The sequence below is a fragment of the Mustela lutreola genome, chromosome 1, assembly GCF_030435805.1.
Source record: "Mustela lutreola isolate mMusLut2 chromosome 1, mMusLut2.pri, whole genome shotgun sequence".
Classification (NCBI taxonomy): Eukaryota; Metazoa; Chordata; class Mammalia; order Carnivora; family Mustelidae; genus Mustela; species Mustela lutreola.
This window is the reverse complement of record NC_081290.1, coordinates 175920669-176167494: the sequence shown is the minus strand read 5'-3', so window position 1 is coordinate 176167494 and position 246826 is coordinate 175920669. Positions and strand designations below refer to the sequence as shown.

Below are 246826 nucleotides of genomic sequence, written 5' to 3'. Positions count from 1 at the left end.
AGATCATATGATAATTGTCTTTCTCTGATTGGCTTATTTTATTAAGCATAATACCCTCTAGTTCCATCCACGTCATTGCAAATGGCAAGATTTCATTTCTTTTGATGGCTGCATAGTATTCCATTGTATATATATACCACATCTTCTTTATCCATTCATCTGTTGATGGACATCTAGGTTCTCTCCATAGTTTGTCTATTGTGGACATGCTGTTATAAACATTCGGGTGCATGTGCCCCTTCACATCATTAGATCTGTATCTTTAAGCGATTGCTGGGTCTCAGGGTAGCTCTATATTTAACTTCTTGAGGAACCTCCATACTATTTCCCAGAGTGGCTGTACCAGCTTGCATTCCCACCAACAGTGAAGGAGGGCTCCCCTTCCTCCTCATCCTCACCAACACCTGTCGTTTCCTGACTTCTTAATTTTAGCCATTCTGACCGATGTGAGGTGGTATCTCACTATGGTTTTGATTTGTATTTCCCTGATGCCAAGTGATATGGAACACTTTTTCATGTGTCTGTTGGCCATCTGGATGTCTTCTTTGCAGAAATGTCTGTTCATGTCCTCTGCCCATTTCTTGGTTGGATTATTATTCTTTGGGTGTTGAGTTTGATAAGTTCTTTATAGATTTTGGATACTAGCCCTTTATCTGATATGTCATTTGTGAATATCTTCTCCCATTCTGTCCGTCATCTTTTGGTTTTGTTGACTGTTTCCTTTGCTGGTAAAAGCTTTTGATCTTGATGAAATCCCAATACTTCATTTTTGCCCTTGCTTCCCTTGCCTTTGGCAATGTTCCTAGGAAGAAGATGGTGGAGCTGAGGTCGAAGAGGTTGCTGCCTCTGTTCTCCTCTAGGACCTTGTTGGATTGCTGTCTCACATTGAGGTCTTTCATCCATTTGAAGTCTGTTTTTGTGTGTGGTGCAAGGAAATGGTCCAGTTTCATTCTTCTGCATGTGGCTGTCCAATTTTCCCAACACCATTTGTTGAAGAGGCTGTCTTTTTTCCATTGGACATTCTTTTCTACTTGATCAAAGATTAGTTGATCATAGAGATGAGGGTCTATTTCTGGGCTCTCTATTCTGTTCCATTGATCTACGTGTTGTTTTTGTGCCAGTACCATACTGTCTTGATGATTACAGCTTTGTAATAGAGCTTGAAGTCTGGAATTGTGATGCCACCAACTTTGCTTTCTTTTTCAACATTCCTCTGGCTATTTGGAGTCTTTTCTGGTTCCATATACATTTTAGGATTATTTGTTCCATTTCTTTGAAAAACATGGATGGTATTTTGATAGGGTTTGCATTAAATGTGTAGATTGCTTTAGGTAGCATAGACATTTTCACTATATTTGTTCTTCCAATCCATGAGCATGGAGCATTTTTCCATTTCTTTGTGTCTTCGCCAATTTCTTTCCTGAGTACTTTATAGTTTTCTGAGTACAGATTCTTTGTCTCTTTGGTTAGGTTTATTCCTAGGAATCTTATGGTTTGGAGTGCAATTATAAATGGGATTGACTCCTTAATTTCTCTTTCTTCTGTCTTGCTGTTAGTGTAAAGAAATGCAACTCATTTCTGTGCATTGATTTTATATCCTGACACTTTACTGAATTCCTGTATGAGTTCTACCAGTTTTGGAGTGGAGTCTTGGGTTTTCCACATAGAGTATCATATCATCTGCAAAAAGTGAGAGTTTGACCTTTTCTTTGCCAATTCACATGCCTTTAATTTCTTTTTGTTGTCTGATTGCTGAGGCTAGGACTTCTAGTACTATGTTGAATAGCAGTGATGATAGTGGACACCACTGACCTCTGACCTTAGGGGAAAAGCTCTCAGTTTTTCTCCATTGAGAATTATATTCACTGTGAGTTTTTCATAGATGGCTTTGATGATATTGAGGTATGTGCCCTCTATCCCTACACTTTGAAGATTTTTTTATCAAAAAAGGATACTGTACTTTGTCAAATACTTTTCAGCATCTGTTGACAGGTTCTTGTTCTTGTTCTTTCTTTTATTAATGTGTTGTATCACTTGATTGATTTGCGGATGTTGAACCAACCTTGCAGCCCGGGAATAGATCCCACTTGGTTGTGGTGAATAATCCTTGTAATGTACTGTTGCATCTTATTGGCTAGAATTTTGGTGAGAGTTTTCCTGTCTGTGTTCATCAAGGATATTGGTGTGCAATTCTTTTTGATGGGGTCTCTGTCTGGTTTTGGGATCAAGGTAATGCTGATCTCCTAAAATGAGTTTGTAAGTTTTCCTTCTTTTCTATTTTTTGGAACAGTTTCAGGAGAAAAGGTATTAATTCTTCTTTAAATGTTTGGTAGAATTCCCCTGGGAAGCCATCTGGCCCTGGACTCTTTTTTGGGAGATTTTTGATGACTGCTTCCATCTCCTTACTGGTTTGGGGTCTGTTCAGGTTTTCTATTTCTTCCTGGTTCAGTTGTGGTAGTTTATATGTCTCTAGGAGTGCATCCATTTCTTCCAGATTGTCAAATTTGCTGGCGTATAGTTACTCATAATATGTACTTATAATTGTCTGCATTTCTTTGGTGTTGGTTGTGATTTCTCCTCTTTCATTCATGATTTTATTTATCTGGGTCCTTTTTCTTTCTTTTTGAAAGCCTGGCCAGGGGTTTATCAACCTTATTAATTCTTTCAAAGAACCAGCTCCTAGTTTCGTTGATTTGTTCTACTGTTCTTTTGGTTTCAATTTCATTAATTTCTGCTATGATCTTTATTATTTCTCTTCTCCTCCTGGGTTTAGACTTTCTTTACTATTCTTTCTCCAGCTCCTTTAGGTATAGGGTTAGATTGTGAACTTGAGACCTTTCTCGCTTCTTGAGAAAGGCTTGTATCACTATATACTTTTCTCTCAGGACCACCTTTGCTGTGTACCATAGATTTTGAACAGTTGTGTCACTTTCATTTGTTTCCATGAATTTTTTCAATCTTTCTTCAATTTCCTGGTTGACCCATTCATTCTTTAGTAGGATGCTCTTTAGCCTCCATGTATTTGAGTTCTTTCCATTTTTCCTCTTGTGATTGAGTTCTAGCTTCAGAGTGTTGTGGTCCAAAAATATGCAGAGAATGATCCCAATCTTTTGGTGCCAGTTGAAACCTGATTTGTGACCCAGGATATATTCTGGGGAATGTTTCATGTGCACTAGAGAAGAATGTGTATTCTGTTGCTTTGGGTTGGAATGTTCTGAATATATCTGTAATGTCCTTCTGGTCCAGTGTGTCATTTAAGGCCTTTATTTCCTCGTTGATCTTTTGCTTGGGTGATCTGTCCATTTCAGTGAGGGGGATGTTAAAGCCCCCTACTATTATTGTATTATTGTCAATGTATTTCTTTGATTTCCTCATTAATTGGTTTATATAGTTGGCTGCTCCCATGTCTGGGGCATAGATATTTAAAATTGTTAGAACTTCTTGTTGGACAGACCCTTTAAGTATGATATAGTGTCCTTCCTCATCTCTTTTATGGTCTTTGGCTTAAAATCTGATTGATCTGATATAAGGATTGCCACCCCTGCTTTCTTCCAATGTCCATTAGCATGGTAAATTGTTTCCCACCCCCTCACGTTCAATCTGGAGGTGTCTTTGGGTCTAAAATGAGTTTATTGTAGACAGTATATTGATGGGTTTTGGTTTTTTTATCCATTCTAATACCCTGTGTCTTTTAATTGGGGCATTTAGCCCATTTACGTTCAGAATTAACTATTGAAAGATATGAATTTAGTGCAATTGTATTGCCTGTAACATGACCACTACTGTCTATTCTCTCTGTTCTCTTCTGGTCTGCTACTTTTAGGCTCTCTCTTTGCTTCAGGACCACTTTCAATATTTCCTGTGGGGCTGGTTTGGTGTTTACAAATTCTTTTAGTTTTTATTTTACCTGGAAGCTTTTTATCTCTCCTTCTATTTTCAATGATAGCCTAGCTGGATATAGTATTCTTGGCTGCATATTTTTATCATTTAATGCTCTGAATATATCGTGCCAGTTATTTCTGACCTGCCAGGTCTCTGTGGATAAGTCAGCTGCCACTCTAATATATTTACCATTGTATATTACAGACTTCTTGTCCTGAGCAGCTTTCAGGATTTTCTCTTTGTCACTAAGACTTGTAAGTTTTACTATTAGATGATGGGGTGTGGACCTATTTTTATTGATTCTGAGGGGGGTTCTCTGTGCCTCCTGGATTTAAATACTTGTTCCCTTTACCATATTAGGGAAATTCTCCACTATAATTCACTCCAGTGTACCTTCTGCCCCCCTCTCTCTTTCTTCTTCTTCCTGGATTCAAATTATTCTAATACTGTTTCACCTTATGGTATCACTTATCTCTCAAATTCTCCCTTCATGGTCCAGTAGTGTTTGTCTCTCTTTTGCTCAGCTTCTTTATTCTCCATAATTTGGTCTTCTATATCATGCTCTTGTCTGCCTCATTTATCCTAGCAGTAAGAATCTCTATTTTTTATTGTACCTCATTAATAGCATTTTTTATTTCAATAAATAAATGGTTAGATTTTATTTCAATAAATAAATGGTTAGATTTTAGTTCTTTCATTTCTCCAGAAAGGGATTTTATTTCTCCAAAAAGTATTTCTCTAATATCTCCCATGCCTTTTTCAAGCCCAGCTAGCACTTTGAGAATTGTGATTCTGAACTCTAGATCTGACATATTACCAATGTCCATATTGATTAGGTCCCTAGCCATTGGTACTCCCTCTTGTTCTGTTATTTGTGGTGAGTTTTTCGCCTTGTCATTTTATCCAGATAAGAATATATGAAGGAGAGAATAAAATATTCAAAGGGTGGCAAAGAACCCAGAAAAATGTATGCTAACCAAATCAGAAGAGACCCAAAACTGGGGGGAGAAATATATATTTCTCTATATATATATTTCTCCAAATATATATTTCTCCATATATATATATTTCTCCATATATATATATATATATGGAGAAAGAGAGGGAGATTAGACTGGTGAATAGAACAGAGCCACACACTCGATTTTGGGTGTATTTTCGTCTCTTACAAGAACTACCTCCCGAAATTTTAAAGAAAGAAAGAAAAAATATATATATATATGTATATAAATAGGGGTAAACATGATGAAGGGATGGAATATGACTGCAAAGATGAAAATTTTTAAAAATTCTTAAAAAAGGGATTGATAAGATAAGTTGGTTGGAAAAAGAAAAAAAGAGAGAGGAGAGGAGAGAATTTGCTCAGGCAAGATACTAGAACAAGCCATGCACTAGATTTAGGGTATATTTTGATCTATTGGAAGAAATTGTATCCTTAAATTTTAAAGAAAAAACCCTGTATGTATACAAAAAGTAAGGTTAAATACAATGAAGGGATAAAATATGACTACGACAATGAAGGTTTAAAAATAATTTTTTAAAAAGGTTAAGATAAACTGATTAGGAAATGTTAAAAGAGGAAAGAGGAAAAGTTAAAAAAAATAAAATCAGAAAAAAATAAAATTAAAAAACTAACTTTGTAAAAGACTAAAGGATCACGGGTAAAAAGCCATGAATTCTTTGCGTTGCTTTCCCCTCTTCCGGAGTTCTGCGGTTCTTGATCAGTGAACTTGGTCTTGGCTGGATGTTCTTGAGGATCTTCTGGGGGAGGGGCCTACTGCCGTGATTCTCACACGTCTTTGTCAGAGGCGGAATCCACTACCCTTGCCAGGGGCCGGGCTAAGTGATCTGCGCAGGTCCGCGCTCTGCAGCTTTTGTTCCCTGATCGCTTTCCATACTGCTTTGGAGGGCGGGAATGAAGATGGCGGCACCCAGTGTCCCACCGGAGGAGCCAAGACCTCGAGCCCCAATCCTCAGTGCCCTCGGAGAAAAGCCGTCAGTCCCTCCCGTCTCCCTGGTCTCCGGCCGCGCTCTGTGCTCACCGGCCTGCAACCCAGCGTCTCTGTCTGGTGCACAGCCCCGTTTGGAGCCTGCATAGCCTGCCGTGCTCCCGTGCCGCCTGTCCCGGAGAAGGAAGGTGAGTCTCCTGGATCTGCCACTTGTGGGGTCCCTGGTCGAAGAGCAGAGGCCCAGCTGTGCCTTGGATCACGGGTTAAGGTAACCCCGAGCTGAGAGCCCCACCTCGGCTCCGTCTCTGCAGCGGCTTCCCCGCTCCGATCCCTGGCAGCTCTGCCGCACTCAGACACCCCCGGTCTTTCTGTGACCCCGCGGGTCCTGAGACCACACTGGCCCCGCGAGGGCTCACCCCTGCTCGGCCTCTGCAGCGCCGTCCCTCCGTGGAGCGGACTCTAAAAGTGCTGGTTTTGTGCTCGGCCGCCGCTGCTTGCCCGAGCCGGCCCCTCCCCCCACGGTCTATCTTCCGGTCGCTTCAGGTTCACGTCTCCGCGCGTCCCACCTGCCAGACGGTGGTCGATGTTCTGTTCCTAGCATTGCTGCTCTTCTTCTCTACTATTTCCTGTTGAGTTTGTAGGTGTTTGGTGACTTTCTCGCTGAACTGGGATCTGATGTCCTTTCAGTCTGCTGCTCCGCAGCCATCTGCCTCCAGCTCTAGTGCAGTGAATTTTAGCCGCTTCTTTTCTCTGGACCAGCCGGTCCTCGAGGGCTGCACCCTGTCATTCCTTTGCAAGGCTCTTTTGGATGCCCAAAAGGGAAAAATTAATATGGAACATTCTGATGCCCATAATTGGTCCCCATGACCTACCAAATGAACTTGAAGCCTCTTGCTGTCATTCAAGGTCACCAACATGTCCCCTAATGGCTTTTCATGTCCCACCCACTCCCAGCCTGGATGAGACCCTGGGTGTCCCCATGAGCACAGGTCAAGGATACCAGGTGCCCCTGGAAAAAGGCCCCTGAGTGATACACGTTATGGATGGTGGGCTGTACTTACAATGTTACAATACTAGGTACCAGGAAGGTTCTGGAGCCGGACTGCCTGGGTTCATATCTCCCTCCCTTCTCTTACTGCCTGTGCAACTTGGGAAAGCCTTCCTGTGCCTCGGTTGGCCCTTGGGCAAAGAAGGAGCTAATAATGGCTCATTTCCTACCAGGTTTTTATCTATTTCTGGAGAATGGGCTCAGTATACACATAGATCGGGCACATCGTAAGGATTCAATTGATGCTCAGCAGTACTGGGTTTCTGCTCTGTGGCAGCTGTGGTGGAGAAATGAGGAACCGGGTCTCTAACCCTTGCTGCATGGGAAGGAGGCTTGTGTTCCTGCCTCTGACTGGGAAAAGGCCTGAGGCTCAAGGAGGTTCCGCATCCTTCCGGACTCCACAGGGCAGGACGTGCCAAAGCCCAAGGCCGTCCCTGTCCTCCTGACTCACACTTTCCAAACCTCGGGCCACGGCTTGTGCCCATGTGCCGTTGTCCACTGAATGCTCTATAGTCTGGCTCTCCGTGCTTTACGTGACCACAGCACAGGCACGTGTGATCAGTTGACCACAGCATGCACGTCAGCTTCATCTGCTTGCCCAAGTGAGGTCGAAGTGTTGGCCAATTCTCCCAATTCATAATAATGTAAACAAGTCTTAAATGTGTGTCCATCTTTCATCTAAAATACTGAGGGTCTCACAGTGCTTGGTAAACACAGTGTCCTCCCTGCTGCTGTGTTTCTATTTGATGGACTTCCAGGAATGAAGGAGGTGGTCTGCTGTGCCACGATGTGCTCGGACCTGGAAACACTTGTAATTTGTTAACAAGGTAGCTTTCGTGTTAGGAGATATTTGCCACAATTTAAAAAGCAAGAAAGCAAACCAAACAAACAAAAATCCGAAAGAACTACAGGAGTGGGGGAGGAAGCATAAAGTTAGTCACTGGTGGGAGAATATCGGGAGAAATGTATTCTGTAAATCAGCGTTTTTAATTATTTGAGCAAATTAATAACCTGTATTCCTCTCAAATCAAACTGTCATAACACAGGAGCGCTGAGATAAGATCTGGTCAGTACTCCAGAGTCCGTCACTGGACTCCAGCCTCCCCCCCCATTCCTGTTGTAGAAAACCATGCTTCCTCAGAAAAATGCCCTTCCCTCGACTGTGTTGTTCTCCAGAGAGCCAGTTGTCTTTGTATTGTAGACATTTATCACAGCGAAGACACAGTCCTGAACATTCTATCCTGGGAACGAGAGACTGAGCACTTTCCTAGAGTCGGGGAGAAGGCGGGCCCCTCCCTGCGGATTACAGAGGCCCACAGGCTGGGGATGTTGTGTGTGGTCCCCCACACGTCATGTGAGATGCGGGTTAACTGTGACTTCACACGCACTTGGTGCATGTTCTGGTCACAAACACAGCAAGGTGGCACGTCCCAGGACTCAGCTACGTGCTCACTTGTGCCAGTGGCTGCTCTGCGCTGAAGGAGGCGGCCCCCGCTATTACTTGGTGCGTTCTGCTTCTCACTGCAGCGGACAAAGGCGACCTGGGGACGTTCATAATACAGTTAAATCACAACGACTGCTGGTTTCATGATCTCTCTGAATGTCAGGGCCAGTCAAGCACGTTCCAACTTTACTGCGTTCCAGAGACCATTAGTACTGTATTTGCATTTGCCTCCACATGTTTTTTCTTTTCTCTGGTTTTCCATTGACCCCAGTAGTTTAGGATCCTGCTGTTTGGCCTCCACATGGTGTTTTTTCCAGTTCTTTTCTTGTGATTTATTCCTAGTTTCATACAGTTGTGGTCAGAAAAGGCACGGTACCTTATTGTGTAAGCTGAAGACTGTATTCCAGGAGGAAGGGGGTGTCTGTCTGTACCCCAGTCTTGAGGGGTTGGGAGGGCTGTGTGCAATGCCAGAGCAGACACAGGAATGGATGCCCTAGTTCTCTCTGCCAAGTGCCTGGAAGGCTGGGACCGGGCCATTCGCCTAGTTCGACCGGCTCAGTGTTTCAGCGGTGATTCCCGCGGACCGTTCTCCTGCCTGCGTCGTTCCCTTCCTGGATAACCAGTCCCAAGAGATGCTAGTATGCAAAGGGGAAAGAAACAAGGCAATTGTCTTGTTACTGGGGTGAGGGTCGTTAGGACATATCCTGGGGGCCCACAGCTGGGAGGAAGGCAGGCCCAAGGGCTGGAGCCAGAGGGCCAGACAGGGCGCACAGGTGCGGAGAGAGAGAGCATCAGGGAGGTGGCCAGCCAGACACAATCAGGTCCTGGCAGGTAAACACCGTTTAATGTGATGACTGTGTATTCGACCTGAAATCAGCACTTAGCCCTGTCCGGACGCCAGCAGGCTGCCTCTAAGTGCTTACTGGAGCCTTCTACATGGGTGTTTTCCTGCTCCAACACATACTTAAGGCAGACGTTGGCTTGTGGTAAGGGATTGTGCTTGTGGCTGTTTACCTGCACCCAGCTGTGAGGCTCCTGGGGACACGCCTCCGCTTAGTTGGTCCCTTTTGAAGGATTAAAAACAACACCTTCTACAGATTCTCCAGCTGTAATCGTCTCTGGTTTAGAAAGAAAGGGAAGTTTGTACAGCAGTGAAAGCGACAGACGAGCAGCCAGAGGTCCTTCCCTTGCTGGCAAGGCTAGAACCTCTCATTCGGAGAACGTCTGAAGGACCACTGTGCAGGAAAGAACGGACATCGCAGGCCTGAACGGCGACCCTAGAAAGTTCTGCTTGCAACGCTGGCTTTTGGCTGGCTTCTAGAAACTTAGATTTTTGGAAGTGTTCTCACCATTAATGGTTGAGAAAGACTCCCTGTGCTTAGACTGTTTGCACGAATAACAAGGCTTATGCCACACTCCTGCTTTCCCTGCGGGAGTCTGGAATTTGAGGGGACAGAGGGGGCAGAGCGCGCTCCTGCCGCTCCTGACCGAGCTTCCTTGGTGCACAACACTTCACACTGCTGTGGGGAGATTCAAGTGTGTCTGTGTGGCTCCACTAGAAAAGGACCCTCGGGATGGAAAGGGGACCCTGGCTTCCCCGAGACTTGCCCCCTCCGCCTCTGCCCTTTGCTGATTTTCCCCGCTGTGCTGCCCCATGATAAAGCGGTGCTGGGAGGACGACCCTGTGCAGGGCCCGTTGTGGTCCTGGCGGACTGGGGCCTGGGGCTGCATAGGCGGGGGCCTCCCGCACCCTCTTCTGTTGTGCCGGCTCCAGAGACATGAGGAGGTAGTCTCGGCCGCAAAGTCAGATGGATCTGAGCTTGGAATGTGCCACTTAAATAGAAGGTTTGAACTCCAGACCTCGGCTAGAGAGTTGGTCGGGCATGACCGCACCGTGAGGAAACGTGACGGACTTCAGTAGCCGTCGGGGAGGGCATTTTCCCCGCGAAAAGCATCGTTTAGTGTGGTACCTGATCTCGTGCTCGAATTGCTGCTTAAGTTCAGTGCTTGTTCCCACACGTGATCTTCCTCGAAGGAAAATCCCTCAGAACTGCAAATACAACGTCCCTCTTTGCTGCGGCTGCCACCGTTGCCACCGCCGCTGCTGCTCCGTCTCCTCCTTCTTTTCCCAGGTCCTGCACACCTTTTTAAAGGCATTTAGAAAACCTTGGACTTAAAGGGACCTCAGGGCCATTGATCTTCTCCTATCCATGTTGAAATGTTCTAGAACATTCCAAGAGGTTTACCTGATCACATTCCCTACACCCATGGCTTCTCACAATTTCCCTCCAAGGTTCCCTAAGGAAATACTTTTTATTGACAAAAAGGAGTTACAGGTGTAGTACAAATCAGATTTGCAATTATAAATACCTCTAAACGTGCCCAGTTTTGCTTAAAAATTCATCTGAATTTGGCTATTTCGCTGTGTGTCTGTATTTGCTTAACATGAATATATCAGATTCAGGCATAACCTGGTGCTTTTGTGTTGCTGTGGAGATGTTCACCTCTATTTTAATAAGCACAGTCTGAAATAAAGTACACTTGTTAAAGAATTTGTTTATTTATTTGAGACAGAGAAAGAGCACAAGCAGGGGAGAGCAAAAGAGGGAGAGGGAGAAGCAGGCTCCCTGCAGAGCAAGGAGCCCCATGAAGGACTCGATCCCAGAACCCTGGACTCATGACCTGAGCTGAACGCAGACGTTTCACTGACTGAACCCTTCCAGGTGCCCCCAAAGCACATTTTTATGTAACCTTTTCCCTAATTGCAAAATACATAAAAGCACAAATGGAAAAGCACAACAGTCCTACATAACCTCCCCTAGCCCTTGGGATAACTGCTCTCATATCCAAGTGCGGGTGTTAACAATTTTTTAAAGAAGAAAACTCCAACAGTTGTAATATCTAGTGACAGAGTCTAGTTGCCTGAGAAAAAAGAGAGTGGGAGCGAGAGAAAATGAGAGAAAGAGAGAATTAACAGTTTCCAAAGAAGGAAGTATGTGGAAATCTCAGTCTGCCTGCGAGACCTAGGGGTGAGAGAGACAGAAAATTAGACATAATAACCACGTTTCCATTTTAAAACATACCTTTCCAGTAGGGATCCAAATGCGTTAGCTATGATAGGGCCAAGACCGAGTCCGGAACATGGAAAGGAGGACATCTGCGTGTGTGCTGCCCAGATGCTCTGCTAATGCAGGGTTAGGCACCCGCGGGCCCGTCCGCCAGCCCCTCAGCCGCTGTCAGCGACCCTGCGCGTTTATCCCCCGGTCATGTACAGACGATTCTTCAGGAGAGAACTGGGTCTCCTGAGAAAAAGAACTGTGCTTGCCAGACTCGTAAATTTGGTGACTGGCCACACAGAAGATCTCACAGGGTTTCAAGAGCCCGAAGGAAGTGAGGGTTACACACACGGAGAGGAGAGAGGGTAGAACCGTGGGGAGGGCAAGCGTCCTGCTGAAGAATATTCCGCCAGACTTCTGGCTTACGGGCTGGAATGTGCTGCAATGGCGGAAACCTGGAGATAGCAACAGTGCTGGAAAGAAACAAGACTTGCTTAGCAAGAAGTCGGGGCTCCCTCTCCTCCTGGCTCTGCTCTCCACCAACTGGTGAGCTCCTGTAGGCCAGGCCTCTCCGCCTGTTCTCCTGGCAGTAGAATGGGCCCAGCAGTGCTCGCCTAATGGGGCTGCAGCTACGCTATTTTTAATGCCTGGAGTCTAATAAAGACTTAATAAGCAGTAGCTCGGAGGGCTGCTATGCTGGTAAAAAAGCAATACATGTAAAGTATGTCATGATCTACACACTTATCTGAGAGTGGGAAGAAGCCATCCAATGTGTAGAACTAAGGATGACGCTCGCCTTCACCAAAGCAGGCAGACAGATCCCTGCTGGAGGAAGAACCCACTCACTGATGAGCTACTAGCAGTTGTGTCACCTTGGAAGGACCTCCCGAAGCCTTGTTCAAAACTCAGAGTTTTGTGAGGAATCATTGTTTCCAACAGTACAGAAAGGAACAGTCTTACAGCATTCGTGCCTGGCCCTGCAGTCACCGGTCCCCTAATGGGGGATGTTGGACCTCAAGGCCGCCTCAGCGCTAATGGAAAGGCACCCTGACCGCGCACTGGTTCCTGTCTGCAGCTGCTCCACTTAATTCTGCAGAAGTTGTCATGAACAGAAAACCGCAGTCCTGAACCCCAGACCTGTTAGGTGCACACGCTGCATGAGAACCCCATGATATCCCAACCTTTTCAAGTTTCTCCAAGTGTGTAATCTCCACCGCTCCCTTTCACTCTCTTTACTCATATCACAATTTTTTATTAAGTCAACAGTTTAGGTTTTTGACTATGTAAATAATGGCTACTCCAAAGTCAAAATAGTTTGCTGAGTAAGTTTCCATTTACATACAACTTTTGTTCCTGAGAAGGTTTTTTCGCTAAAAGTTAGTTATTGCTTTATCTTTCATTGCTTCATTTTCTATGTACTCATTTCAAGTTTTTTCACATGTTCCAGCTGATTCAGTGTGTGCCTACCGATAATTACGCAACTCAAATTCCATCCAACCATTTAATTTAGCTCGATTTTTTCCTCCCTGAGGATGAAGGTGTCCATCCTGAGCTAGTAGGTCTCTAATCTTGAGGCTCAGCTATTTATCCGTAAACCTCCCTTTTCTCTTTCCTTTTCTTTTCTGTAGTCTCTCCTCTGACTCCCAAATACCACGTCTTTTTCTTTCTTTACTGTATCAATTCACTGAACCATATTCTCCAGCAACTTCCAGAGACAGGATACACAGAAAATTGATTTTTTTACTCTTGATTTGTATCTTGATTGATAGATTGGTAGGGTATGAAAGCCTACAGTAAAGTCATTTTCCCTTAGAATCTTGCTCATCTACCGTCTTCCACAGTCCAGTACTCTAGCCATTTGAATCCCAGTCCTTTGATTATAATGTTTTTTTTCTATCTTTATCTGTTTTTCTAAATCTCAAAGTAATATGCCTTGGTGTGAGCCTTTTTCCATTTGTTGTATCTGGGTAACTGAAAACTCTAGAAACTCTCCACCTTCAAAAGCAAGAAATTTTCCTTTATTATTTCTCTAATAATTTCTCCCTTTCTGTTTTCTCACCTTTCTCTTTCTGGAATTCTTTTTGGTTAGATGTTCATTCCTCTGGTTTGATCTCTAGTTTTCTTATTTTTTCCCTTTAATTTTTTATGTCTTCATATTTTTATCCTATTTTCTGGACAATATCCTTCACTTTATTGTATTTTTTTAAAGATTTTATTTATTTATTTATCAGAGAGACAGAGTGAGCACAAGCAGGCAGAGAGGCAGAGAGAGAAGCAGGCTCCCCACTGAGTAAGGAGCCTGATGTGGGACTCAATCCTAGGACCCTGGGATCATGACCTGAGTCAAAGGCAGCAGCTTAACCAACTGAGCCACCCAGGTGCCCCTATTTATTGTATTTTTAATAAAATTAACCCATTTGTCTGTATCAATCAGGGTATTTAGTTGCAAGCATAAGAAGCAAACTCTGGCTAACTGAACAGAAAGGAGATGTGGTGAAAACACGTGAGGTAGCTTATGGAATTCATAACCATAGCCAAGAAACCCACATGTGCCATAGAACTTGTTCCATAGGGAAGCTACATCACCACGACTGGACGTAGTCAGCCGGGCTTGCACTATCAAGGACACGCCCACTGGGTGCGGATGCTGTCCTAGAATGTCTTCCAGTCCACCCCTGGGAGCCGGAAGTAGCTGCAACCACGGGTGTCCAACACCCCGCAGTGAATGGGCAGTGCCTGAGTCCCCCTGTCCTTGTGTGGAGAAACTGACCATGCCCTATTTGCAAGCAAATGCTTGGCATTTTCAGTTTCAACCCTGGAGGCTGATCTGGCCTCATAAGCAGGGAATCTCCTAAACAGAGGATAAGAGTTCAGCTACCAGGCAGTCACAGAAGATGAAAATGTGCAGAGAAGTGTCCTTATCTGCTCTACACCAATGTCCCCCCTCTTCCATGCTACGCTTCTAAAGCAGATGCTCCTATGAGACGATGGGACTCACCACCCCTAATCCAACTGAAAACATGCTCACGCTTTGTCCTAACAATAAAAAAAAAATAGCCCAAAGTCTTATTATTATCTGTGGCTTTCATTCCAGGACCAGGATCTCTGACCGATGTCCCTTCTCCCCCAGTCATGTCATGGTCCCATTTTCCATTCGGTGTCCTTTGGTCTGCACAGGACTTTGTAAAAATAAGACGACTCTAAAGTGGTGAAGAGGGGAAGACGACCAGGAGCTCACCTGTGTAGGACACGTAAGAAAAGGAAACGCTGGTGCGTCCTTACTTCTGCTACAGGCCCTGGAACTTGTGGTGGGTGGGAGAATGGCTCCCCGAGATACATCCACACCACATCACTAAAACCTATGAATGTTACCTCACTTAGAAAAAGAGTCGTTGTGGATGCAACTAAATTCAGGATTATTAGTGCAAACACTAAATCCACCCACAGTTACCCTTTAGAAGAGAGAGAACCATGTAATACAGGCAGAGGAAAAGGCAGTGGAACCCTGGAGACAGAGTGTGATGCATTCAGAGCCAAAGGGCTGTTGAGGTCCCAGCCTGGTCTGCTGAACACCCGCAAGGGCAGGGCGCTCACTGCCTCCGTTCTGTAGCCAGCACCAGGCTTAGATCTCCGGGGGAGCTACTCTCCATCCCCTGCGAACTTCTGTTCCACCACTGATCCCAGGTCAGCCCTCTGAAGCCACACAGATCATACCTAAGAGCCTCCTCAGATACTGCCGGTATCTGAGGAGGACTATCATGTGTCTCCCCCTTCTCAAAAAGTCAACTTTTTTTACCTCTTCTTTGTCTGATGTGTTTTGAGCACTTCTTACTTTCTGATTCCTCTCTGTGAGGTTCCACTTATGATCCTTTTAAAACATAGACTCTAGAAGGAGTCACAGTGATTCAGGTCGGTTCTGATCAGTGCTGAGACAGGGAGTAACCTGGGCCTGCCCATCATCTGCAGTCCAGTCCAGTCCCACAATACCTGCAGGACAGGGATCTCATGTGGCAGGAACCTGGTCACTCTACTTCTAGGTCAATTTAGAAGCAAACTGTCAATCAGAGAAACCAAGGAATTCCTACTCCTCACCGTGGCTCCCCCCAGACCTGGCTATAGCCCCTAATTCCACTGGGTAGATCAAGTTTTGTTGCATAATTTAACTACAGATATGATGGGAGCAGCAGTGCATTATGTCTCATTTGTCCATTTTACCAGATTGACATTTTTCAAATTCATCTAATTCCTCCCCCTCAGTTCAGGCCACCAGCTTCTCTGTGGGTTTACTGCGCATCCAGCTATGGGCGCCCCACTGCCTTTAATTTCTGACATCAAGGCCAGGGTAAGCCCTCTATCATACAGTTAGTCGTGCCAGTCCTTATCTAAGACCTTTAGGTAGTTCTCGTCACCCTCATCTTAGCATGACTCGCGAGGCCCGGCGTGACTGATCCTGATGCCTCCTCATCCTTCACCTACCCAGCCTGTGTGATGAGTGAGCCACGCCAGACTTCGACAAGTTTGCCTGAACCAGGCCATGTTCTCTTCCACTGTCGGGCCTTTGCACCTGCTCTTCTGTTTTCCTGGAACCCCCTCCCTCTTCCATCCTGTCCTCTTTACCTGGCCTTTTCCTTGACAAGCTTTATGGCACCCAATAGCCCCCTCCTCCAGGAAGCCTTCCTGACTCCCACTCTAAGATTTCCTCTCCCCTTCCACTCCCTTAGCACAGTGACTGGTACTTGTACTATCATGTTTACCAAAAGTCGTTCTCAAGACCACAGGCCAGGAAGTCCACAACCAAATAGTGAGAGCTGGTACCATCTACACACCTTGATATGACAAGGGAAATCAGTCAACCAGCAACACACTGTGTTGACCTTCAGAATCGTCCGGCCTTGAAGAGCAGAGAAAAAGGAACAGCCCCCTCTACTAAGTCTGAGAATAGGACGCAGTGAGTCAGTGGGAAAACCTACAAATCTGATGGGACACAGCGAAGACTTAAAAACAGTAATGATAAAGCAGAGTTTGCATTGCAAATGGTGGTATCAGGCAGACCCCAGGAACTGAGTCACCAGCACTTCCAGCCTCCCATGAATGCTGCAATCTGGAGTGGCCTGGCCTTTTTTAGTACCCTGTCATCAGCTCCAGGTCCTCAGCCAGATGATGGGTGTTGATCTGAGCGGGGGACCAAAGAGAGAGGAAACAGGCCTGTGCCCTATTTCTGGAACGGAAGCAGTATGTTGAAAGAGTGAAGGAACGCATTCATCTATTTGGAGGAGTGCATGGAAAGGTAATGAGATGAAGAAAAAATCTCAGTCCCCAAAGTGCTGCTTTCGCCCCGAAATAAACATCTTTTTTTTTAAAGAGTTACTTTATTTATTTTAAATTTTTTCAATTTATTTATTTTCAGAAAAACAGTATTCATTATTTTTTCACCACACCAAGTGCTCCATGCAATCCGTGCCCTCTATAATACCTACCACCTGGTACCCCAACCTCCCACCCCCCGTCACTTCAAAACCCTCAGATTGTTTTTCAGAGTACATAGTCTCTCATGATTCACCTCCCCTTCCAATTTAACCCAACTCCCTTCTCCTCTCTAACACCCCATGATATTTGTTATGCTCCACACATAAGTGAAACCATATGATAATTGACTCTCTCTGCTTGACTTATTTCACTCATCATAATCTCTTCCAGTCCTGTCCATGTTGCTACAAAAGTTGGGTATTCATCCTTTCTGATGGAGGCATAATACTCCATAGTGTATATGGACCACATCTTCCTTATCCAGTCATCTGTTGAAGGGCATCTTGGTTCTTTCCATAGTTTGGCGACCGTGGCCATTGCTGCTATAAACATTGGGGTACAGATGGCCCTTCTTTTCACGACATCTGTATCCTTGGGGCAAATACCCAGGAGTGCAATTGCAGGGTCATAGGGAAGCTCTATTTTTAATTTCTTGAGGAATCTCCACACTGTTCTCCAAAGAGGCTGCACCAACTTGCATTCCTATTTGTATGGAATCAGAAGAGAGCCCAAATCACTAAGAAAATGTTGAAAAACGAAAGTAAAGCTGGGGGCATCACGTTACCTGATTTCAAGCTTTATTACAAAGTTGTGATCACCAAGACACCATGGTACTGGCATAAAAACAGACACATAGACCAGTGGAACAGAGTAGAGAGCCAGATATGGACCCTCAACTCTATGGTCAATTAATCTTCGACAAAACAGGAATAAATATACAGTGGAAAAAAGACAGTCTCTTCAATAAATGGTGCTGGGAAAACTGGACAGCTATATGTAGAAGAATGAAACTTGACCATTCTCTTACACCGAAATAAACATCTTAACCGAAGCTGGGAATGGCCCTCATCCTGCAGGCTTGGGCTCCAGAAACAAGGACTGCTGGTGACGTTGTTCCGTATGGTAGAGAAGTGGGGGGTTTTCAAGTGCCCTTCAAAAAAAGAGAGGGTTTCAGGGCACCCCCAGAAGCAGCAAGAGAAGGAAGAACCAAGGAGAATGAAGGCAGCAGATGGCTAAACCCTAACCCACAAAGACAAGTAAAATATATTTATTCATGACTTCATACCTGGAAGTTTGTACCTCTCAATCCGGGCAGCCCAGGGAATGGGGTCGATAACATTGTAACGATGTTGCACAGTGACCCAGGGCGACTCCCTTCATCATGGTGAGCCCTGAGCGACCTGTGAGAATGTCAGATTACTATGCCATCCACCCGAAACTAATACAAGTTTACGTGTTAGTTACACTTCCGTGTTTTTAAAAGAAAAAATGTTACTTATTCAAAAAAAAAAAAAACAAAACAAAACAAAATCTGCCTCTATGTGTCCTTCCTTTCCTGGATATTTTAAAAGAAAACTCTAGGGTCAGCGATCGCTGATAGACGTTTAAACTCCTGCCTCCATAGAGCCCTTTTGAGACCGTCTGAGTCCTGAGAGTCCGGGGCACCGCGCAGACCCGCGAGCCCGTGCCCAGCCCGGGAGCTGTAATGAGAGCAAACGCTGCGTCTGATTACAACCTGCAGAAGTGCTGCTTCGTCTCTTCTGCGGCTGCTGCTGCTTATATTTTTCACCTAAACTTCTTCAAACTGCAAATTAGCACTTTAAAAAAGATCCTGGATGCTCAGGGCTGGCGGGGGGGGGCGGTTAAGATTTCGGAATTCGGACCATGACTCTGGCTCCCAGTTGGTGTTGTCGCTGCTGCTTGAATCTGATAGACTGAGTACTTGCTCCCGTGCTCCGCGGTGAGTACCGCTCTCGCTGCGATGGGAAAGCGGAGGTGAGTGGAGTGGGACTCTGTGAACTCAGAATCTCGTCTGGGGGACGGAAATACGACAAATCACCCAAATGAAACAGAGTTCTGGGGAAATGCTGCCTTACAGGAAAGGTGTGCTGAAGACCTGGGGAAAATAGATGCACAGCCAATCATAAGCCTGTTCTTCTGGGGCTGCTGTATCCTGTTCTTGTCATCAAACATGACCGCTACAGCTATGGCCACAGCCTGTGGAGAGAAACAACAAAACCCAGCCAGCAGACGATGGCTCCCGAGAAGACGACGACTCCAGACCCGAAGTTCAGCATCACTCCATGAAGCTACGCGCCTGGTAGTCAGGCTGTTTTCAGAGGAAGCCCAAGTGTGGCCTCCCCGTTCGAGGGGGGTCAGACGGGCCTAGAAGGCACAAAATACCCAGAAAGAGCCCCCGAAGGAGGCTCCGCTCCCTGCTTCCGATACGGCTTCATTCGGATGAAATCGGGTGACGACCAGCATCGGGGAAGAGCTGATGTCCTGACAGGCAGTCTGCCCCCGTCTCAGGCTGGCATGTGGTTGTGCAGGGTGGCCCTGGGGTCATGACCACGGTCTGGGGCGGGGGGCAGTCTGGCCCGGCGCGAGGCCCCCTGACCTGGAGGTGGGAGGCAGTGAGCACACACACAGCCTCCCTCCCTCCATGGGCTCCCGTCTCCCCCGGAGCCCAGATTCTGTTCTTGATACTAGAGACAAAAGAAGGTGCGTGCAAACAGGCAAGGAAAGCAGTTGAGTTGAAAGCGTTGTCCAGGTCAAAACCCCTCCGTGTTGACCCCCCACCTCCAAGGCAGAGGTCGAGCGCTGGGTGGGGCCTATGAGCCTCCCAGGAGTGGCCCTCCAGCCTCTTCTGCCCACATCCTGCCCTTCTGCTCGCCCTTTTGGCCTTGGGAACTCTGGCTTGTCACGTTCTTGCACCCCGATGACCAGGTCCAGCCCGACCACGTCACACTGTCCCCTCCTTTGGCTGGTTCACGGCTGCCCATCCCAACATACAGCGAGGTTTCCCCGACTCCACAATAACCCCATGGCCCTGACATCCCCTCTCTGCCCTGGAGTCCTGTTTTAGGATCGCCCTTTGGTAAGACTGTCTCTTGGACCAGCCACTGAGCTGTGTGGCACCTGTTTGCCACCACATTGCTGGGGCCAGGCAGGTGGCCCTTGGTCAAGTGCATGAGGAACTGGGATGCCTGTGGACGTCACTGGGCTCTTTCGCCGTTGCTGGCAGAAACCTCATGAGCAGCGCTCCAGGGATGGTAGGGAGGACCCCGGGAAAAGAAAGAAACATGAGCCCCTCACCCTCCCAGAGAATGCTTCTTAACTGTGAAGTTGGGTGGAGGAAGGGAAGATGAATTTAGGGTATGTTTAAAAGATAGGGAAGGAAAAATGAAAGAAAGAAGAGAAGGAAAGCAGAATATTCTCACAGCCACTCATTACTCCGTACGCCTCAGTCAGCAGTTCCAAAGAGGTTCGAAGGGATCCAAGTCCAAAGGGAGTGAAATTGGGAGGCTTTTGCAGATAAAATTATATCTTACGATTATGGTAATTATCATCTATGATATTAAAGTGTACCTGTAGGTCGTATATGAACATAATGCATACGGCATGTAATGTGTATGTGATGCTGTATCATGACGGCAAACACGACCCGGCACCTTCTGTACAGTAGGCACCGTGCCAACTGTCTACACACACCCTCTCCTTCCGTTGCGGCAGCTCAAGGGAGAAAGTCTCCCTGTCCTCACTTCATGAAGAAAGGAAAACTTAGCAAAGCTAACTTGCCTAAGACCACACAGCCATGGGGCCTCGCTACCTTGCATATATCTAAACAGAGAAATCTACACTTGTTAACTGAAACTTCCCACCACTACACAGAGACAGACAGGTCCAAACAGTAGGTCTCCAGAAGAGCTTGTCAGGGCTACTGTGCTCTTACAAAAACACCACTCGTGTCTCCAACAGACCAACAACTCCGTCCCCCAGTGGAATGTTGCCCCCATCTAGAATCTGGTTAATTCTAAGTGCATTGTAACTAGGGAACTGTTTCCTTCTAATATGTCCCAACTTATTAGGGAAAGGGCTTCTAAAACAAAACTAAGATTTTGTTTAACCATTCTCTGGGTCTTGAGAAACTGTTTCTTTTTTTTTTTTTTTAAAGATTTTATTTATCAGAGTGGGGGGGAGAGCGAGCACAGGCAGACAGAATGGCAGGCAGAGGCAGAGGGAGAAGCAGGCTCCCCGCCGAGCAAGGAGCCCGATGCGGGGATGCGGGACCCCATCCCAGGATGCCGGGACTATGACCTGAGCCGAAGGCAGCTGTTCAATCAACTGAGCTACCCAGGCGTCCCGAGAAACCGTTTCTTGATGGAAGAATGTTGGGGTTACAGAGTGGAGAGATCTGTGGCTCTGTTCTCAGAGATTAATGTAAAATTATTTGAGCGTTGGAGGAACACAGCATACACCTGTAATTGCTGTGGGCGCTGGACGGGAAGGCCTGGGCTCATGACCCCTACGTCGATGTGGTTTAGGACTGGCAGGCTTTGTTTATTCCTACTTCTTTGCAATCACTACTCCTCATACTCGACATCATCTACCACTTTCCTTCTCTAAAATACAGATCCTCGTATCTGGTGACTTCTTGATTCTACTAGAACCCCCTCTCTGAAGGTTTTAAAGTGACGGCATTTGCAGAATTTCAGTATCTCATTTTTTCTCTTCTCGGGGCAGAAGTGCTGTGACAACCACCAGACAATGTGATGGTTGTGTACCAGAGTCGGTTTCCTGACACTGGCACACAGTATGCTCACATTTGGAGAATTGGGAGGAAGCATACAGCTGAATCTTTGTACTCTTTTTTGCCACTTTTCTGTAAGCCTGAGATAATCTCAAACCAAAAAGGATAAAACATAGGGAAAATTATGTAAGTAAGGAATTTTCAAAAGTAAAAAGACAAGGAAACACAGAGGTGGAGAGAAGCAGGAATCCAGGCTAAGCTCCTGATTCGGGTAGATGTTGGCCTGGGTGATACGGTAAAGACATACCTACTGTCATGTTGTGGTGCACAAGCTGTGACCCGTCTCCCTGTGTGTGCAGGCCACATGCCAGCCCTGTAGGTCTCAGTCTCTGTCTTACACACACACACACACAACTCACACGCACGAGGGTGCCTCGGCTTCATTTTCCCCTACGCCCCCCCCCCCGCATTTCTACCCTGTGGGGAACATGGCCACAAGGGACCCTAGAACCTCACAACCCCATCCCCAGAAAGAGCTCAGTCTCTAATCCTGAATTCAGTAATCATGGAAAACAGTCTCATTATTTTCATGGGGTCCCCAATGGGCCCCTCCGTGGACCGGGAAAGGTGGCCAGGAAAACGGGAGCCCATTTCCCAGGATGGTGACCCAGAGATGATGTACAGAGTATACGGGCATGAACACTCAAATGGGAAGGTTTCAGATGAACCCCAACATGAGAACTAGCGTTTCAGAGGTGGCAAAGAAAACAGAGTCCAATTACGGACACTCAGCAGGAGCCCAGAGTACACAGCTGAACACTGGGTGAGGCCATGGTCACCGAGCATGGGGACAGTAGATCAATCTCCCAATGTGCTCGTCATTTTCTTGTGTCCACTCTGCACCTTGAGATGACTCTAAAACCTTCCGTTCTCATTCTCAGAACCATGGGTGAGGGTTGTCCTCCAACAGACAGGTCTCTTCCCAGCGTTTTGGCCCCATTTCCTGATGCATGATACCCCCTTGTGTATGAAAATACCTTCTGTTTCCTAGAGTAGGTGCTCCTAGACCTCTCTGCAGCCCGTGGCCCCCTCAGCTCGGACCGCCTCCCTCCCTGCTCACCCTCACCATCCCTCCTGCTCCCCGGACCCGCCCTGCTGGGGGTCTGTAATGGGGATGAAACCCCATCCTGTGGGCAGCCCACGCTGATGCCTCTTTTCCCCATCCTGTGGGCAGCCCACGCTGATGCCTCTTTTCCCCATCCTGTGGGAAGCCCACGCTGATGCCTCTTTTCCCCTCGCCCACTCTCAGCAGTGCAGACACAGACTTTCCTTCTTCCGCTCTCCTTTGGACCTTTCAAGACCCCTGTTATCCCACTAATTACACTGTAGGATTCTTTGAGCTTACACCTGAGTCTCTCCCTGGAGGCTCTAAGGCCCTGGCAGGCAGGGACACATTTCTGTTTACCTCCTGTGCCTCCAGCACTAAGTCCGGTACCAGCACACAGAATGAACGCAGAAGTTTTTGACTGAGTGTACACAGGAAGAACAGACAAATTATAAGCAAAGCGAGCCACAGAGCCGATTGTACAGCTCTTCCATTTCTAGATGCAAACCTAACTTAAAGGCCCATCAATACAGTCATTCAAAATTTTACTCCCTCTTTTTAAAAATGTGGGGTGGCATTAAGGAAAATTTACAAGAATGGTTCCGCATAAAGCCTTACCGCCCACACACCACTGTTCTCAGCACCGTTGGTGTCTTCCCACTTTTCTGCCTGATGTTTGTGCTTTTCGTTAGCAAACATGGCGCCAAATTTGTCCAGTTCTGTAGTCCATTCTTTTGGCTACAATCATGCTTTTAAATATATTTTTTAAATTATTTATTTATTTATATATTTAACAGAGAGAGATCACAAGTAGGCAGAGAGGCAGGCGGGGTTGGGGGGAAGCAGGCTCCCCGCTAAGCAGAGAGCCCAACGTGGGGCTCGATCCCAGGACTCCGAGTTCATGACCTGAGCCGAAGGCAGAGGCTTAACCCACTGAGCCACCCAGGCGCCCCTCTTTTAATATTTTACGCATTGCTATTTTATTTCTGATGACTGAATTATATAATATTGAGTTGCCATAACTTCTGTAACCACTTGCCTATTTTCAGACGTTGAGGGGGCTTCCAAGTTTTTGCTCCAGGATTATACACAACATAAACGTCTCTGTTTCTAGTCCTTTAAATGACTTTCTTAGTGGTAGAATGTGACCCAAATACTATAATCCTTTGTATAGCTCTTGGTCCGCATGGCATAAATGCTTTTTAGAAGGACCCAACCCACTTCCAAGGTGAAGGCACGTTTTTGTCACAAAGAGTCAGCCCATATTTTTCTAAGATCTTACTCCAGGCCCAGGTCCAGCCACATCACAGGAGATCTGAGCTCCCAGCACATTAAAAACTGCTTCAAATGCTAAAAAGTAACTGAAGGTCAACAGATGAATTGAGTACGAATTAGATGAATGAATGGACTTGAATATGAGTCTATTGAAAAAATGCATTGAAGGTATATTGCATATAGTGAACATATCCATGGTGCACATGTGCTTTTATTTGTGTTTATGTATATGTACTTACAAGTGTATATATACGTACATACGAAAGAATCATCTAGTCTCACTTGTCCTCATGCACCCTGAACCGAAGCCGACAGGCGGAACCCCCTGTAATTCAACACCTGCCCAAGCGTCTCTATCCTGTAGTCAAAGACTTTTGGGAGCAACTCCACAAACGCCTTTCGTAGCTCATTTTGAAACTAGCAATGACTGGATCAAAAGGTTGTGTCCGTCTCTCTAACCAGACTCCTCTGTGGTATAGGTAGGTCTGTGCTCTTCCTGCCCCTCCCCCGCCCCTTCCTCTCTCCCCTCCGCTCTCCCTTATCTACTGCTGAAGTAAGATTTTTCTCTCACCCTAACAAAAATTTCTAAGCTTTAAAAAATTGTAATGGAATTATAAAATATTACATGAATGACAAGTTAAATCAATTTTTAGGAATCCGGGGTTCAAAGGGGGCTGTATTTACTGGAGACGTCTGAAGAACGGATGGAGGCTAGGAGGGGGCTGAGGCCAGCTGGGGGCCGATTGCTGGAAGCTGGCCCCCCCGTGGGGCAGTCTTCCAGTTTGGGACTGAACTCCTTGGAAATCCAGAAATTTAATCCCTTGGGAAAGCTAGATTATTAGAGATTGAAATATAAAAATCAGAAAAACAATTGGATTGTTTGCAGTGAGAAAGAGCATCACCAGTCAGAGCGCTGGGTCTGCTTGCTCATGTTCTGTGGGGCAAACAAGACTCCACAGGAGCCCTAGCCAGCCAGCCCCTGAGGTCCCCTGCCAAGGGCACAGGCTTTGAGCTCCAGCAGGTCTGGGTGAAAATCCTGGAGACAACACTTTAGCTGAAAAGTGAGATATCTTGGACACCTGGGTGGCTCAGTCGGTAAAGCCGCTACCTTTGACTCAGGTCATGATCCCAGGGTCCTGGGATCGAGTCCACGTTGGCTCCCTGCTCAGTGGGGAGCCTGCTTCTTTCTCCTCCCACTGCTCCTCCTCCTGCTCCTTCTCTCTCACTCAAATAAATAAAATTGGGGGAAAAAAGGTTTCTTTTAAATTAGCCAAAACTGAATTTCGCAGCTCAAAACACCAACGGCTAACACATCTTCAAAGTGGTCGGGTCAATGTTTGATTCTAGGTCTGTGTAAATACAAAGTCTGTGCCTCTCGTGGAAGTAAGACAAGTAGGCGGTCATTCTCAGCCCATCATGGGCACCTCAGCACCGTCTCAGAAACGAAAACATGGGACTGAATCAGCCGGGACCTAGCAAGAAGCAGCTCTGCGTGGAGCACTTAATCCTGTCATTTAAAACCTTTCTCCCTGTGTCTTAGTAGCACGTGGAAACTTCTGGAAAGTCTGTAGGAGCCTCTGCTTGGAGGCTCCCCACCTCCTGTCCCGTGTGGATTATTTTTCTGCAGATACGACTCTCTCTGCTGTCTTCTGTGATAGAGTCTCTCATTTCACGTCCTTCCAGTCCCGGACTGGCTTTGATAGGATCTCTGTGGGTTGGACCCATCTGGATTTAAATTTAGATTTAATATAATATAATATAATATAATATAATATAATATAAGAAAGACAGAGCAAACTTTGCTCCCTTGTAAAGAAGAAGAGAATCTGGAAAAGGAAACACCTAGTGGGAAATTATCAGCCTGGGTTTATCATTCTGTTTTGAAAGGTCGAGGATGTTGCCTCACACGGGCCTTGTGGCCTACTAATGTGTAAGTGACGTAGGAGTTGTCCGTTGTGGTCTCTGCAGTGCCCGCACACTGCGACTGAGGAGAGAGACAGGGAGAGACCGGGAGAGAGAGGTCACTACAGGAATAACCTCGAATCGAGTCTCAGTGAGAAGGCAAGTCATTTACGCATTTTCATGGCTTAACAAGTATTAGTAATAAATTGTTTGCAACAAACTTCACAAATGATGTTCAGACACGCAGTGTGTCACCACTCAAAACCGCAGCTCTGTATGAGGGCGGTACTGATGCTTTCTGCGTCTGGAATATTCCCAGCACTGTTTGCACCTTGTTTCGCTCGTCCCAGCCCTCACGATGCCATTTGCTCAGCCGGTGCAGTGTTTTCTGGCTTCGCCGCGCAGCAGAGTTACCGGAAGGCTCGCGAACACAGACAGTGCGCCGTCTTCAGTAAGTCTGGGTGGGGCTGAGAATGAGCTTTCCCGACACATCCTCAGGGGACAGTGCTGCTGCGGGTCCAGCAGCCACACTCTGGGAACCCCTGATCGAGTCAACCCTTCATCCACTCGAAGGGCATTTCCTCAGACCTGCCGGGGGCCGAAGTCAGGAGCTCAGTCCAGCACTGTCCCGGAGGAGCGGGAGTCCGCTGAGCCCCATGCTCAGGGCTCTCTTCTGACCTGATGGACACCTTTATGACAGTCCAACTGAGCAAGTATCTTCCCCCATTTTACAGATGAAGATACCACAGCCGAAAGAGACCAAGTAACCTGCCCCAAGTCCTGGGGACAGGTGCCAGAACGGGGATTTGAATACGCCCGCTGGATGCCAAGTGGTCATCAGACACTGCGCGGCACGCCCGGCTTGTCCCACAGCACTGAGGAGCTCACACGCCCGACTGCAGTCCGTCGTTGCAGATTAAAACACATGCCCCTACACACAAAACCCATGTTCAGAGAGGTTACGTGACCTGCCCAAAGTCACAGAGTGAGGAAGTTCTTAAAACTGCATCTCCCTTTGGTGCCAAAGTGCTTTTCCCACTGTAAAAACCATTTCTCTGCACTCTCTCTAGATCAAGACCTGTCCTAATCAGAGCCGGGGGAGACGGGGAGCCCAGGAAGCCAGAGTGCCCCCTTCCAGTTGACTGCGATGCATCTCGTGTATTAGCTTGTTCTAGGCTCTTCTGACAGCTGGGAGGCTACGTCCCACCCTGAGTCCACACAGGCTAAGGCCATGTTTCCCCGATGGTTCAGGATCCTGTTCCGATGCTGAGGAACGCCCAAGATGACGCACCAGATTCCCGCGGCCCGTTGAATTTTGGGGGAAGGGACCGGATTGCCAGGGAGGAATTAAAGCATATTCTAATCATGGACCTCTTCTGTCCTCAGAGTGGAAGAAAGCCCCCACACCGAGACTCACCAACGTTCCCATCAGATTGGGTTAAAATTAATCAAGTTCCCCCCAATCTGTGTAAGCAGCTGACCAACTTCATGAAAGCTCAGTGTTTTTCTGCTCTTGGTAAATCGCAAGGAATGAAGCTTTTCCCCGACTCCTGTATACCCTGGTGTTACCCCGTCATCAGGGAGAGAAGCGAGCTGTATAATTACCTTTTGAGACATGAATCATCCTTGCTCCAGGGGCCCAGACCTACAGGAGGCTATAAAAGCAGCTCGAGGGCCAAGGGCAGACGCACACAGTCGGCCTCGCCTGGGCTGATCGCATCCCTGAGCCGCCCCGAGGAGATGAAGGTGCTCCCCGCTCCGGGCCTGGCTCTGCTGCTCCTCACGGCCCTTGAGCTGTCTGCTACAGCCCCCTCCCTGTCTGCAGCCACCCCCGGGACCTCACGGAACAACTACCACCTTGCACAGGTTTGTGAGTCTTTACACAATTCCTCCGCCCGGGCCGGAAAACCTACAAGGGTATAACGAGAAAACAAGGAAGACTCCCTTACTGTTTTGAGACCCCTCTGAGTGGCCCGGAGCTGAGGAGAGACTGCCCCCCGGACAGCTAGGACCCGTGTCAGGTGCACGTGGGGGTGCATGAGGCAACGGAATAAACGAGCCTCCAGGTAGTAAGTTTCCTACTGAAACTGAGGCAACTTGCAAAACCCATGCAAGACAGAAACACCAAGTATGAGACGGCAAATGTCGGTGGAAATCAGGGCAGGAAAATAGCCCCCGAGGTGTGAGTTCCACCCCTGCAGGGCAGGTTGTCAGTGACACGTTAAGTGCCTGGCAGCCACCGGAGAGAGGTCCTGGGTTCATGCGTTAGAGGACAGCCCCGGCGTTCAGCGCCAGCTCGATCCAGTCCGACATGAACCGTTTGTCCCGGGCGCCTACCTGCTCTGCCCGAGAGCCATTCCTCTCTAGACATGTTCCCAAGGACCTTACTTATGGCCACTTTCTGTATGTTCCTCTCTGAAGGTCTCTCTGAACTGGTTGGAAAGGATGTGATACAAATAATTCACGTTAGAATTTTTGCAACAGTATGTGACTCCACGTGATTCAATGTTTATTTGCTTCCAAATGTTTGTGGCATTCAAGGGAAGGTCACAATGTCATCTAAAGAAACCTCCCCAGGGAAGCCCAGCCAGCTCAGTCAGCAGAGCGCGTGACTCTTGATCTCAGGGTTGGGGGCTCAAGCCCCATGTTGGGTATAGGGTTACATTGAAATCTGGGGGATAGCGTCTGACCATGGAACTCCCAATGTTCGGGGATGCGTGCGGGTGAGACGTGTTTGGGCCGGGACCTAACGGCTGTCTGTCGACTGTGCCGCAGGCTTTCCTGCCCGCCATGCTCCGCCAGTGCACATGCACACACCAACTGCTTGCACACCTGTCCACGCTCATTAGTCGGCAGCCCCCCCACCAGTCATTAAACATTTCCTATCAGCCCTGCTTATAAACGAGATAGTAGATGCCAAGAACAGAGCTCTTAACCTGACCTTCTGACCACAGCCCACTGCCGGGCAAACTAAATTCGCAGTGTCGTATCTCTGAATTCGGGGTCTACTTCGTGTGGCTTTAAACTGTGACTTTCGTGGGTACCCTGTAGCTCTGGGTCCCTTCTCCTGAAAAGTAACTTTCCCTCACCTGGCATCAAGCCGCTCTGACTCGGAGGCTAGAGTTGCTGGGACCTCCGGAAGGAGGGTGATGCCGAGGCCGTGACTCCATGAGGGCGTCAGAGACTGTGATTTCTGTCCTGGTCCAGAAAAACCACAGTCACCGGGTCAAACCGGCCTCGCATTCTCGTTCACATACCACCTGTGTCTACACCGCAGAGGCGGAGGATGGCGGAACTGAAAATACTCACGAGCAGCCCTTCACAGCAAAAAGCAGCTGAGCCCTGCGCAGTCTATGCAGGAAAGAGACAGGAAGTCCCGGGAAAGAGAGACTTGCTAGCAGCTTTTGGACAGCCTGAAGTGGCCTTGGGATGCTCGGGGTCCCTGACGACTTCTGCTCTGAACTAAGTCCACTCTCCTCGGTCTCTCTTACAACCTGCTCAGAAAGACCCTGCTCCGAGGACCAGGGGAGCTCGGCAAACTGCATCTTCTCCTGCAGCAGCCCCAGTCGCCAGCCCCGGGCAGGAAAAAGGCATCCCCTTGAGCAAGCTAGCATGATCCGAGCAAACGGCGAGAGTGGGTCCCAGTGACGAGAAAGAATTCTCGTCCTACCCTGTGGTTTATAGGAATTCAGCGGCCGCCACTGTCTGCTGTGCGTGGTTTCTCTTCTGCTCCGCTTTGGTTCCACTGTGGTTTTCTTTAGTTCCTGTAGGTGCAATTCTAGCTTGTCCCTTCGGGATATTTTTACTTTTTGAAGGAGGCTTGGATGCCTATGTATTTCCCCCATAGGACCAACCTTGCCATATCCCATGGGTTTTGAACTGAAGTGTTTTCGTTCTCATTGGTTTCCATGAATTATTTAAATTCTTCTTTGATTTCCTGGTTGATCCAAACTTTCTTTAGCAGGATGCTTTTTTTTTTTTTTTTTTTTTTTTTTATTTTTTATAAACATATATTTTTATCCCCAGGGGTACAGGTCTGTGATAGCAGGATGCTTTTTAACTTCCAAACGTTTGAGCTCCTTCCAAATTTGGTCTTTTGATTAAGTTCTAGTTTCAAGGCATTGTGGTCTGATACTGCTCAGGGAATAATCTGTCTTTTGATATTGGCTGAGACCTGATTTGGTATTTGTGACCCAGTGTGTGGTTTATTTGGGGAAAAGTTCTATGTGCACTCGAGAAGAATGAGTATTCTGTTGTTTTAGGGTGGAATGTTCTGTACCTACAAAGTCCATCTGGTCCAATGTGTCATTCAGAGCTCTTGTTTTTGTGTTGTTGTTGATCTTCTATTTAGTTGATCTGCCCAGTGCTGAGAGAGGAGTGTTAAAATCTCCTAATGTTAATGTATCCTGGTCTGATTCTTTATTTTGGTTAGCAACTGGCTTATGTAGGTGGCTGCTCCCGTGTTGGGGCATAGATATTTATAATTGTTAGGTCTTTTTGGTGGACAGACCTTTAAGAATAAAACAGTGTCCCTCTGGATCTGTTATTGCAATCCTCGTTTTAAATTCTAGTTTGCCCAACTTGAGAATTGTTATCCAGATTTCTTCTGAGGAGGCACATTAGCATGAAAACTGGTTCTCCAGCCCTTCACTGTCAGTCTGGAGGTGTTGTAGTTTCACCAAAGGCAAGTGAAACAAAAGCGAAAATGAACTTTTGGGACTTCATCAAGATCAAAAGCTTCTGCACAGCAAAGGAAACAGTCAACAAAACAAAGAGGCAATCCGTGGAATTGGAGAAGATATTCGCAAATGACAGTACAGACAAAGGGCTGCTATCCAAGATCTATAAAGAACTCCTCAAACTCAAGACACACAAAACAGATAATCATGTCAAAAAATGGGCAGAAGACATGAACAGACACTTCTCTAAAAAAGACATACAAATGGCTAACAGACACATGAAAAAATGTTCAAAATCACTAGCCATCAGGGAGATTCAAATCAAAACCATAATGAAATACCACCTCAGACCAGTCAGAATGGCTAAAATTAATAAGACAAGAAACAACCAGTATTGGCGAGGATGCAGAGAAAGGGGAACCCTCCTACACTGTTGGTGGAAATGCAAGCTGGTGTGTGGCCACTGTGGGAAACCGTGTGGAGATTCTTTAGGACGTTAAGCTAGAGCTTCCCTATGACCCTGCAATTGCACTGCTGGGTATTTACCCCAGAGATACAGATGTAATGGAAAAGAAGGGCCATCTGTACGCCAATGTTCATAGCAGCAATGACCGCAATTGCCAAACCGTGGAAAGAGCCTAAATGTCCTTCAACAGACAAATGGATAAAGAAGATGTGGCTCATATGTACATTGGAGTATGATGCCTCCATCAGAAAGGACGAATACCCACTGTTTGCATCAAGATGGATAGAACTGGAGGGGATTATGCTGAGTGAACTAAGCCAAGCAAAGAAAGATAATTATCATATGGTTCCACTCGTATGTGGATCATAAGCGATTGCAAGGAGGACCATAGGGGAAAGGAAGGAAATTCAAAGGGGGAGAAATCAGAGAGGGAGAGGAGCCATGAAAAACGATAGACCCCGAGAAACAATGTGGGGGTTTCAGAGGGGAGACAGGAGGGTGGAGAGGGTCACGGGGTGATGGGTATTGAGGAAGGCACGTGCTGTGATGAGCCCTGGGTGTCCTACATCACTACCGAATCAATGAATGCTGCACCAAGGAGTAATTAGGAACTCTACAGTGGCTAACTGAACATAATAAAAATAAATAAATAAAATAAAATAAATGAAAAATAAAAGCTTAAAAAATAAAAAAAGATTCTTGCAAGGAACCACCACCAGGAAAGTGCGTTTCCCCGGCCAGCAGGGTGGAGGGTGAGGATAAGCTGACACTCCCCACCCCACCTCCCCGGCCAGGAGCACCTTGTCCAAACAAGCCAGCGCACCTCACTCCTTTCGTTGTTTCCTGAACAACTGCAGTCCATGTTCACAGCAAAAAACTTTGGAATCTAGGAAAGGGCGAAAAATAAGTCGTCACCCATAGTATGACAGCACAGAGGTAAACAGCTCTGGTACGGACCTATTTCTTTTTCTTTCCATTACTGATGTTACTCGTGTTCATACAAATTACATGCATATCTTTATTATCAGTAGATCCATTGACATCAATTTCAATGTTAATTTGCATATTAACCTTATATTAGCATACATGTGTAACAAACAGGCGTTTAATATGCACATATTATAGTGTTTCGTTTATTTTTGGAATTTTGCTTATAATCCGTATAAAGACTTTACCTCTATATTGTCATTCTACTGAGTGTGTTTTCCCATGCCATTAAATATTTTTCAAAAATGGGATCTCAGAGGCCTAGTGTTGCTTCATATGAATATTATTACATATTCAACAAATCTGCTACTGTTAGGGAGCTGTCAGTGCTTTATGATTTCTGTATATAAATATGCACATAGAGCAGAAATCCTACACATAATTTATATAGAAAATAATTAAATATACAGTTCCTATGATAGATGAACATTTACACACACTAAGTAAATGTCTCATGTATAATATATAAATACAAAATTTTACGTAAAATAAAACATACATACAGTTCTTCAGCTGTTCGGTGTTTCCCTGAAATACGGTGGACGGTGGAAGTCCCCTGGCCAGCAACAGCTCTGGCTCTCACCCCACCCAGGAAGTCCTAGAAAAGTGTCTTGAATGATAAATTTAGATGTTTGAAGCCTTAATGTGCATGTGAAAAGCTTATAATCTTATGGGTAATTTTATTTGCCTCGGGGGAACAAAGGGCCAGTCACGGAATCTGCCCTGGGAAGACAGGCTCAAGCCCACAGTCTGCTCAGTGAGCGATGGAAAGCCAGCAGGGAGCGGCACAGGCCTCTGCCTTTGGATCAGATGAGAGGCAGCAACAGTAGGGCTCCGAGCGTTGAAAGCCTATCCATCCTGCAGAATGTACAAGGAAAACATGGTACCGGTGACTGTCTTCTTGGGAAATACACTAGTCTTGGTTTTGCAAATTGGATCGAGATTTCAATGACAAATGCTCTGTGGGGAAAGTGTTCACATGAGTTTCCTTCCGTTATTTTTTCCCTTTAGAATAACTAGTCCTTTTAGGAAAGCTATAAAATGCAAGTGAGTAAAAAAAAGAAACCACACAATCCGCACCACCCAGACCATTGTTAATAACGTGGAATGTCTCTGTCGAAGCTTTCTCGAGCCAAGTATATCTCTTTTTTTTTAAAGATGGAGATATGCGGTCCCGGCTATTTTTAGGTTGTCGGGAATATTGTTCCTTGTTCTAATCTGAGCACGGGTCTCTCGCAGTTGTGTCAGCCTGCCTCTCCGTTCCAGGCCTATCTTGACAAGTATTACACCAGGGAGGCAGGGCCCCAGGTCGGCGAGATGGGGGCGGCAGGAGGCAGAGCCCTGGTCAAGAAGATCAAGGAGCTGCAAGCCTTCTTCGGCCTCCGAGTCACCGGGAAGCTGGACCGGCCCACAATGGACGTCATCAAGAGGCCTCGCTGCGGAGTTCCTGACGTGGCAAACTATCGCCTCTTCCCAGGTGAACCCAAATGGAAAAAAAATTCTTTGACATACAGGTAATGAGATGGAGTCTTTCCAAAGTCAGAGAGAAACACTCTCTCTCCTTTTCTTTTCCTTTAGAAATACCCTTCTTCAATCCGTATAAAAATCCAGACTTATCACCACTGTAAGGAAGACTTTTTAGGGCTAAGCTTTAGATGGGGACTTTGGAGGACTCAGGGTTTTTCCAATGGTTGGCCGTTTTGGGCACAAGTAATTTTATCAATTAGAGACAACACACTTGTCTTTAAAGAAAAATCACCTAGTTTAGATTAGTAACCTGACAGTACCGACCAGTTTTCTTAAAACAAGTTCCTCAATCAGAAGGAAAACAAGAAAACTCACCTATTAACAAAGCAATTGTTTTATTAATTCCAAAAATAATTTCTTGACAATTTATTAAATGCCTACTCTAGACATTCGAGTTTGGAAATATAAAGGTGAGTCAATCCTGTTCTCTGACCCTCACGGCCCTGTTCGGGAGACACAGAAGCGAACAGATCCTTGCAGCTCCCTGTGACAGATGTGAGCCCACCAGTCCAAGCAGAGAACTGTTGTCGCACTCAGAGGGGCTGCAGGGACCCACTGCTGAGCCAGCTGGCCTCCTTCCTTGGGCCCTGTCCACCTGCGGGTCAGTTTGGAGGCAGGCTGCACACTGGGGTCTTGCACCTGCTGGACAGATGTGGCCTCGCAAACGGGCGGCCTGCACCTGCATATTTGCTCCGGGCCTGGCTAACGGCGAGGATTCTCCCTGGGCAAGACGAGACCAGGCGTGCCGAGAGCTAGCCCAGTGGGCAGGTGCTGCCCAGGGCAGCCGAGAGCCAGGCCCCGCGTGGGGCCAGAGTCTGTTCTTCAGATAAGCACATCTGGCCGAGACCGGGGCCGCGGTGAGGCGGGGCTGTTCCAGCAGTCCCCACAGGGCGGTGCTGGAGCTCACTCCTCCGGCGCCCAGAAGCCCGTCTCCACCCGTCTGGGGTTTTGCACTCAGTTGTCAACCGCCGACCCCTGCAGGCTGGTGGCTGAACGCAGCCGTTATTAAAAATTAAGCTCTACATACCTGCAATTCAACAAATTATATTTATACACCAGTTATTACATATTACATTCTGGATGTTATACGGAATTAAAAACAAACGGCCATCCAACATTGCTTCCGTCCCTGTCCCACACTTACCTGGGATCTGTGCTCATGAGGCCGTTGGCATTTTATTTTAACCTGTGCTGGGCCCTGTGCTGCTGCTCAGGTCTTCCCAGCTGTCCCCGCCGGGGGGCAGTGGGTGGCTTGAAATTTTCCCCCATGAGAGCTTTGACAGTATGGAAATTAAAAAGCCCTCACTTGAGAAGTTTTGGTCACAGACCCTGTCCTTACAGGGTAGCAGCTCAGCGGGGGGGGGGGGGGGGGGGGGGTCCCGAGTCCCCGTGGTCGGTCCAGCGAGGGTCCACAGCCCCGGAGCAGAGCACCGGGGGCTCCTCTCAGCCCTGCTCGGGCGGCGACCGGCCTGAGTCCCTAAGGCGGCGGGCTGCGAACAGGGTCATCACTCTGCTGCACCCAGGGAGGTTAAAATCCCGAGTAATCCCATAACAAGGAGAATCAAACCGTTTCAGTGGCAGGTGATTCCCAGGAGCAAATACGAAAGCAAAACAACATGACTGTTGGGGAGAAAAATGCCCGCATGGTAGACCTCCGCCCCCTACCCCCTGCCGTGCGTTCCCACCACCTCGGCCGGGACTCCTTCAGGCCCAGCGCTCACTGAGAGGAAACCGGGTCCTTCTGTTTCCACAGAATATCTAAATACACGCCTTCCATGCCCTCGGCGGAGGTGGACAAAGCCGTGGAGATGGCCTTGCAGGCCTGGAGCAGCGCCGTGCCGCTGAGTTTCGTCAGGGTGAACGCGGGCGAGGCAGACATCATGATATCATTTGAAACTGGAGGTACGGGGGCCGTTCTCGGACTTTCGTCCTGACCCGCAGGAGACAAGCCCTGACGTGTTTCCTTCTAAGCCTTCCCCAGGCTCCTCTTCCACACAGAGTGATGGGTGGAGGCCAAGGTCATGGCAAGGTCATGGGTATGTCCGGCCGGGACACGGGACCTGGGGAGTTCTCAGCTTGTCCCACTGTGCTGCATGGGGCAGGAGAGGGGGCTCTGCTCTCACGGTGCTGTCCCTTCAGAGACAAAGTCGTCCCATTCAGCTTCCCTGTTGGCTAGGAGGCCAGCGGACCTCATCCCCATGGCACTGCTCCCAACCACACACCCCCTTCCATATCCACCAGGAGTCCCCACCAGAGGAAGTCCACGCCACAGTGGCCCTGGCCACGTTTCCCCCTTGGCACCGGTCAGGAGAGCAGCACTGCTGTCTTGTCCACACCCTCTGGAGTCCCCAGGCCTCCCCCACTTCCCCCACCTCTGCACCCCGTCCTCGCCCTGGTAAAGCGTGGAGGCCTAACTGGGCACAGGGCGTGGGGGCAGGCTCTGAGCCCCTTTCAGAGCCACCTGTCCAGGGAGCTCGGCTCAGCTCTTCTCAGCTTCCAGGTAGCCAAGGTGAGCGAGCGCTCCCGCCTCCTCCCTCCACAGACGCTGTGGCCGAGGGTCCCGTTCCTTCAGGTCTTGACCTTCAGGGAGTCTCAGGTCCTGGGACGTACATGTTGGGGGTGGGGGTGAGGGAGGGAAGGTGATGCAGGTCCTGGGTGTGAAGGCTTCAGGGTGGCCTTCATGTAACCTGGCCCGTGTCGGGTTCTCTTCCCCCCAAGGCTTCTACATCATGCCTCATTATGTTCTCTCTCCTCCTTTATCAAATTTCTAATAAGCTGTTAGTTAAATATAAGCGAAACAGAAACATGGGAATCTCCACAGGTTAGGATTTTAGGGACACCTTTACTGCTTGCATGAGCTGATACAGGAAAGCATATCGAAATGCCCAAGGAAACCTCTGGAAAACTCCCCGCGTCATCTTCCCGATAGAAACAGAGGGAACACATTTACCCCGTCTGCTGCTTGTCACTGTCTTAGCTGCACCAGACTCGCACACTCAGCCCGCCCACACGTGCACATCCCGGCCCGTCGGGACTGCTTCCCACTCCTTCTGTAAGATGTCTGTAGGACATAGACATCGCAATGAAAACAGTCACAAAAGAGCATTTTTTCTATTTTTAATGCTAATGATCTTTGAAAGGCCAAATATCCCTCCTAATTTTTCTTTTTTCTTTTTTTTAAAGGATTTTTATTTTTCTTTATTTGACGGAGATCACAGGCAGAGGCAGGCAGAGAGAGAGAGAGGAGGAAGCGGGCTCCCCGCTGAGCAGAGAGCCCAATGTGGGGCTTGATCCCAGGATCCTGGGATCATGACCTGAGCCGAAGGCAAAGTTTTAACCCACTGAGCCGCCCAGGCGCACCCCCCTCCTAATTTTTCAATGGACAATTACTGGTTGACATGTGAACCTCTTATAAAAAATGAGTATTGGAAAGTAAATCTTGAATGATAAGTGTCAATGCTATTTAAAAAAGAAAAGAGAGGGGCACCTGGGTGGCTCAGAGGGTTAAGCCGCTGCCTTCGGCTCAGGTCATGGTCTCTGGGTCCCGGGATCGAGTTCTGCATCGGGCTCTCTGCTCAGCAGGGAGCCTGCTTCCTCCTCTCTCTCTCTCTACCTGCCTCTCTGCCTACTTGTGATCTCTCTCTGTCAAATAAATAAATAAAATCTTAAAAAAAAAAAAAAGAAAAGAGAGAAAAGGTGTCCCTTCCTTGTAATGTGAAGCACGCCCCCAAAATTGCCAGGAGGATTCACTGCTGTTGGCGTCTCTCCCCACCCGTTTAGATCACGGGGATTCCTATCCATTCGATGGCCCTCGGGGGACTCTCGCCCACGCGTTTGCACCTGGGGAAGGCCTGGGAGGCGATACCCATTTCGACAATGCTGAGAAGTGGACTATGGGAATGAATGGTATATATGCACAATTCACCATAACCTGGAAAATACTGTACCTTCTTCGGGGCCTCCACCATGAAACCCTGAGGTTCAACGTCCCAAGCCACCCTTTAACTAGGGAGGCTGGCTAGGAAAACAAGTAAGCCAAAAATCCAAAAGGGAACACCATAAGGGAAAAGACCCCCCTCCCATGTGCCATACACTTGTCTGAGCTCTGGTTCCTGCCCGCGATCTCGAGGAGGAGTGAGCCCTCCCGGGCACAGCGCTCTTTTTTCTTTCCGTAGCATTTACTCTCTTACTTATACTTGGAAGTGGGCTCTGTTCCGAGATGACTGGGAAGATTCCATGCTCTCCAGAGAAGTGTGACAGGAATGGGTTTTAAAGTCCCAGGATCTCATGCCTGTCTGATCCATGTCTCACAGCCCCTGGTAGCTGTAATTAGGCCCTTCTGGATCCCAGGCTGCTGACAAGGAACAAAATGGCTTGGTTGATGTTTCCAGCCTTCCCACTCCGAAGCCCCTTCTAGCCGAGGTGGGGAGCACCGGGGAATCCTCAGCACCAGAATAACCCACCAGCCTCTGAAGAATCTGGTTAGGAAAAGAAAACAAGTTCACTGTGATTGGGGCATCCATTCTCCTGTGAAGACGGAAGACACTGAAAACAAAACCCCGAGTGGAGGTTGTCTTTCTCTGTCACCTCTCCTGTAGGTTTCAACTTATTCACCGTGGCTGCCCACGAATTTGGCCACGCCCTGGGCCTGGCCCACTCCACAGACCCGTCAGCACTAATGTACCCGACGTATAAGTACCAGCATCCCTACGGGTTCCACCTGCCCAAGGACGACGTGAAAGGGATCCAGGCCTTGTACGGTACGTGCACGCCCTCCCTCGGCTGCTCACCGTGAGAGCCACAGGCACTCAGTCTCCCACTTAGAGAAAGTGTCCGTTCCCGGGAGTCACCTGCACAGGTAGAGGTCAAGCTCAGGACCATAGCCGCACCTGTGCCCTTTTAGGAAGAGCTTATTTCCAGATGGGAATACAGCACATTGGTTCCTTAGGCGCCATAGAAAATGCCATCATCTGTCCGGGTTTTGGGGGCTTTTGTTTTGTTTTGTTTTGTTGAGCGCGGGTCCAAATTTAGGAAGTGGGAGAGGATGGGTGTGTTTCGTAGTTCCTACATATGGTTCTTACCCGTCTGCAGATCACTGACCTTATCTTCCTAAAAACGGCAAGGGCTGTGCTAAGACCCAGACACCGGCCGCACAGGCAGCCTGCGCCTTGCAGCACGGTGCCGTGGGAGTCACCATCTCACCCCGTTTTTCCCTCCGGGACGGCTGGGACAGTTGAGGCTCAGACACAGAAGCATCCCAGATAGTCCGGATGCTCTCAGGAGTTAACATTCTTCCCGAGGTGATAAAGAAGTATTAGGAGCTCTAGACCCTGCCTTCCTCGCCACAAAGACAGACCCACGAAGTCCTGAGAAGGAATCCCGGAGCCCTCTTAGACCTTGACCCTTTTGCTTTCACGGATCAAAGGCAGATGGCTCTAGGAAGCAGACCTTCCCCTTAGCCTCAGAGGCTGGTTCCTCGGCCTTCACCTGTCGGAGGCTCTCGGCATCCTCTCAGCCCAGGAAGGGGCCCGGAGAACCGGGCTGGCCCATCTTCCTGAGGTTGGCCAGCCCGCCTGGGGACAGGCACACACCTCTGCAGACAGCCCCTGAGCCGTGGGAGACCCGTGTCATCCTGGGAAGTGTTCAGCTGGCTCTACGCACCTCAGAGACAGGGTTCGTGCCAGCTCTGTCCCTCCTCTGAGCGACAGAGACAAAGGCTGTGAAGGCTTCCATTGTGCAAACTTGGCTTCGGAGAACAAAGTGGCCGTGTTCCAAGGTGAAGCAATCCCCGCGGGCCACTGTGAGGGACTGAGCCCCAGTGCCTGCGTGCCCCTTCCAGATCCTTCCACACGGAAGGTCACCACCGTGCTGAAGGCCATGGTCACGGAGCCAGGGGACAGAAACATTTGTTTTGACATGGCCGTTTCTGTACAGTGACCAGAATGCATGAGCCTGGTGTGACGTGGCCGGGAGCAAACATGTCGCCACCCAGGGCCACCTCTGGCCCTTTAGCAGGTGGCTTGGCTCACAGGGAGTGTTCAAAGACTGGCAGCACATTCCTGACCTGGCCGCCTTCCAGTTTCTAATCCTTTCCCAAAGCCTCACCCCATTGCTGACCCTGTGCCACCCCAGAGCTTACCCATCTCTCTCTCTCTCACGGGTCATTCCTTGTGCCTCAGTCCCTCTGGGCACCATGGGGACTTGCTCAAGGGAGCCACCAGCGCCAGCAGCTCAGCCAGCCCAGCTCCCCTCCTGCAGAAGACATATTGTTTCCAGGAGCACGGAGTGAGACAAAGCCCCCAGTAGCTCTCCCCAAGGCGCAGGCCCCCGCTTTATGGAAGGATCTAGCAGAAGGTGCCCTGAACCAGCACGCCACTCTGGGGGGCCTTCTTGCCATAAGGACGACTCAGCCTTTCCTGGGGGCCTGATAAAAGGCTTATCGTGCAGGGTGCCCAGAAGTAGAGGAAAATGATAGGAAGACACACTGGAAAGTTATCTTATTGAGAACAAAGAATTTAACTACCAAGAAATAATTTTTTTAAAATAGAAGTGGTAACTTTTAAAGAATAAAAAAGTTAAGGGATGCCTGGGTGGCTCAGAGGGTTAAGCATCTGCCTTCGGCTCAGGTCATGATCCCAGGGTACAGGGATTGAGTCCCGCATCGGGCCCCCTGCTCAGCGGGGAGCCTGCTTCTCCCTCTGTTGCTTCCCTTGGTTGTGCTCCCTCTCTGTCAAATAGATAAATAAAATCTTTTTTTAAAAAAAAGGAATAAAAAAAGTGGCAGCTATTACAAACCATCTCTGGTTTGGAGCATCCGCAGCTGTCAGAGAAGTTAGGTATGACAGAGTAAAGGACATGATTGCTCTGACAGTCACTACAGGCCACTCGCTCTCCCAAGGGCTTCACAGACAGGAGTTCTCACAAAGCCCGCCAAGGCAGCTCCTGTCTTCCCCCCTCCCATTTACTGAGGAAGAGACAGAGGCTCAGAGAGGCTCCCGGATGTGCCCGTTTATCCTACAACTCTGCAACTAGTCAAGCTGGGATTCAGATGCAGGTCCACCTGCCATAGACAGCCACACGCCTTATCACCTGCCACACAGCCCAAGGGGGTCTCTGGAGCAGAAGGGGACGTGCTAGATTCCTGGTACCATTTTGACCAAGTCACTTTGAATCCTAGGACCCCGGAAAACATTCCTAGGAAAGCCCACCATGCCCCACGCACCCCCTCAAAGTCCATCCAACCCCGACCTCTGCGACTCCAGCTCCTCCTTCGATGCCGTGACGATGCTGGGAAAGGAGCTCCTGCTCTTCCGGGACCGGTAAGCCTCAGACACAGCACCACGTCTCTCCCACCTGGATCCACGCAGCCCACTAGGGGTCCTGCTGCCGCCACGTTTGAGGACCGTGCAAAGATGCCGTTCTGTGTAGCACCAGGATGGGAGGCACAGGTCTCCAGGGAGACACAGAACCGCCCAAACCACCATTTGTGGGACAGCTACCATATTCTTGGCCCTGGGCAGAGTGTTTTCCATATATGTGAGGTACTTCTACCCTTTTCACCGTGAAGGAGAATTTACAGATGCAGAAAGAAGCTCAGAGAGAATAAGGTACTCTCCTGAGGTAGCAGTTCCCTTGAGTGGCTGAGTTACAACATCAGCCCAGATTTATCTGATGCCTATTTTGTCCATCACTGTATCCCTAGTGAGAGCACACAGTATATGGTCAGTAAATACTTGTCAACAGGTTAGATAGATAGATTGGCAGACAGATAGGCGGATGGATGGGTGGTCAGAGGGATGGTTGGATGGATGGTCAGACGGATGGCTGGCTCGCTGGGTGGATGGATGGACGGATGGATGGATGGTCAGAGGGATGGATGGACGGGTAGGGAATTCCAAAGTTATCGCTCTGCTGAAACCCCTCTTTCTCAAGGCCCCTTGACTTTTCAGCTGTCAACAGGCTGTCAGCCAGCCCGGACAGGAAAGGAATACCAATGGATTTTGGTTCTTCTGTAGCTACAGCTCCTGAAGAACATCCTGAGGTTTGAGGATCTAGTTCTGTTGCTTTAGGAATGTTTCTTTTGAACTGATTAATAGAAATTTTCATAGTTCTATGAGTTGGAAAGGCCGGTGAGGTGGAATTGATATTTAAATTTAATGGCATAAGAGGGATGCCTGGGTGGCACAGAGGGTTAAGTGTCTGACTCTTGGTTTCGGCTCAGGTCATGATCTCAGGGTCCTGGGAAACCCCACATAAGGCTCCGTATTCAGCAGGAAGTCTGGTTGAGATCCTCTCTCTCCCTCTCCCCCTTCCCCCACGCATGCTCTCTTTCTAAAAAAATTAATAATTAAATTTAAAAAATCAAAAAATATATTGAATGGCAGAGGAGATGGACTAACTCGTGATGCCAGAGAAGCTGGGATATTTAGGCACAGTGCTGGCAGAACGGCTGTGTTTATAGCTGTGTGAGCTGATCAGCAGGAGAACTGGTTGATCTTTATTTTTTTATAGTTATTTTTATACTTTTTTATTAGATTTTATTTATTTGACAGAGGGAGAGAGATTGCAAGTAGGCAGAATAGCAGGCAGAGAGAGAGGGAAGCAGGCTTCCTGCCGAGCAGAGAGCCCAATGCGGGACTCGATCCCAGGACCCTGAGACCATGACCTGAGCCAAAGGCAGAGGCTTAACCCACTGAGCCACCCAGACACCCCCTTATTGATCTTTATTAGTATGTTTATGGTCATGGTCATCACTCAGGGAAATCAAATAGAAGTAAATTTAAGATTAGTGTAATAGTGTAATAATAGTGTAATAATTAGTGTAATAAGCCTGGGTGGCTCAGTGGGTTAAAGCCTCTGCCTCTGGCTCAGGTCATGATCTCAGGGTCCTGGGATCGAGCCCCGCATTGGGCTCTCTGCTCAGCAGGGAGCCTGCTTCCTCTTCTCTCTCTGCCTGCCTGTCTGCCTACTTGTGAGCTCTATCTGTCAAATAAATAAATAAAATCTTTAAAAAAAAAAGATTAGTGTAATAAGGAAAGAGGAAATATAATTTTGTTAAGCCTCTCAGGTTTGAAATTAATGGGGAAGTTTTCATGAGAGAACAGGAAATGGTGTTTGGTGACAACGTTTTCTCGTTGCGGTACGGCAACTAACAACGATGTTAGTTTTTTGTGGGCTGAGCGACTGAGGAATGGTGAGCGGCCCCGCGTAGTCATTGGGGAAAACCCAAGGAGTGTGGAAAATTCATAACGGGGTGAAGGAGCATGAAATTCTGTGTTTTGGGCACTGGGGTCACGTTCAAGTGCTGGAATGAGAGTGGAATGTGAGGACAGACCGCTCGCTTCAGGTCGCACACATCCTTGCATGAGGATCAGTGGTCGGGGTCATGTTGTGGGAATAAAAATCCAGCAAAAAGTCTTCCGGTTACAAGACACTTCGTAGAGTGGATCGGGGGGCAATATTTGCAGTTAGAACTCGTGTCATCTAGCAAGGTTGTCCTAGTGTTGGGAAGAGAGTAGTTGTAGGACCACAGACGGCGACTGGGAAGCAGAGTTCACAGGGCTGGGCGCCCAGCCAGACAGGACAGCTCTGCTCACCAGCCTTGGGGATCCTACGACTCCGCTCACTGCTGACGGAATCCACCTGGAGGTAACCATCAGCCGACCCCGTGGGTTCAGGGCTCCGTCCTACAGGACCGCCCTCCGCTTCAGATGCCAGTTCTAACCAAGTGGCTGTAAATCACGTTCCCATGAACTCCTCCTTAGGTCTGACTGCTTTACGAGCACAGCAGACCAAACTCAGGAAACCAGTTTACTCATGAGATTAAAGTGCAGGAGAAAAGGATGTAACTCAGAAATGGCCAGAGGCAGAGGCGCCTGGAACAGTGTCTGGAGAAAGGGCTCGAAGCTTCCATGCCCTCCCCAGATGCAAACCGCCTCCACATCTGCCCATCTGCTTGTGTTCAGCAACCCAGAAGATCCCCAGGAGCCCCTTCTTTGGGGTTTTTATGGAGGCTTCGTCACAGAGGCATGACGGATTAAATCACTGGCCTTCGGCATCTGATCCAACCTCCATCCCTCTTCCCTCCCTGAAGGGGGAGAGGTGGGTGTTGGGACCAACTCTCTAATTACCTGGTTGTGCCCTGGGGTAACCAGCACCCCCTCCCCCACTAGGTACTTTCCGAAAGTGACCTTGTTAACGTAACAAAGAATACCTTGATTCTCTCATCACCGGAAATTCCCAAGCTTTTAGCGGGCTCTGTGCCAGAAACCAGGAGGAAGACCAAATATGTATTTCCTATTACAAATCCCAATATCACAGATATATTGACAGTTTTGATAATGAAGCCAGTGGAGTAGAAGTCCGTAAGAAAAGGCCTACCTGTGAAGCTGGTCTTCCAGTAATGAGGTTGTAGGAAAGGGTCAAGCTTTAAGCCGCCTGGTTTTCGGATGTCTTGTCCATCATTTCAATGATCAACAACAGACCCAGCACATGAATAACACAGATTTAAAACACGCCTGTGAGCGGAAGTGAGGGATACGGGGTGCAGTGGTTAGTATCATCAGTAACCATTGTTAGGACCAACCAGCTCACGGGAAAAAGGCGACAATCTTTCCAAAGTCATTTTGGAGGAGAGTGCAGATTGCCGTAACCAGCCTGGTCCAGCAGCTAGACTGAGTGTTGTTGGACGAGTATTTTTTCCTGTCGCTGGGTAGAAGGGACTTAATAGAAAGACACCTGCTACAACTATTGTATTTGAATGAAGGAAAGCAGAGACTGACCTTGGATCTTTGGTGACAAAGGGAGGTCACGGGTGAAAGCCAAGTTGGACAGGTTTCCCAGCTGCAGTGAGACAAATACACTTAGTGGAGTGAGGTCATGGTCAAGGTCACATGTGTGGATTTGTTAGAGACCTCATGCATTTACATTAGATCACCCCTTTTCTCTGGGCCCCCTGGCTCTCAGGGAGCAGGGGGCTGTCCCCATGGCTGATTGCTGGGATCACTTCTTTTCTTGGAGGAAAAGGCACACCAGCACTCATCCCCATTCCTCCCTCGACCAGGGACAGAATTCGCTCACACCAGAACAGACAGATGTAGGTCAAGAACAGCATGACTGAATAATTTTTACTCCTTTTTCTTCATTGGAAGAGTGGTCATGGAGCCCATATGAGGGCCCAGCCCCACGGTAGTGGCTGGAGATACAAAGGAGAAACACTCACCTTGCCTTTGCACACCTCAGTTACCTAAGGGAGTAAGACGTTCAAACACTCTGCCATCATCCTGTGTGCTCACACAGCCTCTCTGTGCACGAGGGAAGAGAGAGCAAGCTCTCGGGGCTCTCTTCTTAGAAGGATGCTCATCACATGAGACCAGAGATCCACGGCCAGGGTCTCTTCTAACCCTGGTTACACCCTACTGGTCCCACCTGCGTGTCCCCCTCCCGTCCCTCCGGGGTGTACGGCTTCAGCGTACGAACTGGGTGAGGACACAGGCTTTTAGCCCATAATAGAGTCATCACATTTTTCAACACGTATTTCCTTCCAGATTTTTCTCCTGTGTAGACAGACATAGTCTAAGTCCAGGACGGGACAAGGGATGTCCACAAAAAATGGGATTTTACAAGATGCGCTGATTTATAAACTCTCTTTGCTCAGCAATAGCTCATTTTTCCATGCCGGTGAGTTTTATTTGTCATTCATTATACAAATGCATATATTCTGCCATAAGTAGATACATCGTCACGTATTCAACCAGTCCCATACTTTGGAGCATCTGCTTGAACTTGAACTCAATCTTAACAGTGGCCTGGCGTCTGCTTTTCCGGAACGGACTAGAGCAGAGCCCAGAACCCAGGTTTCAGCATCAGGCTCAGGAGGTTTAATTTCAGCCGTGCTTCCTACTGAGCAGGGGCCCCCGAGTGGATGCTGGGCCGAGCACACAGCGAGGGCTCGGTGAGCAGCAGAGCTGTGTTGAGGACTGAGAACCGGACAGTCCCAATGGCAGGTTATGGTTTAGAAACTGCTTGAAGTGTTTCTTACCATTTGTTTTTAAGGATTTTTATGGAGTCTTACTAATTATTGTTGTCCTTTCTATTATTACCAAAACATGAAGCAGAGCAGAATCGGTAGGCACTGACCGGCCACGACGGGCAAGGCGCAGAGCAGGGGGGCACGATGCAAGGAGTGGGGCTGTCACCAGTCCCGTGGCCCAGGCCAGCCCGGGAGCGCACCTTCCCTGAGAAGACACCAGTGCCGCCACAAAGCACAGAGCTTACTCGTGGTGGAAGAGACCCAGAGGAGAACGGGAAGTCAAAGATGTGACGCCCCATGAACAACGATATCTGTTTTCTTTATAAAAGGAAAAAAATGTTAAAAAAAAAAAAAAAAACCCTATTATCCAAGTCTGAGCAATGGCCAACGTCATGGAGGGTGAAAGCAGGAACGGAGCCACAGGGACAGGAGACGCAAACGGAGAGTCGGGAGGGAGGGAGGGACACGGCGACGTGAGTGTGTTCAGGCTGCACCTTCTCGTGTGGCCCGGCCGTAGCGGCGGGCAGGAGGCAGGGAGTCAGGGGAGCCCCCCTTTGAGTCCCGGGTCCGCCACCCACTCCCCACAGGCCCACAAGCCCCTCTTCCTCTTCTCTGCACTGAGGGGCTCCAATGTCCCCGGGCTTCCCTGGGAGCATGTGGTTATCACACCCTCACGAGGACTCCGTGGGGCAGGATTTCCTGCTCCCTCTGCACAAGGACACGCTCCAGAGCTCTCATCTCCTACGGCGGACACTGAAAATTCCCAAAGTGTTTGCGGAGTCTGGCTGGAGAACAAAGCTTTCTTTCAAGCCACAGTGACAGAGCAACCCGCAGACGGCTGTGGGAGCTTGGGGTCCGGCCCGGAGTTCCCGGCAGCAGCCTGTGGGGGAGACATTCCCAGGTGTGGGCGTCATCTCCGCAGGGTGTTTCCATAGCAGGATGGGGTGCGGCACCTCTCCGGGTCCCCGTGAGACCACAGCGGCTGTCTGCTGCCGGGAAGGGCACATGGATGCATTCCAGGCTTGTGTTTGAGGACAAATGGGCATCGCTACGCCAGGTTGAAAATGGCAGGTATCTACTGATGACAGGGACCTGGATCTGTGGGTTGAAGGCACAGACGTTCATTCTTTCCAGCAGACGGAAGATAGCACAGCCGCCCCACACTCCTCAGGCCCTTAGGGAAGATGGGAAGCACATAGCCCCTCTCAGATGCTCGTGGGTTTTACCCAGTTGAATTTTACCCACAAAATCAAGAACATCACCGTCAGCAGTAGACTCCGAGGTGTAACAGCATTTTGCACATGGAATAAGCATACACAGCCTTATGGGTCCAGAGCCGATCCCATCACTAACACAGAAGAGCTCGCCCGCCCTGGGACGCCCAAGACAAGAGGTGCATCTCGACTTGAAAGAACTCAGGCCTCTGGTAGCATTTGAGTTTGTGGGGAAAGCAAGGGACGGCCGGTCCTGTGCTCCAGACCCTCTCCTGCCGGTCAGGTGAATAGCCACAAGGAAGGAGAAGAACGTTCTTAGAGCGTGGAGGTATCTCGAACCTGTTGGCTAGGCTGGCCCCGTTCTGTTTTCTTCTCAGAATATCTGTCAGCCGCTCCCGGGCCCGTCTTGGAGCCGCTCCGTACCTCCGATCAGCAGGTGGAGGAAAGCATCCACCAGGCTCCGTGGATGGGAATGGAGGACGAGGCCGGAGAGGGTCCTGGGGAGTTGCCGGCAGGACGTGGAAGATTTAGTGCCGGAGACAGTGAGAGGAAGAGTCATGGCAGCAGACGAGAACGTCGAGGAGGTTTGCCGGACACAGACGGGAAATCTCAGGCTTAGACACGCGGCATTCAAGCCGAGGACAATTCTAGCAGGTTCTGTGGAAGCCGCCGGTACTTGGGGGGATGCTCACGGCTGGAGGCTTCACGGGCTATGGAACCCAGGGAAAGATCTGGAAATGGGCTCTCATAGTAATAACCGACGTTTCGCAATCACCCACGGCGTGCTGTGTGCTGTGCTCAGCGTTCTCCTTTAATCCAGCGCTACTTGCCCCACTGCAGTTTTAACCCCCTTGACATCAGAGACAGAGTCCCCCAGTGGAGCCCCACACAAGTCAAGGAAGAAAGGATTTTCTTCCAAAGTGATCAGTAGTGCAGGGCACCTGGGTGGCTCAATCGATGGGCGAGCGTCTCCTCATTTCGGCTCAGGTCGTGATCTCAGCGTTGTGGGATCGAGCCCTGAATCGGGCTCCAGGCTCCATGTGGAGAACCTTGAGGTTCTCCGTCTCCCTCTGCCCCTCCCCCTGCTCATGCCCTCTCTCTCTCTCTCTCTCTCTCTCTCTCTCTCTCTCTAAGAAATAGATGAATCTTCAACATGATCCATAGGGAAAGGGACGCCGGGACCCTCAGACCGAGGCCTGAAGCAAAGGGACAGCCCAGCCAGGATGATTTCGTGTGTCCTTCCAGAGGAGTCGTGAGGAGGGGGTCCAGGGCCTGGGGAGTGAAACAGCCAGATAGCAGAAGGAGGGAGCGGGTGGAAATGGTGACGCAGACCGCTGACCTGGCAGTCGTGTTAGTAACAGCGAGGTCCGCAAAGACCACAGCTGGCGCGGGCAGCCGTGTCTGGGAGGAGTTTCCAAGCCTAGAAACTACCCAGACCTGTTGGGAGACAGGAGTAGGAGCTGGTGGAGAAGCAGAAATGCGGGCGATGTGCAGCAGGAGGGACAGGACATCAGCCCCTCCTTCTCCCGGACAGGACTTTTCGGAACCTGGCGTTCTGCAGGGTCCACGAGTTTGAGCAGAGCCCACACAACTGAGGGGGGTGTCATGCTCCTTCAGTCTCCCGGGGTCGTGTCTCTCTTCTGGTTGTGAGACTGCGCCGTGAAGTCAGCAAGCAGCACGGTGCTTACTTAGCCTGAGTCCAGGTTATGTATAAGAACTCAGACCAAGAGGCAGGAGGCATGTCACCATCCCTGATCTGCTGTCACCTCCTCTGGACTCCCTGGCTGGGGCTGGGGCCCTTTCCAGGTCACAGCTTGCCGGCCTGGGCACCCACAGGCTCCTCCCGTGGGATAAACAATGTGGCACATGAGGCTCTGACGACTTTTAAGCACCGTCTACACATGGGTCTTTGATTCTATAAGCCATGTTCTTCCGGGGCTCAGTGAGGTGAACGGTACATGCTTGATTTCTCAGCCTCCAAAGCCTTCTGATGTCGCAGACCTGGTGAGTGGAGCCCCAGGACGAGACTGTTTCAGCCAAGGATGTGAGTGTGCTTCAGAGTTTCTAGTGATGAGAACTTCATGTCAGCGGAGGAAATTCAGAAAGAAACTTTGTTTCGCTGATAAACTCTAAGATGTATCCATCACCAATCAATACATCTGGAGAGGGAAAACGTGTGTTTCTACAGTGTCTACCAGTTATTGTTGAGAGGACTGAGTGCTTACAAGACAGCCCCGAGGACTGAGCGCTTACAAGACAGCCTCAGGTACGTTGTCACAATTCACCCTTTGAAGGATTGGCACCTGTGTTATTAGAATTCTCACTTTTATGTGACAGAAGGAAACTGAGTCTGAAAAATTGAGTGACTCACACAAGGTCACACACCCAATGATAAAACCAGGTTTCAAGCTCTCAGTGGGAAAGAAGCAGCAATTCCACTGCAAACATCAAAAGCAGAAAGAGATCCTTCCTCCCCCTGAAATGAGTCAAGGAGAGTCAAGAGTTGAAGACAATGAATGAGGAAGGGCCCCACTCAGCTCCTGCTGAATCAATCCCCCGACGGTCCAGCAACGAGGAGGTGACAGGCTCCTTACCCAAGTCGGGGTGAAGCTGGTCAGGTCCCACACAGGAAGAACAGAAGTTCGGCAACTGAGGGTCACGTCCCCAGGTGTGCCAGGTGGTGCCCCGTAAGCCAGAGGACAGAAAGACAGATCATCAGGACCCTGCCCCCGGTGAAGGCTACCAGCGAGCCCATCTCCCAAGTTGAATTAGCTGCTGTTCTTTGAGAAAAGGGACTGAAAATCTCAGAGGCTGTGAATATCAGTGATCTCATGAGTTCCTCTCACTCCCTGGCACCCATTCACTCAGCCAACAAGTATTTATTGAGCTCTGACTGTGTACCAGGCACAGCATTGGCTCCTGCAAGCCCGAGATAAACCACACCGTGGGCGTCTACTGTCAATGCGCACCATTGTTCCGTCCTCCTTATCAAGATCAGTGACAGACCGCTGACAAAGTGTCGCCTGTTTCCGTGACCAGTTCGCCCACACCCTGTAGCTGCTCCTTCCCACGAGCTCACAGATCAGTTCTCCTTTCATTTATGTTTCAAATCCACATGCAGACACATGAAGAGAGTCTTGCTCTCCTCAGGGTTCGAGTCCATCGTAACCCATTTATGTTTGTCATCTCCGCTTCGAGTCTGTAAACCCTCCGGCTGTGCATCCCGTGTGCCACTACCCACTGTTGGTGCCGAAAGGTTCAGGATCACAGTTTCTTCTGGAATTTGTGCAACTTTTCCTAAGTGATGGATAGTAACTATCTCTACCTTACATGCTCAGCTTGTGCATCTTAATACGTCGTTCGGCTGTCTAAGCCCGGGCTCCTTGCCTTCGGCTCTGCGGGCACTTTGAGGCCGAGCAGTCCTTGCCGGGTGCAGGGTGCGCTACGGACCTTCCCTGGCCCACCTCCTGCTGGAGCCAGCAGCCCTGACCTCCCCCAGTGGTGACACACGCAACTGTCAGCAAACACGGCCCAGGGTCTCCAGGTGCTCAAAATCGCCCTTGGTTGAGCGTGACCAGTCCACTTCCCCTGAGTCCCCACGATTCCTGCCGTGACAGGGCTGATCTGGAAAGAACTTTTACATTCTACCACGTGAGAGAAGTCCCCAAAGCACCCTGTGGGTCTGCAGGAGCTCCACATTCCACAACCTCTCCTCCTGAGTCACTCGGGGCAGCCGAGCCCAAACGTCCCAGGAAAGATAGGGTTTCCAGGTGCCTAGCGCTGCTGCCCATTTTTAAAGGAAAAATGAGAGCAACTGTTTCCCCGCATCAGGAGCCTGAGGAGGAAGCACCCGGGAGTCCACACACTCCTCAGAGACGTGATGCGGAGAGATCCTCCCCTGCCCGCCACCCCCTCCTTGTCCCCACCACGGCAGAACCCCGAAATGCACCTCAGTGCCTGGGTCAGCAGCCAGCATGGAGACGTGACCAGAGTCAGCATTTCAGAACCAAGTACCGAGTTCAGTGAAAAGCCCTCATTTTATGGATTTCTCCTCAGGTTCCCAATCACTACGTCATTATCAAGAATCAGATGACAGGCTATGGACACGATGCATTTATCTGTTGTCGTGACCCAAATCTGCGGGACTCCCCAAACCCGTGCTCTCATGGTGGTGGCAGAGAGGAAGGAGAAGGGGAACGCGGTTGCTCGCACCTTCGGGAAAGCCTAGATCTGACTGGACAGGGGTCCAGTTACGAACACAGGAAAGCAGAGATCTCAAGGCTGGGAAGGAGCCAGGAGGTCAGATGGGTGGAGAGGAATATCCGGACAGCTGCTCTGTCTGCCCCGAGCAACAGGGGACCCCTGGGCCCGTGAGTCCACCTGAGCCCTGGTGTGTCACCTGTTAATACCCGTGTTAGAACAGGCAGTGACCTGTAGGGCATGGGGCGAGCCAGCGCACCTGCCACGGGGCCTGCCACCCCGTGATGGGTCATGTTAGCGGGTGGGTGAGGCCTAGGCAAATCATAATGTTTAGAACGGACAATGTCTAGCTCTAGGGACCTTTATGGTTTAGGATCACTTTCCTGCGCCTTCTCTCCTTGGATCCTCAGAACGACTTCAGGAGACATGGCAAGTACTGTTTGCATCTGTGAGATGGCAAGACTGAGCTCGGAGATGCCGGTCAGAGCTAGAACACAAGACGACATCTCCGGAAGCACGACGTGCTTGTCCTTCTGCATCCGATGCCACGTGGGAAACGAAGCCATGTCTCTCTCAGTGAAGCTCTTTTAAGTTCACTGTCCGCTTACACTGCCTCACCCGGGACCCCTTCACCAGAGCCCTGAATGCGGCGGACTTTCCCTCCTGTGGGGTATGCTCTGTATCCGCCTCCTAAACTTGACTGTGTCGGACGAGTCCTAACCGTCTGATTATGATCCAAACAGCCTAATCACGTACCTGTCTGTGCTCCTGGGCGCTCCGCTCCCTGAGGCAGGACCCGGGTCTACTTCAATGTCCCGTCTTTGATGTCTACCACCATCCCGGCTGACAGGCGCACTGTAAATATTTGTTAAATTAACTGAACTGGAAAACTCAGCGGTAGATCAGGAGTTCCTACACGAACTACCCAGAAAATTAAATGTCAAAATTTACTACAGTTTCCCTGCCCACAAATAATTTTATGTATAGATTCTACTTTCTACAGAGTCAAGTAAACTCATATTTTATAAAAATGAGTTTCCCCTCCACAATTCAAAAAGGACCCCATTTATAGTGAGTGTTTCAGCCCAATACCCTCAAGGTAGCGCCGCAGATTGATGGGAATAGTTTTGGATGCATGGATGGATGAGTTGCCAAAACTGGAGTTGACTGGTGGGGACCAGATTTTCTGTTAGCTAGCCTTTGATTTCAGGAAGAGAAGCACTTTCAAGAGCTAAGTATTCAGTAGATAACTTTCAATATAACTAATGATTGTGAGTGCTCTTGCTGGCTTTATTGGGATTAATTCGCACTCCCAACCACAAAGGTTTGGTTTAATTGTACTATTCAAAACATTCACAAGGATTATATTTTATCATTACGAGATTTTAGTTTTTAAAAGAGTAGAAAGGAAAAGGACATTTATATCAAGGGATACCTGGAGTGGGAAGGGGCACAGGTGAAATGTGTGAATTACCGGGTCTTCGTGCTCCATCCTTCCGTGCCGGGCACGTCCTTAAGTATATGAAGTAAAGGGGATTCCAAGGAGGCTCGAAGAATGAAAAGGGAAAAGCACTATTTAATAAGGTCAAAAACCCATTCTCTCCTTATGAAAACAAGTTAGGGGCAAGAGGCATTAAGGAAAGGCCCTTGCACTGTGGTTTGTAGACAACGGGTCCACGTCCGGTTCAAGATCTAAATCAGCCATTGGTCTTGTGGGTTGCCCAACAGGATCTTCTGGCGTCGGCAAGTTCACGTGATGGCGGGGATCCGGCCCAGCACCATTACCAGCTCCTTCCCTCAGCTTATGTCCAACGTGGACGCAGCTTACGAAGTGGCCGACAGGGGCACTGCTTACTTCTTCAAAGGTACCTTATAGATCCGTGAGGGACAGGAATGGCCGGGGATGTGGGGAGCCTCTAGTGCTGGTAGCATTTGGTCAGGGATGGTGGAGATGCGCTGGTCACTCCTCGCCTTAGCCGTGAAATGCCGCTCTGTTGTCTATAGCAGTGGCAGGAGGGACAATGACTGTCACAATGTTCTCAGAGCCAATGCTCTACCTTAGAGAGACACTGTGCAAAGTGCCAGTGCCCAGGGGGCTACAGACTTTGTCCTCACCCCTCAGGGTGACATGGTGTAGCCCACTGAGAGCCTCTAGTCAGCAAATCCAACATGGCACCCCCGTTAGGAGAACGATGCCCCTGCGGCCATGTCCTACTCACAAGTGGGACCCTAACCCGTGACTCTGGGAGGTGGGCCCGGTGTCGTCAGTCTCTGGCCCCAGCCCCTTACCGTCAGAGCAACTCTGGGGAATTACCTAACTGCTCGGAGCCTTCATTTCTTCCTGGGCTGAGAAGGGATTATAGTAATAGCAAGCTCAGAGATGTGACAGTGGCTGGCCAATGGCGGTTACCCAGTAGGTGGCCCCTGTCAAGTTTAGCTTCTTTTTCTGGAAGCTGGGGGAGGAAGCTACAAGGCCGGTGCTGGCTGACGACCCACAGCATTTGTCTCTCACAGGCCCCTTCTCTCCCGTGCATCTGTACGAGACTGAGATGAGGTTACACACATGAAAAGTATCTTGAAAAAATTAATGTGTGAGATTTAAGACACAATCGTATCAAAATTACTGTTTTGCTAGGACATCACTAAGAGATGCTTGCCTCCAGAGTAGTTTGAACTCAATCCAAGCTTGTATATTGGCTTATAACCATGGCAACCATCCCATAAACTATTCCCATGTGGGACCCTGTGTAGAAATCCTCAGGAGTGAAGTACATTGCCAAGTGGTACTGAGTGTTTGTGAACTTTACTTTCTGTCTTTAGGCCCCCACTACTGGATAACGAGAGGCTTCCAGATGCAGGGTCCTCCTCGAACTATTTATGATTTTGGCTTCCCGAGGTATGTGCAGCGGATAGATGCCGCCGTGTACCTCAAGGACGTGCAGAAGACCCTTTTCTTTGTGGGAGATGAATACTACAGGTATGGCTTTTCTCCTTTTGATTGTCCAGATGTATTCAATGGGAAGAAAAAGTCCTTTTGCAGAAAAGAATGCAAAGTGCCTTGGCAGTAGGCCCATTGACTCCTCTGGGCCCCAAGGCTGCCGTGGACAGTCTCTAAGATAGGAAACCAGCCAAGTAAGCAAAGCATTCATTCATGAGTCCCACTGTTAGTTCTCTAGCACATGAATAGACTTACCCTTCACGCATCTACTAACGGGACCGCCAGTGGCGTACACGAGTAGACAGAGCATCCCCAAATACATTGCCAGCCACAGTGAATGCCGCAGCGGGGGGTGGAACTGATTCCCTGTTATGTGGGTACCAGTGCATCCAGAACACTCTGTGGTTCTGTGCAACATGGAGGTGGTTATGACTGTGGGGCTCTTTGAAGGAAAAGTCTTTTCCTGCTGCAAGGAAAAGCCCCTATTGCTGAGTCCTTTTATCTGACCTGGAACATGTGCTCTCTCCTCACCCAGAGTTGTCCTGCCCGTCTTGCAGATCTCAGGAAGCGGCTGTCAACCAGCCGCTGTGCACAGGGTCACCCTCATGCCGCCCACTGGGTTTCTAGCATTAACTGACTCCTGTGAAGGGTGAGCAGCCCCAGTGTCTGCACCGCCCCCACCCAAGTCTCACGTCCCCGGGCTTGCTCACCTGAACCTCAGCAGGGAGAAGTAAAAGCAACACATTCTAAGCAGTTGACCATGCCAAATAGTTTACTTTTCCCCAGATTTTATGTATGTGTTTATTTGTTTGAAAGAGAGAGCACAGAGGGAGAGGGAGAAACAGGCTCCCCACTGAGCAGGGAGCCCGATGCAGGGCTTGATCCCAGGACCCTGAGATCATGACCTGAGCCGAAGGCAGAGACTTAACCCTCTGAGCCACCCAGACGCCCCAATTTTTAACTTCTTGAGGAATCTTCATACTATTTTCCACAGTAGCTGCACCATTTTCCATTCCCACCAACAGTGTAAGAGGATTCCCCTTTCTCCACATCCTCTCCATCACGTGTTGTTAGTTTTAGCCATTCTGAGAGCTGTGAGTTGGTATCTCATCATGGTTTTGATTTGCATTTCCCTGATGATGAGTGATAATGAGCATCTTTTCATGTGTCTATTAGACATCTGGATGTCTTTTCTGGAAAAATGTCTATTCATGTTTTCTTCCCATTTTTTCATTGGATTACTCATTTTTCAGGTATTGAGTTTAATAAGTTCTTTATATATTTTGGATAGTAATCCTTAGTATTTGCAAATACCTTCTCCCATTCCATAGGTTACCTTTTAGTTTTATTGTTTCCTTCTCTGTGCAGAAGCTTTTAATTTTGATGGTGTCCCAATAGTTTATTTTTGCTTTAATTTCCTTTTTCTCAGAAGACATGTCTAGTAAGAAGTTGCCACCTCTGATGTCAAAAAGGTTACTGTCTACATTCTCCACTAGGATGTTGATGGATTCCTGTCTCACATTTAGGTTTTTCATCCATTGTGAATTTATTCTTGTGTGTGGTGTAAGGAAATGGTCCAGTTTCATTCTTTTGCACATGGCTGTCCCGTGTTCCCAGCACCATCTGTTGAAGAGACAGGCTTTTTCCCATTGGAAATTCTTTCCTGCTTTGTCAAAGACTAGTTGATACAGAGTTGTGGGTTCGTTTCTGGGTTCTCTGTTCTATTCTACTCATCTGTGTCTATTTTTGTGCCAATACCATATTGTCTTCGTTACTAGGGCTTTGTAATACAACTTGAAGTCCTGAACTATGACATCTCCAGCTTTCCTTTTTTCCTTATTCTTCTTCTTCAAGGTTGCTTTGGCTATTCGAGGTCTTTTTTGCTTCCATACACACTTCAGGATTGTTCATTCTAGCTCTGTTAAAAAAAAAAAAAAAAAAAGCTGTCAGTATTTGGATAGGGATTGCATTGATGTAGATTGCTTTCAGTTGTGTAGATATTTTAACAATATTTGCTCTTCTAATCCATGAGCATGGAGTGTCTTTTCATTTCCTTGTGTCATCTTCAAGTTCTTTCATTGGTGTTTCATGGTTTTCAGAGCACAGGGCTTTCAACTTCTTGGTTAGATAGATTCCGACGTGTCTTACTGGTTTTGGTGCTATTGAAAATGAGATGTATAGAAATGCAACAGATTTCTGTACACCGATTTTGCATTCTGCGACTTTATTGAATTCATTAGTTCTAGCACTTGGTGGAGTCTTCTGGGTTTTATATATATTATCATATTATCTACAAATAGTGACAAATCTGGATGAATTTTATTTTTTGTTGTTGTTGTCTAATTGCCAAGGCTAAGACTTCCAGTGCTATGTTACACACAGTGGTGAGGGGCACCTGGGTGTCTCAGTGAGTTAAACATCCAACTCTTGATTTTTGGCTCAGGTCATGATCTCAGAATCATGAGGTTGATCCCCACACTGGGCTCCCTGCTCAACAGGGGGTCTTCTCAAGATCGTCTCCCCCTCTCCATCTTCCCTCTCCTCTAAAATAAATAAATAATATCTTTAATAATAATAATAAATAACAGCAGTAAGAGTGAACATCCCTGTCTTGTTTCTGACTATAGGAAAAAGCTCTCTGTTTTTCCCTCTTGAGGATGCTATTAGCTGTGGGTTCTTCATATGTGGGCTTTAGGATTTTGACGTATGGTTCCTTCTATCCCTAATTTGTTGAGGATTTCCTCATAAATGGATCTTGTACTTTGAAAAATGCAAATTTTAAGAGGATCATATAGTTCTTTCTTTTATTTTTTAAAAGATTTTATTTATTTATTTGACAGACAGAGATCACAAGTAGGCATAGAGGCAGGCGGAGAGAGGGGGAAGCAGGCTCCCTGCTGAACAGAGAGCCCGATGCGGGGCTCGATCCCAGGACCCTGGGATCATGACCTGAACCGAAGGTAGAGGTTTAACCCACTGAGCCCCCAGGGCCCCCCATCCTTTCTCTTATTAATAGAGTTTGCCGCACTGACTGGTTTGAGACTACCAAGCCATCTTTGCAGCCCAAGAACAAACCCCATGTGATGAATGGTTATTTTAATGTGCTGTTGGACTTCACTTGCTGGTATTTTATTGAGAATTTTGGCATCCTTGTTCACCAGGGATATTGACCATAGTTTTCTTTCCTGGTGGGATCTTTACCTGATTTGGTATTGGCAACACTGACCTCATAGAATGAATTTGGAAGTTTTCCTTCCTTTTCTGCTTTTTAGAACAGTTTGAGAAGCAGAGGTATTAACTCTTCTTTGAAAGTTTCATAGAATGCCGCTGTGAAGCCATGTAGTCCTGGACTTCTGACTATTGGGGGATTTCTGATGACCGATTCTGTTTCTTAGCTGGCTATCCATCTGGTCAAGTTTCCTTTCTTCCTGTTTCAGTTTTGGTAATTTATGTGTTTCTCGGAGTTTATCCATTTCTTTCAGGCTATCCAGGGTGTTGGTGTGTTTTTGTTTTTGTTTTTGTTTTTTCATAATACTCTCTTAGAATTGTTTGTGTTTCTGTGGCACTGGATGTGATCTCTCCTTTCTCACTTGTGATTCTATTTATTTGTATTCTTTCTCTTTTCTTTTTGGTAAGTCTGTATAGAGATTTATTAATTTTATTCATTTTTTCAAAGAACGAGCTCCTGGTTTCATGCATCTGTTCTATTGTTTTTTAGTGTCTCTATCATTTACTTCTGTTCTGATCTTTATTATCTCCCTCCTCCTGCTGGATTTAGACTTCTTGTTCTTCCTCCAGCTCCTTTAGGAGTAAGATTAGGTTGTTATTTGAGATTTTCTTGCTTCAGGAGGTAGGACTGTATTGTTATACACTTTAATACTGTTTCGTCTTATGGTATATCTTAACTCTCTAATTCTCCCCTGGTGGTCCAGTAGTTGTCTTTTTCTCAGCTTCTTTATTCTCCATCATTTGGTCTTCCATATCACTAATTCTCTCTTCTGCCTCATTTATCCTAGCAGTAAGAGCCCCCATTTTTTTTATTGCACCTCACTAATAGCTTTTTTAATTTCAGCTGGGTTAGATTTTAGTTCTTTTTCATGCAGGAAGGGATTCTCTAGTATCTTCTATGCTTTTTTCAAGCCCAGCTACTTTCTTTATAATCATCATTCTGAACTCTAGTTCCAACATCTTACTAATGTCCATATTGATTACATCCCTGGCAGTCAGTACTGCCTCTTGCTCTTTTTCTTTTCTTTTCTTTTTTCTTTTTTTCTTTTCTTTTTTTTTTTTTTTTTTTTTTTTGAGGTGAGGTTTCTGTTTTGTCATTTTGTCTGGTGAAGAATAGATGAATGAGAGAAAAAAAAAATGCTGAAACGGTAGCAACGACCCCAGAAAATTATACACTGAACAAATCAGAAGAGACCCCCCAACCAGGTGGGGGAAAGAAAGGGGAAAAAAAGAATATGATCAGTCTAGTGAATAGAGCAGAATTACACACTGGATTTGGGGTGTATTTTGGTCTGTTAGAAGAAACTGTGTCCCAATATTTTAAAGAAAGAAAAACGTGTGTGTGTGTGTGTGTGTGTGTGTGTGTATAATATACAAAAAATAATGTTAAATAAAATGATGGGATAGAGTATGACTATAAAAATGAAAATTAAAAAAGATTTTTTAAGGTATTGATAAGATGTTAGTTAAAATAGGAAAGAGGAAAAATTTTAAAAGAAAGAAAATTTTAAAAATTTAACTTTGCAAGACTAAAGAAAACGGGGAAAGCCATGAATTCTGTGTGTTGCTTTCCCCTCCTCTGGATTTCCCTGGTTCTCGTTGACCAGTGAGCTTGGTCTTGGCTGGATGTTCTTGCTGATCTTCTGGGTCAGGGGCCTGTTGCTGAGATTCTCACATGTCTTTGCTGGAGGCGGAGGCGCAGTTGCTCTAGGCTAAGTAATCTGCGCAGGTTCACTCTCGGGAGCTTTTGTTCCCTGATCGCTTTCCGTACCGCTGTGGAGGACGGGAATGGAGATGGCAGCTTCCCAGTGTCCGGCCACATAGGAGCCGAGAGCTTGGGGCCCCGCTCCTCAGTGCGGCCTCACAAAAAAGCTGTCAATCCCTCCCGTCTCCCTGGTGTCCGGCCACGCTCGGAGCTCACCCGGCCTGTGACCGAGCGTTTCTGTCTCTGGCTCACGGCCCCGTTTGGAGTCTCCAAACCCAGCAGATTCCTGCTGCGCTGCTCCTCCTGGGGAAGGAAGGTGAGTCTCCCCGGATCTGCCACTTCTGGGGTCCCTGCTCAAAGAGCAGTTGTCTGACTGTGCCTCAGATCACGGGTTAAGGTAACCCCGAGCTGAGAGCCCCCCCCCTCCCCCGGCTCCCATCTCTGCAGCGGCTTCCCCGCTCCGATCCCTGGCAGCTCTGCCGCACTCAGACACCCCCGGTCTTTCTGTGACCCCGCGGGTCCTGAGACCACACTGGCCCCGCGAGGGCTCACCCCTGCTCGGCCTCTGCAGCGCCGTCCCTCCGTGGAGCGGACTCTAAAAGTGCTGGTTTCGTGCTCCGCTGCCGCCGCCGGCCCCTCCCCCCAGGGTCTATCTTCCGGTCGCTTCAGGTTCACGTCTCCGCGCGTCCCACCTGCCAGACCGTGGTCGATGTTCTGTTCCTAGCATTGCTGCTCTTCTCCTCTTCGCTCTCCTCGTGAGTCTGAAGGTGTTGGGATGAGGTGATACCTATCTAGCCGAACTCCTGGGATCCGCTGTCATTTCAGTCTGCTGCTCCGCCGCCGTCTTGCTCCCTCCCCGCACATTCATTGTTCAGTTCTGTGTTCTTTAATCTCCATGTATCTGCAGTCTTCCCATTTTTTTTCTTGCGGTTGACTTCAAGTTTCATAGTCTTGTGGTCTGATAATATGCAGGTATGATCTCGGTCTTTCTGTACTTGTTGAGGCCGGATTTGTGACCCAGGATGTGATCTGTTCTGGAGAATGTCCCGTGTGCACTCGAGAAGAATGTATATTCCGTGGTTTTAGGATGCAACGTTCTGAATATGTCTGTGATGTCCACCTGGTCCAGTGTGTCATTCGAAGCCATTGTTTCCTTATTTTCTGCTGGTTGTTTCTGAGCTGTTCTCTGATCCTTTCTTATCTTTGTCACTTTCATGTTTTGCTGATTTCCTTAGTGATCTATTTGGGTTTCATCCTCTTTATTCTTCATGTTTATTGGTGACTTGTGATTTGTGGTTACCATTAGGTTTTCATATAATCCCTTTGGCATAAAGCAATCTGTATTAGGCGGATGGCCATCCAAGTTTGAACCCCTTCTTTTTTCCTCTCCTCTCCAGACTTTAGGTATGTTACTGTATTTTATATCCCTTCTTTGTGAGGTCCTGGGCTGACAGTTTAGAAAATATTCGTATTTACTGCTTTTGTATTTTCTGCCTTGATGTTGTCACTTTTGTCCCTCCTTTCTGCTCAAAGAGGCCCCTCTGATCTTTCTTGCTGGCTGGTTTAGTGGTCACAAACTCCTGCAGCTGTTGTCTGAGAAACTCTTCAACTCTCCTTCTGTTCTGAATCGTAGCTTTACTGGCATATCACCTGTTTTCAGTCACCATTTCTATGGCATGAAAGAAATTTATAAATAAGTACATGTGACCTTCCTCCACCTGACTAATAGCTTCTCCTGTCTGAGACTGAGAAGACCAAATAACAGATCTGACTTGTGAAGAGGAAAATGTATTTTCTAGGAATGAAGGACACATGTAGACCCTGCTGACCCCTGCCCACTGAGAGCTCTGGGAGCCTGGCTCAGAGCACCAAGGGGTGTCCTGACTTATTCCTTCCAGTCCAATGATTAAGCCACTACAGCAGTTATTTTTCCTCCAGAACTTCCTTTTCTGGATTCCTGATGGTAATTCATTTATTAAGCCCTAAAGTCTGCTGGGCAGATTCATCAAGTCTTTCTTTAAGATAAGCTGCCTGACACCTGACACCTGACACACAGGACGATAGGTACGGAGAAACCCAACTCCCAATACGGATTTTCAGAAAATGAGACTGAGATGCCCACAGAAGCATGTGTGTGGGTGTAAGGGTGTATGTGGGGGGGTGTGGCATCCGGTTAGGATGAGTCAGTTCATGCCTGGAAGACTGCTCACTGCCCGACTCCCGCTGCGGGAATTATCCACTTTCCCATTGCTTCAGCTCTCTGTTCCTCGTTCCTCGCCAGGTCTTTGGACTCATGTACCAGCCACCACAAAGCACATGCCTCCAGCCAGGCAGCAGTGAGGTTAGCAACTAACAGAGGAGGCTGGACGAGAGGTTTTTAATTCTCTATAAATACAATCTTGGAGAGGGACAGGGTCTCCAATTGTAACGAGGCCCGACTCCCGCCTGAGGGAATCATAATGCACCTTTCCAACTACGTGTCTGTGAGTGTCTATTCAGGAAAAGTCTTAATAATCTGGATAAAACAGATTGATTAAAAAGTTGGTCTAAGGGATTAACTCCAATATCAAAGACTTATTTTGTGTTGAGGGAAGGAAACCCCAGAAGGCTCTTTGAAAACTAACCTTCCAAGGCTCTTGAGAGCATTAAGTGAGTAACTCAGGCAGACGCAAGCTCAGAGCCCCAGCACGTAGTAGGTGCTCAAGTACAGCAACTGTTCAGACGTTACAGGAGCCCAAGTGGTAACCAGGAGATACCTGCTTCAGAAGTTGAGATAATTAACAAATGGCCGCTTAAAGCTCAGGAGTTCTCTGACCACAATCCAGTCATAGAGCAGGTCAGAGGGAACTTCCTTTGGAGAGACTGAAGGCCCAACATTGCACTGAAACTCCTGCTTTTGGCAAAGCATAGACCATCCTTCCACCACGAAGGTCCTGTGTCGGACGTGCTGCAGCACACGGCTTATGCACTAAAGAATAAAGCAAACAGCCTTGACCTACAGCTTCCGAGGTCAGAAGAGCTGCTGTGAGCCACTCCACAAACAAACCTTCTCCCCCAGACTCCGCACCTGCGTTGAGCAAAGCCTCCCCTGCAGGACACCTCACTGTCTCTGGAAGCCCCATCTTGGTGAGAAGTCCTGTTCAGCGGCTCTTCAGAGACCCGGAAGGAACTGTGGCTGAAACACGTAAAGGACTGTTTTCCTCATCTACGTAACACGTCTGAAGTTTAACACACCTGGGGGGACACGGCGAGTCCACAGTCACCAGAGACCTGAGTTCCTTCTAACACCTTGCTCCGCTGTTAACATGGAGGTGCCCGTCTCGGGGTTGCCTAAGACTCCAGCAGCCCATGAAGTCTGGTCACTACGTCCTGTTCTAAACAGGAAGAAGGAGGAAATTGGAGGAAAAGCCAAAGGGGACAGAAGTTCTGTCAGTAGAGCAGGAGGCCATATTCAAAAACACACAAGGCCAGAGCCACAGACCGAGTTCTAGACCAAGAACGGGGTGGGCCGCATGCTGGGATTTATTTCCGTTAGTCACTCCTCACGATCTTCTTTGGTCCCAACGCTAGGTCCGTCTGTGACACAAACGATGTGTCGAGGGAAGAGAAGTCTCCGGATAGGCTTGTTGTCAGGGAGAGCCTCCAAGAACTCCTGGGCGGAGCCGGTTTAGGGAATGACGGGCCATGAGAACACTACTGAAGAACTTCGCCCCCTGAGGACGGAGGGCTGGCTTGGGGCCAGGTGGGCTCAGGCTCTGGGAGTGAGGGCTCACATGTCCGTGCAATAGGAACTCACGGGGCGCAGCCACAGGGAACTACAAGGTGGAACCCAAAAGGGGGCGCTACCATGCCAGCGCCATCCCACGGCACTGATGTGCTGCTTAAACTTCAAGGAGAGCTCCTTCCCCACTCATCCCTTTGCTTTTACAGCTTCTTTCCCTCTTCTAGACAGGCCCAAATGACTCCGCCAGTTTTTCCTTCTTTACACGACTTCCATTACCTTTGGCTCATGTCTCCCTGTAGATATTCTCTCTTGCTTACCAGGAGCAGACCAGTGGCTACACCAGAGAGCTCCTGGGGTCTGGGGCTGCCGTCCACTCCATCGTCCTTGGAGGCAGTCAGTGTTCTCTGAATTTTGTGCAAAGTGACGGGCAAATCTACAGGCCCCGGCCCCTTTCTATCCCTAAGTCAATCTCTCTGTGCAGACAGACTGAGACATGATTGATACAAAGTAGGACACATTCTCTGCCTCCTGGATGCCCCGGGTATACTGAAAATTGAGTGGTTATTTGGGATTTTATAGTTAGTCACCATAGAGGAAAATAGGTGATAAGTAATAAAAATAAGAAAGATGGGTAGAGTTCAAAATCTTCTTTTTTAATCATAAATTTTTGAACTGCATTACCAAACTACCACTTTCAATCTATATATATTGGGCATGATTATACGTCAGACTCTGTACTAGGACCTTAACACTCAGAGCACAGAGTTTGCCACCTGAGAGCGTGGACCCAAGTAACGGAGTACTCACCTCAGCCCTCCCAGCCATCATGGGGCAACCTGGATTGCCTTTCTGTTTGGGTTTAATAATCTTCAAGAGGGAGTTGGAAATAGCATCTGCTTCATCCATGGGAATGGATAAGGAAACTGTGAGATGCCACCACACAATGAACATTCACGTTGAGGGCTATCCATGTTCAGGAAGGCCTACAGTTGAGAGTACATACACAGGGAAATAATGAAGAGTGGTCCAAGTGTGACAGGTGCCCTGAGAGAAGACTGGATGGAGATCAGTGGGGCAAAACAAAGAGGAAATGGCCCATGCTAGTAAAGGCGTCTGGAAAGTACCCTCAGAGGAAGTGAGCACTGCCCTTCATCTTGAGAAGGGAGTTGGAGTTTCCCAGGGAGGAGGCAGGAGGTCAGCGTGGCTTCCAGGCAGAGACAGCAGTTGAAGCAAAGGCACTGGGGCATGAAATTGCCTGTGTATGTGGCGGAAACCTCAAGCAGTTCAGCATAATAGCCTTGTAGACTAGAATGAGAGATGTGGCCCAAGGAGAAGCAGGGTGTCAGTGATGGAGGGCCTATGCCTTTCCAGGGAGACCAGTGTGAATTTATAGAAACAGAGGGATATCTTTAAGTGTCCTAAATAAACGAGTAACCCAGGAAGTTTTGTATTATAAAACTACCCTTCCGGCAGCAGTGTGACCAGAGCAGAGGGGGACAAGATGGGAGTTGGTGAAACCAGGGAGGCCAGAAAGTCACAGGCAACACTTGCAAAGTGCTCCAGAGAAGAGCTCCCAACCAAAAATCCTACGTTCAGCTTCACTGTCTCCAAGATGGAGACCAAAGAAGACATTCCCAGAGAGACAGAAACTGAGAGAATCTGTTGCTGGCACACCTACCTTACAAGCAATGCTGGAGAAAGAGCTAGCTTCAGGAGGAGGGGAAGTGACCCTGGACAGTAGTATGAATCCACGTTAAAAAAAAAAAGAGAGAGCAGAAAATGTAACTGAAAGATAGTTTAAAGGTATATTTCCTCCCTTTCCTTCTCTTAATTGATTTTAAAAATAACTGCTTAAAACGGCATATATATGTATGTATGTATACATATTCATTTATTTATTAATTATATATATATAACTGTATTGTTAGGCCTATAATATTCAGAAACATAACCTATTTGTCAATAACAGCACAAAGCACCAGGTGTGGGGAAAACTGTACGGAGCTGAGGAAATTATATCAAATACTAACTCAAATTCACAGGAGAAACAAAAGAAAACAGACATGTTAACTAAGGAGGCTAATATATCAAAAACTATAAATATATACTTTCTCTCCTTTCTATCAGCTTCTTAAGAAGACATTAAATTGTATAAAATAGTAATTAGAGCAATGTCCACTGGGGGTTTGTGACATAAACTAATGTAAGATGTACAAAAACAAGACCATCGAAGGAAGGGACAAGGAACAGACTTTCTGGAGTGATGTTTGTGAGTCTACCTGGAATTAAGCTAGTAAAAATCTGAAGCAGTGTATGGTAAGTTAAATTATTTATGATAAGCTCCCTAGCAACCACTAAGGCAATAACTTTTTAAAATGTAGTAACAAAATCATGAAAGAAAGTAAAAGAGTACATTGGAAAATTTTCACTAATGCAAAAGAAAGCATTAAGGAGGGAAAAGGGAACCAAAAAGACATGACACATGTGGAAAACGAAAACTGAAGTGAATCCAGTTATATCGTTATATCAATATAAATGTATATAAATCCAGTTATATCAATAATATTAAATGTGAATGGATTAAACAATATAATCAAATAACAGATATTATTAGATGGGATTAAAAAAACAAGACCCAACTCTATGCTATCGGTAGAAGACACATTTCATATGCAAAGATACAGATAGATTGAAAGTAAAAGGATGGAAAAAAATCTCTGTCATGTGAACAGAAACCATAAGAAAGCCAGAGTGGCTATGCTAATATCAGGCAAGACAGACTTTAAAATAAGAAGGGTTACTAGGGATTCAGAGGAACATTCTACAGTGATGAAAACTTCAGTCTACCAAGAAGGCAAAACAACCCAACAACAGACCCCCAAAACACATGAAGCTGCTCCCCAAAAAACCCCGACAAAAATGAAGGGAGAAGACAACAACTGAATAATACTACTTAGGAATGTCAGTACCTCACCTTCAATAATGAATAGAACAAGTAGACAAGGAGATCTATAGGGAACAGGAGCCATCAGAAGCACGATAAGCCAACGAGGTCTAACAGGTGTCTGTAGAATACTTCACACAAAAGCAGAACACACGTTCTTCTCCAGGGCTTACGGAGCACTGCCCAGAAGAGGTGACATGCTAGGCCAATTTAAAACAACTGAAATCATACAAAATGCCCTTTCTGATCACAGTGAAACAAGCTACAAATCAATATCAGGGAAAACTGGAAAATTTACAAACATGTGGAAATGAACATACTCTAAAACAATCAATGTGCCAAAGAGGAAATCACAAGAGACATTAGAAAATACTTAAAGATTGGGACGCCTGGGTGACTCGGTTAAGCAGCTGCCTTCGGCTCAGGTCATGATCCCAGCGTCCTGGGATTGAGTCCCACATCGGGCTCCTTGCTCCGCAGGGAGCCTGCTTCTCCCTCTGACTCTGCCTGCCACTCTGCCTGTGCTCGCTCTTGCTCTCTCTCTCTCTCTCTGACAAATAAATAAATTTTAAAAAAAAATCTTAGAAAATACTTAAAGCTGAATGAAAACAGAGACCGGGTATTTGAGACCATATGCAGGCAATGAAAGCAGTACTCATGGGAAATTTCTGTCTCTAAATGCCCATTAAAAAAAGGATCTCAAGTCAATAACCTAAATTTCCACCTTAGACACTGGGTTAAAAAAAAAAGCAAATGAAACCCAAAGCAAGTGGAAAGAAGGAAATAATAAAGATTATGGTGGAAATAAGTGAAATAACAAACTAAGTTTGTGAAATAACAAAACTAAGTTTGGTTCTTTGCAAAGATGCACAAAATTGACAGATTTCTCACTGGACTGGCGTAGTTGAAAAGACTCAGATCACTGAAATCAGAAATGAAAAAGGGAACACAACTACCAATCTTACAGAAATTAAACGGATGATAAAGGACCTCTATGAACAACTGTATGCCAGTAAATTTGATAACTGAGCTGAAATGACAAATTCTGGGAAAGATGCAAAATGAAGAAGCTGAGTCAACAAGAAATAGCCTGAATTAACCTGTAACAATTGAAGAGATTTAATTCATAATCAAAAAATTATCCACAAAAAACAGCCCAAGACTACATGTTTCAGTAGTGAATTCTACCAAAACATTTAAAGAGGAATCAATGCCAATTTTTCATGAACTCCTCTAAAAAATAGAAGAGGAGGGGTCGTTCCCCAGCTCATTGTACAAGGGCAGGATTACCCTGATACCAAAACCAGACGAAGGCATCACAAGGAAATAAAACTTCAGATCAGTATCTTTTGTGAATATGGATACAAAAATCCTCCAAAAATAGCAAGCCAAATCCAGCAGCCTATAAAAAGAATTACACAGCATGACCAAGTGGGATTTTTTTCCCCATGCATACAAGGTTGGTTTAACTTTTGAAAATCAATTAATGCAATACACCAAATCACTAGAGTAAAAAACAAAAGCCATATGATCACCTCAAGAAAGGCAGAGAAAGCATTTGTCAAAATCCAACCCTGTTGTAAAATAAAAACTACTCTGCAAAACTGGAAACAGGACAGTTTCTCAGCCTGATGAAAGGTGTCTGTGAGAGCCCACAGCTGACCTCAGGCTCCGTGGAGGAAGCCTGGATGCCTTCCCCCTAAAATCAGGAACAAGACAAAAGTTTTCACTCTCACCACTTCTTTTCAACATTGTACTAGAGGTTCCAGCTGGGACAGTTGAGCAAGAATGAGTAAGATAAAAGGCATTCAGACTGGAAAGGAAGAAAAACTATTTCTATGTCTTGTGATCTTTTATATAGAAAAGCCTTAGAAATCCTCGCAAAACACCTGTTAGAACTAAGTTCAGCAGATATGCAGGGTAGAGTTCAGCATGCAAAAATCAATGGTAGCTCCATACATTTCTTTTTCATGCATTTCAATGAATAATCCAAAAATGAAGAAAAAAATTCCACTTACAATAGTATCAAAAGAAATGATAATTTTAATAATTATTATATATTATAAATAATAGAAATTAATAATATTTTGAAATAAATTTAACATAAGTAGAAAATTTATAGCACAAAAATTAAACAATCTAAAGGGAAAGATCTCTTGTCCATGGATTAGAAATCTTAATTTTTTTTTAATTTATTTGAGACAGAGAGAGAGAGCATGAGCATGGGGAACAGCAGAGGGAGAGGGAGAAGCAGACTCCCACCGAGCAGGGAGCCCAATGCAGGGCTCAGTCCCAGGACCCTGGGATCATGACCTGAGTCAAAGGCAGACACTTAGCTGACCGAGCCACCCAGGTAACACAAGACTTAATATTTTTTAAATGACAACACTCCCCAAATTGATCTGCAGGACTTAACACAATCCCTATCGGAATTATCACTGGTTTCTTTGTAGAAATTGACACACTGATCTCAAATTCATATGGAAACTCATAGGACCCAGAATAACCACAGTATCTTGAAAAAGAAGACCAATTTGGAGGAGTCAGAATTCCCAATTTCAAAACTCACTACAAAGCGAGAATAATCAAGACAGCATGACACGAATGTGAGGATAGACGTACAGACCACTGGAATAAAACTGGCAGTGCAGAAATAGACCCACAGATCTATGCTCAGCTGGTTGCTGACAAGGACGCTAAGGCCACTCAATGGGGAAAGAACAAAAGAAGGGGAAGAGAAGACATAAGGAACATACAGGAGATTTGTACACATGGAGTATATGTGAAACACAAGAACGGAAGTGTCCAGAAGAGCCTTCTGTGTGCAGGGCTTGAACTCAGAATTCAGGCTGGTAATGCAGATGTGCACTTCCTCAAAGAATCTGGGGTTGACTGAGGCTGTGGGTATTTTTCAGCGTGGTTACATAGTCTTGATTCTAAATCCTCACAGGCAGAGTCCCTCCCCCACATCTGGGATGGTTCGTGGCTGCTTCTTCCTCTCCTCCCCATCCTTGACCACTCTGCTTCTCTAGTGGAGATCACAGAATCCCCATCCTCCCCAAAAGCCTTCTCATTCCTAGCTGGACGTGGAGAATGACTTTCAAAGGGGACTCTGGGTTTCCATGTACCTAGAAAGGCCTCCTTGAAGAGACTTCCTGAAAACCTGTATTTTAGACACCTTATCCATAAATTCCCCTTTTGGCCGCCCTTGCGTACATTTTCCGTAAGTGTCCTTCTGCTGATACACCTCCCCACTCGGTACTTCAGAGGATGCAGGGCAGGGTCAGTTTTGCCACAAATGTATGCTGGAAATCGTCAGAAATTCCTAAAAAATCTAAATTCAAACCGTAAGATTACACAACATGCAGACACTTTACCAAAACTGTCCCCAAACACTCAGATGACCAAGGCAGAGAGTAGGATAATATAGCTGAAAAAATATGCCACATCTATGGGTCCGTGACATTGCCAGGGTCATGGCCAGGGGTGATTTCTGTGGTATCTATGCCCATTAATTGGCGATGGGGAAACAGCTCACAAAGGAAACAGTCACAGGTCAATCATGTTTACTTGGTATTTGGGCTTCACAAACAAGGCCTCGGCCATGAGAAAACACGTGCAGTGAGTTCCGCAGGTCGCTAGTAAGCAGTAGGTGCACAAGGAAAATGCATGTTTTTCCTTAACCTTGCAGTCCAGCTCATCTATGTTCATGGCTTATCACGTGGTCGGATAATCACGTGCTGGGAATCTGCTCACATTCTCTCGTCCTCCCTTCTGCCCAGTCAGTGGTCTTGGAGAGCAGGCATTCCTGTCTCCGTGAAACAGAAACGTTGCATCTCAGAGAGCTACGTCGTTAGCTCAGGTCCCCCAGTGACTTCAGCGGTCCCCCCGCGGCTGCGTTTCACACCGGGTCTGCACCCGGAGCCCTCACTGCCCACCGCGCCATCTTCTTCCTTCTCTTCACCTCGTTCTTCCCGCCCATCAGATACCCACACTTGTGATTCTCACTCTGTCTGCAAACTTCCTTTTCTGTGATTCTCCGCAAAATCTGCAACAGAACAGTAGACCTTCTCAAGCCTAGTTCCCTCCTGGCTGCGTTCTCTGGACTCTGTCCAGTCCATGTCCTCCAGCCTCCTCTCCTCACCTTGTCTCCGCCTTGCCTCTACTGCAGAATGGTCTGCAGAGGCGGTGCTGGAAGATCAGGTAAAGATTCAACTTCTCGATGACTGAAGAGCTCAGATCACATCACGAGCTCTACTCACACTCATGCCGGCCAGTCTGTCAATGGTTTTTGGACCCCTGGATGGGTCTGTGTGCCCGGCGTGTGTATGCACGTGTGTAAATTGTCTCTCACCCTCTCGCCACCGTTTTCCAGATGAGGAAACAGGAGTTGGGAGCACTTTTCCCTGATCCCAGAGCTGTCTGGTGGTATACTCTTTCCTCTACAACAGAAATCCTCACATATCTGTCCACAAACCAGGGCTAGGTCATTGCCAAGTTCCCACCAATCCACAGCAAAATAAGAACAGAGCAATATTGTAAATGGAGAGGGTGTGGTGTGGGTCAGTATAAAGACACGTTATTGGCAAGAACCATCTTTTAGGCTGAGATTATGTTCTTTCTACCTCTTTGATGTTAAAGTTTCTTTCCTTTGTGAAATGGTAATGAAAATAGGTCGTAATTTTTTTTTTGATGACTTGATGGTAATGTCCTTACTTGGTACCATGAAAAGTGGGGAACTCTATGGTAACTCTGTAGGTACCATCTACTTAACATCTACCAGAAGGGTCCAGATGCGATATTTATATGTTATCAGCCAAGCCCACAATGATGATTTGTGTTTCAGGCCGGTGTTTTGAAACTACTGTGTTAAGAGTAACGCTCTTTAGAAAGCAGTTACTGGATAAGCAAAAGGCAGAGGGGCGAGCCCACAGGGCACGGGTCTGTTAAACACGTAAATGGTAGGAGCAGGGGAAAGAAACAGTGATTTCACAATATCCCCAAGCATTTTGCCTGGGTTTTTTGTCAATTTGATTGTGAATTTAAATTCCCAGCTTGACGTTGCTTCTCTAAAAATTCTCCTGAAAAAAAAGTTTTTAAAGATTTTTTTTATTTTAGAGAGAAAGCATGAGTGGGGGGAGGGCAGAGGGAGAGACTCCCCAGCAGGGGTCCCACCAGCAGGGAGCCCGACTCAGGGCTTGATCTGCAGCCAAAATCAGAAGTCCAAGGCTTGACTGACTGGGCCACCCAGGCGCCCCTTGAAGCATTTTGTATATATAATGTTTTTACCTCTGTCATCCTCTGAAGAAGTACATATAACATTTTGGGTCTTGCCCCCTACCTTAGTGACCTATGTAGACAGATAAAAGAGAAAGACCTTTCTTCCATATCTTCTTATTGGATTAAGAGTCCCTCTTCTCTCTTTAAAACATACCCCTGTATCTAAACTGTTGCTCTGTTCTCCAGAAAGAGTTTGCGCTGTCCTTTGATCCTTCCCAGTCCGCCCCATCTAATTCAAGGAGAAGACAGCAGACCCCCACTTGGAATAGTCTCCCTACAGGGCATCTCTAATCAGTCACTCACTCGAAAGGGAGAACACATTTTGCCATAAAACAATATAAATGGTGGTTACATTCTCAGAATCCCTCCCAGATGTTTGCTTACCATGCACAAAGGCAAGGCACCGCCTGGTTTAAAAAGCTCAGCTTACAGTCCTCCCTTCAGAGCAGACAGAGAATGGACGTCTGGAAGCTGGACCCCCACGCTCCCTGAGCCCGCGGTCCAGCCCCTCCCTCCGCGTGGTCCTCCACGCCTGCAGGCCCACCGTCCCTCTGCCCTCTCCTCTGCGTCCCTCCCCAAAGACTGAAGCTTCAGAGTTATCGTCCTCACTCTCTCCCGCCAAAGCACCCGTTTCCTCTCCACAGTGTCTCTGGGAGGTGAGAGAAAAAAGCAGTCTAGCCATCAAGGGTTCATGTGTAAACAGTCCTTAATAAGGGGCTCCAGATTTCAGACGCTGGGAGGAGGCGAGCGTAAGAGACTTGGGCCACGGAGCACCCACTGTGCCTGGGCTGTTCCTTTTTTTTCTGACCCATTTTCCCCCGACTCCAGTCCTGAGACCTCGTAGTCCCCGGATGACCAAGGCCCATCCCACAGGCCTCACTGGCATTTCTGATGACCATAAAACACAGGAAATGATTTCCATCTCTGAATCTCACAGTGACTCGCAGAGCTTGGTTTTCCCCTCGCCCTACTAGGAGGTTCTAATGACCCTCCCAAAAAGGGCATCTGGGACAGTCAGCGTCCACTCCTCTCCACCACACTCCCCCAAATAGCTCAACCCACTAGTCACGCGGGCCTGAATAATTCTTGGCCAACATGCAGTCCTGTTGGGTCAAGAGGGATCTGCCCCCAGCCGGTGCGGTCATGGCCATGTGAGAGGAGGTGGGCGTCTGCGGCTGCAGGACACGGCTCAGGGCTCCAGGCACCAGCAGAAACTGTCTGACCTTTCAGTGGGAAACGAGTGGGGCGTCCACCCTGGGAATGTCCCCGCTGGGGGCTCTGTGCCGAGGAAGAAGGAACTGTCTCACCCTGGAGATAAGGGCTGCCTGACTGCCTATGTGGTCAGCCCATACCAGGCAGGCTGATTCACACAAGTCCCCGTCTTCTATTCGAGGGGCGGCATGGTCACAAAGACAGGCATGAGACATTCTTCTGAGCAGTCATTGCGCCGTGGCTGCTGATCCGGCAAGAGAAGCCTAATCTAGTATTTGGTCCATTGTGTAATGACTCCAGGTAACAAAAGCAATTTAATGCCGTCCACCTGGTTTCAAGGCAGAGGCTCAGTTATCCGAGATGTTCTTGCTCCTGAATGTCACCTGGTGGCTGTCTGCCCATGTATTTGTTCACTCACTGTGCGTCGTTGGTCCGGTCGCTCCTCCACAGACATGGAGCAAAGGGGCCTGTGAATAAAAGCCCCCGGGAAGGGCTTTCAACTGATTCTTGGACAAGAATCCAAGCCCAGAAATTCTTACACAGAGTGGGGTGGTGGGGTTGTTGCTACAGTAAATAACGCAGTAACAGTACATGCCGAGTTCCTTTGGGAAGGCAACATACCTATTTTATAATAATGATTTTCTTTCCTTAATTCTTTTTTTTTTTTAGATTTTATTTATTTATTTGACAGAGATCACAAGTAGGCAGAGAGGCAGGCAGAGAGATGGGGGGAAGCAGGCTCCCTGCCGAGCAGAGAGCCCAATGTGGGGCTCGATCCTAGGACCCCGGGATAATGACCTGAGCCGAAGGCAGAGGCTTAACCCACTGAGCCACCCAGGCGCCCAACATTTTTTTTTAATTATAGGAACATGTTGCTACAATATATGGAATAATTCTAAGACTAGTTCTAAGAATATATCTATTTACAGACTAGAGCAAACGAGCCGTCCTAGAATCTAAGGATCTTGGGAGAGAAGTGATGCAGTGTGTGTCTGTGTGTCTGTGCGTGTGTGCGGACGTGTGTGGTGAACAGAGGCTCAGAGAGGCACAGACACACATCTGGAGTGAGTCCTCAGTTGGGCCTGGCTCACGACAACCGACGAGGGCTGTGTCCCCTCCCATCAGTAAAGACCACTTACTGACTTGTTTGTGGAATGACACTTCCTCCAGCTATGATGAGCGGAAACGGAAGATGGAGAAGGACTACCCGAAGAACACGGAGGAGGAATTCTCAGGGGTCAATGGCCAAATCGACGCCGCTGTGGAACTGAACGGTGAGCATCTCCGCTGAGAGCGTTCTCCGGGGAAACAGGTAGTGGGAGACGTGGGCTCTGCTCTGACATGAGGAAAAACAGGCTTCCACATAGGAGTCCTTGGTCCTGAGTCCCTTACCAGTCTAGCTGACCAGACCAACGTAGAGAAAGAGTACAGAATGTCCGCCACCAAGACTCTTTTTCTGCAGATAGAAAGTTCTAGATGGATGGCTTCTGTCCATAAGTCGGGTAACACCTCCAAGCCTACCCAGTCAAAACTGCCTCTTTCCTCTTGAAAATGCACATCCTGTCGACCTCTCCAGGGCCTTTCCCCACCTCCTTACGCCATCCTGCAATTTAGAATGGAGCAGGGGAGCCGATCGGAACCTCACAGGGTTGAGGAAACGCAGCTGAATCTCCCAGACCAGTCGGCACCTTCCGAGATCGGAGCCCAGGGCTAGACTCGGGTCTGAAACCCAGAGAGAGGTCCCGATGTGTCGCCTGCTCTTGCAGTGCGGCTAACAACCCCAGGAAATGCTGTGCCGCACAGACGCCGGTGCGAGGAAACCGGGCGGTCTGGGACTCGGTACTGAGCACGGACCTTGCAGCGACTGCGAGAGATGAGCAGAGAAAGGGAAGATGAGAACCCACATCTGTACTCGGAGTTTGCTTGATGGGACATCTGCAGAGTTTTAGGGACTGGCTAGAGGTTTGGGCAGGGAGAGGAGAGGAGGGGTTCCCTGGAGGGGAGCGGAGACACCAACACGGCTGAGACCCACCTGCTGGGTAAGCGTCCCTGGGAGAACAGTGAGCGGGGCCAAGCAGCCCAGAAGCGCGGGTCCGAGGGCTCCCGGAGAGCCGGTGCAGGACGGCAGCTGCCCCCGGTGCATCCCCAGCCCCACTCTGGGGCCGCCTCCAAACCCTCCCTTTGTGGCTCTGCCAGTCATTCTCAGTAACAACGTTTTCAACCTTGTCTCTTTTAGGCTACATTTACTTCTTTTCAGGACCCAAAGCATACAAGTACGATACAGAGAAGGAGGATGTGGTCAGTGTGCTGAAATCCAGCTCCTGGATCGGCTGCTAAACAGGAAGGTCTCGAGTTTTCTGGGGAGTGAGCATGACCACCAGCAGTTGGTCCCGGGACCACAAGGACCGAGGCAGAATGTAGGATCGGGGTCTTCCCGCAGCCTTCGATCCTGAGGGCGCTAAGACTTCATCGGAAATCATTACGTTTCTCAAGTTTTTATGGCTGCAGATTCATAATTCTAATCTCAATGGACAATTTCTCTAGGGTCAGCGTCACGTAAAATCAGAATTGAAACCATGCAGTCTTCCACTAGACACCCACTGCCTTTTCTCTCCTTACCTAGTAGACGGAAGCAAATTGATAAATTTGGGTTTTATTTCCAAGAAGAAGCGTATTTATGGATTCCCTGACACATATTATAACTCTTTTTAACAGGAAATGTCATTGCCTTACAAATGATAATTACTCCTCACCAGCAGCGGCGTTTGTGGCCCCTGCATTCGTTGTGATAAGTAGACATTTGTCCATCTGTACCTTGAACCCGGCACAAACAAAATACCGTGTGAGCCTTACTTCTCGTCTTTGGAGGATGAGCTCCGTGCGCTCACTGGCCTTTGAAGTAGGTCGTCGAGGGCAAACCTATTCAAATGAGTTTTCACGCTAGGCAAGAGATGGACACTTGGCGAGAAGAAATCTTTTAACAAAAGCCAATAAAAATGTTGTCTAAGAACAGTTCCTCATTTCTCTTTTCAGTTAATATTTACTAGCTTCCGTCACACTTTGTTCAGCAACCCCCTTTGTACCTCGCGGAAGCTCAGAACCGAGAGCAGCCCCAGGAGAAGCGGCAGTCGCTCGCTCCTCTGCCAGCTTCCCGGCAGTACAGCACCCCGTGAGCCGCCTTCACCCCCTCCAGGGCGTCTGTCTCTTGGCAGGGGTTTTCCGTCTGGGGGAGGCTCTCTCTTTAGTCTTTCTTACTTCAAGCTAAACCTTTTCTCTTTCTTACCTGCTCATCAGTTCAGGGAAAACACAGCTGTGTGTCCTCCTTGTGACCTCTTTTAACCTCCCACTCTAGAATGCAAGGATTCTGAAGACTGAGTCTAAAGTTAGGGGATGAATTCATTTAGTGTTCTCCATAGGCCGTCTGGAACAGCCCAGCGCTCGACACATTCGCTGTGACTGTCCCCATCACTGGCTGAACTGGTGTCACGGGGCAACGAAGGGACGGGGCCGTTCCTGGAGGTGACTCCCAGCTCCCACTTGGTTGCTGTTACTGAAAATGGCCATGGATAGCCAAGCAGATGTTGAATCTCTGACAGTTGAAGACAAAGTCTAGAACATCTGCTTTCCAAGGTCAATGGCCTTATTGAGGAAGCAAAGTTGCGTTTGCAAAAACAGCCATCGGAGGAGAAGAGTGTGGTGGCAAGGAGTCGAGGCCGCCTGGCCGCTCCCCGAAGGCTCAACACAGAGTGAGCCACAAGCCAGCGATTCTGCTCCTGGATGCACACCCGTGAGGCCGGCAGACCCGCTCCAGTGTGGTTAAGTTTGAAAGCAGTACACTAAGAAACCAGATACAAAAGGCCACCGGCTCTAGGATTCTGTTTCTACGAGACGTTCGGAAGAAGAAAATCACAGGGAAAGCGGACGCGTGCTTGCCAGGAGTTGGGGGAGGGGCGATGGAGGGTGACCTAGGCTCAGCGTCGGGGGTTTCTTTGTGGGGTGATGAAAATGTTCTAGAAGTTGTGATGGTGAAGGTCGCACAACTCTGTGAACACATGGAAAGCCATTGAATTGTACATTTTAAGTGGATACATTGGATGTGAACTGCCTCTCAATAAACCTATTGTCTTCATAATGACCATAGGCCAGGAGCTCCAGGTTACATGGTGATCTCTGCAGGGCGCCCTGGCTGGCTGGGGCAGGGACCCACGGCAGGGAAGTGTTAGCCCAAAGACATCTGGAGCAGAGCCCCACAAGCCACAGGTCCTGCCACTGCCCGGGGCTCGCCCGGGGACACGCACCAGGCAGACCCTTCACTGAATAAACGAGCATTTCAGGGCACAAAAAAGCATGGGCTCTGAGGTCTGACTGCCTTCAACCCAGATCTGTTATTTTTAGCCTTAATCTCAGTGTTGGTCTCTTCCTTCCTAAGACTAGAATGGAATATTCTTATGTCCTAGAGATATGTAGAGGCTTAAATACATTAAGTCAAAATACACAAAGCCCTTAGATAGTGACAGGTGCTCGAGAGGGGCTCTGTAATTGTTATGTGGAAGCCATTAGAAATAAATGTGCTTTGAGACATTTTGGAGAATTCGGATATATCCCTCGAGATAACTGAAGACATTATATGGCATCATGAGGCTTGGTAACCCGTGGCCTGAAATTTTCCTTTCCAAACTCCAAATGAAATCAGTCATCAAATAATGTACTGACCGTTGCTATGTCCCTTCCCCCCAAGAATAATTCTTTAAGTTTTCTTTAAAAAAAAAAAAAAGATTTCATTTATTTATTTGACAGAGATCACAAGTAGGCAGAGAGGCAGGCAGAGAGAGGTAGAGGAGGAAGCAGGCTCCCCGCTGAGCAGAGCCTGATGCGGGACTCGATCCCAGGACCCTGAGACCATGATCCAAGCTAAAGGCAGAGGCCAAACCCACTGAGCCACCCTGGCACCCCTTTTTTCTTTTCCTTTTTTTATTTGAAAAAGAAAGAGAGCATGAGGAGAGGGAGGGACAGAGGGAGAAACAGACTCCCCACCGAGCAAGGAGCCTGATGCAGGACTCGATCCTGGGACTCTAGGATCATGACCTGAGCCGAAGGCAGACGTTTAACCAACTGAGCCACCCAGGCGCCCCAGTATTATTTCTTTGTTGAGTAAGAGAACTTCTGGCTCCCAGACACCGTTGTCTGTGTTCTGGAAAGGCAGGCTCCCTATGGACTGTGTTTGTGTCACAACTCACTTGGAACATTTCTGTGCTCGCCTGAAACAAGTTTGTGTCCAAATAATTTAAGACATCTCTTCATCACCTGGCTTCAGAGTGACTGAGGGCAAACGTGTTGTTAAGTCACAGTCGGACGGTGTAGTTCAACTGCTCTTCTTGGGGTCACGAGTAAGCAGAACGGAGTTTTATTTCCGGTGACCTTGGTCATTGTCCTGTTAACCTCAGGGGTGACTGTTTCTGGGCAGCCCCACATGGAAGCTCTGGGAAAGCACCCGGGGACTGCTAAGGACGAGGGCAGTCCCCCAGGTGGGGCTTCCCCACCAGCTCTGCCCTAGTGTTCTGTGGCTGCACCGAGCTCGCTCCCAGTTAGCCTGCTGTGAGACGGCAGACCCGGCTCTGGCCGGTCCTCGCTTCTCTTCCACGTGGTCATCCGGAAACGCCTCAGACCGCCCTCCCGTGGGGCACGTGGCACATGGACTATGCAGGTTTTCTGCTCGATACATTTTTCAGTTATCTGAGCACCTTCAAGTGCTTTCGTTTCTGCATTATCCAATGTCGTCATCTTCTTCTTGCTTTCAGTCATTTCCTCCAATAGACAATGATGGGGGGCGGGGGCTGGTGAACATTCGCAGCTAAAATCGCTCGCGGGAGTGAGTGCCGCTTGAGGAGAAGCACACCGTGCTGGTCAGCAGGTTAGAATTTTAGATTCTCACATGGAGCAGAGGACAGTCCCAACGATTTTCTGTCTGTTGCCCTATAAACCAGTAGATCACGTCCCTCTGCTGAGCCTGGCCTTGATGCCATCCCCAACCCCAAGGGGCTTGTGGCTGTGGCCGGACAAAAGCCCGTCCTGCTGTCCCCGTAATGCCGCGGTCCTTGCTCCCGCCACCTACACACTCGTCACTGAACTAAGAACAGACCCGGGAGGACTGCTAGTGAGTAGCTATCCCAGGAAATCAGTGAGTGACCCGGCCCCAAACGAGGCTTCGTGTAGCGCACGCGTCCTTCATCTCTCCGCCGTACATCCCTTCTTTAATTCAGGGCATCGCTCCAAAGGGTTGGGGAGGAAAGCAAACGTCTGTTGCGCAACATGGTGTTGTCCCGGGAAGAGTGGGAGGAGGCACGAGCAGGGAGAAGGACCAGAGCAACTCGGTGAGAAAACATTTGCGGAGACCGGTTGAGAACTGTAACCTCTAAATCCATTTTAGATCATCTGCGGTGGGAAGGGGGAAGAAAGCACGTCTGTGGAAGTAGCCATTTGTTTGTCCTTAGAACATCCCCGGCCTGTAGAGCAACGACGATCAGCGTGAGCTTCTGGGGTAGTGGGAGATGTGGGCGCAGCTCTCGAGGCCCGGGCGGCAGGAGTCCCACGCGAGCCCGTCCGTGACCTGCTGACGGGTGGCGGCCGCGTTTCCGCACCGTGGGTGGTTCCCCCGTGCCAGTTTCTGGAAGTCGGTGGTGTGACCAGCAGTTGCTTTGGAAAGATTCCATCTCTTTCTTAAAATAGCTTTATCTCCGTGAATGATCCCTTCAGCCTTCTGAGGGATCCGGCCACCCACCTTCTCCACCCTCCACGGTCACTCTCCGGCCATTCAGAAACTGTGCGAAGCATTGACTCTGTGCTGACCACACCTCGGTGCCGCTGTGTTCCCGTGGGAGCTTTCGCCTCCAAGGAACTCCCTCTTCTGATGGAGACAGTCAGTATTCCAGAGTGTTCTAGGTGTAATGAAAGATACTGAGCTTCCTCTGAGAAAAGCAAGCAAAGCAGGGAAGAGGGTATAGTGCGGGCGGCGGGGCGCGTTTTCCTAACCCTGTCCAGGGAGACGACTCCCTGAGCGGGGGATCTTCGTGCCGCGCCCTGGAGGCCCTCGGTTGAGGCTGAGGGAGCAGGAGGTGGGAGGAAGGGGCTGGGCAAGTCTGAGGCCCCGCAGGAAAGCCACCATTTCCTTCCGCAGACGGGGCGGAGATGCAGAGGGCACCGACCGAGGAAGCAGCAGCGCAGACGCTAACAGGGGTCAGACAGAGGGAATTTTCTAGGTAAAACCAATAGGACTCGCTCCTGAAGTGTATGTTGGAATTAAGCAAAACCTCTCAGGTTTCAGGGTGTAGCACGTGGGAGAGGGGTGTGCGGTCTGGGAGCAGCTGGCTCTGAGCTGTGCCTTGGACGGGCCCCGCAGGAGGCCGGACGGCATGGACCGATGGGGACCCGTCAGGCTGCCAACCCGCTCTCCCTCCCCGCTGTAAGAACACGGTTTGGGGGCACCTGGGGGGCTCAGCTGGTGAAGTGGTGAAGCATCTGCCTTCAGCTCCGGTCATGACCCTGGGGTCCTGGATCCAGTCCCGTGTCGGGCTCCCTGTTCAGCGGGGGGCCTGCTTCTCCCTCTGCGTCTGCTGCTCCCCTGCCTGTGCTCTCGCTCTCTCTCTCTGTCAAATAAGTTAAAATCTTATAGAAAAAAAAGAACATGGTTTAATGCTCAATAAGAGGCTTGGGTTTTCTTTTTTTCTTGATTTTTATGTTTCTCAGTACAAAAATCATGGGACAGTTCACAAAGGAAAACAAAATCTTAAGGACTGCTCTCCTGGAAGAGAGTTATTGGTCACCTAAGAATCATAATTAAATACAGTAAAAGAACTTTCACGACTTTTCCAAAAAATCTCTTTGTTCCTGCGGTGGAGACTCCTCTGCCACGTCAGCAGACAGTGACAGCAAGGTCTCTCCTGCACTCTTCTGTGTGTGCCTGAAAACCAGGGTCCCGCGAGTCTCTAAATCAAGGCTTGCGTCAACGTTCACATCTGGAACTCCGGCCGGCCGGCCCGCAGAGCTTGTTTCGAAAGGGCCCGTCCTGCCCTCCGGTGGGCCGGCCCCTGCGTGGGGCCCAGGGCAGAGCCACAGCCCAGGCCTCCAGACGAGGTCGGGAGGCTCCTCCCGTGTCTGTGTGCACCCCGAAACCGGGCCTCAAGCCCACACCCAGAGACGCTGCAGAGAACCCTGTTCCTGAAACGGTACAAGGCCAAGCTCATTGGATCAAAGAGAATGTCCTCATCCAGTATTTTGGGGCACAACCAGTTTCATCAAAAGCATCAGAAACCCTTGGCGTTGGACATTTCCGCCCTGCGGCTTCAGCTTCCTGCAGGCACAGGCTGTCAGAGGACGGGGCTTTGCCGTTGTGCTGAGGCACAGACGGGATCGCTCGCACCACGAGGGTGGTAGGCGGGGAGGGGTGCGGCACGGCCAGCCCGGGGGCCATGGGACACGCACATCGCAGCGCGGCTTCATGGTGCCCTTCGCTAGCGGCCGCGTCCCGCACAAGCCCCCTGTGCAGCGGAACAGCACACACGATGTATAGGAAGTGCTCCCTGCCGTCCGAGAACAGTCGTTCTTAGTAGTTAGACAAGGTCGCATGAACACGGTGCCCAGCGACACCAGAGACACCCGGCCGAGCCTGAGGGACTCCTGTGAGAAAAGGCCGGAACGGTTCAGGGCCAGAGAATAACCCCGGAGGGTGCGAGTTTGAATCCTATCCTGAACCCGGGACCGGGAAGACGGAAAGCGGGAGTGGGCGCTCCAGAAAACAGGGCAGCTGGGCTGGAAGGACGGTCGCAGTCCAAGTGTGGAAAAGCGCAAAAAGGAAAGGAGCTCGTGCAGACTAAGTTTGGCCAAATTGGATTGAATAAAAAGCAAATTTTTTCCACGGGAAAAATAACATGGAGTGTGGTATACGTTATGCCAGGCATTTTGGCCTCATTCTCTTTTTTGTCTTTTTTAAGTAAATCTTTGTGAGGAAAAGATCACTGTTACCCCATTTTACAGACAAGTACAGACTCGAGAGGTGAAGCGACCGACCAGCCGAGGTGACTCCCAACACCCCCCGGCCCTCCTCGGGCAGGGGCAGGACCTTCTGTGCCGGCAGCTCACGGGGAGGGCGAGACTGGGGGCCCCTGGGAGCAGGTGTGTGTTCAAAGGAGGCCTGGGATGCAGCTCCCCACCCAGCCCTGAGTGAACGCTGAAGAAACACCCACGGGACGGAGAACGTGTGTGTAAACCAGTACGCAGAGGACACTCTCTGGCAGAAGCGGCTTAAACAAACAATGAGGAGAAAATTCTGCAGCTCCTGGAGAGAAACAGGAGGCGTTCACATGGCTACGTGGGGCTCGTGCTGAAAATCAAGCCGAGGATGGGGGCTTGAGTCAATAACTCGAAAAGGCAGGCTACACCGTGGGATGTTTTCTTAAATGAAGCTTCAGACTGAAGAAGGTTAGGGACGTAGCGGCTGCTTGGAAAGTTGGGGAGGGTGCTTCCCGGTGCGATCTGACCACAGCCCGCAGACGCCAGGGCACCAGCGCAGGGACTGACCTGGGGGGAGGGGACGGCCGCAGACAGATGGGGGACACCAGAAGGACACTCATTGCAGGCTCGTCCTGGGTGCCCCGCACGTGTCTGTACCTGCACCTGCCGCAGGGACAGCAGCCGGCGGGCAGGATGGATACCCCAGGTAGGGGCTGGGGGTGGGGAGGGGGTCACGAGCCTTGGGGTTTTCAGATGGAGCTCAGGGGCTGCAGCAGGGGGGCGGTCATGTCCTCTCTGTGTGACCTTCCCAGCAGCGGTGTCACTGTTACTGTTGTGTTCACCGAGAGCAACAGTCTACACACCACCAGACCCCCGCGGACGGGAGCAGCGGACTCGTCTGTCTGGAGGAGGAGGAGGGGAAGAAGGGAAGGGAGGACCATGGGAACAAAACAGAACTGGCGGTCAGTTCACAGTTACACCGAACACTGTTCCAACAAGGCCTTATTCGTGAAACACTGCAACCCGCTGTAAAGGTCCTATGGAGGAGAGAATAAATGTCTGTTGAGTCCAAGTTCACCAGAGGAGAGTTTGATTCCTAGGTCCATGAGAGTGTCCTTGACAGTGGCCTTTCCGGATAACACCTGTCATGCCAAGAACCTGTGCCTCCGGGCTCAGCATCATGGGACCTGCCCTTGTCTCTACGGGGATGTCAGCCAGTTCCCGCCCAAGATTTAATTATTCTCCTAACGACAGAGCCCCAGATTCCGAAACAGGACTACATGACTAGCCCGGCCACGTCACGCCAAGAACGCCAGGCCGGTGCCGCTGGAGCATGTGAGAGGCAACAAGCACCAAACCGCAGAACTATTAGATCCAGCACAGACAGCCCCCAAGTCCTAACTGGGCTGTAACTCAAGACCTTGTCTGTTGGCTCTTCGGAACTCAGACCGTAGTTTCAGTGACGGTGACCTCAGCCACTCAACAAGAGGGCGGTGTAGACGCACGAGGAGATCGCGGGACGCCAGCCGTGCATACAGTCAGCTTTTGCCGGCAGCACCAAGCCCCTGGGGAAGGCGGATGTCCTACCACACACTCCCCCCGCGGCCTGTGGGCTCCAGTGGGCTGCCACTTCCACTGAGCACCTAGGATGAGCTCACAGGTGTTCCGTTTGGTCCCCATGGTACCACACTGTGCTGGCACTGGGTCTCTGTTCCCAGGCTAAGGAAACTTAGGAGCTGGGTCGCAGCCCATGACAGATGCTCTGAGCAAGGAAGCTGTCCCTGGAAACACTGCAGGGCTCACGGACACACTGGAACATACCCTCCCAGAACACCCAAAAAGGGAGAGCTTCTCTCTGTCCTGCGGGCTGGTGGGAACCGTGGCATCTGCAGGCTGGTGCTGGTGTGAGAAGCGGGGATTCAGGAGGCGGGGAAGGGTGACTCAGGCGGGGAGGCAGGTGCAGGCCCAGAGGGAGGTGGAGGGCTCTGGCTCGGAGACCGTTGCACCCGTCACCAACAGCCGTCTGGGGTTCTAGGATGCTCCCCAGAATACCATGGACCCCGGGACTTTGGAGGAAACAGTGGTTCCACACGGTGCGCCTTTCCCGGTGGCGTGACTGCTCTGTCTTCCTGAATGCACCCTTTGTTCTCGGGCTCTGTTTGCTGTGGGCTGGCCAGTCGTCTCTCGCCGCAGGTGCTCCCCTAACGGTGCGGGCAGCGGCTCTTGGCGGAGGGGGCCGGCAGGCAGAAGGGAGGCCCAGAAGGGTGCCAGGGCTTCTGGCTGTCTGACCAGCTCCCTGCCGCCCCCAGATCATGGAGGTTCCCCTTTCACAACTCCAGGGGGCAGAGCCTGGGAGACAATTTGCCTCTTTGAGGCCCATGTGGGCCTGACCTTCCTCTCGGGCTGGACCCCCGGAGCCAGCAGAGAGGCTGCGATTCAGCCCAAGTGTCTCCAAATTTACAACCCTGGGTTCTTATCTTTCTCAAACACCCGGACAGGAGAATGAGAGCCCCCGGTCTGCCCTGCAGCCACCCATGGCCCAGCAGACCACAGCGCTGCTCAGCCCTCTGAGGACCCCCACGCCCGGGCAGGCCACGTTCTGTTCCGCCTCCTCCTTGTCCCCATCATCTCTTCTCTGGCTGCTTCTGGAGCCTGGCCGTGGGCCTCTGGGGCTGGCCACCCTCCGGGCGCTGCATCCTCCTGTCCTTGGCAGGGCCACCGTGGGCCACCACCCCCGTTCCCCACCCCCAGGGAGTCACCACCACCTGGGCCGCCTGAGGAGGAGGTTTATGGCAGCCTGAGAGGGGAGAGAAGACAGGTTCACTGTCAAAGCCTCTGGTCCCGCCGGCTCACCGGCGTTCCTTCCTGCTGCCTCTCTTCTTGGCCCGCATCCCCCCTTTTCCCACCTCCCAAGTTCAGAGGCCCGTGAACACGTTCTGGGGACCACCAAGAAAAACAGGAAACTCCCATGACTTTCATCACACAGAGCAGTTTCACTTCTTTGACCTCTGTTCCCACTTCCTGGACTTTGATGTTCATGAACAAAACACCATAAATGAGGGGCACCTGGGTGGCTCAGTTGGTTGAGCGACTGCCTTCGGCTCAGGTCATGATCCCGGACTTCCAGGATTCGGTCCCGCGTCGGGCTCCCAGCTCCTTAGGAGTCTGCTTCTCCCTCTGATCTTCCCCTCTCTCATGCTCTCTCTCACTCATTCTCCCTCAAATAAATAAATTAAAAAAAAAAAAAAAAAACACCATAAATGAAATTGTGCAAACAAAGCTGTCCACCCCAGGCTCCCATCTCCACTGTCACTCAGGTCTCTGAAACCGTCTTCAACGACCTGAGTCTCTAGTCCGGGTCTCGCTCGCTGCCTATGAGAGCACCTGTCTTCTCCTCCGCCCGGAGTCCGCAGGTGGAAGAAGACCCGTCTGCTCTGCCCCCTACCTGGTCAGCTGTCAGAGCTGGGGACTCTTTTCTCCTCTCTCATGGGTAAAAATTCTCAAAGGCACCGGTTCCTAGAGAGGAATCACATCTCCAGCATGGTTTGAGGATTGAAGCTCCGCGAGAAGGCACGCCATTCTTCTCCCCTGTCCCCTTGGGAAGATAAGGCACCTCTGGATTTCTGAGTCAACACAAAGACGCAGCAAACACGGAGAGTTAAGCACCGAGGGCCACGGAGAGTTTCTCCTAGTAAGTCCCCGAGAATGACAACACGTGCCTCCACGGGGAGCCTCCCTCTCTCTCTGCCTTTCCCCCCACTCATGCCTAGATAAATCCTTTAAAAATAATAATAATAATTTTTCTTTCAATTTACATGTCTTTTTTTAATAGTTACTGGTTTGGGAATATAAATAATTTTTAAGTTGATTTGGACTTAATAGGACTATTGGACATCCCTTTTGGTCTAAAGGTAGTTCAAAAAATTACTAAGACCCAGGAAACCAGAAACAAGAAAGTTTTCATCTTCCATATTAACCCATTTTAGAGATGATTACAGGCTCAGAGCACTGAATTAAGCCGTCCAAGATGATAAAGCTGAGATTTGCATCGATGAGTGTCTGATTCTGGAGTCGGCATTCCTCTTACAGCTCAGCTCGGCCGACACGGAGGAACCAAGGACCAGACTCGGTGTCTGCGTCAAGGGCTCCTGAGATCATGGTGTCCACCCCATTCTCCCTCACTTTCCCTCCATGCGGTCTCCCGGTGGATGTTCTCCGGCTCATCAAACACACCAGACCCAGGTCCCCAGGGACCAAGACTATCCCCGGTACCAAGTAACTCTGCTTAGAAATGCACAGAGGCATGACATTCGCTCAGGTGGGTCTGGGACTGGACACAGGATGTGGGAAATTCAGAGCGAAGGGGCCACACACCCCGTTGTGGGGTTTCATAGTAACCATGCGAATCTTGCCAACTTGGGAGATTCTGAGACAAGAACGACCAGCCTAAGATGTGGTGTTGGAATTACTTCCAGGGGAATTTAGTAAACATTGGAGAACTCTTCTCTTTACCACAAGAGAACGCAACTTCTTCAAAATGAACAAGGAGGCAGAGGAGACCCCTGACAGCAGAAGCCGTGAGTGGATCACTAAATTGCACACACAGAACAGGAGGGGCCGCGTGTCCAACTTAATCGTGATTTACATCAGAGAAGAAAGAAGGACAAAAATAATAAAATGCAAAATATCAAAAAACACCGTCAGGGAGCGTCAGGGAAGCCCCAGGACTTCCGCAGGCACCGCTGGGCTCCCCCGGCCGCCACCTCTGTCGGCGCTTCAAGCCGTGAGTGCATGTGAAGCCTCGTACCAGAGAGACTTGGAAAATTCTACCAGAGCTAGAACACGACTCCTAACTCGGACTCCTCTCTCGACAAAGACAATCAACCACCGTTCGGGTAGATTTCAGCTCAGTCATGCTGTTAAAAAAAAAAAAAAAAAAAAAAGACTAGCTACAAGTCTCTCTTAAAAATCACACAGGGGGTAGTTTAAAAAACTGTTCCGTCTCACAGAAATCACTTATCTTCCATTCATTTCTTAGGACAGTCTTGGCTTCCTCCCAGATACGTGCGAAACGTGCGTTCATTCATGAGCGCACGTCCCAAACCCCCCGAGATGCAGAACCGAGAAGACAGACTGATTCCCAGTGAAGAGCCATGGTTTTGGTGTCCGAGCGGTTCAGAAACTTGGCTCCTGCACTCGTTCTCGAGTCCCTTCAAACCTTTGTGCCTCCCTTTTGTCCTCTATGAAATGGAGACGAGGCTGGTCACGGGGACAGCGGTCTCGGGAGCGCTGGCCACACGTCTCGGGCTGTGATCTACCCGTGCCGCACCCCTCACCTGCAGGGGGGACAGGCCAAGACCCCGGTGCACACCTGGGACCACGGTGGTACCCAATCCTACAGACCGGGTTTCCCTCCTACCTGCACACACCTGTGATAAAGTTTAATTTGTAAATTAGGCTCAGTAGGAGGTTAACAGCTGTAATTAATAATAAGAACTTAGAACAACGGTGTCCACGTGCCGAATCGGGTACCTGTGGGCCCACGGCCCGGGTGCAAGGGGCAGGATCAGCTGCCCCAGGCCCTGGGTGTGCCCAGAGCCGAGCCGCAGTGAAGGGAGGTCTGCCGGGCGCCCCAAGTGCTCCGCACAGCAGCCCCATTCCTCACGGACCACTTGTGCTCACAGCTTGCAGGTGAGGAAGCTGAGCGCAGGGCACTGAGGTTGCGTGCCGGTCCCACCCCGGTCTGTCCACAGTCACAACTCGGGCATAACGTCGTTCACACGTTGCTGCTCTTCTCAGTTCCTCGCGGGCTTGTAGAGAGTCAGGAGAGCAAACAGGAAGGCGGCGAACAGGGCCCGAAACGTGCAACAAAGTCAGCTTTTATGGTTAACCAGGTACAAGCGAGGATTTCCCGTCATCAGTGTCGCACTGGGCACCCCTCCCCAGAAGAAACCACCGTCACACACGTTTTATAGTTAAATGTGTATTTATTTCTGCGACTGGAAAGTAGGTAGATACGAACCATATTGTTTAGCTGCTTGCTGTGAGCTCGCCTGTACGTCTTCGCGTATCTGGAGACGTTTCAGTGACAGTGTATAAAGATCATTTCATTTAGGATAAAGGGGACGGTTTAATTCAGTAGGAAGATGAATTCGTGGAGTGATGGTCTCGAGACCACCCCTCACCTGTTCTTTCCTGTGGTTCTGCTCACTGCGCAGCGGGCCGGGTGGCTGGCGCCCCCGCAGTACCCCTCACCGGCGACCGACGAGCTGCGGCAAGTCCACCTCCGGCCACTAAGAGAAAAGAACGACGATCTTTAGAGTCTTGATGCAGTGGGTGTCTCCGAAGAATGACGAGGCTGCCAGGTTTAATGACAGTGAGATCCAGAAGGATAATTTTATTACGGTTCACACCTGCAGGATCTAAGAAGCCCCCCCCACCGTGGCAGGGAAGACCCCTGGGATTCTGGAACCAGACGCCTGTTCAGAGCAGGAGACCCATGTGGGTTGGCCCTGCCCAGTCCAGAGAGCACGGCTTCTGTGAGCACAGCCGGAACCTTGGGGTCCCCGGTGCCTCTCCCCCAGCTCACATGGACCGTCTCGCGGGGTTCTCCGTGAGTACTGTTGGGGAGGAGAGAAAACTGCTTCCTGACTCCTCCAGGTTCTCCAGATGGGGCCTGTCCATCAGACTCACAATAGATTATGGAGAAGAGCAGAAGTGTATTAACGGGGGCGCCGGCTGAGACATCGGGACTGCTCAGACTGGGGTTTATACGGCACCTTCATGAAATAGATACATTACGTTTCAGAGAAGAAACAAGACCTAGGAAAAGAAATCTGAGTTTCTAGGGGGAGCACCGTGTGAGAAGGTAAATGTATCAGGGGCCAAGGCAGGAGACGATCGAGCCAGTGAAGTTCAGTGTGTAATTCCTCCGGTGCCCCTCCAGGTTGGTCAGGGTCTAGCGGGGTCCTGGGTGCTTACGTCCATCCTTCCCGGTAGAGAGGGACGGGGCGGGAGGTGCGGCCTGCCTTTAGGCGACCTCAGGAAGAGGGCAGAGAACTCTTCCCGTCTCTGTGTCTTCTCAGCTCCCTGCGGCTCAAAGTGATCCTTGTGCCAAGTGACGCCCTTGGGGAGCTGTCCTCCCCTCTCCCACGTCAGTGCCTGGATCACCGACGGTCGCTCACAAGGGGTCGGCTCTGAAAGACGGAGCACTTGGAGGAAGCAGAGGGCTGAGCATTCGGGGGCTGGTGTTGCTGAGGGTAAGTGGGAAGGACCAGCAGAACGCTCTGGGCTATCACAGTTGCCCGACTGGTTCTTCGGGGTCTAGAAGGAGCGAGAAGGAAAGATGTGATGATCAGAGGAGGGGAGGCCCGGGGAAGCGCCCCTGAAGGGACGTGCGCAGGTGAGCGCGTGGTATGGGACTTCGGAGCCTCACCTGAGCGCCCACAGGAGAACACGCAGTGTGTGGATGGGGCGACGCAGCTGGGCAGCTGGGACGGGGGGCGGGGATCAGCCTGCCTCTGCCCATGAACACGAGCGCCAGGGCCCGGTCGTGGCCGTGGGGCGATTCAGGAGTCCGACTCCCATTGGTCTAGCCACTATGCAGCAGGTCTGACTGGTCCGCACTGATTGCGGAATCGGGGCCCCCAGGACAGGACCGTTCCTCACAGGGACTACCGAGGCAGCGGGACACACAGATTACTTCAGATGTCGACAGTATGACGCTGCCTCCATGGCTCTCGTTGCCTCGGCCAGCGCCCCCAGGCCGCCTAACTCTTCCTCCTGTCCGCCCCTCAGTGTCTCCACAAACACTTTACTGTCGCGCCGACCACACTGCTCCGATTCTGTGTGTCCTGTTCCTGAGGGCACATTCCCTAGGTCACTCTCCTCGGGTCCCCTTGCCTTACCTCCGGGCCAGACCACGCATCGTAGGCTTTATAAATCTTTGGTAAATGAATGCATGAGTAAACAACTCACCCAGACTCCCAGAGATGGGTGCTAAGGGCTCTAAGCAGGGCAGCAGCCATGGGTTGGGAGAGTCTCCCCGTGGCGGCCCTGGTTCGAGTCACCACAGCTTTTGGTGGCCACACCAGGGTCAGGAAGGAAGGAGAATCAGCCCAGACGGGAATTCAGTGGGTGAAACCATTTTATTATCTATTTGGTATTAATAACCGTGGTGATCACACGACACAGCCTAGTATTAGAAATCTGTCATGGGACGTCCAGCCTAGGGCCCAGCCCAGCGCTGGTGGGGATGGACATGTGCCGCGTGCCGCAGACTGAGGGACCGCGTGGGCATGAGGGGCTGAAAGGCAGCCCAGGGTCCTGACTGACAGGCAGGCCTGGCTCCAACCCCAGCTCCGCCGCCCATCACCACGGACCTTTGAAACTCAGACAGTAACCGCTTCCTGGATGATGTGGTTGAAAGCCTCAGGAAACCAACCCGAACAAGCAGCATTGAAAACTGAGCAGCCAACCAGTACACGGGGAGCTCCAGCAACCTGCTGGGAAATTTCGGGCCTGAGTAGCCCTTCAGCCCTGGCCCAATGTAAGGAGCCCCACGGCGTGACTGGAAATCCACGACCTCCTACTCAGCTTTGGTCTCAGACTAGGGTTCTCCATGTGGTCGTGAGACAGCCGTCAGCTGTGGCAAGCTCGCGGGTTCTTACGGCTCGTGCCCCAAAACACACGCTCCTGTCGACGGCTGTGAACCTCAAGGCCAGAATAGGCTCTTCACACCTGCGGCTGGGGTCACCCGTCCACTCCCGGACTGATATCCCCAAGGCCCAGGGAGGGACCCAGGAAGGAGGAGCGGCCGGCCCACGGAGGGAGGGCCGCCAAGCAGACCACAAAGGAACAACCTCGCACTAAAATTATCCGTCAGTTCTGCTGTGACGATTCCCAGCAAAGTCACCCGTAAGCACTTAGTAAGAGGCGCTGGACGAGCAGTAGCCGTTACTCGTAACGGAGCTGTGAAGGGAACAGAGTTCAAAGTAACAACAAGAATTATACATTCGGTTTGAACCATATCCTTATTCAAGTGCAAAAGAAAAACAAACAAAAACAAAACAAAACAAAACAAAAAGCTCTTCTTTTTAAATGTTGCGTATCTGTGTGTCATACTGCCCTAATTTAGGAAACCGAAAATCATACCGGTCTCCCTGGGTACCAAGGAAAAGCAGGGCCCTACAATCTCTGAATGTTCCGTCAGGCCGCGCGGCCGTAGGAACATAGTCAGAGACCTCGAGACCATTAGTCGACCGGCTCATGACGTTCGCCGCCTCTCTTGCTCATCTGCTGTTTAAAGGGGAGAGACAGAGTTACAAGCTAAATGCCATTTCGTATACAGGACTGGGCCCTGGGACAGAAAAGGACATGACTGCAAAAACTAGTGAAGTCCAATTAAAGCCTGTGGATTAGCTAGGCGTGATTTGCCAGTGGTAATTCCATCTGGATAAACGAATCACGGTGAGGTAGGGTGTTAACATTCATACGCCACAGCCTATCCAGGAGGTCTCTAGGCAGAAGAGCCCAGAGTGATTGGTTTCAACGACACAGATGATTGGAGCCTTAAAGTAATTCTCGGACCGATTGTTGGGCTCTTACTATGTGTCAGAGCACGGTTTTAAACCCGCGATCTGTGTCATTTCATTCTCTGCTCAAAGTCATCCCAAGAAGTGGTACATCAGTCAGGATTCGGTTGAGAGAGACAGGATTTGCCTTTGCAAGTTTTAGAAGAAAGGAAATACAGGGAATCACCTGTTAATAAAAGTCACGGAAAGGCCAGACCTCCGAGAAGGACTCCCAGAACACCACCATAAACTGACCAGAGAAACCAGAGAGTCAGCAAGCTCCTCTGTGCGTCTGTGATGCTGGGAGGCCCCCAGCTGAACTGCTCCCCACACCTCTGGGAGCCCCGGTCCACGGCATGCCCACGGAGCCACAGCAGCCACGTGTGAACTATGTGACATTCACCGAAATAAGGAACACAGAGGAGAAGGAAATTAGTGCGAAAGAAATCACAATTTCCATTTAGGACGTGTAGTTCCAATGGAACATCCAGATGGACATTTCTAGAAGGTAACAGGAAATTCAAATTAAAGGGGGCAGATTTAGGCAAATTTAGGCCAGGAAATGAGGTCAGTGCTTTACACAAACATGTCCTTTATCCCAATAGCAACTAAGTGATGGGCTATTATCATCCCCCAGAAAATGAGGTTTAGAGGTGTCTGTACACGTGTGCTGCCACACAGCTAATAGGAAGGAGCCAGAATTCAGGGATAGGACAAGATCACATCAGCACTGGACAAGCCAGCACCTGATCACGGAATGGACCGTAAATGAAGAAGAGAAGACCCAAGGAGCATTTGTACCACGGAAGGAAAGGGGACAGAACCTTGAGGACTGCCAGGAGTTAGGAGATGGACAGCAGAGGGGGTGTGAATAAGCGAATGGGCAGCACGGCAGGAGAGAAAGCAGGAGTCTGCCCGTGTTGGTTGCCTCTGAGTGATCAGATTCCGTAAGGACTGAGAAGAGTCCCGCAGATGCAGCAACTTAGTCCCCTGCTACGCCGCTGTTACTCATGTATGCTTTCCCGTGTAAGATGGTCCCATTCTGTGTCCCCAGACATGTGAGGCCGGAGTACATGTCTGTTCACTCCTTTCTCCCTAGGACCAAGCACATAAAATGGACAAAGCAATGTTTTTGGTGCAAGAATGAATAAATTAGGTCATATAGGGGCACCTGGGTGGCTCAGTTGGTTAAGCCTCTGCCTTCAGCTCAGATCATGATCCGGCATCCTGGGACCAAGCCCGGGGTTGGGCGCCCTGCTCCGCGGGGAGTCTGCTTCTCCCTCCCTCTGCCTCTCCGCGCACACCCCCGCCCCCGCTCATGCTCTCTTGCTCTTTCTCTCTCAAATGGATAATTTTTTTTAAAAACGTTTAAAATTTTTTTTTAAATTTAAGAAAAGATCTGGGGATATACTTTTTTTAAAAGATTTTATTTTTAAGTCATCCATACACCCAATGTGGGGCTTCAGCTCACAACCCCAAGATCAAGAGTCTCATTTTTCACCGACTGAGCCCAGCCACGTGCCCCAAAGATAAACATTTCTTGACAGTGCTGAGTCCACTCACCTCAGAGATGGGATCAGGAAAAGGTCTTCTCTCCCGAGTGGAGTCTATGATGAATTTAAAAATATTATAAAGGAAGAGTTACCCAAACAATTTAGGAAGTATTCCTAGCTAGTTTTAGGAAAAGTTCCCTCCCCATTACCCTTGCCCTCACCAGTATTCACCTAGTCTGGGGGACACTCCTCTCTAAGGGAATCGTGGAAAGCTGTGTTCAGTGAGAGCAGGTGACACAGCAACTTTGGACCTCGGTTGTCTTCCTACATGTGATCCTGCCTCCTCACCAGCTCAGCTTTTGATGTCAGATCAGCAAAATGATATCCTGAAACACCCATCCCAAATAAGGACACAAAACAGCCAAACGCAGGAAATTTTTGAGAAGACTGAATAACTTCAGGAAGCAAGAAGAAATTAAAAAAAATGACAGAAAACTGATGGCCCAGAAAAGGGGGACAATTGGCCTTGTACCCCACGGTGGGTGTCCCGTTGTGAACAACCGAGAGTAGCCTGATCAGCATGAGACCTTTACCCCTCCCCACGCAGTCTTTGCCAGAACCCTGCATCTCAAAAATGCCTAAAGAGTAAGAAATCCTCGGTCAAATAAGTTTGGAAGGTAAAATCATAGATTCAGAACACAGATTTGCATGTTGGAGGTTCTAGGAAATCCTGCAGGAAGCAAAACTGTTAACTTGCTTTAGTATAGTGTCTCCCAAAATTATTTTGCCAGTGTGTTTCTACGTAACGTCTGTTCATGCCCTGCATTGCTATGTTCGTGGGAAAGGCTGCCGGAGAGGCTGGTAAGTCTGGCGTCGACCTTGGAGGCTTGGCAAGTGTGTAACCACATAATTCAGTACAGAACAAAACACAAAGCATCAGAGAAATGTCCCTGGCTACGGTGAGTGAGTCTGGGTTCAAACCAGTGGATTCCCTGAGCCAGGATCACAGGAGCAAACGGAGGGAAGACCGTGGGCTTGGTCTCAAGAGAACCGGAGGGTGTGGTCCAGGTGGCCACAGGGAGCGGTCTAAGGGCACTGTGTAGCGTCCCTCCTCCCGCGGGGCTCAGCCCACACCCCAAGAGGCTTGGCTGTCTTCAAAACCATTGCTGATTCTAGTCCTCTGAGCCACTTACAGGTGGAGACATGAAACAAGATGATAGAACATCCCAGTAACTGTTAGGTCTCCAAGCAACAGCTAATTAATCATCGGCATCCGTGTAAGCAGAGAAGAAGGGCCAGGGCAGAGCAAATGCTCCCAGCGCGGCTGGCTGAAAGCCAAAACTCTTCCCCCCCGGAAATGACATTCGGGGGGTCTGCCACTGCGGTTTCAGGTACAGCCTGACACCAATGACTGGCTTCCCCTTTGCTTGAATCCCAGGTAGCCCTGGACGTGAGGGTCATGTTATTTGATGTGGCCGAGGGGCCGGGTTCCTGCATCGGCAGAAACGATGGTCTGAGCCCAGGAAAATACCTCGGTGGGCAACTTCGGAATGGAAAGGGAGGCTCAGAGAACGTGGGTCATAAGAAGACAATCTGGAGATTACTGAGAGACCCCTGGTCGTAAAAATAGAGTAAAGACAACCATGTTGTGGGGTTGGAATACAGCAGAAGTAGCAGAAGAAGAAACGGAAGACTTAGCTGGTAAGGTTTTTGGTAAGAACAGGGACACTTAGCCGTGTATTGCACATATCTGCATCCAGTGCTTGGCTGTGACCCGCCTCCCGTCACCTCCAACTCTTCATTCTGTGCAGACCTCTAGCTTGAGTCCCTCGGAGGAGGTCAGGCACGCACAGTGACGTCCGTCCACCGGGCTGGGCTGGGATGACACAGTCACTCCCTTTCTTTCCGAGGTGTAACTTGTAAGAAGCGGGGTCGCCTGTCATCAGACATGGTGGGAGGGACGCCCGCCCTCTGCTGTGTCCACGGAGGGACCCCCTTCCTTCCTTGGCTCTGCAAAAACCCACCATCTGGACGTGAAATGTTTCCACGCATTAAAAATTCACGGACGTCGCTTGTGCTAAGACCTGATTTGGGCTCAGGTCATGGTCCCAGGGTTCTGGGATCAAGTCCCATGTCGGGCTCCCTGCTCGGCAGGGAGTCTGCTTCTCCGTACTGCCCTCCTTGTGCACGCTTGCTCTCTCTCTCTCTCAGATACATAAATAAGGTCTTTTTAAAAATATATAGAAAATAAAAAGTCACTAGCACCTATGATAAGACAATATCTTTAATGGCTATTATAACATGCCACAATGTGATATTTAAAATAGTTCCCCCATCTCAGAAAACACTGGCATTATCAGCATCAGTAAAATTCTTGGAACAAGACCACTTAAACTTCCTATTTTTCTTATATACCTAATTATCTGATGATCATGCTGGATTCATAGAGATTGCAGTGCATAAAAACCCCCAGCACATAATGACGATGACCGAGATCCTAGCCAGCATTTATTAGTCTTACCAGCTTATGCACTTGACCCCTCATCATTCCCCTCACCAACCAAAAGAGAAAGGTGCCCCCCCCTGTTTTTCAGCTGAGCTATCCACAGCACAGAGAGGTTACTCTGACGCAAGGGGACTGATCAGGACTGGAAAAAGCTCCTTCAGTGGGACAAATCTGTCTGGTCGGAACATCAAAGCAAAAAATCACACTGCAGCAGGAGGAAAGCAGAGGCATGAAAAGGAAGGCTGTAAAAAACAGAGCACGTACACAGCTGTCAGAATGGGTAAAATCAAAAGCACAAGAAGTAACAGATGCTGGTGAGGCTGCAGAGAATGGGGAACCATCCTACACTGTTGGTGGGAATGCAGGCTGGCGCAGTCACTCTGGAAACAACATGGAGGTTCCTCAAAATGTTGAAAATAGAGCTACCCTATGACCCAGCAATTGCACTACTGGGTATTTACCCAAAGAATACAAAAATATACATTTGAACTGAAATACGCAGCCTGATGTTTACAGCAGCATTGTCTCAATAACCAAGATACGGAAGCAGCCAGAGCGTGCACTGGCTGACGACTGCATACGGAAGATGGGGTCTTTGTCCACAGCAGGATGCGACTCGGCCATCAGAGAGAATGAGATCTTGCCGTTTGCAACAATGTGGATGGAGCCAGAGTGTGATGCTGAGCGAAATAAGTCAGCCGGAGAAAGACAGATACCGTATGATTGCACTCAAATGTGGAATTTAAGAAACACAGCAAATGAGCAGAGGGGGAAAAAAAGAGAGAAAGAGGCAAACCAAGAAAGGGACTGAACTACAGAGAACACACTGACCGTGACCAGAGGGAGGCAGGCGAGGGGATGGGGAGGAACAGGGGATGGGGGGGAGGAGGCACCTGCAGTGATGATGTATGGGAGTGCTGAATCACTCTATGTACACCTGAGAATAATGTTATACATACTTTAACAAATTTAAATTAAAATAAAAACTCAAAAAAAGAAAAAAATAATGAAGTGTGGATGCGTTACCTACAGATAAGATCTAGAAGCAAAAATCTCTCAGCACACAGGCAGAAATCTTCATGACTTTGAACTTGGCAATGGGATTTTAGATCCACCAGAAGCACAAGCAGCAACAAAAAAATAACTAAATTGGACTTTATCAAGATAGAAACTTTTGTGCATCAAAGGACATTATCAAGAGCATGAAAAGGCAACCTACAGGAGGGAGAAAAAATATTTGCAAATCCTATATTTGATAAGGGTTTAAAAGCCACACTATGTCAAGAACTCCTACAACTCAACAACAAAAAGACAACCCAATTAAAAATACAGTCAAAAAGCTTGACTAGATATTCCTATAAGGAAGATTTACGAATGGACAACAAACATTCAATATCATTCACTGGTCATTAGAAATATATATCAAAACCATAATGAGACACCACTTCAGGGTTGTAATAAAGAAAAGTTTTAAACATGGGAAATAACAAATTTTGATGAGGCTGAGGAGAAACTGAAATCCTCCTATGTTACTGGCCAGAATGTAAAATGAGGCTGTCTCTATAGAAGGTCATTTGGTGGTTCCCAAGAACCCAGTCTACTTGTAGTAGAATTGTTACATGGCCCAGCAATTCCACTCCTAAGTGTCTGCCCAGACTGGTGGAAAACGGACTGGAACAGACATTTGTACTCTGAGAACCATTGCACAGCTGTTCACAATAGCTGGCAGTGGAAACAACCCAAGATGTTGACAGATAAATAGATAAATAAAATGTGATACATTCATATGCTGGAGTATTATTCAGCCGTAAGAAGGAAGGAAGCTCTGGACGCCTGGGTGGCTCAGTTGGTTAAGTGACTGCCTTCGGCTCAGGCCACGATCCTTGAGTCCCAGGATCAAGTCCCGCGTCAGGCTCCCAGCTCCACGGGGAGTCTGCGTCTCCCTCTGACCTTCTCCCCTCTCATGCTCTCTTTTACTCTGTCTCTCAAATAAATAAAGAAAATCTTTTAAAAAAAGAAAAAGAAAAAAGAAGGAAGGGACTCTGATTCCTGCTACAACAGGGATGAACCTTGAGGACACTTCGCTCCATGACATAATCCATTCACGAAGGACGACTGTGACATGAATACGCTCACATGCGTCGAGGAGTCGCGCTCGTAGAGACAGGATGCAGAACTGAGATTACCAGGGGAGGGAAGAGTTTCCATGTCATGGGTACAGAGCTTCTGATGATGATTTAAAAAGTTGTGGAAATAGACACGGGTGAAGGCTGTTCAGTATCGTGAACGGACCTGATGCACCCAAACTGCACAGTTACAATGGTGGAAATGGTAAATGTGACAGTACGCGTATCTGACGACAGTACAAAACCATGATTTTCCTTTTTGACAGCAACCGCCACCCTTTGTTACAACATGACAAACCTGATAATGCTACTTTGTTCCTTTGAAACACTCCTCGACACTGCTTAGGATAAAGTCAGGAGCCCCTAGCAGACGAGACTGGCTCCTCACAGCCTGATTCCAGACTCCTTCCCCAGCCACTCACATCCCAGCAACACCAACGGCTCTTTGTCATGGGCTCTCCCTTCCCGGGGTTCTCCCGTCGTGCCGGCCCCAGGGAATGCCTCGTTGCTCTCTCACTCCAGCTAAACTGTCAGCGTCTACATGATCGTTCCTCGGTTCCCATGGGAAGGATTAGCTGTTCCCCGTCCTTGGTATGTTACCTACGACAGGCAGTTTCCCACTGTACAGGGGGTCCCCATACCCCCATCCTAGAGTGTAAGCTTCCATGGGCGGGGATGGGGACTTGGTCCTGTTCACTCATTTCTCCCTAATTACAGTTCAGAGGAACAAGACAAGAAAAGATTACTTTCTTGGTCTCCAGAAATGACTAACCAAGGGAGTAACTCAAATTTATTCAAAATATTTGTAGGGGCACCTGAGTGGCTCAGTGGGTTAAGCCTCTGCCTGCAGCCCAGATCATGATCTCGGGGTCCTGGGATCAAGCCCCACATTGGGCTCTCTGCTCTGCAGGTAGCCTGCTTCCCCCTCTCTCTCTGCCTGCCTCTCTGCTCCTTATGATCTCTCTCTGTCAAATAAATAAATCTTTAAAATTTTTTTTTAAATTTTGTATCTGATAGTCTTCAAACTGTTAAAATTAACAGAAACAGAAAATATACTATCTAGCTAATGCCTTTGAACTTTAATTCAATGCAAAGATCACAGAAAAACCTCATAAAACCTGCATTAGCTAATCCAAATCTTGAAGTATTCATTTCTTCTATAAACCCGCACCAAGCCCGTTACCATCCACATGCTGACGGGAAATAGGAGGTTCTCAAGCAGGGCTGAACCGTGATGACACAGAATTACGGCATCTACATAAAGAGCCAATTTAATTTCTTGATCTAGAAGGTTGACTTTTGCTAAGTCATGATACCCAACCTCCAGATGATTTAGGATATATTTGAATAAGTAAATTTTTCAGCTGCGGCGTATCTGGCGTGTTTCCCATGATGTAATACAGTTCAAAGCCGTGGGACTCTCCCGGGAAATGCATTACATAAAGGCACACTGGACAGGTGGCTCTGGGTGGGGATTTGGGCCACTGTCACCAAGCTGGGACATCTGGGAAAGAAGTGAATCTGTCGTCTCAGCTTCAGCTTCATCTTTGATAACAATAAAGGATTTGGACTCAAATCCTGACTTTGGAGACTATTACAGAATGCTTTGTAATTATTGATTATTTGTGTGTCTTGGGCGCTTTTTCATGCATTTCAGATTTTTTAAAAACTCCTTTAAGACACATGGTACAAGAAGTCCCCAAATTTTAGATTGCAAAGGCCTGTCTGAGTAGCAGTTTGATTCCAGCAAATAAAACGAGTTAAATTTGTACAGCAAACAGGGTGGAAAAAAAAAATACCTTGAGAGGCAAATACCTTGTGTGCTTCCTGCCAATAAGGGCATAAAACTTCCTTGTTGCTGTTAATGAAAAATAACACTCACTTCCAAGGTTCTGTAGACATTAAAAAGAAAGAAAACAGTCCAGTGAGTCACCTGTTTCCACACGCAGGGCTGAGAAGCTATATAAATGTCCCCAGCATCCAGCGGGACTCAGCCGGTCGGCCGTCCGTCCAGAGGAGACATCGCGGACAGCAGCCATGCTGCTGACCGTGCTGTGCGCCCTTTGTCTGCTGCCCAGCGCGCTGGCCTTGCCGCTCCCCCGGGAGGCAGGGGGCATGAGTGAGCCACAGTGGAGACAGGCTCAGGTACGTCCCTGGCCCGCTCCCCTGGGGTGGGGGCTCCCCGTCTCACCATCAGCATGAGGAAGTATGATTTTCAATGTGGGTAGTTTTTCTGAGCATATGCATGTTTAATCCAGTAGCTGTTCTGAGCAGGCTGACTGGGGGGCTCCGTCAGTTAAGCGGCTGACTCTCGGTTTCAGCTCTGGTCATGATCTCAGGGTCATGAGATCAAGCCCTGTATCGGGCTCCGTGCTCCATGGGGAGTCTGCTTGATATTCTCTCTCTCCTTCTGTACACAATTGCACACATTCTCTCTCTGTCTCTCTCTCTTTAAAAAAAAAAAAAGGGGGGGGGGTTGCCTTGGTGGCTCCGTTGTTAAGCGTCTGCCCTCAGGGCATGATCCTGGGGTCCTGGGATTGAGTCTGGCACCGGGCTCCTCACTAGCGGTGAGTCCGCTTCTCCCTCTCCCCCTGCCGTTTCCCCCGGACTGCACTCTCTCACTCGCTCGCGCTCTGACAAATAAACAAATAAAATCTTTAAAAAATCAACAACAATAAAAAAACCAGAGCAACTTCAGAGCCTGCCCATACCAGGTTTACATCACAGCTCCTCCTACGTAGACAAATGTGGGGGTGACCCCACTCCCCTCTGAGCATCCGGGTTTCGACTGGAAGTAGATGACATGGGATGCTGTGGGGACTTACTCTGAAGCCAAAGCAGGTTTCCTGCTCAACAAATTGAGGTTGTTAATGTTGTTATTTATCATGACTCGAGATTCTTTTCACAGAGAGCTGCATGTTGCCGTTGAGGTGGGGACTCGTGGTAATGGAGAGGCTTGAAATCAGAAAACACGGTAGAGGTTCCTGGGGGCCTGTGCCCGGCCGGTGGGGACCACGGGCAGGTGTGAAGTTCTGACTTCGCCCAATGGGGACAGTGATACTATGTGATTCACAGCTCACAGGGTTCTTCTCCTGAATAAGGAGGTGACAGTGCCAACTTCTATGTATGTGAAAATCATAGACTTAAAGTGCTTCAGCATATCTTATGTCATGGAAACTTCAGCCCTATCCCAGGAGAAAGATGCCAGAGTTATGTTGAGTCACATACTTGATGATGATAGTGATCGGAGCCAAGGACAAGTTTTTCTGGTTCAAAAGCCATGGTCTTTCCAGTAGACTTCTTAATAAGCAACGTAATAAGTATAAGTAATGAATATTTGGTAAAATAATAGACTGTCAACTCCTAACTGTTGTTCAAAAACTTCAGCTTTAAGCATAAGAAAAGTCTGCTTTTATTTCAATTAACTCAGACTTTGAAAAAGTCGCAGTAATCTGTTAGATTGAACCATATGGAATTACTGATATTTGATTTTTTTTTTAACCGACAAAACAGCAATGTCATAAAGTCCGATCTAATGGGTTCTCCGAAAGGGGCACATTGCAAGCGTGCTGAGTCCCGTCACTTCCTGCACACGCTGCCGATAAGCCAGGGAGACGTTTGCTGGGTTTAATAGAGGCAGGAGAGTTTACAGCAAGAATGCAAAAAGATTTCTTCCAAAAGAGCATCTTTGTAAAGCCTGGAGCTCAGGAAGAGATAAAATGACTATTTGCCAATACCAGATTGATCCCTAATTATACGGATGAACAGTGTTGGTTGTGTTGAAGAAAACACAATCCCTGGGACCCTGAAGAGAGAGACCAATAAGACAAAGGTCACATTTCCGAGAGTTTCAGGGACAAGTAACCTCACCGCCTAGTGCACGGCACGCGTGTGCTCAACAAAACCCTCATGCATTCTATGGCCCTCTGCAGTGTTCACATGAAACAGGCTTCGGAAACAGAATGAGTTCAAATACAGTTCCTCTCAGGGTGACCTTGTGACTTTTTCCTTCGAGAAAGTGCCAAGGATCCAGGGGCACCTGGAGTGCCCCAGGGAGAACTGCTGTGTCCTGCAGCCCGGGGGACCAGCAGTAAGGGGACTCAGGCCAGCTCTGTGACTAAGCTCATATGTGGCCCTGGGCACATCACTCAGCCCCGTGAGCTCTGCTGTCTTCGCCTGGAGAACATGCACAGTAAACGAAATAATTTCATGTGTCCTTTTCTGAGACTAGAATCTTCAGACCCGTTCACCTCAGCGAGGCAAGACCTTTGGTGGATCTCGGAGGTGACTGGGTGCTGGGGGCCTCTGGGCAGGCTGCGTCCTTGGGGGTTCACCCGGTGCCCTTCCCACTTGGCTGTTACAAGCAAGTCTATGCTTTATGAAGTGTACTGTGTGTTTCTCTGCAAAACATTTACCAGGAGACGGGTCCCTGGGGGGCTCAGTGGGTTAAGCATCTACCTACCACTCAGGTTCATGATCTCTGGGTTCTGGGATTGTGTCCTGCGTTGGGCTCTCTGATCAGCGGGGAGTCTGCTTGTCTCTCTCCCTCTGCCTCTCCTCCTGCTTGTGCGCTCTCACTTTCTCAAATAAATTCTTTAAAATAAGAAAAATCTTCTAAAAAATACATTTAATGGGATAAAAGGGAAACGGAGGGACCGTCCACAAAACTCCATCATGAGATGGAGTGCTAAGGCGTCCTTATCCATACTGAATTTTCTCCCACTGACGCATACTGTTTCCCTCGTGGCTACGCAACCACCTTCACACCCCGGCTCGAGTCCGCAGGGATCCGAGGAAAGATGCACAGTCTTCTGTGATCTAAAAGGAAGACAATAAAGGTGACAGACGATCCCCCTCTCCCCAACAGGACTATCTCAGGAGGTTTTATCCGTCCAACTCAGAAACGAGGGAGGCCGACAGCTTCGAAGCCAGACTCAAGCGGATGCAGACTTTCTTCCGCCTGCCCGTGACGGGGGTCCTGACCCCCCGCCTGGTGGAAATAATGCAGAAGCCCAGGTGTGGGGTCCCCGACGTCGCTGACTACTCCCTCTTCCCAGCCCAGCCGAAGTGGAATTCCCGAGTCGTCACCTACAGGTGCGGACCTCGGGGCTCGCCGCAGCTGACGGCCCGGCCCTCCTCCTGAGGCCAAACACTGTCCTCTTGTTCACTGTCAGGGTCATATCGTACACGCGAGACCTGCCGCGGGTCACCGTCAATCAACTCGTGTCAAAGGCTTTGGCCTTGTGGAGCAGGGAGATCCCGCTGTCCTTCCAGAGAGTGTTAGCGGGCACGGCGGACATCATGATCGGCTTTGCGAGAGGAGGTAAGGAAGGTGGAAGGAAGGTTGCCGCGGGCGGCTCTGCGTGTTCCCGGGAGCGCTTTCCTCTGCTCAGGACCTTCCTCTGTGCTCCACACAGGATATAGGGGATGTATCGTGACATGCGTACGTCCCTTCACTTCTTGTGGTTTATTAACTTGGAGCCACTGTTGGTAGCAGAGATGCCGAATGATGGCTCGTGAGCCAAACCTGGCCCGTCATCTATTTCTGTGCATGAATTTCTATTCTTTTTTTTTTTTTTTTTTTTTTTTTTTAGTGGGCATGTTTGCATTCTGTGGATAAATATTTACCAGAACACAGGGATGGTCCTTCATCAACCCGTTATCAACAACTGCTTTGGGGCCACTGTGGGAGAGTTGAGGGATCGTGACAGATACTGCCGAGCTGCTAAATCCTAAATTACTTATTATCTGTTCCTTTACAGAGAAGCTTTGCTGATCCTGTCTGTAGCGTGAATCCTGATAGACGTATACATAGGTACATACGTGCATTTACAGAACAGTTAAAATATGACTAACTAACACCCTCATTAAACCAAGACACAGGTTACAACTTCCGAAAGCCCTCAGGGTTCTCCCTGATGGCCTGTTGCCAACACCCTCAAAGGGTAAGAAAGGAGAAACGGAGAGCATTCCAATCACGGGATTTAAGGAGCTAAAACCCACACACGCCGCTGCTGCTAACTGCTAGCTTTTTATGCTGCATGTTTAAAGAAAAGTGTTTTTTGGGGTCTTTTCTAATGTTGGACCGCCGACCTTTGAACTTCGCCCACAATACTGACAACACCCCAGGACATATCCCAGAAAGCCCTGATCCTGGCAGCCTGCGTCCGTCAGGAAATGGCTGGAATCCATTGGATTCAGACGGATCCCGCCGGGTCCCATTCAGACAAGCGTCTGCATCGCGACGAAAGCACTAGTGGGACTCACCGGCACCCTCTGCGCCTGGTATTCCCAGACACTGTCCGCGTTTGCGCTCCCGGAGGCAGGAAGCCTTGGGTCTGTGGGGTGGGCAGGGCGGAGCCGTGGTTTTGTGGGTGAAAACCTGCCTGTGACCAGCAGCGCGTACGGACCCCGACACTGCGCCGGGCGGATCGTCGCAGCCTCTAGTTCCGTAAAGCACAAGGTAAACGGCTAGAGGTGGACTGGCTCACGAAGGGCGACCCCCTGTTCTCTTTCAGCTCACGGGGACTACTACCCATTTGATGGACCGGGAAACACCCTGGCCCACGCCTTTGCACCCGGGCCAGGTCTGGGAGGGGACGCACACTTTGATGAGGACGAGCGCTGGACGGACGGCAGCAGACTAGGTACAGTGCCCTCCCTCTTGTGCTGCACTGTGGCGGTGTGGTTTGTTTTTTTTTTAAGATTTTATTTTATTTATTTTTATTATGTTCAGTTAGGTACTCTATAGTACATAATTTGTTTCTGATGCAGTGTTCAAGGATGCGCTAGTTGCGTGTAACACCCAGTGCTCAGCACAATGCGTGCCCTCCTCAGTACCCATCACCTCCCTGCACAGTGTTGTTAGAGATCCGAACCCCTAGACCAGTGTGAATTCGCTAATTGCTTTCGTTAACAGTAATTACTGACCCATGATTAACTGCCAATGACAGTGTGCATCTAATCGCATTATTTCATTCCACGAGCCCATCGTGCTGTGTAGACAGAGGATGGAAGGTGGTTGTGGGCTCAAACCACGCTGGGGTCAACCAGCCGTGGCAATGCCAGCCACTCGCCCTGTGTCTTTGGTCAAGTGATGACTTCTCTGAGCCGGTGTCCGTCTATGAAGTGGGACCGTGGTTCCCTCCTCCTGGGATTGTGGTGGGAAGTGAATGACATAATGTGCGCACAGTGCTTTACAGTGTTGGAATCGCATGGTCATTTGATCCCTCAAAGGTCTTTCCAGTTCCCAAAAGTAAGGTTTTTTATTGGAGGAGGAGGAGCAGAGGCTGTGATATCTAAGAATTGTGCACAAGTCTCAGGGCATTCTCTGTTGTTCAACAGGAAGCCAGCCACCATCTTTGTCACCCTACAAAGTGGGAGATTACAGAATCCCCCGAAAACTAACAGAAGAAAGCTCTGGTCTAAATACCGCTAAGTGGAGGAGGTTCTAACAGTCAGTTAATTAGATAAGATAACGTGGCTGCTCCCTGCCCCTGAGCAGGAGATCCATGGGAGTATCTGGTCGTGGGAAGTCACCCCCACTGCAGCGTCTGCTGTCAGCTCCGAGCCTTGTGAGGTGGTGACCCGGGCTCGCTCCCACATCCTGTATGTCCTGCTCGTTCTACTTTCTTCCCTCTCAAGGTGGGCTTACAGAGGGTCCCTGGTGTCTGCCCACCGTCAGAGCTCTGGCCACCCTGCTAATTCCCAGGCTCTTGCTTTCTGCCTTCCTAGCACAGCCTGTCTGTGAATCTGAGGGAAGATGATTCAATCAATCAGAAACTAAACCTGGCGTTGTCAGGAGACCCTGCCTTGCTGTCCTGGCTTCCTCAGGGCCGACTGTCTCTCTCCTCATGCCCAAAGTCTCTGTCCGTGAATAGCCATTATTTTCTAGATACTGGGAAACTCTCAGGAATATGACAGACCTACTCAGTGGGAGCGAATATCTCCAATTAACACGAGGAACCAAGACTCGGGAGGTCAGGTCGTGTGTCCCAAGTGTCCAGCTAGTAAGCAGCAGAGCTGGACCTTGAGCCTGGGTCCCTAATACCCCTGAAGCCTCTGCTTTCCACTCCAGAAGATGGCTATCTGGGGGATGACCTTAGAAAAACAGCACATTTTTGTAAAAGCAGATGGGACAATGAGATCAAAGCAGTACACTTTGAGGCTCCTTCTCAGCCCTCCACTCGTGGGGCCTGGACTCAAGGAGGTGAGCCGCAGAGGCTCTGAGGAGGTGTGCATTCCTGTGGTTGTCTCGTTTTGCCTCACCTGTCACGTGTGACGTTGTTCACGGGGCTGCTTTAACGGTTCCTGCATGTCACTCTCGGGTTGCAGGAGTTAACTTCCTGGTCACCGCGACCCACGAACTTGGCCATTCTTTGGGCCTCGGTCACTCATCTGATCCCAATGCCGTGATGTATCCAACCTACAGAGTCGGAGAGTCCAAGAATTTCAGACTTTCACCAGATGACATCAAAGGAATCCAGAAGTTATACGGTAATATTTACAATTTCACATCCCTCCTCCGGGCGGGCGGGCCTCAACAGGAAGGGCTGGGAAATGGGTACCCGCTTGGAAAAGCCTGTCCGAACTTGCATCTAAAAGCCCATTGAGAGGAGAAACTTGAGACCTTAGCTCCTGAAAACAGCCCCAGGCTGTGTTATACATTGTTCATTTACGTCTTCAGTAATACAGTATCGTTGGGTGAAATCAGGTAAAGGATGCGACGGAGGTATTTTTTGTCCCAGATCTGCCACTTGCTGTTCTTACGGGCTCAGTACAGATGCCTTAGGGAATATCCCCCTGGGGCGATGGGCTGAGGGACACAACGCCTTCCTCCCTAGCTGCCCAAGGGTCTGAATGATCACGAGAGCTGTCAAGGTGCTTCCAAACGGCAGGGCCATGTCCTCAGGAGACGATCATTCCTAGAAGAAATGGATTTAGGAGATCAGTCCAACCTAGAACTTACCATCAATGGTATTTCCTAAACTGTGTTCCCAGAACGTTAAATAGTACCTCCAGACAATTCCCAGAAAAGGAAGCGATGGGAAAACAAGATCAAGAAACAGCATCTGCTGTATTTCGGGCGCAGCGGGTGGTAATCATACCTGCCAGTCCAGTTAACCGCGAGCTCCCTAGATTGAATCCTCTTTCCGGACCGCGGACTGAGCCTTCACAGAATAGTGAACCCTTCCTGGAGAATACCACGTGCCTGTGCCTTCAGGTTGTGACTCAAACTGCCGCTGTTGCCCAGAAGTTGATGAAACACTGACAATTGTCCACAAAGTTATCACCAACAGAACAGAAAACAGTGCCACTCCTCCCATAAATCTGCAGCCCTCGTGGGATCCCCCGTGGCCTGTGTCACTGTCCCAGAACCCTAAGAAAGTGAGAAAGGGACCCAGAAAGGGACTGACTAGATTTCACAGGAAGCAGATAGACCAAGGCATCAAATTCTTAGGCATCAGCCCACAGGGCGCCCCAGTCAAAGTGGGAAAGGGGTAAGTTCTGGACAAAGGGAAGCAAGACGTAATTGAAAGCTTTTAAATCTAGTGAGGACATGCACCCCAGGAATGGTATGAGCAGAAAATACACATTCCAAAGAGTATGATTCACTTCATGGGTGTTCTTTCCAGATTCATACAAATAATAGCTACAGTGCATCTCACATGGTGTACGCCCGGCCTTTCACGCGTCCCGCTCACATACGGGACAGCCCAGGGAGTCGCTGGTCCCCTCGTAGCGCCACTGGGTGAGCTCCGGTGGCGAGAGCTGGAGGCCCACCTCACCCCGGGGCACGCGGCTGGTATTCAAGATGCCCGGCCAGGCCGCGCTCCGCCCAGCACCGTCCTCCCCGCCGCCGCCGGGGTGGGCTTCAGAGCCCCTGGTCCAGTGCAGGAAAGCGGGCTCCAGGGACGGCAGACCGTACTGCCTGCGACGCGTCCTCTGTTTCCAGCGTCTTGGGATGGTTTTTGTGTGTTGTCGCCCATGTCGGGCGTCCGTGTTTTCTCTCTCAACAGGAGAGAAGAGCAATTTGAGGAAGAATTAGGAATGTGGGGAAGAGTGGACGTTCATTCCGTGGTCCCGTGGCTGCTCCCCAGCCGGAGCGAACGCACACGGTCCCCGAGCTCCGTTCGGCCGCTCGTTCGTCCCTCCCCGTGTCCTGGCTAGTTTCCACCACCTCGCTCTCCTGGGGAAAAGCACGAGAGCCTCCTTCCTCCATGACTTTCCTCAAGAGCTTGCACTTGGTCAGTGGTAATAAATGTTAAATACACAGATAAATAAAGTTTTTACTCTACGCAGAAGGATTTCTATCGGGAAGGACTGGGTCTGTGCAAATGAAGTCCAAGTCCAGACAAACAAAGGAAGACCTCCAGGTTGTTTCGGGTCTTCAGCTGCACCCATCCTGTCCCCGGGCGGGCAAGGAGCGAGCTCTCTCCATCGGCACAACCCAAAGGTGCCCAAGTTCCCCTTTTCCTCCTGGCCCAGGCTTTCCTCCGAGTCTTCTGGGAAGCCCGGTTCTTCCCACAACAGGCATGTGAATTCCCAAGATTTTACAATCCCACACTTGTGACTGAGTCCGGGCCTGATGTCACTGCATGTCCCTGACCCACACACTGGGTTCCCTGTCCTTGGCCCAGGGCCACCCCAGATGTCAGTCCTACCCTCCTGTCTTTAACTGTCTCCCAGCTCGTCCCACAAGGCCCTGCTGAAGACCTACTCAGCCGCGGCATTCATTACACGTTGTTCAAGGAAACAGCGTGACCCGCATCCCTCCACTCCTCCCCCTGCCCCAGCATCACGGATTTGTCACTGGCTGCCTGCCTGCCCCAGCCCCGCACTCCTATCCCCACGTCTACACCCCATTCCTTCTCACTTCTCCCAGAAACCCATTTTCCTGACATCCACACAGCTCTTTCTGCCCCGAGAGACTCGCTAATGCGTTTCTGTGGAGAAGAGCGTTGGGTAGAAGGAATCAGCGAGCTTGAACACAAGGCAGTGGAAATTATCAAAGCTCAGGGAGGAAGGAAAAAGGGTCAAAGAAAAGTGAATGGAACCTAACGTGCTGTGGGGCGGCATCAGGCACGCTGCGGTGGGAACGCCGATAACAAGGGAGGAGGTTCGGGGCGTGAAGGATTGGGGGGGGTGTCTGTGGAAAACGTCCGTACCTTCCCCTTTCAGTTTCACTGTTTCAGTTTCACTGTGAACTTAAAACTTCCCTAAAAAATAAAGTCTTAATTTTAGAAAAATAACCTTATAGATTAAACATTAAATTACAATCTGGAATTTTTTTAAAGTCTGTGAAATTGACAAACATTTAGCTAGACGGACTAAGGAAAACAGAGGGAAGGCGCAAATCACTCAACTCGGATCTGAAAGTGGGGACGTTACTACTGATTCTACAGGGGAAAAAAACTACACAGAGAGCTCTGTGGGCAATTAAATGTCAACCGATTGAATAACAGAGACTCAGTGGTCAAATTCCTAGAAACAGCAAACCCACCAAGATTAAATCCTAAGAAACAGAAAATCTAAACAGACCCATAATGAGGAAGGTGACTCAATCAGTAACTGAGACTTGTAACGAGGAGGGTGACTAAATCAGTAACTGAGACTCTCCTGACAAAGGAAAGCCAGGGCTGAAGCCTTCACCAGTGAATTCCACCAAACATTTAAAGGAGGACTGACATCGATTCTTCTCAACATTTTCCCAAAACACTGACCAGGAAGGAACACTCCCTTATTTTACAAAGCTAGCATTACCCTTATATCAAAGCTAGATGAAGACACGACAAGAAAAAAAAAGTAGACCCATATTCCTTATGAAATTCATGCAGAAATTCTCAACAAAGTACTAGCAAACCAAATTCAGCAACATAGTAAAAGGGTTATGCACCATACAAGTAGGATTTATTCCCAGGACGCAAGGATGTTGCAGCATGATGAAAATCAATCAATGCGATATACCACATTAGCAAAAAGAAGGGAAAAATATCATCATCATCTCAACTCATGCAGGAAAGCATTGGACATTTTCTAAACCCTTGTATGATAAAAACACTCAGCACACTAGGAATTGAAGGAAACTCTCACAACATAAAAAAATTATGAAAAATTCACAATCAACATCATAGTCAGTGGCAAAAGACTTAAATCTTTCCCTCTGGGATCAGGAACAAGACAAGGATGCCTGTTTTTGCCACTTCTACAGAACATCGTACTGGAAGTCCCAGGCAAAGCAATTAGATAAGAAAAATAAAAGACGTCCAAAATGAAAAGGAAGGGGCGCCTGGGTAGCTCAGTGTGTTAAAGCCTCTGCCTTCGGCTCAGGTCATGATCTCAGGGTCCTGTGATTGAGCCCTGCATTGGGCTCTCTGCTCAGTGGGAACCTGTTTCTCCCTCTCTGCCTGCCTCTCTGCCTACTTATGATCTCTGCCTATGAAATAAATAAATAAAATCTTCAAAATGAAAAAGAAGAAGTAAAATGATCTCTGTTCACAAGAATAAGATCTTATATACAGAAAAGCCTAATGATTACACCACACACACACACACCTGTTAGAACTAATAAATTCGGCAAAGTAGCAGGATACAGAGTCTACAACCAAAAATTGGTTGCTTTTCTGTACATGAACAATGAACAATCTACAAAGGAAATCAAGACAACAGCGCCAGGAACAGTTTTATCAAAAAGGATAAAATACTCAGGAATTAAAGACGGAGGTGCAAGATCAAAGATAAATTAGAGGGAAAATCCCATGTTTGTGGACTGGAGAACTTAATGTTGTTAAACTCTCGAGACTACCCAAAGTGATCTACCGATTTAATGCAAAAGACAAGAACTTGGGCTAAAATTCATAGGGAATCTCAAAGGACCCTGAAGAGCAAAAACAATCCCAAAAAAGAACAAAGCTGGAAAAGTCACACTTCCTGATTTCAAAACGTACTTAAAAAGCCAGAGTCATCCCGCTGGATGGGGCCCGGTGTCTGGGAGGCGCGGCTCAGTGGGTTAAGTGTCTGTTTGGCTCTGGTGTGGGTCCCAGGGTCCTGGATCCCCTGCTCAGCGGGCAGCCTGCTTCCCCCCTCCCTCTGCGGCTCCCCCTGCATGTGCTCTCTTGCCATCTCTGTCACTGTTTCTATCTCTCTCAAATAAATAAATGAAATCCTTAAAAATAAATAAAGCTGCAGCATCAGTTCAAAAAAAAAAGAAAAGAAAAGAAAAGAAATGCTGCAAAGTTCACGGTTATATTTTAAAACTGCCACACGGGGTCGCCCTTTCTCCTAGGAAACCGTCTACCTTCAACCGGAGCAGGTAAAGAAGTTGTCCTTTCGTACAAGGGACTATTCCTCGGCCATCAGAAAGGATGGCCAGCTTCTGCAGCAACGTGGATGGGACTGGACGGGATCGTGCGGAGTGAAGCCAGTCAGGCAGAGAACAAGCATCCTACGGTGCCACTCACAGCTGGAACGGAAGGAATAGAGCAGAGACCGCAGGGGAAGGAGGGAAGAGTGAAGGGGGAGAAATCAGGGAGGGAGACAAACCGTGAGAGACTCTGGACTCCGGGAACCAAACTGAGGGTCACAGAAGGGAGGGGGTGAGGGCTGGGGTCACCGGCTGACGGGCGGAAGGAGCCGCGTGAAGTGACGAGCACTGGGCGTTACACTCGGCTGCTGTGCTGCTGCACACTTCGTCTGAAGGCAGCGACGTACTACAGGTCGGCTAGCGGAGTTTCAATCAAAAATATAAAAATTAAATGCCGGGGCGTCTGGGTGGCTCAGTGGGTTAAGCCTCTGCCTTCGGCTCAGGTCATGATCTCAGGGTCCTGGGATCGAGCCCCTCATTGGGCTCTCTGCTCAGCGGGGAATCTGCTTCCCCCTCTCTCTCGCCTGCCTCTCTGCCTCCTTGTGGGCTCTGTCTGTCAAATAAATAAATAAAATCTTTAAAAATAAATTAAATAAAATGCCGTAGGGACCAACAAAAATAAGTCCTGGTTGGTCCCCTCTTTGCCACCACAGCCCGGACGCCAATGCCCCAGCCAGCAAAGAGAGAATCACTGTCACTGCTTCAGTGCCGGAGCGACAGAGGACGCCACGGAGCACTCCCCTGGCGACCACTGTTTCTCTGGGGACGGAGTTTATGGTTTCTGCAAGTATGGAAGCGTCAGGCAGCACCAGCCCTGCCCACGTCGTCACTGATCTTTCTGCATGTGCGAAAGAGAGACTCCAGCTTGCAGGCGTGGAGACGACAGTGACCTGCCCTTCGGCCTGACCTCCAGCTAAGGGACAGCCGTGACCTACTGGGCAACTTCACCTGGTGAGGAGAAACACAGTGTCACCACTACCCACGGATGATGGGTCGAAGTTCAGGAAGCAGCACAGTCTTTGATCCCTGACACACTTTCCTAGGAATTAGAGACTAGAGAACCAAGACCGGAACCGTTGTCGGTTACGAAGCAGTCGTGGACTTGCCCTCATGGACTCTGATGACGGTGATCGTCAAGCTTGTAGTATGGGCTATGCCTGCACTTGGAGACAGTTGGGACAACTCCCTCGGCATCATTCAAACACCTTAGATAGGCTTCCTCTCCCTGCCACCCACGCGAGCGAATCACCAAGCCCGGAGAAAAGAAGCAACTCCATCGAAAAGTTGGGGACCACACATGATGGGCTGGAGTTCCATTGGAACTTAACCCCTACTCCACTTCCTCAGTTTATGTGTAACTAGATCTCACACCGGGGAGAATGCACCTCCGACTGCGTAGACCACTCTCAACCTACGGAATCATTCTGGTACAGAAACTGTGCTGGGTCGAATACTGCTATAAGCGTCTCTCCTTCCCGCCCCCAAACCCCAGTGATACTAGTGGGAACGGTGGAGCTCTGGGCAGAAAAGGCCGAGTCCCTGTCTGCGCCACTGGGAGCTAGAAGTGTAGTGATGAGCGCAACCAGCGGCCCCTAGAGGTCTCTAATACCCACTGTCAAATGGGCGAACGGATGAATGAACGAATACTAATTCGAGTTAACTTGTTCAATTAAAATTTTCATTTTAGACATCTTACAGAAGATGATGCTACAAATACAGAATGAGAGGCAGAATACAGGCTACTTTAAATTTCAAAAATCTAAATGGTTTCTGTTCAGCTTCCTAGGTATTAATGCCTAGGAAGATATTCACTATAAAAGTGGGCTTTTTCTTGAATGGTAGGCCCTTGTGCTGGGTTCGCTGGGCTACTCCACATTCCAAGCACTCTGTTTGTCTCCAACTATGCAGAAAACAAACCTAGACTCTAAAGTCCTGAAACAATGACCGTGATTTACCACCACCCATAATTCTGTGGGTCGACCAGACAGTTCTTCTCGCGGCCTTGTTCAGGATCTCAGCCCTCTTGGGTCAGGCCGTGGCTGGGCTGGATTACCCCCCACTTGCCCATTCCCAAGTCTGCTCCTTGGCACAGATGTCTAGAGTCTGGTACGTCTTTCTCCATCCAGATGGTCTCCTTACGGAGTGGCAAGAAGCAGAAGCAGCACTGTGGCCAACTTCCCTCTGCCGAAGCCGGGATTCAACGTGAGTGGAGACCAGCTCTGTTTCTCCACGGGACAGCAGGACGGAGAACAGGAAGCCACCTTCAGTCCACACCCCAGCTGACCTTGCAGGACTTCCAGCCACCCTGGGAGGTGGGAAGGAGCCCCTCCACTGCATCAGAGAGGAAATTCTCACGGCTGCACACGATGACACTGGGGGATGAAGACATGGTTGCATCTCTGGTGTTTGTTATTGCTTCTCCAGTAAGATACAATTAAGGGTATGTACAGAATAAGACCAAACAAGATGACTTGATAGCGACTTAGGTCTTGCTTGCTCGTCTCATTCTTGTGCCTGAAAGCCTTGCTAGTTGTAGAATTATCAAGCAGGGCCTTGGATTGCTTTTAGGCTCCAAATATTGTCCCTTTAGGGTTTCCCATCTTTATTGCCCACACAGAAAACACTCATTCCCTGTACAGTCTGGCCTACCTTTCTGTTCACGACGCAGTCAATGATTCGGCCATGAGCGTGTGGCCCGGGCTCTGTTCTTCAAAGCAGACCCTACTCACCTGAGTTGACCACATAGTGTCAGCTACAGGCTAACTTGCTCTAACGACCCAACCACTTTCTCTGCTGATGTGTCCTCCGAGAAGGCAAAATAGTTCAGTAATGGCCTAGCCATCATAATTCTCCCCTACCGCCAAGTTCTGAAGACATTCCCTATTTCCTTCTCACAACAGGACCGTTCCATATTTAGGTTCTTGCTTATTTTTATATTTTGAGCTCATTTTTTATATTTTGCCTGAGGTATGGATCGAATTTATTTTTTTCCATATAACGAACCAATTTTTCCTACAAAATGTTTAGATAACCCAAACTCTCACGGGCCTCTTTCTGGATTCTGTTCTGTTCCTTGGGCCCCTTGTACATTTCTAGACCCGTTCCACATTGCTCTTCCTGCTGTGGTGGCTGGTAAGTCTCACTAGGTCATAGAGTGAGTCTGTCTCTTCTCCGATTGTCCTTTTCATGATTGTCTTAATCAGGAATAGGGGACTACAGCCCAGCAGCCAAACTCTCCGCACTGACTATTTCCGTGAAACAAGCTTTATTGGGGCCCAGTCACACCCACTTGCTTACACACGGCCACTGGCTGCTTTGACCACAATAGTGGATTTGAATAGTGGCATCCACCTGCAAAGCTTAGAATATTTAGTGTTTTTACAGAAAAAGTTTGCTGACTCCTGGTCTCAGTTACTCAGGGACTTGAATTCTTCCACGTCAAGTTTTGGCAAGGTTCCCAGTTCTGAGCTCTTGATTACAAGCAACAGAAACTTGTTCTGTCTAACTTAATGTGGAGATAGATTTACTGCAGGAGGCAGAGTGCACCGGCGCTCCCAGGGGAAAGCCTAGAGCGTGGATGCTGCCAAGTGAAAAGCCTTCCAAACTCTCCTGCCTTCCCGTACCACTCAAGATTCAGAGCCCCGACAAGCAGAATGCTTGGCCTGAGCTACGGTCCCACACTCGCGCTAGCTTCCAAAGAGCAAGGCGTGTCCAGCCCTTTATCCATATCCATAGAGAGGTGTAGGGCCCTGCCTTCTGACAAGACTCACTCTGTGGAGGGTTCATTCGAAATATGAGCAGGACAGGATCTCCCCAATGGCGGCTGTGACTTTGCTTGAAATCACATTAAAGTGGGGCAAAATTGTTATCTTTAAATACTGCACCCTCATTCACGAAGACAATTTATCTCACTTTTAATTCAGCGCTTTCTCTGCGTCCTTTGCTGGAGTTTTAAATGTTCTTCTGGAATGGTCTTGTGAATTCTTGTCTAGTAAGTCCTTGATATTTTACAGTTTCGTTATTGTTGTGTTGGACACTTTGGTATTTTATGTCTCTTCTTTGTTTTATTATGTATGGTATTGAGGGATACTGCTGATTTCTGTATATTGATCTTATAGTATTTAAGCTTTTTTATTTCTTCTGAAGGTCTGTTGGTTTTCTTCAGTCTTGCATGTAAATACTTGCAAGAGACAATTTCATCTCTTTCCATCCAATCCGTATATTTCTTAGTATCTTTTCCTGTCTTATTGCTTTGACCTGAACCTTCAGTCTCATGCAGTACATTATGTTAGCATGTATTCTTGTGCCACTCCTGATCTTAGAGCAAATGCCTTTCAAGTTTTTCCAGGTAAAAAGATAAATACTTTTTTATCCCATTAAGGAAGTTTCTTTTTATTTCTAGTTTTCTGCTAACTTAAGTTGTAAATAAGATGCTTTTTATTTTTTGCATCTGTTGAAGTGTTCCTAAGTATTTCCTTCTTTAGCTTGTTAATATGTGAAATTACATTAATAGATTTGTTTTCTAATGTTGAATTCCTACAAATTAATCGTAACTTATCACAATGTATTTTTTTTTTGATCGTTACTGAATTCAGTTGTCTAATATACATTAGGGTCCTTGCACCTGTGTTCGCAAATGAGACTGGTGACCTACTTTCACTGCGCTGTTCTCATCAGGTTCTCACAGTGGGGTTACGTTGGCTTCATAAAAGGACTTGACACTCGTATCGTTCTTAAAAATAAGAAATGATGGGGGCACCTGGGGGGCTCAGTGGGTTAAGTGTCTACCTTTGGCTCATGTCATGATTTCAGAGTCTTGGGATCGAGCCCCAAGTGGGGCTCTCTGCTCTGCAGGGAGCCTGCTTCTCCCCCACCCGTGCCTCTGCCTCTCTGCCTACTTGTGATCTCTGTCAAATAAATAAATAAAATCTTTTTAAAAAAATGATAAAACTAAGTTTCTAAATCAAAAAGAGGGAGAATATTTAAAAACAAAATTCATTTCCAAAATTATGATTTGTTCTTTTAAAAAGTTAATAAAAATAGAAAAAAACAGCTGCATATACTATTGCCCAGCCTGCCCCTGAAGGGCTCCGCGTTCCGTCCTCTCTCCTGGCAGTTACCAGCAGCTGCCCCTTCCATCCACAGAACCTCGCTGCTGGGCAGTAAATTACACGCAGTGTGAGCACGCCGTAGGGACGTGGGTTTGATGCTGCGTGTTAGCTAGATGGTGTGACAGTCACTGGCCACTCTGGGTTTCAGGTTTCCCATCAACAGAATGGAAACTGGGGAGTTGGAATAATGCAAGCTCCTTTATAATAAGCTCCTGACTTCTAAACAAAATAAGCTCCTGGCTTCTAAACAAAAGTTAGCTGACTGCAGCACTGTCGGTTGTCACCCCCAGCAACCCACAAAATGGAGCAAGGATCCCCGCTCCCAGACTCAACACAACAGACTTCCAGAGCCATCTCAAGGCAGGAAGCACACATGAGGCCATGTCACTGCAAGATGATGGCTTTCTGCCCCAGTTCCTGGCACGGAATGCCTGAAACCCTTTTAACGTCCTAAGAGACGAGAGTGTGGGGAGCACCTTTTGTGCTAATAGTGGGTGCTTGACCCCAGTGTCTGACCTGGGGCTCCTAAACTCTTGTACTTTCCTGGGATGGGTGCACCTGTTATTTTTATGAGGTGATCCTGGGTGGGCTCCTTTTAAAACAGAGACAGCCATGATTAGAACCTCGAAACTTCAGCTCCACCAGCATTCTCTGGAGAAGGGAGAGTCTGCCAACAGAGTTAATGACACGTGATGCCCACATGATGAAGCTTTCATTTAAAAAAATAAGTCGGGGGCTCGGAGAGCTTCCACGTCGGGGACCACATCCACATATGGGGAAGATGACACATCCCAGCTCCAGAACTCCGTATGTGTGGCTGTTCCCGTGGCTTCAGAGTATAATCTGGCTTCAGAGTATAATCTCCCCCGTGTGTGCTTCTCTTCCTTCTCTTTGATCCTCGAGAAAGTGAAATGGAAATTCTCGCTCTCAGCTTTGGTAAAGTCAACCCTCCCTTCCCTGGAGCACAGAGAACCTGCTTTTCAAGTTAGGGATTTAAGGAACTTCCAGCATAGGGGAAAGGACCAGGAGAGGACTTTCCCACCAGACTGGAGCTAAGCCGGAGGAGGTCGGAGCCACCGGGAGCCAGGCTCCGCTCCATCCCTGACCCCGGGAAGCAGCCGCACCTCAGACAGGAGATAAACTAGTGCCCTACCTGTGTCAGGGAAAGTGCCAGAAGCTGCCAGACCCAAGGAGTGGGCAGACACAGGAGCAGAAACGCCTGGGGACCCCTGTTGCTGAGCGAGGGCACGGGGATGCCCAGAGGGCGAGGCTACGGGAAGGGCTCAGCCCCACGGACGGCAGCTGGACTCAAAACCAGACTGATTCGTGCGCCGTGTTTCTTGCTGAAACAACGTTCCCGGCCTTCGATCTGACCCATGACGGTGCAGCAGCCCCCTGAGCCGGTGTCCACCTTGCACGTGAGGGGCCGGCCCCCAGAACGAGGCTCTCTCTGCTCACCGTCCTCCCTCACCCTCCCAGCCCTCCTGCTGCCCCTCCCGGCATCTTGGCTCCCACCTGTCCTGATGTGCTTTGTCTGGGGAGAGAGACACGGGCAGGACGCAAGGAGTGTCTTCTTGGCTTTCCTTCCCCGATGTCCTGGCAGGTCGCTGAGGAGAGATGGGACAGAACCCACCGGTGTCGACTGTGCTGTCCACACGGGTGTGTGAGGACATCGGGGTTGCAGAGACAGGCACCAACCAGGCGGCCGCACCTGTGCCCTTGCCCCAGGCCCCTCGAGTCAGCCCAGGCCTGTGGGGCAGGTGCTAAGTCCCCAGCTCCCGGGGACTTCCTTCCCGGCCCGCGTCCTCGTGGCCTCCTCTCATCCCCAGGGTCAGCTCCTCCATCAACGCTCCCTCCTCTCTCCTGCCTCACCCCCCATCTTCCTGCTCCTTTAGCCTCTGCAGCCGTGGTGTCCTGACCCAAGCGTCTACACCACACCTATGACGCTCTCTCCTTCTTTATTGCGTCCGTGGCCTCCATCAGACTGGACGCTCCCCGAGAACAAGAACAGGGCCTCGTATTCTTCTGGAACGCAGGTGGTGCACTCAAGTGTCCAGCACATGATAAGCTCCATGACTTTTGCGAGGACGCGCACGAAGGAATAAATACGTAAGATCAGTTGCCTTCCCACATGCCGGATGTGCCCTCAGACGGTGCACGCACCTGCGTGTCCCAGGCGACCGCCTTCCGTCCGTTTCCACCCACAGGGAATTAGTGTCCAGACTAGGATCATACACCGTTTCATTCCTGGCTTCTGTGACCTCGTTCATGAGGTCTGTTTTGCCCACTGAAGTCCTCCGTATCTCTTAAAATCGTAATGTAACCGTAACGTAAATGTTCGTAAGGAATAGCTGTCCGTTTCTGCACTTACCTGGGCTGGCCTGGGGATAGACTCTTCATGGGAGGGCGCTGTTCCCAGGCCGGGTGGGGGCTGTGGGGCTGGAACCCCGCGACCGTCAGTACTGTCCAGCCAAAGACCGCCGGGAGTGCACCTGTTCCCGCGCCTGTGGGGGCCTCCCTCAGTGCAGCCGGCGACGTTCTAGTGAGAACTGATCAGAAGGGGCTTTCTGGGGACGGGCTGCGGCTTGCCTTGGGTCCTCCTGAGACGTGGGGTCCTGCCCAGGCTGGACGCCGTCAGCAAGCGGGGCGGCTCCGTGACTAAGCAGTGGATGGACGCACGGGTAAAGAGTCTGAAGCTTTCAGTGGCCAGGAGTCCATGGGCACTCGTCTGTAGCTAGGATGGAAGCACATTTTTGTTATTTCTGTGGTTTGGACATGTTCCTGTTTTTGTCTGTGTTCAGACAAGGTCTCGGAGTGGCCTGGTCTTTGATGTTCTATGACATGGTTCTTGTTCCGCAGCCAGGCCTCTGGCGAGCCGGGCCAGCCCCCAGGCCTGCGCTCTCACTGCAAGGGCAGCCCGCATTGCAGGAGGTTGGCAGCGCTGGCCATGGACAGACCGGACGTGGGAGCTGGGAGCCTCGTGATCTGGCAGTCTCGTTCCAACACCGCACCCGCGCTGCACGCCGGTCTGTGCTTTGGACGTCTGCGTGAGCCTCAGGAATTCACATTTCCAACCCAGCCTGGTGCTGCCGAGGCTGCCGGACCTCACGTGGAAACCACCCAAGTCAGCGAAGTGTGGGTGTGTGTGCGGGGAAGGAAAGATCTACCGTAGTTAGTGGCATTCCCGGGGAAAGTCTGCCCTTCTGGAAACACTGGGTGCCCTTGGGACACGGGCTATGCTGTGCGTTTTCCCAGGTCAGGTGCCCACTCTCCCACGGGAAGCTCCCAAACAAAGATTCTCTCCAATGTATAATTTGTCCAGATCGTTGACCAATAAGTTTGTCATTAACATCAAAGTAAAATCTTTTTAAATCATTTTCTTCTTTTTAAGATATTATTTATTTATTTGACAAAGATCACAGGTAGGCAGAGAGGCAGGCAGAGAGAGAGGAGGAAGCAGGCACCCTGCCGAGCAGAGAGCCCGATGTGGGGCTCGATCCCAGGACCCTGAGATCATGACCTGAACCAAAGGCAGAGGCTTTAACCCACTGAGCCACCCAGGCGCCCCCATCGTCAAAGTAAAATTTATGTGTAAATAAATAATGAAGTGTTCACTGCCCCCAGCTGTGGTGGACTCCAGGCACCACGAGGAAGAGAACCAGACACGCTCTTCTCGGTCTCTCCCGAGACCGAGCGCCGCCCTGATGCGTAGGTGCTTCCAAACACCTGTGTCTGGAACGTTCTAGCAGACAAAGGAAGGAATCCGAGAGGTCAGGGACATTGCTGTGACCGAAGGTCAGCGACAGGGGGCTTGGATGTCCAGACAATGGCCATGTGGAAACCCCAGAAGATTTCTGTTCTCATCCACACCCAAGACAAACCAGGAATGACGATGCTGTAACTTCAGACTGAGGTGACCAGAGTGTGATGCCCGAAAGAAAGGACGCTGACAGGGAGACGGTTGTGACCTCTGGAATATTGGTCCAATTCGGGGGGAGGTGATCTTCCCAGATAGACCCTCACCCTTTGGTTCTGTTTATACGTTTTTCTTCCACCCACAAAAATCCTTGCCACCCTGTCCTCCAACTCCCTGTGGTCCTCCTTGGAACTCTGCCTTGTGCCACCATTCCAGTCCCCACACCCCCAGCTGGTTTCTGTTTCCCCCAAGCCCCTATTCTGATGTTATGGTACCTACCTCTTCTACCGAAGGTGTTCACTGTTTATTTGCATGTCTTATTTAGCCAAAGAATGTAAACTGCAAAGCACTGATCCGAGGCAAGTGGTTTTGATTATTTTTGGTTATGATCTTCTAAAGGCCAGTGAGATCTTTGTCATTTCTTTTCTTTTCTTTCCTTTTAAACAACACCCTGCACCGAGCTGGCGGCTCTGGGAAAAGAGCGGAAGTTCGTTGTCTCACTCAGATGTGCTCAAGTGGCGAGAGGAAGGCGGCAGAGTCTGCACTCCCGAGCTGGGAGCCGGGTTCTGAAACGACTCTCAGTACGTAGAAATACTCTCACAGACACAGTTCACGAAGGAGTTAAGCAACCAAATATATAAACAAATAGTTCCCAGAAGAGGAATTACAAACGCCCTGTGAAATAACCAAAGGTGTGAACTATCTCAGGTAATCGAGAAGGAAATGCAAATTGAACAAGACGAGCCTCCCTCATTGGCCTGTCGCTCTGGCAGAAGACTGAGAGGTCCTGTGCAGTGTCAGCAAACAGCCCACGGGGCTGGAGATGTTCAGGTGCATGTTACAAGACAGATCTGACTGCTTAGAACATGTATGGAAACCATCACGTTTCTGAGAGTGTACACCTCAAAATTACTTTTTCCGTGTTGCCGGGATTTGGGCTGAAGGATGCTCACAAGGCCATGAGTTTACATCAGTAGAAATCAGAGACGACCTACGTATCTGTCAAAACAATTATGTTTAAAGAAATTACATCCATGCTCTGACGCTTCATAGTTACCACAAAGAATGAAGCACATCTCTTTGTGTAGATACGGGAAAATGATCCCCAAATACTGTCAAATTAAAAAAGCAAATTGCAGAAGAGTAATGAGAGTGTAATTCCTTTTTTGTGGACAAAAGGACCCATGTTCTGTGTTTTCACGGTCATAGCAATGCACGTGCAAATTTCTACACAACTATGTGTGCAAAAGACAAAACAAACACACAAAAACAGAGATCTGGAAAGAAAGTCACCCGGCAGCTGTGGTTACCAGAGTAAGACAGGAAGGACTTTTTACGCACTTCTGTGTATTGTTTAAATCTTGTTTCAACCTTCCTGTAATACTTATGCCTCTTTTTGAAATAGAAAATAAGCCCAATTAAAAGCAGAGGCTTCTCAAAGTTGTGATAAAATGTTTGAATATTCGCAGAAGCGCAGATCAAACCTCAGAGACTGCACGCGTGAATAATCTCTTTATTCTCTAGAACTCTAGGCCCACAAAATGATTCACATATATTTGGGTCCCTTACTGGAACCTGAAATCCTGTGTGGTCCCCCGGGAACAGCTCCTCCTGGGTCGTAGATGAGGTGAGAGAGGAACTCAAAGAAGAAGAAATTTCTTTGACACTTGGCTTTTTTAAAATCAGCAAAGCAAAGGGCTGTCAGAAACAATTCACCCAACCTCTGACGTATGCGAGGGGCCACAAGTTCAAATACCCCAGGACAGGAGGGCAAGGAACCAAGCAGGAGGTTGGCGAGGCCTGCTGGAAGCAGACAGCGAGTGCGGGGCTGGGGGAGACGCTCTTCCCCGTGTCCCCCTCGGACAGGCTGGAGCCCTTACGCGGGATCTTTCGGTGTTTGGAGAGAAAGCAGACAGCAGAACGCTTCACTGCAATCCCCCTGGGTTCACAGTCAAACGGGCAGTTATTTCCCGTCTCGGGTGCTGTGCCGCTGAGCTGCAAACGCCAGAGAAGTGTATCGCCGGCAGGACTTGGGAGCCGGCTTCCCGCTCACCACTTCACTTCACTCTTCTTTCCTCAGCCCTTTGGCCGTGGTATTCCAGAAAGTCAGAGCTCAACAGGTTAGACGCATCTCATTAGGGCCACCTGGGTGGCTCAGTGGGCTAGGCGTCTGACTTTAGCTCTGAGCATCATCTTGGGGTCCTGGGATGGAGCCCGCATCAGGCGGGGAACCTGCTCGCCCCACCCAATTCATGCTTTCAAAGAAACAAAATCTTTTTTTTTTAAGATTTGATTTATTTATTTGACACATCACAAGTAGGCAGAGCAGCAGGCAGATAAGGAGGGGGAAGCAGCCTCCCCGCTGAGCAGAGAACCAGTTGTGGGACTCGATCCCAGGACCCTGGGATCATGACCTGAGCCGAAGGCAGAGGCTTTAATCCACTGAGCCACCCAGGCGCCCCAATAAACAAAATCTTTTTTTTTTTAAAGATTTATTTATTTGACAGAGAGAAATCACAAGTAGACAGAGAGGCAGCCAGAGAGAGAGAGAGAGGGAAGCAGGCTCCCTGCTGAGCAGAGAGCCCGATGCGGGACTCGATCCTAGGACCCTGAGATCATGACCTGAGCCGAAGGCAGCGGCTTAATCCACTGAGCCACCCAGGCGCCCCCCCAATAAACAAAATCTTAAGAAAAAAATTATAATTTAACGTGTACAATGCGGTGGCATTAAATACACTCATGGTGTTGTACAAAGCACCAGTACTCGCTATTTCCAACCATTTTTTATTACCCCGGCAGGAACTCTGTACTCATTACACAGTAGCTCCCACTCCGCCGACCCCCTGACCCCCAGAACCTGCAGCCTGTTCTGTCTGTCTGCCTGTCTCTACCCCCGAGCTGGGTTCCCCGACCAAGTGGAAAGACGAGCTGTTTGCCGTTAGAGCCGGCTTATTTCTCTTAGCACGGCATTTCCAGGGTCCGTCCACATCACAGCGTGCGTCAGAGCTCCAGCCCCTTTGCTGGCCGAAGAATGTTCCACTCTGCGCTGTGTATCGTGACACTGTTTCAAGGAGACTCCTTGCCCAATGTGGGGCTTGAACCCATGACCCCGAGATCAACAGCCACACGCTCCACCGACGGAGCCAGCCAGGTGCCCGGTATCACGGTTTATAAGAAACATATATTTGGTCTTCATTTCCCTTTGCAGCACGGGAGCTTCTAAACCCTTAGAATCTCCCAAGCTGTGAGAAAGTTCCAGGTGTCTTTTGGTATGTTAATGAGGCGGTTTTGGAAAGTCCCTCAGTCAAGGAGGGGTTGAACTGGTTTCCGGGGGGTTGATGTGGGGCTGGGGGGTTGATGTGGGGCTGGAACTTGCAGACCCCACCCCCTGACCTCGGGGAGGAGAGAGGGGCCATAGGGGGAAATGCCCACTGCGCCGAGATGCAGTCAACTATGCCCACATAATGGAGCGTGCATAAATGACCCAAGAGGACAGGGCTCAGAGAGCGTGCAGGGTGACCCTCGGCACGGCCACCTCTCCCCCAACCAGATCCTCTGGATTCAGATATGGCTTCCCAGCTACCTTTTTGAGAAGCCATTCCTTAAGAACTGTCGTCCCCAGGAACTCTAACCTGACCTTGTTGAGCGGGGAGACCCAGCGGTGTGGGAGCTCATTGCTCTCTGCAGGTCAGACCTTCTCACCTTTACTGGAGTCTGGCGTGTCGCATTTCTGCAGCTGTTCTTGCCTGAATGTGAGAGTCCTGCAGAGCGCTGAGTACCAAACTGGTACCCAGGACATCTTTTGGAATGAGTGGTCCTCTGAGAGAAGACACAAGAAGGAAAAACTGAAAGCAGAGGGAAAAAAGCGGGAGAAGAACAGGGGCTGCCAACCACAGACAGAGAAAGCAGAGGTGCGGAGAGGGAGTGGACCCCGTGAATTAGCCTTCGCTGCGAGGCCTTAATCACAGTGTTCAGCCTGCGGTCAGTCTGGTGAACTGGAAGTTGACAGGAAATCGCCAGGAACAGGACACGGCCACAGACCGACTCACACTCTTGTTAGGTCCTTCCACAGCTTTGTTTTTTTGCTTGTTTGTTTGTTTGTTTTTTAAGATCTTATCTAGTTACTTGACAGAGCATAGAAGGGGGAACAGCAGGCAGAGGGAGAAGCAGGCTTGCTGAGCAGGGAGCCCGACGTGGGGCTCCATCCCAGGACCCTGGGATCATGACTGAGCCAAAGGCAGATCCTTATCGACTGAGCCCCCCAGGCGCCCCCTCCTGCCTTCTCTCGTTTGCTGCTCCCTCACCGTCCCAAAGTCCAGCCGATTCTGACGCATTCCTCATGCAGACACTGATTTATCCACAGACTGGCGGATGCGTCGCTAGAGGACCATCACCGGTGCACACCTAACCAGATGACCAGTCCTTGATTGCCTTTTTCTTCCGATGAATGGGAACTTCGAGTGGGATAGAAGCAAGTTTCAGTGGTAAACCCAAAATCTCTTAGCTTCTGCACGTTCATAACAGAAGCAGCTCCTGCCATCCCGATCTCGAAACCAGCTGGCTGTTAAACCACTCACTGGGTCTACCATGTGCTGCGGCACGTGGATCTGTGTTATTCACCATTTCCCAGCACCTAGCACTGTGCCTGGTGTCTGACCTGTATCCAGTGAAGTTTGAGGCATTGGCTGATCGAACGAATGGTGGTCCCAGTCTCTGTCTGCTTCATGCTTAGGTGACCTTCAGTCTAAGACACAGACGTATGGGAAATACACAATCCCTGTGGGACAAGAAGACCCACACTTTGCTCTGTTCATGTCCACCCAACCTTCATCCCATACATACAAACTGAGTGCTGTCAGTATGATGGGAAGTGGTTTGGGCTCTCAGGTACAGATAAGGGCACAGAGCCTCGCTCCCACGTGTGTGTTTCCATGATCACATTGTAGCATGCCCCACTCTGCATCAGCAGCTAGACAGTGCCTGTCAGCCACTGGAGTGTCCCCTCTGCCCGGACATTGTCCATCGTGTTGAAAGCACTCAGCACTTGACAGGACATCTAAGGGAGATGATAGCCTTCTTGGGGGAGAAGACATATCCAACTGTACACAGTCAGGATCCTTCGCTGGGAGAAGAAAAGCTGAGTGTTGTGGATGCAGCAGGGAAGGAAGATGCTGAAGATACTGGGAAGCTCTCGGCATTGTGAGAAGGTGGAGAGAATCAGGACTGAGGCTGAGCCCCAAAGCCTGCAAAACTAGTCCGGCAACAGAACCGTCCACACTGCAGCTCCTGGCCCGTGCCACGTCGGCCTCAGAAACTCAGTCTCACCTCCACTGAGAAACTGCCGTTGGCCTGAGTGCTGCCGGCCAAGCCAGCCGCCTCTGCTGCTATTCACACCAGCGGCAGGGGCAGCTCCGGACAGAGCCTGCTTCCTCAGGCTGCTCAAACCCGCATCCAAGTTTCCCAGGGACGAGCCAGATTGGCAGAACCCGGGTCACATTCTGGAGCTCAGCTGCCAAGGAGGCTGGGGACTAACATCTAAAGGAAGGCGAGCTAATCAAAAGGTAACGAGTGACCATTAGTAGGACCAGTGTCCCCTGTACTATGGCAATACATGATAGGAGCAAAGTCAGGTACGTCAGAGGTCGTCTCGGGTCCTGTGAAATTTGCTTCCTTGAGGGAGGACCAACAGTGAGCATACACATGAGCAAAATGGTGGATAGTGTTAGGTGCTGCAGACACATAAACTGTGAGGTGAGGCAGCCAAGAAAAGCTTTTCTGAAATGAGCAGACACCCAAGTGGCAGGAGGGTCAGCCAGCACAAAGGCTGGGACCTGACTTGTCATTTCAAAAAAAAACAAAGGTAGGCTGCACCTGAGTAAGGGAAGGAGAGAAGGTAGAAATCAGGGCCGGAAGAGCCTCAGGGACTATGTTGTGTAGGGCCATGATTCTAGACCCTGGAGAGTGGCAGGGGAACAGCATGATGTGACTTCCTTTCTAGAAAGATCCTGCTGGCTGGCTGCTGAGCTTGAAGTATGAGGAGGGGATCAGGGTGCTTAAATCTTCCTGAGGTCGGGGGAGAGGGTGAGACAGGAGGGAATCTTGAGAGATTTCTCCTGCGACCGACCTTGACCTTGACACCCTTCAATCTTGTCTGTTGAACTGCCCGGGAGAGGAGGTCAGGAGGCATCCTGACAAAAGGGAGAGCAGGAGCCAACACACTCCAGCAGGGAAGGCTCTGGAATTTTTGCAGAACTTTGAGGAGTCTGGCACGGTAACGGGGATGGATCCAGACATCGGGCTGGAAAAGTAGGGGAGAGCCCGGCTGCCAAGGGCTCCTGTCCTGTCCTTTTAACTTCTCATGGCACCCAGGTCAAGTGCTGGTACAGTGATGCGGGCAGAGCCAGATGTGACCATGGGCTAAATGTTCCCCAGGGAGTGCACATCTCCCTAGCACTTTGTAAGAGGGCAGAGAGGACACAGTTTCTTGTCCCTCCCACCGCCCCCTCCTCAGACTGGAGGAAACCGTGTGCCCATCCCCACAGTTCTGGGCAAAGCTGTTGGTGCAGAAATCAGACAACAGACAAGATTGAAGGGTGTCAAGGTCAAGGTCGGTCGCAGGAGAAAACGTCAAGGGGACATCTTGTCTTCCAGACTTTCTCATTTCTCTTTGGAGGAATCTTGTATTTCAACCTTAACTCCTAGGCACACATACGCTGAGCCTTAAAGGCAGCATTCGAGTAGGTGACTGAAAGAGGTAGCCTGGTGTTCCAGAAAGAGAACAATGTACACAAATGTCCGGGAACCAGAAAGTACCCGTGCCCATGGGCGGCTGATCTGAGGCTGGAAAGGCAGGTTGAACCCGGGTTGTGAAATGCTTGGCTTGACAGTCACCGGAGCAGTTTATTCCTAAACCAGATTCCCCGGTTGATCAGAGTAACCAAACCCTAAATGTGCAGTGTTTTGCATTTAGTCCACGGTGGATGCGGGGAGTGTTTGCTGGCTCACCTGAATCAACAGATGGAAATCTGTAAATGTAGGACATTGCCCCATTTAATCTTTTTTTTTTTTTTTTAAGATTTTATTTACTTATTTGACAGAGATCACGAGTAGGCAGAGAGGCAGGCACAGAGTGAGAGAGAGAGAGAGAGAGAGAGAGAGGAGGCAGGCTCCCCGCTGAGCAGAGAGCCAGATGCGGGACTCAATCCTCGGGACTCGATCTCAGGACCCTGAGATCATGACCTGAGCTGAAGGCAGAGGCTTAACCCACTGAGCCACTGAGGCGCCCCTGCCCTATTTAATCTTTATGATCAGTCATGTCCACACTGATGGACTTAACAGATCAAAAGTCCTATCCGCTCTAACACAGTTTTCAGAATTTTAACTGCAGTGATGTGGCCTTTATGTCACGGAATCTGGGTCAGATGTCGAAGGTCAGCAATGTGCAGAGGGTCGCAGGCTGGGGACTCACAGAGATTTCAGGGACCCTGCATCCTTCTGTCTCCCATCTTGGAGGAGGTCTCCCACCCTAAGCAGCACTCTTGGTCCCTCTTCCTGCACCACTTTGGGTTCTAGCGAGCACAACCTGCAGACTTAGGAAGCGTTTCAAGTCAGGACAAGGGAGTAGCACTGGCTTGGAGGGCTTGAGAGGGCCCGGACTAAAACCCCTGCAGAACAGCTTATTCCGTCTGAACCGGGGCAGCAGACACCGGGAGACAAGCGACGAGGTTCCATTTGCCCCACTGGCCTCCATGCCATACTTGCCACCACGCCTGCGTCCCCCCGCACTCCTCTCCTTAGGCACAGACTGCGCTGCCCCGATGTCCAGCGAGCAGGGAAGACAGCGAGGTACAACGCCCGTGGGGAGGTCGCTCCTATACAACTGGACCGGGTGGAGGGAAGAGCGTCCCCTCTCCCCCGCAGTCCCCTCCGCACTTGCCGGAAGAGACCTCCCCGAGCACCCCAGGCTTTTCTCCTAAAGGTCCTCTGGGACGTGTCCGATCCGGGGTAAGGCAGGTCCTCCCCGGGAGCCCCGCGCGGGGGGCGGGCCTCGCAAGGAGGGACCGCGGGGCCCGACCCCGGCCGTCTCCCGCGCGCGTCTGAGCGCGGACTAGGTGCAGCCCCGCCCCGCTCAGCCGGGTCACCCGAGGGGACCGTCCTCGGCTCACGACCCCTGCGCGGGGCCGCCCACGCGAGAGCCGCTCCTTCCCGCCCGGGCCGCGCCCGCGCCGATCGAAGACTTCCTTCCGGGCCCCGCGAAGCCCATCCCGCCCCGGGTCCCGGGAGGCCCAGTGGGGCCCGGCGGCGCGACGGCAGGGCGGCCGCTTCCGAGAAGACAGGAAACCGCGCGAGCGTCTAGGGGACCCGAGTCGGCCGGCGGGGTCCCGCGGCCCCGCCCCCAGCCGGCCCCGCCCCCGCCGCCGCGGCCCCGCCCCGGCCCGAGCCCCGGCCGGGCTCCCGCGCCCTATTTGGGCATTCGGGGGCAGGCAGCGGGAGCGGCGCGCAGCGGGCAGCCGTGCGCAGAAGCCGCTCGGGGGCCCCGCGGACGCTCGTCGGGGAGCGCGAGGCCGGCGTCCTGCCCTCGGAACAATGGGAGTCGGCGCGCGCGGCGCCTGGACCGCGCTGGTCCTGGGCGCGCTCCTGGTGCTGGCGCTGCTCAAGGCCGCCGTGGACAGCGCGGGCCTGCACGGTAGGCGGCGGCGGGGGCGCCAGCGCGGGCTCCCGCGCGGGCTCCCGTGGGCGCCGGGAGCGCGGAAAGTCGTGCGGCTCTCAGGCCGCGCGCGTGGAGGCGGCGGGCGGGGTCCGGGGAAACGCGGGCTGGGGCCGGCCCCGGGGCTGTCCCCCCGCAGCGGCGCTCGCCGGTCCGGAGGGCGCGCGTCACCTGTGGAGTGACCCGGGGGCTCGTGGTTCCCCCCCCCCCGACGCCGGTGTCCCCACGCCCCCTTCTGTAAACTGGCGGGGTGGACCCCGCGCACCCGCGCCCGACACGGGGGTCTCGGACGAACGCCCTCTGGCCCTGAGGCCCCCGGACGCTGAAGGGGGCGGCGCTGTGGGGAGCGCGCGCTGCTCCCGGGACGGTCCTGGGGCGCCCCCCCCCCACCCGCAGTGGCACCTGCCCCGGCGCGCACTTGCCGTGCAGCCCTTGGGCCTCTTCTGCCGGGTGTGCGCGCCCACGGCTCGGGCCCCGCCCTCAGCACCGCGACGCCCTGGTTCTGGGGGGCGCGGTGGGGGCGCCGGGGACTTTGAAAGGCGTCCAGGAGAGAGGCCGCGAAGCCGGGGGGTGCTGTCCGTTCCCTGCTCCTCTGTGGGCTCTGGCAGCTGTGCGGCCCACGGCGACGTCCCGTGAACAACGGGGAGTTCTCTCAAGGGCCCCGTTCTCCGCAGTTGAGCTCTGTCCGTCGGGTGCATGCGTGGCCCGAGCTTCGTCTTACCCAGGGAAGACAGAGACGCCAGTGCGGGCGCAACACCTGCTTTGCATACAATAACCCGTGAGACTTAGTAATAATTTTTGTTTGCTTTGCTGAATTGTGCGTGTCGGCTTCGCAGACCTGAGACTGTTTAAGGAAACAATGATCAGTAAGTCACATCCATCCCATTTTCAATATTATGAGGTGTTTCAGTGTAAGGTGAATGGTCTGGACAGAATCAGTTTATTTTGGTGCCTATTTTATACAAAATGAGCTTTTTATATAGAAAGTCTCCTTTTTTAAATTTGTTATTTGTGAAAGTAAACCTTTTTATTGTTTCTCTGATGACTTACTGATTAGAGAAACTAAGCATCCTTGCTTTACATTTTTTTTTTTTGCCCTAATACAGATTTTTTTTTTTTGCCCTATTTTAATACTCACCGTTCTGTTTATTACGTAAAGTCTCACTAGAAGTTAGTGCTATATGGAATCTTGGAATGAAGGTTCTACTACAGGAAAGCCTTCACTTCATGAACAAGTATAACAAACATGATCTGGAAACCGTTTCTACAGACTCTAATGTCACTTTGAAACCAGAATGAAAGGTTCTGTAGAGAGTTTCTCACAAGTAAGTGTCACTATGAAATCCAGTAACTTTTAACAATCATCCTAGAGCTTATACAGTGTTTTTACTAGGCACTTTTCCTGTGTCCTCCCCGTGCTGAGTGAGGTCCGTATGTCATCACATTGGAGCCTCACAGTATTATTCCCATTTTATAAATGGAAAAAAGCTGAGGCTTAGAAATTGCCCAATTTATTCAAAGTAAAACAGCTAATACCTGTTTGATTTCAGAGATTAAGATCCCAAAGCTTAATGCACCATTTTGCCACTAAGTCACTTCAGGTGGTGGTGGCCAGTCACACAGATGATGCTTACGCACATGATCTGCTGTTGCCTGTGATACTGTAGGAGAAGATAAAAACGTGGAAGTTCTTTCGTAAAAATACCCTGCACGGTCTGCTGGGTAGTTTCATAAATACCCCCTGTTGGAGGAGTGGGGAGGCCATGAGCAAGTTAGCAAAGCAGTGGACAATATAGAGCGTGGCGGTGCATGGCTGGGGGAAGGCTGTTCCTCAGGACTCCTGGTGGCAAGTGACAAACCCACCTGGGACAGCCTTGGTGGAAAGCAGACACTTTCCTGAGCCTTTAGCACAAAAGTCCAAAGTGGCTTCAGGGATGCGGTACTCCAGAGTTCAAATAGGTTGCCAGGAGAAGGCCACTTCCGGCTCTCTTGATCACATCTGTCAACTCGCAGGCGAGCCAAGCCCAGCCGAGCCCAGCCATAGTTCAAGCCTGGGGTGGGGATGGGGGTGGGGTCAGCGGGGGACTCCAAATAACAGAGCCTTTCTACAGTGAGTTCTCGGCGCCCACAGCCACCATAATGGGCAGCCTGTTCGGAGAGTAAATTAATCCTTACTGAGTCCACGCCGCATCATGCATCTAACTTTCTTTTCTTCCATTCGGCGCATTGTTCTATGTTAATACTTGGTCTCTGTCAAGTAAAGCATCAGCCTCTTTGTAGTTAGATGCCGTGGTATTCCTTGTCTCCTAGGATATAGAGCCACTGCCTGCCCACAGTGGGTGCAGCATCAGTAATGGATTCGAGAGGGGAGAAAGGTCCTAGAGCCACAAAGATCATCTGATTTTGCCTCCTTTTTCAAACCAAAAGGTTGCTGGGACATGATACGTCATAGGAGTGACAATAGCAGGGAGACACAAGGGGGGCTTGTGCTGTGGTCCGGGCAGAAGGTAGCGGCCCATTGGTAGTGACCTAAGTGCCTGGAGTTCTTCTCTGGGGGGTTAAGTTACCTGCTAATGGCTTAGAGGAGGGCGTGGGGAAGAGGGAGGAATTGAGGGTGACCTCTTGGTGTGGGGGCCTGGACAGCTGGTAACCCAGCAACAGAGACGCCTGGGGAGAAGCCGGTTTGTAGAAGATCAGTGTGTTCTTTTGATGCTCCCGCAAACGGGCTTTGCAGTCCAACAGCCCCGTCCAAATCCAGACTCTGCGACTTCCTAGCCGGGTGGCCTTCTCCGGGCCTCACTTCCTGTCACTGCAGAATGGCATTTGTGTCCCGGAATTGCTGGCTGCGGTGGATGAGCTGTGACGTGACAAGCTCCCGGGAGGCGTGACACGGGGACGCTCTTCCTACCATTGGCAGGCGGTTGATACCCACGCTACACGCAGCGGGAAGGACCGGAACAGACGCTTCTCCGAAGAGGACACATAAACGCAGACATGAAGACGTTCCACATCCTTCATCATCAGGGAAACGCAAATGAAAACCACGAGGAAATACCACCTCATGCTTTTCAGGACGCTGAGAATGAAGATGGAACAACAGGTGTTGGCAAGGACGTGGATCAAGGGGAAGCCTGGGGCGCTGCTGGCGGGAGCGCACGCTGGCGGAGGGTCCTCCAGAAGCTGAAACTGCAGCTGCCCTGTGACCAGCAGCCCCAGCTCCGGATGTGTGTTCGGAGAAGATGAAGACGGTTCCTTGATAGATGCAGCCCTGTGTTGACTTCAGCATTATTTACGGCAGCTGAGGCATGGAAGCAGCATGGATGTCCCTCGGTAGATGAGCGGATAAAGACGGGGGTGGATAGCCGAATGTCACTGAGCCCCAAAATGAACGCGGTCTTGCCGTTTCCAACAACTCACACAGACCTACGGTGTATTATGCTACGCGAAAGAAGTCAGTCAGAGAAAGACAAATGCCGTATGATTTAGTTGTCTGTGGAATTTAAAAAATGAACAAAGGAAAAAAGACAAACTCTGAAATACAAGGAGCAAACTGGTGGTTGCCTGAGGTGGGTGGGAATAAAGAGAAAACCCGACCCCCTGGTCTTCTCTCCATGGCTTGAAGTTAGGGGTCTTGGTGCTGTGAGACCCCAGGGTGCCCTTGTGTCCAAAGGGCCCCTTGCCGGTGGCACAGTCCCCTCGGAGGGGCAGAAAGGAGCTTCTCTGTCACCAGTCCCTGTGTCCTGGTGTAAGTGAATCTCTGCAGGAAGTGGGGCCTGGGGAGGAGGATGTAAGTGTTTGTCACCGGAGCCCAGTGTTTTCTGTGCTGAAGACCCCAGTAAAATGATCCCAGGTGTCCCGGCCGGTCAGGTGTGCTACGTACCCGCTCACAGCACAGGAGAGCCTCCCAGGGACGGTGTGCCTCCTCCAGGTCCCCACAACCTGTCGCCGGTGTTCTTAGATAAATATTAAATGCTTTTTCCTCACGGGATGTTTTGTTTTTATATTCTTACAGAATCTGTAAAGACAAAGAACTTGGTGCCTTCAGGAAACCACAGCACGAACCCCCCAGGTGAGTCTGGAGCAGGCCATGCAGAAGGAGGTACAGGCGGCGGGTGCAAAGCAGGAACCCAGCTGGGTGACCCGCCAGCTCCTGTCAGGGCTGCCCCTGTGGGCGTCGGCAGACCAGAGCCAGGAACAGGAGCTGCCCCTCTGGCCCCACGGGGCACAGACGTGCTCAGCTCTCCAGTCTGGCACCCCATGCTCTCTGGCTTAGCCGCAGAGCCGGGTCCCGGTTGAAGGTTCTACGCGGGTTGGAAACAGGAGTCAGGAGTCGCCGCGTCCGCCCGTTGGGCTGATGGGACAGGCCACTCCACACTGGCCAGCTGCCTTCGGATGCCCAGGGTCCCGGCCCCTGCTGAATGGGTGGAGAGCCCTCCCTGGCGCCTGTGGTGCCTGCGGTGCCTGCGGTCGGGAGTCTCCGAGGCCTCTGGTGTCGGAGGATACGGGAAGTGCCCACCACCCCGGGTCTGGTCAGCCAGGGCCAGGTCCCTGTCCGCCAGGCGCCGATCGCCCAGAGCGGACTGAGCAGCAAGCCAGACCAGAGCACCCAGACCTATTGCTCTGCCTGCTTGCTGGGCGGCTGCCACAGGCAGTGCCCATGGAATGGCCCGGGCGGCCCTGACGGTGTAGGTGCTGGGGGCACAAAATCAGCCAGACCCTGGCCTCTAGCCCTTGTGGTGGGCTTTTCAGTTTTATTTCCATGGGAAATACCCAGGACGTGACCCGTGGGCTGGCAGCCACCTGTCAGCATCCTGCTGAGCCTGGCTGCGGAGGTCTCAGCGCTCTGCCGCCCCAGCTTCTTCCCTGTCTCTGCACCTCTGCCTTTCCTACTGGCTTCTGGCCCACCACAGAAAGTTCTTCCCGTTCAGCTTCAGTCATTCCATGGGGGAGTTTCCATCTGGGGAGAAGAGATGAGAGAGGTTGCCTCGAAACAACCATGATGATGGCTGGGCACATTTAGGAGGGTTGGTAAAAATATCTTATTAGCTTATCAAGTGCCTTTTCCCGAGAGCCTACAGTGTTGAAGAAACTTCCCGTACATTTGTTCATTGCACAGTGAGGAGCTGGGGGTAGTGTCACAGAAGAGGTAGCTGAAACCCAGACGGGTTACCTCTCCTGCCCAAGGTCACATAGCACATTCAGGATTTGAAACTCCCTTCCTTGGATTTGAAACCTGTGCCCCTTCCCCACATTTCCTGAAACTGCGGTGTGGTCTCCCCTTTGAAATACCACCGCTCACGATGGCGAACCGTGGTTAAAGATCAGCGGGGTATGCTGAGGGACCCTCTGAGGTCTGTGGGGTGATTGCACAGGGAGAGTCCTGGGGAACAAGGAAGGCATTGCCCCCCAGCGTCTTTGTGAAGACATCAGCTGTTACACATGGTGTGCTGCCTGGTGGGGAACACTTCCCAGAGCCATCACAGTATTCTTCCCGTACCCTCTTTGGTCTTAGAAAGCCTTGTGTACCATGCTGAATTTGTGTATTTTTGTGGGATGGATGCGTACTATTTTGTCTTTTGTGATGACATTACCAATTTCTCTGCTGCTGCTGACCTAACACAATTTATTTAGCATCAGTTCCAGAAGAAAACATTTTTCATGAGAACGGCCAGTAGGACAGTGCTTGTTGCTTCCAGATGGCTGGCCGCGTTGGGATCTGTGTTCCTCCCTTCTCTGTCGGGGTTTTAGCCTCATCTGAGTTCTTTGGGGGTGGCTTCCGTGATTTACTCACCCCAGCACTGTGCCTGGTACACAGGACGGACCGCACACGCGCGGATGACCTGGACCGCGGAACCAAACGTGTCTGTAGTAAGCCCCGCCTCACCTTACCCAGAGCTGCGGCACGGGGTCTGCAGACAGCGCGGTGCGTGCTCCAGGGTGATCCTTTACTACTGCTGTTTGGTGGCGGGCCTTGCTCGTGGAGGGGGACGGACAGCTGAGGTCCGAGAAGCCGAGCTGAGGTCTCTGTCCCTTCTATGGAAACGTCGTATTTCCGCGGAGGCGGGAGTCACCGAGGATAGTCATCGCTTTAACAGTCTCTCCGCAGGTTTTACTGAGTTTTAGTAATTCCGCAGAAAGGTGTTCATTGGTGGCGTGGACAAAAACAGCGCGGATTACCGAAATGTCTAATAATGATTACCGTCGGGCAGTTACAGGAGAACTGTGTTAGGTCACGTGCGCGTTTTCTGCTCGGGGAGAAAGCCGGCCCCGTTTTAGATCCAGGCGGGGGCTCTGGCTTCGGGCCCGCGGGGGATTGTTCCTCACAGGGCACGGAGGTCGCGGGTTACTGTCCGTGCCGGGTCTGGGCGGAGCTGCGGGGAGCGTGACGAGGCTCGGACCGGACCGCGCTCCCATCAGTGGCCGGACGCCAGCTCGCTGTGCCCCGGGAGGAGCCTGCTCCTTGGCCCCTTGTCCCTGACGTCCCCCGCGAGGAGGAGTCCGAGAGGTCCGGGCCACCTTCCCGGGGGAAGCTCTGTTCCGGGACGGGATCCGTCCCAGCGGGCATCAGCGGGCGGTGGCCCGGCGCGCGGCCGTGCGGGCGTCTGCGGCGCGTGGTCCGGTCCGCACACGCGTGCGTGCGACGCCGGCACTTGGGGGGCTGCGTGCCGGGTCGTGGCAGGCTCCCAGCTGGCCTCGTGCCTGCGGTCTTGGTCGCCGGAGCCCGGCCCGCGGCCCCCGCCCCCGGGTTTTCCTCAGCTGGGAGACGCACCCACGTGCGTGCGGCCGCACTAGCGAGGTCGGAGGCCGGCGCGGGGCGGCGCGGGCCCCTACGACCGCGTACGGCCGCGTGTGACCGCGTACGACCACGTGCGACCCCGCGCGACTGGTCGGCGCTTACCGCACCCCCAGCTGCGGGGACGGGCGGCGGCGGACGACGGAAGCGCGGCTCTTGAGGAACCCTCGAACCCTCGCGAAAAGCCACAGAGGAGCGGGCGGGGGAGGGGCACCCGGAAGCTCCGCCCCCGCCGCGCCCCGGGCCCGCGGCTTCCCCGGACGGGCGGCGGCGGCCTCCAGAGCGGCTCCAGCGCCCACAGCGCCTCACGGAGAGTCCCCGCCCCGCCCGCACGCGAAGCAGCGTGCGTCTGGGGGCCGGGCCGCGGTGCCCTCGGGGGGCAGACCTGGCCTGCGCGGCCCCGCGCGTCTGCAGGTGGGTAAGTCCGCGGGCCTCGCGCGTGCCGGGTCGCAGGAAGTGCGTGGCGCTGTGGGCGCGCCCGCGTCGTGCCGGGCAGGTAGGGGCCGGGAAGCCCGCCGCAGGTTCGGGCGGCTCCTCGTTGCGGGCGGGGAGCCCCGTGTTGTGTGCCGGGAGTCCGCGCCGCTGCCGCGCCCGCGGTCCAGGGAGCTCAGCGTCCTGGGAGCGCGTCTGGGCCCGAGCGCGCGGCTGCCGTCGGGCTGCGGGAAGCACGTGCTCCAGTCCCGCTGCGGCTGCCCGCCGGTGTGCCCACCGGTGTGTCCGCTGCCGCTGCGCTCCGGCCGGGACCTGCGGGCGGCTCGCGGGGCGGGGACAGCCGCGGGCTGTTACTGTCGGGCGAGAGCTGCTTCGGCTGCCTTCCGTCCACACTGAGTGTGTTTGCTCCTTTGTTTTAAGATTCGATCCGGTAGTTTTTCACGAGTCCCCACCCGCCCAGGACGCGTACCCTGTTCCACTTCAGGGAGGCTGGAAAAATTACCACCTTGCTTTTAAGTGGCCGCGAGTTACTGAACCTCTTGGTGCTCAGTTTTTTCTAGTAAAACAAAAAGCTGGTAAAATGCAAGTGTCTCGTGGGATCCGGGAGGCAGCATGTAAAGCACCTGCCGCCGAGTGGCCGCGGGCACGAGCTGGAAAGTGAATGCGTTCCTCCTTGCCCTCTCCCACCGTGACAGGTTCTTTAATCCCCCCTACGTCCACCTTCGCTGCCACAGTGCCTTTGCACGTGTTGTTCTGGCTCCCGGAAGAGCTCTTCCCTCCTGACTTTACCAGGGTAACACCCATTCAGCTTCCCATTTTGGTAAGCCTCCCTTCCTCATCAGGGCGTCGTCTCCAACCTGCAGTTCCAGGCCCTCAGAGGACCCAGCTGTCTGAGGATGTAAGTGGACCTCTTAGGGGCAGTGGTGACTTGACTCTCCACCTCGTCCCCCGGGCTCAGCACAAGACGGGACATAGATTTTTGCTGAAACAAGGAGGAACGTGCTGTGGGAGGAGGAAACCAGTTTTCATGCTTCCCAAGGCAGCCGCACGTGGGAGGTTCCCGGGTCAGACCAGTGACCTTGTGGCATGGCAGGAACACCTGAGCTCTGCCCGGACATGAGGAAGCATCGTGAAGGGGATGTGGGGAATGGGGTTTGGGAAGGGAGGGAACAAGTTTGCTGGAGCTGCTTACGGAGTTTGGATTTGATAGCAGTGCGGAAGGAAGCCACTGTAGGATAGGCAGAGGGCGGAGAGAGAGCCTCGCGAGGGAAGACGGGAGAGAGTAAGGGCCAGAAACGGCACTGAGGTCAAGTCGGGAGTGAAGGGGGGCCCCTGTACTGTGCTTCCTTGCGTGGGAGGCAGATGGGGGGGGCGTGTGGGAGCTGTTGAACCCGGTTGGTGACCCTGATTTGAAGAGGTTCCTTGAGGGTTAAGTCTTAGAAGTGATCATGTATTTGGTACACCATTCTGTTTTTATTTGTAAAATTATGCAGCCCTAAAACTGGAAGAAGAAACCTTTTTCAAGTTTCTTAGCACATTAGAATTGCCTGGAAGGTAAAAAATACTGGTCTGGGTCCCACCTAAAATCTGAGTGGGGAGGAGGGAGGCTGGAATGTGTCCTGGGTTTCAGTATGGAACTAAGGTTGAGAGCCACTGACCTCAGGGTGGGCCGGAGGCTGGAGGCCGGTGGCTGGTGGCCAGAGGCTGGAGGCCAATGACTGGAGGCTTGAGGCTGGAGGTTGGTGCCTGGTGTCCAGTGGGAGGGTGGAGGCTGGAGGCGGGTGGCTGGAGGTGGGTGGCTGGAGGCTGGTGGCTGGAGGTTAGCTGCGGGTAGCTGGTAGCTGGAGGTTGGTGGCCAGTGACTGGAGGCTGGTGGCTCAAGGTGAGTGGCTGGAGGCAGGTGGTTGGAGGCTGGAAGCAGATGCCCAGAGGCTGATAGCTGGAGGCTGGAGGCTGGAGGCAGGTGGCTGGAAGCCGGTGATGGGGGGCGGGTGGAGGGGGTAGTAGCCGAAGGCGGGTGGCTGGAGGATAGTGGCTAGTGGCCAGAGGCTGAAGGCTGGGGTGGCTGGAGGCTGGTGGCCAGAGTTTGGAGGCTGGAGGCACATGTAGGTGCTTCCAAGCAGTGGTGTGCTGAGTGGGTGGAATGTAAGACTTCTTTGGCGATGGAGGTCAGCTTTTACAAACATACGTAGCAGACACAACACGTTTCTAGCCTCTTTGGAAAAGAAGTATAAAGTCTTAAGTGGTGGGCCTAGGCAGGAAATCAGTGATGCTCACGCTGGGCTGCCCCGACCCCGGGCCCCATGAGGTCAGAGGGAAACGGGCTACCAGTGAGGCTGTTGGTCAGAGGAGCTCATTATTTTGATTAATAGTGTTTAAGTTTGATAAGAGGTCTCTAGTGACCAGAAAAGGATGGCGACTAACTTTCCAAAAATGGACAGATTCCTGAAGTTGTGTAACTAGGAGAACAAGTTACACGAGCAGCTGTGTGGGACAGTGGAAGCCTGGTCGTTAGGGTTTTTTGGTTTTATTTACATCAACCTTAACACATGTGTTCTTCACAATTGTTCTTATGTCCGTTGTGAAAATTTCCTATTAAAGCACACTGTCATCCTGAGTTAATTAATCCCTTTAATAATTCTGTTTACCTGATAGTATGATTAAAAAAGAGGAAACAGCAAAGATTTGACAGATAATGGAATTATTAATGTGAATCATTTATGACTTTGTCCAGAGAGAGCAGGCTTAAAGCTTTGTCCAGGGACTATGATGGCTTTTCCCATCACAGCGTGCTTACTGAGATCGCCTGTTTCACACAGACATGAGCACCCTCTTTGAAACAATCGTAATGCTGATGTTACACTGAAAAGTTCATTTCTTTGCAGTTCTAGTGAATAATTGACATACAGCGTTGTGTAAGTTTAAGGTATGAGCTTAACGATCTGAGTTACACTATGAAGTGATGGCCTCAGTGCGTTTAGTTAGTGCTCATCATCTTAGAGACAGGAAAAAAGACTCAGGAGACAAAACAAAAAGAAGAAATCCTTTTTTGGTTCTTGGGATGAGACCTTGGAAGATTTACTCTGAATTTTCCTGTGTGTCCTGCAGCCGTGGTCACCACAGTCCCACGTTGGGCATCACCCCCAGTACTGCCCCCTGGACCTTTGTTCCTTGTGTGCCCCTTCACGCACTTCCCCTCCCCCATGCCTGCCCCCACGACCGCAAAGCTGATTTCTTTTTCTGTGAACTTGGTTGGTGTCCTTGGTTTAAATTCCACGGGTAAGTGAGATCATGGAGTATGTGTTTGTGTCTGACTTAATTGGCTTAACATGATGCCCTCAAGGGTCGTTCATGTTGTTGAAAGTGGTGAGATTTTGTCCTTTTTGGAGGTTGAATGATACTCCCTTGTGTGAATATGGAAACTTCCTAGCCCACTCCTGCACTGATGGGCGTGCGGGTCATTTCCACGTCTGTCTCCATGTCTGTCTGGCCATCGCAGAGCATGCTGCTAAAACATGGGGTGTGGGTGGGGGCAGCCATGATCTTGCCGTTGGATGAACACTGAGCAGTGGAGTCGTTGGAGCTCATGGTATTTCTAGTCTTCCTTTTCTTGAGGAATCTCTGACCCATTGTCTCCACAGTTCTGCCAGCAGTGCTCAAGATTTCCCTTTGCTCCACGTCCTCGCCAGCATTTACGGTTTGTCTTTCTGATCTTACCCGTTCTGACAAGCACGAGAGGACACCCCCTCATGGCATTTTACTTTTACTGAGTAATGATGAACAGCTTTTAATGTACTGTTTTACCATTTATTTGTATGTCTGTTTTGGAAAAATGTTTGTTTAGGTCCTTGGCGCATTTTTCTTTTTTTTTTTTTTTAAAGATTTATTTATTTGACAGAAATCACAAGTAGACAGAGAGAGAGAGAGAGGGAAGCAGGCTCCCCGCTGAGCAGAGAGCCCGATGCGGGACTCGATCCCAGAACCCTGAGATCATGACCTGAGCCGAAGGCAGCGGCTTAATCCACTGAGCCACCCAGGCGCCCTCCTTGGCGCATTTTAATTGGATTAATTGCATTTTGCTGTGGAGTTGTAGGAGTTCTTTATCTTTTTAAAACTAGAGTTGACACACAGACTTGGCTTCGAGTGCACAACAGAGCGACTCGACATTTGTATACATTACAAATCGCTGCCACAGGAAGTCTGGTCACCGTCTGTCATCAGAGCTATTACGTTATGGACTGTTGTCCCTGTGCTGTGCTTTAAATCCCTGTGACTTCTTTATTTTGTAGCTGGAAGTTGGCAGCTCTTAATCCCCTGCACCTCTTTTGCCCATCTTCCCATCCGCCGTCCTGCTGCCAGCCACGAGTTTTTTCTTGTATTTGAGTCTCTTTTCTTTGTTTTTTATTTATTTTTTATTTTTTTATTATTATTATTATTTTTAAAGATTTTATTTATTTATTTATTTGGCAGAGATCACAAGTAGACAGAGAGGCAGGCAGAGAGAGAGAGAGAGGAGGAAGCAGGCTCCCTGCTGAGCAGAGAGCCCTATGCAGGGCTCGATCCCAGGACCGCAGGATCATGACCTGAGCTGAAGGCAGCAGCTTTAACCCACTGAGCCACCCAGGCGCCCCTCTTTTCTTTGTTTTTTAGATTCCACGTATAAGTGAGATCACAAGGTATTTTGTTTCTCCATGACTTGTTTCATTTAGCAAACTACCACTCAGTCCATCCACGCGGTCGCAGAAGCAGAAGCTCCTTCTTTATGGGGAGGTAGTAGTCCATTGTACAGTCGGTGCCCATTACATGCTCTTTATCCGTTGATCTGTCAGTGTTGGGAAGTTGCTGCTGTAAGCAGAGAAGTGCAGTACTTTTTTGAATCATAGTTTGCATTTTCTTCAGATAAATACCTATAAGTGGAATTGCTAAATCTATGGTAGTTTTACTTTTAATATTTGGAGGAACCTCCATACTGCTTCCTGTAGTGGCTGCACCAATTTATGCTCCTACTAACAGTGCTTAAGGTTTTTTCTCCATATTTCCTCCAACACTTTTTATTTCTTTTTGGTGATCGCCCTCCTGACAAGTATGAGGGGGGTAGCTCATGTGGTTCTGATTGCATTCCCCTGATGATGAGTGATGTTGAGCATCTTTTTGTGTGTGTTTTGGCCATTTGTATGTCTTCCTTGAGGCGAAAAGTGTATTTAGGTCTTATGCCCATTTTTTATTCAGATTGTGTTTTTTGTTGAGTTGTAGGAATTCTTTATAGATGTTGGATTTTAATCCCTTGTCAGATATATCATTTGCAAATGTCTTTTTCCATCCAGTAGGTTTATTCTTGTTTTGTTGGTGGTTTTCTTTGTTGTCCAAAAGCTTTTGTTTGATGTAGTCACAGTTGTTAATTTTTGCCCCTTTTATCCCTGCCTGAGGAGACAAGTACAGAAAATACTACTAAGACTGCTATCCACAAGTCTATGCCTCTCTTTTCTCTTGAGAGTTTTCTGATCACAGGCCTTATATTTAGATCTTTAAGCCACTTTGTGTTTATTTTTGTGTGTGGTGTAAGAGGCCTAGTTTCATTCTTTTCCACATAGCTGTCCAGTTTTCCAGTATCATTATTGAAGAGCTGTCTTTTCCCCATTGTATATTTTTGCCTACTTTATCTTAGATTAATTGACCATTTAAGCATGGGTTTTTTCCTGGGCTCTGTGTTGGGTTCCACGGATCTAGATGTCTGTCTTTATACAGTGTCATACTGCTTTGTTGCTATAGCTTTGTAGTATAGATTGAAATCTGAGTGTGATGCCTCTAGCTTTGTTCTTAGGATTGCTTTGGCTTTTCAGGGTTTTTGTGGTTCCCTATGAATTGTAGGATTATTGTAGTTCTGTGGAAAATGTCATTGGTATTTGGTAAAGATTGCTTTGAATCTGCAGTTTGCTTCAGTCAGTAGGACTATCTTAACAATGCAAGTGAACATGAGAGAATTGAAGGTTTGGTTCCAGACTAATGCAATAAAGGGAGTCATGAATTTGATGGTTTCCCAGTGCATGTAAAGTTATGTTTACATAATACTATAGTCTGTTAGGTGTGCAATAGGATTATGTCTTTAAAATGTACATGCCTGGGGCACCTGGGTGGCTCAGTGGGTTAAAGCCTCTGCCTTCTGCTCAGGTCATGATCTCCGCGTCCTGGGATTGAGCCCTGCATCAGGCTCTTTGCTCAGCAGGAAGCCTGCTTCCTTCTCTCTCTCTGCCTGCCTCTCTGCCTACTTGTGATCTCTCTCTGTCAAATAAACAAATAAATAATCTTTTTTAAAAAATGTACATGCCTTAATTTTAAAATATTACCCAGAATAGTGGTAAACAGTATGAGTTTTCTGGGAGTTTTTATCATTGATCGCAGATCACCATACAAATAAAACGAGAATATTGTAACTATTGTGAGAATAACCAAAATGTGACAGGCACGAAGTGGGCAAATGCTGGTGAAAAATGGCACCAGTGGAATTGCTTGATGAAGTAGTATTGTCACAACTCTCACTTTGTGGGGAAAAAAACAAACTCATTATCTGTGAAGCAAAGCAAAGTGCTTTACTGTGAGGTTAGCCTATATAAACTCCTGTCCCATGAGTGTGGTGGGTTTTTCCTTTTGCTTGTCTCATCTTCAGTTTCTTTCGTCAGCGTTGGGGTGTTTTCCGAGTACTATGACTTGGTTTAAGTGATAGTTTATTCTTTTAACATAAATAGGATTGTTTTATCTAATTTGTTTTACAACTACTGTGTAGAAATGCAACCAATTCAGAAATATAAATTTTGTATCCTGTAACTCTGTTAAGTTCATTTATTTTACTAGTTCTTGGGTAGATTCTTTAGGATTCTCTATCTACAGTGGCGTGTCATCTGCACACAGCGAGAGGCTGACTTCTTCCTTCCGCTTTGGATGCATTCTCTTTCTTGCCTCATGGCTATGGCTAGGACTACAAGCCCTGCGAAGGGACGTCTTTACCTTGTTCCAGATCTCAAAGAAAAAGCTTTCTGCTTTTGACCTTTCAGCACAGCATTCTCTGTGGCTCGCTCTTGTGCAGCCAGTATTGGGCTGACGTGTGCCCCCCGATACTGCTTTGTTGAGCGCTTTGATCTTGAGTGGATGCTGGTTTTTGTTCAGTGCTTCTCCTGCATCTGTTGAGAGGACATTTTCAGCCCGTGTTTTGTTACTGTATGTGTCACATTGACGTGTAGATGGACATCTGTGCGTTCCTGGAATAAGTCCTACTTCACTGGGACAAATGACCCTTGTCCTGTATCGTGCATGCTGTTTGCTGACATGTTGTTGAGGGTTCCTGGACCTGTGTCCGTCGGAGACCCTAGCCTGGAGTTCTCTTGTTTATCCCTGTCTCTGGTTTGGGTTTCAGGGTAGTGCTGGCCTCATGGCCTGAATTTACAAATGTTCCTTCCTTTTCAGTTTTTTTTGGAGTAGTGGAGTGCGGTGGGTGTTACCTCCTCTTCACAGGTGTGCAGAACCCCCCGTGACTCCATCTGGTCCTGGACTGGTGTGTTGGGAGTTTTTTGTTGCCAGTTCAGCTGCTTGTCTAGTAATTAGTGTGTTCAAATTTTCCATTTTTTCTTGGCTCCCTCTTGGAAGATCGTACGTTTCTGGGCATTCATCCATTTCGTCTGGGTTGTCCAGTTTATCGGTATAATTATTCAGAGCGGTCTCCTGTTACTCCTTGTGTTTTCATGCTGTCCATTGTCACTTGTCCTGATGTTCTGATTTTGACTTCTCCCTTTTCCTTGGTAATCTGGCTAAAGCTTTTCCAAATTTATTTAGGTTTTTAAAGAATTGCTTTTGGTTTCGATGATTTTTTTTTTTTATAGGTCTATTTTGTTTTTCAGCTTCTTTAGGTAACCGTGCTGATTTGAAATTTCTCTTGCATCTTGAGGTCGGCCCGTCTCACTGTAAGCTTCCCTCAGAACAGCTTTGGCTCTGCCACAGTTTTGGGGATGTTTTCCTTTCCATTGGTCTTAAGGTGTCTTTTGATGGCATCTTGGATTTCTTCCATGACGCACTTGTAGCAACGTGTCGCTGAACCTCTACCTATGTAATTTCCAGTGTTTTTCTTGTAACTGACTCCTGGTTTCATAGTCTTGGTTTGGAAACAGTGCTCGAAGGGATTTGTCTTAAACCCAGCGAGACTTGTTGTGTGGCCCCCAGGTGCTCTGGTCTGCACAGTGTCCTGCGGGCGCTCTGTTGTGCATGGCTGGCGGGTTCCACATCTGTTCCACGTTCAGCTCCGCACCCTCACAGCGCCTGTTTCCTTGCTGAGGGTCTGTCTGGATGATTGATGGCGGGGGCTTGGGGGGGAGGATTGAAGTGCCCTGCTGTTGTCACCGATTTCTCCTTTATTTGGGAGCTCCTAAAGGGGGCAAAACTGTTCCACCCCCTTGTGAAACTGATGCCTTCGTCATCATGTAGCATCTTTCTTTTGTTATTTTTCTTTCAAAGTCTGTTTTGTGTGATGTGCATATTGCTTCCTGAGTTTGCTTTTTATTTCCATGTACAGGGAATAGGATTTTTTCCATCCCCACACTTCAGAGTGTGTGTGTGTGTGTGTGTGTGTGTGGTGAAGTCTGAAGTGGGTGGGTCTCTCCTCATCCCTCTGGTCGCCCTGTCTTTGGACTAGAGCCTGTAGTGCATTCCCACGGGACGGAACCGCCGATGTGGGTGCACTTAGTGCCGTTTGCTTGACAGCTTCCTGATTCCTGTAGTTCTCTGTTCCTTGCTTCTCTTGCTCCTCCCTTGTGATCTCATGACTTTCTTCAGTGTTTGTATTTCATTTTCTTTAGTTTTTGTGAATAAACACAACTTGAAGATACAGCGGTTTCAAAGTTCCAGACCACCACAAAAAGCAAGTTAAATTAATTTTTTGGCTTCCCAGTGCATTTCAAAGTTATGTTTACACTATAGTCTATTAATATGTATCATAGCATTATGTCTTTTAAAAAAATACACTATGTATCTGAATTTTAAAAGGCTTATTGGGTAAAAAATACTATCATCTGAGCTGGCCGTGGGTCCTGAGCTCCCTGCGGGCAGGGGTCCCCCTGCAGTGCTGAGGGCGCCGCTGGATCGGGGTGTGGGCTGCTGAATGCTGGGGTGGCTATGGATTTATTTATTTATTTTTAAAGATTTTACTTATTTATTTGACAGAGCGAGATCACAAATAGGCAGAGAGGCAGGCAGAGAAAGAGAAAGAGAGAGAGGAGGAAGCAGGCTCCCTGCCAAGCAGAGAGCCCGACGCGGGACTCGATCCCAGGACCCTGAGATCATGACCTGAGCCGAAGGCAGAGGCTTTAACCCACTGAGCCACCCAGGCGCCCCTGGATATGCATTTATTAAAATAAGAAGTTTTGCTACATTGTTTGACTTTTTTTCCATGAACAATTTCTGTGTTATTGTTCAGTGCTCTTAGATAGCTTTTAACACACAGTATACTTCTTAAAAGTGGAGTCAGTCCTCCCAAAACTTTCTGTTGCTTTGTCAACCAAGTTTATGTGATACTCTGACTTATTCTGAAGGTCACATTCTGTAACACTTTGTTGTCATTCAACAGTCTTCACGGCATCGTCACCACGAGTCGGTTCCATGTCAGGAAACCACTGCCTTTGCTAAGAGGCAGCCCCTCCTCTGTCCAGAGTTTGCCCCGCGTCCAGACCTCGCTTCTGACTCGAGCGCCCTCGCTCTGTCCACCCCATCTGCAGCGGCCTCCTGCCCCCAGATCCTGACCCCTACGAGTCTCCCCAGAGGGTGGGAATCCTCTGCTCTGAAACCCTTTTAATGCTGAAGTTTTGACACCTCCCATGAGTCACGATCTTCTTATGGGCATCTAGAATAGGTAATCCTTTCAGAAGGTTTTCAATTTACTTTGCCCAGTTCCATCAACGAAACCAGTCTCTGGCAGCCACAGTCTGGTGAAATGTCTGTCTTAAACAACAAGGCTTGAAAGTAGAAATTCTTGGGGCACCTGGGTGGCTCAGTGGGTTAAAGCCTCTGCCTTCGGCTCAGGTCATGATCTCAGGGTCCTGGGATCGAGTCCCGCATCGGGCTCTCTGCTCAGCGGGGAGCCTGCTTCCCCCTCTCTCTCTGCCTGCCTCTCTTCCTACTTGTGATCTCTGTCAAATAAAAAAATCTTTAAAAAAGAAATGTGGACAGGAAATAGAAATGTAATGCTTTTTATTTATTTATTTACAAGATCTTATTTACTTATTGGGGAGGGGGGAGAGGGAGAGAGAAAACAAGAGCAGGGAAGGGAGAAGCGGGCTTCCCACCCAGCAGGGAGCCCGACATGGGGCTCGATCCCAGGACCCTGAGATCCTGACCTGAGCCGAAGGCAGACATTGAACTGACTGAGCCACACAGGCGCCCCTTTCATTTTTGAGTTCTGAAATTTCTTAATAGGCCAGGACTTGTTTCACAAACGCCCGTCATGCCCTCATTCGCAGGGAATGGGCTCCAGCAGCTCCAGCTCCTTCCCAGCGGTTCCTGCACAGCGCGTGCTTCTCAGGTGGTGGCAGGCTGGCATTTCTGCTGAACCCAGACATCTTGCTCTTTGGCCTCCTTTTTCCTGACCAGTTCCCTTCACGTGCTCCAGGAAGCTGTCTCCCCTCAATACCTACCTGGGTTCCCTCGGCAAGAATCATACCCTTAACTTCCGCTCACGGTGGCATTGCTAGCATGCTCTATCCCTGTAGACTCTGCCGGTTTCGTGTGGCAACACTTGCGGGGCGCTCCTTTTTGAACAGTGCCCGTTCCTTCCATGTCCACAGTATCCCTGGTCCTGAAGATTCCCATGTGCACGGCTAAAGGAAAGTCACACTGTTTTCTAAGCAGCCTCTCCTCTTTCCCTTTGTGGTGGTCATCTCGGCGAATTTCTGGAAGAGGGCAGTACAGGCCCAGAGGCCATGTTGCATTACTTTTAAGCCCACTGTTGAGACCTTGTGTTCAGAAAAACAGCTTCCTTTAAAAGTATCAGTGAGGGAGCACCTGGCAGTCTCCCTTGGTAGAGCATAAGACTTTTAAATGCGGGGTTGTTAAGTTCAAGCCCCATGTTGGGGTAAAGATTACTTAAAAATAAAATCTTAAAAAAAAAAAAAAAGAAATCCGTGCTCATTGACAACATACGCAGTCAGCCAAGAGCTCAGACGCAGATGTCCAATGAGATTCATATTTTCATACCTGCTAACATGGCATCCAGCTTCCACCCCAGGGATCAGGAAGGAATTTCTACCTTCTTTCTTTCTTTCTTTCTTTCTTTTTTTAAGATTTTATTTATTTGACGGAGATCACAAGTAGGCAGAGAGAGGAGGAAGCAGGCTCCCCACTGAGCAGAGAGCCGGATGTGGGGCTCCATCCCAGGACCCTGGGATCATGACCTGAGCCGAAGGCAGAGGCTTTAACCCACTGAGCCACCCAGGCGCCCCTCCCCCTCCACATTTTATGTACTTGAAATATTCTACATGTTTGGTCTTGTGTGCCTTCTAACCACTGTAGTTTTATTTTTACTCCTTTTCTTTAACATTCCTGCTGACTTTATAAACAGTTGATTCACTACCTTCATTAGATGTGTGCTTTTGCCAGTGAGGTTTCTGTTCTTAATTTTTCTCTAGTCATGGCCTTTCCATTTCTGCTTTAGAAAGTCGCTTCAACATTTCTTGTAAGATTGGTTTAGTGGTCATGAACTCCTTTATTTATTTTTTTTTAAAAGATTTTATTTATTTATTTGACAGAGAGAGATCACAAGTAGGCAAAGAGGCAGGCAGAGAGAGAGGAAGGGAAGCAGGCCCCCCGCTGAGCAGAGAGCCCGATGTGGGACTCGATCCCAGGACCCCGAGATCATGACCTGAGCCGAAGGAAGCGGCCTAACCCACTGAGCCACCCAGGCGCCAGGTCATGAACTCCTTTAAAGAAGGTTTTCTTCCTATGGGAAACTCATCATCTCTCATTCAGTTCTGAATGAGGATCTTGCTGGTTCTGTGCTGTGCTGTGTTCTAGGCTGTAGGTATTTTTTCTTAAACCACCTTGAATATATTCCTCTCACTTTTGTTCTGAAAAGTTTTTGCTGAAAAATCACCAGATGGTCTTTGGAGTAATCCCTGTCGTGTGACTAGTGCCTTTACTCCTGCTACTGTGAAGGTTTCTCTCTTTAATCTTTGTCTCTTGACATTTTAATTTTGTGTCTTGGTGTGGACTCTTGGGTTTATCTTGTTTGGGACTTTCTTTGCTTCCTGGCCTGGATGTCTGTTTCCTTCCCCAGGACAGAAAATGTTATTATTTCTTCAAATACCTTTTCTGCTCTTTTCCCTCTTCTCCTTCTGGGACCCTATAATGCCAACGTCAGTGTGCTTGATGCTGTGCCAGAAGTCACCTGAAGTCCCTTCAAGTATCCTCGTCTGTAAAACCCCTTTTGCTGTGGATCTGGGCTGATTTCCAGCAACCTGTGCTCCAGGTCGCTGCGCCCTCTGCTTTGCCGCCGGTTGCTTCTGTTTTTTTTTCATTTCGGGTATTAGAGCTCTGGGCTCTGAGTGTTCTTATCGTTTCTGTTTCTTTGTCTCTTGACAAGGTTCTCCATGTGCTCATCCATTCTTCTGATTCTGGTGATTGAGGATCACCAGACTCTCACTCGGAGCTCTCTCAGGTAGACGGCTTGTCTGTTTCATTTAGTTATTTTTCCTGAGGTTTGTTTTGTTCTTTTGCTTAGAACACATTCCTGTCTGTCCTGACTTTGTCTGACTTTGTGTTTATCGTGTGTGGCAGGTGGATTAGTACGGCTCCTGACCTTGAGGGAGCAGCCTTACGTGGAAGGCGCCCTTCGAGGCCCAGAAACACAGTGTTTCAGGCTGTTAAATCAGGCACTCGGGGGTGTGCCGTGTGTGGGCTTCACGCGCTGGCCGTGTTGTGGCCGGCAGGGACTGTGCCCATGAACTGGTTGGCAGGGCCCCTCCACCCCCAGGCGGGAGCTGCCTAGGAGTGTGGCTGGCCCTGAGGCGTCCTGCGGTATATGGCAGCTGGGGGGCACTCTGGTGGGGCGCTGGTCCTGTCTGAGGCCACTCACTGGAGATGGCAGGGCACCTGTCCCAGCCAGGGTTGCCGCCAAGTGTGGTGGTGTGGGGCCAGCTTGCAGGGGTTCCTGCCTGGTGGGAAGCTGGGGTGAGGTCCCCGGGGGAGAGTGGGGTTGCAGAGGCAGCGCTCACAGGGTGGTTGGCGAGGGTCGACATCGGCACCCCCCAGTGTGTGGCCAGCCAGGCAGAAGGAGGGCAAGCAGATGTCGTCTGTAGCCATTTTGTTCCCAGAAAAACTTCCCTAAAGATGTCTGCTTCTCCGTTACACACGAGAAAATCAGTCTGCAGAGCTCCTTCGCATATGGCCCAGGGCTTCTCAGACCATTGCTTCTGTGCCCAGTCTCCCAGCACAGAAGGCCCCTTCGGAGGGACCCTCCTGTTCTCCCGGAGAAAAGCCCCCCGTCCTGCAGAGCCAGACTCAGCAGGGCTGCCGCCTCCAGATGCAGGTCCCCAGGGCCGGGGATGCCCTGTGCCGGGCTTTAACCCTTGTCCTCAGGAGGACCCCTGCGTCTGTGATTTCCCTACTGTTTGTGGGCTGTGGATTCCCACCAGACTGTGGCTCTGCCCCCATTTAACTTTCTAGGTTTAATTTAATTTTTTAAATTTTATTTTGTTTTCCACAGTCTTTGGCTGTGAACTGTTCTGCTTCTCTTTGGGTTGTTCTGAGAGAGTCGCTCCGTATCTAGCTGCGGCCGTAGTCTGTCTGTGGGCAGTGGTGAGCTCAGCAGCCCTGGTCTGCCGTCTTGATCGGAGTCCCTATGTATTCTTTATTTTTAAATACTAAGCCCTTATTACATATTTGGTTTGCAGACATTTCTTTCCCATTATATAAGTGGTTTGTTTTGTTGTTGTTGTTGTTTTTCATTCTTTTGATTGTTTACTTTGTTGTGCAGGTTTTTAGTTTGATGGAGTTCTGGTTTTTATTTTTTTGTTCATGCATTGGATGTCCTATCCTAAGAATCCTTTCCCAGACCGATGTCAAGGAGCCCTCTCCTACCCGCCTCCCGTTTCTTTCTAGGAGTCTTCAGGTTTCTGGTGTTGCGTTTAAGCCTTTGATCCAGTCCACATGAATTGTGTAAGCATGTCCAGGTCAGGGTCTAAGTTCAGCCTATTTTTAAATTTTTTTTAAGATTTTATTTATTTATTTGACAGAGATCACAAGTAGGCAGAGAGCCAGGCAGAGAGATGGGGGAAAGCAGACTCCCCGCTGAGCAGAGAGCCGGATGTGGGGCTCAATCCCAGGACCCTGAAATCATGACCTGAGCTGAAGGCAGAGGCTTTAACCCACTGAGCTACCCAGGCGCCCCTAAGTTTGGGTTTTAACATGTGATTGACTGTCATTTTCCCAGGCCCTTTCTTGAAGGGCCGTCTTTTCTCTCATGTCAGGTACCAGCTGACTGTGCACATCGGTCTGCGTCTGGCCCTCGATGCTGTTCCGTTGGTGTATGTGTCTGTTTTTGTGCCAGTTCCTACCCTTGGTTACCTCTAGTGTTATAATAAGGCTCAGAACGTGGAAGTGGGCAGCCTCCCTTCTTCTCTTTCTCAGCATCGCTCTGGCCCGCTGGGGTCCTCTGTGTGTCTGTATCAGTGTCACTGCAGGCTTTTCTATGTCATTAACCAAATGCCACTGGCCTCTTGACCTGGCTGAATCTGAAGCCATAGATGGCTCAGGGCCACTGACATCTTCAAAACCCTCCTCCAGCCCATAAACTCGACACTGGCTGACTGCTTGTGTCCTCAGCTTGTTTCTTCAGTGTCTTGGAGTCAGTGTAAGGTACTTACATTCTTTGATTAAATTTGTTCCTAAGTATTGCATTATTTTTGATGCTATTATAAATGGGACCGTGTTCTTTATATTTTAGATAATTCTTCAGCATACAGAAGTTTTACTACATTTTGGACATTAACTTTATTCTGCAGCTTTACTAATGTGTGGATTAGATCTATAAATTTCATGCATAATATACTTCAGATTTTCTATATTTAAAATCATGGCACCAGCAAAACAGTTATACTTAGACTCTTTTCCAAATCTGATGCTTTTACTTCCGTTTCTTACCTGATTCCTGACAAGCACTTTTAATACCATGTCGAGTAGCAGTGGTGAGAGTGGGTCCCTCCTCTTGTTCCTGATCTTAGAGAAGAGCCATCCAGCTTTTCATGGTTGAATGTGACGTAAGCTGTGTGTTTGTCTTACGTGATCTTTCTTTTGTTGATTATGTTCCCTTTACATCTCTGTTGAGTTTTTGTTGTAAATGGGTGCCCATTTATCATTTTTGTCAAAAGATATTTCTACATCTAGGACGTGCTGGAGGAGGAGGAGCCAGGGGCGGCCGTGGCTGCTGTGGCGGTGGCAGGTGGCACAGGCCCGGCTGTGTTGCAGGTGGTCGGTCTGTACCGGGGGCTGGACGCCACGTGCACCCGTGCCCTAGGCCTAGGGCTCGTATCCCCCGCACAGCTGCGCATGTTCCCGGTGCACCACGGCTCAGGCGGGCCTATGGCGGGGAGCTTGCGGCAGTGGGGTCGGGGCCGAGCTCAAGGCCAACCCCTTCTACGACCCCTACCTGGACAAGATCCCACAGCTGTGCAGGTCTGACCCAGCCGCTTTTGAATCACGACTGGAAAAGTACATTGAGTTTCTGAAGCAGCCAGTGGGGCACTCCAGGCAAGGTGACTTTATCAGATGTGTAGAACCAAAGACAGACGCCCTGGGGACACAGCCTGTGAGTAGAGGATTCACTGAGGACAAGACTCTCGGTTCCATCCTTAACACTGAGATGGCGAAAGACAAAACAGAGGAAATGAGACCGATTTCGCAGCAGTATTTTGCAGCAAAAGATACGGTCTATGCAGTTATTCCTAAAGAGAAGTTTGACTTGATCTGGACCCAGGCTCAGTCCTGTCCAACATTTCTCTGTTCGCTGCTACCAAGAAGGGAAGGTTATTAGTTCTTTGTAGGACAACAGACAGGTACTGAACTCCACTGCACTGGTAGATACTCAGACCCACCGGGAGGCTGCTGCCATCCAGCTGGTCTTCTATCTCTGCCCTGAACTGAAGGACAAAGGCGCAGTGCTGACGACAGCAGAAACGGAGCCCGCCTCTCTGAGTGTTGCTGAGGCACAGTGCACTGCCAGCCACATTCACTCTCCCATGCCATCGACTGCAAGGAGACCTGTGGGCCAGTGGAGACCTCTGACTTCAGACCAGGTGAGTTCAAGCACATGTCTGTCCCTGCTGAGCTGGAGCGAAGCGGACTTGAAGAACTGCGATGTGCCCGGAGCCAGCACAGGACTTAGCGCTGAGGCTGGGCTTACGGAGTCTGCTTAGCCCTGGGTGGTTTTCTGCAGCCCGCCCGGCCCCTGGAACTTTTGGGAGCTTTGCAGCTGTGAGGAGCAGTCTCTGACGGGTGGCCTGTGTGCTTACTGCAGGAAGTGACCGTGGAGGTGAGCCCCGTTACTTGATATTCAGGAATGAAGGTGCCCAAACATTCTGGTAATCATCTCCCAGCCTACTTAAGCCTTCCTTTCTAAGCGCTTGGGGTCCTAACCAGGGAGACCTAAAGGATCCACAGGATGGTGGCTTGACTTTACACAGTAGAGTAGTGCTGGGTGTCCCTCTGACCGCTCAGCTCCCAAATGACTAGTTCTTCGTATTTATAAACACGTGATAGGATAGTAAGCTTGAAGACCTGCCATGATTTGAGGTGGGCCTTGCATACTCTTCCTGTGTGCCCCTTGGCTGGCCAAAGGTATAGCCCAGATACCCTGTTTGAACTCTACACTGACCAGATACTGCCCTCGGGACTCAGACTAGATCTCCATGTGCCCAGAGCCATTGTCGGCAGGCGAGAATTCTACCACTGAACCACCCATGCGCCGATCCAGAGCCATTGTTGGAAGCCGTGTATCTGGGGAGGGTGAATCAGTGCAGTGTACAGAAACCTACACATTTTGTAAGGAGAGGGGGAAAAAAAGATCTTTCTACATCTATAAAGATCCTATTTTAATTTTATCATATTGTATATCACATTGGTATCACATTTTATCACATGGTATATCACATTGATTTCTCAGTGTTAAACTAACTTTGCACCATTGGAATAATTCCTACTTGATCCTGGTGAATTGTCTTTTTAATCGCTGCTAAAATTGGTTTGCTGACATTTTACTGAGAATTTTTGTCTTCATATTCATCAGGGATATCGGTCTGTAGTTTTCTGACAGTGTCCTTTCTGGCTTTGGTATCAGCATAATGATGTCCTTAGAAAAGGAGTTTGGGAGTGTTCCCCTTACTTTGATTTTTTCGGGGGGTGGGGTAGTTTAAGAAGGATTGGTGTTAAATTCTTTACATGTAAATTTCACCAATGCAGCCATCTGGTCATGGACGTTTCTGTGTCGGGACATATTTGATGACTGAGTGAGTCTTTTTCAAAGTACTTGTTCTGCTCGGATTTACCATTACTTCTTGATACAGTCTTTCTAGTTCATTTGGAGGTTCTTAGAATTTTTCCGTTTCTCGTGTGTTTCCCAGTTCGTGGGCATGCAAGTGTCGAGAGCAGCTTCTTAGGATTCTTCAGGTTTCCATAGAATCCGTTTTACAGTCTTTTTTATTAATTTATAATGTTGACGTGGGTGTGCTATTTCCTTGGTTTAGACTAAAGGATTGTCAAGTTTATCTTTCCCAAGAACCAGCTCTTGGTTTTGCCAATGTCCTTGTTTTCATGTTGTGTATTTCATTTATTTCTGCTCTAATCTTAATTTCCTTCATTCTGCCAATTTAGGGTTCAGTTTGTTCTTGTTTTACTAATTTGTTAAGGAACAGAGTTAGGTTGTCTATTTGAGATTTTTGTTTCTTTGTTTCTTAATGTCGACAAGGTATAAAACTTGCTCTTTGAACTGCTTTTGTTGCATCCCTAAGTTGATTTTATATATGTTCCATTTTTTATTTACTTCCCCTTTAATTTCTTCTTTGATCTGTTAGTTGTTCAGGCAAGTGTTTAATTTCGTGTATTAGTGAATTTTCCAGTTTTACTCCTGTTCCTTATTTGTAGTTTCATTGCTTTGTGGTAAGAGTAGGTGCTTGTAGGATGTGTCTTCGTGAATTTACTGTATGACTTGTTTTGTGGGCTAACATACGGTCTGTGCTAGAGAACGTTGCACACGCTTTGAGAATAATGTGCATTTTGTCAATGGACAGACTGCTCTGTTTGTGTGGTGGGGTCCGCCCAGTGTATGATGAGATCCCCTGGCGAGAGGTAGGGAATCTGAATGCCCAGCTGTGGGCCTGCTGTTTCCCCTATTTCCTGGTAGTTTCTGCTTTATATTTTCAAGTGCTCCAATGTTTGGTATGTAAATAATTACAATTGTTACATCGTTTTGATGGAGTGATTCCTTTACCATTACATAATGGCCCTCTTTGTGTGTTTCTACTGCTTTCCGGTTAAAGTGTATCTTTATCTCACGGAAGTGTAGCTACCGCTGGTCCTTGGGAATACGGTTGGCTGGAAATAACTTCTCTCGCGGCGTGTGTGTCATCCACGGCTGACGTGACTCTCTGGTAGGCAGCACATCACGGACCTTGTTTTTTATCTGCTCAGCGTTCTGAGTCTTCTGATTGCAGGATTTTATGCATTTGCGTTAAAGTCTCAATCACTGGCAGGTAGGGCTCCACTTGCGCCTTCCCGTTGAGTTCTGGCAGTTGTGCCGACCTGTCGTTACTTTTTTCATATCCTGCTTTTGTATTGTGCTGTTGTTTGACATCCGTACACTTTGACTTCTTCGTCATTGTCTTTTTTTTATTGTCGTCATTGTCTTTTGTGTAATTATAGATTTTATCTTGTGATTATGAGATTTACATAAAATATCTTACAATTGGACATCCTGTTTTAAACTGATTACAGCTTTGATAGAATTCCTAAACTTGACAATTTTACTTCTGCTCCCCTACATTTTAGGCTATTAATGTTAGGTTGCATATTTTTTCATGGTGTAACATGAAAATGAAAGTAACAGATCTTCCCTGGACTCGTAGAGCAGAGCTCTGATGAACCGTGCACTGCTGTCCCACAGCTAGAAACCAGCCGCACACAGCCCACCACAGGCTGCACATCTTGTCCCATTCTAGAAACCCACACCATCAGCAGCAAGTTTCATGCGATCTTTTTATGTTTTGTGATAACTGGCATCTTAAATCCTGCTGAGACTCCCTGTGGCACTTTGTAGTGACGAACTCCTCGAGCTTCTGTTTGTTCTGGAAATCTCTCCCCTTCATTTCAGAAGGACTGCTCTGCTAAGCGCAGAGTTCTTGGTTTAGAGCTTTTTTCTTTTCTTTAAAGATTTTGTTTATTTAACAGAGACAGACAGCTTTTTTTTTCCCCTTAATATTTTGAATTTATCATTCCCTTCCCTCCTGGCCCGGAACTTTGTTGAGAACCCGCGTATAATACCGTGGGCGTTCCCTGTATCTAATTTCTGTTTTCCCTTGTTGCTTTAAAGAAACCTTTGAAAGAAACTTGGTAAAAGTGTGTCTTAGCTTAGTAGCCCTAATGAAGTCTGACCTTTTTGGGCTCCTTGAGGCCTCGTGCACCTGGATGTCCATTTGTGTCCCCAGGTTCGGGGAGTCTGAAAGCTTTAATTTGCTTCCTCTGGTGACACGCTCACTAGATTTGTGTCACGTTGGTTCTGCGCGTTTAAGCAAGCAGTCTCCTCGCCTGGTCCTTCCCAGTGGGCAGACAGCTCTGGACTGCGCCATCTCGGCTTGCGGATGGTCAGCTGTTACCTTGCCTGGGGCAGGTGGGCTTGCTGTCAGGGTCTGCTGTGGGTACGGTGGCTGCCCAGGCTGCGCCCCTGTTGAGGACAGATGGACAGACGGACAGGACCTCTGTTGGCTCCCAGCACCGGCAGGGCCGCAGGATGGGCTCTGGGGCTGCCTGGACACTCGGGATTCTGGTCCGGCTTCCTCGCTGGGGCTCTAAGTCAGATTCTCTGCCCTGTGGGGCAGCAGGACGCCTGTGCCCAGTCAGGCAGTGCTGTGCCTGGAGGGCCATGACCCTGGGCCCTGTGGGACTGCTCTGCGGGCAGGAGAAACCAGTGCTGAGCTTTCCACTGGTATCCCTGGAAGCAAGGCCGTTGCTGGGCTGTGCCCCTGCCCCTCCTGCGGGCTCTGTTCTGCATCCTCAGCCAGTCGCCTTGCTGGGGGCTGTGACAGTGGGGGTGGGGCTGCCAGCTAGTCCCTGGACTGGCACCTAGCCAGCGCCGGAGCTGGAAGGCCTGTGTGCACAGCGTGCTGGCGGAACGAGCTGCGGGCTCTGTCCTGCAGACGGCCACCCTGGTCTGCTGCTGTGATGCCGGCTGTTCCAGCAGTTCCCTGGGGTGGGAAGCCATGTCCCTGCCGGGCCAGCCAGGGTCTTTGAGATCCAGAGAAGACAGAGCTGCATGCCCCCAAGTCCCCAAGGCCGGGCGTCCATGGGCGTTGGAGAAGTGGGGAGCCACAGGCTGGCCCATCTGATCGGGCGCTGCGGGTAGCAAATCCGATTGCCAAGATCCCTGCTGGCCGTCACCTGAGTGGGGGCTTCCATAAAGCCTCCTGCAGAGTGGGGGAGCTGGACATCCAGCTGGGCTCCTTCCTGCCTGCAGGAGCTTGTGCTGGCCTGGGGTGGGGGTGGGGATGCCCTTGGCCTGTGGGCACTTCTCTCCCTCATCGTGTGGGGTCTGCCATGGTCTCGGCAGGGGGCTGCCTCTGCCTGGTGTTCGAGACCCTGTCCGTGGTGTCTGGTGCTTGACTACTTGAGTGGTTGCCCTGGGGGAAGGGGGAGTCAGAAGCGCCTCGGGCCACCACCTTCCCATGCACGCTCCATGAGTTCCTGACACACTCTAACACGCAGGCACGCTGACGATGCTCCATCAGTGTGTACTGTGGGAACCGAAGGAAAAGGAGCGATACAAGTGTAAGTTAAGGGGTGAACTTTGAGAGTATTTTTTTTAAGATTTTATTTATTTATTTGACAGATAATGAGAGCAGGAACACAAGCAGGGGGAGCAGCAGAGGGAAAGGCAGAATCCCCGTTGAGCACAGAGCCTGATGCAGGGCTCGATCCCAGGACCCTGAGATCATGACCTGAGCTGAAAGTAGACACCCAGCCACTGAGTGTCAACCCCAGACGTCCCTTGAGAGTCATTGGCCTCCCTCTTTTCCTTGATGAGACTCTCTCTTTTCACACTGAGTAGAACTACATGCGGCTCCTGTGCGCCAGGAACACAGCAGCCAGACAACGGAGCTATTGACCTTTTCAAAACCCTGCCCCGTGCTCATGAGAGACCCGGAAAGGAGTGGCCAGTCCCAGGGGACGTGTGCTCTCCAGAACCAGGGGGACTCCCGACTAAGGCACTACCTCTGCTGGACAGGAACTTGGCCTCCCCAGATGACATGGAGGCAGCGGAGAACGAAACCCCCCTCCTGAAATCTGCAGTGCTCTTCCTTCAGCCTCACTGTTCGGTATTGAGCGCAAATATGTGTTTCTGTTTGTGAAGACGGTTGGTGGTGGGATAGTGAGGGAGCGGAGAGGGGCCCTGGCGGCGAGCGGGGTGCACAGCCCAGCGGACAGGGCCCCCGTTGGGGTGCCACGGCCCGCTGCCTCCTGCCGGCGCGTGCGGCTTGCCCACAGCCTTCGCGTCTGTGCCCTCTGTCACGGGCAGGGAACACACCCCATCCGGGCTCTTCTCCAGAGCCCCCGGCATCTGTTTGGTGACAACAAGGTGCTGCTGAGGTGCTGCTCAGACCATGGGACTGCACGTACCGGGACTGCACGTGGCAGACGGCCAGGGTTTGCTCCCTGCTCCCGCCGAGCCACCACCTCGTGAGTCCTGAGGCCGTTTCAAGCGTCTGAACATAGGTGTGTTTTTAGTCACTGCAAAGTACAGTTTTTGGTCTTGCAAGAAAAAATGTTCGTATTGAATATTTCCTATCACCTTCATCCGGCGAGTTAGGACGATCTGTGGACAGCTTGTGGACCGCACATGTCCGGACTCGTCCCTCTGCGGATGTCTGAGCGGGTCGCGTCTATGCGTGCGTGCGTCCTTGGGCGGCGCACGGAGCTTGTTTGCAGCCTCCTTCTCGCGTGGCAGCTGTGGGCCGCACGTGCTCAGGCTCCATGGTCCGCGTCCGTCTTCTGTCACCAGGTGACAGCGGCAGCGCACAGCCCTTCAGGGCTGCGGAGACCTGCCTTCCCACATGGCCCCGCCATGCCGAGGAGCCGACACCAGGCGGGGGCGGCCCTGGCCGTCCGGTGTGTTCCCGCAGCGCCCACGGCTGTCGGTGTGTGCAGCATGTGCCCAGCCGAGGTTTGCTGAGTACGAGGGCCAACTCTGAGGCTGCTCGCTCCGTCTCAGGCTCTGGAGCACCTGCTCTCCGTTACCGAGGAAGGCTGCACAGGGCGGGGACGGTCCGTGGCCCTGAGCACCAACTCGCCTCAGCCGCAGCCAGACACAGGTACTGAGGGCGGGACGCTTCCTCCAGGCTGGCCAGGATCCTGTCCTGGCTTCCCGTGCTCCTTCGAGCTCCAGTTACTGGGCCTATGTGCCTCCACTGACGTCTGCAAAAGGGGCTGACTGTGCCATCTGCCTCCTGGGGGGTTAGGACAGTTGCTGGCATTTATGGGACGTGCAGAACAGCGTCTGGCTCAGAATCAGTGCTCGCTGAGGCCTGATCCCGCACGTCCACCTGGGGCAGACTGTTTCAGAGCTCAGTCCAGGTTGGGGCCATCCCCACAAGTAAAGGGACAGTAGAGAGCATCAGCAGATGATTTCTGACCAGCCCAGAAATCACGGAGCCAGCGGGCCTAGTGCCGCTCCTGACGGTCTCCTCAGGACGGAGAGCGGGCAGGAAGGGGCAGTGAGGGGTGTGCAGGGACAGACAGACACCGTCCCCTCAGGCAGAGTGCAGGCAGGACGGGGGGGGGGGGGGGTGTCTGGACAGTGTCCTGCCACAGGTGCTAATAAGCCAGTGTCTTCCTGCGTATTTACATACAGTACACATACAATACCTGTTCATATATTTATTTCTATATAAACTTCTGTAAATACATAAAGGCTATTCTCTTCCAAAGTAAATATTTCCTAAGTTACTACAGAAAGAAACTTAGTTTCAGCGTTTCACTGGGGCGAAAGAAAGTGAGCAAATCCATGGAAGGGTAGCTCTGGCGTCAGAGTTTCTGGGCTTAAGGGAGAAACTGCCCCTTTTCTACCTGATCCAGAGGGAGGCGCTGACGGCTGAGCGGATGGTTTTCCTGCTCAGCAGGAAAGGCCGGCAAGCGACCCCCATCCTTATCCCGATGCCTCTGGTCTGCAGCAGGGACTTCTGTTCTCTCCGATGAGCCCCTCCGCCTGAGCCAGGCCCTCTGCTCCCTGTGGAGTCCAGGGCTCCCTCTGCCCGCAGCGGGAGGCGGTGTGCGCGGCCAGGTCTGTGTGCTGACCTCTGAGGGGGCCCCCCACCCATTCAGGACGGGGTCGCCGTTGACTTCCTCCATTTGGGGGTGGGGAATGGCGTTTGGCCAGACTGACAAGGCGTCATCACTTTGACCCGAACCCTGTGGTGGGCACAGTTCAAAGATGACCTCCCTGTGACCGTCACACCGTGCAGTTCTGTCTCCTGTGGGACCGCATTCCAGCACGTCACTCTGACCGGCAGAGAGGACCGGACACGGGATTCCGGTTACTGGTCAGCTGACCTACAGCCAAGGGTCCTTGGGCCTAGCCACATACTGAGGTCCCCGTGGCAAGTGCGGGGTGTCGGCGAGAGCGGCAGGTGGCACTGGCCTGGCACCCCAAGGGGCCCTGGGGACCCTGGGCTACACCTGCAACATCCGGGGGGGCGTGCAGTGGGGCACGGGTCTGCAGCCTGCTCTGTGCCTCAGTCCTGCACACGGGTGTCCGCCGGGGTGTCCCAGGGAACCCCCCAGCCCTGACCCTGTGGGGTGCTCCAGTTGTCGCTGCGAGACGGTGCTGGTCTCTGGACCGCTGCGCTGCCCACCGTGTACGTTCTCTCAGCGGTGGAGCCTCCCGGTTCACGGGCTCTGTCGCACCTCAACTGTGTGCCCATCTCTCGGACGCCCAGGCCTTCCCAGCGAGGCACTGAGTCCAGCACAGAAGGAGCGTGTTCCACGTGCCGGCCAGCGGGGAAGCTGTGGGGAGCCGCACACAGGCAGGCGGACGGTGGGGACCTGGGCTGGGGTGACCTTGCAGCTGTCGGAGGTGCGTGACTGCCACGTCAATTGTCGCACGGAGCTGACGGGGAGGAGGTGGGCGCTCGCACGGGAGCCTGTGACCAACACAGGCTCCGCCCCCTCTGCGCTCCTCGCCTCGCAACCGCACCTGGGTTGCAGCTGGGGGACAACTGGGCTCTGAGGCTGCTGCGTCCTCTTGTCGCTGTCGCATGGTTCCGCCCCAGTGCACAGCCACGGGGGAGTCAGCTTAAACCCGAGTGATCCCACGAGGTTGGTGTGTCCGGGGTTGGGAGCTGTTTGTCCCCATGCTGTCAGCGGTGGCCACTGCTCCCGCCGGGGACCCAGGCTGCCCCCAGAGTGCTGAGCACAGCCGTGCAGCATGTCCCCATCTCCGAGACCCACCCGTACCCTTGGCATCAGCTCGTCTCAGGGAGGGGGTCCTGTTACTCCAGAAGCCTCACGCCTGCAGGCACTACCCTGCGAGAAAGCACGATGACCGGACCCATGTTTTCTAACACAATTATGCCCGACAGCGCAAAACCACGAACTCCCTGGCTCCGGTCTCCCCCACTGCTCACGCTGTCGGGATCTGGACACCTTCTCTCCGGACGGCGACAAGGGCCTCAGCAAACGCTACTGGCTCCCGAGGCCGCTGTCTCCCCGTGGACGGTGCGCCCACAGCTGAGTGGCCGTGTGCTGGCAAGGCCTCATTCCCAGCGCAGGGGAGGCCCATCGAGGCCTCCAGCCAGGGGTTGTAGGGCCGTGTCTGCATGGTCTCTGATCGGGGAGTTCAAGCCTGGAACATGCAGCACCCAGCGGGGAAGCAGATCACAGGCGTGCCCCTAGGGTGGCGGGAGTTCCAGGCCCCACAGAGAGGCACGACCTCCGGGCCGCTGCCCCAGCACCTGGATAAATAGTGTCCTGATCCCCGTGCCACCCCGGCCCTCACCTCTCCCCGCATGGCCTCCCTCAAGCGAGGAGAGCCTCCCGCACGCCGGCCCCAGGCCACCTGTACTGCCCCCTCTCCCATCCACAGCGTTGCGCTCCGGGTCCCAGCGCCTCCCTCCCGCTCCAGCCAGCACCCGTGAGGACTGGGGAGGCCGGGTTCCGGTGTTCACAGCCGTGTCTGGGGCGCACCGGGCACGTGTTACCTTTCAGTGAGTACTTGGCCCTCTGTGGCGCCCCCTGCGTGCGCGCGCTCGCGACCAGCTTCCCCCAGGAATGACCTCCTCCTTCCGCCCTTCCCGACCCCAGACTTGTGTGCAAGTCCCTCCTCTGTGCTCATCCTTCCTTCACACCGGGGCTTGGTTCTGCTCTGCCTGCGTCTGTGCTCCGAGGTGTACAACGTCAGCCACGCTGGGTCTGAATCACAGAAAATACACCCGATGTCCCATGGTTGATGGAAATGCCCTTAGATTGGTTTTTCTTCTTACCACCGGTACTGTGTCGCTTGTCTTCTGTAAAACAGGCAACCAGTAGACATGGATATTTATAATTAGGCAAAACTTATAGACTCAAATACTTGGTGAATTTACTGCATTCAGCTTTAACCGGGTAGCATCTTGTTCCTTCAGTTTTAGGGCTCCCCGTGAACGGCCGATTTCTCATCACGGGTCTGTCTGTCTGCTGGATCCAGCCGGAGATCCAGCTACTGTATCTCGGTGCCCGACACGCGGGACGGTGCGCAATGTTCAGCAAGTCAGTCTAGGTTCGCAGACTCAGTCGGTGATTTAAAGTCTGTAGGAATGCCTAAATGATCAGCGTTTTTTAAGCATGACCTATACTTTGATTATTAAAGACAATGAATAGGAAAGCTGAAAAAGCCGTAAGCCTGAATGCACGATCTTAGACTCAAACTTGTGTCCGGAAGCACCATCCTGAGCCGCTTTTCTCGGTGGAGTTCTGTCGAAGCCGGGTGGCCTCGGGCCCTTGCTCCAGGGACATGAGAGCACCTAGGTCCGGGAGGCCTCGGGAAGCACGTTTCAGCCATGCAGCCTTCAGTTCTTGCATTTCCTCCCAGGGAAGCCTCTGTAGGAGCTGCGTCCCCTCAGCCGGTCTGAGCCCCAAAGTCTGGGTGAACCTAGACCCCTACCTGCTGTGTGCATCTAAGTGGTGACCTCTGCTCCAAGCATGGCTTCCCCGGAGCCCACACGCTGTGAGACGGCAGGCTCAGTGTCAAAAGGTTGTAAAATTTATATTGTGATTTTCAAAATTTCATCTATGGGTAACTGAAAAGAATCTATTTTTTGATGTTTTAAGAACTGGGTATTTTTTTTAATATTGATTTTAGCTTAAATTCACAGTGGCCAAAATTCATACTCTTTCAATCCTTGAATCATCAGTTCAGGTTCATATGTACCATGTGCTCTTGAAAAGTACATGAGTTCTAGTTGGATAGAAACGTGTGTTGTTAAGTCAAATGTGTTAATGTTCTAAAATCTTCCTGATGTTTTTTTTTTTTTATCCTGCTCACTCTTTTCCCTCAAGTTGCCAAAATTCCAGCCCCGTGGATTGCTTCTCCCTATTGGGTCTTTCATTTTGCTTATGTTTCTCCTGTCACATATGAAATAGAGCTTCCTCCTGCGCTGACCCTTTTACGAAATGTCCTTTTAAAACCCTTTCCAGCTAGGGGACTTGGATCTTAAAGACTGCTGCTTGCGAACAGTGTCCTCACCGTGTTTTGAAGCGTGATTGGTGACCGTGTGGCAGCTGTACAGTGTGGGGATTTGATGTTTGTTCAGTGAAATGACCACAGCGACTCTGGTCAGCACATGCCACCACTCACAGTGAACAGTTCTCATCGCCGGAGAAACGTCAGCATTGACTCCCGCACCTTTCAGAGACGCAGTATGGAAATCCTAACCGCAGCCCCACGTGTGTGCCCCCCCCCCAACCTGGAGTTTGTACCGTCTGACCCCTTCATTCATTCTGCCCCCCAGCCCCACCCCTGCATCTTGCAGCCACTAGTGCATCACGTCTGTGAGCTTAATTTTTAAAATTTCACATAGGAGTGAAATCATGCAGCATTTGTCTTTCTCGGACTCATTTTACGTAGCAGAGCACCCTCAGGATTCACACATGTTGTCACAAATGGCAAGACTGGCCTCCGATGGCGGAGGGCTGCTGCATCGCGTGCACACATCGCCTGCACACATCGCCTCTATCCAATCATCAGCCAGGGGCACCCCGTCGCCTCCACACCGTGGCCACGGTCAGTGATGGGGTCGTCAGCATGGCAGTGTGGGTGCGCGTCAAGTTGGTGTTTGGTTATCTTAGGATAAATAACTAGAAATGGAATTTCTGGATCGTACCATAGTTCCACATTTAACCTCTTGAGGCATCTCAAAGATTTTGTGCACGAGGGCTCCCCTTTCTCCACATCCTCGCCAGCACCTGTCGTTTCTTGTGGTGGTGGTCTTTGCCACTCTGACAGGGGTGAGGTGTATCTCGCCGTGGTTTTGATTCGTGTTCCCCTGATGATGGGTGGTGGTAAGCATTTCTCGTGTGTCTGTTGGCCTCTGTGTCTGTGGGGAATGTCTTTTCAGACCCCCCACCTGTGTTCTTAGCTGGATCGTTTCTTTTCCTTCGCTGTTGAGTCGATGACTTCTTTCTGTATTTTGAATACGAACCCCTTATTACACGGCTTGCAGACCTCTTCTCCCACTCACTAGGCTGCCTTTTCGTTTGTTGACCGCTTCCTTTGCTGTGCGGAGGTTTTTTGGTTTAATGTAGTTGCATTTGTTGATTTTCGGGGGGGGGGGTATTTCCTTTGCTCTTGGTGTCAAATCAAAACCACAGCTGCGACTAACATCACAGAGCTCATTGCCTGCATTTCGTGCTAGGTGTTGTATGACTTGAGTCTTAACATTTAAGTTAATCAACCTCAAATGAATTTTTATATACGGTAGGAGACAGCGGCTCAGCGTGCCCAGCACCATTTGTGGAAGATACGGTTTTCCTCACTGTGTGCCCTTGAACCCTGTATCATAAATTAACGGGCCGTATGTCCCTGGGTTTATTTCAGGGCAGTCTGTGCTGTTACCCTGATCTATGTGTCAGATTTTACTCCAGTGCCATGCTGCCTGGATTTGTGCAGATTTGTAAAAGAACTTGAAATTACGGAGCACGATGTTTCCAGCATTGCTCTTTTTGTCAAGATCACTTCGGCTCCCGAGGGTGTTTTCTGGTTCCATTCAAATTTCAGGCTTTCCCGTCTGTGAGACGTGCCACCGGAATGCTGACTGGGATTGAGCGGAATTACAGAAAGCTTTGGGTAGCATGGATTTTTAGCAATATTAGTTTTCCAGTACATGAGCACGGCCTGGCTTTCCATCTCACCTTCTTCGTCAGTGTTTTATGGTTCTCAGTATAAAGGTCACTCACTCACCTTCTCGCTTCAGTTCACTCCTGGTGTCTCAGTCTTCCTGGTGCAGCTGTGAATACCGTTGTTTCTCGACTCTGCACTCTGCAGGCTCCTTACGAGTGTTCAGAAGGACAACACACTTTTGTATCCTGATGTCTGTTTTCTGCAACTTAACTGAATCCATTTATTCCGTCCATTACTTTGGTGGGATCTTTAGGGCTTTCCGAAGGTAAATACCATATCATCTGCAGATGGGGACAGTTTTGCTTTTTCCTTTCCAATTTGCCTTTCATTTTTCTTGCTGGGCCTGCTAATGCTGTGTTGGAGGGAGGTGGCAAGAGGGGGTGTCCCTGTCTTGCTCCTGAGCCTCTAGGAAAAATTTTCGGTTCTTCCCCATTGAGATGATGTTTGCTCTGCGTCTGTCCTTTGCGGCCTCCGTTATGCTGACGTACATTCCCTCTATAGCTACTTTGTTGGGAGTTTTTATTGTGAATTGATGTTGACTTTTATCAGGTGCATTTTCTGCATTTTTGGGGTGATCATAAGATTCTTAACTCTGATTTTGTTCATGTGGTGGAGGACATGGACTTAGATGCTGAGCGATCTTTGCCTTCCTGGTATAAATCCCACTTGATTATGACGGAGGATCCTTTAGGCAGATTGATGGACATGGTCTGTTATTACTTGGTTGGGAACGTTTGCATTTATGTTCATCAAGGACGTTGGGGGTTACATTCTTTGCTTATGACATCCTGATCCGCTTTGTTGATCAGGGTAACGCTGGCCTGGTGAGATGTGTTTACAAGTGTTCCCTTCCCGTGTGATTCTGAAAGAGCCGGAGGAAGATGGTTGTTACGAATGGAACTCACCAGCGCAGACGTCTGATCCCGGACTTCGGTTCCCTGGAGGTTTTTGTTTACTGACTCAGTCTCCTTAGTAGCGACAGGTCTGATCTGTTCAGATCCCTTATTCATGAGTCAGTTTGGAAAGTTGTGTTTTTAGGAATGTATCCGTTCTTGTAGGTTGTCAGCTTTGTTGGCATATGGTCGTGCCTAGTAATTCTGTGGTGTCCACTGTAACATCTCTGTGATTTCTGATTCTATTCCAGTCCTTTTCTTCTCAGGGGTTCTAGCTACAGGTTTGTCAATTTGGATCATCCCTTCCAAGAAACATCTTTGTATTTCATCGATCTTTTCAGTCTCCGTCATTTCTGTGCCCACCGGGATCCTTCCACCAGCCTGGGGCTTTGTCTTGTCTCTAGTCGCTTGACGTATGAAGTGAGGTTGTTTGAGGTGTTTCTTGTCTCTTGAGGTAACATTTATCTCTGTCAGCTTTTTTCCTAGAGCTGCTTTTGCTGATTCCTGTGATTTGTGGTGTGTTGTACTTGGATTTGCCTCAAGGTGTATTTTGATTTCCCTTTTTGTTTTTCCCTTTGAACCACTGGTTGTTAAACAGCATATTTAAACTTTGCATATTGGTGAATTTCTAGTTTTCTTCTCTTAATTGATTTTTCATTTTATACCATTGTGGTTAGAAAATACACTTGGTATTTTTTTTTCTAATTTAGTAAGACTAGTTTTGTGGCAAGATAATATATATTTTAGAGAGTATCCCATGTGCACTTGAGAATAATGTGTATTTTGTTGCTTTAGGATGGAATGTTCTATGCATGTCTGTGATTATACCACCAAATATATATATTTGATTTCTTTTTTTCTTTTTTTTTTTTAAGATTTTATTTATTTATTTGACAGACAGAGATCACAAATAGGCAGAGAGAGAAGGGGAAGCAGGCTCCCTGCTGAGCAGAGAGGCCGATGTGGGGCTCGATCCCAGGCGCCTCCTATTTGATTTCTGATACATAGATACCACCAAAATAACTGATGGAATGTATGTCTGGTCTGATGTATTGTTTAAGGTCAGTATTTTTTTTTTACTTTCCTAAAGATCTTTTCTTTAAAGATTTAGTTATTTATCTTAGAGCAAAGAGGGGAGACTGAGAGGGAGAGAGAGAAAGAGAAAGAGAATCTCCAGTAGACTCCCCACATGGACAGCACAGAGCGCAGGGCAGGGCTCAATCCCATAGATAACCCGGAGATCATCACCTGAGCCGAAACCAAGAGTCTGACACTCAGCTGAGCCGCCCAGGTGCCCCCCTAGCGATGGAGCTTAATGCAGGGGTTTTAAAGACCCTGCTATTATTGTTTTCTAGTTCTCCCTTTTGACCTATTACTATTTGCTTTATACATTTCAGTTCTCTGTGTTGGATGCATAAATATATACAAACGTTTTATGCTCTTGCTGGAGTGACTCTTTATTTAATGCCCTTTTTGTGTCTCATTTCATTGTTTGTTTTAAAGTCTATTTTGGGAGCGCCTGGCTGGCTCAGTTGGTAGAGAATGTGACTCTTCTTCTCAGGGTCATGAGTTTAAGCCCCACACTGGATATGGAGCCTACTTTAAAAAGAATACAACAAAGTCTCTTTTGTCTGACGGAAGTACAGCGCTCGCGGCCTTCTCGGGGCCTCCTGGGCTCTTTTCTGTCCGTTCCTGGGGCTGAAGTCTCGCAGGCCGCACACCGATACATAGATGACTCGTTAACTTCCCGTTCCGCCGTGCTTTCTTCTGGAGAATGGAGTCCGCTTGCATGGAGAGTAGTTACTGACAGGAATGTCCTCACTGCCATTCTGTTCTGTTCTCTCCCAGCCGCTGTGCTGGGCCTCTGTTCCCCTCTCCGGGTCTTCCTTCGGCCGGCGCTTCTCCCGCCGTGCGCGGAGACCTTTCCTGTCCAACCTGCGCTTCTCCACGGGCTTTGCTCTGCTGCTGCGGCGACCAGGATGCGGGCCAACAGCTCGCGGTTACAGCGGCCTCCTCCAGCGGGTGGCCACCTACGACTCTTCTCCCTCCCCCGGTGTTAGGACTTCGTCACCGTCACCGTAGCTCTTTCATACCGTGCGTCCCTGCATTCACTACCGTGGTCCTGCTTTTAGTGCTTTTGACTTTTAATCTTGTGTGACTGTGTAAGCCACGAACCCACCACCTTCGCAAGAGTAGCTCTGTCTCAGCTGTGCCTTTCTTCTTCCGTGTGTTTTCCTGTTACTAACCAGCACCTTTTTGTTTTGGCTTTAAAAGTCCTGTTAACGTTTCTTGCAAGGCTGGTCTGATTGGGATGAAGGACTTGAGCTTTTGCTTTTCTGGAAAATTCTTCATTTCCAAATGACAGCTTTGCCAGATCGAGTATTCTTGGTTGGAAGTTTTTTCTTTGCAGGCTTAGAACGTGTTTTGCCACCTCTTCCGGCCCACAGAGCGTCTGCTGGAAACTCTGACCATCTTGTGGGGCTTCTCTTGTACAGATTCTCTCCTTTATTTAATGCTTCGTGTTTTAATTGGGATGTGGCTTGGCGTGGATCTCTGTGGTTTCCTTTTATTTGGAACTTTGTGTGCATCCTGGACCTGGATGTCTGTGTCCTTCCCCAGGTTAGGAAACTTTTCAGCCACAATTTCTTCAGATTTTTTGCTCCTTTCTTTCTTTCTTCTGGGGCTCCTGTAATGTGAACATACTGCTTTGCTTGACCTTGCCCCGTAAGTCCCTTAAGCTCTTTTCACTTTTATTCATTCTTTTATCCTTTTGCTTCTGCGACTGGGTGAGTCCTGCTCATCTTTTCTTCTGCGGAAACCAGCTGGCTGTGGGGCCCCTCTGGTGCTTTTCCAGCCCGCTGCTGTGTTCTCCAGCAATGTGGCTTCTCCGTGGGACTTTGCTTTCTTTCCCCGTCGAAGTCCCCACTGTGCTCCTCCATTCCTCTCGCTTTGACCATTATTTTTAACCCTTTATCAGGTAAATTATTTCCATTTCATTAAGAACTTTTTCTGAGGTTCTTGTGGTTTACTTTGGACTGTGTTCCTATTTCTTCATTACCTGTTAGCTCACACAGATGAAGCAGGTGTCTCTCATCTTGAAGGGGTGGCTTCAGGTAGCAGATGAACCTTACCACTCAGTCCTACCCTGGCTCGTCTTTCAGAACTTTGTGATCATGAAGCGTCCTTTTATTTCTCATGGCTCCTAGGAGCCGAGGCTGCGCCAAGCCCGTCCGTGGGCGCGCAGTCCCAGAACCGAGGCTCAGGCAGATCGTAAGCCACACACTCAGGCGGCAGCCCTGGAAGCAGCCGGACACACGGGGACTGACGCGCATGTCCTGCTGGGCACCAGCCAGGTGAGCTGGAGGCATCCGCTGCGCAGCGCTTTAAAACATGCAGCGGCCAGGCAAGTGTTCAAGCTCCTTTCCATGAGACGCCAGTGACCTGGAGGGAGGCAGGCAGAGCGTGAAGGTGCCTTAGCCCGAGGGAATGGGCGTCCTTCACGGGAGGACGAGGCGTGTTTCAGTCTGCCGTGTATCCCGTGCCCTGGCGAGGCATTTGGCCTGGAGCTGCCTTCCCAGGCGTTACAGTCCGTGGGACCCAGGAACGCAGACCCCGGCCACCAGAGCCAGGCCAGCAAGGAGCGTGGGCCGCGGGCTCTTGTCCTGGAGATACGGGGGGCTGGAGTGAGGCAGAGGGCGAGACCATCTCTGCCCAAGAGAGGACCCATCGGCCCCCCGATGTGTGTGGAAGTGCATGCCTGCCATTTGGGCCGACACCGGCAGATGAGCAGGGGAGCCTCTTTGACATCGAGTCTGGGCATCTGTCAATCGGCTGCCTCCGTGCTTGTCCCTGGGCGAGCAACACTGAGTAAGCGAACCCCTTAAAGGTGTCTGGGGGTGTGGTGGGCCTGAGCCCTGCTGGTTTTCAAGGCCAGAGCGCCTCTGGGCTCAGCTCCCCGGGCAGGTGTGCAGGGTGGGGCACCCGATGTGTGGTTCAGGGAGAGGGTTGCGAGTTCTCTTGTGATGGGGCACACTGTGCCAGGCGGGGAGGGGAGGCGCAGCAAGCTCGGGTCTCAGCCTCTCCCCCCCCCCCCCCGCCCCGTGCCCTGCAGCTCGTCTCTGCTCCACATGGAGGAGCTGCTTACCTAGTTGTGGGGATTTTCCAGAGGAAGTTGTTCTGTGGGTCCGTGCGGATTTGGTGTACGCGGGAGGAGGTGACGGGCTCTGCTGGAGCCGGAACCTCTGCCTGTTCCCCGCTCGGTTACTGGCTGGTGGTAACCTCTGTGCTTCCACTGTCCGCACCGGTCAAGTTCGGGTCTCCTGTGAACGCGCAGCTCCGGGCTGCTTTCTTCCCTCTCATCTGCATCTTGGCGGCGGCCGTTCTGTGCGTTTCCCATGCAGTCGGCGTGCTGCCTGGGCTGGGCCTTGAACAGAGCAGAGCTTCACGAGGCTGAGGGAGCACCATGGGCCCAGGAAGGAGCAGGAGCCAAGCACAGAGATGGGAGCCCGTGAGGGGAAGGCGCGGAGGGTCCTGCTGGGGAGCCGGGACCTGCCCTCTGGTCGCTGGACGGGTCCAGCGAGTCCCACTGGCCTGTGTGCAGTTCAGTGAAAATGCAGCAGGAGTTCGTGCAGTTGGTAACCTGCTACATCTGTTGAAAAGTAAAGCAAGATACAATAATTTGGGGGGGCGCGTAGGTGGCTCAGTCGGTTAAGCTTCTGACTTGATTTCAGCTCAGGTCATGATCTCAGGGTCCTGGGATCGAGTCTTGCGACAGGCTCCACGTGGAGCAGGACGTCTGCTTGGGATTCTGTCCCTCCTTCCCCTTCTGTCCCTCCCCCCCACATTGGTCTCTCGCTCTCTCAACAGTATGCATTAATTTTTATTAAATAATACAACGAAGAGGTCCAAAAAATGGAAAGCAGACATTTGATGAGAAGGGAGATGAAAGTGGAACAACGCAAGTACACCGTTCACGCAGAGCCTGGACCGCGCGCTCCTAGCATCCTCTGTGCGTGTGCGGGCCGGGGGCCGGGAGTGCGTTCTGGGCCACGCACGGTGAGAAGCGCCAGAATGAGGGGTTTTGAGCAGCAGGAGACGGAAATGACCGTTCTTGCCGATGCCCTTGTCACTGTGATCCGTGCCCTTTCTGTCCTTAGCGGGGGCGACATGTGTGCAAACAGCAGCATGGGCACGGCCTCGGGCAAGAGCAGGGACGCGGGGCTCCGAGCCCTGCTCAGCTGTGTCCCACACGGCACTGGGGCAAACAGACCATCCCGGGTACCCGAGACCTTAGTTTTTTTTTTTTTCCACTTTTTAAAAAATATTTTTATTTATTTAAGTTCAATTAGCCAACATATAGCACATCATTAGTTTTTGAGACTAGTATTCAGTGATTCATTAGTTGCGTGTAACCCCTAGTGCTCAGCACATCACCCACGGCCCTTAATCCCATCACCCAGTTACTCCATCTCTCCGCCTTCTCCCTCCAGCAACCCTGTTTGTCTCCGAGACCTTATTCACACACTTAAGTTTCTGTGTTAATGGATACAGCTGGTTTCCCTTCTGGAATTTCAATTTTGAACGTAGGAACTGAGCAGCCTCAGACACATTGCGGCGCTGACCGCAGTCGCCGGGCTGCGTGACCCGCACCCACGCCTCGCTCTGACACCCCTGCACCGTGCAGGGCCTCCCAGGAGGGATGGGGAGGGGCACTCGTACCCCAGGCGAGCGCGTCACTTTCGTGGGCCTGAGCGTGGACCTCGGCGGGAGCTTCCTGATCGGTTCATGCGTCCACATGTCGGAGGCGGTTTTATACACTTGCCTGCCTGTTTTCTCCGTGTGTGGGAATGGTGAGCTTGTTTCTCTAACGCACTCGGGTTTTCATTATTTGGGTAAACCTACCACAGCTCCTGCTGCTACCCCCGTGCCTCTGTCCAGTATCTCTGAAGAACGTCTCCCTGCAGAGTGGGGGCCCGGGCGTGTGTGTGTTAGTGTGAATGTGTGCACGCTGCATCCAAAAGCAGCCCATGTTGCTTCACCGTGCACAGATCGTTCTGAAGATGCCGTGTCCACACCACACGGCTTCCGTGTTCTGTCCCACCGCAGCGGCGCACGCACAAGTGTGAAAGAGGGAAGGTTGCCGATGTGAAGCGCCGTCTCTCTAGAGCGAGCATCCGGATTCAGGCTTTGCCGCTTGTGTCCGCTCCGCGCAGTAACTACAGCGCTGACGTAGTCTTTTGGCCTTTTGAAAAAACTAGATAATTCTCTGTGGTGACACCACACAGTAGGGACCCGAAGCTAAGAAAACATATTAGAAACCTGAAGAGTAAAAGCTGAGACAAATAAGCAGCCGTACAGCTCAAGTCCAGGGCCGGAGGCGCCCGTGGCTCCTCCACGGAGGACCTGGAGGCTCCTCCTCCGGCCACAGAGGGGTAGGCCGTGGTGCTACAGGGAAGGTACCGTGGGAAGCGAGCTGGCTTTTGGGCACGGCCTCGCTCCGACGTACACACAGGGCCAAGAGGAAGCCGTTTTCCAAATGGGAAACGAGGAATTTTCTTAGGTATTTCGGGGAGTAGTGACAGGCGCCTTTGCATGAAAACCTGTACGTCAGGTTCAGGTGTTTGGAGTCGTGAAGCCTCTAGAGACTGAGGGAGAAGATTTCCAAGGAGCCGCACTGGCACCAGCCGGTGACGTCCCGGCGCACGGCGGGAAGTAGCCCTGACCTTCCCCACCACAGCCCGTGCAGGGGCTTAACGCGCAGCTCACGCTCGCTTGCCCAAAGCACCAGGGAAGGAGGTGGTGCAGAATCAGCGCCATGAACACCCTTCCTCCGTCCATCCACCCGCTTGCTGAACACCCTTCCTCCGTCCGTCCGCCCGCTTGCTGAACACCCTTCCTCCGTCCGTCGGTCCGCTTGCTGAACACCCTTCCTCCGTCCGTCGGTCCATTTGCTGAACACCCTTCCTCCGTCCATCCATCCGCCCGCTTGCCTGCTACTTGTGGCAGGACAGGGGGAAGAGGTGGTGACAGATGGTTACGGCACAGGCCTTACCCTGCAGGGACGCAGTCCTCTGTATTATTTCCAGTCTCCGAGCTCCCAGCTTCAAGGCAGCACAGGCTGGGACCCCGCAGGGTCTCTTCCCACCTGTGACACTGGGCCGTTGCACCTGTGGCTTCAGGAGGCAGAGGTGGGGGGCTCGGCATCTCCGTGCAGCTGGGTCCCCCACAATGTGGGTCCCGATTCCCTAAGCCTCTGCACCACAGCTAACATCTTACCATCGTCTTGCAGAAAATGTCACCACTGTGACCTCCAACCACACGAGCCAGCCCACCAGCACCTTGAGACCGTCGACAACGCCACGGTCTTCAGTTGCCAAGACAGAGGCGGTCACGGCCTTGACATCCACAGCAACAGCTCGAATCACCACACCTGTGGACTCCAACAGGACTCACACCAGCTTGGTTTCCCAGAACACAACCCAGACAACGCCAACCTCAGTGACCACCCCAGCCCACAACAATTCGGTCACGTCCATTTCTTCCTCCGTGACACGTACGTATCAAAGCTGCCCCCGGCCCCCGTGTCTGCGGAGCGTGGTGGTCCCGTGCCGTGTTCCTGTCATCCGCCCTCCTGCGAAGCGTGAGCGCGGACAGGGCTGTCCTGTTGCACACGCCGGAGGCATCAGTCCTGCTGGGCCCAGCCCAGTGGATGAGACGTTTCCGACTTCACCAGGCTGTATGACGACAGTGGGGGGGAGGGGACACATCCTAACAGGGAACGGTCATTATCTGACTTGAAAACATGTCCTGCCTGGGCCTCCGGGTCCCTCGATACAGACCAGAAGCAGGTAGCAGCGGCGCCGGGCTCTCCGGTCCCGCCACGGTTCCCGTGCTTCCAGCTCAGCTCCGCCGTCAGGCCCTCCAGGTCATCCCGGGGCAATCCCTGCGGTCAGCCGGCACTGTGTATGAAAATGCCTGGGAAACCATGAATGCAGAACCTAACTGTGACCTTCACGGACGCAGAGTGTGGCCGTGCCAAGCGGCTCGTGACGCCTCGAGCTCTCTGGCCTCCACTCGGCAGCGTTCTCGCTAGTCCACGTTCTCAAGTTGGTTGCTCTGTCTCAAGGGCCTTTGGGGTGATAAAGCCAAAATAGTCAAGTCCCCAGTTTATGCAGAAGGAGTTCTGGTCAGAACCACGAAGACTGGATCCAGCCGCAGGATCCCCGCTGTGGTGTCCGTGGTTCAGGCAGACTCTTACGGGCACCAATAAGGAACCCAGTTCCCCCCCCTGGGGTTGCGGTGGAAGGTCGGGGTCCAAGAGCACAAAAACCCTCAGATGCAGGGACGGGCAGGGGCCAGGAGATGCTGCATCGGCTGGAAGCACCCGGAGCCCAGCCGTCACCCAGCGCAGAGTGGGCTTTCGGCTTCTCTTAGAAGTTCACCGTGGCAGTTTATTTTAACAGGGTTGTTTAAAAGCTACTAAAGCCTGTCTTTTGTTTTCTTCTAGTCACACCAACTATTAATTCTACCGGAAACCCAGGATCAAAATTCGACATTGGCAGCTTCCTGGGCGGTATCGTGTTGACGCTGGGAGTCCTGTCGCTTCTCTATGTCGGATGCAGGACGTACTATTCGAGACGAGGCATTCGCTACAGAACCATGTGAGTCTGGGTCAGAACTTGTTTCTCTATTTCCTTAAATACCACAGCCAAATGCTAGAGCAGGGCCCAGGGCTAGGAATCACATTCCAATTAACCCTGTGCCCAAAGGTCATTGGCAACGTGCACATTATAAACGGACGCCCATTCCCTTGCCGAGGAAGAAGTACTCAAACCCCTCGTCCCTCGGGCCTGCAGGCATCGGACTGGCTGTGTGGGGCACTTCCGCGGCACGGAGGCACGGCCCCGCTAGAAACAGGGTTTGAAAGAAATCCTAACAGTGTCATTTTCTCTGTTAACTCGGGATAGTGAGTGAGCGGATGTCACCTGACCAGCAAGGCCCCTTCTGTAGGCCTGGAGCTGTGGGGGGGGTCACCTCCTCGCTACTCTAGTTCTCTGAAGTCCTTTCTGGGCTGATTCTTACTGAGGTGCGGGAACTGATCGTTAGCACAGACCCCCAAGGACACACACGCGTCCCGCACAGTCTCTGCGCTTCTGCTGGGTGTGGAGCTGACGAGACAGACACACACAACGGGTCACCTGACGCCAGGTGCCCTGAGGCCTGGAGCCACGGGCACGCATCTTGAGTTCCCAGGACACAGGAGAGCATGAAAGGGCCTCCCAGGTTGACCACTGAACCAAGAGACACGAGGCTTTGGCAAAGTCGGGGTGTTTTGCCTGCACATCTGGAACTCTAGATCACCCCAGGGAGGAAACAGACTGGACGCAGCGTGTTGGATACCTCTGTTTCTATAAGAATTTATCTCGTGCTTTTGGTGTATTTCCCCAGTTAAAACAGAAGGTACATTCTGAGTAAATCCAGTGCCACAAGTGTTTTCCAGCGCTGCTGTTTATTGACGGAGGGGAGGCTACAGAGCACTAAAGCGGCTGAACCAGGTCCCTTCAGCTTCTCTGAGCTCCGTTCCTGCCTGGGGGGCCCCTGCAGCACGCGTGCTCCCCACGCACCCTGCCCTGCAGGCCCCGGGAAGAATGCGGATGGGGCAGACACACTGCTCTGAAGCTCGGGTGCGCGCTAATCTGGGGGGTGCAAAGGAAGGTGCGGCTCCGAAGCTGGGAGGTTCCAGGCACGGCAGCGTCTTCTGTCCCGGGCGGGGGCGGCGCTAAGCCTTGGGTGCTGGGCCCGCAGAGAGCAGCGCTCACCTGGGCCGTCCCGCGGGTCCTCGGCCGGCTGCCTGCATGAGATACAGGGTCGCTCGCACCGCACCTCTCACGGAGGAAATGTTCAAGGGCTTGTGGGTGCTTGGCTGGGAAGCGCAGAGCAGAGGCCAAGAGGAAGTGCGCCCAGCTCCTCCGGTTGTGTGGTGGGCGTGATACGTAAGCAAGGTTTTTCTGTAAAGGCCAGTGTTGATCCCAGAGCTTGAAATTATTAATCTGAAAATACAAAACGGTTTCAACTTCTCATGTCTTACAGTGACGAACACGACGCCATCATTTAAGGAAAGGCAAGGACCCACGGCAAGAAGATTGGGAACAGCCCTCACTTGTGGCGATGGCCACCCATCTGCTATACACCATATTGTGAAAAGGGTCTGGGTTTCTACATGTGTGTCTGAAACAGGTAGTTAACGTTGACTAATAGAGACAAGTCCTCCCCTTCAGCGTAGCCCTGGTCACCCTAAGGTGTGACTAACGACCTCCTCCCCAAAGGGCACCCACCCCCTTCGGGCCTTGGGATTTTTACACTGACGCCACGGAGCAGAAAGCACAGGGAAGCCGCAGCTCTTCGAGCTCAGTACTCGGGTTTTGAAACCAACGGCACTGCCCCAGCCCCCACTCAAAACTAGACGCATCAACAGGCCTCGGCCCCGCCAGGGAGCCCATTCCTCCTGCGGCCTCCTCTGGGCTCCAGGTGGTTGGTGTAGGTCAGGGGAATTGCAGTGTTGACCAAGGGTTTAAAGCTGCTGTGAGAACAGTGGCCTTGCTGGAAACTGCACAGCTGCTTCCTGGAGCGGGACCCTGTAATGCAGTGGGAAACCACCCCCCAACGGCTCACGGCTGTGTTACCACCCCAGGAGGGCGCCCCTCCCCTACAGCAGGATGATGCTGCATTCTTGTGCACTGCTGATTTTACTCCGATTTGGGGAAATTAGTATACTAAAAAAAACCTTTGTACTGGGATTAGAGTCTTCAGTTTTTAAAAACAGAAACTTACGAGTCCTGAGGCCCCTCATCTCCCGTGGAGGGCACCCAGCTCTGTGCTGCTGACAACAGTGTCCATCCACGGAGGTCCAAGGGTTCGGCTTTATGGTTTAGATTACAGCAGCGAAAACTCAGGGTCAAGTCTGACAAAAAGAAAGAAAAGAAAAAGTATTTAGTCCACCTAAGTGACCACCCAGGCTAGGCTGTACTTCATTAAAATGGCATTTCTGTTTCTGCTAATTCAGAAATAGCTTAGATGTCCAAATGACCCTGCGTCTACACCGAACAGGGTTTAAATGTAACTTGGGACCAGCTTTTGGCTTTCAGAGAATACCATGAATTTCATATGAAAGCGCCATTTCTACTCTGCATCATGGTCCATGGACGTGAGGACCAGGGGACAGGGCGGGTCTGCGAGACACACACTGCGGCAGGAAGCCACGGAAGCACAGGGCAGCCCTGGCTGCAGAGAGGGGGGCTGTGGTCGTGACCTGACAGCGCCGCCAGCTCTCGCTGTGAAATCCACTCATGCTTCGAGTACATGCTTTCGTCTGGAGTCCCACGAGGGCCTTTCCAGTTGTCCGTTTCCTGCGTGCTTCCCACTTCAGGGCTTGGGGTTTGTCAGAACCTGGAAGCCGGGCCTGACTCTGCCTGTTAGAAGAAATGCCGTTAAATGCCTTTCCAGCTGCCTTTGGGTCTAAAAACTGTCTTCTGTGTAGGGAAGCTGGAGCACGGCTCCCTCCGGCCCCCGTGCAGAAACGGGGAGTTGGAGGCAGCACCACGGCTCCCATGTGGCCCCCACGTTCTAAGCCTAAATTCCTGTCCTCAGTGTGTTTGCTTCCGCAGATGCGCACTTCTGTTTGCTTCCTTGAGAATGTATCCACTCGACGAGCTGGTAGAATCCAATCTGGACTTTGGGTATTTCAAACCATGAGCATTTCCCCCACAGATAAGAGCTGGCAATATATCAGTAGGAATTTTGTATTTTTCAGGAGACAAACTTAAAGCAGTTTCTTTTTCTCTTTTTATCATAATAACCAACTTTTGGTATTTCACTGTTACTGAGATCTATTTTTAGAATAAAATTTTGTTCTTCATTTAAGAGCTTTTTGTGTGTGGTTTTGCTTTGTTTCCTCAAACTCCAGAGAAATGAAAAGCCCCAAGTAAAGAGGCCTCACTGTAGGGGTCCAGCGACACAGAAGTGTCAGCAGGCTCACCTGAAACCCTGGGAGCAGCACAAATTGCGTCAGGGCCACCCCAGACTCCCGGAACCCCAACATTTGACAAGCCGGGCTCAGGACGCTCTGTTCATGCTGCTTCCTGCTTCTGCTGGGAAGAATTAGAAGAACAGGTACGTTCATGTGAGAAACCTCCACCAGCGACACATCCCTCAATGTACAGACCCGCACACAGGACGGAGGGTGGCCTTGACCGCTAGGAACCAGAGACTGAAGTGGGGGGCTTGCAACAAGCAGCACTTGGTCTGGAGAGGGCAGAGGATGTCCCACCTGCAGAAGCAGGGCCGCGGAGGGAGGCTGTCTCCACTGGGACCCACTGCAGCTCCGCCTTGTTCCCAGCCTCAGGAGAACCTGACCTGCACCGGAGCCGGGGCTGAGCCGGTCTGGCGGTCACAGCCCAGCCACAGCGGAGACCAAGTCCACGAGAAACAGATTCAACAGACCAGTGAGGAGTAAAAGTACTCTCTCGGCCCAGCGTGGGGCTGAACTCATGATGTTCTGAGATCAGGAGTCACAGGCTCTACTGACGCAGACAGTGGGGGACCTCCCCCACCTGAAACTCATTTTAAAAAGCCAGCATTGGGGCGCCTGGGTGGCTCAGTGGGTTAAGCCTCTGCCTTTGGCTCATGATCTCAGGGTCCTGGGATCGAGCCCTGCATCAGCCTCTCTGCTCAGCAGGGAACCTCCTTCCCTGCCCCCCGCCTGCCTCTTTGCCCACTTACGATCTCTGTCAAATAAATAAAATCTTAAAAAACAAAACAAAACAGCATTACCATAATACCGAAGCCAGAAAGGGAGAAACCAGAGGGGCACCTGGGTGGCTCAGTGGGTTAAAAGCCTCTGCCTTCAGCTCAGGTCATGATCCCAAACTCCTGGGATTGAGACCCGCATTGGGCTCTCTGCTCAGCAGGAAGCCTGCTTTCCTCTCTCCCTCTCTCTGCCTACTTGTGATCTCTCTGTCAAATAAAATCTTGAAAAAAAAAAAAAAAAGAGAGAGAGAGAGAAACCAGAAAACTTGAAGGTAAATCCCCCAAATACAAATGCCAGCATTTTTTCCTACTGACAGAAGCCAGCCCATGCACAGGCTCACTTACCAGACTCCTCGGGGATCCATCCCTGGGATGCAGGGATGGTCTGGGGCGCAGATGAATCCGTGGTACACAGCACTAACGGACTGCGATCATTCCGTCCTGGTTCTTGGAGACACAAAAGCATCTGACAAAATTCAACATGTGTTCATGATAAAACCTTAGGGAAGCGGTGTCATTCCATAGAGTGATGTCCCTGTAGGACAGGCCTCCAGCGGCCCTCAGAATCTGCAGATCAGGGTCCCAAGGGAGGTGGAGTGACCACGACCACACACCAGAAGTCCAAGTGTGGCAGTCTCTCGGCACACAACATGTTTCATAAACAGAAAATCCCAAAGACTCCACCAAAACCTGGTAGAGCGGATGCATAAACTCAATGAAGGTGAGGACACAAAATCACCATTCCAAGAACAGCGACATTTCTACACACAGACAACAAAAGTATCTGAAAAATAAAGATCCCATTTACAACAGCATCAGAAACAAAATACTCAGGGTTACATGTCAATGTTGAAGAGCTCTACCCTGAAAACCACCAGACACTGGTGAGAGATGCCGAAAATATTAAAGAGAGCGAAGGCATCCTGTGTTCATGGACTGGTCCGTTTACACTAACAAAGCCCATAATGTATCGTCCTCTGAAAGCTGGTACCCATCCTACCTTCCCAACCTTGTTTCCCATTACTCACCTTCATTTTCCAAAAATGCCTCATGCATTTGTCTTTCTTCATATTTTCCCCTCTGCCTGGAAAGTGCTTACCAACAGCTCCGTTCTCCAGCTCTGCACACTCTAGTCCCACTTATCTCCAATGCCCGCCTGCACACACGTGCATCAACGGAACAGAACAGAGAGCCCGGAAATGGACCCTCAGCTCTACGGTCAACTAATTTTCGACAAACCAGGAAAGAATGTCCAATGGAAAAAAGACAGTCTCTTCAACAAATGGTGCTGGGAACACAGGACAGCCACAGGCAGAAGAATGAAACTGGACCATTTCCTTGCACCACACACGAGAATAGACTCAAAATGGATGAAAGACCTCAATGTGAGACAGAAATCCATCACGGTCCTAGAGAACACAGGCAGCAACCTCTTCAACCTCAGCCACAGCAACTTCTTCCTAGAAACTTCGCCAAAGGCAAGGGAACAAGGGCCAAAATGAACTATCGGGACTTCATCGAGGTAGAAAGCCTCTGCACAGCAAAGGAAACAGTCATGAAAACGAAAAGATAACTAACTGAGTAGGAGAAGATATTCTCAAATGACATATCAGATAAAGGGCTAGAATCCAAAATCCGTAAAGATTTTATAAAACTCAACCCCCCCACAAAATGAATAATCCAATTAAAAAATGAGCAGAGGACATTTTCCCAAAGACGACATCCAGTTGGCCAACAGACACATGAAAAACTGCTCCACATCACCGGGCATCAGGGAAATACAAATCAAAACCACAATGAGATCCCACCTCACACCAGTCAGAATGGCTAAAATCAACAAGTCAGGAAACGACAGATGTTGGCAAAGATGCGGAGAAAGGGGAACCCTCCTCCACGGTTGGTGGGAATGCAAGCTGGTGCAGCCACTCTAGAAAAGAGCATGAAGGTTCCTCAAAAAGTTGAAAATAGAACTGCCCTATGACCCAGCAATCGCACTACTGGGCATTTACCTAAAGAATAGAAAAATACTAATTCAAAAGTGTGCACCCCAAAGTCTACAGCAGCATTTTCAACAAGATCTAAATTATGGAGAGCGCCCGGATGTCCAGCGACAGCAAAGTGGGCAGAGACGCGGTCTGTATGCACACGGTGGAGTATCCGCTGTCAAAAAGAACGAGCCCTGCAGCCGGCTGGCCGGAGCCGGAGAGTCCATCCCAGGCAAAGTCAAGTCAGAGAAAGACAAGTACCGTCTGATTTCACTCATGTGGAATTTAGGAAACAAAACACACGAGCCAAGGAAAAAAGAAAAGAAAAACTGAGAGGCAAACCAAGAAACAGACTGACCTACAGAAAACACGCTGACAGTCCCCAGAGCGGACGCGGGCCGGGGGTGGGGACGGAGGAGGGCGCCGGCCGTGCTGAGCCCCGGGAGGTGTCTGGAAGAGCGGGGTCCCGGTCCTGTCCGCCAGAAGCTGATACTACATTGTGTTAACTAACGAAACAAAACCAGAATGACTGACTCCTCCTCTCCCGAACGCGACGTGAACTCCCCACAGCTCTGAACATGGAGCTCGCCGCTGTCCGGACTGGCATCTGCCCGCAGAGCCTGCGTATCCCGCGCCCCCACGGTGGCACTCAGGGGCTTTCGTTCAGGCGCTGCTCCCCACGCGACAACGCATATTCCTGGCACCCCGTCCCCTGCAAGCCCGTCACTCCTCTCCGTGGCTGCCCTCGTGCCTTCTCACCTTCAGTCTCTATACAACACCCCCAGTCCCTCCGCAGCAGGCTAGAGCACGGGTGAGCCCAGCAATCACGACGCCTGCAAACGAAGAGCGTCATGGAGAGCTGGAATTCCGCTGGGGACACGGCCGTGCGCGGGGTCCGACAAGTGCCACACAGGTTCTGTGCCCGGTGAGGACAGAGAAAGCTTTAGTCTCCGTGAAACTCTGCAGCTGCTGTCATGAGTTTTCAGAGAAAACCCTACGGACTTGGAAATGCAGAGCTCCGAGGCCTACTGTCCAGGCACAGAGCATGCGGAGCGACACACACGCACCATGCGTGGTCAGCCAGCGGTGTCCCCACTGGAGAGTGCGCAGGTCCTGGCGGGGAGCCAACCCCGAGGCAGCCTCCGCATCGACCCAGGCTCCACCTTTAGGACACGACAGCAGCCCCGCCAGAGGGGAGCGCAATGGCTCCGGCGACACAGCTGGGGGACAGGACCGCTGCCCCTGCCGTGAGCGGAGCCCGCTAAGGGAGTGGGTCCCACGTGCAGACCCACGTGCCACCCTGCTTACCCTCCTGACCCACGGGAAGGGCAGACACGGGCCCTCGGAGAAAAGCTGAGGGCAGAGGGAGAAAGGGCCTGCCAGGCCTTCTGACTCCAGGGAAGCCCCAGCCCTGCTCCCCTCACACCAAGCAGCACTGCCACGTGGCTGGCAAGATGTGACCACGACGGGTTAAAAGCTCAGAGAACTCTCAGGTTGAGACCTGCCGGGCACCACCAGGAAGACGCCAGGTCCCTGCACAAATAGCAACGGTCGTGGTTCTCCCGCTTCTGCTAAGCCAATCGCACGGATCCGCCCACCAGCCAGACCGTGCGGGCCGCTGCAGGCTCGTGCGGCCCAGTGAGAGACCCCGATGGCACCCAAGCTCAGGACGGATAAGGAATGAAGTCCTCACACGGACAAGAAAATGTCACCTTCATCACCGAAAAAGACTGGATGACAACAGAGGTGGAAGCCTCCGCACGCCAGATCCCAGGAGACTTTTATCCTTGGTGATGGAAATACTGGCAACCGAGGCGGCCGACGTCACCGAAGCTCAGCACAAACGGCAGGCCCCCTCGCTCCCACACACACAGAAAGGGAAAGACGGGGTGCAACTCCCCAGTCTCCCTCCCGAAAGCACCAGGACCGCAGACGGCTGCGCCAAGCCAACTTCCGCGACGGAAGGACTGCCAGGAGGACAGCCTGCCCCCATCCCGCCCGGCCCTGGGCCAGTCCTTCCGGGATTGACTTGTGAATTCACGTTACCATTCACGGACACTCGGGGCTCTGATGACACGTACGAGTCCCTGCCACCGTCGCTGATGTGCGAAGACTGCACGATCACGGCCGCCAGCCGGGTCTGCATCCAGAGGTCAAGGGCGCTGGCGGCCACGGCCGCCCCACCCGGACGCTATAAACAGCAAACACTGCCCCCACGTGGCAGAGGACCAAGATGCCATCAAACTCCTTCATCAAACCGACCCCAGCGCTCTGGCTGCAGCGTTAAGGCCGGAAAGGTAAGCGCATCGAAGCGTCTCCCTCCACACCGACCTCCGGCTATGGAGAAGCAGCGGCAGGAAAGGTGCGCGCAGCACATGCACTTAGAAGGGGGCGGACACACACGGGCACACCCAAGCAGCCATCCGCTTCTCGGCGTGTGAGCAGCACGGACTGCAGCTGCCGCCGCTGCTGAAAACCGCAGTGCGACGCGGACACAGACATCTCACGGAGGTGCCGGACCACGGTGATGCGCACCCCAGCCGGGACTTCTGGGAACGAGCAACGCCGCATGTCAGCAGCAGAGACAGCCGCACGACTCAGTCAAGGGCGATTTTCCAATGACTAAAGCATCATGGTTCTCAATGACACGCGGGTTCAAGATCCATCCAGGAAAAAAAAAAAAAAGATCCATCCAGAGTGCAGTGTTCCCCAAGGAGTCTTAATCCATTTGACCCTTAAACAACACCGGTTTGATGGTCGTGGGTCTACTTAGAATGTGGATTTTTTTTTCAATGATTACATAAACGTGTAGTGTCGATACACTACAATACTGTAACTGTGTTTTATGGGGTTTTTTTTTTTAAGACTGATTTTATTTATGTGACAGAGAGCGTGAGAGCAGGAACACAAGCAAGGAAGTGGCAGAGGCAGAGGCAGAAGCAGACTCCCCACTGAGCAGGGAGCCCCATGCGGGGCTCGATCCCAGGACCCTGACACCATGACCTGAGCCGAAGGCAGATGCTTAATGACTGTGCCACCCACGTGCCCATCCTTATGGTTTTTTGATTCTTTCTTGCTCTAGTATGATTTAAGAATACAGCATGTAATACACAGAACATACACAATGTACGTATTAATCAACTGTTTATGAGTAAGGCTCCAGCCAAGAGTGGACTCTTAGTAGTTAAATTTTGGGGAAGTCAGTAATTACACACAGATTTTCACCCGTACTGGGGGACTGGTGCCCGTAACCCTCGTATTGTCTGAAGGGTCAGCGGTGTTAAGAGAAAACAAAAGCTCATCGAACAGTGAAAGGCGTGGTGGTTGTAGGGGCTGGTGGGCAGGAAGGGATGAACAGGAGGCACAATTTTTAAACTTAAATACTTTAAGACCACTGATGACTGGAAATTCTCCTTCCTTTTGTAAATACATCCTCTGAGATGCTGACCATTCTTCATAAACTGCAACAAAGCCAACACGTTACAGAAGATTAGAAGCAGAAGCAGACACCAGAGTCCAGGCGTCTGCCATCAGGCCAGACATCAGAGCTTTGCCAGAATGTAATCGATGCCATTCTGAATGTGAACTTTATACAGTGATTTTTCTCAGGAAGTGCTACATTACCATGTAGTGTGCGCTGCTTTTTTAAAAGGAATACTTATTTCATTCTCAAATGAAGCATGAAATACTGTGGAGATCCGCTGTGATCTCACACAGCAGCTCAACGCAGGCAGACACAGCTGCGTGAACACGAGCTCCTCGGGGCCTTCAGGAACATCTGGGGCCGTAAAGGGATTCTGAGACCAGGATGTTTGGAACCTCCTCCGCTGCATCAGGTTTTCTTCATATAGAAGGCTTCCAGAAAACAATGCCCGTCTATCTTCAAAGCTGACAGCCGGCTGTCCTTGGACTTACAGGACAGCAGCCGACAAGGGAGGGCCAGGGGGCCGGCGGGGCCGGGAGCGCCCTGCTCAGCTCTGGCGCGTGGCAGACACAGCAGGGCGCTGGCGGGGGCCCTGGCAGAGGACTGACTACAATTTCCCCCACATACGTTAAGAAGGTAAAGAAGAGCCATATATTTTTCAAACAGAAGTAAAATGACCGGAAGGTGCAGTTGAACAGGAGACGCAGAGGTGGCTCAGCCTCCCGCCCATCTGGCCCCCACAGCCGGCCCCACGCACGCATCCTGGTGCAGCCGAGGCGGGCAGAGAACCTCGCGCTCCCGCCAACCGCGCACGGCCTCCTCCTGACCAGAAGCCTTCCCGGGGACTTACCCTGCAACTTCATGTCGTCCACGCCGTATTGCCACCGTAACACTTCTCTTCCCTTTGTTTGGTATTTCTAGACCACAGCTGGCAAGTTATTTCAGATTGTCAAGAATCTCAAAAAAACGTCCAGCAAAACCTGAAAACCTGCTTGCGGCAGCCCCACAGTCACGCCTGTGCTGTCCGGGGCTTGACTGCAGCCAGACCACAGCCGTGTGCGCCACGTCACCGAGCCCACAGCGGCACGTGGAGCAGACGCGGCTCACATGCGTGCTCGGGCTTCAGGGACAGAAAACGCAGTCAATACGCAGAACAGAGCATCTGACATGGGCCTCCTGGTCCGACACCACAAGTACCTGCTATGACAGACGCTCCGCGTGAGAAGCAACAGAGACCAAGACCCCACTGCCCACTGCAGCCTCAGAGGACTCGGCAAGGGGGCGAAATACGACATCACCGCTTACCTCTATTTCATGCAGCATTTTCACCGAATGCAAAAACCTAGAAGTTCTTACACATTATGAAAACCGACTATCTAAATTTTAATAAACGAAATTTAAATAATTCGAGTTCTTATGCTTGAGGAGAGCCCATGCAATTTTTAAAAACATCAATACGGCTTCCTAGGACAGCCTGCCCACAAAGCACAAGCTAGCGGGCCAGGTGGACCCACGTTCGAATTTCACTTCGTAGCTGCTGAAGGGATATGGGCTACTGGGCTTAAAGCCGCCAGCACCTGGCACTGTCAGGCCTGCCCAACTCAGGACCAGACGGACTTGAGCAACGGAAATTTCTTTTCTTACCATGTCTGGTGGCCAGGAGTCCGGAGATCCAGGTGCTGGTAGGCACAGTTTCTTCCGAGGTGCTCCCACGGCTTGCTGACTGCTGCCCATGCGTTTCCACGGGCTCCTCCCTCTGGGTGTGTCTGTGACCTGAGCTCTTCTTAGGAAGGCACCAGTCCTCTTACATTTGGGCTCAGAAGATGGCATTTTGCCTGAGGTACCTTTAAAGGCCCGATCTAGAAAGGCAATCCTACTCCGAGGTACCAGGGAGACCAGGACTTCAGCATATGGATTTGGGGGACACAATTCAACCCATAACCATAGTAGACCCTCAATCGAGCAAAAAGGAAAGTAGACAAGTTTCGAAAATAATTTCATTCCCTCTTTAAATTCCTTCGCTAGAGAGGAGAGAAGCCTCTCACCAGCACGAGGTCGTGGAGACGCTAGAGCCTCAAGGGTGGGGAGACTTCCCCTCCCCCCAGGGACGCCTGTGCGGAAGGCACCTAGAGGAGCTACAGGACCGGAGGACACATGGCATGTTCATGGTCTGCTCCTTTCCCGGGCCTCAGCGGTCCGCCGCAGACCCGGTCTGGGAAAGCGCGGGGATGCCTGGGCCCAAGGAGGAGACAAGGCCCCTGCCTGTGTCGTCCCCTTCCCCCCAACATCTATGCAACAGACAAAGCCGGCACACGACTGCTTTCTAATCCCAGTGCAGATTGGCCTCATTTTACTTCATTTTTAACGTGGACTTTAGTTATAATACAGAAACCAACTAGACAGATACCGTCCTCCTAAAAGAATTTCAAAAATCACATTATTTAAGAACACTTTTTTAAAGATTTTATTTACTTGAGAGAGAGCAAGAGAATGAGGGAAGGGTCAAAGGGAGAGGGAGAAGCCGGCTCCCCACTGAACAGGAAGCCTGATGTGGGGCTTGGCCCCAGAACCCCAAGATCATGACCTGAGCCAAAGGCAGATGCTTCACCGACTGAGCCCCTAGGCGCTCCTAAGAACACTTCTTAGTAATTTAATGAATTCCACTTTTAACAGCTAATATCTGTGTGCTTACAAAGGGACAGATTACTGTACAGTAACTCATTTAACCCTGATAACCCTATTAAGGCATGGAAAAAAACACTTTCTAAGTCAGGAGAAAAAAATACATTCTAAGGAGGAAAATGATGATGCAGTTTTCTTAAAGAATTTTATTACCAGGTTTCTCACCAATGGGAAAAGCTTATTTACCAGTAAGAAAAAAGTCCTTATTTTAAAACACAAGTGGAAAAACACCAAAAAGAATTTGGCGCAGTAACTGTGGTGAACCCCAGCACTCCCCTGTCCGGTTCCTGTCAACAGCACGCTCTCGGGTCGCACTCAGAGGTTCCAGAAAGAACACCCAACACGCCCTTGTCACGTGTCACCTCAGGGCACCAAGGTCCCCCATAACCTCTCCCTGCGCGCACACGCACATTAACACAGCCCGTCACACGCAAACCCCCTCATCTAAATGGAGATTAAACGGAACTTAGGACATTAACCTCTGGAGCAAGCACTAGCAGTGAAGCAGAACCCAGCACAAACGTCCTAATCTAAGAACCAGTAATTCCTCTCCACCTCAGACGGCTCCCAGTGCTCGGCCATCTCCTGAAGACTCCTACGAGAGGAAGGTACGCACAGTGCCCTTAATTATGCCCCTGCAGATGGGGCACTTTCTCAGAGACGGGGCGCACTCCTGGCACACGACTAGGTGGCCGCAGGGGATGAACACGATGGACACCTCCTTGTCCATGCACACTTTGCACGTCCTCTCCTCCTGCAGCCGCCGCAGCTGCTCCTCCAGCGACAGACCTAGCAGGAACAGCACACTCCGTCACACCGGGTTTCTACTTCACCTCCCAAAAAAAAAAAAAAGGAGTAATATTTCCTTTTGGTCTTAAGTCTTCATTTTGTTTTACCTGAAACGTCTTCTGTTGGAATATACTTCATGTTCTTGTCCACTGAGGAAAGAAACACACCAAAAGGCATTATTCCCCCAAAGACCAGAGTGCGCCCCCCACTCCTCATCTCCTGGACACCACGGAGGCCAGCTACAGACCACGAATCCCCCAGTGACACTGCTCGGGCAAGGAGAGCACGCCCCTGTTCTAGAACTAGTTAAACGTACACACTAGAGTCGGCTAATTCGATTTACCTTGTTTGTCAAACAGAAACACAAACATAATCCCACAGATTTCTGAAATAATATTACCAAAAACTCACCAAATAAGTTCTTGTATAATGTGGAGTCGATTTCTTTTAAGCAACTTTTGAAGATGTTGGCCGCAGCATTTCCTTTAACTAAAATGGTATCAATCAGTTCTCTTGCTTGCAAAGGTATCTGTGTTTTTTGTTTAATGATATCATGTTCCTGTTTATTAATTATATTGGCCTTTAAAAGATTATCCAGGATAGGAAGCACACAAGTCAACTGTTGAAAGAGAGCCATTCTATTCCTCCGAATTAATGACAAATCATCTTCATTTAAAAAAGGAAAAAGAAAATAAATCCATTAGATTTTAAAGGGCTCCAACTATACACACATAGTCACTAACAACCAAGTCTACAAACAATTTAGGCATTAGAGAGGAGCTTGAAAAAGCAGCATAGAATCACTGGTTCACACTTAATCTTATGCCTATCGTTCAGGAAACTTCTGGAAGATTTAGCTAAGGCATATCATACAGTACATGTAACACATGTCATTTCTAAAAGTCCTCAAACCCTGCTGTTCCCCAGAAAGCAGAACTGTAAAGGACACTAACACTCACAATCCCTGTACCTCCCGACCCACGGAACGAATGACACGGACTTCCACTTGCATCCCCTCACGTCAGTTCTACAAGCACTTCCGTCAAACTCCCTTATTTGACACCCACGATCTGTCAGTTAAACAAAGCCAGTCCTCTGAGCCTCACAGAACAGGGCGGACAACTAACATTCCCAAGTACCTGACGCCATTTCTTCAGTTTGCTGGTCCTTCTCTTCTTCTCGGGACTCATCTTCCGCATTAAGCAGCGCTACCACAAGCTCGTTCACGGTCCTGTAATTCTCCCCGGTGCTCAGGATCTTCCTCTGCACCGTCTGCCTCACCAGGCTCCTGCCGAAGCCCATCTCCAAGGCGGCCGCCACCACGGGCGTGTTCATCATGACCGCGTCTTCTGAACAACTTTCTCCAGCTCCAAAATGGACAACTATTTGAAAAGACATGTACCAATGCTAAATTCCACAAATGTGAAAATACACAGAAAAATCATGACGATGGCACAGTCTTTACTCTCGTGTGCTCATGTCCTGGTAAGGCCCACGAGCTTTATGCACCAATTACCTGGAATTCCAACACAGGTGTGAACACGAGAGCATCCATGAGAGTGGCACAGGGGATATCCTGTCTTAAAGATCACCTCCGACACGACATCTTGGAACCCACTTCGTGAGAGACTCTCTAAGGACAGGGCGTAGGAACCCGTGTCTTTTTCAATTCCCAAAACAATTCTTCTGGGGAACGAATATGCTGCAGGACGGGGGGTCTGCCCCCGGAAAGCAGGAGACCCCAGCAAAGACTTCGCTAGGCCGGCAGCAGTTTGGACTTGGAGGGAAACGGGATCCAGAGAGGCGGACGGACGATCCAGAGTAACCCAGATGGGAAGGAGAGCGAAGTGGAGGAGAGTTCGCGCAAAATACACCCAACACCACAGTAACAAGACGGGACTGTGCTCACAGCAGACATCCGACACTCTGAGGGACAGAAAGCTGTGTCGGCGGTTACAGCGAACTGCAGGGATGAGGACCGCGGACACGGCGATCAGGGAAGTACCTTCTGGCAGCAGTGCTGCTGACCCACAGGGCACTTGGGTGGACATCACGAGAGATGTGATCCTTCACGACACTAGACTGCCCCCTGCTGGAAGAGTGTTCTAGTACACACCCGCACAGCGCACCCGCAGCAGCCTGCCAGAGGCTGCACCACGACCACAAGGACCAGCGTGTGAATAATGCTAAGGGTCAGGGGAACTTCTGAAAGAAATCTTCTGGGCAAGACAGCCCCAGGCATAAGAGCCCTGAGACAAGTTCCTGATGTTCAAAAACTAGGAAGAGGGGCGCCGGGTGGCTCAGTCATTCAGTGTCTGCATTCGGCTCAAGTCATGATCCTGGGGTCCTGGGAATGAGCCCCTCGTCAGGCTCCCCACTTAGTGGAGAGCCTGCTTCTCCCTCTCTCTGCCTGCTGCTCCCCCTGCTCGTGCTCCCTCTGTCAAATTTTTTTTTTTAATCTTAAAAAGAAAATTAAAAAGAACAAGACAGTGTGAGTAGCAGTGAGGAGGGCAATCCCCAGACCGTGTACAGCCTTGCCAGTGTACCTTGCACTCTAGGTGTGCTAGAATGTTCGGCAGGCATTTGAAGTAAAGAACGGTAAAACCCGATCTGTGTTTTCAGAAAATGCTTCTGGCAGCTTTGTAATAAACGTTCATGAGATTCAATGAGGGGACCAGCCAGGTCATCAGGAAGATGGATGGCAGCGTGGACTGGGCTCACAGTGCCCTGTGGACGGGGGAGACGCACGAAGATTCGGGGCTGTCAGGAAGGCAGGGATGAGAAGACATCCGAAGGATGAAACACACCAAGTAAAGAGAGGAGCAGGGAGGCTGCCTGGCTTGAGTCACCTTCCTGACCTCAGCAGGCGGCTACCATTAACTGAGATGGGGACGACCAGACAAGAACAAGTCGGAGCGATCAAAGACGAGAGAGAAGGTCTACTCTGATCACATGAACTCGGGAACACCCACTATAATCAAGTAGAGGTTTAAACATGTAGCTGGACATGCCAGCCTAGAGCTCAGGAAATGAAGAAGTAAATCTGGGCCAAGTGTTGAGAAGTTCTCCATCATTTGTGGTTCAAAAAAGGAGCCACCGAAGGAGACTGTTCGTGACCAACCAGAGAAACGGGAGGAAAACCACGAAGGTGGTGTCCAGGAAGCCAGGCGAAGGAGGGGTCTGAAAGATGACGCAGGAGACTCACGTCAGCGAGACAACCAAGTAAGACGCCCCCGTGTACTGAGACCAAGTAAGACGCCCCCGTGTACTGCGACCAAGTGAGACGTCCCCCACGTGTACTGCGACCAAGTGAGACGTCCCCCACGTGACGTCCCCCACGTGTACTGCGACCAAGTGAGACGTCCCCCACGTGTACTGCGACCAAGTGAGACGTCCCCCACGTGTACTGCGACTCGACAGCAATCTGGAATGCACCAGTGAGCAACTGCACCTCTGTGAAAGCTTTGAGATCCAGGCAGAAGACTGTGAAACCCCAGCGGAGCCCGATGCCAAGGAGAACTGTTGTAACAAGTCAGGCCTGCACCCAGACGGCTGGCTCGCCAACACTGGGCCTGGCTACAGACCCGTGAATAGCTCCACCCCCTCAGGATTTGGCTACAGGCCCGTAAGACTTGATCCTGTCGCCAGCACCCTACACAAAAGAATGAGGAAGACCCAGGCCTACCCGTGCTTTGGCATACAGACATACAGAACCCAGTTCTAGCTCTCGACGCTGAAACTGCCTGAGAACTGCATCCCACCATGGTCCGGGAGCCACTGGAGGTAAACCCACTAAATTCAGTCAGAATGCAGAATCTGACCAGCCAATCCCAGCGTCAATCTGCGCGCAGTCCGGCTAGCACAAGGGATGCAGCAGGAGACACTGCCCAGTGCACACCTGCAGCGCCTGAAAGGCCTCAGCCTCAGTCCACAGCAGCACAACCAGCGCTGGGACCCAGGGAGGGACACCCTTGTCTGCACCTCTAGAGATCCTGCAAAGCTCCAGCTTCTCCGAACATCATCAGGAAGCACTCCTCCCCACCAAGAGACATGGCCAGAGACATGCCCACCTGTGCCTCCAAAGCCAGGTCTGCAGACCTCAATCTTGGCAGTAGAACCAGAAACAGCCCTGGGCTCCATTTCAGCCCCTCTCAGCCAGGGTCCAGGGCCCCGCGTTCTGCTCCAGACAGGAGCCCTTCCACAGACCTAGAGGGGGCCACACCCGTCTGCATATCTGGTAATAGCCCTGCCACCTGAGGACCCAACTGTGGACCCATATCCCACATCCTGCAGAACAGTGTACTGTCCTCCATCAGGGGACCAGACAGAACCCACGCCAGCCTGCGCCACTGGCAATAAGCCCACCAACCGGAAATCCCACCACAGACAAAGCAACAGCCTCACAACTGGTCCCAAGCAGGTACCCGCCAAGGGAACGGACAGGAAAAGGTCTCTGATCTGCCAAAACCAGTCCTTTACGGACTAGAAGAGATGCTTCTTTCCTCCAGTGCTCAGACACCAATGAAAGGCTCCTCAAATCATGCAAAACAGGCCACAGGACAACACCAAAGGAAACCAAGAAACGGAGACCTACGATCTGCCTAACAAACTAAATATTATCATCTTATACTCAATGCAATTCAAGGAAACAAAAGTAGGCAACTAAAAAAAAAAAATGAACTACATTTCAAAAGTTTAATACACAGAAACCACAAAACAGAACCAAAGAGAAATCCTGGAGCAGAACTAGAAAACTGAGTCAGGAGCTTCAACAAGTGACTTGACCACACCGAAGAAACAAATCAGAGAACCTAAAGGGACATTATTTGAAATCACGCAGTTATAGGAACAAAAAAGGAAAAAGAATAAAAGAGTGAAAAGTCTGTGGAAGTTACAAGACACCAGCAAACAAATGAGCATCTACGTCGCAGAAGTCCCAAAGAAGAAAAATGCAGAAGTTTATTTAAAGACGAAACAGGTGAAAACTTCCCAAATCATGGGAGAGATTTTCCAGTTCTGTTATTGTATTCTCCAGCAACAGTAAAAGCAAAGAACCACAAGCATGATCAACCCAAACATTATTCTCAAATGTGTAACAGTGAATATGAAAAGACAGAGCTGAAGAGAGAACTTTGAAAACAGCAAGAAAAAAACATCTGCTCACATACAAGGGACACCCTCAACCTCTCCACACCCTGGTCTGCAGAGACGGTACAGCCCAGCTGAGACAGACTCGGAAAACAAAACCACACCAAGAACAACAACAAAACCATCCTTCAGAAATGAAAAAAACAAAAAACAAAACAAAACAAAAAAACCAGACTTCCCAGAAAACCAAAGTTGAAGATGTTATTCAACATTAAACCTGCCCTAAAACCAATGCCAGCAGGTTCTCTGCACGCTGAAACGGACACTACACAGCAACATGGAAACACGCGCCAGTGTGCACAGCTTCTTGGTAAAGGTAAATACGGAGTCAATTCAGAATATCCTCTCCTGTTACCATACCTCTAGCATGGAAGTGAAACAATAACTTCAGTAACTACAACTGAAATAACTTGTTAGACGGACCCATATCAGAAGCTGGACATCAACAGGGCAAACTGCGCGGTGAAGAGAAGTGAGCTGTTACCAGCCCTCTTAAGACGCTTTACATGAACATCCAGGTGAACACAAACACAAAACCTAGAGTAGACACATAAGATGTAAAGCAAAGGAACTAAAGCACACTACTACAGCAGACAGTCAAGGATTACAGCGTGAGGGGAAGAAAGGAACAAAGAACTAGGGGAAAAAATCGTATTAAGCCTCCAGAGGACCAGTAATTACTTTAAAACACAAATGGACTACATTCTCTAATCAAAAGACACAGAATGGCTAAATCCATTTAAAGAAACGAGACCCAACAATAAGCCACCAAAGGAGACTCCATCCGGTAGGATGAAAGTAAAAGGGATGAAAATTCCATGCAAAGGGCAACCCCGAGATGAAGAGTGGCTGCCTAACAAGTTAGACTTTTGTGGTCAAAATTGGTGGGAGCAGACGGCGGCGGCTGCCGAAGGGGTTAGCTCGCCAAGAGGACGCCACAGATGCACAGGTGCGTGGGCATGCACCACCGGAGCGCCTTAGCATTCAAACCAAGGGCAGCCGGCGGATCCGTCGGTTAAGCCGACTCTTGATTTCAGCTTCCGTCACGATCTCAGGGTTGTGAGATAGAGCCCCGCATCAGGCTCTGTGCTCAGGGGGCCGTCTGCTTGAGATTGGCCCTCTCTCACACACACAAATAAGTAAGATCTTAAAAAAAAATGTTTAAAGCAAATATTCACAAAACTACAGTGAAGAAAAGACTAATACCTACAAACAGGAGGCTTCCAGAGCCCACTTTCAGCGTCCACCAAAACACCCAGCCGCAGTGTTCATAAGGAAACCACAGACCTGCAAAACACTCTGCCGAGTGGACCTCACCCGGCAGCACCACACACACTTCTCAAGCTCTCGCCCAACAGTCCTCTCAGGACAGATCTCAGCCTGTCCTCAAAGCTGGCTTTAACAACCTGAAAATATGGAAATCACATCAAGTATCTTTTCCACCTACAACAATGGCATAAAACTAAAAATCAGTAACAGAAAGGAAACTCACGAACTAACGAAGTCACAAATACAGGAGATTAAACACACTCCTGGGCCACCAATGGACCAGACAGGGTATCAACAAGCCATCAAGTACTTGAGACGGACAAAAACACGACAGGCCCAAACTGAGCAGATGCAGCAAAAGCAGTTCTGAGATGGAAGTTTTTAGCAAGAAATACCGAAATTAGGCACAATGAAAGCTCTCTGGGATGCCTGAGCGGCAGCTGGATAAGCATCCAACACTCGGATTTGGCTCAGGTCATGGTCTCAGGGTCGTGGGATCGAGCCCCAATCAGCCTCCCTGTGCAGTGGGGAGAATGCTTCAGATTCTCTCTGCCCCGTCCTCCCACATGAGCTCTCACATGCATGAAAACAAGCCAATCTTAAAAAAAAAAAAAAAAAAAAAAAAAAAAAGCTTAACTTTGTATGTCCAGAAAGCAGAAAAGTAAGGTGAGGAGAGATGGAGTAAATAGGTGAAGGGGATTAAAATGCACCCATCTTGATGAGAACTGAGTAACATACGGAATCATCATATCATACAGCTGAAATTAACGTAACACGGCATATTAACTACCCTAGAATTTTAAGAAAACTTACTAGTTTAAACATTAAAAATGAAAAATACAAACAAACTAAGCCTCTGGTGAGCAGAAGCAAGAAAATATTAAAGATTAAAACAGACATAAGTGCCACAGAAACTGTAAAAACAAAAGCAAAAAAACCCCAAAAAACAAAAACAAAACAAAAACAATGGAACACTTCTTGGAGAGGCAGCATTACAGAGACGCCTCTCTGGGTACAAAGGCACCGCTGGCCCCACTTCCCTCCCCACCCCTCAGCATAAACACAGACCCACCTGCAGTGAACAGCACAGCGCCCACACTGGCTGCGTACCCCGCTTATACCGGGGCTCACGTCCCACCCCACACACTGCCGGGAAAGCCCTTCCCGGTCAAGCTTGCCTCAGTCGCAGAGCGCCAGAAGACAAACAGAAACCCCTGCCCACACTGCGTCTCCCAACCAGGGAGTTCTGCAAGGCCGCAGTTCTGCTGGAGGAGCTGACAGGTCTCACTTCACAAACAGACCCAAGCGCACCTCATTAAAGCTCACCACATTCGGGCCAGGGACCAAATGCTGCCACAGCGGGCAAGGAGAGCCCATGGCAGACCGCTGGCCCGAAGGACAGAGCAGCCAAACCACAGCAGCAGAGCGTGTGCAGCGCACACCCGAGACACTCCCTGAAGCGCCAGGCCCTGGGCACTGCAGGGCCTCTTCCTCAGAAGGTTGTTGTTTTCAGGAGCAGAGACGTAACAGGCTTTTCTAACACAGAGAAGGAGGAAGAGACTTGGACAAAATACCAAGATGGAGGAATTTATCCCAAATCAGAGAACAAGGTAAGGCCACAGCCAGAGATCTAAGCAAAACAGATGTAAGTAACATCTGATGGGAAATTTAAAGCAACAATCAAAAGCACACTCACTGGGCTTGAGAAATGAACGGAAGACTTCAGGGAAGCCCTCACTACAGAGATAAGAGAATAAAACAGAATCAGTGAGAGATGAAGAATGCAGTAACTGATCATGAAACAAGCCTGATGCAAGGCAGAAGCAAGAGAAGAATGAATCTGATCCAGAAGACAACGTAATGGAAGATAATGAAGCTGAACAAAAGAGAAAGAATTATGGTGGGACACCTGGTGGTTCAGACCGTTAAGCGTCTGCCTTTAGCTTGGGTCATAATCCCATGGTCGTGGGATCAAGTCCCGCATCAGGCTCCCAGCTCAGTGAGGGGTCTGCTTCTCCCTCTCCCTCTGCCCCTGCCACTGGCTCACACTGTCTCTCTCAAACAGATAAAGAAAATTTAAAGGAACACAAGAATACACTTGGAGAACTCAGTGACTCCATCAAACACCCTAACACTGGTATGACAGGAGTTCCAGAAGAAGAGAAATGAGGGCAGAAGGTTTATGTGAGGAAATACCAGGAGAATACTTCCCTAATCTGGGGAATCAAAGGGACGTCCAGATCCAGGAGGTACAGAGAATTTCCCTTGAAATCAGTAAAAGCCGGCCAATACCAAGATACACTGTAGGAAAATTTGCAAACCATAGTGTGAAAGTCTTAAAAGCAACAGGACAAAAGCAGCCCTTAATTTACAAGGGAAGACCCAAAAGGCCAGCTGAGATTCCCCACAGACACCTGGCAGGCCAGAAGAGAATGGCATGATGTATTCATTGTGCTGAACAGGAAAAATCTGCAGCCAATACTCTACCCAGCAAGGCCGTCTTTCAGAATGGAAGGAGAGATGAAGCATTTCCCAGACAAAACCGAAGGAGGTCATGGTCATTAAGTCAGTCCTGCAAAAAGTACGACTGAAAGTGCCTCTGTGAGTGGAACAGATCAAAATGATATACAAGAAAGGAACAGAGAAAATCTCCAGAAACAAATAAAAACCAAATAATAAAAAGCACTACATTCAAATCTATAAATAATTACTCTGAATATAAATAGACTAAATGCTCCAATCAAAGACGTATGGTGTCTGGATGGGTTAAAAAAAAAAGAACCAAGACCCATTGATATGCTGCCTACAAAAGACACATTTTAGACCTAAAAACACCTGCAGATTGAAAGTCAAGAGGATAGAAAACCATTTATTATGCTGGCAGATGTCAAAAGAGAGCCAGAGTAGCCAGACTCATAAGACAAACTAGGCTGTAAACCAAAGACTGTAACAAGAAACAAAGAAGGTCACTATATCTTCATCCGTGCATCTGTCCACCGAGATCTAACAATTGTAAATATCTATGCCCCCAATTTGGGAGCAGCCAAATACATAAAACAATTCAGAACTAACAAAGAAACTCAATAATAATGACACAGTGAGAGTAGGAGCTTTAACACCCCACTCACATCGAGGGGCAGATCATCAAAGCAGAGAATAAGGAAACAATGGCTTCGAATGACACACTGGACCAGGTGGACATCACAAACATATTCAGAACGTTCCATCCTAAAACCACGGAATATACATTCTTCTCGAGTGCACACGGGACATTCTCCAGAACAGATCACATCTTGGGTCACCAATCCCGCCTCAACAAGTACAGAAAGACCAAGATCATACCTGCATATTATCAGACCACAAGACTATGAAACTTGAAGTCAACCACAAGAAAAAATTTTGAAAAACCACAAATACATGGAGATTAAACAACATGCGGCTAAGGAATGAATGGGTCAACTGGGAAATCAAAGAAATAAAAAACTCCATGGACACATGAAAATGAACACAATGGTCCAGAGCCTTTGGGATGAAGCAAAGGTGGTCCTAAGAGGGACGTATGCAGCAATACAGGCCTACGTCATGAAACAAGAAAAGTCTCAGATACAAAACCTAATCTTACACCTAAAGGAGCTGGAGAGAAAAAAGGAAGTCTAAAGCCAAAAGGAGGAAAATATTAAGATTAGAGCAGAAATAAATGATAGAAAAAGTAAAAACAAAAACAAAAAACAAAAAACAACACCTAGAACAGATCAATGAAACTGAGAGCAGAATTTGGTAAACCCCTAGCCACACTTACCAAAAAAGAGAAAAGACCCAAATAAATCATGATGAGAGAAATCACACCGCCACAAAAATGCAGGCATAAGAGAGTATTATGAAAAACTACACGCCACCACACTGGACAGCCTAGAAGAAATGGATAAACTCCTAGAAACACATAAATTACCAAAACTAAAACAGGAAGAATAGGAAACTTGACCAGACCTATAACAGCAAAGAAATTGAATCAGCAATCAAAAATCCCCTCAACACACACAAGTCCAGGGTTGGATGGCTTCCCAGGGGAATTCTCCCAAACATTTGAAGAGTTAATACCTATTCTTCTCAACCAGTCCAAAAAAAGAAAAAAGGAAGGAAGGAAAACTTTCAAATTCATTCGATGAGGCCAGCATAACCCTGATAGCAAAAACAGACAAAGACCCCACCAGAAATGAAAACTACAGGTCAAGAGCCCCGATGAACATGGATGTAGAAATCCTCAACAGAATACTAGCAAGCAATCCAACGGGACATTCAACGACTCACTCATCACAATCAAGTAGCACTCACGCCTGGGCTGCAAGAGTGGTTCAACATTCGCAAGTTAATCAGCGAGATCCTGAAGACGGAGAGTAAGACCTGTGTCACCCTAACAGATGCAGAAAAAGCATGTGACAAAGCGCATCACTCGTGATAAAAACCCTCAGCAAAGGTTTAGCGGGAACATACTTCAAACATCATAAAGGCCCCGTATGAAAAACCCACAGCTAGTACCCTCAGAGCTTTTTCCTCTAAGGTCAGGAACAAGACAGGGGTGTCTACTCTCACCGTTACTATTTAACACAGAACTGGAAATCTTAGCCTCAGCAGTCGGACAACAAAAGGAAATAAAGGGCATCCAAATCAGCATTAAAAAAGTCAAACTTTCACTATTTGCAGATGACATGATACTCTATATAGAAAACCTGAAAGACTCCACCAAAAACCTGATAGAACCGATGTTAAAAAAAAAAAATCAACATAAAGAAATCTGTTACATTTTCATACACCAATAATGGAGCAGAAAGAGAAATCAAGGAGCTGATCCCATCTATAATTGCAACAAAAACCATAAGATATTGAGGAATTAACCTAACCAAAGAGGTAAAGGATCTGTACTCTAGAAACTACAAAACACTCATGAACGACACTGAGAAAGACACAAAGAGATGAAAAGACATTCTATTCTCAGGGACTGGAAAAACAAATATTGTGAAAATGTCTATGCTACCCAAAGCAATCTACACTTTCAATGCCGGCCCTATCAAAATACCACCAGCATTTTTTTACAGAGCTAGACCAACCAACCCTAAAATTTGTATAGAACCAGAAAAGAGGGGCGCCTGGGTGCCTCAGTGGGTTAAGCCTCTGCCTTTGGCTCAGGTCATGATCTTGGGGTCCTGGGATCAAGCCTCACATTGGGTTCTCTGCTTGACGGGAGTCTGATTCCCCCTCTCTCTGCCTACTTGTGCTCTCTCTCTGTCAAATAAATAAAATCTTAAAAACAAAAAAAGAAGAAGAACCAGAAAAGACCCCAAATAGCCAAAGGAATGTTGAAAAAGAAAACCAAATCTGGTGGCATCCCAATTCTGGACTTCAAGCTGTATCACAATCATCAAGACAGTATGGTACAGGCACAAAAATAGACACACAGATCAATGGAACAGAAGAGAGAGCCTGGAAATGGACCCTCAACTCTATGGTCAGCTAACCTTCAACAAACCAGGAAAGAATGTCCAATGGAAAAAAGACTCTTCAATAAATGGTGCTGGGAACACTGATAGCCACATGCAGAAGAATGAAAATGGACCATTCTCTGACACCACACATGAAAATAGACTCAAAATGGATGAAAGGCCTCAATGTGAGACAGGAATCCATCAAGGTACTAGAGGAGAACACAGGCAGCAACCTCTCTGACATCAGCCACAGCAACTTCCTACTAGAAATGTCACTGAAAGCACCCTTGCTTCCAGTGACAAAAGCAAAAATGAACTAATGGGACTTCAGCAAGATATAAAACTTCTGCACAGCAAAGGAACCAATCTACAAAAACTAAAAGGCAACCTTCACAATGAGAGAAGATATCTGCAAATGACTTACCTGATAAATGGTTAGTAGAAATATATACTAATATACATTTATACTAATATACATTTGTATAAAAATATACAAAAAACTTCTAAAACTCAACTCTCCAAAAAACCAATAACCCAACTAAACAACGGAGAGAAAACATGAGCAACATTTTCCCAAAGAAGACATACAAATGGCCAAAACACATGAAAAGATGTTCAACATCATGTCACTCATCATCAAAAAAACACAAACCAAAACCACAATGAGAAACTATACATGACACCTGTCAGAACGGCTACAACCAACAGCCCAAGAAAAAAGTGCTGACAAAGCAGGAAAAGGGGACGCCTCTTCCACCACTGGGAGACATGTAAAGTAATTCAGCCACTGTGGAAAATAGTATGGAGGTTCCTCAAAACATTGACACTAGAACTTCCCAGGGCACCTGGGTTGCTCAGTCAGTTCAGCATCTGATTCTTGGTTTCACCTTGGGTCATAATCTCAGGGTCACGAGATCAAGCCCAGGGTCCGGCTCTGCACTGGGCAGGAGTCTGCTTGAGAGTCTCCGCCTCTCCCTCTTCCTCTGTACCCCCTCCTCTTGCTTGCAAACGCATGCTAAAATCAATCTAAAAATTTGTTTAAAGGAAAAACAAACTTCCCTATGATCCAGCAATCTCACTTCTGTGTATTTATCAGAAGGAAACAAAACCACTTTCTGGAAGCTTTTCTGCGTTCCCATGTTCCCTGCAGCATGATTCGCCACAGCAACCATGAGAACAACCCCTAGTGCTCATCAGCAGACCTGAAAAAAGAAAACGTGGTAATATGTGCGGAATATTATTTACCCATAAAAAAGAAGGAAACCCTGCCACTTGCAATAACATGGACAGACTTCATCAGAGAAGTAAGTTCTGAGAATCTAATATCCAGTGTGCTGGGCACAGATTACAGTATTGGATCACATACCTGGAAGTTACAAAGAGTAAATCTTAAATATTCTTACTACATAGAAAAAGTAAAATTATGTGAGGCGAATGATGTGTTAATCTTAACATGATAATCATTTAGCAATATATGTATATCAATCACGTCACTTCTTAAAGTTATATAGCATCATACGGGAATTCTATCCCAATAAAGCTCGGGGAGGACGAGATAAAGACTCAACTGTCTGTGGGTACCAGGTCAAGCAGTGGCTTTACGAAGGTGGTGGGTTCTTGGTGACCCTGACAGGAGCACTTTTTAGTAGAGTAAGTTCAAGAAAGAATAGAAAAGAAATAAGAAAGTAAGCACAGATAAATCTTTCTACACATTTTATTGTAAAGGGAAGCAAACAAGTGTGACAACAGCTAGCAGATGACATGGACTCAAGGAAGGGTCTTCTGGGGACTGGCTACAGTGCATCAGGTTCATACACTGAAATAAATATTCTGGAGACTGAAAACCTGATGCTATGGAAACAGAAGGGGCTGAGCACTGCCAAAGCAATATTCTGATGCTGGCAGGAGGCTTGAGATTCAGAGGACAAAGGACAAGGAGAAAAGCTGGCCTTAGATCCTTCATGAAACAAACAGAAAGGTGAGTGGTATGGACACATCTCAGACTGGTGGCACTGCTGGGAGGGAATGGGAGCAGCTCTCTCTTGAGTGTGTCTATTTCCTCAGCGATGCAAGATCATGAGTTGTGAGTTACGGAAGAGAGCATAGAAACTTTCAAAGAGAAAAAAATGTGACAGTCCCTGTACTAGGGAGCTGCACAGGGTGGCCCACGGAAAACCTGGTCATACACGTAGATCAAGAGCGGTGAGCCCTGCTGCCTTTTCCAGTTCCGGCACACGGGAGGTAGTTACCGAGTTAAAACCAATTCCAAATCCCAACACCACTCGGAGTCATCTGAGCATGGTGTATGCCAAGAAATGGTGCACGGCCATCTCACTTTGGACACCCAACACACGTCAATTACATACACTAACTATATGCCAGATGTGGCCAGAACTAAGTTCTAACCAGTTCTGTTTCCTATCCTTGCCTAAAATAGTACACACCTAATGAACAGCTAACATCTAGCCCAATTCTTTTTTTATTTTTTAAGATTTTTTTTTTTTTTTTTTTTTTTTTAGTCAGAGAGAGAGAGCGAGAGCGAGCACAGGCAGACAGAGTGGCAGGCAGAGTCAGAGGGAGAAGCAGGCTCCCCATGGAGCAAGGAGCCCGATGTGGGACTCGATCCCAGGACGCCGGGATCATGACCTGAGCCGAAGGCAGCTGCTTAACCAACTGAGCCACCCAGGCGTCCCCTAGCCCAATTCTTAAATCATCCATCAACTAGCCCTTTCCAAACATACTAGCTTATAGAAAACTTGTCCTCTTTGGACGGCGGATGTTCATACTTCTCATCTGGTATTCCCTAAGCTATCTGTGATGGTCACTTCTCTTCTGCATATGGCCGGTTCCCCAGTTGGAAGGTCAGCATTGAAGAACAAAGTTTAGCAGACTTGCTAAAACGCTGTATAAGCGTCCTGAGTCTTCAGAGATACATAATATTAGTTAACTTCCCAGCACTTTTTCCTATGTCCTCAGAAATCAAACCCTCTGTTTATATACTTTTATGCTTAACATTCTTATAAAAATTCCCATTCTACATCTGGAATACTTTCATACGTACTTGGTGGATCAGGATTTTCATCTCCAGGAGTATCTGATGTTGACAAAAGCTATGAAACACGAGAAAAATTAATAGGTAAAATTTAAAAATCTCAACCTTAAATAGAGCAATAGGATAAGTTTACCTCCAGTAACACATATACTCTTCTGAAAACTAGGCAATTTATTTACTTACTTTGCTCTGTTTTACCTTCATCATCAAAAAAATCCCCTTAAACTTTACCTACTTCCAAACAGAGTTCAAGTACTTCTCTAATTTCAGGGAAGGGGGAAGAATTAATGGTTCCTCATTCCATTTAAAAGATATTTCAGCTGGATCACTCCCAGAGGCTCCAAAGTCCTAACAAGTTGTTTTTGTTTGTTTATTTTTCTAGAAAAGATGGAGGAGACACTACCAATCCTCCTCCAATCCCACCACAAATTTGCACACTGGGAAACTGATTTTTCGGAACCCTGAAAGCAAGAAATCTTTTTTTTTTTTTTTTTAGTTTATTCATTTAGAGAGAGCAAGTGAGCAGGGGGAGTAGGGGGGAGAGAGAATCTCAAATACGCTTCCCGTGAGCAGGGAGCCCAGCACGGGGCTTAATCCCAGAACCCTGAGATCATGACTTGAGCCGAAACCAAAACTGGATGCTCAATAAGCCACCCAGCGCCCCCTAAAAATTTTTTTAAAAAGCCCTGAATAAGCAAGGTAGTTACAAAAGTAAAAATTAAAGGTCTCATTAATTGGATATAAAGCAATTAACTATACTTAATAAGAAAACACAATGTTAAGAAAATACACATGTGAACATTACTCTTAATATTCTTTGTCATTTTCATTTAGAATTCAGCGTTGACAAGTATAAGAACTTACTCACCTGCTCAAGAAGGTGAGGGTATCGAGCTTGAATCTCATCAACAAAGTCCTGCCCTTTCATGCGTATCAAGAACTCACACCTATAACAGAAGATGAAAATTACTTGTGAAGTGTTTTATACCTAAAAAAAAAAAAAAACACCTGATTTTCTAGAAAAGTGGGTTTCAAACTCTGTGCCCCACAGTATTAACATTTTACATCACAACCTACTACACATATGTATTGAGCAGGAAAAAAATCCTTAAAAATCTTCATAAAACACTAACTCTTACTACGTATTGATGCATTCTGCCATCTTCTACTTAATCACATTAACAAGTATCAAGAAAAGGGTTTAGACCTCAAAGGAGCACAAGCTAAAACTTGAAAAATGCTGTTCGGACAGTTTACTTTTGGGGCTTCACATAGTTTCAAAAGCTGTAATTAGTATTCCTAACATGGGATCTTTCACAACATAACTGCTTATCTTTCTCAGGGATCCCTCTTCCATTACCAATGAAGCACAAACCCTTCTTCCAAAACATAGAGAAATATTATCTCTATGCATAATGACGGTGTTTCCCAAACACTTGTTCACCAACTCCCAGAGCTGCTTGAAAGCCTTCCAAGAAGCTCACTGAATGGCGACTTCCATTTTATCCCTTCGGTAGCTCATTAAATTGCTAACCACAGCTCAGCACCAACCCGCAAAAACAAGCCTCCACCCATGCCCAGCTGTGTGCAGAAACTAAGAATGAATCAGAGCTGATGTTCAACATCACACAGTGCAACTTCTAGAAGACAGCAGAAAAATCTTTTCTTCCTTAGATTCCTCAGCTAGAGACCAGAAGCATAATCCACACAAAATAAAACTGATACAATGACATCCTCAACAGCCACTGTTACAACAATGAAAAGACAAGCCACAAACTCAAAGGTAGCAAAACACACCTGTTAAAGAACGTGTACCCAGAATGTTCTAAGAACTCTCAAAACTTAGTAATTAAAAATACTTTAAAATGGGCAGAAGATTTGGAGACTTTACCAAAGAAGATATGTAGAAGGCAAATAAGCCGCTCACCGTCATTACTCATTAAGGAAATGCTACATAAAAGCGCAGAGAGATGTTAGGGCACACCTTCTGGGATGGCCACACTAAAATGATGATCCAGTTACAGTTAAGGATGTGGGACACTGGGAGAGCTCACGGGCTACCGGCAGAAACCTACAACAGCACAGCCGCTTAAGAAAACAACACAGCACTTCGTAGGAAGTGAAAACTTGCCACACAACCCATCTATCCCACGCCTAGCTGGTCTTCCAAGCCAAATGAAAACATCTGTCACAACTGTTTATCGATGTTTACAGTGGCTCTATGCTTATTGCTCCAAGCTGGAAACAATCCAAATGCGCTTCAACCACTGACTGGCTAGAATCAGCAGGGACCACGGAAGCATGTGCGTGACTTCAGTCTGTCATGGAGATAAAACAGCTCATTCTCACGATGTTCTCAGTCGTCATACGGTTTTTAATTATTTTTGCTCTAGGACCGGTTAATTTACATTCATTATGATTAAAGCAAGTACAATGAGCCCTGGCTCATATATCGCCCCTCCTCTAAGAAGTTCAGTAAGGACAGAGATCATTGTCTTCATCACTGTTACATCTCCAGCATCTGAAACATCCTCCAGTCGGCCCTCAAACACAGGACAAGTAAATACACTGATAACAATTATCCATTCTGGTTTTCCATTTACTGAGATTAAAGATTATCCACAATTGACATTTGCTGCTTTCCAAAGTGTTCACACAAAGCACCCTAAGCCTTTTTCCCTTATTTAACCATTTCAACAAAACACAAATGATGGAAATAAACCAAGACTTTGTTTTCTTTTGTTTTATAAAGGACAAAATGCAGTAATTCCAACCCCGGAGCTGAAAATCTGTTTTTGTCTTTCTAATACTGTTATTAAATTTCAAATTTTATGCACCCAATCCCATAGAGCCAAGCATAATCAAGTCATTTAAAATTCTGACAAAATACATTTTCCTAAGTAATCTAAACAGTATGTCACTTTTAAGAATTAGAAGGTCAAATTTTACCTTGTTATATTATGAATATTAAAGATAAAATTTTACGGGCGCCTAGGTGGCTCAGTGGGTTGAAGCCTCTGCCTTCGGCTCAGGTCATGATCCCAGGGTCATGGGATCGAGCCCCGCATCAGGCTCTCTGCTCAGCTGGGAGCCTGCTTCCTCCTCTCTCTCTCTCTGCCTGCCTCTCTGCCTACTTGCGATCTCTGTCAAATAAATAAAATCTTTAAAAAAAAAGAAAAAAGATAAAATTTTAGGGGCGCCTGGGTGGCTCAGTGGGTTGAAGTCTCTGCCTTTGGCTCAGGCCATGATCTCAGGGTCCTGGGATGGAGCCCCGCATTGGGCTCTCTGCTCAGCGGGGAGCCTGCTTCCTCCTCTCTCTCTGCCTACTTGTGCACTCTCTCTGTCAAATAAATAAATAAAATCTTTAAAAAAAAAAAAAAGATAAAATTTTAAAACACAACTTTTAACAATGTATTGATCCATAATACTTCAAGTTTATGTAAAAAAAAAAAAAAACGACAAAAATATGTTTTAATTTCCTGAAGGGGTTCAAGAGATTCCTCGTCATTATGAAAGGTGCTCACAGGTCAAAACACTGCCCTGTATGATCCCACCGATGGGAGATACCTAGTCAGACTCAGACAGACAGAAAGAACCGTGGCGGCTGGGGTGGGAGGTAGGTATGGGGAGTTCCTGTGATGAGTATAATAAGCTTGGGAAGATGAGAAAGTCTGCTAGTAAAGACAGAAGAACAATGTGAACATACTCAATGCCACAGAACAATAAGCTTAGAAACGGTTAAAATGGTAAATTTTGTTATTTTTTTTTCACAATTTAAAAAAAAACTATCTAGTCCAATGCCCCCACTATACAGATAAGCACAGTTTCAAATAGGTCACAAGACTAGTCCAAGTTCACACAGCTCCTCAAAAATGAAGCATTTCTAATTCTTTTTCCACGAACAATACTGCCTCTCAATTCTTTGTAGGCTACAAAAGAAAACAGGACATACTGCTAGAAACACAGTGACTAAGATATCACAAGATCTTATCACAAGATAAACTGTACAGAAAAAATAACTTACAATTATAATCAGATTTAATCAGCTTTCGTTATATGCATTTTTATATTTGCCTTTTTCTAGATCATTTTATGTCTCTTCTTATTCTCCTTTTCTCTTTCCAACTATTTTCTTTTGTGCAATTTTATACATCTTTGTAATCCTTAAGATTTCTTTTTTTTTTAAGATTTTTTATTTATTTATTTGACAGAAAGAGATCACAGGTAGGTAGAGAGGCTGGCAGAGAGAGAGAGAGAGAGAAGCAGGCTCCCTGCTAAGCAGAGAGCCCGATGTGGGACTCGATCCCAGGACCCCGAGACCATGACCTGAGCCGAAGGCAGAGGCTTAACCCACTGAGCCACCCAGGCGCCCCCCCTTAAGATTTCTTTAAAGCAAAACTGGGAACGCTACAGATAAAACATATGGCCATAATTATAAATGAATCCTCAAGAATAAACTAAAATTAGGGGCACCTGGGTGCCTCAGGTGATTGGGCATCTGACTCGTGATCAGGTCATGGTCTCAGGGTCCTGGGATCCAGCCCAAGATCAAGCCCAGCACCCAGTCTGCTAGTCTTCTCCCCTCCCTGCCCACCCCACTGTTAGCATTCTCTCCCTCTCTCAAATAAGCAAATCTTTTTTTAAAAAATCACAGCAAGTTATATTATATCCTGATACATGGCTTACAAAAGGAAAGAGAACATTCTAAAACATTTTTATCAAAACAATGAATGTGAAAATTCGGGTGTATTTTAAGTTATTAAGTAACCTCTACAGCCAACGTGCAGTTCAACGGTCCCCAGACCGAGAGTCACATGCTCCCCCGCTGAGCCAGAGGCCTTAGATTTAGTGCTTGCTTTCTAAGGCCAATTTCCCAACAGCATAAAAGCAGCTTTGTTACACTGAAATGTAACCTAAATTCTGCAAGCACACCTGCCTCTTGTAAGCACAGTCTGGGGCAGTAATATCTTTCAAAACAGTTACCTTGGAAACCACTTGGCGTGCTCCACCCATGGGTCATCTCCAGACTCCCAACACCGTAAGCCACCATCACAACAAAAGCATTTGACATCATCATTGCGACCTAAAGAAAACAAGACTGAACTTACACACACATCCTAATACGTAAAACAAAGTGAACCTGATAAAACATACAACCACAGGAGAGTTTCTTACCCACGTAATAGAAACCAGCACTTGCCAGCTGCTCGGGCCGAACCGGTACGCTGGGCGGCCAGTACATGAACGTTCTCAGTCGAGCCGCGTGTGTCTGCATGCTCAGATTTGAAATGCTAAACCGCAGCGTCTCCAGAGAGTTTTCCAAAAACGGGCAGTTGGGGAAATGTCTGCGGTGTTCAGACATCGCATCATCCTTTGGTTCCCAGTTACTCAGCGTCCCACCACAGGCAAAGCAGGCGACTTTGTCTCCAGGTCCTATATAGTAAAAACCAGCTCTTGCCAGGTCTGATGGTGACAGGAAGGTTAATGGCCACATATGGTAAGTAAGAAATCTGGCCTCTTCGGTACTCATTGCATAACTGTAGGGGTTAGTCCTCAATGGGGAGAAGTCTTCCACTGCTCTAGGATTAGCAGGGCTCGGTGCAAGGTCAGCATGAGAACCGCTGAAGGAGCCCCCATGTTCCGAAGTGGGACATAATGAATGTGGAGAACTGTTTCTCATTGGAGAAGTTGTCTTAAAGGTGGAATCCCGGCTAGTAAGAGTGACCAGACTGTGAATAAAACTGCAGCTAGGATAGAGCTGTTTGTGCTTTTCAACAGGATTGTCTCCAGGTTTCCAGTTGTCCAGCATCAGGCCACAACAGAAGCATTTGACCTTGTCATTCACACCGGTGTAGTAAAAACCAGCCCGGGCCAGACTCCTCTCTGAGACGGGAACGCCGCTGGGGAATGTTGAGTATGTAGACATTCTATAGAGTTCACATGAAAAGTCGTATTTTATTTTCTGTTTGTTGCCAACTGTCTGATTTTGTAAGATCGTGCTATCTTCCATGGTACTCTTAATTCTCTGACATGAAGAACCTAGGAGAAGTCTTTGGCAAGTAGTTTTGTGCATGAGCGATTTTACTTTTTAATGGCCAAAAACCTTCACATGAAATTTCTCTTCTCTTCACATGAAATTAGCTCCTTTACCACACAGAAGAATCAAACAAAAGGCTCCTACTTAGTAAAATTCACTACACCTTCTTAAACTCAGGCGGGATGAAGATCTATCCTAAATTACCAGGATAACATCTTGTTCTGTTTCAGATTAACTCTTAGTAACTCAACGGCTAACGGCTCATTACTTGGTGTAATACTAATATAAGGCCTGAAAGAAACTGGCACATTTACGGAAATATGCTAAAACTTCTTGATGTTTTGAGGCCGATATTCCCAAAATCCTAAAAAATTATAGGGTACTTAAATTATGCTTTCACTATGCTTTTAGTTACAAGCTACAAGGCCTATTCATCAAGCCAATTACTGATTATGCTACAAGTGGGAAAAACTATATACAGGTTTCTTTGAAGACCTTTAATATGTTTTTTTTTTTTTTAAAATCTTGTTTTACTCTAGCAAACAAGAATTAAAGTCTTCTTAGGGTCAGATTATCTATCTGAAGGCCAGTTTCACACAGGTTATCGCCACGGTATTTACTTAAGCGGGTTGTACTAGCTACAAAGGCAGCTTCTGGGGACATCAACACCCACAAGCTTTGCTGAACCTACACCTGTTTTAGTGTATATGTCAAACAGATTCCACTTGAAGCTAAGTGCTAACTCTTCCACCTTTGTTCAATACCGTATCTGTTCCCACTCCCGGCAGCATCATGGTCTGCCTGCCCTCCTCGCTCTGCACACCGGTTAGACGGGCTCGACTGAAGGTACGCTCTTAATAAACCATTTAACCATAAACTTTTCACAACAGGAACTTTAACACTGCCTTTAAAGATTAAATAGCCTGTCTTTAAACATCATGTACCTAAGTCATTCATTTTGTAAAGAGAAATCAGCTTAACCGGACACAGCGCATCCTTCCTAGTGTCATCACACAGGAGGAACTCTGACGAACAGAATCGTCTGCGCACACTAAGCCAACAGCTAACCCCACTGGCCTCCCGTCTTCAGACACCTGCCCCTTTCAGACTACACTTCACACACAAAGCTACACTCCGCAGCATTCCCGCTATTTCCCTTTATAAAGTTCCTGCGTCTCCATAATGGGGTTGATCACTGCCGGGGAAAGAAATGAGGGCAAAGACGGGCTCTTCCAGGCTGTGAATCTGAAAAAAAAAAAAGAAGAAGGCCGCTTCAGAAAGCCGCGCTTTCCTGGCACCGAGAACGAACCCCGGCGTACCCAGTGCCGTGCACCGCGCGACTTACGTCCAGAGACGGGTCTGCGCGACCTTCGACAGGCCGATGCACCGCAGCCCCGGCGGCAGTCACCGCACGTTTTAAAGCCGTCCACCTCCGCGGGCGGCCGACACGTCCTCCCCGGCAGCACCCTCGCTCCCGCCCCCTCCCCTGGCGACTCGGCCCGGCGGTCAGCGGGCAGGAGCGCCGCGTGCGCGCCGCAGGTGACCAGGAGCGACAGGCGTCAGCCGCTCACCAACGCGAAGTCCCGGGCGCCGCGAAGTCCCAGCGCGCAAGCCCGCCTCGGCCACGGGCCCCGGGCAGTGAGGCCCGGGCGGTGGGCCCCGGGGTCGGCCCGCCGGCCGGCGGCGCAGGGATCCCCCGACCCCACCCGCGCCCGGGAACCGGCTGCACGCCCTGCGGGGACGCGGCGAGAGCGGGGTCCGGTGCGCGCGCCGGGCCGGCCCCCGCACAGCTCGGCCCTGAAGCCCCGACGAGAAGCGTCCGCGACCGGGGGAGCCCGCAGCCCGCCGCGCCCCTGCCCCCGCGTCCGGCCGAAGGGCCGCGGCCTCCGCCCGTCCCACCCCGCCCGCCGGCGCCGCTGACCCGCGCCCGCAAAGGGCCCACACTCACCGCGGGGCCGGTGCAGCACACGCGGACACAGCGCGACAGCCGGCGGCCTCCCCGAGTGCGAACCGCGTCGCCCCCCGGAGATGCGGCCGGCCGGCGCGGCTCCGGCGTCCCGAGCCCTCGCCCAGGCGGGGCACGCGCTGACGCGCACGGGCGCACGCAGACGTCAACGCCGCGCCAGGGCGCCGAGATTCTGCGTCACAGAGCGAGCGGACGAGCCTTCCTCGGTGGGCGGGGCCGTCCGGTTGCCGGCGCCGCAGCTGTCTTTCTGCCTCGGCGCCTCTCCGTTGCCACACGTCCCGGGCCGCGGGGTCGAACCGTCGGGAAGCCGGCGGGTGAGCCGCCCTCCGCCCCGCCTCGCGGACTCCCTCCGGGGCGGTGCCGGCGTCTGCGCCTGCGCCCTGGGCGCCAGCGCGCGGGGAGGGCCGCGGCCGACTGGCGGCGCTGATCAAAGTGGGTTACAGCCTGGCCCGTGTCGCGTCTGGAGAGTCGTGCGCGCTCTGCCGTCGCTCGGTCGGAGTCCGTCCGGCGGCGGGGACGGGGGCGGCGGCCCCGCGGGGAGCGGCAGCGCCGAGCGCCGTCCTCGGGGCGGGGGAAGTCCGGGGCCAACGCCTCAGAAGTTTCCAGAGCGCCGGGCGCTAGGCGGGGCGGCCGGGGAACCCCGTGCCGGCTTCCGGCCCTGCCGGCCGAGCCCGAGGGCCCGCGGCGGTCGCTGCTGCGCGGGGCGCGGCTCCGGGGCTCGACCGGGAGGCCGCCGGGCGCTCGGCGCCGCTGCTCGGGAAGTTCCAGAACCTTCCTTGGCGGGAGGGGTACACGGAGAAGGCAGTTCGCTGTGAGTCGGGCGGCCGGCGCGCTCCGCTCTGGCCGGGACCAGGCGGCCCCGAGGACGAAGACGCTCCTGCCGCGCACACCCCGCGCTTCGGGGCGCCGAGCCGTGAACACCGCCACGGAGCCAGGCGGCGGCCCGAGTTCGTCCCGCGGCCTTCAGTCGCGCGGCCGCGCGGATCCGGGTCCGCTCGCTGCGCTCGGCCGCGTCCGCAGCCCCGGCCCCGGCAGGGTGCGCGGCGGCGGAGGTCGCGTTGCGGCCCTTGCCGCGGTCCTGGGGAGCGCGGGGTCCCGGCCGAGCAGAGGGAGACGGGCCGGCTGGAAGGGACTCGTCCTCCGGGCCCACCTTCCGTGATGCAGCCGCGGCGGCGGGATGGGTCCCGGGGAGCCCGAAGACGGACCGACGGACCCGCACAGTGTGTGAATGAGGTCGGTGGGACGTGGGGGTCACGTCTGCGAGAAAATGTTGGAGGCCAGGAAGTGGCCAAACTAGCCGCTGCGAAGGAAGGTGACCTCATACGGTGACCTGTGAAAACGTGAGGAAATCGTGTGGATGAAAGCAGCTGCTGTTAGGAATCGGGGGCGAAACCTGCTTCTTGACCTGCGAGCCCCGGCCGTCCTCGCCCTCACCGCGGCTGCGGGAGGAGCGATGCTCTGCCCCGCTAGGCTCCCGGCCCAGAGCGGCCTCCGCAGAAACACACGGTCACCGGGCAGTGCGCCCCGTGTGCGCGCCGGGGGAGAGGCTGGGCACCGAGGCTCCGCGACGGCCCAAGCCCTCACCTTGAACTCCACCTTAGGCTAAAGACAACAGATGTCGGGGTGGGGACTGGGCTATGGGAAGTTACCAGAAAAGCGCAGTACACGAGGGTAACACGGCTACACTGATCTAAGTCCTTGCCTGCTCCGCTGTAAGACCTTCTGGAGACCTGGTCATCCCCCTCTTCCCGGTACGGCCAGGAAGACCCCTCACAAATGGGGATTTCCCTTATATAGAGAAACCTCTCTTAGGGGGAGAAAAAACCTACTCCGTTTTCAGAGTTTATCCTTAGTTTGACAATACCCTGGTCTCCATATTTATCTAGACCAGGGCTATCCAACAGAAGTTTAATGTCCTCTACCTAAGTAATTTAAAAATTTCTAGTAACCATATCGGGTAAAAAGAAACAAGTGAAATTATTTTTAGTATTGATACAAGCCAACATATCTGAAATATTACTTCAACATGCCATCAATATAAATTATTGAGATGTTTGACATTCTTCTGTACTAGGTCTTTGACATATATCAGAGTTAGCATACATCTCAATTCAAAGGAGGGGACATTTTAAGTGCTCTGTAGCTTGGCTAGGGACTACCTTTTCAGACCACACAAATCTACTTTTCACCAGAATTCCCAATATTTTCAAGTATGAAGACCTCTCAAAATGTAATGATAACCACTGTATAGTTGGACACTTTTTAAAGATTTATTTATTTCAGAGAAAGAGCATGGGAGGAGGGGACAGAGGGAGGAGAGAGAGAGAGAGAATGTCCAGCAGACTCCACACTGAGTGCAGAGCCCGACCTGGGGTTCCATCCCGGGTCGCTGAGATCCAGAACTGAGCCGAAATCAAGAGTCAGTTGCTTAACTGAGTGCTCCTATATTTAGGCACTTTTAATATCCACTGACTGATACATCACTGAAAAAGTTCTTACAAATACATTTAACAGTGCTTTTCCATGTATGTTTCTTTTGCACATGGGTGTCAACTGTTCAACAAAATTCACCAAGTAAATCAAGATGTAACTGGCTTCATTAAAGGGTTTGTGAAATGGGCAGCATCCCTTTTAGCACATGGAGGGGAGCTCTGAGGAGCTATACAAAACAGAAGGTTTTATAGGAAGGAGGATGGGGAAGAAAGTTATTGGCAAGAGAAAAGGATTGTTCAGGTGGGGAAAGCTGGGGGTGTATGAAGACGACCTCATCTTCCTGTGGGGGAGGGGATAAAGAGGACCCACGATGCTGACTCAGTGTTCCTGATTAGCCAGTAAAGACTAGCTCCTGGGGGGCTGAAAGTGTGGTTTCATTAGATATTACACCCTGGTGTGGTTTCCTCCCTAACACTCTATCTGGAGAACGGTGCGACAGGGCATGGTGGTACTTGCCACCATATTACGTTACAAACAACATGCTATCATGCTATTTGCTCAAGCTACTGTGGATTGGACTTGGACCCAGCGAGCTACACTGATCACTCTTTTCAGGCATGACCTAAGTTCATGAACCTAAGTTCAGGCATGACCTAAGCCCTTTCTGAGGGCTCCTTGCAGAAGGGACTCTGATATCCTGCCCGCAGAATGACCACTAAAGGGTCCCAAAGTCGCCCAGGTCTTCTCCTGCCTCTCATTCACCAGCTGGGAGACCTCAGGAGACACACTTAGACTCTCTTAAGCTCAGTCTCTGTGTCTTTATGAAACAAGAGCAGTGGAATCCTTACGGGGGCTCAGTCTTGGCTGAGTGACAGACTCTTGGATTCAGCTCAGGTCCTGATCTCGGGGTGGGGAGATCCAGTCCCGCATCCAGCTCTGTGCTCAGCACGGAGTCAGCTTGGACATTCTCTCTCTCTCTCTCCCCCTTTCCCATACTTGGGTGTTTGCACTCTCCCTTTTTCTCAAACCTTAAACAAAACAAGCGGTATCTACTTGATAACTTCGTGTGAGCATTCCAAGCACCTGACGCGTTAACTCACTGAATGCTCAGCAGGGTTCCTTGAGAGGCTGTTATACCATCTGCTAAGTACCTAGCCCAGGGTCACACAGGGTGACTCAGCAGTGATTTGAATCCAGAGCCTGCAGGGTCGGTCCCTGGGCTACACAGCCTTTCTAAAATTGCAGCGCATCTCCAGTAAGTAACGTGTGTAGCTACTGAGGACGCACGAGTCCTGCAAATGTCCGTCTGTTACCACTGCAATTGCCAGGACTCTAACGCCCGTGTTGGGGTGTTCTGGGAAGGCTCGCTCCAAGTTGAAATGCCTTGCTTCCTCATTCAGAACAGAGCTCTACATCCCAACCTGCACATCAATCTTTACCTGGGTTGAGCTTTCCTCTCTAAAAATTCCTTTTGATCTCTAAAGGAATGCAGTATTTGGCCCATGGCTCTGAATCTGAATTTTGATTACCAACAGAGGCAATTCAGGGAGAAGAAATCCCTCACCCCACCCCCACTCAGAGAGCGTCACAAGCTCAGAAAGTACTTGTTCTCTGTCAGGCTCTCTGGTAGGTGGGATCCTACACTGGTGAACAAAACACATGGCTCTGGGTGCCTGGGGACTCTGTGGGTGAAGCGTCTGCCTTTGGTTCAGGTCTCAGGTCCCAAGACTGAGTCCTACATTGGGCTCTGGCTTAGCGGGGAGCCAGCTTCTCCCCCTCCTCCCTGCTTGTGCTCTATCTCTGCCTCTCTCAAATAAGTAGAATCTTTAAAAAAACAAAACACCAAAAACACATAGTTCCTCTTCTCCTGGAAATGTTAAAAATGGAGTATGACATTAAAGACGTCTATAAATACAAACTGCATTGTGCAGTGTCATAAAGAGCGAAAACAAACAGGCCACTGGGAAGACAGGCCGAGAGAGGATTTAGGTGACAGAGTCTGAGGACACCTCTCAGAGGAGGTGACATCCAAGGAAGTAGACCTGAGAGATGAGCAGGAGTTTCCCAGGTAAAGAGTGAATGAAAGAACATTCCAGGCAAAGACTTGAAGCAAAAGAGCTTGTGATGCTTAGAAAGTGTGGGACGTTGTACGGGGGAAGGGGTAGAAAATGAGGCCGAAAGCCACGCAGGCTGTGTGAGGGTCTGACAAGAAGCATACTGTGCGAGCTGAAACCTTTGCACATTGCAAAGTGGGACTGAGCCCGGACTGATCTGGCCTCTGGGGGCGGGTGTGGGCACAGCTTTAACACAGAGGAGTAATGCCGATTCCGTTCGAGGATATTAGTGTTGCTTCTGAGAGAGTGAATCCCTTCAACACTCCGTCTGATAGTTTTGCCTGGAATTTGCCTCGTAAATACCCACAAGGTCTACTAGGATACGTGTGACATCAGAAGAGGTGAACACAGCTGAGGGACGTTGACTGTGACCAAACAGGGACCAGGAGCTACGAGCACCACGAAACTGTCCGGGCTGACAAGAGAGACATGTCGTGACCACGACCCAAGTATGGAATTACGCTCGGCGCCACGCTCTAACTCCAACACGGACTGTATACCTTGTACACTGAGGTTTAAACCACCGATTCAGGGCACCGCAGACCAGACTGGATTGGGACAGAGGGAACAAGCCTGGAGGGAATCAAATGAATGAATGGAGGTCAAGCCCTCCACAATGGTGCCTGACCGTCAGCACGCTGAGCTACCACTGGTATCTACAGTGATTTATTTTTTCTAAAACGGGTTTTCAAGTTAAAGAACACCTGGAGGAATAACAAAACATTTGGATAAACAAGTTGGCTATGTTGGCTGTGTATTACCAAAATGACCAATGTACAAGAGTTTCACAGTGGAGAAGGTGAAATCAAAACAGTAAGTGTAGTATGCAGTAAGACCCAGATTTTTTAAAAACGTTGCAAGAAGGGAATGTCCTTTGTAAATATTTATCCTATAACAATGTTAGGTTACAAAGGGCCTCAGCAATACAACACAGCCGCAACTGTTTTGGGAGTCCCAGGAGGGAGCTGGTGCCAGGTGACCAGCCACAGGACCCTTTTCACAGGGAGCCAAAATCAGCGGCTGCCCAAAGGAGTAAGTGTCCCTGCACCGAGAAATGGACCCTCTTGTCCTCGCTGGGTTCCTAACCTGTCTCTGGAGGACCCCAGCACACATCTAGAAGTGCTTTAGTGGACGGACCTTTGCTTTTCCGACAATATCCACCACTCCAGTGTTCCTTCCGGTTTTAAAGCCCCAGTGACTCTACAGAAAACAAAGGACAGAGAATGATGAGTTGGGTGTGCTGAGTACCAAAAAGCAACGCGACCGAGGCAAATGTCCTGCCCAGACAGTCCAGAATAAATTCATTCCCCAGAACGGGCTGCTCACATGTAGGCCAAGTACCGGATCTCAGAGCACAGTGAGGACGACAAGGAACGTTTCCTGATGGGTAGGGCAGGCACGAGACCTCCCGAATGAACAAGCAAGCTTGCTGATCTGGACTCACGCATCCCACCTGCCGAGGAAAGCCGGGTACGGATCCACCAACCCCGGGATCTTTGGTGGGGATGAAAAACCATCTTTGAGAAAGGGATCTAAAGAGAGCTCAACACCCACGGGATCTTAAGGAGGAGGAGGAGAAGCCTGGGAGGGAGTAAACGGATCCAGAAATACAGACGTTAAGAACAACAGTCACTCTGATGGCTTTATTAAAATGTCGGCCACAGCTCTCTTTACAAAACCACCAAGTCCCCAGAGTCATTCAGCAAGTATCAAGACCTTCTACCTGCAGGAAGCGCATCCAGAAAGGCAGGTCTTCCATGCTCCTGTTTCTTAATACAACTCCAAAGTATTTAAACTTCTGAAAGCTTCATTCAGCCAGCATTTCAGTAGCAATTCTGACTTAGCATTGTGCCTGTAATGCTGTGTCTTTGTTCACACGAGCAAAAGCCGGTTGCTCTCTCTCTCAGGTGCCCACAGATCACAGGGTTTAGACAGATATTTAAATAAACCAGTTTTGAGCGGCAAAGAGGTAAAAAGTGTTAGGGAAACAAACTACAGTACAGTAGTCAAAGTTACAATACATTTAATCCACTATTTTTAAAAGTGTAGATGGAGTGTGGAATCGCTTTCATGAAAGAAACGTACGCACTGTGCCCTTGACTGCGCCCCGACAGATAGGGCACCTTCTCAGAGACGGGGCGCACTCCTGGCACACGACCAGGTGGCCGCAGGGGATGAACACGATGGACACCTCCTTGTCCATGCACACTTTGCACGTCCTCTCCTCCTGCAGCCGCCGCAGCTGCTCCTCCACAGGTAAATCTGGAAAAGGGAAGAATTTTTTATTTTTAAAGATTTTATTTATTTGACAGAGGTCACAAGCAGGCAGAGAGACAGGCAGAGAGAGAGAGGGAAGCAGGCTCCCTGCTGAGCAGAGACCTGGATGTGGGGCTCAACCCCAGGACCCTGGGATCATGACCTGAGCCAAAGGCAGGGGCTTAACCCACTGAGCCACCCAGGCACCCCAAGAGGGAAAAATTTTTGATGAAAGGCAACTTGCTTCTCCAATAAAAAGCTGAGAAAATAAAACCCATGATTTCTATGGGTTTAAATTACGAGTACTATGTATGTTACCTGAGACATTTTCCGGGGGAATATACTTTAGGTCCTGTTGCACTAGGGGAGAAACACAAAAGGGCATTATTAGTAACAAGTATAGTTAATATTTAGCCACAAAGTATCCATTTTTAAGCGAACCACTCAGACTCTGGCCAAATGCTATCAACAGTTGTCATAACGTCAAGGGCAACACAACTCTTTCATCTTGTGGTACAAGCTTATACATTAGACTGAATCATTTCTGGGAATCCCAAAGTATTGCTGAAAGCCCATTTTCTTTTTTTAAATTGAACTGATCTGAATTTTAAGTACCCGTGAGTTAACATACGGTGTAATACTTGTTGCTGGGTGCAGAATTGGGATTTGACACTTCCGCGCCCTGCCTGCCGCTGGCCACATTACCAGTGTGTTTCCAACTAACCCAGAAAGTTCCCCGGAGTCATCGAGCAGCACTCACCAAAGATACGCTTGTATAGCACGGGGTCCATTTCTTGCAGAGAGTTTTTAAACACGGTGGCAGCTGAGCTGCCCCTCCCTAACACGGTGTCGAGCAGCTCCCCGGCCTGCAAAGGCGTCCGCGCCTTCTGCTCCAGCACCCCGCGCTCGTGCTCACTGATCACTCCGGCTGCCAGCAGGCTGTCCAGGATCGGGAGCACGTGAGTCAAGCGCTGGAGAAGCACCGTTCTGTTCTTCCGGATCAATGCTGCATCATCTTTAGAAAACAGAAAACACAGACACATTCCAGCTCCACTCAGACCTCCTTCACACAGACACATGACTGCAGTAATGCCCTGTTCGCACCGCAGGAGGCTGCTAGGCCTGGGGGTCCCTGCCGCCCCGTGTCGGGACCTGCACCCTGTGAGGGCAGCACTGTGTGTCACAGGTCCCCTCTGTTCGTGCTCCCAGCAGCACCCGCGGGAGGTGCCGGTGCTCCCACCTGGCAGCGGACAAAGAAAAAGCAAGCACGCGCTGCGGGACGCGCCAGGAACGGGAATGGTGGCAGACTGGTGTCTGGCCGCCTCCCGCGGTCTCCACACAGCCACTCAGCCCCTCACCAAATCCAGTTCAGAACCTAAGAACACTGAAATTCCAAATCAGTTGGAAAGACAGAAGAGATTAAAATGACAGAATGTTTATTTCCTAAATTATCGTTCACCTGGGAAATATCTCCAAAATTCCCTGCTGGGATAGTTTTAATTATTTCCCCAAATTAGACATGATATTGCCATTACCCAAATCTTTTATAGTAAATGGGGAAAGACACTAACAGCCTTTCAAAAATTAAATCGTACTTGTCAATAATACCATCCTGTCTATAGGATCGTTCTATTCTTTGTTGAGATCCAGATTTTGTATCTATCGATGTAGTATTTTATATTTTGAAATTCTGCAATTTTCTTATCCCCTTGGAATACACTTTGTGAATCTAAGTTTAGTCATTACTACACAATTTTCCCATGATCCATAGGCTCTTTCTATAAAATAACCAATGACAGAAGTTGGGCTGTCTAAAAAATTATTTGAGGGAAGAGAACTGTTGGATTTTAGAAACACTGACTCTAACAAGTAATAGGACATAAAAATAGAACCATTCAATAAAAAATAGTGCTTAGTAAAAGAGTCAAGGCCGGAGAGACCCATTCTGAAGGTAACTGGAGCTCTGGGCATAACCGGGAAAGAGGACGCAGGCCTAGCACGGTGTCTGGCATAAGCGCACGCTCCATCCACACCTGAGGGACAGCCGGGCAGGCAAGTCTGAGTGATCCAGACAGCAGCGGGGACAGAAACGTCAGAGCCAGGGGGCTAAGATTAGCACCTAATCAACTGGGTTAAATCATCTGGTGTAGAGGTAGTGATACCCCAGAAAACTAACGTAGAATTCATATCTCACGTTGACATATATTCATTCTTCCATCTAAGATTTCTGGTCCTTTTTTAAAAAAAGATTAGAGAGAAAGAAGAGGGGTGAGGCGAGGAGGAGGAGAGCGGGCAGAGGGACGAGCAGGCTCCCCACTCGGCGCAGAGCCCAGCATGGGGCTGGATCTCACCACCCTGAGACCGTGCCCGGAGCTGAAATCAATCATCAGATGCTCAACTGACTGAGGGACCCACATGCCCCTAAGGTTTACTTCTCTATTTAACTTAGACTAATGTAACAAGTTTTCTGAAGTTTTAAAACTTCTTTTTATTTTTTTTTAAGACTTATTTATTTATTTATTTGACACAGAGAGATCACAAGCAGCCAGAGAGGCAGGCAGAGAGAGAGGAGGAAGCAGGCTCCCTGCTGAGCAGAGAGCCCGATGCGGGGCTCGATCCCAGGACCCTGGGATCACGACCTGAGCCGAAGGCAGCGGCTTAACCCACTGAGCCACCCAGGCACCCCTAAAACTTCTTTCTTTTTAATATTTTATGTATTTATTGGTCAGAGAGAGACAATACAAACCAAGGGAGCAGCAGGCAGACAGAGAAGCAGGTTCCCCACCGAGCAGGGAGCCCGATGCAGGGCTCCATCCCAGGACCCTGGGATCATGACCTGAGCCGAAGGCAGATGCTTAACCCACTGAGCCACCCAGGCATCGCAAGATTTCTAAAATTGCATTGCTAGTGGTTGAGAACAAAAGACTAATTTCAAAGTCACAGATTGTCTTCTGACTTCTAAGAGGTAAAGACTTGAATACACCTTTGAAGTCTATTATTCTTTCGCTCTGGAAATAATATCCTAAATTGTCTCTTTATTTACACACCTGTCAAGAAATTACTTACCTACTGTTCTTGGGAAATTGTAAAGCCCTCAGTAACCTAAATGGAAATACTTTGATCTGCTCATTCCGACAGTCTCTCTGAGCACAGAGCACATAAAGCCGGCGCTGCGCAGCGCACACGGCACAGGCACCAGACACTACGAGATCTGACGATGCAAATGATAGTATGCTGTCGCTAGTGGTCATGTCAGCACACTGGGGATTTTCTTTGAAAGAAACGCAGAGGTTTCACCACTGGCGTCCACAAACAATTGTGGAGGGGGGCGTTCTCGTCTTTGGAAGATGACCACCAGCTAAGACGGAGACGACCCCTGCACCTCTGCGGGGCTGGTGGTTTGCGGAACCAAGGAAGTCACTTTAGTAAAGGCAGGATCAGATGTACGCCCCAGGCTGACCAGAAGACAAACCCTCCTACAGAGCAGACTTCGTGAAGCCTGGTGGACAACCTTCCAATCACCCGGGGCAGAAAGAGATTCCAGATCATGCTGGACAACCACGAGGGGCAGACCCTTTTCCCTTCCTGGGCTGTGGGCGTACCCAGGGGCAAGAGCTCTCCTAAGGGAAAACACCTGGGACTCTCCGAGTCATTTATGTAAAACGGCCAGAGCTACACAGCGGTGAGCCTGAGCGGAAGCCGGACTGAGAGACTCCCGAGGACGGGCTCAGGGACACCAAGAGTCCGAGAGCTGTAGGTGCCGACTGCCATCGGTGACAGACCGTGCTTCCGGGACCCCGAGACCTCTAATAAGAGCTCGTGGAAAGCTGCAGTCTGCATCTAATGTTGGAAAGACTTCTGGGTCTGGTCCATGCTTGGCGAAGGGCAGCAGAGCAGAGACAAACACCTCTGCCTGTCAGGGTCCGAGTGTGGACGGCATTCAGAGTGGCCAGCTGGGACGTGCTCGGGGGAAGACAGCGTCTGTCAAGGGCCGCAGAGCAGAGGCCGCAGGGCAGTGACCAGGCAGGGATAGGCGTGGCCACCCTGTCTTAGAACGTGCAGCTGTGTCCTCGCCCTGCCCTCCGGAACAGAAGGGCCCCTGAGGGGGCTCTGGTCCCATGTGTGCAGGCAGGACACTCAATCATGCTTCCTATGTTCCCGGGTTATTAGTGCTGTGGAAGCGTCCCTGGGCTGAGATGCTCTGTGATGCGAGTACTAAAGGGACCATCCCTGATCCCACTCCAATTTACAAGAGTGGGCGTGGGGACATAGCGGTGAGTGATTCCATATGTGGCCAACAGCCCAGAGCACAACTATAAATTAAGAACGGGCTTTCATGGGGCGCCTGGGTGGCTCAGTGGGTTAAAGCCTCTGCCTTCAGCTCATGTCATGATCCCAGAATCATGGGATCGAGCCCCACATCGGGCTCTCTGCTCAGTGGGGAGCCTGCTTCCCTTCCTCTCTCTGCCTGCCTCTCTGCCTAATTGTGGTCTCTCTCAAATAAATAAATAAAATATTTAAAAAAAGAAAAAGAAAAAAAGAATGGGCTTTCACTCAATACACACATTTTCAATCAACTGATGGGCAATTCAAATACACTGTGATGTAAAAACTTTCCAGAGTTCAAATTGAGAACACTGAACAGAAGTGCCCTGAGTTTTCTGTGACTGACACATGGCGACATCGCACGCACACGGTGACATCACACCTGCAGTGACCTCACACCCGCAATGACATCACACCCACACGGGGACCTCACATGGCATGGTGACCTCACACCCGCACAGTGATGTCAGGCCCATGCAGGGGACGACGCTGGTCAGTGTGGGTACGTACCTGAGTCTCTGTTCTCAGCTGCTCGCTCCTTCTCCTCTTCCCTGAGCTCGTCTTCCGCGTGCAGTAAGTCTGACACAAGCTCGTTCACGGTCCTGTAATTCTCCCCGGTGCTCAGGATCTTCCTCTGCACCGTCTGCCTCACCAGGCTCCTGCCGAAGCCCATCTCCAAGGCGGCCGCCACCACGGGCGTGTTCATCATGACCACGTCTTCTGAACGGATTTCTCCAGGTCCAAAATGGACAACTACAAGAAATAAAGGATTTCTCCATGCTGGGAGAATCTGTATATCTTTTGAATTAAGTTATTACAATTTCAAGAACATAAAGCCCAGAAAACATATGGGCATTGCTTTATATTAACTTTATTGAAGTTAAAACCACGATGTACGTGTCCAGTCACTAAAATAAGAACATGGAAAATCGCACTGCCATTCAAAATATGCATTACTGGGCATAACTGTGAGTGGGCGGAAGAGAATGTAGGGGATCCCCGTCCACCGAGCATTCCTTACTCCCTAGGATGAACGAACAAATGAGCTTTCTAAGTCCAGTATGTTTTCCGTGTTTTTCAAAGAGGTCACTGTCCCCACTCACCCCACCCCTGTGGGCCTCCCAGGGCGCCCCTCCTGTCTAGTGCTTCTCAGCAGCGCCACCAGAGTGTTTGCAGAAACACAGACCCGGCTCTGTCGCCCTCCTTCAGAAGTCCCAGCACAGTCCCCCTGTTCCCACAAACGCTCCACTGTGGCTCACAAGAGCCCGCCCATCCGGGCCCCGCTCGCCTCTTCGGTCTCACCACTTGCCACTTTCTCATTCCCAGGCGACACTCCCGCCCAGAAGTCACAGACAGACAGCGCATGGGTCACGCCCGGCCTGGCTGATTGCTCGGAGCGCGGACCTGCCTCCTCCTCCTGCCTGTTCGCAAATCCCACTCTGGCCGTAAGGAATTTTGTTCAGTTCTGCTAACGTTCCTGTTTTGTTTTTGTCACTTAAGCCTTCCATGCACTGTTCTCTCTGCCTAGAATATTCTTTTTCTCCCTTTGTCACCTGCTTAACTCCTACCCTTCCCTTCGAGTCTGTGCCAAGGCAAGTATGTCCTCTGGAAAGCCTTTCTCAGCCTCCGACACCGGGCGCACAGCCCCTCAGGGGCTCCCACAGCACAGCACCCTTTACTTTTCCAACCAGATCCCTTCCTCCTACCTGCGTCCTTGGCTGTACCCCCTGGACTGTTCGCCCACGAGAGCAAGGGTTCTGTTTACCCTGTTCCAGGTTCTGGTTTAATGCTGGTTCTACGGTTTAATTCAGTTCAATAAATATTCTGTGTGTCTGGTCTCAGAGGACCGTACACACAGAATATTTATTGAACTGAATTATACCCTAAAGGATGGAGTAGAACAGCTTGTTCAAATCCTGGCTCTGTCACCTTTTAGGGTTAGCCTCAAAAGACAGGACATTTAGCCTCTCTGAGCCACAGGGTCCCTGCTGAGGAATGGGAGTAATATTTTGTACCCTTTTCATGTTACAGAAAGAGTATGTGACCAATCGCATGTCATCACGCCCGTGTCCCCATAGGGTCTGAGAACCAGGGCGAGGCTGGGTTCCTGGCGTCTATTAGACCTACAGACACTCACGTCCCGCCATTAGACAACACCACGCAGGACGGTAGGTTCAAAGTGGAGACCAGAAATCTGGCTCCTTAGGCAATTACGATGCACGCTAAGGTTTAAGAAACACCAGCTTAATGCACTGAGAGCGCATAACACAGAGCATCGTACAAGTACACCTTGTGACTGCTACCAGCTTTCAATCTCCACGGTACCTGTGGTTCTGTTTAAACGCAGTAATTATCGTCATTATACGTACTTGGTGATTCAGCATTTTCATCTTCTGTGTTGTCTGAAGTAGATAACAGCTACAGGGGAAAAAGTTTATAAATTAAAATACAAGTCTTAGCCTGTTACGATATAAATGAGTCAAGAGATCTATTTTATTCAACTTATTGCAAATTGACGTCCTTGTAGGCAAAATGATTTTTTTTTTATCTTGAAAGCAATTTTTTATCATTTACATTCAAGAGCTATTCTCAACACCAGAAACTCTTTCTCATGGACTCTATATTCATAACAGCAAGAAAAGTGCCACACCTTCCAGTGAGACAATCGCTGTTGGCATTTCATCCCCAGAATCTTACACTTCCTGGGTCATCGTTCGGGGTAAGTTGGATCCTATAGCAGTTCTACCGACTGTGGCTAAAAAGGGTTTGACCCTCAAACTATTATATAGGCACTTACCTGCTTTTCCAAGATTATTTTCCATTCAGCACTTTGACTCTCTCCTGAAATACCCTTCTGGCCTGCCAAATTTCTGCTGAAAAACCTCTGCTAGGCTTATGGAGTTTCCCTTATACATAACTGTCTTTTTTCCACCTTGCTTTTTAGATTATCTCTTTATCATTATTTTTTGTGACTGTAATTACTGTGTGTCTTAATGTGGACCTCCTTGGGTTGATTTTGTTGGGGGCTCTCTCTGGCCCCTGGATCTGGATATCTGTTTCCTTCCCCAGATTCAGGAAGTTTTCAGCTATTTATTCATCAAATAAATTTTCTGTCCCCTTTTCTCTCTTTTCTTCTTCTGAGATCCATATTATGTGAGTATTTTTATGCTTGATGGAATCAATGAATTCCCTAAGTCTATTCCCATTTTGCACAATTTTTTTCTCTCTCCCGCTCAGCTTCGTAACTGTCCATTACTCTGTCTTTTGGTTCGTTCATCAATTCATTCCTCCACTTCTTCCTGCCTACTGTTCAAGTCATCAAGAGTGTTTCTTGGGGCTCCTGCATGGCTCAGTCATTATGCGTCTGCCTTCAGCTCAGGTCATGATCCCAGGGTCCTGGGATCCAGCCCCACATCAGGGACCTCCCTGTTTGGCAGGTCCCCTGCTTTTCCCTCTCCCATTCCCCCTGCTTGTGTTCCCTCTCTCGCTGTCTCTCTAACAAATAAATAAATTTTTTAAAAAATTAAAAATTTTTTTTAAAAAGACTGTTTCTCACTCATGTCTGCTGTATTACTCTTTACCTCTGTGTTACAGGCCTAGTCACATCTTTTCTCAAGTCCAGTGAGCATCCTTCTGATCACTGCTTTAAATTCTCCATTGGACATGCTACCTACATCTGATTCACCTGGGTCTCCTGGTACGATTTTTTTCTGTTCTTTCCTTTGGGGTGTATTCCTGTCTCCTCATTGTGTCTAACTCTGTGTGTGTTCTATGTGTGAGCAAAGACAGCTCCATATTCTGCTCCTGAGAGCAGTGGCCGTATGAAGAGGTAGTCCTGTGGTCCCCCGAGGTGCCACGTCCCCCACTCCCCAGCAGCCAGCACTTCAGGGCTATCTCCCGAGTGTGCTGTGCGTGTCCTGCTGCTGTGGCTGAGCCACTTTTGCTTTCAGTGCAGGTGTCTGCAGGGACTGTCTTGGTCTGTTGTGGGCAGGATTTCATCCCTGAGTCATTTGTGGGGTCACTTTGGGTTTGAGCTGAGTGAGACCAGAGTTGCAGTAGCCCCGAACCACAGGGCACCATCTCTGTGTTGTTCCTGAGAAGCTTACACTGGTGGGCGGAGCCTGCAGACCAATCAGCTGTCTGCTCCCAGCCCGCTGCCGGGGATGGGGTGGGAGCTGGGACGAGGTGGCCCGCTGGGTTGCCTGCGCGCTGCCCTGGTTTGGATGAGCTCTGACCAAGAACGCCTCAGATGGCGTGGATCCACAAAGGACCTGGTGTTGGCAAGGTTGATGCCCATCTTCTGGTAGGAGGGCAGCCCAGGCACCAGCACTGAGGCCAGCCCAGGAGAGGAGGTGGTGTGGGGTAAGCAAGGGAGGCGGTGAGAGTCGGCACCGTCCTGGTTCCCACAGGAGGCTGTGTGTTTACGCCGAGGGGCAGGGGCAGAGACCGGTGCTGGCTCTTGACACCCTCAGGAACCTCCGAGACCACAAGGAACTCTGCCTCCCATGGCCCAGGTGTGTTCTTCAATCTGCTGCTTCTCACCCTGAGTCTCCATGGGCTGTTTCTCGTGCTGTGTCTCTAAGAGCAGGGACTCTGTTTCCTCTCACCCACCAGCTGCCCCAGAGCCAAGCCTGGCAATTTTTTAAAATACCAGTTTTCAGTCCTGCTGGCAGTAAAAACTCACAAAATTCGGCCCCTCTGGTCTTCAAAGCTAAATGTCATGGGGATTCATCTTCCCTGGGTGGGGGGCTTCCCAGCATGTGGGTGTGTTTCTCTCCCCCTCTGGGCTGTGGCTCCCTCCCGCAGGTGGACACAGTCTCTGCCCTTCCCGCCCTCTTCCCTGTGGCCTGCTCTCCACAGTTGGCTGTGTAGAGTCTGCTCTGCCAGTCCCCAGGTCATTTTCTGGGTTATTTATGCTGATGGGGGCTTTATCTAGTTGTATCCATGGGACGGGCAAGGTGAGCCGAGGGTCCTCCTGCTCTGCCATCTTCTCAGCAATCTCCTTCCAGGAAGATTAGAAGGAGCGATAAAATTCTCTTTCTCAAGTCTTTTAAACAAAAATTAGTATTTTAAATGCTACCATCCCAGCCAATGTTTTCCTCAAATAATATAACTGACGGTGACCTTACTATAGCAATACTCGGGGCTATACCCTAAATATTATTTTTCAGGAAGTCTCTAATTCTGAATATATTTTTATCCAAAGAATAATTCTAAGATCATGTTGAGCATTTTTTAAAATGGAATGTACTTTTAAAGCCACTCTTGTCTTTTCACTAAAGTACTGTACTCTTTAATTATCAGAAAATAATTTATCTGTTGTTAACTGATGAAAAAGCCATCCCTACCTGTTCGAGTAGATGAGGGTAACTGGCTTGAATCCGACTGATGAACTCCTGTCCTTTGATGTGTATCAGGTACTCGCACCTAAAATGGAAACAACATTAAGCGTGGGGGTTATTCTAACCACACCGTCAGTAGCCTGTGCAGTGTTCCCGCCGACTGTGGACACATGGCACCACGTGACACTCATTTCGCCTCCCACAGCAGAAGTGAGACGTCGTAAGCGAGGCAGGTTGCACGCCCCGGGGCAAGGCAGGCTGTCCCGCTCCGAGCCCCCAGCGGCTCTCTCCCAAAGTTCGAGGAAGGCGACCCACAGTCTGCACACTGAGAAGAGAGCCAAGGGGACAGGTAGGAAGCTCTCTCACGGACGACCCTGTTCACGCACAGGTTTGTTGTCAGAGAGTTTACGACATATGAAGAGAGACAAGGGAAGTAGCGCGGAAGTTGCCCGCGGCTCCTGGTGAGTCCCATCCTCGCGGATCCGGCTATTCCTAGACAGCACACATCGCGGTCCAGCTCAAGCACAAGACGACCCCTCACCCTACCAAAGTGAACCCGCCCTTCATCTCGTATGCTCGAAAAATGGCCACTGTGAAAGGCTAGCAACACTGCTCAAAAACCCGTGGATAAGGTATTCTTAATCTCTGTAACTTTTGAAGTCTGAAACATCTGGGCGTGTAAAGGGGCTACAAATGACAGCACCACACTAAACACAGGAGGAAGGTAAGTCATTATGAGCTTAGTAAGCAACACTAAAATCACGAAGAGTTTTGAGCCTGGAAACTCTAGATGATCATAAATCACCTAGTCTCAGTGAGAAAAGGAGAGTGTGAATCAGGACAGAACTGTCAGAAGCACAGGAACGGACGACCAGGGGTTCTGTGGTGACAAAAATACACGTGCTGGGTCCCTCTTCACCCGGACACCCGATTTAACATCACAACTTGGCTCTGATTCTTCTTGCCCAGCTCTGTTTTCTATTTCTATCCATGGAAACTACCATCTTCCAACATGCTACATAACTCATTTATTAAGTTGTGTTTTTTTTTAAGATTTTATTTATTTACTTGAGAGAGAGAGCGAGTGAGCATGAGAGGGGAGAAGGTCAGAGGGAGAAGCAGATTCCCTGTGGAGCTGGGAGCCTGATGCGGGACTGGATCCCGGGACTCCAGGATCATGAGCTGAGCTGAAGGCGGTCTCTTAACCCACTGAGCCACCCACATGCCTTAGTAAGTTGTTAACTGTCTGCCTCTCCCACTATTAAATTAATGTACGAGACCAAGTACAGCTGAGTATTTTGACCACGAAGACAGTGCCTGACAATAAACAACTGACTAATATTAAACATTAAAAGAATGGAAATATGTCCAAGACATAAGATTGACTGAAAAAGGTTTCAAAACAGCATCTATAACACCTAATTCATGTAGTATTATATACATTTATCTGTATATGTATACATGCATGAAAAATGTCTGCAGAGATATTCACTAAAATGCTAACTGATCCTCTTTATTTTCTTTCAAATGTTAAAATAACTTCATTTTTGGCTTCAGAGGTAGAGGTCAGTGGTTCATTAGCTGCATACGACACCCAGTGCTCATCACATCACGTGCCCTCCGTCATGCCCACCCCCCAGTGACCCTATCCCCCATCTCCCTTCCTTCCAGCAACCGTTGGTTTCCTTTAAGAGTCTCTTATGGTTTGTGTCCCTCTCGGATTCTGACTTATGAGCCTCTGTTTTGTTTCTTAAATTCCACGTGAGTGAGATCATACGATAACAGGCTTTCTCTGATTTATTCTGCTCAGCATAATACCCTCTAGTTCTGTCCATGTCATTGGAAATGGCCAGATTTCCTTTTTTATGGCTGAGTAATATTCCATAGTATGTTCGTGCCACACCTTCTTTACCCATTCATTAAACGGGTCCTCTTGAGAGAGTGAGACTTCTGGACACTTACATTTTTTTCTCTGTACTTTTCTACAAGGTGTGATTTTGGTTTTTCTAATAAACATATATTATTTTAAAACATATACATTTTTTGATATATGCAGAAACACCCTAAACCTCTATCTTCCACTAAAACAGATTATTTTTCTAAGTCATCTGTCCTAAATTTATTCAAAAGTGCCTTCTTGAAACAGAGTCCAGCAAGAGCTGATTCTAAGGGGATACATTCAGCCCAGCTCACAACCACCACCACCATATGCAGAGAGAGTTTCACAAGTTACCTTGGAAACCACTTGGCGTGCTCCACCCACGGGTCGTCTCCAGACTCCCAACACCGCAGTCCACCGTCACAGCAAAAGCATTTGACGTCGTCACTGTGACCTAAAATTAATTTTGGACCAAAACATATGAACTTCTGTAATGTGCCCACCCCGCCCGTGTAAGGTGCAGCCCAGGGGCGTCCTTACCAGTGTAATAGAAGCCGGCGGTGGCGAGCTGCTCGGGTCGCACGGGCACGCGGGAGGGCCAGCTGCAGAAGGTTTGCAGACGGGCCGCGTGGGCCCGCATGCTCGCGTTGGACACGGTGCTCTGCAGCGCGTCCTCGAGCTGCCGGTCCACGAACGGGCAGTCAGGGAAGTGTCTCAGGTGTTCGGACAGAGCGCTGTCGCTCGGCTCCCAGTTGCTCAGCTTCCCACCACAGGCGAAGCAGGCTACTCTGTCCCCGGGTCCCACATAATAGAAACCGGCTCGGGCCAGATCCTGCGCCGGAGGGGAGGTCAAGGGCCAGGTCTGGAAGGTGAGCAGCCTGTCCTCTGCAGTCTTCAGGGCTCCCTCACAGGGGCTGGGCCTCCGGGGAGCAAACTCCCGATTCTCTCTGAAGTTTACGGGACTCGATGGGAAGCTGGCATAAGACCCGCTGAAATAGCCCGTGGTCTCCAAGCTGGGCGGCAGCGGGTGTGTGGAGCTCGTGGTGGAAGGAGGCTGCCGTGGCGGACAGCGGGCTCCGGGCTCAGAGGCTGTGCTTAGACTCCGAACGAAGGCACAGCTGGGGTACAGCTTCCTGTGCTTCTCCACAGGACGATCCCCCAGTTTCCAGTTGTCCAGCATCAGGCCGCAGCAGAAGCACCTGACCTTGTCGTTGACACCAGTGTAGTAAAACCCCGCCCGCGCCAGGCTCCGCTCCGAGACAGGGACGCCTGCCGGGAACGTCGAGAACGTGGACATGCGGTACAGCTCACACGAGTGGTCGTACCTCAGCTCAAGCGCAGGGGCGCTTTTCAGCAGGCCGGACAGGCAGAGGCTCTCCTGGACCAGGTCCATAGTGAAGGGGACAGGGAAGGAAAGGGACTAGCCTTTCTCAGGGGAGGTAGTTTTGTGCACGGCTCTTGGTTTGGGCTCATTTTGGTTCTGGGCGGGGCTCAACACGGGTACCTGTCTTGTCTTCCTGTCCGCGCGCTCCGTGTGCCGGCTGGCTGGCACTCTGCCTTCCACACGCGCATTTCAAAGGACCATTATGGACATGGCCCCTTAGCATAATCTTTACACCCACAGTGTAAGTGTGATGCCGCACAGCTCCTCCTGAAGACAACCAAAACCCTTCAGGAAGGCACAGTGTGCTGTGGGGCATCAGAGGCCACTCCGCGCCCGATCCCCCTGGCATGGGGCAGCCTGCAGCCAGCCCATCAAATGCGGGATGTTCTCAGCTGGCTTGTTATCAGGAGAAACCGCGCTCAGTAAGTGCTCTACAGAAACTAAACTCAAACTAGGTTCATCTTGCTTTTTTATTAATGACGAAATTTGGTACCCAGAAAGAAAGAAAAAGGATAAGACCTTCCTTAAAAGGAGAATGCACGACTCTATTTCACTGATTCTGGATGCATCTTTTCAGTGTCTTTGTTATCGAGAGGTATCTAACAGCTAGTAACATCAGATTTTAATTAGCAGCATTTTTATTTCCCAAAAGTATTTAAATTGACAGTGTGTCCTACAATCAGTGACATCTCAGCATATCCTAAATCTTGCTCAAATTAAATAATTTTTCTTTCTATAATAATTTTAATAGGGCACACAGAATGATCTAGAACTTCCCTACAAATAAGAGCTTAAATGGGAATAGAACTGGCTGATGGGTCTTAAGGCCTGTTTCAAAATTTATTAAATAAGAATCACTTCCCATAGTCAGGAGCTTGGTGGCTGAATCACAGTGGTTCTATTTCAATTAAATTATCAGGACGGATGCATTCCCGACTGCCACCCATCAGAGGTCTCTCCTGCACATCTCTCTACTTTAGCAGAGGGCCAAGCGTTTACTCTCCGTTCTAGATAACTGCCACTCATTTTTAGATCTTTACCAAACACAAGTTCCTTTTTTCTATGCTGCACGGCAGCCAGGAGTCCAACAATGTGTTCCAGCGAGAATCACTTCCCCTTTATGCCCCAAGTCAGATTCAAATCAAGATTATCATCACTTTAGGGTTAGAACTCACAGGACTAGATTCGGTCATATGAGCCAGGCTTTTTTAAATTAACATTCTTTGGATACCGGAAACTCCAGTTCACTATTGAATTTGTGTATTCATGCACAAAACTACCTCCCGGAGATCAGACTAAGTCCCTTTTAAGGGGTTTAGGCCTCCATTTTGAGATGTTTTGACGTATAAAAGAAACTGGAAAAAATCTAGAAAAAGGCGAATAGTTTGCCTCTTTTGTAAAACCTGTTTTAAAAAAAGAAAGACAGTTTCAAAGTCAAATAATCCATAGCTGTAACACAGCGCACTCTTCAAACCTTTCCTCCAGCGCGGAGGCTGCTCATGCAGGACTGGGCATCGTGCCCACAAGGTCCTGCAGGACCGAGAAATCCTGGAGGGACCCACTGGCTCCAGTCAGTGCCGGCAGGAGTGCGAGGAGGCCTGGCTCATGCTGGGTTAGACCTCAGTGCTTGACTCATTCCTGTAACTTGCTATTTTGAAATTTTTACAGAGAAGAGCTACAGAAACAACAGAATTCCCATGCACATGGTGGGGACTCCCCTGGGGGAAGGGAAGGGGCAGAGGGAGAAGCAGACTCCCCGCTGAGCAGGGAGCCCTATGTGGGGCTCGATCTTGGGACCCCGGGACCATAAGCAGAGCCTAAGGCAGATGTTTAACCGACTGAGCCACCCAGGTGCCCCAGGATCACAGGTTTTCTTCTTTAAGGTTGTAATTAATCACCAACATTTGTTAAATGTAAGAGACTTCCCATGACGTTCTTGATCCCAAGCTCCTCCTGAAAAACCCCAAGGGTGACAGGGAGCTGGCCCCGAGGGGAGGCGCCACTGCTCCCAGCAGGCATGCTGGCTCTGACACGCAGTGTCCAGGACATGTGTCACTGAACGGGCACCACGGGTCTTCTGACGGGGCCGTTATTAAGAAAGTGAAATTGTCCTAATACCTGTATCTGTCGAAAGTGACAGATGCAAAGTGGACCGAGAGAGACAAGTTGGGAAAAAAATGAAGATGCCATACTTCTTCGTGGAAAAGGAGACTATTCCCACACGTTAAGATATGCACATAAAGTATGTTTTTGTTTAGAAGAGACGCCTGTCTCTGGTCATTTATGCCACCTGCCTGGCCTGTCTACACCCTGGCCCTGTGCTCCCGAAGCCCAGCTGTGCACACAAGGCCCACAGACTCCTATGGACAGGCAGGCAACCATTTATGATCAGAGGACGAGACTCCGTCCAAACTCTCCCAGCCTCTTCTGCACACAGACCCCCGAGAGCTCTGGGGGACGCCCGGCACCTCACGGGCTGGGGCCACCATCCCCGCACAGCTGTCCGTGGCCCGAGGCAGCTCCCTAGCCCACTGCCCCCTGCAACTTTGAAGCCTTCGGGATCCTTACCGAAGTTTTCCCTGCTCCCCTTTGGAAGACTGCTTTGCCTTCTGCGTCCCTAAGAGACCTCACTGAGCAGTAACCCTTTCATGCCCCCAAATCCATGCCTTTCTCCCTACAACCCACCTGCTGCTCCCAACCCCAGCCTCTCCCCTCCTCCTCTCTCCCGATCCTTCCTTCGAGAGAGCAGGCACACCGAAGTCTGTCTTGGTTTCCGAATGAGAACAGCAACGAAAGTCCTCTTTGAACCCCACTTTCCGTTCTAGCAACTACAGTCGACCCTTGAACAATGCAGGGGTCGGGGTGCCCACAGCCCTCCCCACACTGTTGAAAATCTGATTCTGTTAACTCCCAAAAACTTTGTAGTAAACTGTACTTGACTAAAGGTGTTACTGGTAACAGTGGTTGAATGCGTATTTTGGATATTGTATGTATTATGTACTGTATTTTTACAAGAAAGTCAGCAGAAGAGAATGTTAAGAAAATCAAAGGAAAATGCATTTACAGCACTGTACCATAGTGATGGAAACCATAGGCATGTAAACGGACGTGAGAGGTTGGAACCCAGCTGTTCAAGGGTCAGCTGGGCGGCATCTCAATTTAGCTTCACAGCCCACGAATGCAAAAGCATCTACAGCCGAGGCCTCCCAGAACAACTGGATTAGGCCAACATGAACAACTGGGGGAGCTCAGTGGGTGAAGCGTCTGCCTTCAGCTCAGGTCAGGATCGACCCCTACTATGTCAGGCTCCTTGTGCAGCAGGGAGCCTGCTTCTCTGGCTCACTCTGCCCCTCTCCCCACCCCCAGCTCGCTTGCTCTCTCTCACAATTAAATAAATAAATCTTAGAAAAGAAATGTTCTCCTTCCTTGGCCTCTTGATGCCACTCTGGGGTTCCTGTCTCCTTTCTAGTGGTTCCCTCTCTGAATGGCTCAAGGTCTCAGCCTCTTCTCTTCTCTTAGCCCCTCTGGCGGGTAACCTTCTGGATCCCAGGGCTGGTGGGTGTGTCCCCCCCTCCAGGGCACCTGGCAGGACCACAGCTCTGAGGCCGGAGGGAGAGTGTACCTTCCCCTCCCTCCTCCCCCAGACCTTGAGGTTCTTCAGAGAGCACCAGCTTTCAGCTCTGGACCAGTCCTCCCACTGCCAACATCCACGGGGCTCCACACAAAATGGAGAACATTCTCCATAGGTGCTGAACAAGGGAAGGTCAGCAGACTTGCCCCAGCACCCTGTGACCACAACACACTCATTTGTATGGTATTAAGAACATCAACTCTCCATGAGTGACTACAAAGTCCCATGGCTTAATATCAGGGTTTGAAGTCACAGATCCTGGGTTTTCAGATACCATTCAGGCCCCCCCAGCACAGGGCGGGACCTTTGGCAAGGAAACCTCCCCGAGCCCGAGCAAGCCCATTACTCACAGAGATTGTCATGGCACCTACCGGGAACACAGCCCCAAACGCGCTGGGAGGGCGTCCCTGCACACAGCGGCACTGGGCAGCGGCGGGGGCTGGGATGACCACTGGCAGACCCAGTTCGTCAGCGTCGGCCGCCTCCCAACACCGGGCTACATAGACCAACAGCACTGCTGGCTACCCGAGCTGCCCCCCAGGACCGCCCGCAAATCTACTCTCCGCACCAACGCGCGCCAGCACTCGTTCCTCCACGGGGTCGTCTGGGGCGGAGAGCTGGGAAGCGCAGGGGGCACCCTCCACGGCGCGGACCACCACCGGGCCCTGGGGGTCACCCCAGCCACGAAGGCCTCCCGCCCACGGGCGCACCGCCGACTGGCACGCGGGTGCTCATAGGCCAGGGGGTCCCCGCAGCGACGCCTGGCCCTCCCGCCTCCCGGCCGACCCTCGCCCTCCGCCGCGCTCCCCCGTGGGCCGCGCCCACGCCAGGGAGGTCCGCACACGCGCACCCCGAAGGCCCGTCACCCACCTGCCGCCCCGAGGCCCCGCGCGCCAGCGCCTGCCGCCGGCCGTGTCCTGGGGTGGCCGCGGGCGCCCTGCTCTCCCGGGCGGGCGGGAGACCTACGCGGCTTTTAGCGGCCCCGCCGCCCCATCCGTGCAGCCCGCGGCCGGTGCTTTCCTCGCAGGCCGTGGGGGAAGTCCGCGGCGGTAACCACACGCACTTCCCCTGGGCCGCGGCCTGGCAAGCTCCCCGGGGGATTTCCGCGACCCCGGGGGCGCCGCTGTGCCGGCCGCGGCCTTTCCGCCCGCGCGGCTGCGGCCCGGGTCACCGCGCCCCGCTTCCCGACAGCAGTGACGTGCGCGCGGCGGCCGGGGGCGCGGGGAGCAGGGCGCTCCGCCGGGGTCTTCCCTGGGCCCAGCACGGAGCCGACCCTCCGGCTTCGGGCATCCGAGCTTCGTCTCTCGGCGGGGCCGCTGCTCTAGAGCTGGCGCCGCGCGGCAAAGCCTGGTCCTCCCGCCTGCGGTCCGCCCCCCGGGGAGGTCTCCGCGCGGGCGGGGCTCTCGCTGGAGTCCCCGCCCCGCGCCGCACCCAGCGCCCCGCACCCCGCGCGCCGCACCCGGCGCGTCCGGATCCAAGGGCCCCGCCAGGGCGGTGACAGGCTGCGCCGGCCAGGCCGGGCCTGTGCTCCCGAGAGAAGGCCCACCACCACCGTCCCCCGCAGCCCCTCTTGCCCTTCCTCCGGGTCGCAGGAGCGCGCGCACCTCCAGGGCCCCGCAACCCGCCGCCCCGCGGTTAGGGCCCCCGCTGGAACCGTGCCAGGATGACTGCGTTCATCCTCCACGTGGAAAGGTCAATCCTCTCCTGCGCCCGCTTCGTTCAAAGCTTGATGAGACGTTTTCTGAAAACCTCTCTGTGGGTCTTACACACTGCGGATCATGCACCCGCCCAAAGAATTTTGAAAAACTCTTCTCTGCACACTTTTAACTTCACATTACAATGTTAGAAGCTGTCCCAGTTGCAAAGCAACTGCCAAACGCAGGTTAGGTGTTTTAGAAGAAAACTGATGCAGCACTCTTTGCAGAGAATTCAGGGAAATGTAAATATCTAACCATTTAATGCCCAGCATCACCACAACACATCAGCTCACCTTCAATAACTGCGAATATTGTATCATTGCCTTTCGTCCTGAACAATCTACTTCCCTCGCAATTTCATTTAATTTTAATTTTGATTCCAATATAGTTAACAAACAGCAATATATGACTTCCAGGTGACCCCACAGAATTTTAATGTATGCTTACAAGAGACATCTCTATACTCCTATTTCTGAAATAAATATGTGCATGAGCCAATTTAATTTTTTCCTGTGATCATAAAGCTCCAAGTGTTAAAAATGTCTCCCTGATTGCATCACTGATACACTAGTTTCAGTACATTAGTTACACAGTTGATCAAAACAATATAGATCATAAATACTGATAATTACTAAAGATAAAAAGTAAAATTCTACTACAAACGTAATCTTAATGGGGGCTTCAGCTCATATTTGAGCAACCTGTTCAAACGTGTGTTTGTTGGTATTACCTATTATTAAAGTATGACCAGTTCACCACAGGTTCTGCTCCGTTTTTCCATATCCAAAGGTAAGTGTTGAAAACCTTCTCTACATAAGTAAATATAGATAGGTCCAGAAAAATGTTTTTTATGTCAATTTTTCTCAATTTTCTGAACTTCTGTTTTATACCTCCCCCCGGACATTTAACGATCTTTAATTGAAATTTAGTTATCAGGAAACCACTCTATTTTGTTGAAATCAGTGGCCTGGAAACCATGGGCCTTGTGTTGCCAGAGTTAGGAAACGAAAATACAGGTTATGGGGCACCTGGGTGGCTCAGTCAGTGAAGGTTCTGCCTTCGGCTCAGGTCATGATCCCGGGGTCCTGGGACTGAGCCCTGCATTGGGCTCTCTGCTCAGTGGGGAGCCTGCTTCCTCCCTCTGCCCCTCATCCCACTCACTTGTGCTGTCTCTCTCTCTCTCTCTCTCAAATGAATGAATAAAATATTTTTAAAATAAAATACAGGATACCTGATTAAATTTAAACTTGAGATAAATAACTTTTTGGTGTAAGTTTGCCCCATGCAATATATGATTCATTGATTATCTTACATTCAAATTTAACTGGATGTTGCATAGTCCACTGGGCACTTCCGTAGGCAGATATCATTTTTTGAACAATAAGAGCAATTATTTCTAATTGTCCAGGAAGATTTTACACTGAGGGGCAATATACTAGTCTAAAACCCAAGATGGGTGAGAGGTGCGCCTGTCCTTTTCAGAAGAGCAGGGCTGATGAGAAGACAGGAGTGGCCTGGCCCCCTGAGCAGCTCATTTCCAGGCTGATCCGTTTCAGGAAGAGCTACAAGAGGAAATTAAGGGTCAGGCTGTCAGTTCCCTTTGAATGGTTTGAGTTCCCTTTTGCCCATGACTAAGTCTTTGCAAGGACCCAGTGACCCTGCACAAGGGAGCACCTACCCCAATTTAAACACGGGGTCTGGGACAGCTGGGTGGCTCTGTGAGGTAAGTGTCTGACGCTTGACCTCAACTCAGGTCTTCATCTCAGGGTTGTGAGTTCAAGTCCTGCACTGGGCTCCATGCTGGGTGTGGGGTCTACTCAAGACAGACAGACAGACATACAGAAAGAAAGAAAGAAAGAAAGAAAGAAAGAAAGAAAGAAAGAAAGAAAGAAAGAAAGAAAGAAGGAAAGGGAAGGGAAGGGAAGGGAAGGGAAGGGAAGGAAAGAAAAGAAGAAAACAAAACAAAACTGGGCCACGCACCTCAGACTCTATGAGAGCCGAGATCAGACCCGCCAGGGCCTGGAGTAGATCACTGTGTCTCCTCTGCCACATTTCACCCAAGTTTACAGGTTGATTTTTTTCTTAAAGATTCATATACTTATTTTAGAGTGGGTGAATGGGGCGGGGTGGGGGAGGATGCAGAGTGAGAGGGAAGGAGAGAATCCCAAGAAGGTACCCGAAGCGGGGCTCAATCTCACGACCCTGAGACCATGACCTGGGCCAAACCAAGAGCTAGTCGCTCAACCGACTGTGCCACCAGGGAGCCCTAAGTGTGGATTTCCTGCAAGAACTGCCTTCCTGTAACGGTGCTGAGCTGCATGTGAGCAAGGCCTGCCTGTGTTTTGCTCACAGTATCCCAGCACCGGCTGGGGTGAGCCGGGGGGGGGTCAACAGACCCTGCTGCCAACTGACAGACACAGGCCGGTCCTGCCTCCTGGGCCTTCTGCATTCAAAACCTGCACCCAGTTTTTTAGTATTGTGACTTACCTTATATTTTCCCTCTAACCCTGTGACTATCCCAAATATTTTATATAAAAACTCCATTTTTTTCCTTCCAGCACTCACATATAACCTATTTTCTCTCCGATACCCTTTGAGACACAGAAGCAAGCAAGGAAATGTTTGAGGACAGTGACAGAATGAGACAGGGGGCCATTTCTATCTGATGTACGTGCTTTCCTCTGTTGTCTGCGTGTAAGCAAGGTGTGAGAAGCAAGCTCACCCCATTCCTGGTTTGGAAACTTGCTAACGTTCACCTCTGGTGTGTTCTGAATATCCCGTGCTTAAATAACCGGTTTTAAAATATTTTTTTCCCTTCAGGTAGTCAGGATGAACACACGCTCTTTCTCCGGAAGGAGTTTCCCAGGGTAGAAAGACTCTGACAACGTCAGCCCCAGCTATTTCACTCTAAGTTCTTCCATTTTTAGCTGAAGAGATCCGATCTGCCCAGGACTCTAGAAAGGAAAGCAAAAGTGAAACTGAACAAAGGGGACATGCTGTTCTGACTCCAAAGTAAATATGAAAGTCCTCACGAGTGCGGGGATTTCCTGGTCCGCTGGCAACTTGATGACTTGCAGATGAAACAATGGGTTCAGCCTGGAACAAGTGCGAATAAGAAATCCACAGGAAGTCCTGTCACAGGGTCAGAGCGGTCCTCCAGGTAGCATCTGCCCTTCCGAGGGGCGGCTTACTGGGGATCTCTTTGTCCTGGGAGTGCTTCATGGACACCGCTGACACATTCTGAAGTCACCCAGATGGAGATCAAGAATGCCTTCCATCAGCCCAGAAAATTCCTTCATGCCTCTTTCCAGGGGACACTTACACAGACACGCCACCCTGGCCTCAAACACTCTTGGGATGGGTCTCATGGCGGCTTCGGCCTGTCTGCTCCGACGTCCCATAAGTGGACTTGTACGGCTTCTCTCCCTCACCTCCCTCCTTGCCTCCACATGAGAGCACGTGTCTGCGGCTTGTTGTCTTTGCCAACAAACAGTATCCCACCGGATAAATACAGCCCAGTGATGTGGGGCTCCATCCTGGGACCCCACAGTCTCCTGTTCTCCTGCTGATGGACATGGGGTTACTTCCTCTGTGGCCCCATAAGCAGAGCGAAGCTAGGGGTGTTCTGGCTCAAGTGTTTTTGTCAGTCTCTGGATTCATGTCTGTTTTATAAGTACCTGGTAGGTAGGTTGGTATTTATTTTCGTGAGGTGTTGCCAAAGACTGTGACAAGGGGTTTGCAGCATTTTACACTCCCACCAGCGATAGATCACAATTCTAGCTGCTCAACACCCCTCCGAGGACTAAGTTTGATCTCTTGAGTATGCACTGGTATCTCATTACGCTTCTAATTTTTATTTCCTGGTAATTAATGATTTCAAATATGATTTCCTATATTCTTTCTTGACTTAGACATCAGCCTCTCTGAAACGACTGTTCAAATCTTTAGTTTTAAACCAAACAGATTAACTTATTTTTAAAGATATATTTACTTATTTTAGAGAGAGGTAGAGAGAGTGTGTGTGCACACTCATGCAAGTGGAAGGAAGGGCAGAGGGAGAGAGAGAGAATCCCAAGCAGACCCCATACTCAGCATGGAGCCCAGTGCAGGGCTCAGTCTCTCACCCCTGAGTCTGTGACCTAAGCAGAAGTCAAGAGTCAGATGCTTAACTCACTGAGCCACCCTGGTGCCCCCAACTTTTTATTATTGATTTAAGGGAGTTCTTTACATATTCTGGATATGAGACCTGTTATATACGTTGTGACTTTTTTTCACCAAGTTGGTGGCTTGTCTTTTGCCTTTACTAACAGTTTCTTTTAATGAGTAGAATATATTAATTCTGATGGAGCCTAAGTTAACAATATTTTCTTTCATGTAGAATGCATTTTATACCCCAATTAAGAAATCTCACCTACCTCAAGCTCATAAAGATTTTCTTCTATGGATTCTCTTAGAAGCTGTGATATTAACTTTTGCACTTAGGACTATGATTCATCCCAGATTAAATTTTGCATGTGGCGTGAGTGGAGGTGCAAGGTTCATTTTTTTTTCCCTAAACATTGTTCCAACACAATTTATTGAAAGTTCCTTTCCTCGCTGAATGCTTTACTGTCTTTGTCAAAAATCACTGACCTTACACGTGGAGGTTCCTTGGAACTCCGTGTTCTGTTCTGTTAATGTCTTTCTCTATCCTTATGACAACACTGAACCGATCACTGTATTTTAAAGCAAGCATTGATATCAAACAGCATTATTTTTTTTTTAGCATTTTAGCACAGTAGATGTTTATTTCTCATTTATGAAATGTCTGATGCAAGTTATGAAGTCTACCTTCCTCTGGAGCACGTCTTCCAAGTTCACTGCAATGAAGAGAGCAATGGCGAGGGGCACTGTCTCTAGCGGCACATGCCATCTCCACTCTCAGAAATACAGACTAGCTTCAACTGAACTACAGGGGAGGCTGGGAAGTGTAGGAAAGTAGGTGGGATATTTGGTGAATATTAACTGTCCTGCCCCTAGCTTAAGAGAAGTTGGTTTGAAAATACTTTGGTGTTTTTTGTTAGCTACAGGGCTAACTCGTGCCACACGTGTTTGTGTGAGGTGGCTGCTAAGCATAAGGCAACTTTGGAAAGCGTTGATAAAATATACTCAGGAAAATAAGGAGGGCATTTTCTTCCATCAGACCTGGGTCACATTTGAAAAACTGTATTCAGATGATATAAAAATGGTGTCGTCTTTTAAGAGGGCCACTGAGGTGTTGGTCTATGTCCAGAGAAGGCTAACTACAAAAGTGTATTAGCCTTAATAGGCTCTGATATACTGCAGTAGTGAATAAATCTTCATCTTAACTGCTTAATTCAATAAAGGTTTATATTCCACTTGTGTCACTGGCAGGTGTCCGACAGGTAGCTTTTTATGCAATGACTCAGGGATTTAAGCATCTTCCATTTCTGGCCTCTGTATCTTCCAGGTTCTCCTTGGAATCGTCTACTGGATCCTTGGCATCAAGCAGTTCTTGAAACGGTCGAAGGCTGGGTGAGCTTGGAGCGCAGCTGGAGGCCACGGAGATGGGAGTGATTGCGTGCTTTTCTCTGAGGGCACACTGAGGAGTGGGCCCCCAAGCTTTTGACTCCTCCGGGCCAGAGACTGGGAGCCCGCCATTTTCATTCCCGTCCTCCGGAACTCTACAGAAAGCCCAAACAGCATTATTTGAACTCTGTTTTTCTTCAAAATTGTCTTGTCTGCGTCCTTTAAATTTTCATATAATATTTAGAATTGTGAATATATTTTTAAAAGTTGCTAGGAGTCTGATTAGCATTACGTTTAATCTGTTGATTGGTTTTAGAAGTATTGACGTTTCATTGTTCTGAGCCTTCTAATCCGTGAGTGAATACAGCCTCCATCTATTTCCCTTCTTTAATTTCCTTGTTTTCAGTACAGAGAGAGAGAGCACAAGCTGGGGGAGCAGCAGAGAGAGAGAGAGAAGCAGGCTCTGCTCTGAGCAGGAGCCTGATGCGGGACTCAATCCTGGGACCCCAGGATCACGGCCTGAGCCGAAGGCAGACGCTTAACCCACTGAGCCACTGAGGCACCCCTTGTTTTGTTTTGTTTTACTTTGCTTTGCTTTTTATTGGTAATCTCGACTTGGGTTTTGGGGCCCTGGGAGAGAGAGCAGGCTCACTCCTGACCGGAGGCTAGAGAACAGAGGCGTCCGTCTCGGACCAGATCAGCCCTACAGGAGCTGAACAGCTGGACAGGAGGCAGCGCTGGGCTGACCGCGCTGGCTCGGATGGAGCTCTCAGACGAGGGAAGCTGGTTCCAAGCAAAAGACCGGGCGGAGGCAGATGAAGATGGAGTGAAGCTGCGAGAGAGAGAGCATATCCAGCCAGGTGCCCGCCCATGGGGAGGCTCTGGTGAGGACAGCTGTCATGTTCCCAGAGCTTCCTGACCCCCTGACTGTGCAGCTTTGAGTGTCTGAGACCCAGAAGCTCTAAAAGCGGAGGCGATCGACTCCAGACACCCATGCGCCTCACTCCACCATTTACCCCACTGACAAGAGGCAGGAGGGTAACCGAGGGACATGCCGGGATTCTCGAGGCCACGCTGCTCTGCTGCGGAGCAAGGCTGTTGATTCCGGCCTTTCTTGGAGCAGCACTGGGCAAGGCCAGAGAGATGTGCTCGTCCTCAGGCTTAAGAGACGCTGACTTGCGCGGGCTTGTGTACCTCGGTCCCGACCTTGAGCAAATGCAAGATGGGCACGGATAGGCCTCCCCAAACTGGAGGCAACCACGAAACAAGAGGGTGGTTGTTGAAACCATCTTACAACCTCTGCACTGAATGGGCACAAAATCTTCCCCAAACAAACCAAATTGTCTGGGAAACCGCAGGTATCCTTGGCTCGGCGAGTCAGGGTTTTGAGGTAAACAGAGGAAGCTGGTGCAGAGGTCAAGCTAGGCAACCTGCCTCTAGTCCGGCCTGCTGGTCTGCTTCCCCCCTCCCAGCTGTGTGCTGTGACAGACACTGCCGGTGCCCACCCCAGTCCCTGTCCCTCCCTGTGCACCCGACTCCCGCTGCTGGCTTACACCTGCGACCCACTCTGGAGCAGCACAACCTTGGAGGATGGGAGTCTGCGACCACTCCTACAGCCGCCAGCTCTGCCCCCCCGGCTCTTCCACCTGGATCCCATGAGGCTAGACGCCTTCCTTGTTCAGCTCAGTCTCCCTGCTGGATCTCGCTGCCCTGCTTGGCCACAGGCTCTCCCGAAGGGCAGGACACGCTCAACAGATCACATGGTCCTGAGCCCATGCCAGCTTCTGCTTCGAGAGAGCCCAGAAGAGCGACACCTGCAGCAAGTTGCCCGATCGGCACCTGTCCCTACTCAGCTGCAAAATGGGCACACGCCCCTGGGAGCGCTGCCAGGATTCACGGAGCTGAGACCCGCGTGGCACTTAGGAGAGTGTGTGGCACACAGAAGGAGCTCAGGGAAGTCAGCGCTTATCACCAATGCCACTGGATACAAAGTTACAGCAGTTATTCATAGTAACTTTCAAACGCCTGATTACTACAGTGGTTTTACGAGCGATGCTTCTCGGGCTCAGTGTCTTTTACCATTAGTCACAGGGAAGAGTGGACGTAATGTCAGTGTCTCATAGCAGGGGCGAGCACAGCTGCGACAAAGCAGCTCCCCGAGCGGTTCGTACTGAGGACAGGAAGCACACACTTCAGGCCCCTCCCCCGTGCCTGGCCGCAGAGCAGTAGTTATCACGCCTGGACCACTGAGCATCATACAGCCGTCAAAACTAATAGGATGTTGCCAGCAAAAGCAAACTTAAATTTGTTCCAGAGGAATGCGTCCTCAAAAGGGGTTTCAAAAACACACTGTGAATGTGAACTCCCAGGTGAGGGTCACAAGACATCCAGAATCATCAAATATAAAAGAAATACATCTAGTATGCTTATAGAAATAAAAGAATTGACTAAGTTCTTCCACTAAAACCAGATGAAATCAGAGAGGGAGACAAACCACAAGACTCTTCACTCGAGCCAACAAACTGAGGGTAGTTGGAGGAGAGGAGGTAGGGCGACGGGAAGGCTGGGGACCGGCATGACAGAGGGCACGTGATGATGAGCACTGGGGGTTGTATGCAGCTGATGATCACTGACCTCTATCCTTGAAGCCAATTTTACACTATATGTTATTTAACTGAATTTAAAATAAAATTAAATTAGGGGTGCCTGGGTGGCTCAGTGGGGTAAGCCGCTGCCTTCGGCTCAGGTCATGATCTCAGGGTCCTGGGATCAAGTCCCGCATCGGGCTCTCTGCTCAGCGGGGAGCCTGTTTCCTCCTCTCTCTCTCTCTCTCTCTCTCTGCCTACTTGTGATTTCTCTCTCTCAAATAAATAAATAAAGTCTTTAAAAAATAAAATTAAAAAATAACTAACTAGGGGCGCCTGGGTGGCTCAGTGGTTAAGCCGCTGCCTTCGGCTCAGGTCATGATCTCAGGGTCCTGGGATCGAGCCCCGCATCAGGCTCTCTGCTCAGTAGGGATCCTGCTTCCTCCTCTCTCTCTGTGTGCCTCTCTACCTGCTTGTGATCTCTCTCTGTCAAATAAATAAATAAAATCTTTAAAAAAAAAAAATAACTAACTAAATAAAATTAACTTAAAAAAAGAAATAAAAGAGGGAATTGAAAATATGGGTAAGGAGCAAGAGATAAAAAATAAATAGGCAGATTTGTAAAAGGACAGAATAGACTAGAAACTAGAAAATCATCAATGAAACTAAAACCTTAATGAGATAATTAAACTGCTAAGGAAGAGAGAGGGAGCTGGCTAATGAGCTTGAGCCACAACCTGTAGAGAGTGCCAGATCGCAGCACAGAGATGAACCAACAGGAAAGTGGAAACGTAGTTACGGAGGGTTTGTCCAACTCCGGACACACAAGAGGATAACAAGATGGGAAAATTCAATAAAAAGGAGTAGTGACTGAGACCTTCCCAGAAACTGAAAGACTGAGAGTCAGTAATTCAAGGAAGTAACTGCTTCATTAAGCCACAAACCAAAACCACCAGTGAATATTCTAGAACAGAGGGGTTCCCAGACAGATTTGAAAAGCCCTTTACAACAGCCAATAAGAACTCTGATTTCTTAGGGATATTCTCAGAGGTACCTTGGCGGCTCACCTTGCTGGTAAATGTCATCTCTCATGAGGCAGAGGAAGAGGTTAACACTGACCCTCACTGTCACCAATGGAAGAAACGGCTGATGAACTAAACAACAACAGGACCTCAAGAGAAGAGAGCAACAGTATCGTTTATTTTTCTTAATATGGCTGTTGTAGGTTACATTCTCCGGCAAACCGACCCTTGGAGGGAGACCGTGTGTAGGTGGGTCACGGGACACTGCTGTCAGAGATGCCGCCCTTCAGCTCCTCACAGGCCACACCAAGCGCCACCAGCAGGCAGCCCTCATTTAGCTGCGGCGGCGAGTGAGTGCCCTGGACGCGGATCAGGACAGGTTCGCCGCAAGGACCCTGGGGACAATGCTGGCTGCAGTCACACGTCCACCCTCAGCTGGAGGAACATACATTCCAGAACGGCTGAAGGATCCAGAGAAAACTGCAGCCACCTGAGAAGGGCAGTGTGCAGAGCATGCACCCAATCAACAAATATTTCGGCCAGACTTACTGTTGTCAAACGCGGTGCAAGGACGCCAGAAAGAGTGAGGGATGACAGACAGTCGTGACTGGCAGGGTGCCGGAGACAGCCGCTGCCTGCTGGCAAGGGTCTGTCCTAAGCACTCCTTCCCTACTCCCAAGGATGTCCGGTTGGTAGCCTGAACTGGGCCTCAGTGGAAGTACTTCCACCACAGAGACTGGAGAAAGCTACAAAACAGAGCTTTTATCCCCAAAGAGCCAACTGTTAAACAGGCACAGCACAGTATGGCACCTGACTTCTGAGCTGATAATCCCACAGAATGCGAAGGTGAAAGCTGTCCGCCTGCCTCTGGGTACACACACCTGTGTACACCTGACAGGTGGGTTACAGACACTCCTAGATCGTCCGAGGCAAGAGCCTCAGACTCGCGCGGCCCAGTGGAAATCTGTGAGCCACATACGTAACTTAAAATTGTCTAGCTGTCCTATTTTCCAAAAGTAAAAAGAGCGAAATTGTTATTATATATTTTATTTAACCCAATATATCTAGATTATGATCATTTCAACATGTAATCAATACAAAAATATTTTGCTTTTTACTACATTTTCAAGATCCAGATGTATGCCACCCTTAATGGCACATCTCCACGCAGGTGCTCAGTTTAGGAGTTGGGAAGATAATGGAGTAGGAGGACCCTAGACTCACCTCATCCCATGAGCACAACTAGATAATGAACAAATCATCCTAAATACCCCGAAATCGACCTGAAGCCTGAAAGAAAAAAAGTGCACCACTAACGAGAGATGAGGCCACATCGAAGAAGGTAGGAAGTGCAGAGACACAGTTTGGAGAAGAAAGAGACCGTGGCCACCACAGAAGGGAGGGAGCCATGGTCAGGGAGAAGAGTAAGACAGACTAGCACCCAGGGCAACACAAGGGAAAACGAATCCCCAAAGCCATTTGCTGGGGGAAATGGAGGGGCTGATTTCTGTGAGTTTCTGCATCCAGTGGGGCTTCAAGCTTAGAGCTCTAAGGACAGCGGCTGGGCTTGGGGAGAGCCCGGAGGGCACTGAGCTGCTTCTGGAGAGAAGACAGAGCAAAGAGCCCGCTGACATACGGTGTAGAAACAGTGATCTGAAGAGTGCCTGGGGCACACAGCTGGGAGGTTAGGTGCTCATCTCCAAGAGTCCCAGAGAGACAGCATTCATGCAGAGACCACTGTACAAACCAACACCCTGACCCCCCCCCCCGACTCCAATGGAACCACTCCACTCTGTCACCCTTGCCTCAGTCCCAGCAGCAGGCCCCTCCCTCAGACGACAGGCCCAAATCCTTACTTATACCATGTCTCCCAGCCTAGGAGTTTTGCTGGGCTTCTGCTCCAGTGGTGGTGCCAACAGGCCTCGCTTCACAGCAGACCAGAACACACTTAGTTAAAACTTGCCACATTCAGGTCAAGGACCAGACACTGTCTACAACATGCAAAACAGCCTCTGAAAATGACTGGCCTGATGGATGAAGTGGCCAGGACAAAACAGAAGAGTACATGCAGCACATACTAGGGACTCTCCTGGAAGGGCCAGACCCTAGGGAACAGGGGACATGACACAGCAGGGCAGCACAGGGCCTCTTCCTCGTAAGGTCATTACCCTCAAGTGCAGAAGACAGCTCACTTTCCTAACACAAAGAAATAGACACAGAAAGGCAGACAAAATGAGGAAACAGAGAAACTCATAAACTGAAAGACAAGGTCACAGCCAGAGATCCAAGAGAAACAGATCTAAGTAACATGCTTGGTAGAGAATTAAGTAATGATAAGGATACTCACCAGACTTGAGAAAAGAGTTGAAGACCTAAGTGAGACCCTTAACACAGAGATAAGGAATATAACGTAGCAGAGATAAAGGGCTTAGTAAATGAAATGAGAAACATGCTTGGTGAAATGAACATCAGGCTGGAAGAAGCAGAGGAATGAATTCATGACTGAGAAGAAGAGTAATGGAAAGTTATCAAGCTGAACAAAAGGGAGAAAAAAGAACTGAGCAAAATGAGCATAGACTTAGGGAACTCAGTGACTCCATCAAATGTAATAACATTTGTATAACCTGAGTCCCAGAAGAAGAGAAAAAGGGGCAGAAAATTACATGAAGAAATAACAGCTAAAAACATCCCTAATCTGGGGAGGAAACAGAAATCTAGATCTAGGAGGCACAGAGAACCCCCAAGAAAATCAACAAAAGCATATTCACATGAAGACATATGTAATTAAAATGGCCAAAAAAAGTAGTGATAAAGAACAAATTTTAAAAGCAGCGAGAGAATACAGTTACATACCAGGGGAACCGCGTTAGCCTAGTGGGGGACTTTTCTGCAGAAACTTAGCAGGCCAGAAGAAAGTGGCTGAGATATTGACTGTGCTGAATGGGAAAAATCTGTAGCCAAGAATATCCTATCCAGCAAGGCTGTCATTCAGAACAGAAGGAGAGATAAAGTGTTTCCCAGATGCAAAATTTACATCAACATACTTGATCTGTATTAGATTTCAAAAAATTCATAGTTGAAAAAGTAGATTCACATACCCAAGTTGTTCCAAACAAACTTAAAATCTTCAAATAACTAAACCAAATATGAAGCTTAGTTTCTTTTAATATTTGTATTCACACTGAAAAAACTCGTCTTTTCTAAAAATTGATTTGACTTTGAAGGAAAAGCATATCCGGTCGCCATCAGGCTTTGCAGTTCAGTCTGGTTCAAGTAAGTTTGAATATCATCATGTTAGCTTTCTAATCCCATGAAAATAGTTTTTACAGTTTATGACCTGACATTACCCCTAACAACATCAAAAGAGCAACTTTCTGACAGTACATTTGAAACACTTTTAACAACACAAAACTACAAATATAAACCATATCTGAAAGCTCCCATTTGAATTTGTATGTACTCTCTTTGAACTGTTTTTTTTTAAGATTTTATTTATTTATTTGACAGATAGAGAGCACAAGTAGGCAGAGAGGTAGCAGAGAGAGAGAGGAGGAAGCAGGC

General features: G+C 49.7%; 5 protein-coding genes, 2 long non-coding RNA genes and 1 pseudogene across 8 annotated transcripts; 5 read left to right on the top strand and 3 right to left on the bottom strand.

Annotated features, from left to right (window-relative positions):
* The first annotated feature begins 27458 nt into the window (after nucleotides 1-27458).
* Nucleotides 27459-76173, top strand: MMP20 (matrix metallopeptidase 20). Its single transcript, XM_059169025.1, has 10 exons — nucleotides 27459-27584; nucleotides 33117-33364; nucleotides 35131-35279; nucleotides 37158-37283; nucleotides 37976-38137; nucleotides 40555-40696; nucleotides 52551-52687; nucleotides 53643-53799; nucleotides 73024-73127; nucleotides 74090-76173. Exons 1-10 carry the CDS (start codon nucleotides 27459-27461, stop codon nucleotides 74188-74190), a joined length of 1452 nt encoding a protein of 483 aa, XP_059025008.1. The 3' UTR covers nucleotides 74191-76173.
* A 22354-nt stretch (nucleotides 76174-98527) lies between these two features.
* Nucleotides 98528-106853, top strand: MMP7 (matrix metallopeptidase 7). Of its 2 annotated transcripts, none has more exons than XM_059179281.1 (6): nucleotides 98528-98701; nucleotides 101424-101572; nucleotides 101731-101879; nucleotides 103075-103203; nucleotides 104891-105052; nucleotides 106576-106853. In XM_059179281.1, exons 1-6 carry the CDS (start codon nucleotides 98594-98596, stop codon nucleotides 106602-106604), a joined length of 726 nt encoding a protein of 241 aa, XP_059035264.1. In that variant the 5' UTR covers nucleotides 98528-98593; the 3' UTR covers nucleotides 106605-106853. The 2 variants fall into 2 exon arrangements, with proteins under 2 accessions (XP_059035264.1, XP_059035260.1); XM_059179277.1 differs by having other exon boundaries at nucleotides 98529-98701; nucleotides 101424-101650.
* A 9605-nt stretch (nucleotides 106854-116458) lies between these two features.
* On the bottom strand, nucleotides 116459-119493 carry LOC131834585 (uncharacterized). Its single transcript, XR_009354928.1, has 3 exons — nucleotides 119226-119493; nucleotides 117402-117764; nucleotides 116459-116637 (listed from the first exon to the last, which is right to left on the bottom strand). It is a non-coding gene; the product is annotated as an uncharacterized LOC131834585 (long non-coding RNA).
* Nucleotides 119494-127057: 7564 nt separating this feature from the next.
* On the top strand, nucleotides 127058-176350 carry TMEM123 (transmembrane protein 123). The gene is made up of 5 exons (XM_059179275.1): nucleotides 127058-127632; nucleotides 131666-131722; nucleotides 171720-171983; nucleotides 172938-173091; nucleotides 174521-176350. The coding sequence occupies exons 1-5, from the start codon at nucleotides 127533-127535 to the stop codon at nucleotides 174543-174545; spliced, it is 600 nt and encodes a 199-aa protein (XP_059035258.1). The 5' UTR covers nucleotides 127058-127532; the 3' UTR covers nucleotides 174546-176350.
* Nucleotides 146176-153505, top strand: LOC131834563 (ATP synthase mitochondrial F1 complex assembly factor 1-like; annotated as a pseudogene).
* Nucleotides 176351-185452: 9102 nt separating the features above from the next.
* BIRC2 (baculoviral IAP repeat containing 2) lies at nucleotides 185453-209391 on the bottom strand. Its single transcript, XM_059179269.1, has 9 exons — nucleotides 209050-209391; nucleotides 206240-208346; nucleotides 206048-206147; nucleotides 201933-202011; nucleotides 201074-201122; nucleotides 187255-187497; nucleotides 186527-186781; nucleotides 186223-186264; nucleotides 185453-186115 (listed from the first exon to the last, which is right to left on the bottom strand). Exons 2-9 carry the CDS (start codon nucleotides 207135-207137, stop codon nucleotides 185922-185924), a joined length of 1860 nt encoding a protein of 619 aa, XP_059035252.1. The 5' UTR covers nucleotides 207138-208346; nucleotides 209050-209391; the 3' UTR covers nucleotides 185453-185921.
* A 5839-nt stretch (nucleotides 209392-215230) lies between these two features.
* On the bottom strand, nucleotides 215231-233812 carry BIRC3 (baculoviral IAP repeat containing 3). Its single transcript, XM_059179265.1, has 9 exons — nucleotides 233303-233812; nucleotides 227958-230204; nucleotides 227772-227871; nucleotides 225545-225623; nucleotides 222566-222614; nucleotides 220707-220949; nucleotides 216631-216885; nucleotides 216189-216230; nucleotides 215231-215876 (listed from the first exon to the last, which is right to left on the bottom strand). Exons 2-9 carry the CDS (start codon nucleotides 228808-228810, stop codon nucleotides 215683-215685), a joined length of 1815 nt encoding a protein of 604 aa, XP_059035248.1. The 5' UTR covers nucleotides 228811-230204; nucleotides 233303-233812; the 3' UTR covers nucleotides 215231-215682.
* Nucleotides 233813-236953: 3141 nt separating this feature from the next.
* On the top strand, nucleotides 236954-239927 carry LOC131834531 (uncharacterized). The gene is made up of 2 exons (XR_009354926.1): nucleotides 236954-237809; nucleotides 239600-239927. It is a non-coding gene; the product is annotated as an uncharacterized LOC131834531 (long non-coding RNA).
* The last annotated feature ends 6899 nt before the right edge of the window (nucleotides 239928-246826 follow it).

Excerpts from the sequence above, each read along its gene's own strand:
- MMP20 (XM_059169025.1), top strand. The coding sequence starts at position 27,459 with ATGAAGGTGCTCCCCGCTCCGGGCCTGGCTCTGCTGCTCCTCACGGCC. Across the intron at positions 37,284-37,975 it reads GTGGACTATGGGAATGAATG|GTTTCAACTTATTCACCGTG; the intron begins GTATATATGCAC and ends CCTCTCCTGTAG. Across the intron at positions 73,128-74,089 it reads CGCCGCTGTGGAACTGAACG|GCTACATTTACTTCTTTTCA; the intron begins GTGAGCATCTCC and ends TGTCTCTTTTAG.
- MMP7 (XM_059179277.1), top strand. The coding sequence starts at position 98,594 with ATGCTGCTGACCGTGCTGTGCGCCCTTTGTCTGCTGCCCAGCGCGCTG. Across the intron at positions 101,880-103,074 it reads GATCGGCTTTGCGAGAGGAG|CTCACGGGGACTACTACCCA; the intron begins GTAAGGAAGGTG and ends GTTCTCTTTCAG. Across the intron at positions 105,053-106,575 it reads AGGAATCCAGAAGTTATACG|GAGAGAAGAGCAATTTGAGG; the intron begins GTAATATTTACA and ends CTCTCTCAACAG.
- TMEM123 (XM_059179275.1), top strand. The coding sequence starts at position 127,533 with ATGGGAGTCGGCGCGCGCGGCGCCTGGACCGCGCTGGTCCTGGGCGCG. Across the intron at positions 131,723-171,719 it reads CCACAGCACGAACCCCCCAG|AAAATGTCACCACTGTGACC; the intron begins GTGAGTCTGGAG and ends ATCGTCTTGCAG. Across the intron at positions 171,984-172,937 it reads CATTTCTTCCTCCGTGACAC|TCACACCAACTATTAATTCT; the intron begins GTACGTATCAAA and ends GTTTTCTTCTAG.
- BIRC2 (XM_059179269.1), bottom strand. The coding sequence starts at position 207,137 with ATGCACAAAACTACTTGCCAAAGACTTCTCCTAGGTTCTTCATGTCAG. Across the intron at positions 202,012-206,047 it reads CACGCCAAGTGGTTTCCAAG|GTGTGAGTTCTTGATACGCA; the intron begins GTAACTGTTTTG and ends CTTCTGTTATAG. Across the intron at positions 201,123-201,932 it reads ACCCTCACCTTCTTGAGCAG|CTTTTGTCAACATCAGATAC; the intron begins GTGAGTAAGTTC and ends CGTGTTTCATAG.
- BIRC3 (XM_059179265.1), bottom strand. The coding sequence starts at position 228,810 with ATGGACCTGGTCCAGGAGAGCCTCTGCCTGTCCGGCCTGCTGAAAAGC. Across the intron at positions 227,872-227,957 it reads CGCCGGCTTCTATTACACTG|GTCACAGTGACGACGTCAAA; the intron begins GTAAGGACGCCC and ends AATTAATTTTAG. Across the intron at positions 220,950-222,565 it reads TGAAAATGCTGAATCACCAA|TTGTCCATTTTGGACCTGGA; the intron begins GTACGTATAATG and ends TATTTCTTGTAG.